This window comes from Ascaphus truei, chromosome 4 (assembly GCF_040206685.1).
Source record: "Ascaphus truei isolate aAscTru1 chromosome 4, aAscTru1.hap1, whole genome shotgun sequence".
In the NCBI taxonomy this organism is placed as follows: domain Eukaryota; kingdom Metazoa; phylum Chordata; class Amphibia; order Anura; family Ascaphidae; genus Ascaphus; species Ascaphus truei.
The window spans coordinates 311,625,024-311,913,381 of record NC_134486.1 but is presented as its reverse complement, the minus strand read 5'-3'; the positions used below and the strand labels follow the sequence as shown (position 1 = coordinate 311,913,381).

Genomic DNA, 288,358 nt, shown 5'->3' with positions numbered 1-288,358 from the left:
CCCCTGTAAAGATGAAACTTTAAATATGTCCATGTAAGCCCTTATTTTTTGTGCGAAAATGTTTTCTTTTTTCTATGAGTTTGATGCTGTGATTTAAAAAAACGATTGTGCAATGACTGCTACCCCATAACATTAGGGCACCGGTGGCCTTTAATTGCTTAAATTAAAGATCCCCCATTACCAGAAACACTTTGACAAGCTTGTTCAAGTGAGTTCTAATTCCCACTAAACAAACCTACACATGTACGATCTAATACAATGTCCCTATCCTACATGATGTGCAGAGATTACACATAATTATGATTCTGTCAGTTTTACCAATATGCATGTAAATGGAATTTGCTTATTTGTTTTGCATCCAATAATCAGTTGCTCAGTTTAAAAAAAAACACAAAGGTCTTTTGCCTTTTGCCCTTGATGCAATCCAAAAAATATATTTTTTAATTTAGCTTTTTGCATAATGCCTTTTTACATCGCAGTGTTTTTATTTTGTATTGAAGGGCATGTGTATGAAGAAAGAAATGGGATACTATCATTTTGTTGTAGCATTTCCTTAAAGTCATAAACCAAATATTATGCAGAATAGTACAAACAGCATAAATGTAGTGTCTGATTCACGCATAAAGGACCCCCCAACATGTACTTATATACACAAGATAAAACTTTTCATATCTTCTGGAGAGTTCATGTTTTTACTTCAGAGCTCATTCATTTCACATTAGGTCTGCTTGCATCCTCCTGTGCGCTCCAGATATTGACAAGGTTGAGCAGCAAAGTAAAACAAAAAAGAAAAAGAAGTAAAACATATATTAGAGGGCTAATTTTAGGTGATGTTCCAAGCTGGAATCATTGCATCAGTGTTTCCGGAGTGAGCAGACTAGACAGTCGTTTCTGAGTTGTGAGTAATAAGATCACAGTAAATTGCTCATATATTTATTTATTTCTTAGATATCACACTAATTATACTATGGACCACTTGATACCTATACAAGATTAAAAATTGTCTGGTAACATTTTTTGGAAGGGATATCATTGATGTATTCAATTATTTGCCAATGAGATTAAATTATAAAAGGAACAACTTATATTATCCTGTAACTCCTTTACATTATATTATATTGCAATGATGAAACATGTATTGACTTTCTGCTATGCTAAATTCATGTGATTCAGTAGAATGAGAAACAGTGTCTAAGACTTCATTCTACTTCTTGTTATGGTTAGTTTTATATAATTTTTACCTTTAAATTAAACATCTTGTAAAAACCACACAAAGAAGCTGTTACACAAATGAAGATACCAGCTGTGTTAATGACATCATCAATACCTTTATTCTTATGTTGCAGTTCACTCACATACTAAAATTAGTTATATTGCATGTGTAAAAGAAGTTTGACCTGGGGAAGCTATTAGAGCGCTCTAGAACGTTTGGCTGTGACCAAATCACGACCTGAGCTACGCCATCAGGACTACTCACCATATGACATCTCGTCACAGGTTACTTCTCCACCTTCCGCCATCACTGCAGGTCACCTCGCTGCCTTCCGCCATCTTTAAATGTTCTCAGCGCTGTTCGGATCTCCCCAGCCGCAGGGCACCTCGCTCCACGTGCCTAGCAGGACACTCAGCATGGCGGCCAGCAGCCAGGACACAGTTTTACATTTCCAACGCTGACGACATTTAAAATGGAGGATGGTGGGGAGGTGACCTTTGGCAATGGTGGAATGTCATGGAACAAGAATCACATTCCTGCCCGACCCCCCTTCTGCTTGTCAGCTCCTTAAGTTCAGCTGCAGGCATTGGCTCCACATACACACACTGTGCCTGTGTAACATGCAACAATGTTGCATTTTTTGCCTCTGAGCACATAATCAGTGAACTGCTACTGCAGCTTCTCCAGTCCTCCCAGTTAATGGACTTTCCCATGTTCTCCCCTGTCTTTTGCTGACAGTTAGTGCAGTCCCACTCAACCTTTAGTGTGACCCCTGCCCCTCACTTTCTTTTCCACCCTAGATTACAGTGAGTACAGACCTGTCTGCATCCACCCCTGGTAAGGCCTTTCTCTCTTACCATAGTCCAACCTCATAGAAGCATCCCACATAGAGAAGCACTCTCTGCCTACACTACACCCACAAGTTCCTGTGTTTTCTAATCCAGCAATAAAATTAAGAAAGACATTAAGGACTTGTCATGCTTTGGAAGAGGGAGGACATGAGTTGAGCTTACTGGAACTAATCATACATCATTCGTGACCCTGGTTCCAGGAAAGTAAGAGAGAGACCGTGTATTAGAGGTCTACGCAGAAGCTATCACTCACAGCCTTCATGCTACAAAAGTGCAGCTCTACACAGCTATACAGCAAACTGCTACAGCTTTCTGCAAAAACAAGCAGCAGTTTAAACAGAACAGTAAAACAAAGACCTGTGTTAGGGAATCACACAGGAGCTACTACTCAAAGACTTTATGCTAAACAGAATAGTCTCTGCACCCCAGGACAAGCAGCAGCTTCACTCTGCCAGACAGGGCAGCAAGCTTTATACAGCAAACTGCACACAGCCTTGCAACTAACAGTGCTTCTCTCACAATACCTAATTGCCTTTTTCTCTGTCTGAGTCCACCCGCTGCTCAGCCCCACAGTGAGGAGCCAACGGACATCTGTAAGTACAGCTACCCCAACGCTGCACGCTGCAGGACACCGCTCGGCATCATCTGAGACAGACGCCCATCGCTGACAAGGTAAAAGACCGCACGCCACACGCACTGGCAAAGGCCTACACACACCTACAGCATGGCAGAACTCAGAGCCTCACCAGACATCACGCAGGAAAGCGATCTCTCAGAAACAGAGACCGCTGCGCATCTGCAACAGGCGCAGGCAGGCGCAAGGCCTAAACGGACAGTCACACTGACACAAAAGGCCCGCGAAAAATATGAGAGCGACATTGAAGCACACCGCGAAAGGTTAGAGAAGGCCTGGGAGGACACTGGTCGTGAAATATGTAACGTTGCAAGCACTAGTGATCAGGAGAAACAAATTAGGCAAGCTATAGCCCAACTGAGGTCAAGTCACAAACGTTACCAAATGCTGTCACAAACATATCTCGCCTACCTAAAAAGAATTAACACAGAGGAAAGCCTCAGCGAACGCGACCAGCAGGAGGCAACTGACCTGGAGCGTGACGGCTTCGTGCAGACCACTATTACTGAGGCCGAAGACCAGAGAAAAGACCTTTTGCTGGAAACTGCATCGCAGCGCTCAAGCATATCCAGACACTCATCAAGGTCAGCAAGATCAGTGCAATCTCACGCGTCTAGCGCAAGCGCGAGCGCTACCAAGGCGCGAGCCACAGCAGAGGCCGCACGTGCCAGGGCCGAATATGGTCGGAGAGAGGCAGCCGTAAGGGCAGAAAGAGCGCGCATAGAAGAGGAGGAGCAGAACGCTACCGCCGCCGCTGCAAATGCCGCCGCTGCCGCGGCGCGTAAAAAGGCCGAATTGGACGCGGATCTAGAGGCACTTAATCAAGAGAAGGAAGCCGCCGCCGCCATAGCCCAAGCCGAAGTCCTAGAAGCAGCTGCGAGACAGGACGGCGGGGAGCTACCGTACAGACGGATAGCTTCAGAGGATCCAGCCCAACGCACTGAAGACTACGTAAGGAGCCTCTTCAGTGTAAACACCAGCGCACCATCTCAACACGGAGGGAGCGACACCACAGACAACGAAGACTCGCTAGGACCACGAGGAGAAGACGCTGCTCTGTCAATGGCATACGCTGCCTGGGATAGCCACAGCCGCAACAGTGATCCACACGCCAGAGCGCACACGGATGCACCACAACAGGCTCGTAATCCAGGTACACCCACGCGGGAGAAAACAGCCCCTCACACTGGCCAGCAGCCATCACGCGTCCACGCCAAGGAAGAGGCGACCGCACAGACCGTCCCAGCAACTACCTCAGAACGGGGCAAACGCGCCGACGTCTCAGGTCTGACAGACATAGCCAAGTACATGATCCGGCGCGACTTGGTGCACGCAGGACTCATCAGATTCGACGACCGCCCTGAGAACTACCGGACGTGGAAGTTCACGTTCAAAGACGCAATCGACAGCTTGGACTTCTCAGCAAGGGAAGAGTTCAACTTGTTAGTTAAGTTCTTGGGGAACGTATCCAGGGAGCAAGCGCAGAGACTTCGGACGGCAAATGCACATCAACCCCAAGTAGGTCTGGACCTAGTGTGGGAAAGGCTAGAAGAGACCTATGGCAGCCCTGAAGCAGTCGAGGATTCACTCTTCAAAAGAATCGAGAGCTTCCCCAAGATCACGAATAAAGACTACTCGAAGTTACGAGATCTTGGAGACCTGCTGCAAGAACTGGAGTTCGCAAGGAAAGACCATTCCTTAATAGGTCTCAACGCCCTAGATTCAGCTCGTGGAGTGAGACCCATCCTGGAGAAGCTACCCTTCAACCTCCAAGAAAGGTGGCTTTCACAAGGTTCCAAATACAAAAGGGAGAAGCAGGTTGTCTTCCCCCCATTCTCATTCTTCGTGAGCTTCATCTGCGAAGCGGCAAAGACAAGAAACGATCCCAGTTTCATCTTAGGTGCGCAAACCACATACAGCGCAAGCAGCCCGAAGAACGAGAGACCAGCGACGAGATATGGTAACCCCCAAACACCCATCTCGGCCCGCAGGACGGACGTGCCTCCCACGGCCCAAACTACTCCCGATCAGTCGGTCGCCGGAGACAAGGAACCAAGGGACCCAAACAGGGAATGTCCCATACACAAGAAGCCACACCCACTCAACAAGTGCTTTGGGTTCAGGATGAAGTCCCTAGAGGAACGCAAGAGGTTACTTGGAGAATTCGGAGTTTGCTTCAAGTGCTGCGGTTCCACGACCCATCTAGCCAGGGACTGTAAGGAAGAGATCAAATGCACAGTGTGCGAGAGTGACAAGCACGTGACAGCGTTACACCCAGAGGCGATGACACTCCACCAACTCAAGAACCCATCCTCCATAGCGGAGCATGGCGGGGAGAAAGAAGAAGGAGAGTCAACATCCGTCACATCTCAGCGCACTGAGGTTTGCGGAAAAGAAGGTGACAAAATGTCCTGCTCCAAAATATGCCTTGTCGCAGTGCACCCCCAGGGACAACCTGAGAAGGCTATTCGGATGTACGCAATCCTCGACGACCAGAGCAACCGATCACTGGTCAGGTCAGAGTTCTTCGACATGTTTAACATACAAGATGGTGCCTTTCCTTACACTCTCAGAACGTGCGCAGGGCAAATGGAGACCACAGGGAGAAGAGTGAACGGCTACACCATATGCTCAATAGACGGCAAAGTGAACATGCCCCTTCCCACACTCATCGAGTGCAACCACATGACCACAAACAGGGACGAGATACCCACACCAGACGTGGCACTCCATTACCCCCACCTCAAAGGAATAGCCAACCACATCCGGCCGGTGGAACAAGACGCCAAGATCCTGCTGCTGCTCGGTAGGGACATCATGAGGGTACATAAAGTCCGTAAACAGCACAACGGACCCCACAACGCGCCATACGCCCAAAGACTCGACCTAGGATGGGTGATAGTGGGCAACTCGTGCACTAACAGAGAGCACGGGCAAGACTACGTTGATGCCCGCAGAACGGAGGTGACAGAATGTGGACACACATCTCTCTCTGAACCATGTCTTGGCCATCTCCAAGTGACCGAAGGGCCAAGTGAAGAGGAAAGACAAGGTCATACCCCTGAGACCAACAAAGACATCCTCACGCCGATGGGATGCAACAATGGCTTAGGATGCTCAGCAGTCCAGACAGCCAAGGATGATGAGTCGACTCCACCGAAGGAAGAGAGTAACCTCCCAAAGGTGACCGATAAAGGGATCGTCCTAAAAACAACAAACAATCAGACAATACTCCCGCGAGCAAGGGCACAATTAAGACGTACAGTTGTTCCTCTCCACAGAGTATCAAGCAACAGAGCAACCAATTGCCACGGCTGGCATAGCCGCAAAAGATCGCGCCCCACAGGCGAAGCCACAGTGTCAAAAGGACTGTTCGTTCAAACACGTAAAAGGGGACAGTTGCAGAGACATTTCCCAAAAGGATTTACAAGGACAAAAGAGACTGTTCTTCGTCATGTCCAGGGAGAAAACAACCTCCCGATGGCAGTCAACAAAGAAACACAAAAGCGTTTCACCACACTACGCAGAGATGTTCTCGTGCAAGAGAAATGTACCGATGAACTACGGTGCACAGCGTTCCAGACAACAAGGAACGATGACAAACAAACACCCTCGAGGGAAGATAGAGGATTCCCGAGGTTAACTGTCAAGGAGCTCTCTAAAGACGGACTAAGCAGTCGGGTGACTCCGCTACCATTCCGTTCACCAAGGAGGCGCTTCCCAAACAATGGAGAACATGCCATCTCTAGGTTCACCTCGCACCTCTGCGGCCCACAAAGGGAACCAGAGACCAAAAACAACTTTGTGGTCTTCATCCAGAAGATATTCTTTACCGGCCACGTAAAGCCAGCACCTCTAATGGAGGAAGGCAAAGAATGTCGGTACCTCCAATCACCTGGGGCCTACCACCCTCAGGAACCCGATCAAATCCGGGTAATGTTCAACCCCAGCGCTCAGCTTCAGGGAGTCTCCCTGAACGACGCCCCCTTTATTGGATTACATTCGACAACCAGTTTTCCAGGGACAGTAATCCGCTCCCACAAGGAGCCAAAAGCCCTCTCCTTCTGCCAAACGCCAGGTGATAGAGCAACAGGCTGCCACGGCTGGTATACCTACAAGGGGATACACTCTGTGGGTGAAACTACAGAGACAAAAGGACTGTTCTCTCACAAGACTAAAAGGAAACAGTGCCAGAGACTTTTATACAAAGACATTGTGGTGCAACCAGCAAACCTGGAGCTGTGCATCCACCCTGCATCCTTTGCCAAAGAACCTTGGCCAAGGGACCTTGATACCAGTGATACCGGCCGGTGTCACATCGCTATGTGGACATGGACTCTTGCATTGTTTGAGAATGTGATGTTATCTTTGTTATGCATTGCACATATGTTCCACATATTCCAGTTATATAGTGGTATCTCCAGATACCAGACGGGGAGTGTCATGGAACAAGAATCACATTCCTGCCCGACCCCCCTTCTGCTTGTCAGCTCCTTAAGTTCAGCTGCAGGCATTGGCTCCACATACACACACTGTGCCTGTGTAACATGCAACAATGTTGCATTTTTTGCCTCTGAGCACATAATCAGTGAACTGCTACTGCAGCTTCTCCAGTCCTCCCAGTTAATGGACTTTCCCATGTTCTCCCCTGTCTTTTGCTGACAGTTAGTGCAGTCCCACTCAACCTTTAGTGTGACCCCTGCCCCTCACTTTCTTTTCCACCCTAGATTACAGTGAGTACAGACCTGTCTGCATCCACCCCTGGTAAGGCCTTTCTCTCTTACCATAGTCCAACCTCATAGAAGCATCCCACATAGAGAAGCACTCTCTGCCTACACTACACCCACAAGTTCCTGTGTTTTCTAATCCAGCAATAAAATTAAGAAAGACATTAAGGACTTGTCATGCTTTGGAAGAGGGAGGACATGAGTTGAGCTTACTGGAACTAATCATACATCATTCGTGACCCTGGTTCCAGGAAATGGAAGGAACTGTGGCGAGGTGTCATGCCATGAGTAGTCCTGGTGGCATAGCACCGGTGCTGATTTGGCCATGGACAAATGCCCCATTCCACTAATAGTGAGCTCCTGACTAACTCAAACATACTAAATAAAGAGGGGAGTGGCATAAAGCCACTAAACACGTTAGCAGTAGTTGGGCACAGAGATGTTTACTGTTTTGATGTAGTTAGTTTTATTGTCATTGTAATTACTTGAATTGATTGCTATAGCTTGAGCCCTGTTTACATCACTTTAATTGCTTATGCTGTCTAAATTCTCATTACTACATTATGTGTATATACAAGTTTAAACTATGTAAAAACAGAAAAATCAATAGAAAGTGTTTTGAGTACTACCTCTTATTTAATTAACATACCTTATATATGCAAAGTATACAGTGAAATTGTATACAGTTTAGAGTGCTCAAAGCCATTTAAAACAGCAATACTACATTCCCCCTTTTTTCTTTTTTCCCCCCTTATTTTTATACAGTATGTAAAGCGTGTGACAATGTATAATTCTACATTTGTACCTAAGCTGGCAATCGTTTGGTACTTCTGTCATAAATCTGTGAAAATCCTGATTGTGTGCCTAACATAATGGCCACCTTTCAGTTTAAATCAATCCTTCAGTTAGTGTAATTCAGCAGCTACACTGTATTCTTATATTACTAAGGTAACATTATCTATTGTTACAGTTTATAGCTCAAACGGCTGGGAACATAGGCAACAAATTATCACAAACAGGAAAGTATTGCAAAGAAATCAAAGAATGCTTTAAAATGACTACAAAATGGCAAAAAAATGCAGTAAGTATTATCTAATCCAACAGAACTGATTTATTTAAATAACACATATAGGGGCCTATGCAGAGAGCAGCGAATTTTAAAAATGGCGAATTTATTAAAAAGTAGCTTTTTTGGAGAGTTTTATTCTCCATATGCAGAAAAGTGCGAATTCTGCTATGTTTAACATGGATGCGTGTGGCGAGTTTAAATTGGCGAGATGCGCGCTTCAGAAACGTGTAAAAACAAATTTGCGCCTTTTTTTTCCCTTTGCAATGGCCGCGAGCGGCAGCTTCTTGCCAATTTTTTCTGGCGAGGCAAATAGGAGACAATCGCGCCATTTTATTGGCGCGAACAGCCGCTAGATGCCGTTCGCGCCTCTCTGCATTAGGATATTTTTAAAACTGGCGAGATTGAGGTTCTCGCCAGCCGCGAGGCGAGTTTTACAAATAGAAAAGAAAAATTGGAGCGTTTTTCGGAAATCGCCATTTTCTGCTGTTTTCTGCGCGATTTTCTCCAAAAAATGGCGAATTTCGAAATAACGCTGCTCTCTGCATAGGCCCCATAAGGTTTCACATTTTTTACTGCTTTAAAAGAGGAAGGGGATAGTTTCATAACTAGTAGATATAGGGGTGGCAATAGCCAAGCCCCACCTAAACTCCCACTGTTCATAATGATCTGCACTGTGGATCAGCCCCCAGTGCCTGAAACTGAGCTGAAAATAAGGCAGAACCCACTTTTTCTTTCAGGCTCAGAGGAAGTGTCCTCCCCAAGTGGGTGACAATCTGTGATGCAATTATGGTGATGTCTAGGAGAGGTGCCATCAACAACCCTCTGCGTCGGTACCTTCCTCTATAGACAAGAATTCTGCTCTGGGTCACTAGAGGAGACTCATCTTCTCCTCCCTTGACCGAGAAGGAGGAGGTCACACTTACCTTCTCAAAGATGGCACACCATGTCTAGGTGGACTCCAAGGTCAGACACTTCTAAGAATTCAACTCCTAGGATGAGTCCTGTGGGAAGTACTTCTGGAGTTGCTCATCGACCCGCCTGTGGAACCTGATTCTCCTCCCCATATTCACCAACATCTCCACTTCAGACACAACATGGCCTGGGAGAAAATGCAAGACGGCTTATGCAGCAGAGTGGAACAGGGTCCAGTGCTCACAAATCTTGCACTATATATCATGGCAGTGCATAGGGCTGTTCTGCAGGAACATTGTTAGTATGGGTGAGTTAAATCTTATGCTATATTAGTGAAAGCACTGTATGCCTGCCTGCCTGCCTGCCTGTCTGGATGTCCGGTGTCCCTAGGGGAAATCTCATTGGTCCCTTGGGCCGCCCCCGCACACCTCTCATTGGCCTGAGGCGGAGTGACGGGCCAAAAAAAAAAAAACACACACACACACACACTCCACCCTCCTCAACACACACACACACACACACACACACACACACACACACACACACACACACACACACACACACACACACACACACACACACACACACACACACACACACTCCACCCTCCTCAACGCACACACACACACACTCCACCCTCCTCAACGCACACACACACACACACACACTCCACCCTCCTCAACGCACACACACTCCACCCTCCTCAACACACACACACACACCACCCCCCCCCCCCTCTGTCCGTCCTCCATCACGTGCGCCGCCCTACACTGGCTCCGGACGGAGGGGAAGCGCGGCCCTCCTACCCCAGCCGCTCCCTTACCTCCCCGGCACTACCTCCCCCTCAGGTAAGTCACTGCGCGTCCCGCCTCAGCCTCAGGCCCACTGCGCGTCCCGCTCAGCCTCAGGCCCACTGCGCGTCCCGCCTCAGCCGCAGGCTCACTGCGCGTCCCGCCTCAGGCCCACACAGGGCACTTCCTACCACCGCTCAGCCGGACGGCACATCATCAGCCTCAGGCCCACTGCGCGTCCCGCCTCAGGCCCACACAGGGCGCTTCCTACGCCGCTCAGCCGGATGGCACATCGGGGGACCAAGCGGGCACCGGGGGGGTGGGGAGCGCGAGTCATGGGGAATGGGGGGGAGCGCGAGTCATGGGGAACGGGGGGGGAGCGCGAGTCACGGGGAACGGGGGGGGGGAGAGCCGCGAGCCGCCAGTCACAGGGAACGGGGGGGGGGGCGAGTCCAGAGTCACGGGGAATGGGGGGGGGCAAGTCACGGGGGGGGCGAGTCACGGGGGGGGGGGCGAGTCACGGGGGGGGCGAGTCACGGGGATCGACCACACGCCGAACCAGGAGGGGGGGCATGCACATACATAAATTATGACAATACATATGCCCACTGCTCTCCATCCCCCCCCCACTCCCCTTTCCCCCCCCCACTCCCCTTCCCCCCCCCCACTCCCCTTCCCCCCCCCACTACCCTTCCCCCTCCCACTCCCCTTTCCCCCCCCACTCCCCTTTCCCCCCCCCACTCCCCTTTCCCCCCCTCTCCCCTTTCCCCCCCCCCACTCCCCTTTCCCCCCCCCACTCCCCTTTCCCCCCCACTCCCCTTTCCCCCCCCACTCCCCTTTCCCCCCCCCACTCCCCTTTCCTCCCACCCATTCCCCTTTCACCCCCACTCCCCTTCCCCCCCCCACTCCCCTTTCCCCCCCCACTCCACTTCCCCCCCCCACTCCCCTTTCCCCCCCCCATTTCCCTTTCCCCCCCCACTCCCCTTTCCCCCCGACTTCCCTTTCCCCCCCCACTCCCCTCCCCCCCCACTCCCCTCCCCCCCCACTCCCCTTTCCCCCCCCCACTCCCCTTTTCCCCCCCACTCCCCTTTCCCCCCCCACTCCCCTTTCCCCCCCACTCCCCTTTTCCCCCCACTCCCCTTTCCCCTTCCCCCCCACTCCCCTTCCCCCCCTCCACTCCCCTTCCCCCCCTCCGCTCCCCTTCCCCCTCTGCTCCCCTTCCCCACCCTCCGCTCCCCTTCCCCCCCTCTGCTCCCCTTCCCCCTCCGCTCCCCTTCCCCCTCCCTCCGCTCCCCTTCCCCCCCCCTCCGCTCCCCTTTCCCCCCCCTCCGCTCCCCTTTCCCCCCCCTCCACTCCCCTTTCCCCCCCTCCACTCCCCTTTACCCCCCTCTGCTCCCCTTTACCCCCCCCTCCGCTCCCCTTTACCCCCCTCAGCTCCCCTTTACCCCCCCCTCCGCTCCCCTTTCCCCCGCTCCCCTTTCCCCCGCACCCCTTTCCCCCCCCTTCCGCTCCCCTTTCCCCCCCCTCCGCTCCCCTTTCCCCCCTCCGCTCCCCTTTCCCCCCCTCCGCTCCCCTTCCCCCCCCTCCGCTCCCCTTCCCCCCTCCACTCCCCTTTCCCCCCCCTCCGCTCCCCTTTCCCCCCCTCCGCTCCCCTTTCCCCCCCCTCCGCTCCCCTTTCCCCCCCCTCCGCTCTCCTTTCCCCCCCCTCCGCTCCCCTTTCCCCCCCCCTCCGCTCCCTTTTCCCCCCCCCCTCCGCTCCCCTTTCCCCCCCCTCCGCTCCCCTTCCCCCCCTCTGCTCACCTTCCCCCCCCTCCGCTCCCCTTTCCCCCCCCTCCGCTCCCCTTCCCCCCCCTCCGCTCCCCTTCCCCCCCCCTCCGCTCCCCTTTTCCCCCCCTCTGCTCCCCTTTCCCCCCCCCCTCCGCTCCCCTTTCCCCCCCCCCTCCGCTCCCCTTTCCCCCCCTCCGCTCCCCTTTCCCCCCCCCTCCGCTCCGCTTCCCCCCCCTACGCTCCCCTTTCCCCCCCTCCGCTCCCCTTTCCCCCCCCTCCGCTCCCCTTTCCCCCCCCCTCCGCTCCCCTTCCCCCCCCTCCGCTCCCCTTTCCCCCCCCCTCCGCTCCCCTTTCCCTCCCCCCCCGCTCCCCTTCCCCCCCGCTCCCCTTCCCCCCCCCTCCGCTCCCCTTCCCCCCCCTCCGCTCCCCTTCCCCCCCTCCTCTCCCCTTTCCCCCCCCCCTCCGCTCCCCTTTCCCCCCCCTCCGCTCCCCTTTCCCCCCCCCCTCCGCTCCCCTTCCCCCCCCCCTCCGCTCCCCTTCCCCCCCCTCCGCTCCCATTTCCCCCCCCACCTCTCCCCTTTCCCCCCCACTCCGCTCCCCTTTTCCCCCCCCTCCGCTCCCATTTCCCCCCCCCCTCCGCTCCCCTTTCCCCCCCTCCGCTCCCCTTTCCCCCCCCTCCGCTCCCCTTCCCCCCCCTCTGCTCCCATTTCCCCCCCCACCTCTCCCCTTTCCCCCCCCCTCCGCTCCCCTTTCCCCCCCCCCGCTCCCATTTCCCCCCCCACCTCTCCCCTTTCCCCCCCCCCTCCGCTCCCCTTTCCCCCCCCCTCCGCTCCCATTTCCCCCCCCTCCGCTCCCCTTTCCCCCCCCCCTCCGCTCCCCTTTCCCCCCCTCCGCTCCCCTTTCCCCTCCGCTCCCCTTCCCCCCCCTCCGCTCCCCTTCCCCCCCCCTCCGCTCCCCTTCCCCCCCCTCCGCTCCCCTTCCCCCCCCCTCCGCTCCCCTTTCCCCCCCTCCGATCCCCTTTCCCCCCCTCCGCTCCCCTTTCCCCCCCCTCCGCTCCCCTTTCCCCCCCCTCCGCTCCCTTTTCCCTCCCCCCTGCTCCCCTTCCCCCCCCGCTCCCCTTCCCCCCCCTCCGCTTCCCTTCCCCCCCCCTCCGCTCCCCTTCCCCCCCCTCCGCTCCCCTTCCCCCCCCTCCGCTCCCCTTTCCCCCCCCCTCCGCTCCCCTTCCCCCCCCCTCCGCTCCCCTTTCCCCCCCCCTCCGCTCCCCTTTCCCCCCCCTCCGCTCCCCCTCCCCCCCTCTGCTCCCATTTCCCCCCCCCACCTCTCCCCTTTCCCCCCCCCTCCGCTCCCATTTCCCCCCCCCCACCTCTCCCCTTTCCCCCCCCCTCCGCTCCCCTTTCCCCCCCCCTCCGCTCCCATTTCCCCCCCCCTCCGCTCCCCTTTCCCCCCCCTCCGCTCCCCTTTCCCCCCCCTCCGCTCCCCTTTCCCCCCCTCCGCTTCCCTTTCCCCCCCGCTCCCCTTCCCCCCCCTCCGCTCCCCTTCCCCCCCCCTCCGCTCCCCTTCCCCCCCCTCCGCTCCCCTTCCCCCCCTCCGCTCCCCTTTCCCCCCCTCCGCTCCCCTTTCCCCCCCTCCGCTCCCCTTTCCCCCCCCCCTCCGCTCCCCTTTCCCCCCCCCTCCGCTCCCCTTTCCCCCCCCCTCCGCTCCCCTTTCCCCCCCCCTCCGCTCCCCTTTCCCCCCCCCTCCGCTCCCCTTTCCCCCCCCTCTGCTCCCCTTTCCCCCCCCTCTGCTCCCCTTTCCCCCCCTCCGCTCCCCTTTTCCCCCCCCCTCCGCTCCCCTTTCCCTCCCCCCCCGCTCCCCTTCCCCCCCGCTCCCCTTCCCCCCCCCCTCCGCTCCCCTCCCCCCCTCCGCTCCCCTTCCCCCCCCTCCGCTCCCCTTCCCCCCCCTCCGCTCCCCTTTCCCCCCCCCTCTGCTCCCCTTTCCCCCCCCTCCGCTCCCCTTTCCCCCCCCCCCCTCTGCTCCCCTTTCCCCCCCTCCGCTCCCCTTTTCCCCCCCCCTCCGCTCCCCTTTCCCTCCCCCCCCGCTCCCCTTCCCCCCCGCTCCCCTTCCCCCCCCCCTCCGCTCCCCTCCCCCCCTCCGCTCCCCTTCCCCCCCCTCCGCTCCCCTTCCCCCCCCTCCGCTCCCCTTTCCCCCCCCCTCCGCTCCCCTTTTCCCCCCCTCCGCTCCCCTTTCCCCCCCCCTCCGCTCCCCTTCCCCCCCCTCCGCTCCCCTTCCCCCCCCTCCGCTCCCATTTCCCCCCCACCTCTCCCCTTTCCCCCCCCCTCCGCTCCCCTTTCCCCCCCTCCGCTTCCATTTCCCCCCCCCTCCGCTCCCCTTTCCCCCCCCTCCGCTCCCCTTTCCCCCCCCTCCGCTCCCCTTCCCCCCCCTCTGCTCCCATTTCCCCCCCCCCACCTCTCCCCTTTCCCCCCCCCCTCCGCTCCCCTTTCCCCCCCCCCTCCGCTCCCCTTTCCCCCCCCTCCGCTCCCCTTTCCCCCCCCCCTCCACTCCCCTTTCCCCCCCCCCTCCGCTCCCCTTTCCCCCCCCCTCCGCTCCCCTTCCCCCCCCCCTCCGCTCCCCTTTCCCCCCCCCTCCGCTCCCCTTTCCCCCCCCCCCTCCGCTTCCCTTTCCCCCCCCCCTCTGCTCCCCTTTCCCCCCCCTCCGCTCCCCTTTCCCCCCCCTCCGCTCCCCTTTCCCCCCCCCCTCCGCTCCCCTTCCCCCCCCTCCGCTCCCCTTTCCCCCCCCCTCCGCTCCCCTTCCCCCCCCCTCCGCTCCCCTTTCCCCCCCCTCCGCTCCCCCTCCCCCCCTCTGCTCCCATTTCCCCCCCCCACCTCTCCCCTTTCCCCCCCCCCTCCGCTCCCCTTTCCCCCCCCCTCCGCTCCCATTTCCCCCCCCCCCACCTCTCCCCTTTCCCCCCCCTCCGCTCCCCTTTCCCCCCCCCTCCGCTCCCATTTCCCCCCCCTCCGCTCCCCTTTCCCCCCCCTCCGCTCCCCTTTCCCCCCCCCTCCGCTCCCCTTTCCCCCCCCTCCGCTCCCCTTTCCCCCCCCCTCCGCTCCCCTTTCCCCCCCCTCTGCTCCCCTTTCCCCCCCCCCTCCGCTCCCCTTTCCCCCCCCCTCCGCTCCCCTTTCCCCCCCCTCCGCTCCCCTTTCCCCCCCCCCTCTGATCCCCTTTCCCCCCCCTCCGCTCCCCTTTCCCCCCCCTCCGCTCCCCTTCCCCCCCCCCCTCCACTCCCCTTCCCCCCCCCCTCCGCTCCCCTTCCCCCCCCCCTCCGCTCCCCTTTCCCCCCCCTCCGCTCCCCTTTCCCCCCCTCCGCTCCCCTTTCCCCCCTCCGCTCCCCTTCCCCCCCCCCTCCGCTCCCCTTTCCCCCCCCCTCCGCTCCCCTTTCCCCCCTCCTCCGCTCCCCTTTCCCCCCCTCCGCTCCCCTTTCCCCCCCTCCTCTCCCCTTTCCCCCCCCTCCGCTCCCTTTTCCCCCCTCCCACCACTCCCACCCCCTTCCCCCCTACCACCCTCTTCCCCCCCTCCTCCACCCCTTCCCACCACCCTTCGCCTTCCTACACCGCCTTCCCGCCTACCCACCTCTGCCTTCCCGCCTCTGCTTTCTCGCCCACCCGCCTCTGCCTTTCACCCACCCATACTCCGCCCGCCTCTGCCTTTCACCCACCGCCTCACAGCCGCTGCACGCACTCAACAGACACCCGCCACACTCGACACATACCTGCCGCCACACACACCTGCTGCCTCCCGCCCCTATGCACCGACATCACTGACCCACCGCCTCACACCCTAGCAGGACCCCCACTCACAGACAGCACTCACAACCCACACGCCACCCGCCGCCACACCCTAGCAGGACACACGCCTCACATTTTTACATCTGTTATGTCACCAAAATAGACATTGTATTGTGGTGTGTTTACAATAAACCATTTTTAAACAACATCATATTACATTTTATTCCATCTTTCTTTTCAACATTATTATCCAACCTTTACAACAAATAGTCATCTATTGTTCCACGATTTATAAATAATACTACCTATTACGCATTTACATCCCGGGCAACGCCGGGTCTCCCAGCTAGTGAGGACATATAGTAAACGGTCGTTGAGCATGCGAGATTGAGACACCCCTGCATTTACGTTATTTGGAACAGCAGGCAGTGCCAGCCTTATAGTGTGTAGAAGCTCATCATGACCTTTTAGTTATGCCTCATCATTCGGGTGACTATTAGAGATCCAAAATCCTCTTCATCCTCACGCTGAAAGCAATTGGTTCAGTTTCCCTATTAACTTACTCTGACCAATTGTCTTACTCTTGCTCCTTGTCCTTTACTATTGAGGCACTGTCACTGAACATGGAATGAGTTGCCGATCATAACAAATATGTGTTCTAACGTTGACATTGGTTGCATCAAGGGATATTAAAATTTGCACCATAATGTCAGTTTTGGATGATTTGTAGGATGTTACACAATTACTCACTATTCTCATTTTCAACATACAAAACTTCATGCTACTTGTTTCTGCTTTTTCATTCTTGACATCATCCTTTAACATGATGTGAACACTGCTGCTTCTACTGTTGTGGAGTGGTGGAGTGTTGGAGTGTTACACACACATACACACAATGGCAAGATCAAGTTTGTGAACCCCTTAGGATTTTCACATATTTCAAACTTAAAATTTTATTGGATCTACAGTAAGTCCTAATAATAGATAAAAGATAACCTGATCAAACAAATGACAAAAAAAGTGATACTTTTTCAACATTTATGTGACGGGCAAGGGTAACCAGACTATATAATAAAGATTAAGCCCTCTGGTTACCCTTGGGCCCCGGCAGCTACCTAGCACTATAAGCCAGGGGCCCGGTATCTTTGCATGAAAAGTTGAAGTGACCCCTGCTTTTCCACTTTCCATGTTCCCTTTGCCCCAAACTCATGAGTGTTAGGAATCTGATTTCTCAGCACCGTCCACGCAGCACACAGACTACCCTCGGGGAGACTCAGGCGTGCAGCGCAACCTCTGCTTACCTGCCTCCACAGGCCATCAGCTCCTCCATCGCCACAGGGTCCCTCCCCTCAGCGGTTCCGCCGCTCCTCCTCCTTCTCAGTGGCAGGCGTGTGTCCTCCGTCCCGCGCGAACACGTGTGTCCTCCTCAAACGCTGCTCGCGTGAACACCTAGCTTACAGAGCGCGCGCCCAGGTCCCACTCTTCTACTTCCACTTCTGCTGTGAGGCTCCGCCCCCCGTACACCGCACGAGTATAATCAGAGTGCTATCAGTACTCACCTGGGTTGTATCAGCCACACCTATCCAGAGAGGCTTCCTGCAGTCCTCCTGACCCGCCCCCATCCCTGATTGGTCAGCCCAGCCTTATCTACCATATCTGAGCACACTCATCGCTCGACATAGTCTCTGTATGGAAGTGTTTGGTGTTCTCTCGGTTACTACAGGTTTTGACACGGCTCATAAGACTACCCCCTTTGGCTCTCGACTTTGGCTCTCCTTGGACTACGTATACTCTGGCATCCCACGATCACGGCTTCGACTTCAACCTTCCTCATCTCTCCGCTCCCTGACCTCGGCAAGGCAATCACTATTCTACTCCTATACCTTGTACCGGCATGTATTGTTTACGTTACTTACATCTGGCCTGGCAACGCTTAATACAACACTCCGGACACGCTCCCTTTGCTGCAGGTACGTGTATTCCTACCTCCCCCTTCAGCACAGGGGACGGGTCTGGTCTGCGGGCAGCACCGGCGTAACATTATGTTGAGCCCACAAGATGCAGACTAGACTGAAGTAAGGCAGTTTCTCTCTGATCTGCTTCAGCAAAACCAAGCCATGGCAGATCAAATTGTGGCACTTATACGTCAGGTCGCCGTACTCTCGGCCCAAGTACCAGCCGCTTCCTCTCCTGCTGTTAATCCCCAGCCCACAAGCGCAGCTAGCAGCTCTGACATAAAAATTCCGCCCCCCAAGCCTTACGCAGGCGAACCGCAAGAATGTAGGGGTTTCCTCAATCAGTGTGAGGTGTAGTTTGAAATCGCCCCCTATCTCTTCAATAATGGATGTAAGAAGGTAGCCTACATTTATAATCTCCTAACGAGCAGCGCCCTGGCTTGGGCTTCCCCGGTCTGGGGGCGACGTTCTGACCTTACCCAGGATTACCGGGCCTTTAAGGCTGAATTCTAGCAAGTGTTCGATTCTCCCGCACGCCGGGAGATCGCATATGTTTCTCTCCTACAGATTACCCAGGGGCGACGAACGGTGACGCAGTATGCTGTGGAGTTTCGGACCCTCGCAGTCGACACTAACTGGGGGGCAGGAGGCTCTCTTCTCAGTATTCTGGCAAGGCCTGGCAGATCCCATCAAGGATGAACTCGCTCGTCAACCCAGGCCAGATCAATTGGAGGTTCTTATCAAACTAGCAGTCCGAGTGGATCAACGTATCCAGTTACGCCGCTCCGGGCGTCAGCGCACTCGCTTTCATAATTTTCAACCTCCCTTCCTCAGTACTCCTGGCAGTACTCCTGCGGTTACTAGTACTATCGCTCCTCTTTGTCCTGCCCTGGAGCCACCAGAGCCGATGCAATTGGGGGTACAACGCATCCTCACACCTATACGGCAATTCCGCTATGCCAGTGGATTGTGTTTCTACTGCGGATTCGCTGAACACCTGGTCCGGGAATGCCCCCTGCGGCCGGGAAAACGGGAACACCCAGTGAGTACAGAGGGGCTCTCTCTCTGGGTGGCATGTCTCCTCATCCCCTCCATAAAGGAGAACTCCCAACAAAACTTACCATATCCGTCCCTCTTACAGGCGATAAGTTTCAGACCTCGAACGCAGCGTTCATTGACTCTGGAGCAGGAGGAAACTTTGTGGATCTAGAATTCGCTAGGCTGAACACATACCGCTCGTGAGGAAGAAAAGTCCCTTCGCACAGGTCGGTATAGATGGACTTCCTCTTACCCTGGCATACATCCCCTTAGAGACGGCCCCTCTCCTTCTGACCTCACACCCTCACAAGGAGACCTTAGACCTCGATGCCATCCATGCTCCTGGAACACCCATTACCCTTGGCCTTCCCTGGTTACAATTTAACAATCTGCAGATTGACTGGACTTCCTCTTCCCCCATCACTTGGAATCCGAGATCAGACGTGGCTTTCCAACTCTTGGCCAATACCTCCATCCCTGAGATTACCCTTCCCCCTGTCTACCACCAGTTCCGGGACATTTTCAATAAGGTCCAGTCCGATCTTTAATCGCCTCACAGGACCTACGATTGCCCGATCGATCTTGTTCCAGGTTACTGCTTGCCCAAGTCCAAGACCTACCCCTTGTCATTACCAGAGTCACAGACCATGGCTGAATATATTCAGGAGAACCCCAAGAAAGGTTTCATTCGCCCTTCCAACTCCCCAGCAGGGGTTGGCTTTTTCTTTGTGAAAAAGAAAGATAGCTCGTTAAGACCTTGCATTGATTACAGGGGTTTGGACCACATCACCATTAAGAATCGTTACCCCCTTGCCCTTATTACTGAACTGTTCGATAAATTACAGGGGACTAAGATCTTTTCCAAGTTGGATCTACGTGGGGCTTATAATCTGGTGCGCATCAGACAGGGGGACGAATGGAAGACGGCTTTCAACACACGTAGCGGCCACTACGAGTACCTTGTAATGCCCTTCGGCCTATGTAATGCTCCAGCAGTTTTCCAGGACTTCATTGACAACGTTTTTTGTAAGGTACTCAACATTTTTTTAATAGTTTACTTGGATGACATACTGATTTTTTCCAAGGATCTCCAGGATCATATTCGCCACACTTCCTACGTTCTGTCTCGTCTCCGTGAACACCATCTGTACGCCAAGCTGGAGAAGTGCACCTTTCATCAGACCTCTACTCAATTCCTGGGCTACATCATTTCTGATGAGGGTTTTATGATGGATTCCGGTAAACTTCAGGCAGTGACTGAATGGCCAAGACCCAATTTCTTCAAGGCCATACAACGCGTTTTGGGATTCGTGAATTACTATCGTATGTTTATACGTAATTTTTTTACCATTGTGGCACCCTTCACGAGCTCTTACGAACAAAGGGGCCGATCCAGCTGCTTGGTCACAGAGGCTCTGTCTGCCTTCAAGGTCCTCAAGGAAGCTTTTGTATCCACTCCTATCCTCCGTCATTCTAACATCGATCTTCCCTTTGTGTTGGAAGTCGACGCCTCCGATTGCGGTGCAGGGGCAGTTCTGTCTCAGAGACCTACGCCTCAAGTCAAGTTACATCCCTGTGCATACTTCTCCAAGAAGTTCTCATCTGCTGAGAGGAATTATGACGTGGGTAACAGGGAGCTCCTGGCCGTGAAGATGACTCTCCAAGAGTGGAGACATATCTTGGAGGGATCGAAAGAGCCATTTTCTATCCTCACAGTTCACAAAAACCTTCTCTACATCGAGAACGCCCAACGCCGTGGTCCACGACAGGCTCGTTGGTCTCTTTTTTTTTCCAGATTAAATTTTCACCTTTCTTATATTCCCGGGACAAAAAACGTAAAGGCGGACGCACTTTCAAGACAACATTCCTCTGAGGAGAGACCAGAGGAGTCCTTGGAGACCATCCTTCCACGGGAGAGGATTCTCGCAAAATCTACCTTCAAGAAACTTGATAAGATTATGCATTCTCAGTGACGCATTCCTAAGCACTTGGCGGTTCTTGACAACAAACTCTTCGTACCCCCCAAATTTGTTCCTGAAGTCCTGAGTTGGGGCCACTCTTCTAAATCCGCAGGTCATCCAGGTTGTAAAAAGACTATTGACCTTATTCATCGCAATTTTTGGTGTCCTAAAATGTCCCAAGATATTTTGGAATTTACCCGCGCTTGCCCTACCAGCGCACAGAACAAGACAACCTGTCAAAAACCCCAAGATTTTCTGTTACCTCTACCAGTCCCCGACCATCCCTGGTCTCATATTTCGATGGATTTCATCGTGGAGTTGCCCAAATCCAGAGGAATGAACACAATCTTGGTGGTCATGGATAGATTCTCTAAAATGGCCCATTTTATTCCACTGAAAGGACTACCCACCTCTCCCGCCCTTGCTGATATCTTTACGGATCAAATTTTTCAGATTCATGGGATTCCTTCCTCCATTGTTTCTGACAGAGGGTCCCAGTTTGTGTCCAAGTTTTGGAGAACTTTCACCAAGAGATTGGGCATCTCTTCCTCCTTCTCCACTGCTTATCATCCACAGTCCAATGGACAGACGGAGAGAATTAACCAGTCCCTGGAAAAGTACCTACAATGCTTTATTTCTGACTCCCATGATGATTGGACTGAACTCCTTCCTTGGGCGGAGTATGCTGTTAATTCTGCCAAGAATGAAGCCACCCGTGAGTCGCCCTTTTTTTTTTTTATAAATTATGGGTTTCACCCTCCCTGCTTGCCCATCTCCAACATTCCTTCTGGGGTACCGGCCGTAGATGAACGCATTTCTTCTCTTCAAGCAGCATGGTCCAGGATTCAGACTATCAGACTACCTTACAATACAATTTGTAAGCCTGCGATGTGCGATCCTCAATTTGACCCAAAGCCCTAGATCTTCTGTTGCTGGAAGAATCTTCTTTGGTGATTATTTCGTCTTTCTTCTTAAAAGCCGCTCTCTTTCTTCATCTGTATTCTTCAATACCAGATGTGACCCCATTAATACTTTTATAGGGGGCTTGGGCCATCACAGAAAACATGTCATAGGAACACCAATCAGATTGTTTGATGTACCATGTGATTACCTCTCTGTAAGATTACATCACGGATTTGGCCAACCGAGTCCTGTAGCCACACTCATTTTTATTATACACAGCTCCTCCTCTGCCTCCCCTCAAATTCAAGTTTCTCGTCCTGGCAAACTACATACATTTCTCCACCATGTTGACTCTCCATGAATTTCAAAATACATATCCAAATACTCCTCCACATGCACTCTCTGTTTTGCCCATGATCTCCTCTTCTCCTTCTTCATAACCACCTGGCATTCTGCAACTAAGACTTCTCCTAGGCCAGTGCATAACTATGTTCCAACTCTCTCTTTCTTTTAAATTATTGGCTCTTTGGAGCAGGATTCTGCTCACCCACTGTACCAGTGTATGTTAATGTTGGAATTATGTGTTACTGTATTCATGCCTCCATTGTTCTGCATTGCCTAAAACCAACACAATAACACAATACATTTGGAATGCCAGCACCTCCACAATTTGAACTGCTGCATGGTTTAGAAGACCAATTTAATCACACACTTGCAAAGTTATACTCTGGTGCTTGAAAGATCAGCTTATTCTATGGCAAGACGTAGCTGGAATACAGTAGGATAAAAGATTAAATAAATAAGTTATCACCTATATTTCGATTAATCACCTGTATTCTTATCACTATTTCTTGTACACCTATTCCTTTATATAGAATTTAATTTTTAGTAGGTATTAGGGTAGCACTACAAATATTTTTTTCTATATGAGAATATGCCAATTTTTCTTAAAAATATTACTGATTGCCTACCATTGAAACATAGAAAGATATTCTGCTAATTTTCCTATCTGCGGTGAAACATTAGTGTGACGGTGCTCGTCTCAAATCAGGAAGTGGAACCGCAGGGCTGAGGTAGGGATGCAAATAAACCGACCACAACCCAGGGACAGAGGTAAGAGTATCCGTAGTCAGGTATGAAAGCAGGGGTTAGTGCTGGCGGCAGGGTTGCAAATTCCAGGGAACAGACAGAGGTTGGGGCTGGCGGCAGAAGTGCAAAGTGCAAAGTCAAGGAGGCAAGCGGAGATCAGGGCAGGTGGAAGCAGCAAGGTCGGGGTCACAGTCTGGGGTCAGCAACAGGAATTCAAAAGAGGCAAGAGGGTAAGGCGTAACTGCAAAGACCGACAGGACCTACAATAACACACAACTTTGCTCGCGAGTCCCTATGGCAACTGCAGCCTTATAAACGAGGCTACCAGTACCCAAAATGGCCACAGAGAGCAGAAAGGGCAGGAGAGACAGAAAACCTGGAACGTAGTGAAAACCCGATACGGATCAACAGAATCCTTACAGTACCCCCCTGTTGAGGAGAGATCTGCGGGCAATCTAAGATGGTTTGGCAGGAAATTTCCGATTAAACGTCTGGAACAGGTTGGAGGCATGGAGATCCCTGGACCTGATCCATGAATTTTTTTCGGGTCCATAACCTTTCCAATGGACCAAGTACTGTAGCCCACCACAGGATCTATGGGAATCCAATATTTGTCTCACTTCAAATTCCTCCTGGCCATCCACCAAGAACGGTTTAGGAGAGGGGGGGGGGGGGGAGGTTACGGCTTGAGGAGGGAGACATGGAACACTGGAGGTATTTTTAAGGTATCCAGAAGTTCCAGTTTGAAAGCCACCGGGTTGACTTGACAAACAATTTCATCTTAACAAACGTGCAGTAAAAGCATAAGAATGTAGATGATCATGCTGATAAAAACCAATATGACCACAAAATGCAGCCTATAATAGTAATAATCTCTTTAGAACAGGGCCTTTCTGACCAATAATGTCCTGCCTGGGTTAAAGTGGCTTTGCCTTGGGCCTTCAACTCTTCCAGCCAGGGCATGATTGTCCCTGTTCTTCTGGGATTATTACTTAAATAACAGCCCATTCAAAATGTATAACCCATCTGGAATCCAACCTATTGAAACTCTAAGTAACCTGCAATGCTTCAATAGTCAAATAGATTGGAATGATCACCCTTTTTTTGCATGAAAAGCATAAACTGCTTCTTCAAAAACACCCCAAAACTGCAATTTGGTGTAGAATAATATATTAAAATAAATAATAGACAAGCTGTAAAAGAGAAAACATTATGAAGCCTATGTACTGTCGCAAATGGAATATTTGGCGCAAAATTATGCACAGAAATCCCAAATTGTATTGCACGTGTGCATCTATTAATGTACTAACATTTTTTTACTCGTGTGCAACTCAAATGTCAAAAATTGTTTTAGTCAGGTATATTGGCCCAAACAAATGGGATGTAGATAACACACAGATGTAAATGGCATATAGTAAAAACAATTGTCTCTGAGCACTAATTTGTTGGACCTGCGTTAAAATTGTCCACCAAATTTAAAGTGGCATAGATCATAAAGAGTCTCTTTATATTCATCACACAGAATTAAATTGCTATGTATCAACCTAAAATCTATTTGAAACAGCCTGGATGTTTCATTTTATAGGTTAACAAAATATATTATCTTTACAGTATGGCTATTATTTTATTTTTCTATAATTATTATCTATTTCTATTCTTTTCCCTGTTTTTCACCATTTGGGATTTTGTACTGTCACTAGGGTGACCAGGTGTCCCGGTTTAGCCGGGACAGTCCCGTTTTTTAATGGCTGTCCCGGTTTTTTGATGGCTGTCCCGGCTGCCCCGCATTGTTTTCACTGTTCATTTTTTTGTGGCTGTTCCGGATTTGGCCATCAGAGAAGGGGGGGGGGGGGGGGCAGCAGAGAGAACAGAATGCAGGCAGAGTGGAGAGCGGAGCCCGGTCTGACAGCAGAGGGTGGGGGTGGGGTTAGTGTCAGCAGAGCCTCAGCCTGCTGCCAGTCAAGATGGCTTCCCCCACTCCATGCTCCACAGTGACAGGTAGGACACAGAGAGAGAGAGTGTGTGAGTCACTGGTTCTCTGTGTGTGTGTCACTGGTTCTGTGTCTTTGTGTCACTGGTTCTGTGTGTGTGTGTGTGTGTGTGTGTGTGTGTGTGTGTGTGTGTGTGTGTGTTTGTGTGTGTGTGTGTGTGTGTCACTAGCTCTGTGTGTGTGTGTGTGTGTGTGTGTGTGTGTGTGTGTGTGTGTGTGTGTGTGTGTGTGTGTGTGTGTGTGTGTGTGTGTGTGTGTGTGTGTGTGTGTGTGTGTGTGTCACTGGCTCTGTGTGTGTGTCTGTGTGTCACTGGCTCTGTGTGTGTGTCACTGGCTCTGTGTGAGTGTGTGTCACTGGCTCTGTGTGTGTGTGTGTGTGTCACTGGCTCTGTGTGTGTGTGTGTGTCACTGGCTCTGTGTGTGTGTCACTGGCTCTGTGTGTGTGTGTCACTGGCTCTGTATGTGTGTCACTGGCTCTGTGTGTGTGTGTCACTGGCTCTCTGTGTGTGTGTTACTGGCTGTGTGTGTGTGTGTGTGTGTGTGTGTGTGTGTGTGTGTGTGTGTGTGTGTGTGTGTGTGTGTGTGTGTGTGTGTGGCTCTGTGTGTGTGTGGCTGTGTGTGGCTGTGTGTGTGTGGCTCTGTGTCAGCGTCTCTGTGTGTGTCAGTGTCTCTGTGTGTGTCAGTGTCTCTGTGCGTGTGTGTCACTGGCTCTGTGTGTGTGTGTGTGTGTCACTGGCTCTGTGTGTGTGTGTGTGTCTGTGTGTCACTGGCTCTGTGTGTGTGTGCGTCACTGGCTCTGTGTGTGTGTTTGTATGTGTGTGTCACTGGTTCTGTGTGTGTGTGTGTGTGTGTGTCACTGGCTCTGTGTGTGTGTGTGTGTGTGTGTGTGTGTCACTGGCTCTGTGTGTGTGTGTGTCACTGGCTCTCTGTGTGTGTGTTACTGGCTGTGTGTGTGTGTCTGTGTGTGTGTGTGTGTGTGTGTGTGTGTGTGTGTCTCTGTGTGTGTGGCTCTGTGTGTGTGTGGCTGTGTGTGGCTGTGTGTGTGTGGCTCTGTGTCAGCGTCTCTGTGTGTGTCAGTGTCTCTGTGTGTGTCAGTGTCTCTGTGCGTGTGTGTCACTGGCTCTGTGCGTGTGTGTCAGTGTCTGTATGTGTGTGTCACTGGGTGTATGGGTCAGTGTCTCTGTGTGTGTGGGTCAGTGGCTGGCGGTGTGTGGGTCACTGTCTCTGTGTGTGTGGGTCAGTGTCTCTGTGTGTGGTTCAGTGGCTCTGTATGTTGGTGTGTGGGTTAGTGGCTCTGGGTGTGTGTATGGGTCAGTGGCACTGTGTGTGGGTCAGTGGCTCTGTGTATGTGTGTGGGGGTCAGTGGCTCTGTGTGTGGGTCAGTGGCTCCGTGTGTGTGGGGGTCAGTGGCTCTGTGTGTGCGGGTCAGTGGCTCTGTGTGTGTGGGGGTCAGTGGCTCTGTGTGCGGGTCAGTGGCTCTGTGTGTGTGCGGGTCAGTGGCTCTGTGTGTGGGGGGGTCAGTGGCTCTGTGTGTGTGCGGGTCAGTGGCTCTGTGTGTGTGTGCAGGTCAGTGGCTTTGTGTGTGTGCGGGTCAGTGGCTCTGTGTGTGTGTGGGTCAGTGGCTCTGTGTGTGTGTGTGGGTCAGTGGCTCTGTGTGTGTAGGTCAGTGGCTCTGTGTGTGTGTGGGTCAGTGGCTCTCTGTGTGTGGGGGGGTGGTCAGTGGCTCTGGGTGTGGGTCAGTGGCTCTGTGTGTGGGACAGTGGCTCTGTGTGTGGGTCAGTGGCTCTGTGTGTGGGTCAGTGGCTCTGAGTGTGTGTGGGTGAGTTGGTCAGTGGTTCCGTGTGTGTGGGTCAGTGGCTCTGTGTGTGTGGGTGTGTGGGTCAGTGGCTCTGTGTGTGGGTGTGTGGGTCAGTGGCTCTGTGTGTGTGGGTTTGTGGGTCAGTGGCTCTGTGTGTGTGTGGGTGTGTGGGTCAGTGGCTCTCTGTATGTGGGTGTGTGGGTCAGTGGCTCTGTGTGTGTGGGTCAGTGGTTCTGTGTGTGGGTGTGTGGGTCAGTGGCTCTCTGTGTGTAGGTCAGTTACTCTGTGGGTCAGTGGCTCTGTGTGTCTGTGTGGGTGGGTGTGTGGGTCCGTGGCTCTGTGTGGAGATAACATTTTTTTTAGATCTATTCATTATATATTTATCTTGCCTTTGGCTGTATTCTCCCCTCCAAATTCCGTTAACATGGCTGCGTGACGTCACGTATTGCACATTGCCATAACAACGAGCCGCTCAATGACGTCACGCGGCATCAAGTTGACATGACAACGGGACGCCTTATGGCGCCGAGTCATCATGTGATGCCACATTGTCATGGCAACATGTCACCGCCTGACGTCAGTGTCTCGTTGTCATGGCAACAGGGTGTGTCATGTGATGTAATTTGTTTTATAAATAATTTTTTAATGTGTCCCGGTTTTTCATTTTGAAAATCTGGTCACCCTAACAGTCACACATTTATCCCTTTTGTTTTGCTAATTTACGATACTGCAGCACCGTATGCCAGTCCAGCACAGGCATCTCTCCCTAATTTATCTGGAGGGAGGTTTGAGGATATCAATACAGTACAGGCAGTCCTGGTTTTACAACGCTTCGCTTTACAACGAATGGCTTATCCAACGCTATGCAATGCATACCTATATTCATTTTTACAACGCCAAAATGGCTTATCCAACGCTCTTAAGACGCTTTGCAATGTTGTGTATGTGTGTATATATATATACTACTGATACCTCTACATGTATATATATATATATACACATTCACATAAACAACATTGCAAAGCGTCGTAAGAGCGTATATATAATATTATACTATATAATATTATATTATACTATATAATATATTAATTATTATGTTATATTATATATATAATACAGTATATACACTATATAATTTATGTGTGTGCTGCATATCTTATTGCCGGCATAAAATATTTGGTGTATTTTAGTGTTAAAAATGCCTTCAGGAACGGAACCTTTCATTTAAACAGTGTTCCTATGGGAAAACGTGTTTCGCTTTACAACGTTTCGCTTTACAACGCCATTTTGAGTAACGCATTGTGTCGGATAACCGAGGACTGCCTGTATATACACAATGTGAGACACCCATAAATTGGAACTCCTCCTCCGGAAAAAAAAATGCAAGTTGTTTGAAGCAGTTTAGCCTTTTGCACATATCGGAGATATTAGAATTTAGCCAGTTTGCAAAAAATTTGAGTTTGGTCCTTGTTCTTAGATTTGCACAGCCGCAATGAAACCGCTTCTAAAAAATTCTTTTTCTACATGGTTTAGACATGCGAGAAGGGCTTACAGAATAGCAAAGCATGCCATCCTGATCAGAAAGGGCTCTTTTTCATACGGATTGACGAAAATCGGAGCTAGTAGAATACAGTACCCCCCATAATTATTAGCACTTTCTTGTTGCTCAATTCTCTATAGCTTCCTGCGCTAAGCTTCTAATTCATTAAATCGGTACCTATGTTATACATCTGTTTTACAGAGGGGGATCTTCAGTTAAAGAAAAGATGACCAAATTATGAAAAGCTACTGCAATATCAAACAAAAAAAGCTAGAGTCAATCCCTACATTAACTTCATATATATACTATATACTGCACGTAAAGAAAAACTAGTTTTCTATTTTTAATTTTTACTGAGAATAACGTTTACACTTAAACAGCTTGGGTGCCCACTGCCAAATCAAAAAGGGCAAAAATTCTGGTACTGCAGAGCCACTTTGCCCTTCTTGGGACAAAACAAGATTTTGTTTTGCCACTAGACAGTTTGGCAGTACAAAGATTAAAAGTTTGTGATTCTCTCTGAAAACCAGAGATTGTGAACAAGATAAACAGATGGTGATGGAATGTTACCATATTATCTAAGTTTTTATACTGCTCCCTTGCATATGCTGTATAAACTCTAGAGTACAAGAATCCTTTAACAGAATGCATTAACACATGTTCCTCAAGCATTTTAATCCGTCAATGCCCTATTGGTCTTGTCTATTGAACAAGCTATTTGTCAGTAAAAGAGAAGTCCTGCATAAATAATGAACGGTCCTTGCAAGCTTTCCAATATTAACTATTAAATTACTCTGAAGGCATTGTATTGACATTACACCTATCAATTTGGTCCTCGTGTTCTTGAGATCTGTAATTTCTCATTCCTGAAAATGTCACCCCATTACTTATTAAACAGCCAACCAACTTTTTATACACCACTAAAGGTAAGTCACACTAGTAGTCAATTCAATAGAGTAATACTTGAACAAACTTACTTGTATTTGGATTTTACATATCTATATTAAAGATTTGAACTAATGGACTCAGCATAGTTTAAGACAGCTATAAGAGTGCTTTTCAAAAATTCACCTACAGTATGTAGTCAAATTCTTCACTTGTTAACCGTTATTATAAACCGCTTCCTACAATTACAGTTGTAGCAGGGTCAACCCTGACTACTAATCTGCCCGTCACCTGGCAGTAAGTCCTGATATAAGCAGGTCTTGCCAATAGTTGCTATGGGTTTTTCCCCTTCACCTTTGGTGCTGCATTTGAGTGACAGCAGGGGGTGGTACATCCTGTTGTACTGTAGCTTTGACAACGGGGTGCTGGCCTTCTGGCTGTACTTAAGGGCAGGACAGCCCTAAATTTGGAGGTTGTTCTTTACCCCTGAGGAAGGAATGTCACACGACTGGGAGTCTGAGATTGGGGCCTACCCATGTGCTCTTCCCTGCGGGGAGAAGTGCGTGTGACTATACCTCTGCCTCCGCTAGGGAAGTGGGGAAGAGCTAGGATGGCTGCGGGTGCCCTTGGCCTGTAGTGGCGGTCCAGGGACCATCTCCAGTGATAGCTGCGAGTAAAGAGACTGCTGAGTAGCTGTGTATTACTGCAAAGGCTGTAGTAATAAACCGTTCCTGTTTGCAATATACCTCTGGCCTGGTGTGTGATCGAACTGGGGGGAGAGGTACAAGTTCTTCCGTGGGAGATTGCCTCCATATTCCTGGAGCCAATGGCAGATGGAGGCGCTGCACTGCTAAGTATTGTGTGGGGTATGGACCCCAGAAGCCTGTTCCTGTGTCCCAAAGTTATCACGGACAACTCAGCCCACTTGTTACCAGCAGGTATGCAACACATACACCCAGTAATGGCCCCTATCTGTGATTGGGGGGGGAGGGGGGAACACCGTTACACAGTATTTCCTTTTTCTGCAAAAATCTGATCAAACTTGGAAAGCTTGTTATCCCTGCAACTTCCTCTTGTATTTGTTATTTTCTAAAATACTGTATCACCTTGTTGTGCTGACATTTTCCTGCATCTACAGCATATATTTCTAGGAAGAAATCTTATATCTGTCACCTTAAAATAAAGTGCAGCGAACTCTGAGATCAAGAGATAAGGAATAGGTAATATGTTTAGGAAAAGGACACAGAAAATCAGGAATCAATGAGCAATCACTAATTATCACTATATATTATAAATCAGTTTACCAATTCTTCTATGGAGGAAATTCCCAGCCTCCTGTGGCCTTATTAAGTACGCAGCAGAAGCTTCAAACTGTTTGTCTTCGTTCAATTAATTAGATGTGGTAAAGGACATTCAGCTGCTGGAAAAAGGGAATTATATCTTTCCTACATTATCAAACTGTGCTATGAATAGTGACAACAATACACGAATGCTATAAAATGTCACCTTGCATCTATAAAGTCATCTTTCAACACTGACATGCTTTACGGCTTTCCTTGCTAAGGCAGATTTAAGCTCTGTTTAAATGTACTGTATAGATGACTTCCCAGCATATTGTGCAGTGCTCATAGGAACTGATGGCAGAGGAGGGTTATATGAATCGTGTCATCTGTCCATATGACCTAGTATAATATATCAGAGGCTTATTCACTATACAGCGGTAAGCTGTCTCCAGTACTAAAAACACGTTTTAGTATGGAAACCATTTCACCTTCTTCAACAATAATTTGGAGCTACTAGAAACGTTGCTCTAGCAAAGCGTTCCCAGCTTCCTTTAATGCAACATTCGATGTTGGAAAACATTTTGTGACAAAGTATTTACATGTTACTCAAACTTCAAACTCAATATCAACAGATATAATTTTAATAAAACATTCAAAATTGGTTGTAACCCCTTCAATGCAGCCAGAACTGTGGATTAGTTTAGCATGGCACATACAGTATTTAGTTCAAATTGAAATCTCAGAAATGTCCAAGTTGTAGACTTTCCACCTGTAAAGCACAACATATTAGCAGCTTTTGTATTGTAGAAGTATTTTTTCTTCAGCTTCCAAAAACTGTTTTCAAGCAGAATAGTTGTATGAATGTACTCCCAACATACCAAACACCTAATAACATAGATCAGGGTTTCCCAAACTTTTTTTTCCGTGACCCGGTTACTTTGAACTTCTCCTTCGTGACCCACTAAAAAATGTATCGCCTATACTGGCCTATAGGGCCTGTACAGACACACACACAGCCACTGATACACACAGACACACACACAGCCACTGATACACACACACACACACACACACACACACACACACACACAGCCACTGACACACACACTGACACACACACAGCCACTGATACACACACGCAGCCACTGACACACACGCAGCCACACAGAGACACTGCTACACACACACACACACACACACACACACACACACTGATACTGATACACACACAGACACTGATACACACACACATACACTGATACTGATACACACAGACACTGATACACACAGACACTCTGATACACACACAGACACTGATACAGATACACACACAGACACTGATACAGATACACACACACACACAGCCCCTGATACACACACACACAGACACACACACACTCGCTCTCCCCTATACGCACACAGACACAAAGAGTGAATTACAGGCAATGATGGATGTGAGTGACTGGGTGTTTGGGAGGGGGGGGGACTAGGTGGGTGGGTGGGAGGGAGGGACTGGGACGGTGGGAGGGGGGACTGGGTGGGTGGGAGGAGGGGGGGACTGGGTGGGGAGGAGGGGGGGACTGGGGCGGAGGCGGGACTGGGACGGAGGGGGGACTGGGACGGGTGGGTGGGGGGACTGGGTGGGTGGGAGGGGGGACTGGGACTGGTGGGGGGGAGGGGGAACTGGGTGGGGGGGAGGGAGGACTGGGTGGGGGGGAGGGGGGACTTTGGGACTGGGAGGGGGGACTCGGAGGGGGGACTGGGACACTTGGGTGGGAGGCAGTGACTGGGTGGGTGTGTGGGAGACGGTGGGTGAGTGACTGGGTGGGAGACAGTGGGTGGGTGGGTGACAGTGACTGGGTGGGTGACAGTGACTGGGTGACAGTGACAGGGTGGGTGACAGTGACTGGGTGACAGTGACTGGGTGGGGTGACTTACCTTGCTGCCGGACGCTTTCCCCTGCTGCCCCCGATATCCCCTGCTTCCCGGGATGGGAGGTGGGCTTGGGGGCACGGGAGGTGGGCTTGGGAGGGGGTGGCACGGGAGGTGGGCTTGGGAGGGGGTGCCACGGGAGGTGAGCTCGGGACGGGGTGACACGGGAGGTGGGCTCGGGAGGGGGTGACACGGGAGGTGGGCTCGGGAGGGGGTGACACGGGAGGTGGGCTGAGGGGGTGACACGGGAGGTGGGCTCGGGAGGGGGTGACATGGGAGGTGGGCTCGGGAGGGGGTGACACGGGAGGTGAGCTCGGGAGGGGGTGACACGGGAGGTGAGCTTGGGAGGGGGTGACACGGGAGGTGAGCTCGGGAGGGGGTGCCACGGGAGGTGAGCTCTGGAAGCGGGTCGCGGGGGGAAGCGGGCCGCAGAGCAGCTGGTACTTCCTCCTCCATCCCACGTTGGGAGCGGGGGGAAGGAAGGGAGCGGGCCCTGCGCGCAGGACCGCGGTGGGAATCGCTGCCTTTTTTTAACTTGAGGGGGGGGGGGAAGGAGGAGACACCGCGCGGCCAGCCTCGCTGCGACCCGGCAATTTTGGTGCCGTGGCCCGGTGCCGGGTCGCAACCCACCATTTGGGAAACGCTGACATAGATGGACAAGTCTGTTAATCTCTCGACCGTGAAACGAGACTGTAGATGAGATAAGGTAGAACAGGTTTATGTCAAGAAATTCTTTGGGGGTCATTCTATAGTGTCTGAAGCGGTTGATCTCGGAAAATGCCCATTCAAGTCAATCAGCGTTTTCCGCTTTGGACAATATAGAATTACCCCATTTATTTACGGAAATAAATTAGGACACGACTTTTCCAATTATTTTTAACATTTCAATTTGAATGCAAAAACACCACAAAACACATTGATGGCCTTATTTTGGTGATTCAATATTTACTGCTGATTTGCCTGAAGTATTGGTACAATATTTCCTGGGTATTATGCTTGTATGGCCAGTTAACGTGGCTCTTTGCTTTTGGAGGGCTGTGTAATGTGACATGCACTGTTTTGCAGTGTGGTCAAACAGCAGGGTTTCACATTCTAACACTCTTTAATGTGTACCGATTGTTCTGTATCTCATATTGTCTACAGTATACTGTAGCTTGTTTGCGTAAGGTTAAAACCTACCTCAATGCTGCACATGTACTTAATGTACAGATGTAGCCAGATATATTGTCGAGTATTCCACCAGGAAACCACAGTTGAAGCTGCCTGACTGCTGCTTACTTATGGGTTCCCTGTGTCCAGACTAATTGCCCAACAGGATTAACACAGCGGGGTCACTGCTTCTGAATGGTTCTCCCCTGCGTTAATCCTACTGGGCTGCACCAGTCTAGAAGAGCTGCACAGTGAGAAGCAGTCCCTTTCTCTGCGCATCTCTAGGCGATCGTGTTGCTTTTATTATTATTTTAGTTATATGGTATTGAAACAGGGGGTCTCCAGAGCTGAACCGCATTCATTTCAGCCCCGGGGAACCCCTGCTTCCCACTGAGTTAACTACGGGGTTAGCCCATCCAGCAACCCTCCCGGGAGGCCTATCCACATACCCTCGGTAATCCAACGGAATCCGTTCTGGAAGTAGCGTTGGATAGTGAAACCGTTGTAAAGTGAGTCCCATGTTAATCAGTGGCGGAGAGCGTTGGATAACGCATTCAGGCGTAGGAAAACGGCCCTTAGGGTTGCATTGTAAAGCGTTGGATATGCCATTCGTTGTAAAGTGAAACATTGGATAACGAGGACTACTTATACAATACACCCTTTACCAACCCTATTAAAACACCAGTAACCCCTCAATTATTTCAGAGGTTGCAACTGCTAAGGTAATTAATGGGTTACTGGTGATTCAATGCTTGGGCATCATCCCTTTCTTCCATGGTTTAGAGGAAGAAGAGGAGGAGGAGGCCTTCATTCTGGCAAGGTAAGTAAAATATTTATTCGTTTAATTATATATTACTGCATTTTCCCATTCCTTAGTGGGAGTGTTTGGTGGAGGTAGAGGGGGTGGGTGAAGGGGGTATTTACCTTGAGGTGGGTGGTTAGGCCTCTCTGGTGGGTAGCTGGAGGGGTCAACTCCTGCTGGGCAATTCCCCCTGCTTTGTACTTGGCTGTGATCACTCCACGTTTGGCCCGCAGTTCACCAGCACGTGTGGGGCTGGGTGGAGATAAGGCTGGCTACATCTGCAACTTTAAAATCTGCAATGGTACACTATTTGTGCATTACATAATATTATGTGTATTACAGTATTAAATATTGGCATCATCATACAGGCAAAAAAACAAGAAAAAACAAACAAATCTGTGCTAACTCCTATCTAGGCAATTGAATGATAAAAATCTCCAAGTGAAGTGTACGTGAACAATTGCGGTTTGTGTGGTCTGCGTATATGAATTTTTAAAAATAGAAATGTACCTTAAAGGGAGGGAAGCCAGCGAATCAAGAACGATATGCTTCCTTCCCTTTAAGATGACGTCACAAAAAAAAATAAAAAATGGAAGCCATCATATGGTACTCCAACCAATCGGATTGGGAGATATGCCATGTGAGGCATCACATGGTACACCCCCAATCCAATTAGTTGGTGTACCATGTGAAAGCTTCCATTTATTTAAAGGATGTGACGTCATCTTAAAGGGAGGAAAGCATATCCCTCCCTTTAAGATTTCACATCCTTTATAAAAATGGAAGATATCACATGGTACACCAACCAATCAAATTGCGGTGTACCATATGACACTCAAATGTGACATTACAGGCCTTATATACGGCCTGTCCCGTCTCATTTGTCCCCAAGAAGACATCAGGGCAACATCTCCAGGCCCCTTTGGATTCTAAAGAAGAGAAGACAGAAGAAAAGAAAGAAGAAAATAAGGAAAGAAAGAACTTACCGGAGACTTCTCTTCAAGCAACAGAGGACCATTGAATTCTGCTGTTAATGAGCATTGCGTCGAGGGCCAAGAGTTGGTGCCGGAGTGAGATTCAGAAGGTGAATCTCTGCAAAGGTAAGAAACACATTGATTGTATTTTATTTCATTGTGTATTTTTTTTAGGTTGCCTTTTGCCTGCCAATGTGTTTATCTATACCCCTTTCTTGGTATAAACAGTGACAATCAATGCATTTTTTGTAATTTTTTTTTTTTAATCTAAATGTCATGTATTTTATTTGGTGCTTGTTTTTTTTTAATAGGTTGCCCATGGACTGCCATAGTGACAATTCGTGTTCATATTATGGGCATGGTTTACCACTGTGTCAATAAATTGGTAGAGGGGATGCGGGGGGGAGGTATTCGTTCCAGGGTGGTGGTTAGCCTTCCCGGGTGGGTAGCGAGAGGGGGTTTAACCCCTTAATTATCGTAGTGTTTAATAATCGCTAGGGTGATTAAAGGGGTTACAGGTCAGTAGTTAGTTTTTTTATTTTACTGTCGGTGCCCACTGAAGACGAGGAGGATGCAGAGGAAGATGAGGAGGACTAGGATGGCCTTCATCTTGGCAGAGGTAAGTACAACTTTAACTTACTATAAGTTGACTGGGTAATGTTTTGGTTATGTTTTATTTTTTAATGCGCAAATAATAATAGGGATTTTGCCCATTACTGTATGTGTTTGCGGGGGGTGGGGGGTTGTTCAATGTATGGTATTGGTGTTTGTATTGTAATGTTTATTGCGGGTAGAGGGGGTGGGTGAAGGGGTAGTTGCCCAGGGGTGAGTGGTTAGGCCTCTCGGGTGGGTAGTGGGAGGGGTTAACCCTTTCATTGCCGTAGCGGTTGCTGCTGCTAATGTAATGAAGGGGTTAAATCCCTCTTGCAACCTTCCCGGTAGGTCTAACCAACCACCCACCCTGGGGAAACTACCCTCTTCTCTCACCCCTTCTACCCCCCAATAAACCAAGTACTCTGGCTTAACTCCTTCATTGCCTTAGCGATTAGGCGCTACGGCAATGAAGCTGCTTTTATTTTGATAAGTGAGAGAATTATTGAAGCGAGAGAATTTAAACATGACAGGGATATCGGCACCCCATAATGGGGCCTGTAACTCAAGAAGCATGGGATTCCCGAGGCTGAAATTAATGCGGCTGAGCGCCGGAGACCCACTGCTTCAATACTGAGTTATTAAACTAAAATAAAAGTTGTGCAATCACCTATTAGAGGTGCGCAGGGAGATTGACTGATTCAGTCTCACTCTTAGTGCGCCTCTCTTACAGACAGGTGCAGCCCGGTAGGATTCACAAAGCGCGAGTCCCATTCAGACGCAGGGACCCCTGCTGTGTTTATCCCGATGGGCCATTAAGTCTCCTTAAGGCTGAGGCCACGAGCACAGATGGACAAAATACAGTGCCATAGCTGATTTAGGGGTGGCAGCACAACCAACCATAGTGCTACATTGGTATGAGTGTAAATGACTGGAGAGAAAAAAAAGAAAGAAACAAATGTGAGTGGAATTCACTAAGCGATGAATGGAAGAAAAAAATGACAGAGACAAAATTAAATCTCCAAAAAAAGTCCAAAGGTGAAAAAAATATATGAGTAAAAGTGTAAAAAGATGGATAAATCCAATAAAAATCCAAAATGATGGGCGTTCCAAAAAAAATGTCAGTGTATCAGTGTGAAAAGAATTCTTCAAAAAGGATCTCAAATGTAGAATAGAGCTTCAGAGGAAACTGACCAGGTCCAAATAGTACCTACTAACACAAAGAAAAGATGCACATGCTTCAATAGATGGATCCGTTTTTAATATAAAATATATGTACAGCAACAAATTGGGAAAAGCGGAGCACAGTAGTGGTAGATCAGCCAGACTATATGCTTGAAAAAGTTTTATTTGTCCATAGCCATACAGTACGATTAAAAAAGAAAGCACACAATCCCTCTAATGCGTTTTGCACCATTAGGGGCGCTTTGTCAAAGAGTAATGCAAATTACAATTCACAGCTGTTTTGTAGTCTCCCCCATCAGAAGTGACATGTCCGCCAATCATCAGTAAGAGCTGATGTAGTGGCGCCGTCAACTCACACTGTGGGAAAGAAAAGGGGGAGCAAAAAGGGGAGTGAGATACAGGGATCCGCAAGCTGTATATACAAAAATCAGACATGAACGGTTATTGTATATATAGCCATGCATAATAATGATATACTACTTTCCTCTCTGTTGGCAGTAAGTCCTGATAAGGACAGGTATGCCAGCAGTAGTTATGGAGGTTTTCCCTCACACCCTGGTGAGGTGCCCTATGTATGGAGGGGAGTGGATGTATGCTCTGAGTCCCTGGATAGTGACATCAGGGATGCGCCTGCCTCCTGAACTATATAAGGCACAACACTGTCAGTTAGTTGTGTGTTCCAGCAGTTATGTGAAGTAGCTGGTAAATTGTATTCTCCTGCATAAGGGATTGTAGGAACACTTTGTGACCCTAGTGCAGTAACTAGCGGTGCAAGTTGACCAATCAAGTCTGTCATAAGCCACTCTGTGACCAGGGACCTGGCACAGGGGTGATCTCTCAAAGAGCAGAGGGAATCCCACTTCAATACGGGGGGGCGTACCTGGCAAAGGGACAGCACGAAGAGATGTGCGGCTAGAGCCGGCAGCTGCATGGGGCAGTCTGCTACATCCCAATCTACAATAAAGATGACCTTGTTAATGAAACCCCCACTGTGTGAGTGTGAGATTACTCAACAGTGGCAGTCACCACCAAGAAGGAGTTCCTCACCAGGACCATCTCCCTGCGGAAGCACAGATCCTGATGAGGTGGAGGCGCTGCACATGATGTAAGTTAAACTCGCACCCACTACCTCAGCTGCCTGTCTGGATGACATCCCCTAATACCATCAAGCGGGAGACTCAGGAGCCCTGTTGCCTACAGGTGCACCACCAGACACGAACACGTAATGGGGACTGGTTAGACCACCCGGGCCAATGTGAGATTGGGGGGGGGGGGGAAACCCGTTACAATTGGAGGTGCTGCTGATATACCTGTCAACAGGACAGGCTTTTGCTAGGCACACTAGGAAACAGGGAAAGTGTATGCTGCCACTTTGTGCTGTGTTGGGATGGAACCGCAGGGAGGACCTGGGAACCTGAGAGGAATTAGTGGGTCTGGAGAGGGGCTATAGCTGTCCGAGTCACCTTGAGGTAGCGCTAGGGGTAGGATGCCTGAAGGGATAGCCTGTTAACGAGGTCAGGAATTCTGGAGAGGATCTACACTAGTCTAGCCAACAGTAGGTAGACGCCCAAGTACTGCATGGAAGAAATAGAGTACTCTAGCCCATTCCAGATCACTTACCGAAGGGAGCACAGACTGGGAGGAAGGAGTTACAGTAGACACAGAAAGAGTGCGCCTAGCCTGAGGTAGTGCAAACACGAGTCAGATCTACGTTAGGTACACAAGGTGGTGCACAAGGCATGTTTATTGTATTGATGTGATAGCTGCCCCGCAGAGCGGAGCTCCATGTACAATAATCCAGTATACAGTGATCGAGAAACAACCGTCAGAATGGAGGATCTGCAAAGAGCAGAAGGTCCAGGATGCCGGACTGAAGAAGAAGAACAAGCTACAGAAGAGTCTTTTGTGAGCTTGTTATGGAATGGCGTGAAAGCCGTGGCTGCGCCATGTTTGTCCTGTCTATGTTCTCGGGAAAGTACCCTCGAGACTAGTGAGGACGACAGTCTTGCGAGATGGGAGGAACGAAATGGACTTTGTTATACACCAATACACAAACAGCCAGACGCTACCTCAAATATGAAGAAAGACAATACTAACCAAAATGGTGGTTCCCGCATTCCTGGGACACCGCGTGGGCCAGCTGCAGACAGTCTTGCAACGTTGCAGTTTGCTAATTGTTGGCCAGGATTGGCAGCAACGAGAAAACCCCACCCTGCTGGGGAGTTTGGCGCGAAAGCTGGAGCCGCGCCCTCATGGACTATGACTGACTCTGCACCTGTGCTGGGTCAGCCTACAAGTCTACGAGACATCCCCCTAGTTTCAACCAGGGGGAGTGGTTTTCATTTCCGCCGGATGCCGATGGAGAAAGTAGGAGGAGGGGTTGCTCAACCAGCCCCTGCCCTTCAGTTGCGAAGAGCCATTGATCGATACAGACCTCTAAGACGAGTGCCTCTGTTGGTAACTATGGCTGAAAATTCTGAGAGAGTGGAACAGAGTCCCTTGATCTCTACCCATCCCTATTCGGTTCCAGGAGGCTTCCTGATTATCCGCGTAGAGGGTGTGGAGACAGTGGTCTGTCTCTGCCTGCAGTGCAGACTGCCGGGTGGAGCTGTGGGCAGCGAGGCTCGATGCCCTCACTGTGGACTGCAGTATATGTGGCCCATGATGACGTTTGTGCCAGTACAAGCCGTGGGAGTGAAAGATCCTACCCCGATGTCGACAGCGGAGCTTCCGGGTGTACTATGGAGTGAGAGTGCAGGTCCCGCGGAGCAGGAATCAGGCCGGGTTCTCAAGTCAGAGAAAACCAGCCATCGGAGAGGTGACTGAAAAGGAGCCCATCGGCGGTCCCCTACTGGAATGCCCCGCCCGAACTGTAAGTTAGAGTCCTCGGACGAGGAGTGTGCCAGGCTGGCGGATACACAGGACTTGTTGACAGAGTACCATACCAGTGGTACACCTTGGCGAGATGCTATCCCTCGTGGTGTGGAGACACGGAGTTGAGTGTCTCCAGTACCGCGCCAACCCGAGCGCCGGAGTCCCACTGCCGTGGTGACTAGCGGGTCGGAAGGAGGTCGATCCACCCCGACGCTGCGAAGCAGTAGGCTAGCCCAGTGCTCATCACAGACCCAGGGGGTGGAGGAGAAAGAAAAGCGGGTCCAGGGCCAGGCTGGACCGCGTAGCAGACGGGCGTTGCCGGATGTCCTCGTGGAAGAAGAGGTCTCGATTGGGGTCCCAACCCAAGATGGCGTCACAGCACGTGCGTGTCCAGAGGCAGTTCCGGATGACCAGAGCGGCATTGAGTGGGAGATGATCGCGCCTCTGCGGTCGAGCAGTGGAAGTCGATCCCCTACTGACAGACGGAATGGGCGCTCGAGCCGGAAAGCGAGAAGCCCAGCTGCCGGAGAAAAGAACGGACTTTGTGGCGGAAGCGAGTCAGGTATTGCTGAGGAGCAGGTCGTAACCCTGCCGATACCTACTGTCCGGCCCCGTCCCCTAACCCCGTCCACTCCCAAAGTTAGCCCCAAGGCCCTAGTTAAATCCCCTGTCCCTGTCACTTGTTCATTTGGGTCTACTTCTAGCCTGGGGATGTCAGGGGATTCCCGGGGTCCTACCGAGGATCGGACTGAAAGCCTGGACTGGGGATCTTCAGATGATGGATCGGAGGGTGGAGGGAGGATTTCCCGACAAGGGTCGGTACCCAGTGATTATACTAGTGTGTTGAGTATCACGGGTGGAAACAGATCACAGCCTCGGGGAAAGGTTACGCCATCTGAGGGTACTTCAGGGGTATCATTGGGCGGGCCTGAAGAGGAAGAGCCACTAGAATCCAACTCAGAGGAGGTACGGGAAACTAGATGGTGGGCACCACTATATGAGGGTTATGTCGCATGGACAGACCGCACCCGTTTCATTTTAGAAAGGGATGGGATAGTGGACCATTGGTGGGCTCCCGGGGAGTTCAATGATGAGGCATACCTCAAAGAGTTGAGAGTGAGGTGGAACCGAATTAAGGGGGGTTTTATTAAACCAAAAGGTTCTGAAGGGTTGGAGGATCTGGTGGAGTCAGATGAGCCCCTGTCATGGGTGTTGCCGGGAAGGGCTGGGCAAACTAAATTGACCCGGGCCTGCCGAGCTGAACGAGCCATTATGGCGAAGTATAAGCGGTCTCATGGGCTTGAGCACCCTTATGTCCCCGAACCTCTGATGAGAGAGATAGAGGACAATCGAGAGAGGTGGCTCCGCACTGAAATAGAGTACTACATTGTCAATAAGAGAGGGGCCATTAAGGGAGTTCAGGCTGAGCAGAGGGTTTCCCAACTGATGAGGGTTTGGAAAATCGGGCGCAGTATTTACATGCACAAAGTGGTGTACTTTAATGAGCGAGGTCTGCCTCGAGAGTATAGTGTGACAGTCACCGATGCAGCGGGACAGGAGGTGAAGAAACCAGACCCTCAACACTATTATTAGGTCCCGGACAAGAGTGGTCTGATCTATTTCTTTAGCGCCCCTGCTGGTCAGTGAGCGTGATGTTCTGACATTATTATGTAAATGTAGTAGTGTTTGACGCTTAATTTGTGTGTTCTTTTACAGTGTTTCCTGGTGCAAGGTACACCAAATTTAGGCCCCAGCCGGGACGGTGGGGATTCACCAGGGGGAGTATATAGCCATGCATAATAATGATATACTACTTTCCTCTCTGTTGGCAGTAAGTCCTGATAAGGACAGGTATGCCAGCAGTAGTTATGGAGGTTTTCCCTCACACCCTGGTGAGGTGCCCTATGTATGGAGGGGAGTGGCTGTATGCTCTGAGTCCCTGGATAGTGACATCAGGGATGCGCCTGCCTCCTGAACTATATAAGGCACAACACTGTCAGTTAGTTGTGTGTTCCAGCAGTTATGTGAAGTAGCTGGTAAATTGTATTCTCCTGCATAAGGGATTGTAGGAACACTTTGTGACCCTAGTGCAGTAACTAGCGGTGCAAGTTGACCAATCAAGTCTGTCATAAGCCACTCTGTGACCAGGGACCTGGCACAGGGGTGATCTCTCAAAGAGAAGAGGGAATCCCACTTCAATACGGGAGGGCGTACCTGGCAAAGGGACAGCACGAAGAGATGTGCGGCTAGAGCCGGCAGCTGCATGGGGCAGTCTGCTACATCCCAATCTACAATAAAGATGACCTTGTTAATGAAACCCCCACTGTGTGAGTGTGAGATTAGTCAACAGTGGCAGTCACCACCAAGAAGGAGTTCCTCACCAGGACCATCTCCCTGCGGAAGCACAGATCCTTACCGAGGTGGAGGCGCTGCACATGATGTAAGTTGAACTCGCACCCACTACCTCAGCTGCCTATCTGGATGACATCCCCTAATACCATCAAGCGGGAGACTCAGGAGCCCTGTTGCCTACAGGTGCACCACCAGACACGAACACGTAATGGGGACTGGTTAGACCACCCGGGCCAATGTGAGATTGGGGGGGGGGAAACCCGTTACATATATACCAGGATTCTTCTGACCATTCATTCTGTGCTCTTCAGGTTCCATTAAACCACATTGTTTATTGTTGCCTGGACCCTAGCTTTTTACTTACTGGAAATAATTGTAATATATTACTTATATAGTGTAGGTACATAGACTATTCTATGCTAATAGTGCTTATAATTTGATCTTGGTGTTTAAGGCACAGGAAGATAATAGGGCAAGTTCATAAATATGCTACCTCCAGACTTTTCAGTCTCCTTCTACCAAACCACAGTTGGCTGATTTACCTGCTAAGGACATAATGGAATGCAAAGATAATTTCAGAGTTGATAAATCCAAGTGTAAAAACGAATTGGCTTACAGTACCTATTTAATGACAAAAGGTGCCAATTACTTTAGATCAGTGGTGCTCAAGAACAGTCATCAATGGCTACTAACTACCCAGGTTTTAAAGATTTTCTTTAAATGATCACATACAACACAAATGTATTATCGGTTGTGATGGTGAGCGGGTAACCAGGCCATCAATAATGGTATTATGCCCGGCTGGTTACCTCTGATCCATATTTGGGGTTTTAGAGTGTCAGCTCTTGAACCCAATTGTTGTATATGAAATGTATGGGATTGTGCGACAATAAAGAATTTATACGTGTTTTACCTTTCCAGGAGTGCCAGCAAGCAGAGATTTCTAGGCTATGAGTTTCAGGGGGGGGATTTTGCGGAGAAAGTCTTATTAGATTGGGCCTAGATAGTTGGGTTCCAGAGTTGCTGGGTGCCCCAATAATGTACCCAGGAGTCCGGTTAGGCAGCCCAGATACATGAAAGCACAATGCTCCGGTCAAAATTCTGCTCTTGAAACGCTTTTGCGACTCTCCGCTCTGACTCCCTGCTTCATCAGACCAAAAACGTAAGCGGGGCATAGGGGTGTATAGTATCCCCTGAATGGTACCGGTGTCCCCCCAGTAGCAGAGGGATCCCCAGTTCAATTCCTGGTTAACCAGAACCAGTATAGAGTTTCTGGGGGTACTCCAAACATACATAAGGGTGTGAGGTTTTTTTTAATGAAACCTATGTGCGGTTTTCAAAAGGATTGAGATACAGCCCTAAGAATGAACCAAAATTTTTTTTCATTCTACCTTAGGGAAAATATATATTGTTTCATAATATATTTTGTTTCATAATGTTTTAATAGTACAGATGCTTGTGTACGGTATTATGAGCTGGGGACTTCCAGGTCCATGGTTCAGAGAGACCATGTGGCTACCAAGCTTGGTGCCACCAAGTCTGCTCGGGTCACAGACTTAAAAGCCTCAGAGGTTGCCAAGGTGTGAAAGCAATTTTGGCAGCGGGGTTAGCCTTAAGTACTCACGTCCCGGGATGAATGGAAGTAATTGGTCATATATTGTAGTGCATGCACAACGCTAATAGGTGCTGGAGGGGGGTACTTATCTGCCGGTGCACTGTGTCCAGGGAGATCCAGATATCCCAAAGGAGATCAGCAAAGAAATGGAAGCAGGCACACAGTCTTCCTGAAGGTGCAATTTAATGTGCCACCAAAGGGTCCAACGTTTCGGCAAAAATTGCCTTTATCAAGGAGAGGGAATGGAAGTAATTGGACCACCATTTGCCCAGCCCAGACTTTGAGGAGCCTAACTCTGCGGGTGGCTTCTGACTGACATGTGGCAGAGGTGCCAGGTTGGCGCATGCCCTTGTCAGAATCCGAATCCGTGCTTGCCAATGCTCTGATAGGCTGGTTGGATTCTTCCCACGCTTGGACTGGCTGGAGTATTTCATGAATGAACTCCGAAATACTATAAGAAACCCTCAGCCAATCCGGACGCGAGATTCACTCAGATTGTAAGCGTCAAGACAGCAGCAGCAAATTCAAAATCACCAAAAGATGCTCTTGGAGAAATAGCAGCGAGCCAGCTTCAGAAATTTCAAGGCAAGAAATGTTCTAAGTCCCACTTTTCGGGGGAGATACAGCGGTGGCGTCAGGAACTTCATGCCGATTTGAGTTCCAGGATATTTTGGGACAAGTCCAGGTCAACCTAAATACTTTATTTTATGTGCCATTTATTTGCCATTTCACCTAGGATAGTCTAGTTTTGTTGCCCAGACCCCCAATAAGTGTGTTTTTCATCTGTATTTTGTAATCCACTGTGTGTATTTCTGTTTCTATGGAATAAATGACAATTTGTTTTACTATCTTGTTTCGCTCAGTGAATGATCCTGGTAAAAAGATGTAAATACCTGGTCCATTATGTGTCAGAGCATGTGCAATAACACGTACCAAAAGCCTTGCAGAAAATGACGTTATCCATGATCTCCTGCTCCCTTCATCACACGTCACCATGGCAACGCACATCAAATGACGCAATGGGGTCACGTAACGTCACATGAACCGCAACGTAATTTGATGCCGAGCCATTGGCAGAGGGGCAGCGTGAACGCTGTGGCTCCCGGGAAGGGGGCCGCAGCTCAAGAAGTTTGCGCACCCCTGACTTAACAGGTACAATTACAGCTGCTATACCTGTACTTAACCAATTTGCCCAGTCTTTTTGAGATAGGTGATAAAAATGTGTTAACATGACCGGTCTCACGATATTAAGGAAGAAGGTAAAGGATCCGTGGTCCATCCGCTCCAGGAGAAAAAGGTAAGAACTCACCAGCAAAAGAAGTTAAAAGCTAATTTATTGGGCTACATAAAACAAAAAATAGACAGTAACAAACTCCCACGCGTTTCACGCCCACTATGACGCTTTTGGACGTGACCTTGATGAACTTTTGGATCTAGGAAGAATACTTCAGGTTTTGTCAATCACTGAGTTCGAATTCCTGAGGTGTAAATACCCCGTTATCCCAATTTTTCATCATCTACCTAAAATTCATAAGTCTCTCTTGGCTCCACCAGGAAGACCCATTGTGTCTAGCATAGGTTCTCTAGGTGAGAACCTCTCAATATATGTTGATCACTATTTACAGCCATTGGTCTCTGCCCTCCCCTCGCATCTTCTTGATACATCTCATGTACTCTCTATATTTTCAGATTTCACCTGGGCACCCCAATACTTATGTGTCACACTAGATGTGACCTCACTTTATACTAGCATCGCACACGCACATGGCCTTATCTCTGCACGTTTCTTTTTGGAAACTCAGTCAGATTTATCACCAGCACATATCACTTTTTTATTAGATAGTATTTCTTTTCTTTTGACACACAACTATTTTATGTTTGCAGGGAATTTTTATCTCCAAACACGCGGCACAGCAATGGGAACATACTTTGCCCCTTCATATGCCAACCTTTTTATGGGTTGGTGGGAACAGTGCCACGTGTTTGGAGATGGGAACCCCTTCAGACATCTCATAGTCACTTATCACCGTTATATTGATGACTTGATTTTAGTATGGAAAGGCACTATCACTCAATTGCATGCCTTTATTTCACATCTTAATAAAAATCCCTTTAATCTTTCATTCACTGCCCAGCACCATCACCATCACATCTCTTATCTTGATCTCTGTCTTTATGTTGATCTTAATATGAGAGTACATACAGATATCTACAGAAAGCCCAATGCTCGTAACACCATATTACATGCCAAAAGTTCTCATGATAAGAATCTTTTCAGAGGCATACCTCGGGGCCAATTCCTACGCCTCCGCAGGAACTGTTCGAGCATTGAGGACTTTGAAATCAGATCACTTGAGATGATTGAGAGATTCGAGGAGAGGGGTTATGATCCTTTTATTCTCCAGGAGGCCTATCTCGGTGCAAAGATGGAGCCAAGAGAGAACCTTATAGGTAAACGGGGAGCAGTCTCCTCTACTAAACTCAAAAAGAATACATCTCTTACCAAAGTAAATGACAATCTCCCACCGTTCTTCATTACCAGGTTTAGCAACCAATCATATGACATCAAAAAAATCATCAAGAAATACTGGCCCATACTAGCTACTGACCCTCTTCTTAAAGACATGGTGACCCATGATCCCCGTGTGGTCTTTCAAAGATCCCAAACAATGGGCAACTTGATTTCTCCTAGTGTGCCTAGATTAATTTCTAAACCCAAGGAATTATTTCCAAACTTGGTTGGTTGCTATCCCTGTCACCACTGTAAGATGTGTAAATACCTTTAGAAGACTAAAACATTTTCAGGGTCTGAGAACACTAGAGTGTTCAAAATTTTGTCATGTATCACTTGTAACACTGACCATGTGATCTATATGCTCATGTGTGGTTGCAATAAACGGTATGTGGGATTAACCACGCGACCGTTGAAGCAACGCATACTTGAGCATATGAGATTAATTCTCAGGAGAGACAAACTGCACCCGGTCTCTAATCATTTTGACATATGTCAAAAGGGAAGTCTGTTGAACTTCAGATGTGTTGCACTGGAGTCTGTTAAAATGCACTACAGAGGTGGTGATAGAGCCAATTTGCTTCACAGACGTGAGGCATTTTGGATATTTACACTCAACACCTTAGTACCCAATGGGTTAAATATCGACTGGGACTTGAAGAGTTTCCTTTAAGGATATACTATAGTACTATACATAATTGGTACATACAATGTGCTCCAATAGATATTACTGTATCAATGTATCTTCTTATATCCCATTTTTTTGTATATCCCCCCTCTGGTCGTGCATGTGAACAGACTCCAGTATCATTTTATAATCTTTATCAGTTGCCAAGGTGATTTATTATTTGAAATTCCTTTATGAGGTTTAAACATATTAGAGACTCAGATGGTCCAATATTAGTATGCGTCCACTTACCTATTTGCAATTCCATGTGAAACTTTGTATGCCAAAATGTATTCCTATACCAGTGAGTTAATTATTTACCTTTCTATTTGGACAGGCTATAATCATTGGTTAGTTAATTACATATGAGGCATGACATGATGTGGTAATATTTAATTGGGACATAACATCAGGAATCATCTTTGTCCAATATGTATCTCATTCATTTATTTTTTTATTATTTTTTTATTTGTTTATTTTCATTTCTGATCACTATTATCTTTCTTTTTTCATTTGTATATAGTATATATATTCATTCTGTTTTTTCTTATTCTGTTTTTCTTCTGTTCTGTCTTGTTGCTTTACTATCTGCAAAACAAAATCAAGTGGTTATTTACATCAGCTGTTTTGCATGACGGGGAGTATGTTAAATACCCAGGACCTCCCCTTACTCAGTACTCCTTGAGAAAGCGCCATAGTGGGCGTGAAACGCGTGGGAGAGTTTGTTACTGTCTATTTTTTGTTTTATGTAGCCCAATAAATTAGCTTTTAACTTCTTTTGCTGGTGAGTTCTTACCTTTTTCTCCTGGAGCGGATGGACCATGGATCCTTTACCTTCTTCGTTACTGTTGCGAGGATCAGCGTTCACCACCGGAAGCGGAAGCAGCCGCACACACAGAGGGAGACGCATCTACACAGGACTGGAGCTGGAAGGAGGAAAGCAGAGCGGTGATCTTGTGAGTCGCGTGGACTCCACACCGGGCGGTCAGCCAGGGCCAGGGACTGAGTGAGTACCTCTTCACCCTCCCGTTACTAGCCCTCTCTTGCGTTACCCATTACTTACCTTGCTCCTATATACAGTCCTTCCCGACTTTATATACCCGGTGTCAACTCCATTTAATTCAATTTATATTGACTTTGCCCTGCCTGGCACCGTTGTCTACGCTCTTTGAGCTCATATACGGTTAATTTTCCTATCACGATATTAAGGACAGAAATGGATTTACACGTGAGAGTAATCAAACAGTGATGACCAGTAATAAGTAATTTCTTGACTTTACTACAACAAAATAATTTACACCGGTTCAGAGTGGCGTTAGCAGTGCGTTACAATCTATATATGAACCAAAAATACGTCTTACTCTTTCTAATGCTGACTAAAATGGAGGGTTTTGAGCAGATGCTGGTGAAGGTGATCAGATAGCAGGGACAGCTTTAGGTAGACAGGGAGAGCCATGTGGATAATAGCAGTATATAATGAATTAATGTTTCTGGGCATGCAAAACGTTTGCACAGTTTATGGATGTTGCACTTTAAATAATATGACCCTCACAGTGTGTTAGTTCCAAGTCATATTTAAAGGTCGTGTTAGCGAGAGAGAGAATCGAATACTGTTTTTCGATAATCTACTTGTAGATTGTTTTGCTCTTTGCCCTGGCTAAGGCCTTCTTGCTGGAGCAGACTGATGGCTTTGTGATGGCCCATCCTCACGCCTTTTTGATGGCCCTTCCTCACACCCTTGTGATGGCCACTGCCCTCTAGTCGCCCTTACCTGCCCTACTTCTCTTTTCACCTGATCCTCTGCTTCCAAGCTCCTCCTCAATCTTCCTTACCACCACTCTCTCCATGCCTCCTTTCACCAATCCCACTACGCCTCCACTCACCTCCACTGCTCCTCTCACCAACAATCACTCTACTCATTCTCTACGTCTCAGATAGCAATCACACACTCACAGTTGAACACAATAACTATACAACATCAAACAAAAGACAACTTACTTACAAATTTGACAATATAGAAATAACACACAAGCACTCACAAGCTACAAATAGCACAGGACAACTCACGCAGAAATCACAAATATTTTTAAAAAGTCACAACCATCTCCTTATGGCTTAAGTGTGTTCTGTCTCCCAACAGCACCGTCAGCTTGTTTACTTTAAACACAGCCTCATATTGCTATTCATGCAGGCTAATATTGCATGCACTACTAAATCTCACGACATTATTGCCATTTTGTAGGGTGTTACTGCAAGAATGAATGGTAAATTATACAAGATCAAAAGCGGAACCATGGTTAATGTTGTCTATATGATCAAGTGCCCATGTGGCTTGTGCTATATATGAGACCCTACCCCCCCAAAGTACTGAGGGTGCCCTAGGCACCTACAACCCTGGTGTCCATTGAACAATTTCCACCCCAAAGTGTATGAAGGTAGCGCTACCATCCCTGAGGTGTGTTGGTGCACGTGGGTACATTCCTGGCTACAAGCAGGGAATTAGGGGGATCGTCTGTTAGCAGAGCTGCATCTGTGGTCCCACGATGCTTGGTCTGCAAAAAAACCTTCATACCTTACAGGTGGTGGTGTTGTACGGTCTCGTCCAAAGGCTGCAGGTCACTGCGTGGATGTCCATCCAATGGCGCTGTTCTCTAGGAGAGAGGGTCCCGATCTAGGACCTTCCCTACAATACTACTCTTAGTAGGGATCAGGGACTAACTAGGGCCTTAGGGCAAAGTTCTGGCCTAGTCCAGGGGCTTACTTGCTCCCTAGACACATCTGTCCTCCTTGCTGGCTCCCTCAGGACTGACGTTATTCCCTCTGCCCCGCGGAGGATATTCCATTCCTTAAAATGGCCGCTCCAACCCTCAAAATGGCTGCACGCTCCTCATTGGCTGGGATGGCCCATGTGACCTATCCCCACCCCAGGGCTTCTGGGAGTTGTAGTCTAGCTATACCACGCGGTGGGCGCCATCTTGAGACCCTCCTAACTGCACTAACTTTTCCTTAGGCTGCAGATAGTCTGACACACACTATCCCTCAGCTAGGCAAAACTCAATTTAGTACACTGTACTTGATACGACTTCAGCTAAAGTACCCTTTGACTCCCTGTGCTCCAACGACTAGAAACACCACCCCAAAGGTTCTGACCTCTCAGACTCACGATACAGGTATCAAAGCCCCAGGCAACAAGACTCCCTGCAGATATCTTTAGGCTTCCTCAGACCCCAGGGTGACTAGAAACATAGCAATAGTCCTCTGTTTTAACACAGTTTGTCCTTTTGGTTAGCATAGCCTGCAGCTCCCTGGTGGGGAATGTGGTCCCTGGTTATGGAATGCCGGGGTCCCCTATACACTACAGCTAGCCTCCCCCTTTACTGGTACTCCTGCTGTCAGCATACTTTAGGGACATCTAGGCCATCCTTGCGAGGTAACTCTCCCCCTGACTACCACTAGATTCCCTCCTGACTGAGTCTCACTTCTCTGAGAGCTCGCCCTGTATGGCATCTGCTCTGTTAAGCACTCAAAGCCTGTCCTGCATCTCCTCCAAATATAGCGCTGTCCCCCCCAGTGGGAGATTATACAGCCTATGCTACCTAGTGTGCGGTGCAATACCTGGTAGGGTCAGAAGAGCTGAGCTGAACTGCTGTATTGTAGAGATCAGGATAGGCTTAGGTTCTTCCTCTGGTTCTTCTCATGGTGCTTAGCGCCTCCAGCAGCAGTGGGCTCCAGGATGTTCAGAGGTCAGCCCCCACTATTGCACTCTTTCCCCCTCAGCCCAAGGACTGACATTAAGACTGAGGTATATTAGAATAGTATCTTTATTGGCTGGCACTCACTGCAGTTCTTCCTCACAGCGGTGCATGGTCTCAGGAGGTTCGATTCCTCTGGATGGTGCTTTGCCCTGATAGTATAGGGCCTTATCTATAAAAAAAACACTGGATGGCACTCAAACACTCATACTCAGTGAAGCAAATATTCTATATATTCAATAAACAGTGAATAATTATATATATATAACAGTGTTCGACAAACCTATACATTTGCTCGCCCCGGGCGAGTGGATTTAACATCGTGGCGAGCTCCTATTGGCCCAAGCAGCACACGTTTGGTACTAGGTGGCGAGTAGATTTTTTTGTGTGGCGAGTAGATTTTTTGGTGATTTGTCAACCACTATATATATATATATATATACATATATATATATATATATATATATATATATATATAAAAAAGAAAAGAGAAAAAGCGCCCGATCCTTGTGTAAAATCAGATGAACATTTTAATAAATCACGGACAAGACAAATGCACACTTACAATTTGTCTGATAAAAACAGGCATTTTATGGGACCTGCCCATGCACCAAATGAAGACTCCACGGTCACCTCCGCTCTGCAATCTCCAGAATGGTTCTGTATCCAGTGTTTGAGAACGCCGTTTGCTCCAGGATGGATAATGTCCACTTATATGGAGCTTCTCAGCAGCGTGCGTCCGCCATTGCTCACCCGCATGTGATACTGGAATCCGGAAGGACTTTACTTGCGTCTCCACGATCTCTCTCTGGTGCCAAGGCAGGTCAGCCACCGTAGTTCCAATGTTAACTGTCCCTACGCGTTTCTTCCGCCTTTGCGGATTTCATCAGGGGATATATATATATATATATATGCAAATACAACTGTATGCTCATCTGCATGTCTTAGACAGGTCTGCAACCCCGCCTTTCCCCATCATCACCCAGCATACAGCACTTCCACTGCAGCAAGGGATTCTGGGAAATGACATGCAAATGAGCACACAGTGTCACTTTTTGCCTCAAAAACCATTTTTAACATGGTTCCCTATAGGCTTAAGCTTGCTGCATGGTCACAGCTTTGAGCACAGCCAGGGTTAAGGTGCATACCCAGAAAACCACCCACAGACAGCTGTTTCGACCTTGATGGGTCTCATCAGTGTGGGGTTGATTTTAACTGGGTATGCATGAGAGGCTATGGGATAGGCTATACCATAATACTGAGTTAAGTTATGGTGAGTAAAAAAAGTGACAAAAACCTTCCACAGGAAAGCAAATATGCAAATACAACTGTATGCTTATCTGCATGTCTTAGGCAGGTCTGCAACCCCGCCTTTCCCCATCATCACCCAGCATACAGCACTTCCATATATATATATATATATATATATATATATATATATATACAGTGGTCGACAAATCACCAAAAAATCTACTCGCCGAACAAAAAAATCTACTCGCCACCTAGTACCGCACGTGTGCTGCTTGGGCCAATAGGAGCTCGCCACGATGTTAAATCCACTCGCCCGGGGCGTGCAAATGTATAGGTTTGTCGAACACTGTATATATATATGTATACATACATACGAATTATTATAGTCACATTTTACAGTGAATAAAATATTCTATATATTCAATAAATAACAGTGAATAATTTTATATATATATATATGTATACATACATACAAATTATTATAGTCACATTTTACAGTGAATAAAATATACATGAGATATATAAACTAATAAATAGTGAATATATAAATAATAATGTGAATATGTATAATCAAGTGACAACACATCACCACGTGTTAATGTGAAATAAAGGGGCTAACAAACGTCCTGTCAACCCTTAGTCAAGACTGTCCGAGAGTCCTGTCACACATATTCTCCTCAAAATCCCAGGGGAGCGATGTTGTCAGCCATAAAATGAAAAAAAAAAAAACATATATAGGGCAATATTGCAAAACACAGTGACATTAAACTAAAAAGTGCTCCAAAATGCCTACTCACACTTGAGTAGTAGTATAATGGCACACATCCAGTCAATTGCAATGTTGTTCCTGGATACAGGATAGTAGATTCAGAAGATCTCGGATTCAAAGAGATACACAAGCCATAGTGCAGATTAAACACACATTTATAAAAGCTACTGTAAATACTTTACAATTGGAGGCTAACAGTGCAACAGTAAATCATGGGCACGGTATATCAGGTAGAGACATCAGGCAAGTCGTGATCTCACAGCCTCACCGCCCATGCTCAGATCACTTCCGCGTCCTCATTGTTCCGCTGACGTCACGTCTGGTCCACACTAGAAACCTTCCGACACCACCAAGGGAAAGCTCAGGGACGCCTCTCTTCCGGAATCACACCGCAAGCCATGCTCAAGCAGGACTCTGACTAACTTGGTCACGCCCTCCTAGGAGACTCAAGAAGGGGTGGGCTCATGGTCTATACCAATCTCTGATAGGCTTTCATAGGCCATGAGTCACCACCTTACTTCTATCACTCCTAAGAGGGGCATAAAGGGGGCCAAGAGTCCATAGATTTAACCTGTTACTGCCTGCAGCTAACACGACTTACATAACAGGAATAACGGGGGGGGGAAAGGTATAATGGGGCATACCCTGTTACACATACATACATACATACGTACACCAAAAATTACATCATACGTCTATCACATTTACAGCTTTCTTAGTCACATAATACAGTTAAAGTGGTTGCTAAGCGATACATTTATCTCTGCTTTATGAGTCTACAAATAATTAGTAAGGGCTGCACATTTTGCTCCATTTACCAACTTCTGGGACACATACACATCTTTATTATATATAAGAGACCAGATGTTTTAAAAATAAATGAAACAGAAAAGACCTACTGTAGTCTGCATTGTCTGTTCTTAGGCAACAAACTGCAAGAGGCTGATTCTCCTGCAAAATACAAATCAATATAGACGACGATTAAAGAGTTTGTCGATTCAATTGTAAAAACGTATGTGTTCAGTGATCCTGGGACTGAAGTGTTGCCCAGTTTTTTTTAATGTTATTTAAAGACAAACTTTTCACCATGGAAATGTTTATTGGTTGATTAGAAAATGTTAAAGCTATTCATAATACTAACATATTCACTGATTACTTAAGTCAATTTAACAAATAGTTATGTTACAGTATATATAACTTATTTGCAATGTTATTGCATGATGTTACTTTCATGTAATGTTCCCATTGCAGTACAAACAAGCCAAATTAAGAAGAAATTGACATACATCTGACCTTACTGCAATATTCTGATTCCAATGAGACGACAAATAAGTCAAACACACTCCTCTCAATCCCTAAATCACAACACTTGCATTTAGAAATAACTGATTGTAAATGTACAACAACTAGGGAGAAAAGAAAACCTATGATGATGAGAGCACTCAGCGGCTGGTGATACTGGTAACTAATGAGCCTGATAGAGACAATAGTAACATGTAATGATGGGTAACTTAAAAACAATTTTAATTGGAGAAATCCTCAAATAAAATAAAGTTATGTGGATAAGCCTCTGTGTGAGGTAATCCTAAACAAATGGCGAAAATTAAAATGGAGATAGGGGGTGGGGGTGAGTAGTCCTATTGATATAATAGGTGCTCCCTAGAAGGCTTCACTATCTAAGGTAAGTGTACATAAGTACAGTGATAGATTCTGCTGGTAATCCCAAAGGTAAGTGGGATATATGGTCTATGAGTGAGGGTGCTGTGATAGTACCTAAACACTTCGATTGCAGACCATGGAATGAGTCTACATAAACAACCACAGCAAATAAAGTGACTCAAAAGTCAGATAGGATAATTGAACCAATCCTGCACACATGTAAGGCTAAGGCCCCGCTCCCACCCAGAGTCAGCGCGTCCGCACTGCATACAGGCGGGGCGCTGACATAAACAGACCGCGATATGCGGTCTGTAGGGAGCGGGAGGTGGGCGGGAGTGGGAGGCTTGAGCGGGAGGGGGGGCGTGGCTTGAGCGGAGGGACCCGCTACTCTCTCAACCCCCTCCCCTCCATGGCTCAGGCTGCTGATTGAAGGTAAGTAAAGCAACACACACACACACATACACACAGACAGGCACATACACACAGACACACAGACAGGCACACACACATGCAGGCACTCATACACAGACAGACAGAGGCAGGCACTCACGCACTCAGGCACACACACACACACATACACACACACACACACACACACACACACGCACTCAGACACACACACAGACAGGCACTCAGGCACACACACAGACAGGCACTCAGACACACACACAGACAGGCACTCACGCTGCTTTCACTCCACAGTCCTCCCCGCTCCCCGAAGCCTCCCCTCCCCATTGGCTTACAGCCACACCACGTGACGCGTCACCGCTAGGGATCACCATTCTCTTGTATCCCATAGCGGCTGACGCGCCACAGCGTGTAGTGCGCTGTGCCGCCAGGGGGGACCGGGACAGGCTCGGGAAGATTCCCCTGCTGGTGGGGAACTCGCGTGTGGCCGCCCGCGCCACCGAGCGCAGCGGGACCGAGGCCTTAAGTAGTAAGAAAGGAACCTAGAGCTGAATAGATTCTCTGAATCCAGAGCTGCGAGTCAGACAGATTCGCAGGCAATAAGTGTCTGCCAAGGTGTCTAATGACAACGTCTTGTGCCCGGAGCCCTCTCTAGTGCTATTGGTATAGAATAATAATCTTTGCAACAAATGTGAGCCGGTATATACACTGTACAAATGAGATAGTGAAGGCATAAATGGCAGACAGCACACAAACACTGCGTAGCTGGACAATGTAGCAGACTGGTTGTGTCTGCAACAGTGTCTCAAACTGCTACGTCTTACAATGTGCTGACACTAGATACGAAGTGTATCATTTGCCCCTGTGGCGAGTGTATCGCTTAGTTCCCCCCTCCTGGAGACTCTCCGGTTCGTCACTTCCGCATACCGCTGCAAACTTTAGTATTCCTTCCCTTGTGGAGGGCTCGTCCGTCCGGTACACAGACTTTCAGAGTCTGTGTCTCTAGGAGAGGGGAACTAAGCAATACACTCGCCACAGGGGCAAATGATACACTTCGTATCTAGTGTCAGCACAGAGTAAGACGTAGCAGTTTGAGACACTGTTGCAGACACAACCAGTCTGCTACATTGTCCAGCTACGCAGTGTTTGTGTGCTGTCTGCCATTTATGCCTTCACTATCTCATTTGTACAGTGTATATACCAGCTCACATTTGTTGCAAAGATTATTATTCTATACCAATAGCACTAGAGAGGACTCCGGGCACAAGACGTGGTCATTAGACACTTTGGCAGACACTTATTGCCTGCGAATCTGTCTGACTCGCAGCTCTGGATTCAGAGACTCTATTCAGCTCTAGGTTCCTTTCTAACTAGTTAACATGTGTGCAGGATTGGTTCAATTATCCTATCTGACTTTTGAGTCACTTTATTTGCTGTGGGTGTTTATGTAGACTCATTCCATGGTCTGCAATCGAAGTGTTTAGGTACTATCGCAGCACCATCACTCACACACCATATATCCCACTTACCTTTGGGATTACTAGCAGAATCTATCACTGTACTTATGTACACTTACCTTAGATAGTGAAGCCATCTAGGGAGCACCTATTATACCAATAGGACTACTCACCCCCACCCCCTATCTCCATTTTAATTTTCACCATTTTTTTAGGATTACCTCACACAGAGGCTTATCCACATAACTTTATTTTATTTGAGGATTTCTCCAATTAAAATTGTTTTTAAGTTACCCATCATTACATGTTACTATTGTCTCTATCAGGCTCATTAGTTACCAGTATCACCAGCCGCTGAGTGCTCTCACCATAGGGGTCCTTTTCTCCCTAGTTGTTGTTCAGTTATTTCCCCTGATTGTAGCACCTGTGCCTAAGGCAGTAGCGAGGGTTCCCTCTTCCCGTCCCCTTTCCACCTACCCTGATTTTAAATGTAGCCATGATCACATAAGTTGGTATATTGCTTTTGCATTGAAGCTCTGTTTAGTGGCATATTGCTATTTGCTTGCTATGATGGGCATAAATAGAAGACAACTTGGCTGTATTACTTACATAGTACAAACTACACCAACTACTACAACTTGCGAGTTAGGTATGAGTACTGCTCCTTTAAAATGTAGGTAATTGAGTCAAGAATGCGTACAATTACAGTCCCTTGAGTAATAATACATCAGCCATAACAAAATGGAGTTGCCCCGGTCACACTACGGTTTTGTGTGTATGTTCTAAATTGTCCCCAAATGCTTTTCTTCCCCCTTTTTTTTTACTCAGTATTAGCCATTTTTAAGATAAAGTATTTACAATAAAAAAACCCCACAAAGTCCTTTGCAGAGGCAGAATTAGGAAATAGTGAGCCCTGGGGCAAGGATATTTTTGGCCCCCGCCTCTCCAACATTTACCAACAGAGGCTCACCTTTGGACCACCAGGGAATGGGCCACTTAAGGCTTTGGACCTTGGCGCTTTGCACTGAGTATTGTTTCACCACTTCTCCTTTGCTATTGTTCCAGCAAAAATACAGCGTAGGTTATTTGTGAATGGGAGCCTTGTCCTCAATACTTACACCCCCTTGGCTTTAGGAGGGGCCTGCAATCCAATGTGTTCTGAAGTCTGTTACCAGGCCCCATGGCTATTTTTATTATTACTGTTGAATATCTTATTCATTTGTAAATGGTCCATCGGTTACTAGGAGATATTTCAGAAACCCCTTTATTAAAAGTACCTGTATACACAACCTAAACAAGCACTAATAAACAATGTTGCCTAATTGTGTTAATGTCATTGTGTGTTGCTTTGGAAGAGGGGAACACAGCAGGCAGGTGATGAAGCTGGCAATGACTGAGCCTCACTGTAAATATAGCACACTGCCCTTTGTTGGGAGCGGGGGGTGCTCTTCACCACTCTCTGCCGGGGCGGGGCTATGGGTAGCATTGTGACGCAAGACGTGGTCTTGCGGCGTTGGAAAATGAATGGTTGCCATGGAGACGCGAGCGCGTGACAATGCCTGTGGTCCTGGCGCGCGGCCCAGCTGTGTAGCCCCGGGGGTCGTTGCAGGAGGGGGGATGGCCCAGTCACGGTTCTCGGTATTGGGCGGACTGGGGTTGATTTTGTGCCTCTGTATAACGTGCCACGTACCATTTTGCGCAGCGGAGCTGGAATTCGGCGGGGAGGCCAATAATGTGAGTGCCACTAACCTGGTTAATCTCACGGCTGAAGGTGAGTAGAGGAGGAGGAGTCTCTGAATCAGGGCGGGTGTTAAACTAGTTTGTCAAGCGGGGCCGATGAAAATAAATATGATTAGTTGGGCAACACGAGTATTGTAAGTCTGGATGCATTGCAAAGCTTGCTAATTATTTATACAGTTATTACACAATATAATATTATACACGATTCAAATATTTGCAAGCATGTAAAGCGCCTGTAACCATGCCCATGTGCTCTAAATCATACCCCAATCTCATCTCACTGGAGTCATTTATTAAACCACAAATCAGAACAAAGTTTCTCCGAGAGAAGACGAAAAGAAACTCGTTTTAAAAGCTATTAGTTCACCATTAGTTGCTCATTATATAAGAAGGTGGTCAGTCACTTTTCTTGCATGGAGCACACACAGATTTGGTAACGGAAAATGTTTATGCAACCTCAGACATACATGGCGGATTTGTGCCAATAGGATAACCGCAATCCCAATATAATATGTGTGCTGGGAAACGCCTGGTATTGGCACACCCAAAATGACATACTTGTGCTCATAGGGAAAATTGTACGACTGTACAATACCTTGATGCGTTAATGCAAGGAGACGCAAGATGAACATGCCTGCCTTTGCCTCACTCCACAATGGCTTTGCTAGATCTCCCCGTGACCTCACTCCACATGTTCAGGACAGTTTCATCCAGTCAAGGTTACAGAGGTTTGCAAGTTCTGGTCTTCATGTTGAGCACGACTTCAAGCCACCAGATGTTAATGGGTAGGAATTTGAATGATTGTAACCTCGAGGACTCCACGTTCCCCTTTTTTTAGTCTCAAAATGATCTCTGTAAATCTAAAAAATAAATAGGAAAAAAGGAAACTGGGACTTTCAACAAAATGTGAAACATTATCCAGAGGTCTAGACATTGTACCCAGTGACATAAGGGAAGAGTCATAATTCCTAATGGAAGCAATACAAATAGTAAGTGATACACAGGACCAAAATTCCCCACAGTTTAACGGAGCCTCTTCTGTTTAATAATTTAGTATTTAGTTCATGCAATACTGTAGTTTTCAGCTGCATGTCATGGCCGGGAGACAAATTGTGAAGCAGGGTATGTCGCCCGATCTGGAGGTAACTGCCATTGACTCGTTACTAGGCCTCGACTCGGTTGTTCCCTTAAAATATATTGTGACTTGCGGACCCTCAGCCCACTTATCATATTTAAAGATATTGTTCCTGTGTTTTGGCCTTTTATTTTTCAACTAGACCAACTGATCTTTTTCATATAATTCTTAAAATTACAATATAACACTTTAAATATTTAAGAAAATTAAAATTACCTGGCCTTGAAGAGTAATGTCTTCCATTACTTAATTTTTCTCAGGGAACCCAGGTCAAAAAAACACTGAGGTAAATTATTTCATTTACACAAATAATATTGCTTTTTCACATACATTGCAGCCCAGATAAAACATAAAAAAAAGTATTTTCCAACTCTCTTTGCTTATACTGTAGTTGTTTTCAATTTTTGACATGTTTAAGTGCTACTGTTTCTGATATTATCCTACAGGCTTCTCAGGCACTGAATATTAGATAAACATCAGTAAATAAGCTTTTTTGCTATTTGAGATTAGTATATGCACTTTTTGCTTAAATTTTCAAACCTTATGAAACCTCTCTTGCCTCCTCCTCGAAACATAGGTAAAGCAATTTTGGCCAATTTCTCACATCTCATTACTAAATACAGTTACTGAGAATGTTGCAATATATTACAGCAGTAATCTTCCATTGTGCAGCAATGCATGTGATGAAGCTTATTGTTACTCGGATATCATGTGTGGACTAACAAGCTGCCTACAATTAGATTTCTTTTGTTGTTCATGGTACAAACTGCTATTAATAACTAATAAGATCTTTTTTTTCTATATAATGGTGCTAAAAATGCCATCTATTTCAACACCAGCTTGCTGTTGTCACTGAAGTGATGATCGTGAGCAACATTGCTTGGGTCACTTATTAAATCTGTTCAAAAGAGTCAACTTCTTACCATCTGCGGGCCCATAATTTTGAAAACAGATAATTTAGTGCTAGACTTCGGCGAAACAAACTTATCACCTACCCCTCCTCTACCATTAGGCTGGGGCCATGGTACTGCAGACCGTGCAAAGGCATCTGCACACTGAGCGAACAGACTGCCTTAAGGCAGTGCCCACGTGGAAGCAGGAGGGGGTGCGTGTTACGTGAGAAATCAGTTAAACTGATTTCTCAGCGCGACAGACAGGTCACGTGAACGGTTCGCCCAATGAGGATGAACTAGCTCTGTAACGCCCCCCACATCCCGTCCACCATGGCCAGGGAAAGCACGCGCTTTCCCACAGCCTCCGCGCTGACGAAGGCATCATGGCCCCAGCCTTACTCTGGCTCACCTCACTCTGTCCCCATAATTCCTATCCCACTTAGCTTTGCATACCTTTTAACTTTACCTTTTCAATCGTTGTTCTTGCTGCTCTTCATAGTTTTTTATTAAGTAGAGAAGCCTTGAGTTAAAGATCGTCAATTTGAATATGGACTCTGAAGAGTATACTGTATATAGTCTCTCCTGCTTGTTTAAACAAGGAAAAATAGTAACGAGCATTGAAACAGCCATTACTGGATAATAGGAGGGAGGCGTCAGACTGTACATTAAAAAAAAAAAAGTACGTATCCATAGCCATAATGCATATCCCCAAAGGTGCCTAGTGCAACAATGTCCTGACATTTTCCTTAAAAAGAACAGATCTTTACATTTTAACAGACATCTCATATGCAAATCATATGATAATGAGCAGTTTACCTAACAATGGAGCTCCTCAGACCTCCGTTAATATTAGCATAATAATAAGGCTACACTATTTAGTACCTTCCAAAAGCTGCCCTTACTCACATCCAGATCCTGATCATCCTTGAATTATTTTTTGGAATAACCTAAAAACAATGTAATGAGTATAGGACTTAAAACTTTTAATTCAACAAAGTTACACACTGAAAAAAAGCCTCATCAGAGGCAGGTGTGGGGCATGGTAAAGGGTAAATAATTTAAGTCTGTAAGGATCCCTAGAGATCCAATATACCTGCACAGTCCAAAAGATAATCACATAAAAGTGGTTTATTGGGTCCAAAATTCACACACGTGCCTGACGGTTCTTCAGGGGTAACATGCCTGCTGGGAGCCACACATTTAAATACCCAAAAGGAAGTATGAATTCACAGTGGACAGGAATATAAAAAAAATAAATATATATCTATCTATCAAAAAGAACAATTCATGCACTCCTACCAATTTTGGGCTAAAATATACTAGTGATCTCATGAGTAAGGGTCATTTAGTTAAACCCTTTGGCCAAAGCATTATAAGCCTGCAGTCACGTCACAACCAATTTGCAGGTACCTACACTGAACGTGTAATTTCTTATTGTCCTATGGACTAGTGAAATATGTGAAAAGGCCCTGAAGGGGTTAAATAAATAAAGCATAGGCTTTAGTGCAATTAAAAGCTGGCCAAAGCCAGTATCATAGTTCCCTTATTATAGAGGTGAACTGTGGGAGCGCAAATTCCCTAGTGTGAAAATATTTAAACTTACACATATCTTTCAGTCAGCATTAAACATTCACCTGCTCTTCAATTGAGGGTGATGTGTAGACTGACAATGAGGTGTATTACACCTTTGTTAATTGGAGAATTGGTAGGGGCTCTGACCTGCAGGGACGAGCCATACACCTCCCAGGAACTGCAGATACCAGGTGAGCCAATAACGTGCGTGCGTATAAACAGATATAAAACAAACACCAAAAAACAGTCCCGTAAAGTTACAAGTAGGCTGTTCTTCCTAGGTGAAATCCCAGCAGGTGGAAGGGGTCACGGCTGCTTCCAATGGGATGAACCACATCCAATTAGGCACTGAAAACAGGGCACACGCCCTCATACCGTAAAAAAGTACAACCCTTAAATAAAATGAAGATGGAGGGAAACAAGTGCACTAACAAGGGAAAGGATTTTAAAAGCCGTGTGTGAAATATCTCCAGCCAGAGATCCCATCAGTGTGGAACCTCAGTCCTGGCAATCCGCAGGCTGGTGATATTTCACACACTGCTTTTATAATCCTGTCCATTGTGAGTGCACTTGTTTCCCTCTCCCTTCATTTTATTAAAGGGCCGTACTTGTTTACGCTACGGGGCGTGCGCTATATTTAGATATAGATAGATAATCATAGATCATATAAATGTTTAAAATACATAATAAACTATATTATGTTTTTTAGTGATATGTTTGTGTGAACTAATATCGTATATATTGTAATTTAATAATGATTGTATAAAGTATGGGTATACAATAATGTACAGTATAGCCTCAATAATATAAATTAATATAAAACATTTTTGTACAATTAAAATAAAGGATGTCCTTCATTTAATTTAATTGTACATTAATATAAATGAATTAGTTAACATGGCTGAGGTATGTTTGTATATACATTATTGTACACCGATACTTTATACAGTAATTATTACATTTATACCATATTTCCTGGTTAAAGTATTCTGGACACTAATTCAGAAGTTCACAGAATAGGGGTGGGGGCACGAACACTTAGTGAGCATAACTGGAAAAAATATTCTCCAATTGTTATAAACACCTCCCCCTCAATCTACTGCTCTCAGAGATTTTCAGAAGTTTGTAAAGTGATATTACACACACTGGAATCCAGAGGAGTTATTTTGATATACATGCCACAGTTGACAACTTGTTTTTAAAGCAGCATTAGTTGTTTGAGATCCTTCATCCAAATAACTACTGTTTGGAAACGCTCTCCTGTTAGCTGTCACTGAGAGTTAAAGCAACTGAAAGAATAAACTTTCATGCACGATGATGCTCTGCATCATTTTTCTACTTTAAGTTATATTTTCTCTAGCTAGGGGCACTTGATGAGTTATTGGAGTTTAATGTGCAGAGAGATATTGTTCATGATTACACAAATTGCCATGTTCAATTTCAGGTGTTGTGTAATTCCTTCCTCCCCCCCTATAACTGTGAAATACAGGGTTAGAAGGTCCCAAAGATATCATTTGGGGGCTTGGGGGCAGCATCTAGAACGACAAAGGTAGACATTTAAACAAGTAGTGTTATACTGTATACATGCTGGTTAAGTATTGTTGCCTTATTTTTAAACATTGTACAAGTTTCTCTTAGGTATATCCATATTGTTGGGATTCTCTGCCTGCAGCTGACAGTGTGAGCTGTGGAGCTGTCCATGGTACTAGTACAAGAGGGTCTATGTTCTTCTAAGGCAAATTTTGGAGGAAGGTTTTTTTTAATTTATTTTTTAACAACTTTATACCTGTTGGTGTGAATGTATCGAAGTGGAAAATCTGGTTGAAAAAGGAGCACTGCAATGAAGAGAACTGGAGGCCAATTGAAAAAATAACAAAACTTTATTGAGGCATTAAGCCTAAGTTAAAAAAGATAGAGAGAATCCTTTAATGCGTTTCTCTCCTATTGGCAATTTATCAATCTTTGATAAATTGCCGATAGGCGAGAAATGCGTTAAAGGTTTCTCTCTCTCTTTTTTAACTTGGGCTTAATGCCTCAAAAAAAGTTTTGCTATTTTTTCAATTGGCCTCCAGTTCTCTTTGTTACAGTGCTCCTTTTCCATCCAGCTTTTCCACTTCGACTCTACCCATAACAAGAAGCACACCGGGATGTCGGAACCTCGTTAATGGGGCTCGTGAGTATCCACATTATGTGACTGCCATAACCGTGGATGATTGCTGCATTTCTTGGGGTAGTTATATACACCAGGGCTGACTTACCTGATATTGCTGTTCGTTTCTTTTTGCGTCAATCAGCTTTGTTAAGGTTATAAGTTGTACCCCATCATTGTGTTTCAGCATATGCTACACTTTCCCTAGCAGCTACGGTTTACTCACATTTCTCTGCCACTCCGGTTTAAGGGTTCTAATAGTGTCTCTTACCTTAAATTTGTCCAGTGTTTTGTAGCACCTTTCATTGAGGTCATTACTCTATTTGTTGGTGTCAATGTATCAAAGTCTTTGTTCCAGCTTTTCAGTTAGGGAGTATCAAAAGTAGGAATTAGTGAGGACTTGCATGACAGATGCGGATTATGAAATTGATGTCTGTGGACCGGACCGCCGACAGAGGGGGAAAACCAGGACTACTGTCCTGGGCCCGGCCAGTCAAAGGACCCGGCTCCCTGCCGGTAACCCTACAATTTTCTATGTGCAGGCAAGATGCCCTCCCATTTTCTGGCTGCCTGTAACGGAGTGCTCACCACAAACAAGGCGTGACCACGAGGCCATGGTGAGGATAGATATATAACGCCACCCACAGCCGCGAGGGTCCGTCTGGAGTGTAGATTGGTCGGGGTTGGAAAGATGAGGATAGTCGTGGTACGTTTCCAGAGGTCTGGGTTGGAGAGGTGCAGATCGTCGTTGGTAGCCGGGGTCAGGAGTATAGAAGAGCGGAGTCCAAGAGATAGCCGGGCCAAGAACAGAATAGCTAGGAACCAAGGTTTCAAGACAAGACTGTGGAGGCAAGGGTGGCAGTGAACACTTCGAAACAACAAAGGTATATGCTCATCCAATTTGCCAGAGGGCAGGTTGAGCATACATTATATAGGGAGCAATGGCCAATGAATGGACGGACATAGTGAAGGCGCGTCCTCAGTACAGGCTGTGATTGGCTGAAGTGGTTCAGGAGACAGGTGTGGGAAGGATTGCAGATGATGATTATAGGTGACGCGGTCCATGTGCTCCAATGCCGCAACCTGGAGGTGGGACCAGGACATTCCGCATTTACCTGCATGGGTAATATGTGCGTAGTACGGTGGTTGGTGCAGGGGGGGACCAGCTGATGTGTTGCAGGGAGCGGAGCACCCGTTTGTGGGCCGAGGTAAGCCGGGAGCGTGCAGAGGGTGGCGTGACTCCTGGATCCTTACACTGCCGCCCCCATCTGTCCCTCTTCTCCTGCAAGACTTAAGGGCCCTCCCCTTCTCTCGGCACCACCCATCTGCCCCTCCCTTCCCCAGGCCTCGGCGGGCCTGCAGGGCTTTCCTGTGTATTGGCCAGATGGTTCAAGCAGGCCCATCCAAGGGCCCCAGGTAAGCCCACATACCACATGCCAATGATCCCCTTATACCACCCTCCCAGGCCTATTGCCCCCCCCCCCCCCAAGATGTGTGTGTATTTGGGGAGGGGGCGCTTATTTTGTGGTGTGTGTATTTGGGATGGGGGGATTATTGAGTGAGAGAGAAATATACATGGGGGGGAGTTTGAGAGAGGGCTGTAAGAGGGACGGGAGAGGTGGGGATGTAAGAGAGGGAGAATAAGATAGTGGGGATGAAGGAAAGGGTGATGGAGGGTGGGTGAGAGAGCGAGGAGGGGCACGAGAAGAGGGAAGTGTAAGAGAAAAGTTGTGGGGGGTTCTCGCAAGGCCGCCGGCATGTGGGTGGGGGACCTCGCTGGAAACTTTAGTCATGAGCCCCAGAAAAGCCATCTGTGGGTATCACATTTTGTCCCTTCAATGGGCATAAAAAAATGAGCAGTAGGTGGCATAGCTTTCTGGCTTTTATCAATTGGACCAACGTATATGAATTTGTCTCTAATATTTGAAACGACCATATGCCAGAAAATGGAGCAGTGCCTCAGTACGTACTTTTCTCTGTGCTGATACATAAAGCCCAGTATGTGTATATTTACATAACAATTGAAACATTACAGGTTTTTCTGGACCTTTTTCATGATTAAAACATAGTTTCTTGCTATAGTTGTTATGTTACTAATCAAATATGTAAAGGGTTAACGTTCAATGCCAAATTGCTCTTCATCTGAACTAATTTGCTGGAGGTGTTTAAAGGAGCAATCCATGTAATTGTCACGATTTGTGTTCAACACAAACAAGGCATGACCACGGGGCCGATGTGGGGATGGATAGAAACACAACCCAGAGCCGCGTGGGCGCGTCTGGAGTGTAGGTTGGTCAGGGTAGCCGGGTCTGGATTGGAGAGGTGCGGATAGTCGATATACTTGCTGGTGTCTGCGTTGGAGAGGTACAGATCGTTGTAGGTACTGTTAGCCGAGGTGCGGGTTGGAGAGAGGAGAATAGTCGTTTATACGGGTGCCGAGGTTGGGGTTGGAGAGGTGCGGATTGTCGTAGACAACTGGGGTCAGGAGTGCAGAAGAGTGGAGTCCAAAACAAGCCGGGTCAATAACTGAGAGCTTCGAACAAGAGGACAAGACAAGGCTGTGAGTCTAGGAAGCAGTGAACACAACGGAACATTGAATTCTGCTCAGCCAATTTGCCAGTGGGGCAGCTGAGCATAAGTAGGAGCGAGCAACCAATGAGAAATCTGCAGCGTGGAAGTGCGAGAGACGTGGTTGGTGAATCCGGAGCCGGGATCAAGTGGAATGATGATTCCTGACGAGATCCGTGGAGGCGGGACCCGTGCGTGCCAAATGCGCGCCGCGTGCCCCGATGTCGGCGTGAGGATGCAAGCCGGAAGAAGAGGCGTTAAGCCTGGAGCGGGGTTTGTGCCCGCCTTCCGTGGAGGGTTTGTGCCCGCCTTCCTTGAAGGAGCGGCGTCCCCACCGGCAGTGGGAGCAGAGAAGGCGGGAGCCCCGGCAGTGAGTGGAGGTAAGCGGGGAGCGCACCAAGGGCGGCGTGACTCCCTGATTCTTACAGTAATATCCTACATGTGCGTTTTAAAAAATATATATATATATATCAGTTGTGTAGTATTAGATAATACTTAAAAAAAATGTTTTAATGAAACTTAATGCAATTTGTAATGAGTCAATATATTGAGCTTCGCCTCGGGCCTTCAACTTTTCCAGCCAGGGCATTACTGTTCTTCGGGTATTATTACTTAAGTAATACTTTGAGAGTTAGTTACCTCTTGTTTTCAAGTATGTCCTATGCACAGAGTTATAACAATACATGGTTATATAGTAAATTCACAGACATTTCATGTACAGATAGAGTTAGAAAATTGGGTACAGGGGATTTGCATCCTAATTTGCATGTGCTGCCATTTAATATAAAGCTGCTATAAATGGATGCGATAAAAAGCCTGTAACACAGCTTTAACTCTTGCAATATGGCTTTAGTGAATAGGACAATAAAAAAATAATGCCAAATACTGCATTTTTTATTTATCGGAGTTTAGAGAATCTATGTCATAGTGGCTTTGCTAAATCTTCCATATGTTATCTTAGGTTTACTGTTGAGTAATACTGTACATTTTAGGATGACATGTCTCATATAGAGAGGTCAGCAGTTTTGTCTGTGCTGTTACCATTCAAACAAGCAGCATTAGGGCTAAGGAAAAGTACTTGTTGCACATTGTAATTCTGACAATATCTACATTCCAGAATTCCTGTAAGTTTACAATGCATTCATCTTTAAATAAATGGAGATGTCATTGACTAATGTAAGCATTTATATTTTGATGTGACTAATGCAGTTTTCTCTCCTCTTGTCCTTGAATTTTCTTTCATTGGGGGTTATTCAATAAACTGCAATAGTGCCGACTGGGGTACTAGTGCACAGAAACTTCCATTAACTCCTATTGACCTAATCAGCACTTTCTCCGTTTAATGAATAACCGTCATTGCCACTATATTAGTGTTAAGGTGGCTTATGTGACTTTTTTCTTCTTAGCTATTTGTGTTATATTTTAATGCCTACTGCATACGGGTATATAGATATATTGATGTATAGATAATTGATGCTTTATTAATGAGTGATGAAGACAGTCCCCACTGAAGACAAAGGCAGAACAGAAAGGAGAGAGGTCTGTTAATATCAGTCATTCTCTGTGCCTCCAGGCCACATTCTTTCTTCTAAGTTAATTGAATATAATGACATTTTTTCATGCGCGATGCTTTGCATAAGAATTCCATAGATTAACATTAAAAAGGGATGGGAGAATGAATTAAAATGTTCTAATTTGCTTTTATTGCACTGCTTATCATCAGGCAGAAAAAAAGATAAGCAATTTCCTTTTATTTAATTTTGTCTCTGCATGACTGCAGACTGAAGGATTTCCATGACACTTTATCTTTATTGTTTCCTTTCAATATTTGGCTTATCATAGTGCTCTGTTATACTGTGCAGTCATTCTGTAATACACTTAACTCTTCAGGTACATTTAGGGGTAAAATATAAAATATTTTTTTTATTGTTTAGACACTGGAAATCAATACACACAAACATCATGTTTTGTTTGATTTCATTATAAATAACCAGGTAAACCATGGAAAACTAAGTGCTTACAAATATAATATGTCTACATATACAATGTTAAATGCTTAAACCGATTTTGGTCTTAAAACTGGATGTGGATTGCTTTGGCATATTTGCATTTCTATATTCAGTCGGATATCCCTTGAGGAAATTCATAGCTCATCTCAACATATGTTTCTCTCTGGCCTCCCTCATGTTTATCAGTGATGATAATGGTCTGGATTTAGGTCAGCCATACAAGATGTATTTGTGTTTTCTTTTTTAATTCCCACTTAGTTGATACCCCGCACAAAAACAGATTATGTTTAGTTTTTCATGCTGGTCATACATCTGATAATTCTATAATTTTGGGGGGAGAAATACTGATGGGAAAACCTTTTATTGTGAAGAATAAAACATTGGCTTTTGAATGTTCATAATAAATGGCTTTAAAGTTGAGCCCTGGGGACGTCAACTTCGGAATAGCTACTGTATGTTAGTAATGTAAAAATAGAAGAACATTATTGAAACCATGGGCTTTCACTACGTCGCGTCGCCGTCGCCGGCTCTATAAGCGCAGCCTTAGGGGCCTATTTAAGTGGCTTCACTAAGTAACTTATTGACAATTTTTAACACTTTACAGCCAGCTCCATTACTGTAGTGGCTAACCACTAAGGTAAAGAAGGGATTAAATAGCGATGGCCGGTTTGTTGGTAGAGGGGGTGGGTGAAGCTTGTAGTTGGCCCAGGGTGGGTGGTTAGGTCTACTGGGAGGGTTGCGGGAGAAGTTAACCCCTTCATTACAGCAATAAAGGGGTTCACTCCTCCCTATACACACCCAGGGGGCATAAACACGCACCACTGATAAATAACACCTTTATAGTTGCCCCAGGGTTGGTGTTTAGGTCTCCCAGAAGGGATTAACCCCTCCCATAGGGGTTACAACCAGTAAGGTAATGAAGGGGATAATGCCTCCCAAAGGGCCTAAACACCCACCCTGGGACAACTACCCCTTCACGTATCCTCTCTTCCACCAACACCACACAGGAATGGGAAAAAGTGCTATTACCCAAAAATGGCTAATAGTGCTTTTGCCCATTTTTAAATAATCAATACAGTGCAATGCACTCAAATACATTACGATAAAAAATAAATTAGTATTGCAAAAGCTTTTGCCATTTAATAATTGATTGCCACTGTGGTCATCTATGCCCTCAACGGGTCACAGCCACATTGGCAAGCAATGGCCACCCAACAACCCCCCCATCTCTAACTCATCCCTTCCTCCTCCCCCCACTTAACCCTGCCAGGATAAAAATCTAACTACTGGCCAGTAATTAATTACCTTAGCGTTTAAAAAAATTAAAAAAATCACAATAATATAAAGTTGACATTGCAGTACAATACATTAAACAGTAGGCAATAAACCCATTGATTGTCACTGTGGTAACCTATGCCGACAATGGGGGCATAGATTACCACAATGGCACTGAATGGGCAACCAAAAAAACCCCATAAAAATATATTTACAATTAAATTAAAACAAACATTTGCCAAAAAATGCATTGATTATCAATCTGGTAACCTATATCCTTAAAGGGGTATAGATAAACAATGCCAATAAATGGGCATCCAAAAAACACAAATAAAATACAATCAATCTGTATCTGACCCTTGCCGGGATATAGATTCATCCTCCTCATCCAACTGTGGCGCCAACTCTTGACCCACGAAGCAATGATCTTCATCTGAAAAATACTATGATGCGCAGATGCCCACGATCCCCAGTTGGTTGAAGAGGAGGATAGTTGATCTTTCTTCTTTCTTTTCTTTCTGTCCTTTTACAGATCCACGAGATGTTAATCTGCCATCTTCTTGGGGTCAAATGAGACGTGACAGGCATTATATAAGACCTGTGACGTCACATTTGACTGACAAATGGTACATCCACCAATCCAATTGGTGGATGTATCATGTGATGGCATCCCTTTTTTGGGGAGTGATGTGACATCACCTTAAAGGGATGGGAACCAGCCAATCAGGTAGCATATGCTTCCCTCCCTTTAAGGCGTCACTTCAGCAAAAACATGGAAAGTGCATGAACTGCTCCTTTAATTATTAATGCAAGACAGGCATGACACAGTGTGGCAGTAGTTTCATTTGAGATTTTTTTCCCCCCCCATCAAATATGATGTTTCTCAGCTGGGGCTTTCATTTTAAATAGTTTCCTCATAAAAACAAAAGAAACAAAAAGTATAACTGTGTTGCGATAAGAAGATGATTAGAGCAATAATTGTGAACTGTAGAGCATGCACGAGTAATATGCCTTGACTGTATAATTATTTTCACACTGGAAAATAAATGCCTTTGAAATCACCTTTGATAATTATCATAGTCACTGATTACCAGTTTTGTAACTGTTGGCTGTTGTGGCCTTTCATGGCTGTACAGTACTGCAACTTTTTCTGCCCTTAATGTAAGTTGTAAGTGACCTGTATCCAGAATAATACTTGTTAATTTTTCTTGGAAAAATGATGCTGTATGTCTGTTTGCATTTGCCCACTGTGTTCAGGAGCCTAATAACATAACACAATCTCAACATTTTAGCAGCTGGATCTTGATGAACAGGTAGTTCACCAATGCTGCCACAGAATTTGTGGGCCTCCCCCATCTCTGGTATTCCCATTGAGCTGTACCGTATGTATTTTCTGTTGTCCTATAATCAAGGCGTTGTCTACAGCATGTTATTTCATAAATTCTGTGCAGCAGAGATCATAGACAAGAGGAGGCCTTTGTTCACAAAATAAATACTGTACAGTATATCTGTGAGGTTCAGGATAAGCAGAATTATTTTGTAGTGATGGAGTTTCAGCCTAAACTTAGGAACAGTAGCATGTGGTGGGTTGTTCAAACAAGGAATAAGGGCATTATTCAATAATGTGCAAAGTGGCTGATGGAGGAAAAATTGCCATTCAAGTCACTGGCAGATTCATACTATATTAAATAAGGTCCTAATGCCCTTCACAGAGGCCGAGACGGGACAGAATAGGACCATATGTTATTTTTATAGTTCAGGTATATGTTTTGCCTTAGTATGACCAAACTGTTAAGGTGAATGTTCAGAACTTTAGTAACCTATATTTTCAGAGGCAGTGGCCTCACTACATATTGGTAGCTGTGCCACGTATGAAGCAATATTTCAATCTATTTTATTAATATTGTAGAGGTAGTGCCCAAATCCCCTACACCGTTTGATCTTTAGTTCAGTAACATCTTTTATGTCAGTGATTATTTTTCAACCAGGGTTCCACGGAACGCCGGTGTTCCACGAGCACCCCTCAGGGCTTCCGCGGCCACCAGGGGGGGAGAGCTGGGACAACTCTCCCAGGCTGTCCCAGGCACAGCATCACCCCACATAGCAGTGACCCGGCGGCTCCGAGCGCAGCCGCCGCCCGGGCACTGCTACCCTTCCTCTCCCTGCTGGCGCCAAAAAAAGGTTGAAAACCACTGTTTTATGTACTGTCTTGGCTTTTTGTTTTTTGATGTAACTACAGGCTTAAGCTCAAGTAATGCATGTAAGCTCAAGTAATGCATGTATCGTCTTCACCATAATCCTCCATCAAATGTGTGTAATACCTTCACTTCTTTGTCCCAACTAATTCCCAACCCATTGTAGGAGAGATAGCTGAATATATAGTAAGTCACATTTGAATGGATATTAATACTATATATTATACTATTTTTGTGGAAGGGATAACATTCTATTTATGAGAGCGAGGTTTACACTGGTATAATGTCCTGCCCACAATCATTTACTAGGCAGTAAAATGGGATAATGCTCCAAAGGATGGCTCACCTGTCCCACGGCTGACAACAAAAACAACAATACCTTTAGAAAACTTTCTATTTATAATTGCTTCCACTGTGTAGCTTTCCATGTGATTCCATGTGTACTTATTGCTATTATCATCTCTTTAGGTAAAGAAAATAATACAACCAACAAAACGGAATATGGACCATGCACAACTACTTGTGGTTAGTATTATAATAATAATAATAATTGTTGGTTATTGTATAGCGCTGCTAGTTTTACGTAGTTTTTTAAAGAGACATTTTTACAGACACAGTCTCATAGAGCTTACAATCTATGTTCTTGGTGCCTGAGGCACAGAGAGATAAAGTGACTTGCCCAAGGTCACAAGGAGTCGACACCAGGAATTGAACCAGGTTCCCATGCTTCAAACACAGTGCCAGAGTCTTTACTGACTGAGCTACTCCTTCAGCTCGTAGGATCTCAGGATATAAGCAAAGCATGTTATTTTGGTTTGTTTCTTACATTTTTTTTTTGGAGAGAACACATTTTAGGAATAAACAAAAATTAATTTCTATCTAAGCTAAACAATAAATTATTCAGCTTAAAATAAAGAAATGTGGTAGAAGAAGCATGTATCCACTCACAGTTAGTACATCAGCCCAATCCTAATCATTTCATTCTCCATATACTTGGAGTTTCTTCTTGATCCCTACAAAACAGGGGCAAACTAAAAAAAATAAAAAAAATAAAGTGCTCTTTGAGTTCCCCCACAAATTAATTTTTATTTTTTCCAATCTTACCCATAATTAGAAGAGAAATGAAACCGTTGGTGACATTTCAGCAATTACTGTACATAACCCAGGCTTCTGAGTGCTGTTAAATCGACCGGTGGCTTTACATATTTTATAATCATTGCACATCCATTTTAAAAAGTCACCAGCGAACATGGTACAGTGCAAAATGTATCACATAAAATGCACTCTGATTTTGATCAGATTAGGATTTATGAAACATGTATAATTTTCTAATTTAATTATATTGTTTTTGCAGTTGTGAAGTATGTAGATAGGCTGGTATAACTGTTTTTCCTGGTTCTATAAAATGTTTAGGAACTGGGAAGTGAGGAGGGAACAAACGTAATTAATAAAAAAAAAGAATGCTGCAGCCCTAGTATTCTCAAACCAATCGTTTTTCTCAGTTCCAATATGTATTTCTTCTGTCGCAAGGCAGCACACATCTGTGGGTACTAGCTCCTCACTCTAGGTAAGACAGAAGGCTGATTTCCTGGAGGAATGGTTAAATAATGGTCCTTCCCATCCCCCAGAACAGTGCTTCTGTCCTAATTAGAGGTAGGATGGAAGGTGTCCGTTTTATTTTTCAGGTTTATATATTTTTTTATTTTTTTGCGGCTTTGACAGTGAAGCACTCGGGACAATAGCCTTTTTTTTAAACTGGCTTTCGCACCATGAGTAGTGGTACTGTAGATCACAAGCCAGACTGGAAAAATTAAATCTAGGCTCCCACCTCGGCCCATGTGTAGTGTGACCGAGTAGCAGGTTGATTTGTGTTTGAGTAAAACATGGAGGAGAAGGGTGGGCAAAGCACTCAGGGCCAGGCCCATCGGCAGCCTCCTCCAGCTGAAAAATCATGTTTAGTTCTGAGTCCTACACACGTTAATGTGGGGAGAATGGTGGCTGCATCCTCCTAAACGCGTTCCTGCAGGGGCTCACAGCTCAAGGTGGCACTTCCTGCACGTCTCCGCACGCATTGTCGGTCCCACACAATTCTTGGAGAATGAAACTGAAAGAAACTGTTTGGCACAAAAAAAACACTTAAAGAAGCTTTAAAAGTGAGCTTTCCTTCCCATAGGTACTCTGACCAAGGTAAGTGTTGGTTAGTGTTTTAACGGCTCCCTTTCCTCTATTGCAGAGTATTTTATTTCGCTTTTGTGCTTTTTTGGGTACCTATCACTTGTCCTTTATTTTAGGATGTCTTCTGGGCAGGATACAACTTTGGAGAGCATTTTAGAAGTTAAACCCACTGATGTGGTAGAACCCGATTTAAAAAAAAAAGAAGTCTAGCTCCAGTACAAAACATCTGTGTTGTACAGATGTAGTCGGATTTACTGCCACCTTAATTGCAATTTGAAGCGGGTTGGGCACAGCCTAAGTGCGGCCGCACGCGATCATGACTCAGAGAACAGTGAATTTGCCAGAAGGATTAACACAGTGGGGGGCCCTGCTTGTGAATTGCACCCCACAGTGATAATTCTCCTTGGCCGCAACCAGTCTGTAAGAGCTGCGCAGAGAGAGCAGAAAGAAGCAGTCTCTGTGTCTCCCTGCAAAGCTTTTACAGCAGTTCACTATTTGTATTATTATTTTTAGTACACAGGATTGAAGCAGGGTGTCTCTGGAGCTGAATCCTATTAATTTCAGGTCCAGAGACTCCCTGCTTCCCAAGAGACATACCTCTGTAGGAGGTGCCGTTCGCAGGTACCTTATCTTCAGATTCTGGTTACATGTGAGGATTATGAGGAGTTGCCGTCTTTGTCTGAAGACGGTGAGCAAAAGGAAGATTCCCTTTCTTTTAATCCTGCGAGTATAGACAAGCTAATCGAAGCCATGCAAGAAGTTATGGAGTTTGAGGATTTGCAAACACTGATTAACAAACTGTATTGAATGTTAGTGTGCTCCCGGAAAAGAGAGCATTTCCCCCCCCTCTACATTCTTCTATAAAAGGCATGATCCAGATAAAAAGATGTTGACAACTTGCAGGTTTAGGCCCATGTATCTCTTCCTGCAAAAAGATACCAAAGCATGGGATAATGTTCCAAAGGTTGACTTGCCAATCTCCTGGCTGGCAGCAAACGCAACAATACCTTTAGAAAACTCCTCTACATTTAAGTATTCTATAGACAAGATGATCTATGCAACATTAAAACGCCTCAGGTGCAGCTTGCAGACTAGTAGTCACCTCTGCTTGTATTCCCACAAACTTAACAGCCTGCGTAGGGAACCTCAAGCACAATTTACTACAGTATCCCTTACCCTAGAGGTAAAATGCATAACTTTCCCCCAATGTGAATCTTGCCATAGATTTTCTCCATAAGTTGACCTCATTAAACTTATAGCAAGTGCTCTACTGCTTTTAGTATCAGCTAGAAGAGCCATTTGGCTTAAACCCTAGATGTCAGAACATTTAAATATTGTCTGTACATTTTTCCATTTGACGACTCTACCCTTTTTGGTCCATAACTAGAACAAATTATAGAGAAGGTTTCTGCAGGTAGAAGCAAATTCCTTCCACAGGACCAGAACTTCCTTAATTTTGGTAGACCAGCGTTTAAATCTTCAAGATTTCCTCCACCAGAATCTAGAATACCAAGGTCACTTAGAAGGGAGCAAAATTCACACCTGTCATTGCGTGCCAGACCCTCTTTTAGATTGGCAAAATACAGGTCCACTTTAGTACCAGTCTTCTCAAAATATAGATTTTGACAATTCACAAGAATTATGGACGTCATTCGGATGAGAGGAAGGCTGAGGTTCTTCAGTAACCAATGGTCTCAGATTACAACGGATCAGTTGGTGTTGCTGACACAGAGAAGACGCTATTCAATAGAGTTTAGACGTCCCACCAGAAACATTTGTCCTCTCATCAACATTGTCCAGTCCCAAAAAGAAAGATGTGGTGATAGAAATCTATAACTGAATTTGAGATGCGGATGTTGTTGATGTCCCAAACAAGAAAGATTCAGAGGAACATATTCGACTGTATAGAATTGCTGGTACCAAAACCATCAGGACGGTTCATAGCTGTACTAGGCATAAGTCCATCAATAGATTTGTGGCATTCAACCGTTTTCAGGTGGAAAAAGCCAAATGGATCATTAACCTGCTTGCATTCAGGAGATTTTATGGCTGCCCTGGATCTAAAGAACGCATACTGTTTCTTCATGTACCAATATGCAAAAGCCACCAAAAAATACCTGAGATGGGCATTACAAGATCTATAAGGAGCCATTAAGTACTATCAATTTGGCCTTTCATACGCTCCAAGAGTCTTCACAAATATAATGGTACAGTATATGTGGCTGCAGCATTTAAAACTAAAGGGATTTCAGTCTTACCGTACTTGTACGATTGGATGCTGAAAGCAAGTTTGTCAATTCCATTGAAAGCGGATTTTGTCAAAATGATAGACTTCCTAACAAAATGTGGTTGGTTTATCTATTGAGACAAAAGTGCTGTAGTCTTCTCTCAGTAGCTACAGTTCATTTTTAATATAGATCAAGAAAAAAAAATCTTCCTGCTCCATGCAAAATATTGGATTCTCAAAGGTTATAAGCCACTTTCTTCTGGGGGAAGACCTCTCTCAATGACTACTGTAGTTACCTGTGTACTTAGACCTGCTGGTTAAATAGGGGTGGGATGGGTGAGCTTTAACCTCGAGGAGGGGCAAAATACCTACCAACAATTTACAATTGGACATACACAATATTGGCAAGCTCAAAAGTATTCTATTTTTATATATTTAATTGTGCCAATTGGATTGCTACTGGGAAAATGGCCCCAAGTATACAAAAGTAAACAAAAGCACACAGCCGCCGATATCAACATATAAGGGGGCACAAAGAGTACCTCCATGCTGAAGAAGATAAATCATATTTTAAATTGAGCAGATAACAATGTACCCCAAGTATGTGCAAGCTACATTCAGCGACTGAAAGCAGATTTCCTCAGCTGAAGTCAGATCCAGCAGGTAGAGTGGGCTTTACATACCAAGGTTTTATTTTTTTTCAATGGTGGTCAGAAGGTGGGGATGTCGTCACATAGATTTTTTTTTTGCCCACCAGAACAAACACAAAGCTTGCACTTTTTTTTTGTTCAATCAATTGCAAAGAAACCCCTAATCTGGACGCAATGACTGAGGTGGAGTTTTCCCCATGTCCAATGTTTCTGAGGGTCCTATGGAAAATAAGGTAGGGAAAAGCCAGGGTAATGGTGATCATTCCCTTCTTCAGAAGGGCCTGGTTTTTGGAGCTACCACATCTAATTTTCTAGGTTCCAATCTACCATCAAGACTACAATTGATAGTATGGTATTTGAAAGGTGAAAATTGGAAAAATAAGGATCATCACAAGTAATTCATAGGCTACAATTCGATCGGTAAATAAAAAAAAATTACTTGAGCTTATGACTGAGCGTGGTCCATCTTTCAAAGGTTGTGTGCTGATGGTCAAGAGGATCCTGCAGAAGTTGCAGTTCAGAAGATTTTTTAGATTTTCTCCAAGCAGGATTTTAGAAAAAATCTCACTTCAAACTCGATTTAAAGTCTGGGTGGCAGCCATCAGCTCTTTTAGAAGACAGTTGTTAACATCTCAGGATATGAAATGGTGAAAATTCGTTCATACGTGGAGTGAAATGTAGAAACAAATAACATAATGGTCAGATAATTTATAAATAACATACCAGCAGTCATACGTGCCGAGCTATACTGATTTTAATGCTTCTCTCCCACTACTTCCAAGATTGTTGCCATCCATCATCATCATCATCATCATCATCATCATCATCATCATCATCATCATCATCATCATCATCATATACCCCCCCATCATCATCTCATTCCCCCCCCATCATCATCATCTCATTCCTCCCCCCCATCATCATCTCATTCCTCCTACCCCATCATCATCATCGTCATCATCATCATCTCATTCCTCCTACCACATCATCATCATCATCATCATCATCATCATCATCATCATCATCATCATCATCATCATCATCATCATCATCATCATCATCATCATCATCATCATCATCATCATCATCATCATCTCATTCCTCCTACCCCATCAGCATCATCTCATTCCTCCTACCCCATCATCATCATCTCATTCCTCCTACCCCATCATCATCATCTCATTCCTCCTACCCCATCATCATCATCTCATTCCTCCTACCCCATCATCATCTTATTCCTCCCCCCATCATCTCATTCCTCCCCCCAATATTATAATAATCTCCTGAACCAGAATTGTGTTGCTTTTTAACTTATCTGGCAGACACCACCAGAACTGCAGGAGTCTCTGTCGCCGCCGAGGTGTGAGCTCCGCCCCTGCTGTTCTCTTATTATGTTATCTCTCCTTCACTTATCACTTGCCTCCGTCCATGGCCCGCCCCCTCATCACCAGTGCTTCCATCGGGTGCCGCCGCTGCCACCGGACTTGTGCTTGCCTCCATCGCCCCGATTCCCAGTACTGTATCACCTCAATACCGGACATGCTGGCAAACTAAAAATCGCCACACTTTGATGGCCAATTCGCCACTTGTGGCGATTGGCGACAGGGTTGCCCACCTCAGCTCTAGAATACAAATCTATTGCAATGTTAATCCTATTATTGTTTTAAAATGCTCAAAAATTGAAGTTAAAGGAACTAGAAACTTGAGCTTTATGAATTTAAGGTCTAGAGCCTCGGTAACATGTCACCTGATTATTATGTTTCCTGCTATGTTTTAGGGTTATTCATTAAACTTGTCACAGTTCTGATTGGTGCATTGTCACATGGAAACTCCCATTCAAGTGAATAGGAATTTCTGTGTGATAATGCCTTGATCGACACTATATCACAGTTTATTGAATAACCCCCTTTGTCTATTTATGGATGACAGAGCTGTAGGCAAGAGGAATGTGTTTAATAAAAAATGATGTTCAATTCTATTTTTGCTTTAATGCTGCGTTTCAGGCAGGGACATTGGATTACGGAAGAGAGATTTGTGTTGTAGACTGTCAGTGCTGCTTGTCACAGTTACATATCATCAGTGATGCATTTTATAATTCTCAGTTTATATGATGCACTGCATAGTCATTCATCAATGCAACATGGTCAATTCAGTATTCTAATCTGATCTACATTAATCTTGCAAAATGAGTTAGCTATGATTTTCTTTAATTTCCCCTTATCTCTAATTTAAATGTAAAATTCCCAGTGAAATTGCAAAAGGGTTGGATTTATGAAAAAGGTTCACAACCATCCAGTTTGTTTCCCCTTATGCTAAACTAGTTTCCTACACATAAAAAGGCAATTGTTTTCTAGCAGCAATCAAAGGCTTACAATGCCTTATTGCATTGATTGCTTAACATCATTTTTAAACAGTATAGTGCAGAGTTGGCTAACTCCAGTCCTCAAGGGCCACCATCAGGTCAAGTTTTAAGGATATCCCTGCTTCAGCACAGGTGACTGAATCAGTCTTTGAGCCTTTGTCTTTGACTGAGCCACTTGTGCTGAAGCAGAGAGAGCATTACAATCTGACCTGTTGGTGGCCCTTGAGGACTGGAGTTAGCCACCTTTGGTATAGTATATGTATCTCATTCTTCAGATACACTTATGTCACACTAAACTGGGAAAAAAAAATATGATGTGGGATTTGTGTACTGGGCGTGTACTGACTGATCTGTGTGGTTGATTTGAAGTGCTGGTTGGTTAAAGTGTGTGCAGTTAGAACCAGAAGCAGTTTGAACAAGGAAGCGGTTAAACAAGGTATAGTTTATTGAAGTACAGTTTACTGTTAGTACTTCTAAACTTCATAGTTGCTAGAATGAGCAGGATTGAAAATGCCACTCAATGCACATCTTGCCACATGTATGTGCACTTGGAGCAGCTGATCTGAAGAGGCAACTTGCAATATTGAGGGACATTGGCAATCTTGAAAGGGAATTAGAGCTCACTGAGCAGGCCCTTGCTTCGACTAGTGGTGCAGATGGTGGCGCTGTTAGTGAGGAGCAGGTAGGTAGCTGGGTGATAGTTAGAAGGGGAAGCAGGGGCAATAGGGAGAGGCAGGTCATTTCTGAGCTGACACGTCCCAATAGATTTGCCATGTTGAGTGAAGATATTGGGAATGTTGGGGCAGAAATGGCAAGGCTGGGGGAGACTAATTCCTCTAGCAGCCAGGGGAATAGTTCCTCCAGCACTGTGGGGACCCAGGATGCTCAGATACAAAGAAAGATTGTGGTGTTAGGGGACTCCATTATTAGGAAGATAGATAGGGCAATCTGTTGCCGGGACTGCATGAACCGAACAGTTTGTTGTCTCCCGGGTGCTCGGGTTCGGCACATTGCGGATCGGGTAGACAGATTGTTAGGGGCGGCTGGGATTGACCAGGCGGTCTTGGTACACGTTGGCACCAATGACAAAGTTAGAGAAAGATGGAGGGTCCTAAAAAATGATTATAGGGATCTAGGCCAAAATCTTATGGCAAGGACCTCCAAGGTAGTATTTTCTGAAATACTACCAGTGCCATGCGCTACCGCAGAGAGACAGTCAGAGGTCAGGGAGGTTAATGCGTGGCTAAGAAAGTGGTGCAGGAATGAGGGGTTTGGGTTTTTAGAGCACTGGGACTGAGAGGTGTCATCTATATTCTAGGGACGGATTGCACCTCAATGAAGAGGGATCTTCTGTGCTAGGGGGGAGAATGCTAAAAAGGTTGGAGGAGATTTTAAACTAGGATGGAGGGGGGAGGGGAATGAAACGGATAATGAACTAAATGGAATAGATGAGGATACAAGGTGGTATGGAGGTAGAATGAGGGCAAGTGCAAGTTTGACAAGCAGTGAGACACCCATAGTAAATACAGATAATAATAGAAAACTTCTAAAGACTAAACCAAGTGGGAGCAGAAAGGAAGGAGCAGATAAGATAATAGTACAGGCTGAAAAAAAGTTAAATGCATGCTTGCTATTGCAAGAAGCCTGACAGATAAAATGGGGGAGCTTGAATTAATAGCTGCAAGGGAGCAGTATGATATCATAGGCATTACTGAAACATGGTGGGATGAAACTCATGACAAGACAGTTAATTTAGAGGGTTATTCCCTTTTTCGGAAGGATCGAACAAATAGAAGGGGAGGTGGAGTATGTTTATATGTTAAACCGGATCTAAAACCTATTATAAGGGATGATGTCTATGAAAGGAATGATGAAAATGTAGAGACTTTGTGGATAGAAATTAGCAGTGGAGGTAAAAGTATATAGAAAATGTTTGTGGTAATATGCTATAAACCACCAAATATCTGTGAGATTGAGGAAGCTAAAATACTTTTGCAAATGGAGAAGACATCAAAACTGGGTCATGTTTGCATAATGGGGGGATTTTAATTATCCAGACATAGACTGGGCAATGAGATTAGCGTTACAACAAAAGGACGCAGGTTTTTGGGGGTGCTTAAAGACAATTATATGACCCAAATTATTGAGGAACCAACAAGGAGAGGGGCATTTCTGGATTTGGTCATAACAAACAATGTAGAAGTAATAACAAATATGCAAGTCCTGGAACATTTGGGTAACAGTGATCATAACATGGTCTCATTTGAAATAAATTTTCAAAAAACAGATTACTTGGGTTCAACAAAGACTTTAAACTTTAGAAAGGCAGATTTTAATAAACTGAGGTCTAATCTAGTAGTAATACAATGGGATGATGTTTTTGCAGGGAAAAATGTAGAAGATAAATGGGCAGTCTTTAAAACATTGTTAAAAAAGCACACTTATCAGTGTATACCCTTGGGTAATAAGTATAAAAGAAATAAGTCAAAACCAATGTGGCTAAATAAACATGTAGGGGAGGAAATGGACAAGAAGAGGAAGGTGTTTAGATTCTTTAAGTCAGAAGGGACAGAGACATCGTATCAGAATTATAAGGAATGTAACAAAAATTGCAAAAGGGCAATCAAATTAGCAAAAATGGAAAATGAAAAAAGGATTGCAATAGAAAGTAAGGTCAACCCAAAAAAGTTCTTTAAGTACTTTAATAACAAAAAAATGAGAAAAGAAAATATAGGACCCTTTCAGTGTGAGATGGATAGGCAGATTATTGGAGATAAGGAAACAGCAGAGGTATTAAACAAATTCTTTGCCTCTGTGTTTACAAGGGAAGAATCAAGTTCAATAGTAGTGCCGCAGGAGGAAGCCACAACCTCCATATTAATGACCAATTGGTTAACTGAGGAAGAAGTTCATAAGCGACTTGAAAAAATATAAGTAAATAAGGCACCTGGCCCCGATGGCATACATCCAAGAGTTCTCAAGGAGTTAAGCTCAGTAATAGCAAAACCATTATATTTAATATTCAAGGACTCCATTTCCACAGGCTCAGTACCACAAGATTGGCGTAAAGCAGATGTGGTGCCTATATTTAAAAAGGGAGCTAGATCACAACCGGGAAATTACAGACCTGTAAGCCTGACTTCAATAGTAGGGAAACTACTTGAAGGTTTAATACGGGATAATATTCAGGAATACCTAATGGAAAACAAAATTATTAGTAATAGTCAGCATGGATTTATGAAGGATAGATCTTGCCAAACTAACCTTATTTGTTTCTTTGAGGAGGTAAGTAGGAATTTAGACCAGGGTAATGCAGTTGATGTGGTCTACTTAGATTTTGCAAAGGCTTTTGATACGGTTTCACACAAGAGGTTGGTGTACAAAATTAAAGAAAATTGGACTCAGTAATAATATATGCACCTAGATTGAAAACTGGTTAAAGGACAGACAACAGAGGGTTGTCATAAATGGAACTTTTTCAGGTTGGGCTAAAGTCGTGAGTGGAGTACCTCAGGGATCGGTACTGGGACCCCTGCTTTTTAACTTGTTTATTAATGACCTTGAGGTTGGGATCGAGAGCAAAGTCTCCATCTTTGCTGATGATACTAAATTGTGTAAGGTTAAATATTGAGATATATTGGGGGAATCCTTGATGGAGAAGGATTTAGGAGATCTTGTAGACAGCAGGCTTAGCAATAGTGCCCTATGTCATGCAGTAGCTGCAAAGGCAAACAAGATCTTATCTTGCATCAAACAGGCAATGGATGGAAGGAAAGTAAACATAACTATGCCCTTTTACAAAGCATTAGTAAGACCACACTTTGAATATGGAGTACAATTTTTGGCACCAATTCTAAGGAAAGACATTATGGAACTAGAGAGAGTGCAGAGAAGAGCCACCAAATTAATAAAGGGGATGGACATTCTAACTTATGAGGAGAGGCTAGCTAAATTAGATTTATTTACATTAGAAAAGAGGCGTCTAAGAGGGGATATGATAACTATATACAAATATATTCAGGGACAATACAAGGAGCTTTCAAAAGAACTATTCATCCCACGGGCAGTACAAAGGACTCTGGGCCATCCCTTAAGGTTGGAGGAAAGGAAATTTCACCAGCAACAAAGGAAAGGGTTCTTTACAGTAAGGGCAGTTAAATGTGGAATTCATTACCCATGGAGACTGTGATAGCAGATACAATAGATTTGTTCAAAAAAAGGTTGGACATCTTTTTAGATGAGAAATGTATACAGGGATATACCAAATAAGTATACATGGGAAGGATGTTGATCCAGGGATTAATTCGATTGCCAATTCTTGGAGTCAGGAAGGAATTAATTTTTCCCCTTAATGGGGTTTTTTGTTTGCCTTCCTCTGGATCAATAAGTAAGTATAGATATAGGATAAAGTATCTGTTGTCTAAATTTAGCATAGGTTGAACTTGATGGACCTACGTCTTTTTTCAACCTCATCTACTATGTAACTATGTAACTATGATTTCAAACAAAACAGCAAAGCATAGCTTGTTTGCTTTAGCTCCCCATTAAATGGTACAGGTATGTCATTTAGGAAAAATGATCCAGAGAATTTGATTTGCAAAAACTAAACATGAAAAGGCTCCATGGAAGCTTGAGACCATTTGCCTTTCCATGCAATCAATCTGGTAACAAACCAGAATGGAATAGGAAAATTCTTCTTTTAACCATCTTGTTTTTGAAGTGACAATCCATTTACACTAGCAGTTATTCAAATAGATTTTTACAAGCCAAAATAATATCCCTGATGTAAAAAATTACTGCATTTTAAAGTCTACCGACTGCATACAGTACTGGGGAAAATAAACAGCAATGGATTTGTTAAAGAAAAACATTGCCTTTCAAACCAATGGCATTGCCTTGTTTGCACAATCTTATGCATTGTTTTTCACCTGGTGTTGTAGCCTGCAGTCTTTTTTGTTTTTCTATGGAATATGTATGTAACGGGTTTTGTACTCTGGTCTGACCCACCCAATCTCACATTGGCCCCTGTGGTCTAACCGGCCCCCATTACATGGTAGTAGTGTCTGGTGGTGCACCTGTTGGCTACAGGACTCCTGAGTCTCCCGCATGATGGTGTGTGGGGAGGACCCGTCCAGACAGGCAGCTGAGGTAGTGTGCTGAGTCTCACCTAGTTCCAGTGCAGCGCCTCCACCTCACCAGGGTCCCTGCGTCCGCAAGGGGATGATCCTGGCGAGGAACTCCTCCGTGGTGCTCCTCTCTGTACACTCATTCCAGATAGATACACGAGAGGGTTTCTGGCTGAACTCATCTTTATTGACATGGCAGGGCAGCTGCCCTCCACAAGGAGTATCTTCAGCCACTCATCTTGCCCGTGCTCCCTTTAGTTAGGTATGTCACCTAGATCAGGGATTCACTATTCCCGCAGGAATCACTATCCTGTGCCAGGTCCCTGGACACAGCCTCTCATGGAGTTATTATAGCTTAACTGACGTGCTCATAGAACTTGAACTCCTTCCTCAACTGGACTTGAACTAGACAGCAACTAACTTGGTAACACAGTGCTGTGCCTTATGTAAGCTTCTGAAGCTGACACACCTCTGACATCACTAACCATGGAGTCAGAGCATGTGACCAGTTCCAGCCATACACAGGGCACCCCACCAGGGTGTGAGGGAAAACCTCCATGATTAATACTGGCATGCCCATACTTACCAGGCCTTACTGCCAGCAGGAGAGATGACTGTAGGCATTTTACATGACCGCTACATTCTCCCCCTGGTGAATCCCATCGTCCTCGCTGGGACCTAAATTTAGATACCTCTTGCCAGGAAGCACTGCAACAGAAACATAATTAGGTTAACATCCATACAAATTTTCAGCATATTGTAAACATGACTTCAGTACATTCCGCCAAGCCCGCCCCGACCAGCAGCCACGAACCCGCGTAATGTCTCAGTACCCCCTTAATAATAGTGATCTGGGTCAGGTTTCCTCACTTCCCGGTTACCCATATCCAGGACCGTGACATAGTAATGCCTAGGCGATCCCCTCTCTGGCCTATAGGTCACCCGATGTTTGTGGATATTCCTCCCTATGCTCCACACTCGCATCAGGGTGTCTATCCTCTCCTCCGCCTTCTGACCTACAATGGCGCTCCCCCTATTGACCAAATACAGCTCTATAGTTTCTTGGAGCCACCTTTCCCTATTGTCCTCAATTTCATCCATCAGAGGCTCTGGAACATAGGGATACTCCAACCCATGGGATTTTTTATACCTGGCTATTATAGCCCTCTCCGCCCTACTGACCCTGGTCAAATCCGCACTACCTGCCCTCCCAGGTAACACCCATGATAGGGGCTCATCAGAATCTACTGGGTCGGACAGAGTGTCAGGACCCATGGCCGTTATCTCCCTACGCTCTAACTGGAACCACCTCTCCTGTAATTCCCTATCCCTCTGCTCGGGTGTAAACTCTCCCTCCTTCCACCAGAAATCCACCACGTCCTCCCGCCGGATGAGGAACCAAGTACGGTCCATCCATGCAGAGTACCCCTCAAATAGTGGAGCCCACCACCGGGTCTCCTTAAAGGGATTAGGCCCTGGTTCCCTGTCGTCGTCAAACGAAAATACCCCTGAAGACCTTGTGGATCGCGATGTGAACCACCTCGAAAAGCCCGGGGCCTTTACCACTGGTTGGGGTGCTGTGTCCGCCACCCTCAATTCTCCCCCTCCCCGTGAATCACCTTCCGTAGCTCCACTGAGCTGCCTCTCCCCAGTCCGTCTTTTCTCCCCCCCCAAAGGTATGTCCACAAGTTCCAAGCTGGGCGGTGAACCCGGTGACCGTGTGATAGGGGTAGGGGCATTACCTAGGGCATGGGGTTGGGCATAGGGGCATGGGACGGGACCCCACGGGGTCATTACCCGCTCTTGACTGTCCGTGGACCGGTCTAAGGATGATGTCTCCTCGCCCTCATCAGTCCTGAAACCGTCTCTCCATTTTCTGGGCAATACGAGCGGTCGGGGACCTTCCCCCAATCGCCGAAGCGTCGCTGCTTCCCCTTCCTGGGTTCCGCCGCCGCCACCGGAAGTGACGTCCTCCCCGGAACCGGAAGCGTCGCCATCTTGCGTGGGACCCCCATGCGGGATCTCTTCTTCCACGACGACATCCGGTTGCTCCGCCGTCGCCACCGGAAGTGATGCCGTTCCTCCACGTGCGCCTGTGGCCTGGCGCGGCCCTTCCAGCTCTATGCCGTCTGCTGCAACCAGGTAAGTAATAGCGCTGCTTGGCTTACCCGTCCGCAGGGGTGTAGGCGTCTCTCTCCCATCTCCGCCATGTCCTGGGGTGGCAGGACTCCGTCGGTCAGATCGCCGATCTGCGGGGGACGTCCGGTCACTCACCCCACGGGGCGTCGTTCTTCCCGTCTGTCTTTTCCGCTCCGTTTTTGCTACCGCCAGCTCACGGAGGTCCTCATCAGAGTAGTCCCCTCGCCCCGACCTAGGGGTCTCGGGGCGGGGTGAAAGTCTCTTTGCCCCTGTCACGGGGGTTGATCCAGCCGCCTCAATGGCCAGTGACCCAGCCGACTTGACCGGCTCCAGTCCCTGGTTTCCAGGACACGCGCTGTTGATCCATAGCGCGCCCGGGGACTCAGCGGAGCGCCGTGTCACGTCCACCGGGGGGTCAGCAGGCTGTATTGGGATGAACGTGGGCATAGGCCACAGATACAAAGTCCCGCAATGAGGGCAACGTGCCACCGTATTCACAGTACCTCCGGGCAGCCCGCATTGTAGGCAGAGCCCGACCACCGTCTCAGTATTGGCCACCCTCACCACCAGTACCCCGCCGGGCACTGAGTAGGGCTGGGTGGAGACCATAGTGCCCACAGTGGAGGAGCAGGCCATTCTTTGTACAGGAGTCACTTCCTGTACAGGTCTCTCCTTCTCTGTGGTTCCTCGCAACTGACTGGTGGAAGTTGCTGGATCCGCCACTCCCTGCTTCGGCTCCTCCCTTCTCTGACAGAGTTGGAACCCGCCCCCAGGGGTTGCAATAATGGGCGGGTCCCACAGGGGAATATCATGCCCCTTAATTAAGGCCGCACCTCTCTCAGTCCTGGTGGGCGCGGTCTGCGTTTTCGCGCCAATTTCCTCCTCAGAGCTGGAGTCTTTTCCCGCGGCTAATTCCCGCCTTCTCCTTGCAGCAGCTTTTTGTGCAAGGTACCCTTCTTTTTTGTACATCACCTCCGCAGCCGGAACTACTTTGTGTAGTGGCGCCGTCTGGATATCAGTCCCTGGGCCCAGTGGGTGCATCCCCACAGGCCATAATTGAAAGTCACTCCCCCTGGTAGAAATCAGGGGAGGGTCCCATATACTCAACGGTTGACTCAGCACAGGGGCTGAATTAGTCACTGTCCATCCCGGCGCAGCCATAGCTTTCGCGCCATGCCCCCCATCAGGGCGGGGCTTAGCTGTTCGCGCCATTCCCGGCCATCTTTGTGCAAGTCCTGCATCAGCCATTTCCTCTGCGCCTGGCCCATGCGGTTTCCCTAGCAAGCGGGAACCGCCATTTTGGTTGATTTTTGCGCCCAAAAAGTCACTTTGTTTGCTCTCCTCACGGGGTTCTCCCCCAATTATTGCAATGTCCTCACACTCTTCAAGGGTGGCCCCTCGCTGTCCCAGGCAGGATAAAAACGGGGCAGCCACGGCCTTCGCTCCGCTCCAGAGCAGATTTGTTAAGGACAATTCCGCGACAGTCTGCTCTTCAGTGGGTTGCACGCCACGGGTGCCCTCCCCATCAGCCTCTGTCCGCCATTTTACGTTCTCCGTGCCACGCGGATCCTCCACTCTCTCGTAGCAGTTGTCGTACATGGGGCTCCACTCTGCGGGGCAGCCACCACACCGGTACAATAAAGACTAGTTCAGATGCACCACCACATGTGTACCTTATCTAGGTGTGACCCAGTGTTGCACTACCTCAGGCTAGGCTCACTCTCTCAGTGTCTGCTGTGACTCCTTCCTCCCAGTCTGTGCTTCCTACGGTGAGTGTCTGGAATGGCTAGGTACTCTGGCTGGCTCTGCCATGCAGTACTTGGGGCGTCTACCTGTCTTGGTCAGCCTAGCGCAGACCCTCTCCAGGACTCCTGACCATGTTACAGGCTATCCCTTTAGGCATCCTACCAACTAGCGCTGCCTCAAGGTGACTCGGTCAGCTATAGCCGGCTCCAGACCCCTCACTCCCTTCAGGCCCCTAGGATGTCCCTGCGAACTGACAATATCCCGTCAGTCCCCTGACCACCCCTAGGTCCGTCCCTACGCAGCACAAAGTGGCAGCAGACACTCTCCCTGTTTCCCAGTGTGCCTAGCTAGAGCCTGTCCTGTTGACAGATCTGATCTCAGCAGCTCGCCTCCAAATGTAACGGGTTTTGTACTCTGGTCTGACCCACCCAATCTCACATTGGCCCCTGTGGTCTAACCGGCCCCCATTACATGGTAGTAGTGTCTGGTGGTGCACCTGTTGGCTACAGGACTCCTTAGTCTCCCGCATGATGGTGTGTGGGGAGGACCCGTCCAGACAGGCAGCTGAGGTAGTGTGCTGAGTCTCACCTAGTTCCAGTGCAGCGCCTCCACCTCACCAGGGTCCCTGCGTCTGCAAGGGGATGATCCTGGCGAGGAACTCCTCCGTGGTGCTCCTCTCTGTACACTCATTCCAGATAGATACACAAGAGGGTTTCTGGCTGAACTCATCTTTATTGACACGGCAGGGCAGCTGCCCTCCACAAGGAGTATCTTCAGCCACTCATCTTGCCCGTGCTCCCTTTAGTTAGGTATGTCACCTAGATCAGGGATTCACTATTCCCGCAGGAATCACTATCCTGTGCCAGGTCCCTGAACACAGCCTCTCATGGAGTTATTATAGCTTAACTGACGTGCTCATAGAACTTGAACTCCTTCCTCAACTGGACTTGAACTAGACAGCAACTAACTTGGTAACACAGTGCTGTGCCTTATGTAAGCTTCTGAAGCTGACACACCTCTGACATCACTAACCATGGAGTCAGAGCATGTGACCAGTTCCAGCCATACACAGGGCACCCCACCAGGGTGTGAGGGAAAACCTCCATGATTAATACTGGCATGCCCATACTTACCAGGCCTTACTGCCAGCAGGAGAGATGACTGTAGGCATTTTACATGACCGCTACATGTATATTAGGGGTGACCAACTCCAGTCCTCAAGGGCCACCAACAAGTCCGATTTTCAGGATATTCCTGCTCAGCCCAGATGGCTCAGTCATTATTACTGAGTCACTGATTGAGCCACTTGTGCTGAAGCAGGGATACCCATAAAAAAACCTTACCTGTTGTTGGGCCTTGAGAACTGGAGTTAGCCATCCCTGACGTATATTATCTTGCACCTTCAATAACAAATACAGGCATACCCCGCATTAACATACGCAATGGGACCGGAGCATGTATGTAAAGCGAAAAAGTACTTAAAGTGAAGCACTACCTTTTTCCCACTTATCGATGCATGTACTGTACTGCAATCGTCAGATACGTGCATACCTGATGTAAATAACGCATGTGTAACAGGCTCTACAGTCTCCCCGCTTGTGCACAGCTTCGGTACAGGTAGGGAGACAGTATTGCTGTTCAGGACGTGCAGACAGGCACATGCGTGAGCTGCCGTTTGCCTATTAAGCTAGATGTACTTACTCGCGAGTGTACTTAAAGTGAGTGTCCTTAAACCGGGGTATGCCTGTACATCTAAAACTGGGGCAGAAGCCATTATTAAGCTTCCCACTTTCAATCAAATAGAGCTTAATCATGAAACTGTTCTATCCCCATAAACCTGTCTGTATATAGTTGAGGGACCAATTCCAGTAGAGTGTGTTATCACAGATCTTGCGATTTCTACACACTGTGTTGCTAGGAGTCCATGAAGTTGTAACTAAGGTACACCTGCAGTTAAAAAATCAATGTTCAGATTACCCTTTATCTTTTTATCTAACACCCTTGTGAAGGCTATCTTATCAAAGGCTACCAACTACAACATTAGTCACAAAAGAGCACTACATCTATGAAAGAAAAGATCATAGAAGGCAATATAATTGGTGTTTTCCATGATAACCCTGGTGTTTATTCGCCAATGTTTTTCCGCTTTGGTAAATATCCCTTCCGTGTGAATTCCCCAATTACAGTAGTTTACTCTTTTTGAACAATTCTGATGCACAATTTCAGGTCTAAAAATATGGTAACATTGTTACTTTATTCAAAACTGCTTTAAAGCTCAACTTGTGAATCTTCTCGCAGTTTACTATTATGGGGAAATATTGAAGAAACGGTTTGAAAGCTCTGTACATTATAATTAATATATGAAGAACTCTAATGTTGGTACGCTAAAAGGTATGACAGCAGATTTTGCGTAATTGAGATATCAGAGTAGAATTGTTTCTGTAGCATTGTTAGCTGCTCATATAAACTGTGCTTGTGTTTTTTTTACTCCCGAGGAAGGTCCCCCTGTGGGGCAAAACACTATGTAGGATGGTTTAAATTAAATCTTTAATTTGTATATTTTCTTTTGAGTGCTGGTATTTTGTGCCTTTCTACACTTCTATAAGGGATCTGTCTGGATACCTAAGATGGCTGCTGACAGGAAGTGACCTCTCGCCCTCACTGAATTTACCGTTGCCATCTTGCTTCCTGGCAATTCCTCCTCCTCACTTGAAGTCAGCCTCATTGCCCGCAGCTGCTTCTGGGCTTTAAATAGCAGGCAGTTGCGCCCTTCAGTTCTCGTGCAAAGTACTCTGTACCTTTTTTCTGCTTGAGCCCTGTCTTTTACTCTGTGTTTACCTGATCGTGCTTGATCTGACCACCCCTGCCTCGACCCCGGAATTGGACTTGACTACCCCTGCATCTCAGGCCTCGGATCCCAGGCCAAGTGTTCAGTACTACTCCCTACCTCTGCCCTGCGTGTTCGTATTCTGCTGTCAGCAACGTTACAACTTCCTGTGCTAAATACAATAGAAGTATATTATTTCTGTCACGTGATTGGCATGAAAGAGAATGGTCAAAGAGAGCTAGAACTTGAGGGGAAATACATTTCTTGCAGCCCAACGTTTTTGCCCATTTTTCCTACTGTATCTGCTGCGAAATGAAAGAGGGAAGCCTCTGGCTTTGATTCACAGTGATTCATAATAGAGAATATGGTTAACAGCATTTACGGCACACCTTAGATCAGAGTAATAAGCACATATTACAAACTTTAGTCACAAATACATTCAAATCACAACTTCTTTCATGCATGTTCTGTGTAAGAGATATAGTTAATACCCTTTATAACTACAGTATTTGAAAAAGGTAGTTTCAGCAATTACACAGAGGATGTTTCTAACTTCCTTTTTCACTTCCTTTTTCTTTAAGAACACTGTGACATTTGCTGCCACATGCTGCAATTTGTGCACCATTTCCAACCGTTTTGTGCTCTATACAAGGAAGATCATTTCTGACATTAAATCATGGAGTTCCAGGGATATAATACATTGATAAAGTATTTTGCAAAGTTCATATGACTAGAAGGGTTGCCAGGTGTCCAGTATTGAACTAGACTGACTAGTAGTTGGACCCTCTGGCCATTAAAAAATGAAAGGTAATAATGAACATGTATGTCTGGTATTACCTCTTTGGACATAGGGACCTGACTTGCTTGGTGGGCCGTGGGATTTCCCCGAGCAGGGCTGTTGCTAGGGGGCTGGGCAACTTCATCCAGATTGGCTGCTGCTGGGTAATGCAACCAATTAGGAGGAGGTGTCTGGAGGTGCGGGCAAAGGAGAGGAGGAAACAGCATTGAGTGGAGAGAGGTGTCTGTCTATGTCTGTCTGTGTGTCTCGTGCGAGTCACACCTTTCACTATTGTGTCCAGTATGTTTGGAGAAGACACCTTGCAACCCTATTCAGAAGGACCAACTGAGTGTATGAAATACTATATTTGCTTTTTGGTGCCTTCTCATATAATTCTGATTTCACGTAATCACCAAATTATATTTTTCAATTTTTCAAGATATGCTATTCTTTTAGCTCTGTGGGGACACATTTCGACACAAACCGCAATAGTTTTTTAGTAGTGTAAAGGAAAACACTAATTGGTCTTAAAAGTGCATGTATTGTACTATATAAATTTACATAGATTTTACTTTTTCTTGGTTGGGATATCTTTAAGTCAAACTGATGTACACTGTAGATTCTATCGGTAACCTCTTTGGAAATGGGCTGCTGTGGTGACTCTATTTAGTTCTAAGTACAGTATACTGTTGCATAGTGCAGGGCTGCTCAACTCCAGTTCTCAAGACACCCAGCAAGTTAGCTTTTCAGAAAATTCCAGCTTCAGTGTAAGTGGCTCAATCAGAGGCTGTCCAAATGACTGAGCCACCTGTGCTGAAGCTGGGATGTCCTAAAAACCTGACCTGTTGGGAGGTCTTGAGGACTGAAGTTGAGCTCCCCTGGCATAGTGGATGCAAGAGCTGATTGATAATAAAAGGAAGCTGCCCAAACTAGAATCATGTCAAAGTTGTTGAGTTTGTGTTTCCAGGCAATTTTAGTGTTGAATTAATGCTATGAGAAGCATTTTCATTCTGCGTATCTTGGCCCAATGTGTTATATCTATTTTATTTCACAGATGTCGTGTGATTTGAAGAGTAAGAGGTGTTAAGCAATGTACATACAGTACTATGACAAGTTGTACCAGATTCTGCTTTTCTGGCTTTTTCTTTTGGCATCAAAACCTCTCATAGGTCTGAGGTGGCAAATACTTCTGTGTCCATTGTAAGAAACCTGATTTAATGAAGTGCTTTTATACACACTTTCTTTGCCTTTTAAACGGCGATCTCCTAGATTCTAGAAGTGATAAAAATAAATAAGGTACTGTGCACACAGCTAACCCATTGTTCCTGCATGTGTAAGGAAATGACAAACAGTTAATGAAGGATTATAGAGAGAAGAGACAGGGTAGGTAAAACATACACCGTTAAAGAAGTAACCTCTTCAGTAAACACATTTTTTTTTGTAACAGTTTTTTTTATTGGACACGTTCATGCGTTATTGCACAAACAGGGTTGTCATGAGCCCATGACAGTTTATATACAACAGTTTAGCCATATCGTGACCAATATCATTTTAACATTTTCGTAAGGGGAGAGGGGAAGAGAAAAGAAAAGGATGAAAAAGAGAAATAGAGAGGGGGGGAGGGGAATGGATTACCAATAGGGGGAGAGGAGGGGAGGGGGGGGGGAGAAGGTGCCCAGCGCCTCCTGCCATCCCCTTGGGGGAGGGATGGTTAGATCAGGGCTTTCCCTCGTCCGACCCTCCTGATTCTTATCTCCCTAGCCAGGGGTCCCAGGTATTCCAGAACTGGGGCATCTTCTTTTGAAGCATAGCCGTGAGTTTTTCCATTATCATGACCTTGTTTATTCTTCTGATTACGGTGGTTCTCGAGGGGGGCTTAATTTGCTTCCAAGCGGCTGCTATAGAGCACCTGGCCGCTGTTAACATGGCCATAATCAACCTGGACATTGGTGGAGGAAGATCCCCAGTTGGTTTGTTCAGCACCAGGGTCAGTGGGTCTAGGGGGAGGGAAAGCCCTGTTACCTCAAAAATGAGCGTCTGGATCATGGTCCAGTACCTCTGGATCTCCGGACATGACCACCAAATGTGGGCCATGTCCCCCTTTTGACCACATCCCCGCCAGCATAGGTCCAATGTGCCGGGGTAGATTTGGCTCAGCTTAGCTGGAGTCAGGTACCACTGATAGATAATTTTATATATATTCTCTTTTATTGATGTACAGATTGATGTTTTTGTAGCCTGCTCCCAAATCTCCTCCCAGTCTTCCTGATCTATTTGGAGGCGCAAGTCCTCAGACCATTTTTGCATATTTCGGTGGTCCGGGGGATGGGATACTAGTTCGAGACCTCTATAGATCTCAGATATCAGACCTCTTTGGTATGTGTTTTTAGTACACAGGGATTCAAATCTGGTGAGCGGGGGGAACTTGGAGGTTGGGGATAATGCTAAAAGGAAATGGCGGACTTGAAGGTATTTAAACAGGTGTAGGCCCTGGACCTGGAATTTGTCCTTTAGTTCCTGATAGGTTAAAATCTCCTCCTTCTGCTGCAGATCAGCAACCAGCTTAATATTACGACCCTGAAATTGGTCAAATTGCTTCGGGGAACATCCCGGTGGGAAGTTGGGGTTCCCAAAGAGTGGTGTTAGCTGGGAGGGGGAAGCTAGCAGACCATACTTCCCTTTGCTTTTAAGCCATACGTGCCACGTGCATCTCATTGCTCCCAAGTCGAACCTCTGTGGTCCGGCCCCACTGCCACTTGGGGTCCACAGTGCTACCTGGGGGGAGCGGGGGTGCGCATAATGGGATTCTATTTCGAGCCAAGAAGCCAGGGCCGGGTCGCAATTCCAAACTACAGCCTGCTTCAATTGTGCTGCGAGATAATACTTAACTATGTCGGGGACCCCCAGTCCCCCTCTCTCTTTTGGTGATAGCATCACTGATCTAGGGACTCTGGGTTTTTTGTCGTTCCAGATGAACTGGAAACATTGGGATTGAATATTTTTAAGCGCTGTTTGTGGAACTGCTATTGGGAGGGTTTGGAAATAGTAGAGTAGTCTCGGGAGGATGTTCATTTTTATTGAGGCTATTCTCCCAAACCACGAGATCTGATGCTTTTTCCATACTTCGAGATCTTTTTTAATCTGATCAAATAGGGGGGGGGGGTAGTTGTGTTGGTAGAGGGTACTGTAGGACTTGGAGATTTAATTCCCAAGTACTTAATACAAGTAGAGCTCCATTTGTATTTAAAGTTGGCTTGAATTAATTTCCATGTTTGGTCGGGAAGGGATAAATTTAGGGCCTCTGATTTGTCCATATTGACTTTATAGTCTGAGACTGTTCCAAATTGGGTTAGAACTCTTTGTATGTTGGGAAGGGAAATATGGGGGTCAGCGAGCATTAAGATCACGTCATCTGCAAATAGGGAGATTTTGTGGTCCCTATCTGCGATTTGGATTCCCTTTATGCTTTTGTCATCTCTGATTGTGGCTGCAAGGGGCTCTATAGTTAGTGCAAATAGGAGGGGAGATAGCAGGCATCCTTGTCTAGTCCCGTTCCTGATTTTTATTGGGTCCGAAAAACCTCCTGATAATTTTACATAAGCTGTAGGATTTTGATAGAGGGCTCTCACTCCCTCCAGGAAGGGCCCACAGAAGCCAAACCTCCTCATGGTCTGGTCTAGAAAGGACCACTTGATTCTGTCGAATGCCTTTTCGGCATCCAAACTCAGAATCATTGCTTTGGAACCGGTGAGATGCATGTGTTCGATTATATCCACAATTTTGCGGGTGTTGTCGGAGGCCTGTCTTCCAGACACGAATCCAACTTGATCTACATGTATAAGCCTAGGGAGAATTGGGTTTAACCTGTTTGCCAAGATCTTGCTGTAGATTTTGAGATCTGTGTTTAATAGGGAAATGGGCCTGTAGTTCCCTCCTTATGAATTATAGCTAGATTTGCGGCTGTAATTGTGGCAGGGATCGGTTCGCCTTGGAGGAAAGAATTATACATTTTAAGTAGGTGGGGTGAGAGGATGGGCTTAAACATCTTGTAGTAAGAGTTGGAGAAGCCATCGGGGCCTGGGGTTTTAGCTAACTTAAGCGAGCTTATAGCATGGGTTAGTTCCTCCTGTGATATCTCTTTGTTCAGGGTCTCTATCTCCTTGGGGGATAATGATGGTAAGGAGCATTGCTCTAGGTACTAAGTAATTGTGTTAAGGCTGACCGGGTCTTGGTCTGGGGGGTGGAGGTTATATAAATCTGAATAGAAATCCGCAAATTCCTGCGCTATTTCTTTTTCTATGTATGTAACCTGCCCTTTTCTAGTCCTGATGCGGGCTATCTGGGACTTGACTCTAGTCCCCCTAAGCTTAGCGGCTAGGAGGCTATCTGCCTTATTACCCTTGTCGAAGTATTTCTGTTTGGACCATCTGAGTGCCTTCTCTACATCCTCCAGTTGGGACTGTTTGAGGGCAAGTCTAGCTAGGTTTAATTGTTTTAACGTTTTTTTTGATGTTGTAGTTTTATGTTGCTGTTCCAACTGAGCAATTTTGTCTGTCAGGTCTTTTTGGAGTTTAAGTTTTTTTTTTTTTATGTGACGCTATTGAGATTAGATCTCCTCTGATGGTGGCCTTATGGGCCTCCCAGAGCATGGATGGGGCGGAGACGGAACCTTTGTTGATTTGGAAATACGTTGATAGTTTTTGGCGGATAGTTGACTCTGTGTCCGGACAGTTTAGCATGGAGTCATTTAACTTCCACTTGTATTGTGTGTTTTTAACAAAGGGTAGGGATAGGATGAGGTCGATGGGTGCATGGTCTGACCAGGTGATTGACCCTATGTTCGACTGGGCGGATGCCTGGAAGACATTCCTTGTACCTAAAAAATAATCGATCCTCGAGTAAGACTGATGAGGGGAGGAGAAAAAAGTATAGTCCCTCTGACCCTGGTGCTGAGCCCTCCAGATGTCCACCAATGAGTATTCCTCAACCAATTCCCTGAATTTCTGGGCTTTCTTTTGGGACTGGGTGATGTGGGTGGCGTGAGAAGGTGGTAGGGGGATGGCGGCAAGGTTCGACTTGTCTTGTGTGTGTGAGGCCACCATGTTAAAGTCTCCGCAAATGATCAGAGACGCGAGGGATTGTTGCTCTAATGATTCAAGAAGTTTTCTGAGGAAGGGAATTTGATTGTCGTTGGGGGCATAAATGTTAACCAATGTGATTGGCGTGCCTGCTAGTGTACCCTGGAGTATTAGAAATCGGCCGTCTGGGTCTGCTTGGGACTTGGACAGGACAAAGGGGACCCCTGTCCTAATCAGGATGGCTACTCCCTGTTTCTTGCTGGGGGATGATGCAAAGTATGCCTGGGGTAATACACTTTTGAATGTGTTGGGGGGCGTTGGGGAGTTGAAGTGGGTCTCTTGGATGAGAACAATGTCACCCTTGGATTTTTTCAGGTCCATAAGGACCAGCTTCCTTTTCCTCATGGAGTTGAGGCCTTTGGCATTAATTGATATTAGTTTGATGGAAGACATTTTTTTGGTGTTTTTTTCAGAGCTCTGGGCTCTGAGGCTCTTGTAATTCCCATATAAAGAGCTCTGTCTTGGGTCTTGGGGCGCCTGGCCCTGTCTAGGGATGGAGGAGATATCTCAGAAGGCTTCGGGCATGAGGGGGGGAGGGGAGATACAATAGGGGTGTCCGCGTTCCAGAAAGCAGGCACTGGGAGGGGGGAGGGGGAGAGAGTAAAGGCCTGGCGGGACAGGACCGTCAGGAAGAGATAGTGTAGAAAGAGGAGGACTCGCTCTGGATGACTGGGGCTATACTGTTTCTCTTATGCCCAGTGCGGTGAGACATGGGATCGTTCATGGGAAGAGGGGGGGGGCGCCCGGCGGAACAAGAGAGACCAGTACTTACAGTTCGGAGTCTTCCGCTATACTGCAATGAGTCTCCGCTTCCCCCCCACCCGCCACCCACCCTCCCTGGGGCTCGGGCGTCCGGAGCCACACGGGCCCCTCTGCTGTGCAAACTACAGCCGGACGGGCCTCTTCAACAGAAGGAACTATAAAACTGCAAAACTTCTTAAACTGGATGAAAACTTTGGAGCTAGCCGCCCTCGAACTTCTGCAGACAGCCTCTTCATCCTTAGGCATTTGATCGTAGACGTCCGGGTTCCGTCTCTGTGGGACATGATCCTCGGCGGCAGGGAAGATGGTCTCACGTTGTTTGCGCTGGTAAGTGCTGCATCAGTGCGGGGAGCGTCGGGTCGGGATCTCCTTCACCGTCAGTCTCCTCGACGTTTGGGCATCTTCGAGCGTGTTGAGGCCTCCCTTCTTCCCGGTTCAGCATTGTTGTTATCATCTTCCTCACTTTGAGCTGAGGTCTGGTGATGGTCGGACATCCACGCAGCTGGTGGGGTCAGCCCCAGGGCTTGCACAAACTGGGCCATGTCTTCGGGAAATCTGATTGTGAGGTACATGCCTTTGTGGTTCGCTGTAAGCTTGAAGGGAAACCCCCAACAGTACCTGACCTCGTTGTCCCGCAGGAAGGCCGTTAGGGGTTTCATCTCTTTTCTCCGCAGCACCGTTGTCCTGGATAGATCGCTGAAGACCTGGAGCTGTTCGTTTAAGAAGGTGAGTGATTCTTTTCCCCTGCATGCTACCAGGATGTTCTCCTTTGCTGTGTAGCTATGTAGTCTTACGATTACATCTCGCCTTCTTCCCGGGTCTTCGGATCTGGGCCCCAAGGCTCTTTGTGCCGGTCTATTTCTAAATCCGTCTCTTGGAGGGACTCGCACACAGACTTGAACAGGTCCAGGAGGTATGGGCGGAGGAGGCCAGGCAGAACCGTCTCAGGGATATTGCGAATGCAGAGGTTTTGCCTCCTATCCCGGTTCTCCTGGTCCTCCAATCCGTCCTTGAGCAGGGCGATTTCTTCTCGGAGCCGGAAGATCTCCTTCTCTGCTGAGGACTGGCGTACGTGGGTCTGCTCCATTTGGCCCTGCAGCATAGATGTCTTGTCCGCAAGGCCGTTGATCTGCTGTGTTAGATCATGAACCGCGGTTTTTATTTCCATTTGAAGGGATGTGTGAATCTTAGTATGTTGCGCCGCCATCAGCTCCTCCATGAAGGCTCTAGTCAGTGGCTGCTCCTGTGCGGGAGCCTCTTTAGGTCGGGCTGTCTTGCTCTGTGCTGTTTGGTCACCGCGTGCGCCTCCGCCATTTTGTGTGTCGGGCTGGGCTTCAGGGCTTCTCTGCTGCGGGGAAAAGTACTTTGAGACGGCTTGAGATGTCGGCTTCTTTGTTTGCCTAGACATCCTCCAGTTGTTTCCCCGGCCGGGGATCTACAATTTGGGCGAAAATTTCGGGTGGAAGGGTGCTTAATTTATAGATTATTCGGGAGAGTCTGCGGAGCTCCCAAGTTACTCCTCCATACCAGCTGACGTCACCGGAAGTCCCCAGTAAACACATTTTTTAAGTGTGACCCTCCTAAAACTAACGAAAAGTAATTGCTGTGATATGTTTAGGGGGTAATTCTATATTGTCCAACGCATTAGTAGCCATTTTTGACTGAAAATCACAATTGGCTTCAATTGAGGATTTTTGTCTGGCTGCTTTGGAAAATATAGAATGACTCTCTTTATACTTTTTTTTTTTTTTTTTAAATCAGAATCAGTTTTTTCTACCTCTTTTAGTCATATATTGCTTCAGTTTGAAGTAAAGCTTTCAAGGCAAGCTCAAACTACAAGAATGATGACGAATTAAGTGGAATTTATACTGCATGTCTCTACCATTCATGTCCTAATCGAGCCTCTGCAAATCCTTTGGTATATTTGAATGGTTTGAGAATGTGTTCTCTGGTTTCCAGAGGTATTTCCAAAATAAATGGTTTCCATTTCTGTAGAAATCTGCTGCTCCTGACATTATCCAAAAAGGCACCTGTCCTTTCAGTCAATATAACTCCAAATAAGAGCTTTGCAAGTTGGCCAAGAGTGGTGTGTTTAACATTTAGCCAGTTGGTCATCAAGGTTTTCTTTCCCAGCAGGAGTGTCAAATCTAGTAAATTGCTCTTAGTACTGTATGTGAAATGGTTGGCCACATTGACATATCTCCAAACAGGACTGATGCATAATGGCAATGTGACAGGGTGAAGTCAGGTACTGATAGTTATGCCTGGGAAACATACATCTGAGTCCTGTATCCAGCACTCAGAGGGTTATTCCAGGAAGAATGGTTAGGCAATCAGGAAGTAATCAGAGACAGCCGACAGCCACCTTTGATAAGGAATGTAATGCTTGTGGAAGGTGGCTGTCTCAGACTGCAGAGCTGTCCTATGCAAGCTGCTAGCCAAATGGATTGCCAACCCGCTCTCTCTCTTAAAACACAGTAAGAACTTTAATATTGTTTCCTGACTGTTGTGTTATATGTTAAAAGGTTGGGGACTGGAGATAGCCAGCCAGCCATATAGATAGGTCTTGGATTGTTAGTAAGTTCTCCCTATGTGGAGTAGGAGTTATTTTGCTGCAATGTTTCCAATGGATTTTTTATTGCCTTAAAGGGACAGTGTGCCCAAATGTTTAGTTCTGCTGTGGAGGAATAAAACCACTTTACATTTGCTTTAACCTGAAACTACACGTGTGGACTATTATCTGACCTCGCCTACAGGCCCTCCTGCCACAGGCAGGATAGGAACTCGCTCAGGCATCTGTTTATATATCCCATTACTTTGCCCCAGAATGTTTTTATTTTCCTGGAAATCCATAAAGAGTGTATAAAATCTGCCCTTGAATGATTTCCTTTTGAGTTCAGATAGAACTTGCTATATACCCTTTGGGTAATAAAAGCCCTGTGTAGAAACTTAACATGTAGTTCTCTGATATTAGTCGAAAGGGTACATTTCTTGATGTTATTATATCCCTTATACATGCCTTTGCAATCAGTCATATCCAGGAAGTCCTTACTCCACCTGGTTAACAATGCACCTGAATAGTTTTCTCTCTATGCTCTTTGAGTTGGTCTGTAACTAAAACCATGGAGAATCCTTCCTTCACTGAACACCTTAGAATATCATCCAATTTTCGGTTCTTGAAAGAGATTAGGACTTTGACAAATAATATTGCGAATATACAGTAGTCTACATTGCAAATACATACAAAAAAATGTAATTAAATAATTAACAATGCTATACATAAACAAAGTGGAGGAAAGGGAAAATGGGAAGGAAGGGAAATGGGTGAAAAGACACAAGTCAGCATAATCACAGCAGAAATGGAAGCCTACAGACATAAGTCTAAGGGGGATAATTGCCACATACAAATACATACTACATAAACACAGTATAAATATTTAAAAATTCAATTAAAATTGAACTAAAATGACCATTAAATAACATGAAAGGAAAAAATGCTCAACCACAGCAAACATCAAATAATTAATCAATGCACACCTATCTATCTCAATAAAGGGGTTAATTCGATCACTTCATTGAAACCTTTGGGATATTATGACTAGAGAACTAGGGTCACAGTTATGGACATCCTTAAAACGTTGGCCAGAGGTAAAAGAGGGATTTCTTTTTAAGAGAGGTTTGATAACCCTTTTTATTCATATTTTTCTTATTGGGTTCTTCTCTCCTTTTATAATCCTTTTTAACCTCTTGTCTACTATTTCCAACTAATGTCCATTTATCATCTTGACCTCTTTCATTATAGTACTGGTGTTTACTGGACTCCCTCTTATCATAACTAGCATTATTATCCTTAAAATTACTCTTGCTGTATTTTGGATTATAATTTCTAAAACTGGCTACTTGTTTTTGAGGTGGACTTTTGGGAAAAGTAGTTTTAGGATACGCTCCTGAATGATTTTCCATTTCTTTATCCTTCCTTGGCCAAACGGATCAAGAAGATTGATAATAATTATTATATACAAACTAACTTTCTGAGAGAGAGATTCCTCCCAAAAAAATAACAGAGCTCTGGTGGATTCATCAATTGAGATACACTTGCATTGACTGAACACTGATTCAACGCGTTTTGTCGGTACGACTTCTTCAGGAATCAGATTCCTGAAGAAGTCGTACTGACGAAACGCGCTGAATCAGTGTTCAGTCAATGCAAGTATATGATGCGAAGTCCTGGCAGCCGGAGATCCTCCAACACAGCACTTCCGCCCTCAACCCTACATAGCTGGAAGTGACGTCGATAGGAGTTGAGACGCGGAAGTGAACAGCACAACGTGTACTGGTGAATTGTTTGTATTTACAATCGGGATTTCGTACCATGACTGCGTTTATATACCTTATGTGAGTGCACATCTATATGATTTTACTTGTTATGATCTTTAATACAATTTGAGACGTATTGCGCTATTGGATTCTTTTGTTATTCCCTGGGTATATCTATTACGAATGAGAGGAGGAGAAAGGGGTCTACGTCTGCGGATAGCCTGATTTATTGCTCAGTTCAGAGAGAGGAGTGTCTCTGTAATGCCTTTTTAATAAGAAGAAAAGTGTGAGTGGATTATTTTTCACTTTTAAGAAAGTTAAACCATGTTGAAACTGTACCATACCATGTTGCTTTTATTATTCTTTTACATAATGATGACGTGAACATTGACGCTCCCCTGAAGCTTTGAAGAAATTCTGGAACCGAACAGACTAAGAGAACAGTCTAAACAAGGGTTTTGAGTAGCTTTTCAATTAGCACCTTTACACTGGGTGGTGGAATTTATTTGTCACTATATTTACTAATTGATCACAGTTCACGTTAAGTATTCATTTTAAGATATTTATTTCTGTTATATACTATATTACTGTTATAAATATAAATAAAATATTAGGACACTGTTCACAAGTTAGCGCCGTTACAATCGATTTCTTATAACTTGAAGTTCAGAGTGTATAGTTTCGAGAGGTCATGGGGGATGACCATGCCAAGATATTTAGTGAAATATTTGCTACCCTAAATGGTATCCCCTCAGCCTCCAGATCTGCCTCTACCCCTTTTAGCCAAGGATATCTCTATGAAATATCTTTCAGTGTGCTGGATAAACTAAGGCAAACTTTATATGCTTTTTTGGCATGTCTGAGCATATTTGTTGAAACCTTTTTCTTTTCTTGGATAAATCAATGGAAAAATCTTCAAAGATTAGGATCTTGTTCTTTTCAAAGATCACCTCCATGTACTGTAGCTGTCTAAAGGCTCTTAGAAGATCAACCTTGTCTTGAAAGTTTTGCTTCAACTGGTCTTGGCTTGAATTTGTCCCCCTCTTTTGCATCCGATGGGCTCTTTCAATTTTAAGAAGTTGACGAGATGAATCCATGCCGAGCAGAGATGGGAGAATAGATGAAACAAAGATGATCAGATCTTTTGCTTGTGTTGACACTGTCCTATTATTCGAACGTTCTTTCGTCTTGATCTGTTTTCCAAATCGTCTCCTTTGGTCTTGAGATCTTCATTTTCTTTAGTAAGACTGTCCAGCTTTTGAGAGTGCATTTCCAGAGAGTCTGCTGTGTTTTTAAGAGTCTTCTCGGTAACTCGCCAACACTTATTTGTTGTCGTAATAGTTCTTGCTTTATTTAGTTTAAATCGTCCTTTAGGTCTGCAAATCTCTGGTCCAGCATGAAGGAAAGTGAGCCCAGTACTTTGTCCACAATTTTCATTAGCCATGTCTGGCAAAATGGGTTCTTCAGTGTTTTTGGCACTGTCTGTTGGTAAATCTGTGGAAGGGATCCCTTCTTTTTTTTTTTCTTCATATATGAAGATATTTACAGTATAGCAGAGAAAAGAGATCTATGCTCTTTATGGCTTGGTAATTACAGTATCTTGACTTTCTTCTTGAAATAGTCCTTACAAGACATTAGGGGTAATAGATAAGCATATCAAAACAGTAAGAGAACACACCGCATGAGACCATCTTTATTGCATGACAAAAAGAAACAAGAAACAGCACACAACTCTCATTGTATAGTAAATGATATTCAATGAACAATGTGATAAGGTAAGTATTGCACGTACATCCAATAAAGTTATTTTAGACAATACATGTCAGGCACATGTTATCATACTGCGCACAGCTCCTCCTCTGATGGCCAGCATGAGAATCAGCTCCTGGGTCAGTGACGATGGACGTCCTGTCTGTGTCTTTCTCCTAGATCCCGATCTCCTGCCACCGGTGAAGACCGTTATTTAAGCCGTGCAATGTCCGTATAGTAGTAGGGAAACTCCCACTCATCCGGCTGGTAGCCAAACGAACCTCGTGTCTCTCTGTTGGTGCTGCTGACGTCACTGACCTTGTCACTGAGTAAGCAACCAATCCGTGTCCGTCAAAATCGGCTTCAGTATCACTGACATAGAGGATTGAAGGGTGGTATTTGGAGTCGCTATAATGTTAGAAAGATATCTTCTATGGACTTAAATCCTATGCGTTTCGTAGAGAAACTCTACTTCATCAGGGAATGATGAACTATACCATATCAAAAGTTTATATATCCTGCGGGCTCACGCCATTGGTTGCACAGCCAATCCCCAACAAGGTGCACCAGAGATATACAAATCAAATACTAATTACAATTGATAAAAAATAGATCTATAAAAACCACATATTAAGAACTATAACAACAATATTAAACACATAAGTATAACATACAATATATATTAACCCAACAATTCTACACTATAAAAACATGACTATATCAATGATCTGGAACAAAAAAGAAACAGTTACAGTAGTTAATTAATAATATCACATACCGATAAACTCCTAATTTAAACAAATTGAAAACATGAAGGTCAGTGAACCTATAAAATTGGCTCATAGAACTAAAGATAAGACTGAATTGATTAGAAATTATTCTAAAAAGGGGGCTCACTGCTCATTAAAAATAAGTGACAATAAACAGTGAAGCAAATACTGTATATATTACAAAGCGACATCTCTCAAGGAAAAGACAACAAAATCGAAACAACATAAACATACTGATTTAAAATATAAATAAATGTCAAAAACACCTTTTTAAGTAAAAAATATTATTAGATAATATAGAATGTATAAAAAAAAAGTATTCTAAAATGTTTCTTTAATTAAAATATTATTTAAAAAGTTGAATTTAGTAAATAAATCTTTTTAATGTAACAATTTGAGTGCATAGTCAGAGGGTGAATCAATTAAGTGACCATATATCTATTTATTTGTTCATACCGAGAGGTGTTAAAATTCTAATTTCTTTCTTGCTTTGAAAGAGTTTTAACTCTGTCTCCACCTCTTCTGCCATTTGATATTGTCTGGATACCTTTATATTTAAGTTTCATAGGGTCACTGTTATGATGAATCTTGAAAGGACGAGAAACACTGTCAAAACCTATTCTAATGTTCCTTTCGTGCTCAACAATTCTGATTTTTAAATTCCCTTTTTGTCCTTCTAATATATTGCTGTCCACACAGACATTCCAAAAGATAAATGACATGATTAGTTTTACAGGAAATGCAATCATCGATGGTTAACATCTCTTTAGTTACAAATTAACTAAAGATTTTTCTTTCTTCATTTAATAAAGAACATGGTTTGCATTTCCCACAGCCAAAATTACTCTTTGATTTCCGTTGTAGCCATATATTTTCTAGATTCTGGATTACGGCTAATCCCAATATCACTGGATGACAGATAAAAAAAATTTAACTCCTAGTTTTACGAAAAACGAATCTTGGTCTAGTTTCTAAACCAGGGTCTTATATTGGATCGTTAGAAAGTAACTTCCAATTTTTCTTGATTTATATTTTGTATATCTAAATGTACTCAATTAAAATTTGTTACGAAAGGAACTTGAGTGATTTAATTATTTGTTTCATCAGTTATTTTTATCTTTTTCTTTTTTGTGTTCTTATTAACTAATCAGTATTATATCCCCTCTGAATGAATTTTTCAAATAGAATTTCAGATTGATCTTTAAAATCTTTCATCGTTCTACAGTTTCTTCTTAGGCACATAAACTGCCCCACTGGTATAAGTGGAAAAAATGGGGCAGTACACTGCCCAGGGTAACAGAAGGAGGCTCACGGTTTATAGCAAAAAAACAGATTTATTTCATAAAAAAGTGGACAAAAAGGTCCCCCCTAAGGCCTCGGACATGCTTACCGCTGGCATGCTGATGCGCGCTGAGGCTCAGGGAAAGCGGGTGCTTTCCCTGGCCTTGCGGTTGCTTGTCCTGCTCGCCATAAGGGGGCGGGCACGTCACTGGCCGGGGGCGGGCCAGTGACGTCACAGAGCTGGTTCGCCCTCATTGGGCAAACCGCTCACGTCACCGGCCTGTCGCGCCGGCAAGCGGGGGAATTTTAAATTCCCCTAAGACCTGCGCTTCCGCAATCACGCGGAAGCGCAGGAGCTCCTACTAAAGCCGCTCTAATTGCGGCTGTAGGGGCTCAGTGCTTAGCGGGAGCGCGCGTCAGCACGCTTCTGCCAGCAAGCAGGCAACATGGCCGAGGCCTAAGCCGCAGCAGGGGTCCACCAATGCGTTTCAGGCAAAATGCCCTTTATCAAGGTGTACAAAACAATCCTAAGAGCCCCAATTTATAACACAGCGCCAATCGCGTTATTGCGTGACGTCACGGACGGCGCAAACTATCAGATAGTACCACCTATCAGACGTGTCCCAATTGGCCATTGGGATCGCGTCATTACAATAAACTTTTAGGCCTCACATGTCTGCAAATGCAAAGCAGTGGGTATGAGCTAAAGGATAGTGCGCTCTGATTGGTGCATTGAACTCGGGAACAATTGCAACTTTATTAAACTGACATTTAACAATTAAAAACGTCCGTGAAGACAAAGAAGGGCTCCCTAAAAAAGAAAAACAAAAAAGTGTAAAAAAACAAACATTTTACAAAGGGACTAACATTAATAATGATAATAATAAATGAAGGAAAAAAGAAATTAAAGAAAAAATGATAACAATTAAAACTAAAGATTAAAAACATAAACAAGTGTATATATAGTTCTATTAATCATCATTATGAAAATTATATATTAACTCACAAAATGGCATGAATATTCAAAAATAGCAAAAATAGCACATAAAACATTTGCAAGATCAGGAGGGCAGAAAACAGATTCTTACATAATTATGAAATATTACTTAATCTTTTATCCCCCTTTCCTTTAAGATTACTAAGCACATTGACCAAAAATTAACCCTAAAGTGAATAAGAAGGGGAAAATCCCCTAAATATGGAATTAATGGTTATATGTGAACCTAAGTTTGTCCAAGGGAAAGGGGGTAAGAACAAATTTTAAATGCAAGAAAGCAGGAACACTTGAATGTGAAAAGATCTGTAAGATGATTAAATATGTATCAATTACAAAAAGCACGAACTAATAATTGATTACAGAAACATGATCATTTCAAAAACTAGTAGTCTACCACATAACATTATTTACTTAAAAAACATCAATCAACTCAAGAAATATCTATAGCAGAAGATAACATATTTTTATCAAGTTTTTTTTTATCAAGTTTTTTTTAGGAAGGTCCTTTAGTAGATTTTTAGCAGATTTTTTAACAATTAATTAACAAAAATTTTAGCAAATTTTTGTAAACCAATTTTTAGCAATATTTAGCAAATTTTTGACAAGTTATTTAACAAGTTCTGCAGCAGTTTTTACAGTAAATTTTTAGCAAGATTTATAACAAGATATTTAGCAAAAGTCAGAGAAAATGACCCAGATCCCAATCTGTATTAAGTCCAAATGGAACCTGGGTTTTCAGAGTGAATATCCAAAAGGCCTCTCTCTGATCAAGCCTTTTGGTACGGTCACCACCTCTCTCATGACACAAAACTGACTCAATTCCACAAACTTTAATCAATCTACCATCTCCCTGTGGCAGTGGGCACAGTGTAGTGGTACCGGATGATTGAGATCTTTTTTCTTAATAAGCCTCACATGCTCCATGATGCGTATTTTGAGGCTCCGTGTAGTCCGGCCCACGTACTGTTTCCCACACCCACATGTTATGCTATATGCTTACATGGAAGGAGTTTATCCGAACTGCAGTTTATTATGCCTAACCGGACTTGTTTTTTCTGATGCACTGGCTTTCTACACAGTCTTGCCCCACTGGTATGTTTGTATACAAGACCTTTTATGATTACTCGAGGCTAGTAAAAGACTATTGGTATCAACCTCTTTGGCAAAAGTTTTTTTTTTTTTTTTTTAAATCACTGGATACCCTAATTTGGCCTCTAGATTTCAATCCAAAAAGTTAATGGACAGTTTTTCGCTTACTGAGATGAAAATTAGATTACATTCATTATTGCAATATGGAAAATAGCTGAAGCGCTCAAATGCAGGTATATCTCAAAATGATAATAAGCCAGACCACTATACCAGGGTACTAACAATTGATATAGTACCTATTGTGTCATATAATGGGTACTATCCTCCTGAAGACAGGTGGTGTGTGGTGCAACCCACTCACCATATGTCTCATTGGCAGGTTCCCCTGAAAAATATGCAAATACTCACATCCTGGTAGGGCAGGCAGGCAGGCTGTGCAGCTACTCAATGCAATACAGGGAAAAGGGAGACCAAAAAGCGCACCAGCACAAACGGAGCAGGAAGAAACCAGAACAAAAAAATGATTAAAAGGGCACTTTAATGTGGCAAAAGACCCATCCAATGCATTTCGAACGTCGCAGCGTTCTTTTTCATGTGAGTGTATTTTACTCCCATGTGAGTGTATTTTACATTTTTTTTTAGTGTTTTAACCAATTAAAAGTGTCAAACTACACCATATTGTGCCCATTTCTTCCCTCTTCGGTGGGGGTTCATAACGGAGCCACCCCCGACGCCATTGTGGATTGAGGCCACCTCCAGTAAGCTGCCTGCACGTGGGGTTGTGAGAGGAGCTGAAAGAAGGGGAACAAGCACAGATTCTCTCCACTGAATATATTGGCGTTCATCATGTGAGTAGGAATCTTCACTGTCTTAGATAGGGATCTGATTGCTAGAAAACGCTGCGCAATCAGGTGTGCCTCTCATCTATATTTCAGACGTGCATCTGTCTATTCCAGAGACACATCCCATCTGGAACATTTTCAACGGAGCCCAGCTATCATCTTTAAGATCAGAGACTATCTGAAGATCACGGTATCTTGGACTTTAGCGCTGGGGACTTTAATATTGTTTGTGCAGTGTCATAAACTAACTGTTTATTTTTTGTTCCAGATAATTGATATATTCATGTTTTTATAGTGTAGGATTTTTGGATAGTGTCGGATAATTAATGTATATTGTATTTTATACTTATATGTTTAATATTGTTGTTATAGTTATTAAAATGTTGTTTAAAAAATAAAATTTTATATATATATACCTGGGGCCCTGCTGTATATATAGCTTCTCGGCGCTTCGTTATCCGGCGTTCCGCTTATCCGGCGGCGCCGAGAAGGGAGCCGCCATCTTTAATATATATATCTTTTATATATATATATATATATATATATATATATATATATACGGCGGGTTCCGTTCCAGGGCCCTGCAGTATAGTGAAGATCGCCGGAAAGCGGATCCGGCGATTTTCAGTTCTCTGCATGCACAGAACGGTGTTTTTTGCCGGTCTGCGCATGCGCGGCCTATGGTCTACGCGCGCAAACTACATTATGCGCGCAGACAGCGGTGCATCCGCCCGTTCTGTGCATGCATGACTGCGGTTTAAAGATGGCGGCCTCCTCGGCGCCGCCGGATAACGAAGCGCCGAGAAGCGGGGCCTTCCTGTATATATATTGATTTATTTATAAAAATGTTTTACCAGGAAGTAATACATTGAGAGATACCTCTCGTTTTCAGGTATGACCTGGGCATAGAGTTATAAAAAATACATGGTTACAATAAAAGGACAGGGTTATATAGTCACTTCACCGACATTTCATGGACAGATAAAGTAGGAAAATTGGGTACAGGGGATAAAGGGCTTGTGAGTTTCTGATAGAAATAGAGCAGCTTTAACATCAACTAACATCAGCGAATGGCAGCAAATGGCTCACGCCATTTGGCTGCCCTTTGGCTGCGCCAAAGGCTGTGCGCCTTTGGGGCAACGCAGATGTACGCTGGAGTGAACAAAAAGATCTTTCCTGTGTGTCCCCTTGGCTCATTAACATTCCAGTGGGTGGGGTTGCCGATTCAACAAAGATCAAGCACATGTTAACCCTTAGCACGCTGGTCCTGTGCAGAGGGGAGCAGTTAGATATATCTATCCTATCTATCTATATCTATATATATATATATATATATATATATATACTCAAAAAATAAATAGATGATACCGTTCTGTGGCTAACGAAATGCTTTTATTTGTGCGAGCTTTCGAGATACACTGATCTCTTCTTCCGGCGATGTTAAAATGAATGAAGCAAGCAAAAGCTATACTATAAACAGTGTCTATTGGAATGTTATCTGTGCTGGTCCTTCCCCCGGTGTGGATGTGTTATATGGCTGGAGGACCAGCACAGATAACATTCCAATAGACACTGTTTATACAGTAGTATAGCTTTTGCTTGCTTCATTCATTGTAACATCGCCGGAAGAAGAGATCAGTGTATCTCGAAAGCTCGCACAAATAAAAGCATTTCGTTAGCCACAGAACGGTATCCTCTATTTATTTTTTGATTATTGAAGCTCGGCTAACACGATACTGATACCTCTACATATATATATCTATATATATATAGATATATATATAGATATAGATATATATAGATATATATATCTATATATATATATATATATATATATATATATATATATATATATATATATATATGTATGTATGTATGTATATATATATATGTATATATATATCTATCTACAGTGGTTGGCAAATCACCAAAAAATCTACTCGCCACACAAAAAAATCTACTCGCCACCTAGTACCAAACGTGGGCTGCTTGGGCCAATATTTACTCGCCCGGGGGTTAAATCCACTCGCCCGGGGCAAGCAAATGTATAGGTTTGTCGAACACTGTCTATCTATATCCAATGTAATAAGTATTTGATTTGTATCTGTATCTCGGGTGCACCTTGTTGGTGATTGGCTGTGCACTCCTCCCTGTGCAGCCAATGGCTTGAGCCCGCGGGATATATAAACTTTTGATATGGTATAGTTCATCATTCCCTGATTAAGTAGAGTTTCTCTACGAAACGCATAGGATTTAAGTCCATAGAAGATATTTTTCTAACATTACAGCGACTCCAATTACCACCCATCAATCCATCGGGTCAGTGATACTGAAGCCGATTTTGACGGTCACTGATTGGTTGCTTACTCGGTGACTAGTTCAGTGACGTCAGCAGCAGCTACAGAGAGACACGAGAGGTTGATTTGGCTGCCAGCCGTGTGAGTTGGAGTTTTCCTACTACTATACGGACATTGCACAGCTTAAAGAACGGTCTTCACCGGAGGCAGGGGATCGGGATCCAGGAGAAAGACACAGACAGGACGTCCATCTTCACTGACCCAGGAGCTGATTCTCGTGCTGGCCATCAGAGGAGGAGCTGTACGCAGTATGATAACATGTGCCTGACATGTATTGTCTAAAATAACTTTATTTGATGTACGTGCAATACTTACCTTATCACATTGTTCATTGAATATCATTTACTACACAATGACAGTTGTGCGCTGTTTTTTGTTTCTTTCTGTCAGCTTTATGAGGTGTTGAGCCATCTTTTCTAAACAGCAGCAGACTCTGGTGTTATATTAATATTTACTGTCACACTGAATATATATATTTAATACAACACCATTCACTGTTTTTATTGGGTTATTCACATTTATCTTCAGTTGGGGATAAACAATCACTGATTTATTTAATATATTAATCACAATTGTTTGCATGGTATCGTTCACTTTTGTTTCTATCTTCATTGCATGTCTGCTTTGTATTTATATTTTCTTGGTCTCATAGAAAATAAATAAGTGGCTGCTCAGAGAGATGTAGCAATTACATTGTTCATCAGGATCCAGTTAGTTCTCAGCCTACTGGCTGAGATATTGACCCAGGCTGAGATATTGATCACATTGACTGTTTAGCAGCATAACTATTGAATTCACCACAAGTTTAAGTAGACTCACAGTAGAAAGGAAACTATATATTGTCATGTCACCTTCACTTCTGGTAAGAAGATATTTACATAAGCTGGGCCTGGGCAGTTTACTGGGGAGATCTTACAACGAACCTAGTGTGTTGCTGCCCACTTATTTAGATTACACTGTCTTGTCTGTAAGCTGCCTAATTTACAGCCTCACCCAGCTCTTCCACCCAGGGGAATGCAGTGTTCTTCCCCACGCTGGCTGACGGTTAGGGCCTCTCCCTCCCCCGGTTCATACTTAGGATGTTTAGCGGTTGGTACTAGCGGAGGAGGCCGTCACTCACTCTACTACCTGTGAAGCGGCTCTTCTGATAGTCTTTTCCAGCCCACTGCTGCCTAGTTTAAGTGCCTCCCGGACACTCCCATGAGCTGCGTCCTTCCAGCAGAACAGCCTCGGTTTCAGTTACGCTGTTACGTTGGTTGTGACCGCGAGCGAGGCCCTGCCGCTGCTGTTCCGGGTCCGATCCCACTTCTAAACTCCTTTATGGGGACATGGAGGGGAGCGATACTGCCCTCCAGAAGCTGTTTTGACACTCCGCGCTTCAGACCACACTCAGCACTGGCGCTTTGGGTTACTAGAGCTGATGGTTGACGTCAGGTCTGAAAGCCAGATTCAAAGCTGCCACTGTGATTGGTCATACTGTATTGTTCAGCTGTCTCCCAGAAGGTTTTTTTTTTTTTTTTTACATTCACGGAAATATATTTGTCATTTTGATAACCTGTTATATTAACATTGTGCCACCATTTACACAATGTTAATATCACAAACAAGACTTGCAATTTATGCAGGTGCAAATGATCCTGCTCAAACGTGTATAAAGACTTCGCAAACTGGGAGATTGCTCCAAACATAGGTGCAAATGATGCATTTAACTTTGCATCAATGTACCAAGGAGATTTGCTCCAATTTTGTGCCAGTGAACATTTTGAGGATTAGTTAAGAAGAAAGATGAACAAGCTTCATGCATATGTCACTGACGCAAATTAATCTAAATAAAAGTCTTTACTCTGCAGTCTGGAGCAAATTGCACCATCTTGATGCATATCCACTTTAAAAAGCTCATAATCATAATATATTTTCCCTTTTCACCGGCAATTGCAGACCGTAGATTAACAATGCATTTTGTAACTTTTGGAATTGGGTAACAAAACCGGCATTTTTTTGCTTTGCAACAGTGGTAAAATGTAAGAAATGCTAGCCTTTCCTGCTGTAGAATTTTCTTGCAGTGTTTGACAGAAAATGCAAATGTTCATTATTTACAACCTTTAGGAAGTGCGAGGCGACGTATCATTTTAGGTTATTATTTTCAGAAGGCAATATCAACAGTGCCTCAATATCTAATTTTCATGCCTGTGGTTAGAATTATGATTCTATCATGCGCGCCTGTAGTAGCTGTGACTTTTAAATATATCTATGACATTTGAGCTGGCTTGTCCCTGGAGGAATTTTTCACATCTAACTAATCTGTGAATTCTTTATGACATTTAAAGATAATACCATTAAAATGATGTACATATCAAATAGTTTTTTTTTTATATATGTCAGAAGAAGAAAAAAACATTTTCTTAAATTAAGAGATCATATTCAAAAGAATTGGAAAAGTGTAATTATAATGGAATTAGTACTTTAAAGGTATTTATTGATTCAAGCATCTTCAGACCTTGTTGGATGAAGGCCTCCCCAATGATACTCTAGGTACTGCAGTTGCAAGCCTCTCTTTCAAGCCATGTTGCTTCAACAAATTTTCTCATATCATTCCCCCCCGCCCCCTTCCATCTTACTTTTGGTCGTCGTCTTGGTCTTTTGATATCCTTTGGAAACCTGTCAAGTACCATTTCTGTCCAACAATGGTCATTCTGTCCAGGCCACTACCATTTTAAATTATTCACCCATGTGATATCAGTCTTTTTGGTTTACTTCTGTATCCATTATTTTTCCAGTCCCTTCGAGTAATACCCAGTAGGCATCTCTCCATACTTCTTTGAGTAGTCTGAAACAACATTTTTAAATCTTCCCTCTACTCTGGTACCTTTCCCTCCTCTTTCAAACATGCAACAGTTCTACCATTACTCAAAAACAGCAAGCTTGACCCTACCTTTCTTTCTAATTATCGGCCTTTCTCCCTCCGGCCTTTTGTCTCTAAACTCCTTGAACGTCTTGTGTTCTCTCACTTGCTCCATTTCCTTACCACCTATTCTCTCCTAGACCCTCTACAATCTGGCTTCCGCACTGCCATGCTGCCAAAGACAAAGTTCATTACACTCTGCTCATATTAATCAAGCTCTCTGCAGCATTTGATACTGTGATACGAAATGCGTAGAGCAGTGTGCTTTTAGAGTTCCTATAGTCAAATGGACTCTTAATAATATGCCTTATTAAAGGCATGTTTGGACTTTCATATGACGTTTTATTGTTCCTCGTTTATTGAGGAGTGTCGGTGAAATACAAGATCGCCAGCTGCATTTGTATAACAGACTACAATAGAGCAAACATCGCGATAACAGCTGACCGAGAGGAGAAGGAGCTAGACTGAAGTCGCTTTGTAACATCAGAAGGCTGATAGCGGACGGCGTCCTATGCTTCCCCGGGTGTTCTAGTGCCTGTGCTGCTGTGAAAGATTTATACCAACATGCTTGTTTTATCTACCACTTTGTAAGTAGGATCAGTGCTTGCATTGTGGAAACCTTAATTATATGTATTTTACCATATTGGCTATTCTTTCTTCATTTTAGGTTTCCAGTCTCCCCTTTATTACAGGATATGCAAAGTTTGTATCCACATGTGTGTTTATTATTTGTAAACACTGTACAGTATATAGGTTGCGTCTTCTGTTCCTCTTTATATATATATATATATATATATATATATATATATATATATATATATATATCTATATATATATGTGTAGCGGTCATGTAAAATGGCTGCAGTCATCTCTCCTGCTGACAGTAAGGCCTGGTAAGTTGTGGGCATGCCAGCAGTAATTATGGAGGTTTGCCCTCACACCCTGGTGAGGTGCCCTGTGTATGGATGGGAGTGGTCACATGCTCTGACTCCATGGTTAGTGATGTCAGAGGTGTCAGCCTCCAGAGTATACATAAGGCACAGCACTGATCCAAAGTTAGGAGTTCCTGTTGCTGTGCTGCTCTGTCAGTAAGAGGCAGATGGAGGTCTGCAACATTGTTGCAGTAGTCTGAATGCAGAGCTGTGAGTCTGGCAGCACAAGCAGACAGAGACAAGCTGCCTGAGAGAACTGTGACCAGGGACCTGGCACAGGGCTGAGATCCCTGCGGGGATAGGGAACCCACATATTAAGGGAAGGCGTACCTTTCGGAGGGAAGCAGCTGGAAGATGGAGGGCTAAGTACACCCCATTGTGGAGGGCAGCTAGCCCACCTCAAGCAATAAAGATGTTCTCAATCACAAACCCTCTCGTGTACATGTGTGGAGTGAATGTACAGAGAGGAGCACCACAGAGGAGTTCCTCGCCAGGACCATCCCCAAGTGACCGAAGGGACCCTGATGAAGTGGAGGCGCTGCACTGGAACTAGGTAGGACTCAGCACACTACCTCAGCTGCCTGTCTGGACGGGTTCTCCCCACACACCATCATGCGGGAGACTCAGGAGTCCTGTAGCCAACAGGTGCACCACCAGACACTATCACACTGTAATGGGGACCGGTTAGACCACAGGGGCCAATGTGAGATTGGGTGGGTCAGGCCGGGCCAGAAATACCGTTACATTTGGAGGCGAGCTGCTGAGATCAGATCTGTCATCAGGACAGGCTCTAGCTAGGCACACTGGGAAACAGGGAGAGAGTCTGCTGCCACTCTGTGCTGCGTAGGGACGGACCTAGGGGTGGTCAGGGGGCTGACGGGATATTGTCAGTTCGCAGGGACGACCTAGGGGCCTGAAAGGAGTGAGGGGTTTGGAGCCGAGCTATAGCTGACCGAGTCACCTTGAGGCAGTGCTAGTTGGTAGGACGCCAGAAGGGATAGCCTGTTAACGTGGTCAGGAATCCTGGAGAGGGTCTGCGCTAGGCTGACCAAGAGAGGTAGACGCCCCAAGTACTGCATGGCAGAGCCAGAGTACTCTAGCCCATTCCAGACACTTACCATAGGGAGCACAGACTGGGAGGAAGGAGTTACAGCAGACACTGAGAGAGTGAGCCTAGCCTGAGGTAGTGCAACATGAGTCCAGCCTAGATCAGGTTCACATGTGGTGGTGCATCTGAAGCAAATCTTTATTGTACTGGTGTGGTGGCTGCCCCGCAGAGAGGAGCCCCATGTACGATAATTGGTACAAGAGCGTGACAACCCAAGGAATGGAGGATCCGCGTGGTGCGGAGAGTCCAAAATGGCGATCGGAGGCTGATGGGGAAGGCACCCGTGGCGTGCGCCCCACTGAAGAGCAAACTGTCGCTGAGCTGTCTTTAACTAATCTGCTCTTGAGTGGAGCGAAGGCTGTAGCCGCACCGTTTTGGTCCTACCTAGGGCCGCAGGGTACTACCCTGGAGGACATTGTTGTAACAAGTGGAGAACATTGTGAGAGTGACTGTCAGTCGACATACAAACAGATGAACGCTACCTCATTCATTGAACAGACTGACAGTGCAACCCAAAATGGCGGCTCCCGCTTCCCTGGGAGACCGCGTGGGCCGAGTGCAGAGAATTCTGCAAATGCAAAACTTGCAGAGAGTTGGCCAGGAGTGGCGCCAACTGGGAAACCCCGCCCTGATGGGGGGTATGGCGCGAAATCGGAGGCCACGCCCCCCAGGACTGTGAAAAGTTTAGCCCCTGTGCCGGGGCATCCAATTAACTTGTGGGACCTCCCCCTAATCTCAACCAAGGGGAGTGGTTTCCAATTATGCCCCGTGGGCATGAATCCAGCGGAGCAAGGAGCTGGTGAGCCGGCGGTACTGTTACCAAAAGTAGTTCCTGCCGCTGATACTGCATGCAAGAAGGAAGGGTATTTTGCACGCAAGGCAGCTGAAAGAAAACGGCTGGAATTGGCGGCAAAAGAAGGACCCCACCCTGTTGGGGATAAGGGCGCGAAAGCTGAGGCCGCGCCCTCTAGGACTGAAAGAGGTGCGGCCTCAATTAAAGGACATCCTATCCCGTTGTGGGACCCTCCCCAAATATTCACCAGGGGGAGTGGTCTCTATCTCTGTCAGCCAAGACCCGAGTTGTCTGAGGGAGGAGCTGGGTGTGAGCTTCCTGTCCCACAGTTGCGAGCTGGTGAACAGGAGAGACCATTGTGCAAAGTGTCTCCCGTAACCAGCACAACAAAGGGCGAGATGGACATTGGGGTATATCCCTACTCATTGCCAGGATGCTCCCTGGTAGTCAAGGCGGGGGCGGACACAGCCATGCTGACGGCTGAAGCCCCGCGTGCGGCCTGCACCGAACCAGTTGATCCCGGAGAATGGGGATCGCTCCTAATGATCAGAACGGAGCCTGAAGAGAGAGGGGTCTACAACCGCGGTGAGAACCCGGAACCTCACCGTCGGTCCCCTGCGGCAGTGCCACTCCCCGAGTCGGAGTTCGGCCCCTCGAAAGAGGAACAAGCGACCCTAACTACGGTGGTGATGCGGCTACCGGCGGACCACTACAGCGGTGCTGGAAAAGAACCGGCACTTACCTGTGTCGCGGCGGAGCGGAGTCTCGTGTCGCCGGTGCAGAACCAACCCGAGAGGTGGAGTCCCACGGCCGTGGTGGCTTACAGCGCGGAAGGAGGAGAAGATTCCATCCCGAGCCGACGGAGCGGTGAGATACATCCTTACCCTCCCCAGGCGCCGGTGGTGGCAACGGCGGAGGAAGGCCTAGCCCAGGCCCGAGCAGAGCGGAGAGCAGAACCATCACTTCCGGCGGCGGATGTCGTTGTGGAGGAAGAGATCCCGCATGGGGATCCATCGCAAGATGGCGGAGTATCCGGTTCCGGTGATGACATCACTTCCGGCGGAGGTAGCGGAACGACCAGAGAGAGAACCACAACGCCTCGGCGATCGGGCAGTGCTTCCCGATCACCTGTGTCAACAAAGAGCTGGCAGGCTGCGAGGAGAGCTGAGACGGGTGAGGCCCAACCAGCGGCACGTCCGCACAATGATACGGGACTATCCGAAGGCAGAGAGCGGGTCAGAACCCCGCGGATGCCCATTACCTGTCCCTACGCCCAAATCCATGCCCTAGATAAAGCCCCTGTCCCAGTCACCTTTTCCCGTGGGTCCACGTCCAGTTTGGGAATGTCGGGAGGGTCCCAGGGAACCGGTGAGGAACGGACTGGGGAGAGACTGAACGGTTGTGCTTCGGAGGGTGGTTCCAGGGGTGGAGGGCAACTGGGTATGGCCTCGATGGACCGGTGGGTGCCTAATGTAACCGATTCGGCAGTAGGAGAGTTCACACCCGCGCAGAGGGAAAGGGAGCTACAAAAGAGGTGGTTCAAAATTGAGCGCAAGGAAATAGAGCCCATGGGTCCTGACATCCTATCAGACCCTGATGAGCCCCTGTCATGGGTGTTGCCAGGGAGGGCAGGGAACGCAGAGCTGACTAGGAGCAGCCGGGCAGAAAGGGCTATTATAGCCAAGTACAAAGCGTCCCACAGGTTGGAGTACCTGTATGTCCCGGAACCCCTCATGGAGGGAGAAATTGAGTTTAAGATGGGTTCCACTGGTGAGGATAGGGGATATGGTACTGATGAGGAGGAAGGATCAGGGGAAGAAGATTGGGATCCTGGCGGGTTACATGAGAAGTGTCGCGCAGAGGGTTACAGCATTGCTGTTTTAAGCCCAGTGGACCATGCTGTGCGCAAGCCACCGTAAGAGGGTATGGTAGTACCACTAATGGATACTCCATAAGGGAGTAACCCTGGTTGTTATACATCTATGTTAGGATGTATCTGTTATGTTTATGATGAAGATATGTACTGTAATGTTGTGACTAATTATGTATGTCATTCATTTTACAGTGCTTCCTGCAGAAAGGTGTTCAAATTTAGGTCCCAGCCGGGGACGGTGGGATTCACCAGGGGGAGAATGTAGCGGTCATGTAAAATGGCTGCAGTCATCTCTCCTGCTGACAGTAAGGCCTGGTAAGTTGTGGGCATGCCAGCAGTAATTATGGAGGTTTGCCCTCACACCCTGGTGAGGTGCCCTGTGTATGGATGGGAGTGGTCACATGCTCTGACTCCATGGTTAGTGATGTCAGAGGTGTGTCAGCCTCCAGAGTATACATAAGGCACAGCACTGATCCAAAGTTAGGAGTTCCTGTTGCTGTGCTGCTCTGTCAGTAAGAGGCAGATGGAGGTCTGCAATATTGTTGCAGTAGTCTGAATGCAGAGCTGTGAGTCTGGCAGCACAAGCAGACAGAGACAAGCTGCCTGAGAGAACTGTGACCAGGGACCTGGCACAGGGCTGAGATCCCTGCGGGGATAGGGAACCCACCTATTAAGGGAAGGCGTACCTTTCGGAGGGAAGCAGCTGGAAGATGGAGGGCTAAGTACACCCCATTGTGGAGGGCAGCTAGCCCACCTCAAGCAATAAAGATGTTCTCAATCACAAACCCTCTCGTGTACATGTGTGGAGTGAATGTACAGAGAGGAGCACCACAGAGGAGTTCCTCGCCAGGACCATCCCCAAGTGACCGAAGGGACCCTGATGAGGTGGAGGCGCTGCACTGGAACTAGGTAGGACTCAGCACACTACCTCAGCTGCCTGTCTGGACGGGTTCTCCCCACACACCATCATGCGGGAGACTCAGGAGTCCTGTAGCCAACAGGTGCACCACCAGACACTATCACACTGTAATGGGGACCGGTTAGACCACAGGGGCCAATGTGAGATTGGGTGGGTCAGGCCGGGCCAGAAATACCGTTACATATATATCTGGTTTTGTGTGTACCCTACACATTGTGGCAGCATCCTTTATACTTTTTATTCACAGTTTGTTATAATATTTTGCGCACTATTGTGTTATCTTTGTATGTGTGTGTGTGTGTGTATATGTATATATATATATGTGTGTGTGTGTATTTATGTATGTCATGTGAAAAAGAAAGTACACCCTCTTTGAATTCCATGGTTTTACATATCAGGACATAATAACAATCATCTGTTCCTTAGCAGGTCTTAAAATTAGGTAACTACAACCTCAGATGAGCAACAACACAACATATTACACCGTGTCATGATTTATTTAACAAAAATAAAGCCAAAATGGAGAAGCTATGTGTGAAAAACCAAGTACACCCTTACTGCTTCCATAGGAATTAAGATGCTAAGTAGCAGACAGGTGCTGCTAATCAAATGCCCTTGATTAATTGATCATAAGCAAGTGTGACCACCTCTATAAAAGCCAAAGTTTTAGCAGTTTGCTGGTCTGCAGCATTCAGGTGTGTGTTAACACAATGCCAAGGAGGAAAGACATCAGCAATGATCTTAGAAAAGCAAATGTTGCTGCCCATCAATCTGGGAAGGGATATAAGGCCATTTCCAAACAATTTAAAGTCCATCATTCTACAGTGAGAAAGATTATTCAAAAGTGGAAAACATTCAAGCCAGTTGCCAATATTTACAGGAGTGGACGTTCCAGCAAATTCACCCCAAGGTCAGACCGTGCAATGCTCAGAGAAATTGCAAAAAACCCAAGAGTCTCCGACTCTACACGCCTCAGTTAGCATGTTAAATGTTAAAGTTCATGACAGTACAATTAGAAAAAGACTGAACAAGTATGGTTTGTTTGAAAGGGTTGCCAGGAGAAAGCCTCTTCCCTCTAAAAAAAACATGGCAGCACAGCTTAGGTTTGCAAAGTTGCACCTGAACAAATCACAATTTATTTATAAAATATTTTACCAGGAAGTAATACATGGAGAGTTACCTCTCGTTTTCAAGTATGTCCTGGGCACAGAGTTATGATGACAAATACATGTTTACAAATACGGTTACATAAATGAGCAGGGTATATATTATATACAAGACATTGCGTGCACAGTTCAAGATAATATATATTATGGGCGTATGAAACAGTTACAGACCAGATTAAAATGTGTGACAGCCTTAGATTTGAAAGAACTTAAACTGGTGGTGGATGTAAGAGACTCTGTTAGGTTGTTCCAGTTTTGGGGTGCACGGTAAGAGGAGGAGCGGACGGATACTTTGTTGAGCCTTGGGACCATGAACAGTCTTTTGGAGTCTGATCTCAGGTGATAGGTGCTGCATGTGGTAGGGGTGAGGATCTTGTTCAGATAGCTGGGTAGGTTGCCCATAAAGAATTTGAAGGCAAGACAGGAAAGGTGAACTTTGCGCCTAGACTCGAGTGATGACCAATCTAGTTCTTTGAGCATTTCGCAGTGATGTGTGTTATAGTTGCATTGGAGAACAAAACGACAAATTGAATTGTAAAGGGTGTCGAGTTTGCTAAGGTGGGATTGAGTTGCCGAGCCATATACTATGTCTCCATAGTCAATAATTGGCATTAGCATCTGCTGTGCAATACGCTTTCTGACCAGGAGTCTTAGGGAGGATTTGTTCCTGTAAAGTACCCCTAGTTTGGCATAGGTCTTGGTTGTCAGGGTATCAATGTGCATCCCGAATGTTAAGTGGGAGTCAAGCCATATGCCCAGGTATTTAAAACTAGTGACAGGAGTTAGGGTGGTGTTAGTGTTGGTTCTAATGTGGAGCTCAGTCGCTGGAAGCTTTAAAAATTTAGTCTTGGTCCCAAATACAATTTTTACAGTCTTGTCAGTGTTTAAAAACAGTTTGTTTTGGGAAATCCAGTTTTCGAGTCTCAAAAAGTCAGACTGAAGTATGTGTTGAAGGTCAGAGAGGCTATGGCTGCATATAGGATTGTGTCATCTGCATACATGTGTATTGAGGCTTCCTGACAAGCTGTGGGGAGATCATTGATGAACACAGAAGAGTAGGGGCCCCAGGACAGAGCCTTGCGGGACGCCACAGGTGATATCCAGGGGGTTAGAGTTAGAGCCAGAGATGGACACATGTTGGGATCTACCTGATAGGTAGGACTGAAACCAGTTTAAAGCATGCTCTGGAGTTTGCTCTGGAGCTCTGGAGTTTGTTAAGCAGGATAGCATGATCAACAGTATCAAAAGCCATAGCAAAATCTAGGAATACTGCACCAGTGAGTTGACCCCATTCCATTCCACACTGGATTTCATTGCAAACTTTTAGCAGGGTAGTTACGGTAGAGTGTTTGGGGCGAAAGCCAGATTGAAATTGGCTAGGGAAATTTGTCTTGTTATAGTAATCGCTTAATTGGAAGTGGACACATTTTCCCATGACTTTGGATAGGATTGGGAGAAGGGAGATTGGTCTGTAGTTTGAGACAGTGTTTTTGTCCCCACTTTTGAAGATTGGGATAACTCTGGCAGCTTTCCAGGTCTTAGGGATATGGCCTGCAGACAGGATAGAGTTGACTATGGAAGCAATTGGTTTGGCAATTGCTGGGGCACCAAGTCTTAGGAACCTAGATTGTAGTAAGTCAGGTCCACATTGGCTGCTTAATTTTAATTTGAGAAGCGCTTGTGTAATCTCCTCTTCGGATACTGTGCCAAATTGAAAATTGTGGGCAGTGTTGGGAGGGGGTGGGACTATAGGGGTACTCCCAGAATGAGATTCAGGTTTGTGGTTTGGGCTGCGTTTCGCTAATAAGTTAGTAGCACACCCCACAAAGTAATCATTGAATGCATTGCAATGTCGGTGGGGTTTGTCAGAGTAATATCGCCCCTAGTGATGTTACTTGGCTGTTGATGGTTAGAAGGCTGGAATATGTTTTTGATAACCTTCCAGAAGTTAGCTGGGTTTGATGTGTTCTAGTGGAGATTGTCAGAGTAATATTGTGCTTTTGCATGCCTTGTTTGCCTTGTGCACATGTTCCGCAGGCGACTTCTAGAACAATGTCCTTTGGAAAGACAAGACCAAAGTGGAGATGTTTGGCCATAATGCACAGCGCCACGTTTGGCGAAAACCAAACACAGCATATCGGCACAAACACGTCATACCAACTGTCAAGCACAGTGGTGGAGGGGTGATGATTTGGGCGTGTTTTTGCAGCCACAGGACCTGGGAACCTTGCAGTCATTGAGTCGACCATGAACTCCTCTGTATACCAAAGTATTCTAGTGTCAAATGTGAGGCCATCTGTCCGACGGCTAAAGGTTGGCCAAAATTGGATCATGCAACAGGACAATGATCCCAAGCACACCAGCAAATCTACAACAGAATGGCTGAAAAAGAAAAGAATCAAGGTGTTGCAATGGCCCAGTCAAAGTTCAGACCTCAACCCAATTGAAATGCTGTGGCTGGACCTTAAGAGAGCTGTGCATAAACAAATGCCCGCAAACCTCAATGAACTGAAGCAACGTTGTAAAGAAGAGTGGGCCAAAATTCCTCCACAACGATGTGAGAGACTGATAAAGTCATACAGAAAACTATTACTTCAAGTTATTACTGCTAAAGGTGGTTCTACAAGCTATTGAATCATAAGGTATACTTAGTTTTTCACACATTGGTTTCTCTATTTTGGCTTTATTTTTGTTAAATAAATCATGACAGTGTAATATGTCATGTGTTGTTCATCGGAGATTGTATTTACCTATTTTTAAGACCTGCTAAGGAACAGATGATTGTTATTATGTCCTAGTATGTAAAACCATAGAATTCAAAGAGGGTGTACTTTCTTTTTCACATGACGGTGTCTATATCTACTGCACCGACACACTTTATTCGAGCAAATACCCGGTATGTACCTGGCAGATACCTGGAATGCGCCGCTCCTCACCTCTGACAAGCCCCGTTGCGTTTGCCTTCCCAGCCTGGGTTCATGCCTGGCTGACGGGCGGCTGATCTGTTAAACTATAATGATTAGGATTTAATAGGCTGCAATGCTTCGCGTGTCTACCAGATGGCATAAATTCATGAATTGTAATGCAGTATATATATATATATATATATACTGTGCAGTATTGCAGCCAGCGGGAATAAAATGCTTCAATCCCTGCCTGGAAAATAACCCAATGCACTCGGGCAGAAAACAATCATAAACCTCAATACACCCGGGTATACCCGAATTCGTGGGACTAGCCGAGCTCGAATAAAGTGTGTCGCCAGTGTATATATATATATCTTTCTCTCTCTCTCTCTCTCTCTATATATATATATATATATATATAATCTATCTATATATATATATATCTCTTTAAGAACAATTCATATTAATGGAGAATCATATGCATTTTAGTTGGGGGAGAAAATCTATAAGGTGCAAAAAAAACTAATTACAATTAATCATTACGTTAGATGACAAGTGCATATTTCACACTTAATTTATGATCCAGGACTTATGTTTGAAATTGCTATTGCACTAGCTGTAAATAAAATATTATTATGTATAACCCATCACCTATTACCTCTATGCTGCTTTTATCTGTATTAGAAACAGAAATAATTGTCTTAGCAAGCTGATAATACAAGAATATGTTGTTTACACACATATATTTAATTTCTTTATGCTAAAAATGACGGTTACTTTATATGTCATACATATTACTAACTTAGTCATGGACAATCAATTAATGCAAACCTACTGTCAATTTTTGTATTTGCTTGTATAAGTAAAGAAAACAAGTGTCTTAGCAGATTGATAATATACGAATATATTTCTTACACACATATTTAATCCCTATGCTAAAAATGACTGATACTACGTGTGTACAGACTGGTAATTAAGTCGCAAATAATGTCTATGGCCAACCAATGAAAATCTTCTTATGCCAGCACTATACAAGGGTGCCAACAACAGCAACAATTAACCCCTGAGGAAGCCTGAATTTGGTGAAACGCGTAGGGTGGGACCCCTAAGATTTGCAAGCACCCGTAGTGTGTACACCTACACACACCTCCTGCCTCTCATCTGATTTTGGTGCTAAAGTTGAAGCGGTGGAGGAGACGCGCAATGAGTTTGTGTGGCGGAGTTGTGTTGGATTCGGACATGGAGGACAGCTACAGGCAGAGTTTGTCGTGGATGCAGTGTGGGCTATATGCTGGAGGATAGGAGATCTTGGTGAGAGTTGGAGATTCTGTGAAACATCGTGTGCCGGAAGAGGTAACCAAACAGACACGGAGAGCGGTAAGACTTCCATACAGGTGCAGTGAACAGATCTCAAGCCCAGCTGGGTGGTGAGTGATAAGAGCACAAAACGTAGAACTTCTCCGTAAGTAGAATTGTAATAGCATTACCGGCACCATCACTTCTAAGTCAACATATTTTTATTACAAAAAACATCTTCACACAAGAGAGACTATCCACGAGAAATTACAAACAGCCCAGTGTAAAAACTGCCCACACACACAGACAAACGAAGAGGAATCCGGCTTTACAAATAAGCAGCACATCTCCGTTTTTAAAAAGGAACAGATTAAGTTCTTTCAAAAAGACCACCACTGCGTATACCATTTAGTGTACAAGTATACTTTATCATCTATACAATTAATCATACTACAAAGAGGAAATCAGATTCATATTTTCCAATTGTGATACCTTTGTCTTGACATCATGGAATTTCAGGACATTCTACCAATTACCCTTGTGGTTATAGTATTGTATCAGATAAGTCCTAATTTTGGGATATATTGTTTATGTTTTTTGTAGAGTGTGTACACACAACAAGGGTTGATTAAGCTTAATCAAACTAAGGGGTCTATATGCTTAGTTAGATTCTTTAATAGGATCTTTTGTTTTTTGATTGCATATTTTATTATTTTATTTTTGTGTTTTAATAAATTCTATCTTTTTATTGTTACATTGTCGTGTCTGTGGGAAACTTGGCCACCATTAGTCATATAATATCATCAGTACTGTACTATATTTATGCGCCTTAGTGTATTTTCTTTTTCTCTTGTAAATTTTAATTTGGGGAAGTGAGAGTGCCCAATTTTCACTTGGGCAGCTAAGTATACACATATGACACCAATATATTTTAGGGTTAACACATTAGCGCCTTGATTTTTTTTCTTTTCACAGTTAACCCAACACTGCCTGTTCCTATCAAGACTTACACTACTGGGGCCAAAGAAAAGAGGTAGCCACAGTAGGGGGCTACACACGTGTTACATTTTCTACCCAAGCTTACTCTGTAGCAAAGATTATTGTAACTTTAATTTTGGATCTTCAACATGAACATATATTCCAGTAAATTAAGTACAGTAGTTAAAAATATATATTTAGTAAATAAATTAGTATTGATTGATTACACATTTGTATGTACTGTGCATTAATCACAGTTGAGCCATATATTATGCTTCTCTACATAAATTATGTATATTCAAATGATAAAATAACAGCTTTATTGGTTGAAATTGTGTTGTCATTTATAAACGCAAATGTGTGAATAGTATGCTTGTCATTCGACATATGAATTTCAGTTCAATACTAATAAAGATGAATATCCTTACACAAATCATGGAAGAATAAAACATAATATTTTGAAGATCAGATTTTATTCATTTGCAACATGTAACCTATATGCAAGATGTCTTTTAAAACAAAAATATATAATGTCAGTGTACCTGTATTTTTTCCGTAGTAAATGTTGCTTAGTGCATCAAGGGTATCTGGTGTAATATGAAAAATAATCTCTTATTGCTATGCTTATGCTTACCCCTTGTGCTCTGCTCAATGCTGTATTCTGTCTACCCTACTTTCCTATACTTCTCTCATACACAGAAATCCCACCTTAACTATGAGAACCTTCTCATCCCACCTTTCAATTCCATTTGAAGAACCACTCTCTTAATTAAGCATGTTAGTGACGTTGAGTATTTACTCCAACAAATTACTTCTTAGTTAGATTTCCGAACCACACACTTACTCTGTCAGTACTGTTTGATTTACATTACAACTCCAGTCTGTTTCTGAGCATTAAAGATACAGATGGGGCCACCAACAGAAATCATGGGGCCCAGGACAAATGAAAGGATCAGGCGCCACCCCTCCCCCCCCACCACTGGGCCAGGGACGCCAACCCCTGCAGACCATCCTGTTTGCGTGCCTGGGTACAGAAATAACTTAAGATAAGATAGTAGAGAAATTAGACAGCAGGACCTGCCTTCAGCCGGCCGGAGGGGAGGGGGGGGGGGTTCAATTGGCAGGCGGTGGGGCTAGTTTTGGAGGGGAGATGGAAGGCATGTGGGTGGGTGGGTGACTGACTGCTTGGGTGGATGACTGGGTGGGTGACTGACCTTGACCGGGTAGGTGCTGCTTCCTTGCCTCACTTCCCCCCCTGCCCCCGATCCCCATGGCTGCTGTCCGGGGCGGGAGGTGGGCATGGGAGATAGGCTGGGGGGGGGGGGGTGGGGTGGGTGGGGAGACCGGCGGGCTGATTCCCCGGCAGTATCTAGGTTTCCTCCCCCCCCTCCCCGGCAGCATCTAGTTTTCCTCTTCTCTCCCCCCCCCCCTGCTTCCGGCAGAATTTAGATTTCCTCTCTCTCTTTCCCCTCCCCCCCGGGGCAGCATCTAGTTGCCCCTGGTCCCCTCTGCTGCTGCCCCAGGAGGCTGACGTGGGGGGAGCGGGTCCACGTGACTGCTGCTGCTCGGGGTGGGAGGAACAATGCCAGACACCCTGCCCATGCGCACCGAGACATCTGCTGTGTGCATGCGCATGGGGATTTGTTATTTTTTTTTTAAACACTGGCACGGTCACTCACCGGGCCCGGGACACCAACCCCAGCAGACCTCCCCCCCCTGTTACAAGAAATAACTTGATAGTAGAGAAATCAAACAGCAGGACCTGCAGCCAATGTGAGGCAGCAGTTGTGAGCATGTTTACAATAACTGTGTAACAATCTTTGTATGGATACATTTTACACTGTGTCAAATGTAAAACTGCCCCAAAGAAATGCATTTTTGTTTGAGGCTTTGTAGTTCATGCACAGCCTTTTTTTTGTGTAAACCACTTCAAGTTCCTCATTGTCATGTGGCAACAAGGATTAAAACACAGATGCAAGTTTTACATATAACAGTTTGCATAATTTAACAACGACATTCATTTGTATACCTTAAGTCCGTGGTTTTCAACTTTTTTTCCACTGGGCACCCCTAATAGTGCTCAGTTGCTGAAGCACCCCTATAACAGGACAGTCATGTAACAGAAAACATAGGACACACGAGGCAGAAGGGGCAGACGTCATCTGCAAATAAGCTTAACCAATTGAATTCTTGAAATAGGCCTACAGTATCTAGATTTTTCCTTGTGTGTATGGATGCAATATGGTTTTAAACTAATTTTCTTAAATTTCAGGCCATTGGTCATTGTGTGTCTTTAGTTTTAATGAACGAGGTGATATTGTTCCTAATGGCTCCTTTTATGGCTTCCTCATTTTTCATAACGATTTTGAGAAAATTCTTCTATGAATGATATTCTGTAAACCATGTGTTTAGGTTGGGTAATAGTCTCCATCCTCCAAAGGCTTATTTTCATATGTGTTTTTTCTTTCTTCACTTTCTAAGGCATTGGATTTCGAGAGATTCTACTTGTAAATGGGTGTCCTGGCATAGAAACCAAATGTGTTCTCCGAGTGGAAGAATGCCGTGGAGTTGAAAACTGTGACTGTAAGTCAAACACTTTTCTAATACCTGTGGTTCAATGACACATACTGTAAGTCACCCAGCACTTTAAATGGCTTAATAACTAAGCGCTGAAGCGACCGATCGCACTGTGATCAGCCAAAAACTCCCATTGACTTGAATGGGCATTCTGGGTCTGAGCTTATTGAATTAACCTCTAGGGGACATGGAAGTAGCTTAACATTTTTGCCGTAGTATTACCATGGTACTCTGGTACTCTGGTCATGTGACTGCTTGGGTTGAACCATGTCCGAAGTTTGGAAATATCATGTCTGAAACTCACAGAGGGCTGGACTTGATGAACCACTGCCATGCTATAAAAGCAATAACTTTCCTCGAATGGCAAACCAAGTTGGAAGCAGGGCACTACGGATTTCTGCAAAACTATTTTATTCAGCCAATATTCCAACGTTTCGGCAGATACAACTGCCTTTTTCAAGTATAGCTGACATAACACCCCACCCCCCATGTGTCTCTTACTTATAACCCCAAAAGTCCCCAGGTGTCCCTCATTCCAGATAAGCCTCCAGGTGTCCTCCGTGTTCGTCGGATGATCTGGCCATCTTGTGATTGGCGCATAACGTCATCGCGGCATCCTCCCGATCTTCGCGCTCCTGGTTGGCGTGTGGCGTCATCATGGTATCCTCCCGTTGTGAATGACGTCACACCCCTGAAATGTCGCGCGATTACACGATCAGAAGTGGACCAATCAGCACGGTCGATGGGAGGATGCCGGTGATGGCGTCACGTGCCAACCAGGAGCAGTGATAATATTTAATGAGGGAAATGGGGGTGATCAATATGTTTTTATACCTTCATGTAATATTAAATAATTTTTTAACCAAAGTTGTTAGAAACCTGTTTAACTGAGACATGGGACGGTGTTTTTTTCCCTTTGTGTGATAACTAACTGCTGAAGATGAGTTTGAGCAGGCTTCCTCCTGATCTTTATTGGCCCTCTTAACAGGGACAGGACTGGGCTTAGGTAATACGAAACATTTAATTGCCGAGCAGTCCCACATTCAGGTGCCTATTCTAGTAGCTTCGATGTTATCACTGCCAAATCGAACGTTTTGGCATGAGCCTACCCAACGGTCTACATTTGTGTTTTCACGGTATTAAGAAAGTGTTATCACAAGTCAGAAACCGTGAGGTAGGAAAATGCCCAACCGCTCGGGTTAGCAGTGTCTTTAGCTGTGTCTTTTTCTAAGTTCTGCCCCTGCGATCTGCCTGCAGTCTGTAAGAGCTGCACATAGAGAACTGCATCTCCCTGCACAGCTCTTACAGGCAATCACACTGTTTTCATTTTATTTTAATAACACAGTATTGAAGCAGGGAATCTACGTAGCTGAACCACATTTAATTTTAGCGTCGTGACCCCCTGCTTCCCGAGATACAGATGCCGGTATCTCCATACATTTTTTTTATGTCCCGGTCACGTGACGCGGGAGATTGAAACAATGCAGGGAGATTGAAACAATGCAGGGAGATACCGGCATCCCATACGGGGTCCTGTAACTCAGGATGCAGGGTGTCCCGAGGCTGAAATGAATGCGGTTCAGCTCTGGAGACCCCCTGCTTCAATACTGTGTTATTAAAATAAAATAAAAACAGCTTCATTACCTTAGCGGCTACCTTCATGCCGGGAAGGTTGCGGGAGGAGTTAACCCTGTCATTACCTTAGCGCAGGGGTGGGGAACCTTTTTTCTGCCAAGGGCCATTTTGATATTTATAAAATCATTCGAGGGCCATACAAAATTATCAACTTAAAAATTAGCCTGCTATATTTGGTCAAACATTTAATTAACTCACCCCTAATGTGATGGCTGGAACTGCTTCTCTTTGGGTGACTGACTGACTCTTGGATGGTGGGTGACTATGACTGACTGTGGGTTGGTGTCTGTATATACACACACACACACACACACACACACACACACACACACACACACGGAGAAATCGGAGTAGGGGGGATGGGGAGAAAATCAGACTCTCGGACCCACTCTCTCTCTCTCTCTCGGACACACTCTCTCTCTCGGACACACTCTCGCTCTCGGACACACTCTCTCTCTCTCGGACACACTCTCTCTCTCTCGGACACACTCTCTCTCGGACACACTCTCTCTCAGACACACTCTCTCTCTCAGACACACTCTCTCTCTCGGACACACACTCTCTCTCTCGGACACACTCTCTCTCGGACACACTCTCTCTCGGACACACTCTCTCTCGGACACACACACTCTCGGACACACACACTCTCGGACACACACACTCTCAGACACACACACTCTCAGACACACACACTCTCAGACACTCAAGCAAAATCCTACTGAAGGCTCCAAAGACAAGTGTTAAACTTGAGTGGCACTCAGTTAAAGTGAGTGACACTTGATAGGACCGCGGACACGGCTGTCAAGTTCAATGCACCGAGTGAGTGCGACTTAGTCTTCCTGAAGTAAAAAATTGCAAATTGAATACAATTACTCCAAATACTACCTGCACCGAAATCCATCACCAATGATGCTAAACAAAAATGACAATCAGCTGCAAGAAGTGACAACTTGAGGCAGCATGAGTGACGGTCTGACAGCTTAGATCACACTGAGTCATTTTATGGGGTACAGATCATTGGGTGGGGGGGGGGGGTGTCTGCAAAAGTTAATCTTACAACATATATTGAAGTCAAGGAGACCAATGATGCTGGGATTAGGTGTCACTCAGTGACTGACAGGCCTGGTGGTGTCCCAGGGCCCTCCTGCTCTTCCCCTGTCAGGGCCCTGCGTGGCTCCCTCTCCTCTTACACTGCAGAGCAGCAGCTGGGGAGGAGGAGGAGAGTTGGTAGTGAGGTGTCTCTCCCTCCGCAGACTCGCTCTTCCATCCCCCAATCCCCACTCCTCTTATACCCCCTCCCCCCCAAGCCCCACTCCTCTTATACCCCCCCCCCCAAGCCCTACTCCTCTTATACCCCCTCCCCCCCCCAAGCCCTACTCCTCTTATACCCCCTCCTCCAAGCCCCACTCCTCTTATACCCACCCCCCCCAAGCCCCACTCCTCTTATACCCCCCCAAGCCCCACTCCTCTTATCCCCCCCCCAGAGTGCTGCTTACACGCGCTGCCCTGCTGATACTCAGGTCCTTCATCACCTCCTCGATGGCCGCCATCTTCCCCTACTACTACTTTGCCTCCTACTCCAGCGGCTGCTGCTGCTGCTCTGGACGTGCGCCAGGGGGGAGGGAATCGGTGCCGGGGGAATCGGAGCAGGGGGAGGGGGGGATCGGAGCACGGGGGTGGGGGATCGGAGCAGGGGTGGGATCGGAGCAGGGAGGGGATGGCAAGGCAAGGGAGGCATGGAGCAAGACTTACCACTTGCTCCATGCAGGAAGAGGCGGGCATTGCTTTGCAAGCTCGTTTAGAGCTTGCTGCGGGTTAAAAAAAAAAAAATCTTGGCAGAGTGACAGCACAGGCAGCCAATCAGGAGAGGGGGAGTTTTTTTTGCTTTCTTGCAAGCACATCACAAGCGTGCTAAATCCTGTCACCCAGTGGTAACCGGGCAAAGGGATTTATCGAGGAGCATTGATAACCCCAATAGCAATGAATGGGCACACTACTACCCACCCTCTCTGCCCCCCCCCCCCAACACCACCACTCCTCCCCCAAACATATACAGTACAGTAATGGGCAAAATCCCTATTACCCAGACCTGATAATAGTGCATTTGCGTAATAAAAATAAAACTGTACGGGGGGCGTGGCTTGGAGCTCAGGCAAGAAGGACGTGTAGAACTTAAGCTCCCGGATAGCAAAACCACAAGCTTTATCCATCACAGGGCATCGTTGCTCTAATTACTAAAAAAAGCACAGTTAGAGAGTGTAGTAGAGCTGGGGATCACTACAATCTGAGATTTGTACAAATCGGACTATATTTGTGGAAATTACCCACTTATGGGGCCTTGATGGTGTGGCCGCATGCAGACCTAGGCCTTGCAGTATCATACAGATAATCAGACATTCAATAAAGCCATGAAATCAGGCATCCAAACATGGAGGCCAAGTACAACATATCTGCCTGTATCACAGCGCAGAAGTGTATAGGAAGAGAGCTGAAAAATGTGAGTTGGAGTCTGCCCCTCTCCTCCCAACTGAGGCCTAGGAGAATAAACAGGCGAGCTGACACGCGGATCTGTCCCCCCGACCCCCCTTCAAACAATTAAATTGGAGCCTGGTCAGCCTCCTCCTGTCAACCCAAATTAGGAAAATCTCTCTCCCCGTGCCTGGGCAACCTTCCTCCCACGGGTCTCTCGGGTGCTGCAGAGCTGTCAACCACCAAGTTTGTCTCCCTATCCCTGGGTGTCCTCCCTCCCGAGTACTGCGGCCTGCACCCAGTACGAATTTCACTCCCCCTGTCACTCGGCGCCCCTCCACCTACGGGTCTCCCGGGGGCTGCGGAGATGCGGGCTATCCTCACGTCTGGGCCTCGGTCCCCCTGTACCGATTCGCCCTTCCTCACGAGTGCTGCAGTCTGTCCCCCGCCTGGGTCTAAAATGGCTACCATTGCCCTTTGAGGGAGAGGGAGCCGAGTACCGGACATACATTCCCCCTGCCGGAGATCCGTCATGGCGTGCCTTCCTGCACCGCGGTCCTGCGCTCCCCCCCACCTTCTGGCGTCCCCACTGTGAGGAGGGGACTGAAGCTACCGGCGGGGCTTGCGGTGGTGGAGCGGGGCTCTGGTGCAGCTGGAGGCTAACTAAAATGGCCACCATTGAGCTGTAGCTGAGTGCTTCAGAGCGTGCCTTCCCGCTATCCCCCCCTGCCTCCCCGCTATCCCCCCCCCGCCTCCCTGCTATCCCCCCCTGCCTCCCTGTGCTTCTTTCCACCTGCCTGCACCGTCGCTGCGAGGAGGGGGCCTGAGCAAGTCTGCTGCCTGAACCGGAGCTGTCTGACTCCTTGCGTTTCAGCCTGCGTGTCGGCCAAATCCAAGATGGCCACAGCAGGTTGGATTTAAAGGCACATCTCCCCCCAGGAACATAAATAAATAAACACCACAACATAGAAAATCAGCCTAATCCTAGCCCAGGGGCTGCTGAGGCAGGAGAATAAAAAAACAAAAGCAGTTACACATGCCCCGGCCACTAGGCAATGTCCGCATAACCCCTGAAAACCCAAGCATAGATGCAATAAAGTGGCTCGCATGCAGAGGAGCGGCACAGCAGACACTGACACGATTAAATGACTTTGCCCCATTAAAAATGTTCTATAGAGAGGAGACTTCCGGTGATGTCATGGCACATGCCAGCCTAAAGCGGTGCTCCTGATCCCCCTCCACTAAGAAGGAGCTAGAAAGAGCGAAAAACACCCAAAAAAGCTGGGGAAACGTGAGGACAGGATGGCAAAACAACAGAAAAAAACCCCCACGCAAAGCGTTTCGACATACTTTACGCCGTCGAAGCGCCAGGCAGACCAGGAGGAGGAGAGCCAGGATGACGCCGGCACCAGCGGGGCAAGTGCTCCCGCCCAAGTGCTCCCGCCCGCGAGCAGCCACTACTGGAGCAGATAAACGCAAGCCACCTCATTACTAAAGACTTCCTCGAGGACTATATGAACCAGATGTTCACCAAGCTGAGGAAAGGCTTCAACGAAGATCTTAACAGAGCGATCAATAAAATAAAACAAGACCTCAACGGAGTAACGCAGAGGACAGAGTCCCTGGAGGGTAGGGTGGAGGAGATCGAAGCAGTACAGTCATCAGCAGAGGATGAAATCAACAGGCTCAACCAAGAAATTGCCCTGCTGAAAGATGGTCAGGAAGACCAAGAGAACCGCGACCGGCGCCAGAACCTAAGGTTCAGAAACATCCCTGAAACTGTCCCAGCAGAGGCCCTCACACCCTACCTACAGGACCTATTCCAAACACTGGTGCCAGAGTTGAAAAAAGAGGATATGGAGCTGGACCGAGCTCATAGAGCCCTGGGCCCAAGGCAGGAGGACCCAAAGAGGCGCAGAGATGTAATCGCGCGTTTCCACTCTTACGGCACCAAAGAGAAAATCCTGTCTAAAAGCAGAGAGATGAACCAGATCGCATTCCAGGGAGAACAGATCCAGATCTATAGTGACCTGTCAAGGACCACTATTCTCCGTCGAAAAGACTTGAAGCCTCTGACGTAGCACCTACAAAACCACAGCGTGCGTTATCGATGGGGATTCCCATTTAAACTCAGCGTCCACGCTAAAGGCAAGTTCTTCACGATCTTGCACATAGAAGAAGCCCCCAGGTTCCTGCGTCTCCTGGGACTCCGACAAGGACAGAGACAAGAGGAAGAAGAAGAGGATACGAACCTGCCCCGGCGATAACGTGGCTCCAGATCTTCGGAACGCCTGGCCCAGCAGAAAACCACCAAAGCGACGCCAGGACCCTAAAGATCCAGGAAAGAAATCACCAAGATGCCCCCTGAAAGGCTGAGACACCCCCTCTTCTCACACTGTGAAAAAAACCCTCTCCTCACCCCACCCACCTCTCTCCTGTGCAACTAAGCTACACCATCCGACGAGACCCCCACCCAAAAACTAAACCTACCTGCAAAACCCCCTACATGGCGTTCGAAACACCCCCTTCCCCCCCCTTTCTCGCCACCACCTCACCTCCCCTGCTCCCTTATCACACAGACGAGCACCCACACTGCAAGCACCCGACACCCACATGTCTCACCCGCCTTCGCTGGTCCCTGCCCTCCCCCCGCCCGAGCATGAGGAGGAAGAAACCCCAGGCTGGGGCCACCCCCGGTCCCATCAACTTACCCGAGGGGGGCGGAGGAGGGGTCGGGTGGACGGAGCTGCGGGGAGACCCGGCGGAGCCTAGCTACAGACGCAGAGATCTGATGGTAAAGGTAAACATAGGAGGAAGAGATTTACCAGAAAAGCCTACAGGAGGGCACTGTTTCATAAGGAATGGGAGCTCGACTCTATTTAACAGAAGGGACAATACCTAATAGGTTTCAATGATTTCTGTTAACTTGTCCCCCTTAGAGACTAGAGCTAACTAATAATGTATATACCAGAACTACACCCCCCTTCCGCCCCCCCCACCTTTCCCCCCCAATAATCTAAGCTAGCTGCCTCCCGATGGGGCAATTGAAATGTATTGGATAAATTAAGAATGTGGTACATAGAAATTATACTCTCCTGTAGACCCCATCCCCTCCTCCCTCCTGATCCCCTCCCCCCCACTCCCCCCGGTCGTTGCAAAAGATCTTGCCTAACTTGGATTAGCCCGGGTGCAAAAAATATATGAAGGTACTTGCAGGTTTAACTGAAATGTAACTGAGGAAATGTATGTGTTCAACAAACATATGAGAATATCCCATTCCCCCTTCACTACCTATCCCTCTCCCAGTACCCTCCCCCCTCTCCCTCCCCTCCTCCCTTCCCCCCCCTCTCCCCCACTGGTTAAGCTAAGTTTCTCCCACACACACCCGAAATGTATAGGTGAACCTAGGTCTATGGATCAAATAATTCCTGCTACCCCACCTTCCCTATCTCCCCCTCCCACTCCAGTCCCAATTCATTCCCCTCATCTCACGCCCCAGCCCCCCCCCCTCTATTGTCACGGTTGTGCTCGCCACAAACCTGGGTCGGACCGCGAGGCTGAGGTGGGGTTGGAAAAGCACCGACCTTAGACCGTGCAGGCTGATCCGGATTGCGCAGTTCGTAGTCATACGTAGCAGGATCAGGATAGGAGAAGACAGCATCGTCGTTGTACAAGCCAGGGTCAGGACAGGAGACGTCAGAATAAACATTGTCCAAGCAGGAGTTCGGCAACAGGGAGTCAGGAAAGCCCCGCTTCAGCTTAGGAGCGCGGGGATGGCCTCTGCGCGTGCGGCGACCATGGCCCATGGTACTGGTCTCAGGAGGTGGAAGACAGACCAGATTACACACCGCCTAGCTGCACGGGTAAACCAGTGCTACAGAGCAAGAGTCCTGAGCGGGCTAGGGAATCCTCTGTTGCAGCGCAGGAACCAGGACACAGCTTCTCTAGATTAGGGAAAGAGTAGGCACCAGGAAGCTGTAGATACACAGGGAAACCTCCGCTTCAGTGCAGGAATCCAGGAGGCTGAAGGACGCAGGGACGAAACCTCTACTTCAGCACAGGAGAACAGGAAGTTGAAGGACGCAGGACGGAACCTCCGCTTCAGCACAGGAGAACAAGCGGGAGCTTGAAGGAAGCTGAAGGACGCAGGGCGGAACCTCCGCTTCAGCACAGGAGAACAAGCGGGAGCTTGAAGGAAGCTGAAGGACGCAGGACGGAACCTCCGCTTCAGCACAGGAGAACAAGCGGGAGCTTGAAGGAAGCTGAAGGACGCAGGGCGGAACCTCCGCTTCAGCACAGGAGAACAAGCGGGAGCTTGTGGCAGAACAGGTAGTGACATCCGGTAAGGACTATGCTCGGCAGGGAGCATTGTGGGAACATAGTACTTAAAGGCCAGCGGACCAATCCCCGGCGGGGGGTGTGACGGTCCTGCTCCAATAAGTGAATACAAGGCTGGATTGCAGTGATAGATTGCACAGCTGCAGTAGATACGAGAGGGAGTGTGTGGCAGTATAGCTTTGGTGAGAGAATCCAGGCTGCAGTAACATCAGGTGAAGAGTTCCAGAACTGCACCGGTCTGCAAGGTAAGGCAACCAGTAAACCGCGGAGCGGATTCCTTACATCTATACAGAAATGGAAGCAAAAGACATGATATAGCGGAAATACAAGCAACAGAGGACGTATGTCCAAATTGAAATGTACCAGATAACAAACAGACAAGAGCAAGCCATCTTACTCCCCCCCAACCCCCCCCCCCGTTCCACCCCCCTTCTCATCCCCCTGTCTCCCCCCCCCATCTCCCCCCCTCCTCCCACGCGGCTTCCCCCCCCCTCACCCCCCATCTCCCACCCTCCTCCCATGCAGCTTCCCACCCCCTCTCCCCCCACATCGAGATTTAACCCCTCTGGTTGAGTCAAGCCTTGCGCCAGTAAGAGACCAGTAGAACAACAAAATGCGGGCCTAATATCAGAATCTGTTTCTACCCCCAGAGGTAGGCCTACAACAGGGAGAGGAGGGTGACTATCCGATTGTGACCCTAACCACAGGGCGGCCTGTCGATTAAGGTGCCGTAGGACACAGTAGCATACAGTATAGATATTGAGGTGGAAAAAAAAGAGAAAGAAAAAAGGTTACAGACATAAATATTTAGTGGAGGGCTTGGGACACGACCGCGGAGGGCCGAGTGTGCTCTTTGCTCACGGTCGTCTCCACACGGGCAATAAGTCCAAAATCCAGATCACACAGGTGATCATGGTTTCCATTTTGTTTGTTTTTTTCCAAAAAACCCGCTCTTTTTCTCTCCTCTCTCTATCTCCCCTTTCATCCCCCTAACCGCCCCCCCCCCCCCGAGCGATGCAGATATGCAAAGCAAGGTTAGGAGATTACTACCAAATAAGAGGAACCTTGACCTCAGTGGGAAAGTGGCTAGATGGGCCACTAAGGTCAAGGGAACTAGACTATGGCTAACACATCAGCCATAAAAATAATATCACTAAACGTAAAGGGCCTCAACTCTAACAAAAAAAGAAGATTGGCTCTTCAGGAGCTTAAAAAGTCAAAGGGGGACATAGTGTTCCTTCAAGAAACACACTTCAATACAAACTCTCCCCCCAACACATTTAAGCAAACTTATCCCCAAGCATACTTTGCGTCCTCTAAAACAAAGAAAAGAGGAGTAGCCATCTTGTTTAAAAACAATACACCATTTGCAGTGGATGAGGTTAGACCAGATGCAGAGGGCAGATATCTGTTAGTGAAAGGGTCTCTGGCAGGAGTTAGAGTTTCCCTTCTTAATGTCTATGCCCAGTGTTCGACAATTATATACATTTACACGCCCGGGGCGTGTGGATTTAACCCCCGGGCGAGTAAATATTGGCCCAAGCAGCACGCGTGTATTTTTTAAATTTCCCGCGCTCGCGATGCTTTTTTTCCCGCGCTGGAGGGAAAAAAAAGCCTGAGGCGGGTTCATGTTGTTGGGGGAGATTACCCCGCCTCCGGCTCTCTGAGCACTGCCTTCGCTCCTCCCCCGCCTCTCAGCAACTTTCCCTCGTCAGCTCTTCCACTCCTCCCTTTTCCGGCAGCCAGCCCCTTCCGCGCCTGTCTGCCTCAGGCCCCTGCAGGGCCATCTGTCACCCCCCCTCCCATCGGGCCATCCGCCCCCCCTCGCATCGGGCCATCCACCACCCCCTCCCATCGGGCCATCCACCACCCCCTCCCATCGGGCCATCCACCACCCCCTCCCATCGGGCCATCCACCACCACCCCCCCCCCCTCACACCAATCTCTCCCGGTGTGTCACCCTCTCCCTGTGTCACCCTCTCCCTGTGTCACCCTCACCCTCTCCCTGTGTCACCCTCCCTCTCCCTGTCACCCTCCCTCTCCCTGTGTCACCCTCCCTCTCCCTGTGTCACCCTCCCTCTCCCTGTGTCACCATCCCTCTCCCTGTGTCACCCACCCTCTCCCTCTCCCTGTATCACCCTCTCCCTGTGCCACCCTCTCCTTGTGTCACCCTCTCCCTGTGTCACCCTCTCCCTCCCTCTCCCTGTGTCACCCTCTCCCTCCCTCTCCCTGTGTCACCCTCTCCCTCTCTCCCTCTCCCTGTGTCACCCTCTCCCTGTCCCTGTGTCACCCTCTCCCTGTGTCACCCTCCCCTTCTCCCTGTGTCACCCTCCCCCTCTCCCTGTGTCACCCTCCCCCTCTCCCTGTGTCACCCTCCCTCTCCCTGTGTCACCCTCCCTCTCCCTGTGTCACCCTCCCTCTCCCTGTGTCACCCTCCCTCTCCCTGTGTCACCCACCCTCTCCCTCTCCATGTGTCACCCTCTCCCTGTGTCACCCTCTCCCTGTGTCACCCTCTCCGTGTCACCCTCCCTCTCCCTGTGTCACCCACCCTCTCCCTCTCCGTGTCACCCTCTCCCTGTGTCACCCTCTCCCTGTGTTACCCTCTCCCTGTGTCACCCTCTCCCTGTGTCACCCTCTCCCTGTCCCTGTGTCACCCTCTCCCTCTCCCTGTGTCACCCTCTCCCTCTCCCTGTGTCACCCACCCTCTCCCTGTGTCACCCACCCTCTCCCTCTCCCTGTGTCACCTTCTCCCTGTGTCAACCTCTCCCTGCCACCCTCCCTCTCCCTGTGTCACCCACCCTCTCCCTGTGTCACCCTCTCCCTGTGTCACCCTCTCCCTGTGTCACCCTCTCTCTCCCTCTCCCTGTGTCACCCTCTCCCTCTCCCTGTGTCACCCTCTCCCTGTCCCTGTGTCACCCTCTCCCTCTCCCTGTGTCACCCTCCCTTTCTCCATGTCACCCTCCCTCTCTCTGTGTCACCCACCCTCTCCCTGTGTCACCCTCTCCCTGTGTCACCCTCTCCGTGTCACCCTCCCTCTCCCTGTGTCACCCACCCTCTCCCTCTCCCTGTGTCACCCTCTCCCTGTGTCACCCTCTCCCTGTGTCACCCTCTCCCTGTGTCACCCTCCCTTTCTCCATGTCACCCTCCCTCTCCCTGTGTCACCCACCCTCTCCCTGTGTCACCCACCTTCTCCCTCTCCCTGTGTCACCCTCTCCCTGTGTCAACCTCTCCCTGTCACCCTCCCTCTCCCTGTGTCACCCTCCCTCTCCCTGTGTCACCCACCCTCTCCCTCTCCCTGTGTCACCCTCTCCCTGTGTCACCCTCTCCCTGTGTCACCCTCTCCGTGTCACCCTCCCTCTCCCTGTGTCACCCACCATCTCCCTCTCCCTGTGTCACCCTCTCCCTGTGTCACCCTCTCTCTCCCTCTCCCTGTGTCACCCTCTCCCTCTCCCTGTGTCACCCTCTCCCTGTCCCTGTGTCACCCTCTCCCTCTCCCTGTGTCACCCTCTCCCTCTCCCTGTGTCACCCTCCCCCTCTCCATGTCACCCTCCCTCTCCCTGTGTCACCCTCTCCCTGTGTCACCCACCCTCTCCCTCTCCCTGTGTCACCCTCCCTCTCCCTGTGTCACCCTCCCTCTCCCTGTGTCACCCTCCCTCTCCCTGTGTCACCCTCCCTCTCCCTGTGTCACCCTCCCTCTCCCTGTGTCACCTTCCCTCTCCCTGTGTCACCCTCTCCCTGTGTCACCCTCTCCCTGTGTCACCCTGTCCCTCTCCCTGTGTCACCCTCTCCCTCTCCCTGTGTCACCTTCTCCCTCTCCCTGTGTCACCCTCTCCCTCTCCCTGTGTCACCCTCTCCCTCTCCCTGTGTCACCCTCTCCCTCTCCCTGTGTCACCCTCTCCCTCTCTCTCCCTCTCCCTGTGTCACCCTCTCCCTCTCTCTGTGTCACCCTCTCCCTCTCCCTGTGTCCCCCTCTCCCTGTCCATGTGTCACCCTCTCCCTGTGTCACCCTCCCCCTCTCCCTGTCACCCTCCCTCTCCCTGTCACCCTCCCTCTCCCTGTGTCACCCTCCCTCTCCCTGTGTCACCCACCCTCTCCCTCTCCCTGTGTCACCCTCTCCCTGTGTCACCCTCCCTCTCCCTGTGTCACCCTCCCTCTCCCTGTGTCACCCTCTCCCTGTGTCACCCTCTCCCTCTCACCCTCTCCCTGTGTCACCCTCTCCCTCTCATCCTCTCCCTGTGTTACCCTCTCCCTCTCCCTGTGTCACCCTGTCCCGCTCCCTGTGTCACCCTCCCTCTCCCTCTCCGTGTCACCCTCTCCCTGTGTGACCCACCCTCTCCGTCTCCCTGTGTCACCCTCTCCCTGTGTCGCCCTCTCCCTTTCTGTCGCACTCTCTTCTTCGCTCTCTGTCGCACTCTCTCTGTCTCTCATTCTCTCAGTGTGTGTGTCTCTCTTTCTCTCTCTTTCTCTGTGTGTCTCTCTTTCTCTGTGTGTCTCTCTTTCTCTGTGTGTGTGTGTGTGTGTGTGTGTGTGTCTGTCTGTCTGTCTCTCTGTGAAGCGCCGACGTCCAGACACTGGTTAAGGGGTTCAGGAAACTAGTCATTCACATCTAGCTTTTATTTCTAGATCCGACATTGACACACACACACGACTAATTGTAGTATAATGTAATACAATAAATACATTTATGTCAAAAACGAATGTTGTTCTGACTAGGAATTTATTAAATGTATTTTATTTATATATTTTATTTTAAAGCGGGGGGGGGGACTAGGGGCGGAGTTGGGGGCGGGACTAGGGGCGGATTTGGGGCGGGACTAGGTGGCGAGTAGATTTTTTGGTTGGGCGAGTAGATTTTTGGGTAATTTGTCGAACACTGTCTATGCCCCTAACGAACCCAAGCCGAATTCTTGAACGGGGTTTTGGAGACCCTAGATCAACAAACACTATCCTCCTTGCTGATAGGAGGAGATATGAATGTGGTCTACAACACAGACATAGACAAAACCACAATAGCAGGTACGAGCCAATCGAGTCGACTACGCGCAAACTGCACAAAATTTAGAGAGATAATCAAGGAGTTTTCACTAAAAGATATATGGAGAGCCCAACATCAGGGACAAAGGGATTATACATTCTACTCAGCCCCTCATCAGACCTACTCGAGGATTGATTATTTCTTGGGTACCAACAATATTCTCCAGGCATCCTCCCAGTCAAATATAGGGTCTATATCTTGGTCTGACCACGCTCAGATAGAGTTAATGCTCTCCCTGCCATTCGGTAAAAACAACAGTTACACGTGGAAACTGAACGACTCTACTAAATTCGAAAGAGATAGAGAGGACTGTTAAGCAAAAGTTGAGGGACTACTTTCAATTGAATAAAGGCTCTGTGTCATCCCCGTCAATTCTGTGGGTGGCACATAAAGCAGCGATTAGAGGAGAATTGATCTCCATAGCATCTCACAAGAAAAAAGAGAAACTTAAAAGATATAAAGAACTATCTATCCAATTTGCCTCATTAGAAAGGCAACATAAAGATACCCCGTGTAAGAAAACTCTTAAACTGGAAAAAGCCAGACTAGATCTAAAGGAAGCCCAAATTGACGAAGTTGAGAGAGCATTACGATGGACAAACCAAAGATACTACGACAAAGGGAATAAAGCAGATAGGTTGTTGGCATGCAAACTAAGAGGTCTGAGAGTTAAATCTCAAATCCCAGTAATTCGTACAAAAGCAGGGCCAACTACATATAATGAGAAAGAGATAGCTAGGGAAATCTCAAATTTCTACACCAAATTATACAACCTACACCCCCCCCCCCCCGAGAGGGTAGCACAGGGTCCGAGGCAATAACAGAGTACTTAAATAACTGTAAACTACCGAAACTAAATGAGGAGGAATCCCAAATGTTAAACAAAAGCATTTCTAAAGAAGAACTGATGGAGGCCATAGGCTCACTAAAAACAAATAAGACACCAGGCCCGGACGGCTTTTCCAACCTGTACTATATTTTTTTTAGAAGGTGCTCTCCCCATATATCCTTGAGACATTCAATTCTTTCCTGGAGGGGGAACCCGTCCCGACCTCAATGTCCATGGCCAACCTAGCCATCATTCATAAGGAGGGGCGGGACCCCCTCCAATGTGGAAGCTATAGACCTATTTCGCTATTGAATACCGACTTGAAAATATATAGTAAAATTTTAGCGAACAGGTTGTCTCCGATCCTGCCAAGACTCATCCATATAGATCAGGTGGGCTTCATTCAAAACAGACAGGCCTCTGACAACACCCGAAAAGTCATAAACATAGTGTACTGCGTACACCTGTCCGATACAAAGGCTATTCTATTAAGCTTAGACGCTGAGAAAGCGTTTGATAGAATTAAGTGGGATTTTTTTAATAAAACACTATTAAAATTCGGATTCGCGGGACCATACCTTGAGGGCGTTAGAGCCTTGTATAGGTCACCCACTGCCTACGTCAAGCTCCCGGGGGGGGGGGATTCGACTCCAATCAAAATTAGAAATGGCACGAGACAGGGATGCCCCCTGTCCCCACTCCTCTTCGCATTAACAATTGAGCCACTGGCAGCGACGATTAGAGAAGACCAAAACATCCAAGGTATCAAAATAGGGGAGGTGGACTATAAGATCTCCCTCTTCGCAGATGACATTATACTATCTATAGCAAACCCATTAATATCCTTGCCCAATCTCCAGCTACAGCTAAACCAATTTGGCAAAATATCCGGGTACAAAATTAATAACGATAAATCTGAAATACTAAACCTAAACCTACCAGGTGCAGAGAGGGCAATATTACAATCCAAATTTAAATACAAATGGGCTGCAAATAATATAAAATACCTTGGAAATAAAATAACAAAATCATACCGTGAACTCTATAAGAGTAACTACCCCATGCTGTTTGAAAAAATAAAAAAAGATCATCAGCGATGGAACGATCTACAGATCTCCTGGTTGGGATGGATAGCCACAGTAAAGATGAATGTAGTCCCAAGATTGTTATACCTATTCCAAACAATCCCGGTAAAAGTCCCGATAGCAGAACTTAAAAACATACAAAATAGAGTCTTCCAATTTAAATGGAAGAACAAAAGGCCGAGAGTGGCGAGATTAGTAATGTTGTCACCTAAGGAGGGGGAAGGGGGGCGTGGGGGTACCTGATATCACCAAATATTATCAAGCGTCCCAGTTAAAACAAGTGGTGTGGAACAACGACCCCACCACTGCAGGCTGGTTGCAGATGGAGTCTGTCTTTGTGTCCCCTCGCTCCCTGACCTCGACCCTGTGAGGCGGAGCGGAGGGCGAGGGACCTCCCGGGAGATTTGAGCTGGGATCGATGAGGTGTACGTGGGAGATTTGGTCCAAATCCAAAAAGAACTACTCAATTCGAATCCATCACTGTTAACTCCTTTATATAATAACCCAGAGTTTCCCCCAGGGTGTATAAAAAACTCCTTCAAAAAACTAAAGGAGCTTGGCATTGTAAGATTAGAGGACCTTGTGGTCGGAGGCAAACCTATGACATTCCAAGAGGTGCAAACAAAATACCAAGCACGGGATATCCCAATCTTTGGCTTCCTACAGGTTAGACACTTTCTGCAGTCAGTTTCGCAGAACAAGAGCTTTCCGAATTTAACAACATTTGAAAGACTATGCACAATAGGGGTGCACCAGAAGGGTCTGATCTCGAGGATATATACGGGACTGACTTCGACAACCACCCCACAAAACCATAATTATATGTTGAAATGGGCCGAAGACCTTGGGATAGAAATAGATAGGGAATACTGGGAGGATATCTGGGAATCGGCAGCTAAAACATCAATCTGCACGACCATGAAAGAAAATATATACAAAATTCTATTTCAATGGTACCTAACACCGAGTAGGCTGAGCCAGATCTTCCCAGGCACACCGGATCTCTGCTGGAGAGGGTGTGGCCTGAGAGGAGATATGGCACATATATGGTGGTTCTGTCCAAAGATACAGCGTTTCTGGACGCACATACAAAATATGTTGCAAGAAACCACAGAGCTGAGAATCCCTTTGGACCCAATGATATACCTACTGGGAAAGCCTGTGGAAGAGATCCCCTCGCCAGAGGGCAAAATGATCAGATTCATCCTCAAGGCCGCACGCTGTTCAATAGCAGCTGCCTGGAAGAACGTCAATGCACCGTCCAAGCAAACGGTGAACAAAAGGTTGAGAGAAGTCAAAACAATGGAGCTGCTTTCGGCCCAGCTCTCCCAAAAAGTGGAACAATTCCACAAAGTTTGGGACATATGGTCCCCATCCTAGTCTAAACCCCAGACCAACCCCTCAATGCAGAGGAATAAGGGAATAGGGAGCAGCAACTAACAAAAGATTGACAGAGATGATGAGGCTCTGCAAGCTCGGGCCCTACCTGACACCCCACCTCCCCACCAACCCCCCCCCCCTTCCCCCTCTCTTTCTATTCTTTCTCTTTCTCTGTCCTATCATTCCAAATTGGTTAACCTTAAGAGTGGACAAACTCAAAGATACTCATGCATCTGAGGTCACCCTCACCTAACCCACAAAGGTATGGGGAGCCGTACTGTCAGAACTAATGTCTAAGTTTCTGATAAGCTAAGTGTTATAAAGCCTGTGAACAATTGTGACTACATGTTTAAGTGTACTCCACTCTTTATTGATGAGTCGGAAATGTATAATCTGTTATTCTGTGTAAAAAACAATTAAAAAAATTGAAACAAACAAAAAAAAAAACTGTACCCAGCCAGCATACAGTATAGTAAATTAAAGTAGTACTTTCCCCTGCCAGGATGAAGGCTGTACTCATCCTCCAAGTTTTCTATGTGCAATAACATTAAAATAAAAAAACTAACTACTGGCCACCAACCCCTTAATTACCTTGGCGGTTATTATTTTTTTTTATTTATAAAATGTTTTACCAGGAAGTAATACATTCAGAGTTACTGTACGTCTCGTTATCAAGTATGTCCTGGGCACAGAGTTATGATGACATATAAATGGTTACAAATGCATGGGTACATTAGGGGAAAAGGTTTATACATTATATATAAAGACATTGCATTACATTAGGTAATAATACAAAATACTGGATGGTGCTCTAACACTCTCCCATTAATCCCAGTGAAAATATTTTCAGTGATATACATATTTTAGTATAATAAACCAAATAAAACGGTCTATGACATGTGCAATGTGACATATACCTAAAACACTAAAATAGTGATAAGATGATCAAAAAATATATAGGAGGTAAAAACCTCCACTAAACCCTCATATACCCCACTTGCCTGGGAAAATACTGTGGCTATCACAGTAAACGCGGTGAGATTTCTGTGAGATTCTGCAGCCAGACTAATGGCCCATTGGATTAACACAGTGGCGGTCTCTGCATTTGAATGGGATTGCAGGGACCCCCGCTGTGTTAAATCTCTGTGTTTTCTGTGAGATGGCAAATATATAGAAGAGACCTTGCTCCTAACTCCTACCCTGGTACGCGTGCTGCCAGGGAGATGGATGCTAGATAGTGGTGTGGTCTGTATCCAAAGACAGATACAGTAAGATTCCTGTTGCGGCGCACAGCAGACCGTTATAATATAAATGGTCAGAGTTAGCAAAAACAGGGGGAAGTGTATTTAAAATCAAATTTATTCGCATTCATATGCAATATTTAAAAGTGGATATAAATACGTCTATTGATACTACTCTTTGTCGCCTAGCAGGTGCTTGTACATAAATCGTGGTGGCTATACCAATATAGTGTTCTTGGTCTCATATATTTCTCTCTTCAAATGCGTGATCACAGTGTGTATACTTGGTTACTGTGATACAATGTAGGGGAGTATGTACAAAGAATATCAGTGTATATTGGGTTTAAATTTGTCTTGTTCCCTCTAATCACAGTGCATATTCTCACTATATATACACGTCACTATTGTCCTCTATATAGGTTATTTTTCATTTTCTGGCAGTGTGCCTCATGTAGAGAACAGGACAGGTTTTAGCTTTTATTTTTGCGCAGACCCCGCAATCCTACTAAGTTTGACAGAGAGTAGAATCTGTCGGCAAAGACCCGACGTACAGTACGTTTCGTCGCTGTCTGCGACTTCTTCCGCGGGGTCTGCGAGCTGTGCAGACTGTTTAGAACAAGCTTACTATAAGCACACACTGTACGCTATACTCAGGCTCATTACTCATTATCTCTAATCTGATACACCAATTTAAAGAGGTGTTTAAGCATTGCCATAGGGCAATGCTCTTTGAGCTTTTGCTTTTCATTGACCGCACTATAAGTCATTCTCTCACCGCCACATACCCAAGGATTAGTTTCCTCGCATAGTATCTACAAACACAAGGAGCGATGAACTCACAGGGATATTAATACTACTATGTATGTGCCACGCAATGAATATCTCCACCGGAAGATAGATCGATGCTAAAACTATAGCAAAAACCCGTCCCGGTCTCTCTCTCCACGGTACTTTGCTTTCGCATAGCTTAGCCCCAAAAATCAATATACACACTGGGGAACGGTGACGTGGAGGAACTTTAAAAATAAGGTTTTACCTACCTTGTTTCTCTCCTGGACACTGTGTACATGGTCACGAACGGGTCTCAGCTAAAATATGAACATGCATGCGCAATGAGGACCTAAGAGAGGCAATAAAAAACTACATTACAAGTTACTTTCTCACGGCTACACACTAAAGTTTCAGTTTTCTCACACAGTACACATAAACAGCAGGAACGGTGTGCTCATTACTGTGTATACGCTACTCTCTTAAACACCTACACTGGAAGGTGGATCGGTGCTAAAATTGTGGTAAAAACCTGTCCCGGTCTCCCTCTCCATGGTATACTACCCAGATCTAAAAATCAAGACATATACAGGGTAATAGTGACGTATGCACATGAAGATAATATCTATTAGCTAGAAAGAATCCCAAGTTATACCAGACTTCAGCAAGAAACTTGTGTGTATTAAAGGATTAACAATACTAGCACAAGAACATGTCCAACTGATCTCGATGTATGAATAGGAACTCCGAAATTAGGCTACACTTACCTTGCTTCTCCTCCCTATACTATGTACACCGTCACGAATGGGACTCAGTAAAAAAATATGAACTACGCATGCGCAGTAGGATCCTAAGAGGAGCATCAAAACACGAGAAAGGGAACCACACTCTGATACACCCACAAAGGGATGTTCAAAAACTAACGGAAGGGCAATGCTCTTAGTGCTTTTGTCCCAATAAACTGCATACATAAGGACTTTGTTTTTGGGTCATTCTCCTCCTTCTGACTCTTAAAAGTACAACCCCTTTTCTTGAGGTGACCCACCACATACGGGTAGGGCCCACGTACCTGAGGCGACTTGAACATCACTGCCCATTCGGTATACCCTAAATATACTCCCTGAAGGGTAGAACTGCGCAAAAATAAAAGCTAAAACCTGTCCTGTTCTCTACATGAGGCACACTGCCAGAAAATGAAAAATAACCTATATAGAGGACAATAGTGACGTGTACTGTATATATAGTGAGAATATGCACTGTGATTAGAGGGAACAAGACAAATTTAAACCCAATACAGGCATACCCCGGTTTAAGGACACACACTTTAAGTACACTCACGAGTAAGTACATATCGCCCAATAGGCAAACGGCAGCTCACGCATGCGCCGGTCAGCACGTCCTGAACAGCAATACCGGCTCCCTACCTGTACCGAAGGTGTGCGCAAGCGGGGAGACTATAGAGCCTGTTACAAATGCGTTATTTACATCAGTTATGCACGTATATGACGATTGCAGTACAGTACATGCATCGATAAGTGGGGAAAAGGTAGTGCTTCACTTTAAGTACATTTTCGCTTTACATACATGCTCCGGTCCCATTGCGTATGTTAATGCGGGGTATGCCTGTATACACTGATATTCTTTGTACATACTCCCCTACATTGTATCACAGTAACCAAGTATACACACTGTGATCACGCATTTGAAGAGAGAAATATATGAGACCAAGAACACTATATTGGTATAGCCACCACGATTTATGTACAAGCACCTGCTAGGCGACAAAGAGTAGTATCAATAGACGTATTTATATCCACTTTTAAATATTGCATATGAATGCGAATAAATTTGATTTTAAATAACTTCCCCCTGTTTTTGCTAACTCTGACCATTTATACCAGATTTTCCAAGGCAAGTTGTCAGATACCGGTGGCTGCATCTATAGACTGTTCAATAAGTCTTCAAAGACGGTTCTCTCCAAACGTGAGGGGAGCGAGCGGTGGTAAATACCATATGAAAAAAAGAAGATATTTACATTGTGCAAAAATGCTAAATAAATGTGAAATGTGTGAAAAAAATGCATCCTACTCACAATGGAATTAGGAATAAGGCATTAACCCAATCAGTGTCAGTGATATCCCTGTCTTCGGTAAGATTTCAGGTGGTTCCAGTGAATACAATAGCAGTCTATAATACATACTGGAGAAAAGACTGTCTCTGTGTGTTTGGTGATTCGAGATCTCACCACTTGCCTGCACATCCGCATACGCCATGTCCGCTCGCGTCACTTCCGGATTCCGGTTTCAAGCCACCTGACATCTTACCCAAGTTAGAAATATCACTGTCACTGATTGGGATAATCATTACATTAGTTAAACAGGGTTATACATTAAATATATAAACATTGCATGAACAGTTAAAGATAAAATATGTTTTATAGGCGTGTGTAACCGTTACAGACCACATTCAAATGTGAGGCAGCTTTTGTTTTGAAAGAACTTAGACTAATGGTGGTTTAGAGAGTTTCAGGTAGGTTGTTCCAGTTGTATGATGCACCGTAAGATGAGGAGCGGCCAGATACTTTGTTGAAACTTGGGACATTGAAAAATTCCTTGGAGTCAGATCTCAGGTGATAAGTGCTGCATTGTGGTAGGGGTGAAGAATTTGTTCAGATAGGCGGGTAGCTTGCCCAAAAAGAATTTGAAGGCAAGACAGGAGAGATGAACTTTGCGCCTAGACTCAAGCGATGGACAATCTAGTTCTTTGAGCATTTCGCAGTGATGTGTGTTGTAGATACATTGGAGGAAAAAGCGGCATATTGAATTGTAGAGAGCGTCTACTGTAGATTGCAAAGGTGAGTTTGGGGTGCTGAACCATATACTATGTCTCCGTAGTCTATAATTGGTACTAGCATCTGCTTTGGGATGCGCTTTCTGGACAGCGGGTTTAGGGAGGATTTGTTCCTATAAAGTACACCTACAGTAGTTTGGCATAGGTTTTGGATGTCGGCATATCAATGTGCAACCCAAATGTTAAATGAGAGTAAAACCATATACCCTGATATTTAAAACTAGTATAAGGGGCTAGGATGGTATTAGAGCTGGTTCTTATCTGAAGGTCTGTCATTGGTAGCTTTAGAAATTTAGCCTTGGTCCCAAATACCATTGTTATAATCTTATCAGTGTTTAAAAATAGTTTGTTTTGGGAAATCTAATTTTCAAGTCTAAAAAAATCAGATGGAAGTACGTGGTCAAGGTCAGAGAGGCGAGGGCTGCATGCATTAAGGATTGTGTCATCCGCATACGTGTATTGAAGCTCCTTTACAAGCTGTAGGTAGATCATTGATGAAAACTGAGAAGAGTAGATGTCCCAGAACAGAGCTTGCGGGACACCACAGGTGATATCCAAGGGGTTGGAGTTAATGCCCGAGATAGTCACATGTTGAGATCTGCCTGATGGATAGGAATGAAACCAGTTTAAAGCATGTTTCGCTATTCCAGAGCACTGAAGTTTGTTTAGTAAGATAGCGCGATCAACCGTATCAAAAGCCTTTGCAAAATGTATGAATGTTGCACTAGTAAGATGTTCCATTCCACACTGGATCTCATTGCAAACTTTTAGGAGGGTAGCTACTGTGGAGTGTTTGGGGAGGAAGCCAGATTGGAATTGGCTAGGAAAATTTGTCTTGGTATAGTAATCGCTTAATTGTGAATGAACACATTTTTCCATGACTTTTTATACTATTGGGAGTAGAGAGATTGTTTATACGTATGTTTACCCCCGCTTCAGCTATGTGTTAAGTATCACACACTTGTATTTAAATACCACCACCCACACATGCTGGTGTTAAAAACTCATAACAGGTGCACATAGACCTAGATCTGTATACACAAGTCTATAATGTACTAATAGCTGCAGCCCAAAAGCAGCTAAGTACAGGTCCAATCAACTAGTGCACCTACTAGTATTTCAATACTGGGGCACTACATCTGTGGTCCACACAGCCGCTACTTTCATTACAAGAACTCTAGCCCATTCTCTCCATATGAGGAACACTAGGGCCAGTGAATTACCCTAACACTGGGCATTAATACACCATTGTATACTCCTCTGGATACACCTATCCATAGAGTTAGCCACACTTGGCATCATTTAATCATTATTTTAAACCCCTATATTTTAACGATATTGTCAATTAATAAAGTTATTTTAAATAAATCACCAATTCATACAGAAACGGAGTGCTATCTACAGGGGCTCTGTCTGTCCACTATGTATTGAGTAGAGAGATTGGCCTGTAGTTTGAGACAGTGTTTCCGTCCACACTTTTGAAGATTGAGACAAGTCTGGTAGTTTTCCATGTCTTAGGGATATGGCCTGCAGACAAAATAGGTGATTAGTGATTCAAGTGGTGTGGCAATGGTTGGGACACCAAGTCGTGGGAACTTTGATGGCCGTAGGTCAAGTCCACATTGGCTGCTCACTTTCAATTTGAGGAGCGCTTGTGTAATCTCCTCTTCAGATACTGTGACAAATTGAAAATTATTGGCAGTGTTGGGTGAGGGTGGGGCTATATGGGGAACCCAAGATCTGGCTTCATGTTTGTAGTTTGCTTTGCGTTTTGCTAATGAGTTAGTAGCATACCGCACAAAGTATTCATTGAATACATTTGCAATGTCTGTGGGTTTTGTCAGAGTAATTTCATCCCCAATGATATTACATGGTTGTTGATGGCTAAAAAGGCTGGAGTATATTGTTGATGACTTTCCTGAAGTTTTCTGAGTTGGATATATTCTGGTGAAGATTGTCAGAGTAATTTGGGGCTTTTGCGTGTCTTGTATGCTTCGTGCACATATTATGCAGACATCTCTAGTTATTAAGATCCTTGGTAGTGACAGTTACTTTGTAGCTTTTCCACAAAGCATCACTAAAGTGGTAGAGTGCTATAAGGTCAGTTGTAACCCACGGAAAGTGGACCTCCCATTCCCTTATTCTACGCAGTGGAGCATGGGTATCAGAGAGTTTTAAGAACTTTCATTGGAAATAATCAAGCGCATAATCGGGTTCAGGTATTAAGTTGATTCTGTACTTAATGCAGATGGTAAGATCAGCCACAAACTGTTGTGGGTTAAAGTTTCTAAATGTTCTAGTGAATAGAACTTTAGGGCTTGATTGGGGTGGTCTAATTTTTCGCTACAGTACACTATTGCATGGTCACTGAAAAATGTCTGTTCGGATACCAGAGGATTGGATTCTGCTTGGTCTGGAGGAGAGAATCCAGTCTAGCAAGGAAGATTTCAGTATTTGTGAGATTTCAGGTTTGTCCTTGTGGGTTGGGAAATTAGTTTGGTTAGGTTAAGTGACTTGAGTTGTACCTGGATGTTGTTTTGTAAATTGTAGTTGAAATCCCCAAGAACTAACAGTTTCACACTTCTCATTCAGAGAGGAAATTGAGCCAAGAAACTGGGTGATATCAGTCAGGGATTGTAGTTGGGCTTCAGGGGGGCGACAGATGCCAGCAAATATGAACAGGCTTAGAAAAGGGGAGGCAAATATTGCCAACTAGGATTTCAAAAGGGTGGACTTGGGGGACAATTTAGCAGAGTAAATTGTAAGGTGTCTTCAATATAAAATAACACCTGCCCTCTTCTCTTTGACCTATCTTTCCTAGACGTGGCGTATCCCTGAGTGGAGATAGTTGCATCAAGGGTTTAGGAGTTAGCCATGTTTCTGTGAGAATGAGGACTTTGAGTTTGTGCATAAGGCACAATGCCTTAGTTCCTCCAGTTTGGGCAACAGGCTACGGATATTTATATGTGCAACAGATAATCCTTTTTGGAATTTGAAAGGGGTATTCTCGGGGTATGGGACAGTTGAAAAGGGAGGGCCTGGGTTAAGTTCAATGTTACCCGCTAATGAGAGTAACATTATAAATATAAATTTGAGTAGTTTTAAATTTGTGATGTTTGCCATTAGAATGAGCTGGGGTTGGTGTGCTGGTTTTCAGAGTTCTCCTCCAACATTCAGTAGATAATGTGAGGCTTTTGAGTAATCCAGGGTGTATGGTGATATTGGGTGTCTGGCAGGAGTTTGTATTGGATAGGGAGAGTATAATTTCCATGAGGTCACAATAAAGGACATAGTTGAGATAGGTAACCGGTTAATTATCACAAAGTTTGCGATGTGAAAATGGAGCATTGAACCAGGCAAAACTTACTCGTGGCCCCATAATTTTTTTTAATTTTATTGAAGTCTCATGGACAAACAAGTGCACACACCAACATGTTTCGTGCTCCCCAGCCTTTTATCAAGTGCTCCATTTTCACACTGCAAACTTCTGGATTCAACCCACAGACTGCATGCCGGGACTGGCAGGGATCTTAGGATAGCAGGCATGCACGAGGTGGTTTTAAGGTACTGACATTGGATTCATATACTTATTGCATAGTCCTTGATATTGCCGTAGAAGAACCACTTTCTAGCACTATAGCCATTATTGAGAGTACTGCTGGATGTCACTAGCCAAAATATATATTATGTTCTTAAATCTATATTCACCACTACCTCAGGTGCCTAAATAACCCCATTGAATGCCGTCCCAGTGGTAACCATTATGTTGCATCATTTGCTTAGGAGGGTATAATCAGCTGAGCACATTCCCTTTTCCTGGACTTTACTTTGCTAATTATCCCAAAGGTAGGTAACTTTGCATGAAGCTGTTAGAAGTCAAGTTAGTGTGTGCAGAGTAGACCTTTTCCTTGCGAAAATGCGTGTTGCATTTGCAATGCTAGGATTTAAGGGATTGCAGAGGGATTTGGGTGCCTGGGAGAGGCAATTGTGTGCAGACAAATGTTGGGAGAGGCTTCAGTAAGTGAAGTGTACAGGGGGCTTAAATGTGCAGGCTAACAGGCATGGGATAGTGTTGTCTGCTCACCGTTTCCTGCCTTGTGTAGAAGGTAGGTTGACAATTTGAGCGGAGCGCTGTGTGTCTCGTGAACATGGAAGAAAAAATATATATAATAGTGCAGATGGTATTAACAAATGAAGTCTCAAAGTATATATGTCTCTGCAATGGTGGTACTCACAATTGACAATGTCAATATAAGACGTATCAGAGACACTTCTCTCTCTGATAGGAGCCCTTTAATGGATTCCCCCTCAGAGTGGTATCTTGATAGCGTGTCAGGAAGCTTGTTTGTGGTCAGGTTTTAACTCCCAAGATTTATGTAGAAGAAAAGAGAGAACGCACAATGGTACAGTATAGTCTAAATAATGTATTAGCAGCAATGAACAAACATATGCGTGATGCACTCACATTTCCAATATGCTATGCGTTCGAGGGAGAGGACAGCTGTAGTAGGAGAGTGCCGGTGTCTCCAGGAGCGGCGGAGCACTTCCGCATGCGTCACGTGTATCCGCGTCACGTCCTGTGACGTCTCGGGTCAGGGCGGAAAAAGCTGCCTTGTGTGTCCGTCTCCATGCCAGCACCTAGCTCCAATGTTCTCCCCAGCTCAGTCACCTCCCATAGCAGATCGATTCTACGCGTTTCGCTGTGGCTTCTTCAGGAATCGGATTAATGAACCCCATGTGTCCTCCCTTATATATATAGTCCATGATCAAATACAGATGGCCAATCAGGGGGTACAATGCAATAATTGCCAATCAGTATGTGGTTTATGGCATTAGCTATTGAGGGTCTGCATTTTGTGAATCCAAAAGGTTTCCCTTTTTGCTAGTGTATTTAATCTATTGCCCCCTCTCCAGTGTATCGGGACATGCTCTATACCTTTAAAAGTTAAAAATTTGGGATTGGATTGGTGATGTAGACTAAAATGCTTAGAGACATTGTGTGTTAATATACCCTTCTTGATATTTAAAAGATGCTCTAAAATCCGTACTTTAAGAGGCCTTGAGGTACGTCCTATGTATTGGAGACCACAAGGACACTCTAAAACATAAATGACAAAATCTGTTTTGCAATTGATATACCCCATAATTTTAAAAATTTCACCAGTGGTATTTGATTTAAAACTTATTTTGTCTTTATCTTTATGAATACATGCTTTGCATGTATAACAGCCGTGGAAGCCTTTTGGTTTATCTAGCCATGAGTGTGTCTCTTCAGATTTCTTTCTAGAAAAGGTGGTTGGTGCCAGCTTACTCTTAAGATTGGGTGCTTTTTTAAAAATGACAACAGGTTTATCTGGTATATGGTCTTTTAAAACTGTCGTTTTGTAAAATATGCCAGTGTCTTCCTATAATCTTCTTAATTTGTGATGCTTCTCTATTATATTGTGTGAGAAAAGCCACATTAAAATTTATGTTTTGTCTTACATTTTTATCCTTTGTACTTAATATTTCTTTACGGTCTATGTCATCCGCTCTATTGACAGCTTTATTTATAGTATTCTGATTGTATTTTCTTTCTTTGAATTTATTTAGAAGGATCTCTGATTGTTCACGATACATTTTATCTGCTGTGCAATTCCTTTTAATTCGTCTTAACTGTCCGTATGGGATATTACGAATCCATTCTGGATTGTGGCAGCTGCTCTCTAGTATGAAGTTGTTACTATCTACCTTTTTGAAAAAGGTTTTGGTTTTTACTGTATCATTTTCCACATAGATTGATAGATCTAGAAATTCTAGCTCTTCCTTACTCCAATTGGTAGTAAATTTAAGATTCCTAGTGTTTTCTCCCATATATGTGAAAAAAAACTTCAAGTTCCTCTATGCTGCCTCTCCATATGAACAGGATATCGTCTATAAAACGATTCCATGAGACCAAGTTCGCACCAAATTTCTGGTTGGACCAGATGTAATCGTCCTCCCAGACTCCCATAAAGAGGTTCGCATAACTTGGTGCAAACTTGGTCCCCATTGCAGTTCCTTGTTGTTGCAAATAGTATCTGTTGTTAAACCAGAAGTAGTTTTTCTCCAAAATAAAGGATATAGATTCAAGCAAAAAGTTGATCTGTTCATCCTTCATCTCAATATCCTTTCTTAATATACTGTCAATAGCTTTTAACCCGTCAGAGTGTACAATGGAAGTGTAGAGGGATGTGACATCCGCTGTTACCAAAATGTGTTCCTCACTCCATTGGATATTATCTAAAATGTTTATCACATCTGTTGTATCTTTTATATAGGATTTAAGAGAACTGACATATTTTTGTAGATGACAATCAATGTAGTGTGATAAATTACTTGTTAAGGACTCTATACCTGATATAATAGGTCGGCCTGGTGGGTTTATTGGATCCTTATGTATCTTAGGGAGAAGGTAAAAGAGCGGGAGTTTTGCATTTTCATTCCAGAGATATTTAAATTCTCCTTCATTTAAAATTCCTTGCTCTTTTCCTTTCAGTAATAAGGCTTTCAGATCGTTGGAGAAACGCTTCGTTGGATTATCCTTTAATACTAAATATGTGCTTGTATCTCCTAAAATTCTATTAGCTTCTCCCTCATAGTAGATGCGATCCATAATTACAACTCCCCCACCTTTATCTGCCTGTTTGATAACAATATTTTCATTCACAGTCAAATCTTCTAAAGCTTCCCTTTCTTTTCTTGTAAGATTATGTTTAAATTTTGTAGGCTGTTGTGTCAAAAGATTAAAATCATTGAGAACCATTTGATAAAATACTTCTAAAAAATGACCTTTTTCATGACTAGGATAAAAAGTAGATTTTGGTTTCCATGCAGTATGTTTAAAATTGTCACTGGTTCTATTTAGGGGTAATTGTCCATTCGTATTGCTAATTTCTCTCTTTATTGATGTTTGATTTAAAAAGTGTCTTTGTACGGTGAGTTTCCTTAAAAATAGATTGGCATCAATAAAAAGTTTAAAATTATTGGGACCAACAGTGGGTGCAAACGTAAGACCCTTTGAAATAACATTCTGTTGAAATTCAGTTAAAATTAGTTTACTCAAGTTAAAAATGTTCTTTGTGTTTTTATTGTCAATTTTATTTAATATCACGCATATGTTTGTTCATTGCTGCTAATACATTATTTAGACTATACTGTACCATTGTGCGTTCTCTCTTTTCTTCTACATAAATCTTGGGAGTTAAAACCTGACCACAAACAAGCTTCCTGACACGCTATCAAGACACCACTCTGAGGGGGAATCCATTAAAGGGCTCCTATCAGAGAGAGAAGTGTCTCTGATACGTCTTATATTGACATTGTCAATTGTGAGTACCACCATTGCAGAGACATATATACTTTGAGACTTCATTTGTTAATACCATCTGCACTATTATATATATTTTTTCTTCCATGTTCACGAGACACACAGCGCTCTGCTCAAATTGTCAACCTACCAAAGATCTACCTGGACCTGGACAGTCCGTTTAAAGGGTGTAGAGCTGCTTTTCATTTTTTGTTTTTCATTTTTTGTATTTCACATCACTATTATATTCACTTTATATTGGTGGAGGTTATTTATCATATTATATGATATATATTTAAAATGTACACATCACTGTCACTTGCACTGTATAGACAATATATTTTTTCACTTTAGTTTAAGAAGCGCCCGGTTTTTATTCTTGTTTCTGTATATCTCTGTTCATAAAACTTGAGGCTGCATCTTATATTGTTAAATGGAGGGTACAAACTCCAATGTCTTCACTAGGAGACAATTAAGAAATTTAAAATTGGATTTTTCTCTTCCACAAGCAAATTCCATGCAATTGAGTGAAAGAGAAATTTTGAATAGGGAATTTACCAAATTGGAAGCTTTGTTATATGTCTAGGATATTTTCCCATGAACTCATGAACGCCATATCATCAAGATCGAAAGATGGTTTTTTCTTAAATCTTAAACCTCTTGGGATAAGTTTGTTGGCTATATATTGATCTAGGAAAAGTGTGTCTAGCCATTTCCTTGTATCCTTAAATAACAAAGCTTCCAATTTGGTAAATTCCCTATTCAATAACAGAGATATACAGAAACAAGAATAAAAACCGGGCGCTTCTTAAACTAAAGGGAAAAAATATATTGTCTATACAGTGCAAGTGACAGTGATGTGTACATTTTAAATATATATCATATAATATGATAAATAACCTCCACCAATATAAAGTGAATATAATAGTGATGTGAAATACAAAAAATGAAAAACAAAAAATGAAAAGCAGCTCTACACCCTTTAAACGGACTGTCCAGGTCCAGGTAGATCTTTGGTAGGTTGACAATTTGAGCGGAGCGCTGTGTGTCTCGTGAACATGGAAGAAAAAATATATATAATAGTGCAGATGGTATTAACAAATGAAGTCTCAAAGTATATATGTCTCTGCAATGGTGGTACTCACAATTGACAATGTCAATATAAGACGTATCAGAGACACTTCTCTCTCTGATAGGAGCCCTTTAATGGATTCCCCCTCAGAGTGGTATCTTGATAGCGTGTCAGGAAGCTTGTTTGTGGTCAGGTTTTAACTCCCAAGATTTATGTAGAAGAAAAGAGAGAACGCACAATGGTACAGTATAGTCTAAATAATGTATTAGCAGCAATGAACAAACATATGCGTGATATTAAATAAAATTGACAATAAAAACACAAAGAACATTTTTAACTTGAGTAAACTAATTTTAACTGAATTTCAACAGAATGTTATTTCAAAGGGTCTTACGTTTGCACCCACTGTTGGTCCCAATAATTTTAAACTTTTTATTGATGCCAATCTATTTTTAAGGAAACTCACCGTACAAAGACACTTTTTAAATCAAACATCAATAAAGAGAGAAATTAGCAATACGAATGGACAATTACCCCTAAATAGAACCAGTGACAATTTTAAACATACTGCATGGAAACCAAAATCTACTTTTTATCCTAGTCATGAAAAAGGTCATTTTTTAGAAGTATTTTATCAAATGGTTCTCAATGATTTTAATCTTTTGACACAACAGCCTACAAAATTTAAACATAATCTTACAAGAAAAGAAAGGGAAGCTTTAGAAGATTTGACTGTGAATGAAAATATTGTTATCAAACAGGCAGATAAAGGTGGGGGAGTTGTAATTATGGATCGCATCTACTATGAGGGAGAAGCTAATAGAATTTTAGGAGATACAAGCACATATTTAGTATTAAAGGATAATCCAACGAAGCGTTTCTCCAACGATCTGAAAGCCTTATTACTGAAAGGAAAAGAGCAAGGAATTTTAAATGAAGGAGAATTTAAATATCTCTGGAATGAAAATGCAAAACTCCCGCTCTTTTACCTTCTCCCTAAGATACATAAGGATCCAATAAACCCACCAGGCCGACCTATTATATCAGGTATAGAGTCTTTAACAAGTAATTTATCACACTACATTGATTGTCATCTACAAAAATATGTCAGTTCTCTTAAATCCTATATAAAAGATACAACAGATGTGATAAACATTTTAGATAATATCCAATGGAGTGAGGAACACATTTTGGTAACAGCGGATGTCACATCCCTCTACACTTCCATTGTACACTCTGACGGGTTAAAAGCTATTGACAGTATATTAAGAAAGGATATTGAGATGAAGGATGAACAGATCAACTTTTTGCTTGAATCTATATCCTTCATTTTGGAGAAAAACTACTTCTGGTTTAACAACAGATACTATTTGCAACAACAAGGAACTGCAATGGGGACCAAGTTTGCACCAAGTTATGCGAACCTCTTTATGGGAGTCTGGGAGGACGATTACATCTGGTCCAACCAGAAATTTGGTGCGAACTTGGTCTCATGGAATCGTTTTATAGACGATATCCTGTTCATATGGAGAGGCAGCATAGAGGAACTTGAAGTTTTTTTCACATATATGGGAGAAAACACTAGGAATCTTAAATTTACTACCAATTGGAGTAAGGAAGAGCTAGAATTTCTAGATCTATCAATCTATGTGGAAAATGATACAGTAAAAACCAAAACCTTTTTCAAAAAGGTAGATAGTAACAACTTCATACTAGAGAGCAGCTGCCACAATCCAGAATGGATTCGTAATATCCCATACGGACAGTTAAGACGAATTAAAAGGAATTGCACAGAAGATAAAATGTATTGTGAACAATCAGAGATCCTTCTAAATAAATTCAAAGAAAGAAAATACAATCAGAATACTATAAATAAAGCTGTCAATAGAGCGGATGACATAGACCGTAAAGAAATATTAAGTACAAAGGATAAAAATGTAAGACAAAACATAAATTTTAATGTGGCTTTTCTCACACAATATAATAGAGAAGCATCACAAATTAAGAAGATTATAGGAAGACACTGGCATATTTTACAAAACGACATAGTTTTAAAAGACCATATACCAGATAAACCTGTTGTCATTATTAAAAAAGCACCCAATCTTAAGAGTAAGCTGGCACCAACCACCTTTTCTAGAAAGAAATCTGAAGAGACACACTCATGGCTAGATAAACCAAAAGGCTTCTACGGCTGTTATACATGCAAAGCATGTATTCATAAAGATAAAGACAAAATAAGTTTTAAATCAAATACCACTGGTGACATTTTTAAAATTGAGGGGTATATCAATTGCAAAACAGATTTTGTCATTTATGTTTTAGAGTGTCCTTGTGGTCTCCAATACATAGGACGTACCTCAAGGCCTCTTAAAGTACGGATTTTAGAGCATCTTTTAAATATCAAGAAGGGTATATTAACACACAATGTCTCTAAGCATTTTAGTCTACATCACCAATCCAATCCCAAATTTTGAACTTTTAAAGGTATAGAGCATGTCCCGATACATTGGAGAGGGGGCAATAGATTAAATACACTAGCAAAAAGGGAAACCTTTTGGATTCACAAAATGCAGACCCTCAATCCAAAGGGTCTTAATGTTGATATAGACATTGGTGCCTTCTTGATATAGCCTTCTTAATATATTTCCAGCGTTTTTAATGCTCTGAATATTTTATTGTAGTGATTTTAACATTGAACTGTATAATTTTATTGCAATATATTTGTATCTAATTCTGTTTATCTTCCTCATCCTATTTAGACCTCCACCTCCTCCTGCGCCGTTTTTATTATATATATATTTTTATTATATATATATCTTTTATTATTATTATTATTATTCTATATTTGATTATAACATATTAAAGTATATTAAGATTTTTTGAGTGTACATATTATAATGATTTTTGATTGTATTAGTAATGAAAGCCTGTTTATATTTATATTTATTATTGTATTGTGATATTGTAATACACCTCCATAGCTAATGCCATAAACCACATACTGATTGGCAATTATTGCATTGTACCCCCTGATTGGCCATCTGTATTTGATCATGGACTATATATATAAGGGAGGACACATGGGGTTCATTAATCCGATTCCTGAAGAAGCCACAGCGAAACGCGTAGAATCGATCTGCTGTGGGAGGTGACTGAGCTGGGGAGAACATTGGAGCTAGGTGCTGGCACGGAGACGGACACACAAGGCAGCTTCTTCCGCCCTGACCCGAGACGTCACAGGACGTGACGCGGATACACGTGACGCATGCGGAAGTGCTCCGCCGCTCCTGGAGACACCGGCACTCTCCTACTACAGCTGTCCTCTCCCTCGAACGCATAGCATATTGGAAATGTGAGTGCATCACGCATATGTTTGTTCATTGCTGCTAATACATTATTTAGACTATACTGTACCATTGTGCGTTCTCTCTTTTCTTCTACATAAATCTTGGGAGTTAAAACCTGACCACAAACAAGCTTCCTGACACGCTATCAAGACACCACTCTGAGGGGGAATCCATTAAAGGGCTCCTATCAGAGAGAGAAGTGTCTCTGATACGTCTTATATTGACATTGTCAATTGTGAGTACCACCATTGCAGAGACATATATACTTTGAGACTTCATTTGTTAATACCATCTGCACTATTATATATATTTTTTCTTCCATGTTCACGAGACACACAGCGCTCCGCTCAAATTGTCAACCTACCAAAGATCTACCTGGACCTGGACAGTCCGTTTAAAGGGTGTAGAGCTGCTTTTCATTTTTTGTTTTTCATTTTTTGTATTTCACATCACTATTATATTCACTTTATATTGGTGGAGGTTATTTATCATTGAAAATGTGCACTTGTATTCTCCAACGTCTTAGCGTGAGAATACCCCGGCTGCCGACTCGAGATGACTTCAACCTCCGGAGGATTTAACCCACTCTTAAAGCACTGATGATCTGGGAAAACAAAATGGTGGACGAGCTCGGAGGAAAGCAGTTATTGAGTCAGACAGTGAAGCTTTGTCAAAAACTGTTCTCCTGTTTATTGAAGGGTATACAGCCAGTTTATATAGCAAACTTGAGCATAGAAAAAACACACATATGAGAACATACTTCCCCTTTTAATTTACAGTCTGTCTATCTCAGCAAAATAACAGTTAGACAGCATAGACAGTTTATAGTCTGGGAAGGGGCCTTAATACCGAACTTGGAGGCAGTTAAAGGAAATGTCAGTCTTTAGGACAGTATGTTGAGTAATGCATTCTTGTGTAACTCATGCTCAATATGGCTGGGAAGAAGTTCCTGTTTCTACAGGGCAAAAAATAAGTCTGAACAAATACAGTTCAGCTAGTGATAAGTGGGTGATAGGTCAGGTCATTTTCTCAGATCTGTCTGGACGGCACAATTACGTATGGCATATAGCATGTGGTTAGTTCCTGAGACTTAAATGTTAGTACAGAATAGTTATAGAAAAATGGTTATCCAGCAATCAAAATGGAGTCCCCCCTTATATGCACATTTTCAATCCCCCCTTTTGTCATGACTAAATGACAATTAACCTCTAGGATATGGGGGTCTCTTATTGGATTTGAATATTATCATAATCCATCAAAGGTATCTGGACTCTAGTGGCAGTAGGTCCAGAGTCATGTATCATATTTGGGAAACTGTGAATGGGGGCATTAACGTCCAGTGATGCATATGTGTGATCAATTGACTTACCAAAAGGCATAATCATTTTACATAAAGATAAACACATTAATTTGCAACATGAAATAATAACAACTAATACTACAAATATGCAAACGATAAATATCAGTCCCATAACAATTCTCTTTCCCTCATTTTGTCATGGGTCCATAACCTAACAACTACTATATTGTTTTTGATATTGTTGATATACTTTGTCGTACTGAAATAGTGGTGCAGGTTTTGGGGGTTCGAAGAAAATAAATATATATATATATATGGCCACAGGAGTTCTTGTTTGTAGAGAGATATATATCGGTGTGGCTGGTATGATATCTTTTCTGTTTACCAGGTTGACTATTACTACAAAAACTATTACCAATTTCTAAATTACTATTCACACTGCTCTTCTGTAACTACTAGCACATTATGGCGGCTAAAATTTGTGAAAATTGGTGGGGGCTAATTTCTACCGGGAGCGATTGCACAAATATCCATCTTGCACGCATCTTTCATACTGCATTTATTCAGAATGGCAAAACAGAAAAATGGCTGCTATAGTAAAAAATGGCTGACTTATGATCCTTTCCTTGTGGCTGACACACGCCTCTGGGTGACCTCCCACTTTCCTCATAGCCTCATATCCAATCTTCTTAGTCCCCTCTTATTCTTTAGAGACAGTCTATTTAAAGAACAGTTAACCATTGCATAGTCCTGCTGGACCAGGAGATTGTCCAATTGTGCCTTGTCATTCTTTTTCGGCCATTATATCGGCACAGTTGATTTCTTCTCGGTCTCTTCTTCTGGGGGACTGCTGACATCACCGAAAAGAGGCATAGCGTCGGTGGGGGTGCAACGCACTTCTGGATCAAAGTTTACTGCATATGACACATACATAGAGAGTGATGAGTAGGACAGACACACACACAAAAGCATCCAATAGCTTCGCTTCCAGAGAACTAATCCAACCACCAAGTCCCAACAAATCCCATCCGTCATCTCTACCTTTAAACACTGGACTATTTTCCCCAAATAACATGACCTGTTCTAGTTGTAGGGTAATATTCTATCTGTCCTCCTATCACAGAGTCAATAACTTCCCTAGGGCAAACTCTTATTTCTACACCCTTCGTAACCAATTTTTTATAGATGGTTCTACAAATGTCTTATTTCATATTGTCTTTTTCTCAAGGGGTTAAATATAACACTTATTTTCCCTGGGGTGCAACCTATTGAATATAGATAGTATATTGGGTTATATTATACATAAAATATGGGCTTTGTTTACTAGGATTCCATTGTGTGACAAAAGGTGTGCATATATGCTATACACAAATCAATAAAAACAAAATAACAATTACTAAACAAAATATACCTGTTCCTACCCTATCGTCTTTGTGTGCACACTATTTACACAAACCTAATAGACTATACATTTATAATTAAAATAACAAAACCTGTAAAGAAAAAAGATTATTAAAAAGTTCAAAGTTCATGTGTTGAGGCCTGGAATTTTGGCTGTGTCTCTAGGCTTTTCCACTTTGGAAACGGTGCAGATTGAAGCAACTGTGGGTGGTGCTGGGATAAGTTTCATATGCGTAACGTGGATCCAAAAAGAGACCTCTGCAACTTTATTTGCTGTAGTGGTGATGAGTAGTACTTTTAATAGTAGTAGTAGCGCCTTTTCATCTGGGATGAAGAACGTTCTTGCGTAGGAAATGCTTGACCATTAACCCATCTCTCGTAGGTGCACTTTCAACTTTGACATGTGCCTAGAGAGACTCAAAAATATATCAGTTGCATACAATACTTACTAATTGTTTTACTACACAGTCACTGTGGTCTTGACTTTGCTACAATATAAATTCATTCAAATTGGTGCCTCAGCTATTGCCAGACAAAAGTGCCGAGCACACTGCCAACCTTAAAAGGCACTCAGCATTATTCTTAAAAATAAATAAATAATAATTTCAGATTTCGTTCATCCCGGGCACTAACCCATCTAACTTCTGGGCATAGACAGCTATATGATAAACAGCAATAATACCCCTCCTTTGTTCACATAATTTTATATATGAACAATATTACAGAAAGGATAACAGCATTCAAAACATAACTAACTATTGTTGTTTGATCTGTAGCTAAACTAACTTGAATCCTTTGGGTATAAAATTTGCATTAAAAACACTGAAAACACTACTGAATATAAATATAAGCAACTATTGTCTTCTGACAGAAACATCCTGTAATATAAGAAATTATAGACACAGATTTAAAAACTTTTTTTTTTTCCTCGGATTGGAACAAGCTTGAAATAGCTTTCTGGGCATCCTGCCAAAACCTTGGAACAAAACAGATAAGAAAAAAAAACTGTTAATTACATTACAATATAATTTGGGACATCTTAAAAATGCAGCTCCTTACACGGCCTGATTACAGAATAAAATGTGACACACAAAAGAAACAAAAATAATACTACAAAAATTACCAAGACAAGGCAATGCAAAACTGTTTGATCATGCCTGCAAACTATATTAATAAAACAGTTAAACCTAATTTGTAGCTACAGAGCTTCGGTTAACTTTCGTGTCTCAAATGTATCTCCGCACATTTTTTTTAACTGGAGAAGGGGGGCTGTCTGGGCTGCTATTCTGATTCTCTATCTCCCTCTCTCTCTCTTGTCATGGAAATAGAGAAGTTGGAAAAGGATGTCTTTCTGGTTTTTAAGAAATCATCGTCTGGCCAGAACGAATAAATCCTCAAAATATACCAGTGACCGGGCTGAATTATAATTTTTTTTCCTTTTTTTTTCTGACATTTGCCCATTTTTTTTTGTCCTTTTCTCTATAACCAGTCAAATTCTCCCTTTCCCATTATTGATTAGTTTGTGTTATAGTGGGGGTGTTTCTTACCTTTAAAATTTACACTTAACATGAGCAATTAATTATGTTCTTATTTCAGAAACACTTGCAAGTACCTAGATAATAATTGTATATATACAATAAACCGATATTCATATTATTCAATGCACATAAAACTTTCATATAGTTAGGATTCACTCAGATTATACAAGCACACAGGGATTACTCAATCAACCTTTTTACCATATTTTTAAAATTTAATAAAACATTCTGGGGAAAAACTAATTTTCCTACCTTGAATTTACACACAAAACATATTTTCCACTAAGATTTACAATACTTGAGAATCTCAATACCGGGAAAGACCCGTCTGAATTTAGACAAAAATATTCTACTAAAACAATTCTCTGGTTCCCTTCTTAGGGGCTGGTTTGCAATTACTGGAAAAATATCTTGTCTCTTTACAATCATAGCACTTCCTGTCCTTTCTTTTCCCTTGCTTTCTTAGCTTCTCTGCTCCTTTTTTTTTTTTTTTCCTTCTTACGTTATGCTAAATATAAATACAGCAGTTTGGAGTTATAACACATTTTTTTTTTTTTTTTTTAGCGTTGTTTGACAGACCTGCATAAAACTGTGCCACAGTGTCAGTATCTGATTCTGATTCATCCTGTGACTTTTCCCTGTCCCATGAACGGTCCCTGACAGGGGTTCATTCCTGCCTAGAGTCCGTCTCTTCCCCATCCGTACCGATCTGCCTGGCAGGCATATCAATAGGGAGTGGTCTAGGGAGCCTATTGCTTCGGGTTCCCCATGAAGCCATAAGAACTTCTTTATCGGAGACTGCCTCAGAGCCTGTGACCTAGGAAAGGTTAAGGGTTCAGGGTTTTTTTTTTAGAACAGGGACACTGGGGTAAATTGGGGCTACCTATGGAAATGGTAATTGTCCCGATGCCATAGGGGCAGGGGGCAAATATGCATTTTGAGAGTTATATATATATATAAAAAAATTCAGTTGGCAGCACTTAAAAGATGCAATTTTGACACAGGCTGCAGCACATTCCTTATCAGTTTTAATAATGCTAAAATCAACCTCTGCCTCAGCACAATCCTGTGTGTCAGCTAACAATGATTCATATTCGCGTTTTTTTAGCAGTGCGAATCAAATCGTTCCTAGTAGTATTTTTAGGTATGAAAACAGATGATTGCGGTGTAACTAGGACAGGTTTGGCATTACTATGTGCGGGAGTTAATGTTACAGCACATGAATCAGTCAATACCTCTTTAAATTCCTCAGCTAGTTCCCTTACAGAAGCACAAAAATCCTTAACTCTATGATTGCTGGCTCCTGCAGATGACTCAGACGTCACAGAACCTGCTGAAGCAGTGGTTTCTTTAAGTTTCCTTAAAGGCAATTGGTTACGGGGTGATGGTATATCGGAATGAGACGAATCTGAAGTATCGTCTTCCCATTCACTCTCCCTGGAGACAGGGGGTGAAACGAGAGATGAAACTTTTGTGGAGCTTACGGCATTGGGAAGCTTTCTGTTTGGGCTTTCTTTACAGGACGACTTATGATGCTCAGATTCAGATAGGTGTGCCACCTCTGATTCTGCATCGTCCCTCAACTCCACATAGGTGGGTAGAGAGGGCTGTGGGCAAATGCCATTACTCTCCTCCCTGCGTACGGATGCAGGAGGTTTGGGGTAATGACTTGCAGCATAGTGTGATAACGCTGCCAACATGTTAGGATCAAAACTTGGAAATAGTGGCACAGGTGTGATAGGACTATACGGGGGTACTTGTAACATCACAGAAGGCGGCGGTGTTGGGGGTAAAATATCTGGAGGTAAAAAACTCCTGTGGGGGTACATTAGGGGCTTGGGAATACATCATAGTGAGATTATTAGGCGGGGGTGGCCAAATTGGCTCATCAAATTTTGGGTTATTATTTTGTTTAGCCTCATCAATGTGAGGTGCAACTTTTCCATGTCGGGGTTATATTCTCTATTAATGATAAGTGTAACAGTCGGTTTCTTGCTGGGAGTCTTACAAGCTATATCAACAGATTTCTTGCTATTTTTATAATCATCCCACTTCTGACATGATTATATGATATATATTTAAAATTTACACATCACTGTCACTTGCACTGTATAGACAATATATTTTTTCACTTTAGTTTAAGAAGCGCCCGGTTTTTATTCTTGTTTCTTGTGTAGAAGGGTTTGCAGAAAGATGCAGTCCCCAGTCCACCTCTACCTAGTCCAACTACTGTCTAACATACACACTTCACAGTGATTCCTGTCCATTCGGCACAATGCTAGAACCTCCCAAGTTAAAAAGGCGAGGAGGAGTGAGCTCTGGGAGGAGGGACCACTTACCTCCAAACAACTATTGCCAGTGAGGAACTAAATTGACATATATATATATATATATATACATATACATTGTTAGAAAAGCACACTTATCAGTGTATACCCTTGGGTAATAAGTATAAAAGAAATAAGTCAAAACCAATGTGGCTAAATAAACAGGTAAGGGAGGAAATGGACAAGAAGAGGAAGGCGTTTAGATTCTTTTTCAGAAGGGACAGAGACATCGTATCAGAATTATAAGGAATGTAACAAAAATTGCAAAAGGGCAATCAAATTAGCAAAAATGGATAATGAAAAAAGGATTGCAATAGAAAGTAAGGTCAACCCTAAAAAGTTCTTTAAGTACCTTAATAACAAAAAAATGAGAAAAGAAAATATAGGACCCTCTCAGTGTGGGATGGGTTGGCAGATTATTTGAGATAAGGAAAAATAGGAGGTATTAAACAAATTCTTTGCCTCTGTGTTTACCAGGGAAGAATCAAGTTCAATCGTAGCGCCACAGGAGGAAGCCACAACCTCCATATTAATGAACAATTGGTTAACTGAGGAAGAAGTTCATAAGCGACTTGAAAAAATTAAAGTAAATAAGGCACCTGGCCCCGATGGCATACATCCAAGAGTTCTCAAGGAGTTAAGCTCAGTAATAGCAAAACCATTATATTTAATATTCAAGGACTCCATTTCCACAGGCTCAGTACCACAAGATTGGCGTAAAGCAGATGTGGTGCCTATATTTAAAAAGGGAGCTAGATCACACACGGGGAATTACAGACCTGTAAGCCTGACTTCAATAGTAGGGAAACTACTTGAAGGTTTAATACGGGATAATATTCAGGAATACCTAATGGAAAACAAAATTATTAGTAATAGTCAGCATGGATTTATGAAGGATAGATCTTGCCAAACTAACCTTATTTGTTTCTTTGAGGAGGTAAGTAGGAATTTAGACCAGGGTAATGCAGTTGATGTGGTCTACTTGGATTTTGCAAAGGCTTTTGATACGGTTTCACACAAGAGGTTGGTGTACAAAATAAAGAAAATTGGACTCGGTAATAATATATGCACCTGGATTGAAAACTGGTTAAAGGACAGACAACAGAGGGTTGTCATAAATGGAACTTTTTCAGGTTGGGCTAAAGTCATGAGTGGAGTACCTCAAGGATCGGTACTGGGACCCCTGCTTTTTAACTTGTTTATTAATGACCTTGAGGTTGGGATCGAGAGCAAAGTCTCCATCTTTGCTGATGATACTAAATTGTGTAAGGTAATAGAATCAGAGCAGGATGTAATTTCTTTTCAGAAGGACTTGGAGAGACTGGAAACGTGGGCAGGTAAAGGGCAAATGAGGTTTAATACAGATAAATGTAAGGTTATGCATTTGGGATGCAAGAATAAAAAGGCGACTTACAAATTAAATGGAGATATATTGGGGGAATCCTTGAAGGGAAAGGATTTAGGAGTGCTTGTAGACAGCAGGCTTAGCAATAGTGCCCAATGTCATGCAGTAGCTGCAAAGGCAAACAAGATCTTATCTTGCATCAAACGGACAATGGATGGAAGGGAAGTAAACATAATTATGCCCCTTTACAAAAACAGAAAAAAGACAGCGCAAAAAAACGTCATTGTGCAGTGTATAAAACAATATTGTATTAAATAACAGGTAAGTATCGCACGTACATCAATAAAATCAAAACCAGGCAAGACATCAGCTCTCCTCCCGCAGGCTCCGTGGGATCAATGCAGACCTCTTTTAGATCAGTCTCAGACCTCTGCCGAGCGAGGTATAGGCGCTGTAGCTGCCACCACAGAAGGAGATTCCTCTCCGGCCTTGTTCACCGCAAAAGGGGGATTCCCTCTGCTGTGCCCAGTACAGTTGATGCAACAGCCGCCAGGGAAGGACACTCCTCTCCGGTTACCAGTTCCTCTATCCTGGATCACAAGACGCACGCCAGTGACGTCATCAAGCGGTGTCAAGCGGCGCCAGCCACAGACCCAAATCGCATGCGGATGAGTTGCTGTTTGAGAGTTTAAATGTCCCGAATATGTCCCGAACCACAAAGTGGTATATGAAATGTCAATAAAAAACCTCGTTAGATGTAGGGAGAATGCGCCCTCATTCAGTCCAACGCGTTTCGTGTATCAAACACTTCGTCAGGGAATGGAGGAGGTAATGAAAGGGTGCTTAATATACCCACAATCCCCCTGTGATTGGCTGTTTACAGAAAGTCCAGCCTCTCACATCAGAGGTATAGCATACAATTTAAAAGACATATCGCTCTTATTACAAGTTAAACATTCACATTACATAATTATTTATTCAAAATATTAAATGAAAAACCACTTTGTGGTTCAGGACATATTCGGGACATTTAAACTCTCAAACCGCAACTCATCCGCATGCAATTTGGGTCTGTGGCTTACGCCGCTTGATGACGTCACTGGCGTGCGTCTTGTGATCCAGGATAGAGGAACTGGTAACCGGAGAGGAGTGTCCTTCCGTGACGGCTGTTGCATCGACTGTACCGGGCTCGGCAGAGGCAGAGGGAATCCCCCTTTTGCGGTGAACAAGGCCGGAGAGGAATCTCCTTCTGTGGTTGCAGCTACAGCGCCTATACCTCGCTCGGCAGAGGTCTGAGACTGATCTAAAAGAGGTCTGCATTGATCCCACGGAGCCTGCGGGAGGAGAGCTGATCCCGGCTGAGCACAGAGTGGTAACATGTCCCTAACATGTCTTGCCTGGTTTTGATTTTATTGATGTACGTGCGATACTTACCTGTTATTTAATACAATATTGTTTTATACACTGCACAATGAGTTTTTTTTGCGCTGTTTTTGCACTAGTTTGGTCTGTGGAGCTACACCACGAGGCAGCAGCATCACCTCAATTTTGTTAACAGGTTTTTCTTGTTTATTAATCACAAGGGTATGGTTATTTAATCACTTACAGCACAATTATCACGATTACATGAGCGCAGATCACTTTTCTTTTCTATCACGTTGCCCCTTTACAAAGCATTAGTAAGACCACACCTTGAATATGGAGTACAATTTTGGGCACCAATCCTAAGAAAAGACATTATGGAACTAGAGAGAGTGCAGAGAAGAGCCACCAAATTAATAAAGGGGATGGACATTCTAACTTATGAGGAGAGGCTAGCTAAATTAGATTTATTTACATTAGAAAAGAGGCGTCTAAGAGGGGATATGATAACTATATACAAATATATTCAGGGACAATACAAGGAGCTTTCAAAAGAACTATTCATCCCACGGGCAGTACAAAGGACTCGGGGCCATCCCTTAAGGTTGGAGGAAAAGAAATTTCACCAGCAACAAAGGAAAGGGTTCTTTACAGTAAGGGCAGTTAAAATGTGTAATTCATTACCCATGGAGACTGTGATGGCAGATACAATAGATTTGTTCAAAAAAAGGTTGGACATCTTTTTAGATGGGAAAGGTATACAGGGATATACCAAATAAGTATACATGGGAAGGATGTTGATCCAGGGATTAGCCCGATTGCCAATTCTTGGAGTCAGGAAGGAATACATTTTTCCCCTTAATGGGGTTTTTTGTTTGCCTTCCTCTGGATCAATAAGTAAGTATAGATATAGGATAAAGTATCTGTTGTCTAAATTTAGCATAGGTTGAACTTGATGGATGTACGTCTTTTTTCAACCTCCTCTACTATGTAACTATGTAATTATATATATATATATATATATATATATATATATATATATATATATATATATATATATAATCTCTTATGATGCTTTGGCCAAAGGGTTTAACTAAATAACAAAGTAAATATTATTATTATTATTGAAGTATTTAAGCTTTATATTTATTACTTTATATGTTTTGTCAATTGGATGTAGCATTGGGCATCGCTGTCTTTTGTTTGTACTGTATACATTGGCCACGCTCAGTAGCACTCTTTTTGACTTATATGTATGTATGTGGTGGGTGTTGGAGTTACAGCTGGCTTGGAATGTGTGTTAATTTAGTTCCTGACTGGCAACAGTTGTTTGGAGGTAAGTGGCCCCTCCTCCCAGAGCTCACCCCATCCCACTTTTTTAACTTGGGAGGTTCTAGCATTTTGCTGAATGGACAGGACTCACTGTGACTGTTTCCGCTCATACGGAGGTAAAAGGAAGGGTTCACAGTTTAGTGTAAGGACTTGCATTAATTTGGTTATAACTTGACGTTGGTATGCAGGCTTATGACGCCTTGGCCAAAGGTTTAACTAAATAACCAAGTAAATATTATTATTATTGTAGTATTTAAAATTTATACTTATTACTTTATATGTTTTGTCAATTGAATGTAGCATTGGGCACCCCTGTCTTTTGCTTGCCAACTACAGTCTAACTACATATTCACTTAAAGATGGCCACTTTAAGATGCAGTACTCTTAAGATACTATGCTATAACCCTGCTACGCGTCCCTTAAGTGGTTTCATATTTATCTAAACAGTCACATGACCTCCCCCCAATAAATCTGCCTGTTACAAACTGGACAATTAATAGCACACATTTAACAAATCAAGTTTGCTATTCTAAACATACCAGAGATCAATAATACAGACAGGGTGGGGTGATGTGATGCTTTAATATGTTTGTATCCGCTATAGTAATTAATGGATTAACATCACCTGCTACCCACCCTGGAGGCCTAACCATCCTCCCTGTGGCAACTACCCCTATCCCCAACCCCCTTTACCCCCAACACACACATTCAAATGGACAAAAGCACTAGTAGCCAAAAATGGCTTTTAGCACTTTTCCCATTTTGCCTTCTAAACAAAAGAAATACACAATACATTGTCATGGAAAAACTGAGTTACACATTATTCTTTAGATACTGTAAAGCAATTTGTCTAGAAAAAAATATTGTAACAGCTGTAGCAAGGGTGCATTTAAATACACATCAAAACATTGCTGTCTGATTTAACACAAAGGCACTGAATTATAAGCTCTAAACATTCTATTTTATACCCAAAAAAGGGGAAGCATGCATATTTCACATTATCAGTCCATATGACTTCATTGGTCATTCTGCTTCTTTATCTTGAGTTACTGGTTATACATTTTACTATATATTTTAACAAGCTAAGCAGGAAAATAAAAAATATGGTGCATAGCACACTCCTCTCCCACGGTCACGAGTGCTCACCACAAACAAGGCGGGACCGCAAGGCTGAGGTGGGGATATTGAAAGTCACTGACCAGCAACCGAGCAGACACGTCGCAGTGCATAGTGGTTGTCGTGAAGCTGGATCAAGGTAGGAGAGATCAGGTCAGTTGAGGTACTTGCCATGGTCGAGTAGAGGAGAAGGTCGGATGGTCGTTGATGCAGTGCCGGGGTCCAGGGATAGACAGATCAAAATAGTCGAGTCCGTAGCCGTGGACTAGGGGTCAGAAGTCAGGAGTCCAGGCGCAAGCAGTGGTCAAAGAAACTTGAAGCAAGACAAGGCAAGACAGAATAGGATACCAGAAAGCTTGACGTACGCACGCACTGACAAGAGTTTATGCTCAGCCAGTTTGGAGGAGGGCTGACTGAGTATTTAAAGAGCAAGCAGCCAATGGAAAGGCAGCCCACAGCTGCAGAGTAATGAATGCAGGACAGCCCACAGCTGTTACAGGGTAAGGAGTAATCACAGGTATTCTGGGGCGGAGACAGTGGCAGCTGTGGGATAATGGATAACATTAACCCCTTTAGTGCTTGTGTTTGTGCGGCGTAGTAGCTGAGCGCTGCTCATGTCGTCACAGGGGCGGAGCCTGGAGGCGGGCCCTGCTGTGTCTTCTCTCCTAGCCGTACGGCGCCTGTGCACAGGTTGTGATTGGTACGCTTCACTCGTGACATCGCGGAATGAGTGACAGATGTGGGGCTTCCCGGTGATCCTCACACCCACCCATCCACCCCAAAAGCCCACAGCTGCATCCCTCCCTCAACCTGGCTCCTCAAGGGGGGTTAGCAAATAAGAGCAAACGAGAGTTCTACCTACAAAGAAATAACCGATTTGGCAGAATAAATAAGGCGAAGGAAGGTTCAAAGAAGAAAAAAAAACTTCCTTCACATATACCCTTTATCACAAAGCATGACTTTTCTTTATAGTTATGGAAAAACAAGTCTGGTTATAGTTATACATAGAAAATAATGTGTTAATATTATACTTCCATAATTCCATCATGTTGAGGCTTATGAAGCCTCACTGAATGTTTAGACTTCCATTTCCATTAACTTTTCAATTTCTACCCTCTCTTCCCTTAGCCTGGACTTTTTACTTTCTTTTCCTAACTGATATTCTATGTTACAATTTTGTTCCTTGTGAGGTATATTCAACTGGGGAAGATGAGGGCACATACAACATCCTAACCTAAATAACAGATATAAATAATAATAACTAACAATATGGCCAAACCACAAAAAACAAATTGCTTTAGCCACATTGCCCAGGACGAAAATAAATTTGAAAACGAAGTGGTGAAAGTCCATCCTTCTGTATGGAGTTGGGATGCTGCGTCTCGAATATGCCGAATTCGGTCATGAATGATGCTGTTGTTATCTGGTATATAGGTGCAACATTTTTCCCCTATCATCGTGCACATTCCCCATTTTTCTGTCAATACATATAGTCCAAGGCCATTCGATTTTGCAAAACTACAGTTTACATAGCAGACATTTCCGTAGTTAATTGTCCTAAAGCGTCTGCTGTGTCATTGCTGATTTGTGCCACCAGATTGGCAAGGTCTCTTATTTGGTCAACAGTGCGCATAATACCATAAGTTATGAACAAATCGGAAAAGAACCTTCTGGTTTTGCTGAAATGTTTGAAATCTCTCTTGTTCTTCAGAAAATCTGGACGGTCAAATATGTTGTGAGTGAGATACAAAAAAGGGGGGTCAGTCTTTTTGGCATTAGGTATTGGTTGGTATGATGTTGACTTTTTTTATGTCTCCGGGAGTCCAAAATCAAGATCTGTTTCATTCAAATGGGTGGGATGCCTCATAGCTGGAGTGATATATCCCACATAACATGATCTGGACCAAGTGGATGGTAACCAAGGGTAGGCATAGTTTCCACAAATTAAATAAGTCCCTTGGAATTTAAGCGAAGACTATGGCTTTTCTGAAGTAGATAGGGTCCAAGTCGTCGCATTTTCCATATTTGCTCTTGAGACAATAGTCCGTTTTAGCGTGACATTGTTACTTTCTCGTGCTGGTGTTGTAAAAATTTGGGAGTGATTGCATTCACTTTCTCCCACTGGAGTAATACATTTTTGTACATAGCACAGATATCCACGAGTTTTGGTAGAGAGCTGTCACATGGGAATCCTGTCTTTCTTCACAATAATGTGGGGTTACTGCAGTAGTTGCTGGCATTGTAGTCCGTATGGTTAATGGTTGCGATCATCACACAGATATCTCTTGGTGTCCATGGGAACGGAAGCATTGGTCTACCCCCGTGACTGTCCAAGGGAAGGTGGGCACACACAAAGCAGTTGAAAACATTAGCATATTTGTGTGTTGGCTGGAGATAACTGTTCTTATACTGCTTCCATAGATGGCTTGCTTCTCTTTGTCCTGTTAAAAGGACTTTTTGGTGCCTTTAGTCATATTTCCCATACATGGGTCATCTCTGGAAACAAGAAATGTGATAGCTATGACCATCAGAATGCCAGCTGTAAAGATGGCAATTACAGGCATCCATTGTTCCAAGTCCCAAGGGTTGTACTTTAGTCGATGTGGGTGATTCATAATGAGTTTATAGTCTTCCACTTGTCTTTTCTTGATTTGAAGATTTTATCAATGTTGCACTTGAGACTCCTCGACCTCTTCTTCTTCTTGAGACTCCTTTGGGCCTCTTTATCCGTGGACGCCGGAGGCGACAGCCTCTCAGGTATTGCAGGTGATGTAGAAGTACTCTGCATTGTTGACGGGGAAGATCTCTTACAGTGGGAAGCGTGTATTCAGGTGTCTCGGACTTTACATTTAACTGCGGTGTTGGTCATGAGTAGGGCTTGATATGGAACTTTCCAGCATGGTACCAATGCGTCCTTTCTTTTTTGGACCTTCACATGGACCCAGTCACCGTGTTGCAGATCGTGGCAAGCTTCCTGGGCCTAGTGCGGCAAGGCTGCGAGAACCTGTGAATTAAATGTTTTGACAGAAATCAGCAACGATTTACACTAAGACAGTCGCATCATCAATCATGGTTAAACTTAGGCATTGGAATGGGAGGATTACTTGGGAGCCTCATAGGCCTCCCCATTAAAATATCAAGAAGAGACAGTCCACTCTTTCTGTTACATGTTTAGTCCGTGCTCATAACCATGGGAAGTGCATCAGGCAACTTTATATTAGTCTCTGAACAAAGTTTGACAAGTTTATTTTTGAGAATACCATTTTGTCTTTTCCACTGAGCCAGCACTTTTGGGTATGGTATGCGCAGCGACATTTTTGCTGTATCTTTCAATACTTCAAAGATTGTAATACTAATTCCGGAGAAATGAGTTCCCCTGTTGCTATTTATGGTCAAGGGAATTCCAAATCTTGGGATTAAATCTCTTAAAAGTATTTTGCATATTGTGTTTGCACGGATAGGCTTCAATCCAGGCAGAGAAAATGTCCAGTACAATAAGAACATATTCATATTTACAACATTTAGGCATTTGTATAAAATCAATTTGCAAGTTTACAAATGGCCCCATGGTGGGGTTGTACAGCCTGTCTGATTTTAACTGCGTTGCCTATCTCGTGTTCCTGAAAAATTGGGCATATTTTACAATGTTGCAGTACTAGAGCAGTATACCAGCATTTTGTAATCTCATCAATAATTCCCCTTTTGCCAGAGTGAGACATGCCATGGCTTGCTCCAGCAAGGTGGGGCAAAATTATCTTTTACACCACCAGGTGGCTGTCTAGAAAGTGCCAGAGTTCATCAGGGTCTAATAGGCACCCTGCCTGTCTCTATAATTCCAATTCACAACATGGGACATCATTTTGAATTTGAGCTAGATCACTAAAATCAGTGATTAGAGACTGGGTGTAGATATAAACATTGTAGTAGCCTGAGGTACCTACGGATGTGAAATTATACTGTATATAGTACCAAAAGCATAAGCAGAATCAGTGTACACAGGAGCTGTTTTACCTGTAGCGAGCACACGAACTCTGGAAAGGACAAATACTGTACCATTTTTTTTAAGCAACTTGAACTGAATAAACCTTGGGTAGAAGATTTGCGTTTAAAACCTCATGCTAGGAACAAACATAATCTGACACCAAATTATCCATTGTATCACTCTGACAGGAACCAGCAAAATACAGAATCAAATCTGAATTGCTCAGAGATGCATTCTTTAAAATGAGAGGTTATAGATGTCACATATTCAATTAACTTTACAGTAGAAAAATTGTGCATGTTGAAATTAATATTCTGTATAACAGATAGAATAGTTTTTGAATTCCACTCTATTTGTGCTAAGGAGGCAGAAAGACTATATATTAAAAAAATAAAATAAAAAATAACACTGAAAGTGAGGCATTTAAGGCAACATCTTTATATAAAAGACCTTCTTCCCAAAACCTGCCCCTGTTTGACTCCTCCAATGTGAAAAAAAGGACCTTGATCCATAGTCAGTATCTCAAAACATGTGTGTAATGCACTTCTTACTGCATCAATAATATACAATTAGTTGTTTAGTACAATCCAACTTTGATCTTTCTAAAAAAAAATGTCACAATTACCAAACTAAAAAAAAAATATATATATATTTGTTACTTTTAAACTTGTACAGTGATTTTGTATCTAACTTCACTCAGAATCACTCATTTTTAATTGATAATATAGTATCATAACCTTATGACAATTCTGGGCGTATAGCCATCTATCTGGGCATTCCGTCAGCAAAGCTGCTCTTCTAAGATTCTGTATTCTAAATGTTAATTGCCAAATTCTTTATAACAGCTGTAACCAGTGCTCACCACAAACAAGGTGGGACCGTGAGGCTGAGGTGGGGATATTGATAGCCGCCGAGCAGCCACGTCTGGAATGCAGAGTGGCCGGGTCAGGGTAGGAGAAGTCAGGTTGGTTGTGGTACCTGCCGTGGTCAAGGAGTGGAGATATCGGATAGTCGTTGGTGCGGTGCCAGGGTCCAGGGGTCTATAGAGTAGAATTGTCGAGTCCGTAGCTGTGGTCCAGGGGTCAGAGAAGTCAGGAGTCCGGGTTCAAGCTGAGGTCAAAACAACAAGGATCATACAAGAAAATGCAGGGCAGCAGGAAGCTTGAGGTAAGCACAAGTCACAAGAGATTATGCTCAGCCAGTTTGCAGGAGGGCTGGCTGAGCATTTAAAGGACAGTTAGCCAATGGTGAGGCAGCACACAGGTGCAAGGTAACATATAGCAGGACAGCCCACAGCTGCAGGGTAATGCAATCACAGGTATGATGTGTACCGATTAGGCAGGGGCTGAGTCAGTAGCAGCTGTGGGATAATGGATGCAGTTTACCCCTTGTTTGCCTGTGTCCGCTCAACATTTGCGCGTAGATGGTGTGTGCTGCCCATGTCGTCACTGGGGCAGAGCTTGGAGATGGCCCCTGCAGTGTCTCTGGTCCTAAGAGCGCGACGTGTGCGCACAAGTTGCGGCAGATGCACGTCACCCGTGACGTGGTATGAGTGATGGAGGTAGGGCTTCACGGCGATCCTCACAGTACCCCCCGCTATCCTTCAGGAGTGACCTCCGAACGTCTCAGGAATGGCTTGAGGGTACTTTGAGTGAAAGGCCTGGACGAGTCTGGGGGCATGTAATTGACCCTGGGGAATCCAGGATCACTCCTCTGGTCCAAAACCCCTCCAATGTACCAGGTAGTGGAGAGCTCCCCTGGTGATACTGGAGCCCAGCACTGATTGTACCTCGCATTCTGGTTGCCCCTCCACGAGGAGGGGTTCAGGAGATGAGACCGGGGAAAGAGAATGAGAGCCCTGGATATGGCGGGTGGTAGGCGTAAGCGGTAGGCTACAGGGTTGATTCTTTCAATGTCGGTGAATGGGCCGATAAATCTCGGTGCCAATGTAGGTGTAGGCACCTTGAGGAGAATGTTCCTGGTGGAGAGCCACACCTTCTCTCCTGGACTGTACGTCGGGTCTTTCCGTCGGTGCCGGTCCGCTTGTCTCTTCTGCATGGAAGTTGCTCTTCTGAGATTTCCCTGAATCCTTTCTTATGAATTCTGCAACTGTAGTACCCTGTTGTCTTCTGCCTGCACCCCGGATCTGGGCGCTGAAATAGGAAGGGGAAATGGTTGAAAGCTGTGATTGGCAAAGAAGGGTGACTCCATAGTTGATTTGCTGCGGAAATTGTTGTGTGCGAACGCGGCCCAGGGCAGAAGATTAGTCCAGTTGTCCTGGGTGTCAGAGAGAAAGCAGCGAATGAACTGTTCCAAAGATTGGTTAGTCCATTCAGTCTGACCGTTGGTCTGGGGATGGTAACCAGAGGAAAAAATGAAGTGAGATCCCCGATTGCTGACAGAAAAACCGACAAAATGTAGAAATAAATTGGGACCCCTGATCCGAGACAATAACTTGGGGTACCCTGTGGAGACGAAAGATCTCCTTAACGAACACCTCTGATAATTTGGGAGCATTGGGGAAACCCTTCAGAGGAACAAAGTGAGCTTGCTTGGAGAAGCGGTCCGCTACTACCAGGATGGTATTCATCCCTTTGGATATGGGTAGTTCTACAATGAAGTCCATGGACAGGAGGGGCCATGAGTGTTCTGGAATAGGAAGAGGTTGACGTAAGCCTGTAGGTTTGTTACGGGGAGTCTTATTTTGAGCACATGTAGAGCACGCGGTGACAAATTCCCTAATTTCCTTCCGCATACCCGGCCACCAAAAAGTCAGTTCCAGTCAGTCACTAGTTCTCCTAATACCTGGGCGTCCAGAAGACTTGGAGTGACCCCATTTGTAATGTGGTGAGCACATCGTGACAGTATGCTCAGCCCTACAAACATGGACCCCGCCAAGGTGGGGTGAGTCTTGAGCACGCACGCCAACATGTTCTCTAAATTAGAGAAATATCTTGAAAAGAATGACCGACGTATGGACCTGTTACAACAGAACCTTCTCTCTGTCTCTTTCGCTCTCTCTGCTCAATCCCCTCCTCCTAATCCCGTCCCGTCGGGTCCTTCCACCCCTACGCCTAAATTTATGTCTGTGACTACAACTTCTGAACCCCGACTCCCAACTGCTATGCTGGAGATCCGCATGGATGCCGACGGTTCTTGAACCAATGCTTCATCCTGTTCGAGACCTGCCTTCTCGCTTTCCTTCCCAGAGATCCATGGTGGTGTGGGGGGAGGGGAGGGTTGTTGGCTTATGGGCTTGAATTGTTTTGTTAATTGTGCATCGGCCCTTTATTGGATTTGTTCCTGGTTGGCTTCAGCCATGAAGTGGACTGTGGTCTTCATCAAGGCTGGGGTAATGAATTTGCTGGTTCAAATCCCAGGGTCAGCTCCTTGTGACCTTGGGAAAATCACTATCTCCCTGTGCCTCAGGCCCCAAATTACATAGATTACAAACTCAACTGGGCAGGGTTTGTGTCTGTAAAAGTCCTATGAACAATGCTGTGTACAGCGGACCATATTGTAATTGATAAGAGCTTTAAGTCCTATTGGGAGAAAAGCGCTACATGAAATAAGTTATTAAAAGTTCTTATTTTATTTTGTTATTATTATGTTTACATCCGTGCTCAATTGGGATTATTCATTCAACTGTGATAGTGCCATAAATTACTACTAAAAACTGCAAAACAAACAGAAGGAATTTACGCTTTACACCTACTTGCAGAACATTAAAAATGAATCTACAACAAAAACAAACACATTAACACAGGGGTGAAAATCTTTAATATGGGCGGATACTTCTTTTTGCTATATAGAATAACCTGCTAGGTCTTTAATTATACCACTTTTTGGTTTGTTTGTGCTTTAAAACATTAATGCTTGTGAGTTTGTCCTTTGAGACTAATTCCAATGAGTCATTGTTTCCGAATGGCTCTGCATGCGATTAGCGCGCTCACTGCCACAGGGGTCTATAATGTATTGCAAAGGGAAGAAACAAGGGGTTTAATTAGATGCTACTAGAGAGGATTTCCTTGGACTACAGTCAGCTGTCATGCAGATCAATCTATAAACAAATTTGTTTCTGTGTAATGTATGTACAGTTGTGTGAAAAAGAAAGTACGCCCTTTTTGAATTCTATGGTTTTACATATCAGGACATAATAACAATCATCTGTTCCTTAGCAGGTCTAAAAATTAGGTAAATACAACCTCAGATGAACGACAACACATGACATATTACATTGTGTCATGATTTATTTATCAAAAATAAAGCCAAAATGGAGAATCTATGTGTGAAAAACTAAGTACACCCTTACTGCTTCCATAGGAATTAAGATGCTAAGTATCAGACAGGTGCTGCTAATCAAATGCCCTTGATTAATTGATCATCAACAAGTGTGACCACCTCTATAAAAGCTGAAGTTTTAGCAGTTTGCTGGTCTGGAGCATTCAGGTGTGTGTTAACACAATGCCAAGGAGGAAAGACATCAGCAATGATCTTAGAAAAGTAATTGTTGCTGCCCATCAATCTGGGAAGGGTTATAAGCCCATTTCCAAACAATTAAAAGTCCATCATTCTACAGTGAGAAAGATTATTCAAAAGTGGAAAACATTCAAGACCGTTGCCAGTCTTCCCAGGAGTGGACGTCCCAGCAAATTCACCCCAAGGTCAGACCGTACAATGCTCAGAGAAATTGCAAGAAAACCAAGAGTTATATCTCAGACTCTACAGGCCTCAGTTAGCATGTTAAATGTTAAAAGTTCATGACAGTACAATTAGAAAGAGGATGAACAAGTATGGTTTGTTTGGAAGGGTTGCCAGGAGAAAGCCTCTTCTCTCTAAAAAGAACATGGCAGCACGGCTTACTGTAGGTTTGCAAAGTTGCATCTGAACAAACCACAAGACTTCTGGAAGATTGTCCTTTGGACAGACGAGACCAAAGTGGAGATGTTTGGCCATAATGCACACCGCCACGTTTGGTGAAAACCAAACACAGTATATCAGCACAAACACTGCATACCAACTGTCAAGCACGGTGGTGGAGGGATGATGATTTGGGCTAGTTTTTGCAGCCACGGGACCTGGGAACCTTGCAGTCATTGAGTCGACCATGAACTCCTCTGTATACCAAAGTATTCTAGAGTCAAATGTGAGGCCATCTGTCCGACAGCTAAAGCTTGCCGAAATTGGGTCATGCAACAGGACAATGATCCCAAGCACACCAGCAAATCTACAACAGAATGGCTGAAAAATAAAAGAATCAAGATTTTTTATTGGCCCAGTCAAGGTCCAGACCTCAACCCAATTGAAATGCTGTGGCAGGACCTTAAGAGAGCCATGCATAAACAAATGCCCACAAACCTCAATGAACTGAAGCAACGTTGTAAAGAAGAGTGGGCCAAAATTCCGCCACAACGATGTGAAGACTGATGAAGTAATCGTTTTCTGTATGACTTTGTTATTGCTGCTAAAGGTGGTTCTACAAGCTATTGAATCATAAGGTGTGCTTAGTTTTTCACACATAGCTTCTCCATTTTGGCTTTATTTTTGTTAAATAAATCATGACACGGTGTAATCATGTGTTGTTGTTCATCTGAGCGGGGACTTAGCCTTACAGGGTTGAAACCAGCTTTAAATCTGCTACATTTTACAAAATTTGTCCAGGGAAATTTTTTTCTTTAGATCACAGCCTATTTGGGCGAGCGAGAAACGAGGCAATATCCTTTTACACACAGCAGGAGGTTACCCGTGTTTTACGTTTGCCATCTCGACTGCAAAAAAATATATATAACTTTTTTTTTTTGCATTGAACTATTTCTTAAATCGGAGGCACACTGACATTCTTTATAGATATGGTAGTTTGTTTGTTTTTTGGCATTGTACATTACTAAAATATCTATGAACAAAATTATTGGTATGTGAATTATCATTTTGTTTCTTCTAGGGGGTAAACCTGAGTCTGAAACTGATACTACTGTGCGGATGCCTTGTAACTATGTAGTTCCTGAAAATCGCTTTACGTATACATGGATGATAATATCCGAAGACAAGGTAAGATCCTCTATTAAAAATTAGTTACGGTGTATTTCATAATTCCAACAACTGGAGTATTAAAGTATGATATCACTGCTCTGATGTATCTTGCTGATAGCACTGCAATTTATTTGAATTATTATGTATCATATGGTATGAGGAGTAATTTAATTTAAACATGATATTCTTAAAAAGTGCTGAGTTGAGACCATTGGTAGCTGATGTTTTTATGTTACTGGTGACCATACAGTAATAACATTCAAATCTTCTAATTCAGTTGTAATCCTAATTTACAGTAAACAATGACAATATCTGTGTTTCTTTGCAAACACGTGCCTTCTTTGTGTCTCATGTTCATTATTTTTCAGTCCTAGAAGATAATATAAAATACATTTACATTTTTTTCAAGGCCATAGCATCATTGTCTTTGGTCTGCACTGCTATTTTTCTCTTTCTTGCAATTGTTTAATCTCTGAAAGTTTTATTTTCTTTATTTTGAAACTTGCTAAATAGTTAATTTACAGTACTAAAAAGCGTTACTCTATAAGAAAAATTTCCAGGCTGAAAGACACCTTACAGCCTATTTACATGAATGAGCTGTGAAGGGCCATATTTGCTAAGCCGTTCTGAAAAGTGTCTTATGAAGTAGCACTGCTTATTAAATATGGCTTTATGTCCTGCATGAGATGCAGTACTGCAGGAAGAAGTACCTTTTTATGGTAATCGGATTTCTCCCTTTCTTCTTAAACATATCCAATGCTAGCACTATCTTTACATAGAGCAATACAAATGTGGTTGTATCTATCTGTGAACAAACCTTAACTTTACAACAGGTAAAATGTCCTTTCCTGTGAGTGTTGTAAAGGTTCATGGAGCAACCTTTTTAATCAGTATACTTTAACCATACTGTACATCTCTCAAGTCTTTTCCCAGAAATGAACCTAATTTGAATGATCCTTACACAAAAGTAAAATAATCTTGTAAGTGTTAACCACATGGTTGTTTTATTTATTTTTTTCTAGTCCTAAGATATCATTTTATAGTACAGTATGTTGCACAGAAATGTACCCCATATTCAAGGTGCAAAGTCTAAGGCTACGTCCATAAAGTGGGGAGCCGCACTGAGCCGTGCGGACCCTCCGCTCTGAGCCACGTCATCATCAATGAGCATGTCTTTAGTGGCGGCTCCCGCGAGCGTCCGCAGGCGTGCTGAGGCGCTGGGATTTTCAGCTGACAGCAGAGCCTGTTTCTCATCGTGCTGTCGGCTGATAACACCCAATCAGCGCGAAGCAGCGTCATGACGACGCCGTGATGTTGACGGCGGCGCTTCGCAGGCTAGTGGCCCGGTGACGTCACTGCCCTGCCTCCCCCCGCCCCCGCCCCCCCGATTGTGCATGCTGGCTTGCCTGCCAGTCCATGGAATCGCTCCTGACCGAGCAGGCGAGCCTCAGCATCAGCGCTGCTCAGCACGGCTCCCCCCTCTATGGACGTAGCCTAAAGTGTACCATTTTTTGGTGCTCTTTTTCATCTGTCCTCTTGCCAGTATTCAGTATTGCAGCTTCTGCAGCTATCTACAGTGACTAGCAAATTATATAAAAGTGCAGATAAGAACCATCTAAATACCATTTAGCAGGTGTGGGAATACAGAACACAGTGCATCCTTAATATACAAAACTCCCAGTCAAAATAAACACTGAGTCAATGCAAAATTAGTTTCAGGAAAGTTTCGTTCCAAGGTGCATTAAACTAAACTAAAAAAAAAGCTGTGTGTGCTGTGCACGCGCATAGTAAGTGAAACTTCTTTGACTTTTGTCACAGAAATGGACTTATAATGCGTGTGCTCGGCACACGTGTCAGTCAGAGAGTATGTATGTGTGTCAGTCAGTGTGTGTATGTGTGTCAGTCAGTGTGTGTGTGTGTCAGTCAGTGTGTGTATGTGTGTCAGTCAGTGTGTGCATGTGTGTCAGTCAGTGTGTGCATGTGTGTCAGTCAGTGTGTGCATGTGTGTCAGTCAGTGTGTGCATGTGTGACAGTCAGTGTGTGCGTGTGTGTCAGTCAGTGTGTGCGTGTGTGTCAGTCAGTGTGTGCGTGTGTGTCAGTCAGTGTGTGCGTGTGTGTCAGTCAGTGTGTGCGTGTGTGCGTGTGTGTCAGTCAGTGTGTGTATGTGTGTGTGTGTGTGTGTGTGTGTGTCAATCAGTGTGTGTGTGTCAGTCAGTGTGTGAGTGTGTGTGTCAGTCAGTGTATGTCTCTCTCTCTGTGTTGTGTGAATGTCTCTCTGTGTCGGTCAGTGTGTGTATGTGTGTCAATCAGTGTGTGTGTGTGTGAGTGTGTCAGTCAGTCAGTGTGTGAGTGTGTGTGTCAGTCAGTGTGTGTGCCAGTCAGTGTGTGTGTGTGTGTGTCAGTCAGTGTGTGTGTGTGTCAGTCAGTGTGTGAGTGTGTGTGTCAGTCAGTCAGTGTGTGTGTGTGTGTGTCAGTCAGTGTGTGTGTCAGTCAGCGTGTGTGCGTGTGTGTCAGTCAGTGTGTGCGCCAGTCAGTGTGTGTGTGTGTGTGTCAGTCAGTGTGTGAGTGTGTTTCAGTCAGTGTGTGAGTGTGTGTCAGTCAGTGTGTGAGTGTGAGTCAGTCAGTGTGTGTCAGTCAGTGTATGTCTCTCTCTCTGTGTTGTGCCCCCCACCCCTCCTCCTTCCCCCTCTCCTGCTCCCCCCCTCCCACTACCCCCAGCGGAGCTGCGGACACGGCTGTGTGTCCTGCTGCAGCCAGCCCCCCCGGCGACACGGTGGTCCCATTACCCCCCTCGTCCCGTTACCCCCCTCCTCCCGTTACCGAAGCAGGAGCGACAGGGCAGGGGGTGGAGCATCGGCCTCAGATAGCTACCCCACCACGGAGCAGCGTACTCCACAGCGGGCAGCACCGCAGAGCCCGTGCCTGCTGATGGGGATGAAGGGACCCCTTAACTGACTGACAGCCCGACAGCCAATCATCGGTTGCCTCGCAGCAGTGCCCTCTGCCAATCACACCCCCACAAAACCTGCCATCCACAACATGGCTATGGACAGCCTCTGCGCATGCGTTGAAGGGGACAGCTGCCGGTGTGGAGGAGCGTTAAAGTAAATGTTGAGTGGGTGGGGGAGAGCGGCGGCAGTGCCGCCGCATGTCAGCGGCTGTGTGGGGGATGCAGCGGCAGTTAGATGGCAGCGGGCGGGGAACGGTGGGGGGGAAAGGTTGGAATGGCGGCCGTTAGGAGCGGCGCCGGCGGCGGCATGTGATTTGCCAGAACAAAGCCTGGCCTCATCTGCCAGCACTGTGACGTGACATCTGTTTCATTTTCTGTCCCTGCAATTCATTTTTGTCCCATTAGGAATGAGGTGCCACTAAAGAAGTTTCACTTCAAAAAATAAAAATATGTATGTGTGTGAGGAAGCAGTCACTCGCACTCCTGTATAAACAAATAAAGGTCTGTGCTAGGGCCATATATCAAATAGAGCATACTTTACCACCAGCGTTGATGGCAAAAAAGACGACAGCACTCAGATGTTAAACACCAAAAGTGTATTTAGAAATAAATAACACAGGTCCATTGTTTCGATCCACACAATAGGATCTTTCTCAGGGGGGTGCGGCAACACAACGCTGGTGGTAAAGTATGCTCTATTTGATTTATGGCTCTAGCACCAGATCTTTGTTTATACAGGAGTGCCAGTGACTGTTTACACACACACACACACACACCATACACACACAGGGCTCGACAAATGCACTCGCCCGCTAGCCACGGGCAAGTTCATTTTGACCATTGTCGAGTGCTTACCTACGGCGGGGTGCAGCGATCTCCTTCTCCACTGCAAATTGTACTCTTTCCACTGCAGGCCTTAAAAAATAGCCGCGGAGCATCACATTACGCCGTGTTGCTATGGCAAGGGGACAAGATGCGGCGCCACGTGATGCCGTGACATCATGGTGTTCAATTGCTATGGCAACACAGCGTCATTTGACGCCGCGCGGCCATTTTTTCAGGACCTGCATGGGAAAGAGTACAATTTGCAGCGGAGAAGGAGATCGCCGCACCATGCCGCCGGGCCCTGCAGCTGGACCCTGCCGCAGGAAAGAGTCGTGAGGGGGGAGGGAGATTTTTTGGGGGGTGAGTTACTTTGGGGGTCAGTAGGTAGTGGGTTTACCCTATAGCACGGATGTAATTTTTTAATATGTTTAGTGTAAGAGACATGTGCAGAGGTACGCAATGGAGACCGTTTAAAGTTAAACTAAAATTAGGCTTTATTGCGCCTGTCCCTTTAACACAGCAGAACATTCAAAATAAGCCAAAGAAAAACCTGCTCCGTTTTGGAGATTATCTACACATGTAGTCCAGCCCTCTCTAACTGGTTGGTTAGCTAAGCTATTTACTGCTGCGGCCGAGTTTATTCGAGCATTTGCCCGTTCTCGGCCGCAGCAGTAACCTGGCGCGCGCCGGAGGGTGCCGGGCGCGCGCCGAAGCCTCGGAGGAGAGGCCCGCCGATCGGGGCTTCCCCCTCTCCTTACCGGGTCCGCCGGGTCCCCCGGAACATCCCGCCGCCGTCGTGACATCCACGCGACACCAGGGCTCCCTCGGGGAGCCCTGGGCACGCGTACAGGCGGCACAGGCACCCGATGATGCGTGACCGCGCATCGGTGATGCGCGGCACGCTGAGGGAGTGCGGCTCGCAAGCCGGGACATTTCCCGGCTTGCGGAATGAGCCGCACTCGGATAAAGTGTGCCGCCTGTGTACCAGCCCCAAATATATAAACATATATACAGATATATAACAGTCCCATAAGAAAGTCTTATCTGTTTCTTGTAGCTGTAGGGGAAGCCTCTCTGCTCTCCTGGGTCAGCACCTTTGTGTGCTAAGGCAATGTCTGTCCAGGTATAGTCTGCTCCACTTTGTCTTGCTGTCAACCTGCAGTTTATTTGCAGCTAAAGACATATGTCCTCTGGTCGGTCCAGTGTCCACTAAGGAAATACTCTGGTCTCTTTCCTGGGTCAGCTTCAATTGTGAGCTCAGGAATCCTCCTTTCTGTCTCAGAACAGGCTATTTTTGAGAGAGCTCTAATCAGACAGTTGGTGTTGGTTAATTGCACACCAGCAATTAACCAGCACACTGCTGGATTAGAGTCAAGTTGCTTTAACAGAGATAAGTCCCTGTTACAATTAGCTTTGTAGATATGGCGTTAATTCAGGGAACATATTTTTTTTGGGGGGGGGTCCACTATAGGATGTCTCCCGCACTCTGGTATTCTGTAATCAACATATTTTTTTTGCAGTTTTGCCATCAGTATAAAGTATGACTTTTTTTTTTAAATAACGATTTTTTTTGTCACCTAGTTTTTCTATTTTTCTATGAGACCTGAGATTTCACTTGATCCGTGTCCTTTTCCTATTTATGTGATACCATTGTGTCTATCCTGAGCAGTTTTAAATGCCTTTACTACAGTATACTAGTCTCTAATATATCTGCTGGATTCACTGCCTTTTCAGTGAAGGACTTCCTCAATTCCTTCAAACCTACCATTTACTGGCATGGGTCCTTGTTATAGTATGCCTCTTTCTCTAAAAATGTATCCATCCTTTACACTTCGTATACCTTTTGATGTACAGTACTTAAAAGTTAATATAATGCCACATTTGCTTCATTGGTTCCAATTATACATGTGGAGGCTCTTGTCTGCTTTTCTTTACACCACTTATATTTTGTTTTTGTGCTTCACAAGATTTGACCTTCAAACCTGTGCTCAGTCCTCTACTTGAGTGATGACAGGTCATATCAATGTTCTGTAACATTTATCATTTACATCTTCCTCTTTATGCAGCTATATTTCCCTTTACAACACAGCATTTTCTCAGGTTGCAACTGCTTCATTATATTGTATGTCCGCTTTTAAATCATTAAATCTAATTATCCCCTAGCCTCCATTCCTATGTGTTGCTTGACAATATAGTACCATTAAAAACCTATCCTCTTAAACTATTCTTGACCCAGCTGCATGATTTTACACTTTTTAAGATGAAATATTAGCTCCCACACATTTGACTATTCATTTAGTTTAAACCAACAGTCATCCCATTTTTGGTATTTATGTCAGAGCGTGAAGTTCACCAAAACTAAACCAGGTATTCTCGGCTCTGAATACCTCCTGGTTCCCAAGTGTAAGGATGAAATTAAGCGAAAAATAAAAGTTGGCTTCCACCATTTTTATTTTCTAAGAGGAGAAAAGAAGGTACAAGGTTTGTTTTCTCTGGAACTGGGGGTAGGGTCTCTGGGGCTGAGAATAGTAGGGTATACAGTAGCTAACAAATTCATTTATCATTGGATCTACTTTCTTGTTGGGTGTCTAGCTTGTTGCAGGTCTTTTGTATAAACTTAATTAGGCATTTTTACCACCAGTCTATTATTACTAGGTCTTGAAGAAATTATTTTTGCCTGTACCTCAGCTAATGCATTATCGATCAGCCACTTTATTACCAACTTTCGGGCTATTCAACTTGTTTAGTTCACTCTTACGGTGTCAATAAATTACATTGTGGGGGCCTCGTCTATGTTTTACACCTTGTTAATTGCTTAATGTTGAGGCTTTGTGGCAAATATTGAGACAGACAGTTGTCCTACCGCTCAACCTATTAATCAGTGGTGTAGAAGTACTTAGGTGCAAAGGGGATATAGATAGACATAAAACATATAAATGTTTCTCTAATCAGGGAGACACAAAAGATGCCCTTCTGATTTGCACTCTTTCAGTTGGTTTACAGCTAGGTGTTGACAACAACTTGAATCTCTGAGCTATAGCTCAAACTTCTACTGTACTCTTAAAATCAAAAACAATAAAGTATTTATTCAACAGATATGCCATGGCATACTATATACAACAAATACAAAGAAATGACTGTGATATATTTACAATAGTGTATTTAAAATCCTCTATGGTGAGTGCAAGGTCCTTGGTTAGAGGCAGTCAGTTCATGTGTAAGAACACTGCCATCTATTGGTTGTAAAGTATAATATTGTGGCAGGTATGTCAGTGCACTGGTCTAAATCATAAATGGACTTCACCAATGCATATAATTCGCAACAATTGAGACACGTTGTGTGTCTCCATTGTTGCAAATTATATGCATTGGTGAAGTCCATTTATGATTTAGACCAGTGCACTGACATACCTGCCACAATATTAAACTTTACAACCAATAGATGGCAGTGTTCTTACACATGAACTGACTGCCTCTAACCAAGGACCTTGCACTCGCCATAGAGGATTTTAAATACACTATTGTAAATATATCAGTCATTTATTTGTATATTGTATGGCATATCTGTTGAATAAATGCTTTATTGTTTTTGATTTTAAGAGTAGAGTAGGAGTTTGAGATATAGCTCAGAGATTCAAGTTGTTGTCAACACCTAGCTGTAAACCAACTGAAAGAGTGCAATCAGAAGGGTATCTTTTGTGTCTCCCTGATTAGAGAAACATTTATGTGTTTTTTGTGGCAAATATATCTGAAGATTCAGAGCTGCAACTAGGGAATCTTCCTTTTGATGACACACAATCTTTTTACCCTCATTAACTTTTGTTCTTGATTTGTTGTATTTTCTGTATTCCAAATAAATTGTCATTAATCTTTTGAAGTTCTAGCTTTTAGGGGATAAAGCTTATTAAGAAGACCTTTGTGTAACTTTTTTGATAAGCACGATAATCATATTGGTGCACTCGTGCTCCTTATCGTGCTCCCTAGTAATAGAAAGTTGAGAATTATGATTTACCTTTGTTACGAACCTGCTCAATGATATTGATTCACTCATTTTTACATCAGTCACTCGCAGTTCTCAAATGCCAATACATAATTTCAAGTGCAAGGCCCTTTCTAGAGGATCTCAACCATACTACTTGGACGTACTGTACATCCTGGCATTGTCATAAACCCGCCTATTTGAGAACTTCACAGCATGTGTTGAACTCTGCAATGTTTTTGTTGCAGAGAACTGTTCCCAAAACAAAGAAACATAATATTTCCTCTGATGTTTTCATACCTGTCTTTGCAACACAGAAATGTGAACAGATTTATTCAAAAAATGTTGCAAAAATAGTGGCAGGCTAAAAGGTAGCTAATTAGAGATGAATCCAAATTATTAATATGCACCAATAACTTTATGAAACTTTTAGTTTAATTTATGAAAATGTTCAGTGCATTACTAGAGTTACTTCAGCCCCATGGTTATGCCATTTTGATTCCAATTTATCTTTCTTTATTTGTTAAATGTTAATGTTTGTTTCTGTGACCATCCTTATGGCAGTAAAAAGTCCATCATTGTAATATACAGCATCACATAAAATAATCAGACAAGTGTCACTTTTGTGATCAGCACTCATTTCTAACTTCTGGCCAGATTACTTTCTGAGTGCAAATGTTGTGACTTTTAGCTTCATATTACTTGGAATTTCTTATTAGTTTGTCTAGACATTGAAATTGATCTCAGCTATGTCTTTGATAATTGTCTTCAATTAGCATTTAAGATGTGTCCCTTTTTTGGTGGGTAGTGGGAGGTGATACTAAAAGGGTGAGGGAGAAGAGATCCCAGTGACCAGAGCAGTAAAGAAAACAGGACAGGGCTGACTAGACATAACAGATACGACAGGGACAGGATGCTGACGCTGTTCTAGTTCGGTCTCTCCTTTTCTCCCCCTAAAATCCATCTATAGTAAATTTCAAATTAGAGTGCGTCTCTCTCTCGCTGCACTTTCCTTCCTGTTATGTTATGCTCTAGGCTCTCTTGTCTCTAATTTCAAATTTTATCTGAAAAGCTACATTCTCAGTGATGCATTTTAAAGGCCTGAAAAGCAACATTTCCAAACACACTTATATTTTCAGTTATTTCTATTATATCTCTAAACGGCACATCAATATTTAGATTTTTTTGTGTACTTAAGTATGTATATAGATTTTTTATTTGTATAGTGCCATCTGGGCCTCTGACAGGGGTGAATAGCCAAGACAAGTGTCAAGAACACTTGTTAATAGCCAAGCCAAGACAGCCTGGTGGCTGTGTGGGGCCCTGCTGGTCGGCGCTGGTGTTGGGCCCGGCCAGAGGTCAGGCCCAACTTCTTTGTTCAGATGCCAGTCCTCTGGTTGCCGCGGGCCCCCGGCACTCCCCTACTGTGGGCCTCCCTCTCTCCAGAAGCAGGGCCCAGCTTCCGACCGGGGAGAGTAAGGGAGGCCCGCAGCAGCGTGAAAGGAGGAAATTGTATGAGTATTGGGGGATTGTGTGTGTGCGCATGTGGCCGGGGGAGAGAGAATAAGTGTGAGGAGGACGGGGGGGGGGGGGTAATTGAGGGAATGGGATTGAGTGAGAGGGCATTAATTTGGTGCTGGAGGGGGGGAAGAGTGAGAGGGGGTTTAAGAGGAGTGTACCAATTGGCACCAATAACAAAGTTAGAGAAAGATGGAGGGTCCTAAGGAATGATTTCAGGGATCAAGGCCAAAAGCTTAAGGCAAGGACCTCCAAGGTAGTATTTTCTGAAATACTACCAGTGCCATGCACTACTCCAGGGAGACAATCAGAGATTAGGGAGGTTAATGCATGGCTAAGAAAGTGGTGTAGGAAGGAAGGAGGGTTTGGGGTTTTTAGAGCACTGGAATTCCCTTTCTGAGAGGTGCAATTTTTATGCTAGAGACAGATTGGACCTCAATGAAGAAGGACCTTCTGTGCTACGGAAGAGAATGTTAAAAAGGTTGGAGGAGAGTTTAAACTAGGATGGAGGGGGAGAGGAAAGAATCAGATAACGAACTAAATAGAATATTTGACGAAATAACAAGGGATTATGGAGGTAGAATGGGGGAAAGTGCGAGTTTGGCAAGCTTTGAGACACCCATAGTAAGTAAAGATAATACTAGAAAACTTCTAAAGACTAAACCCAATTGGCGCAGAAAGGAAGGAGAAGATAAGATAATAGTACAGACTGAAAAAAAACTTACTGTAAATGCATGCTTGCTAATACAAGAAGCTTGACAGATAAAATGGGGGAGCTTGAATTAATAGCTGCAAGGGAGCAGTATGATGTCATGGGCATTACTGAAACATGGTGGGATGAAACTCATGACTGGGCAGTTAATTTAGAGGTTTATTCCCTTTTTCGGAAGGATCGAGAAGAGGAGTTGAAGTATGCTTATTTGTTAAACCGGATTTAAAACCTATTTTAAGGGAAGATGTTTATGAAAGGAATAGTGAAAATGTAGAGATTTTGTGGATATAAATTAGCAGTGGAGGTAAAAGTATAAAGAAAATGATTGTAGGGATATGCTAAAAACCACCAAATATCTGTGAGATTGAGGAAGCTAAAATACTTTTGCAAATGGAGAAGGTAGAAAAACTAGGTCATGTTTGCATAATTGGTGATTTGAATTATCCAGATATAGACTGGGGCAATGAGATTAGTATTACAACAAAAGGAAACAGGTTTTTTGGGTGCTTAAAGACAATTACATTAACCAAATTATTGAGGAATCAACCAGGAGAGGGGCAATACTGGATTTGGTAATATCAAACAATATTTTTGAAGTAATAACCAATATTCAAGTCCTGGAACATTTGGGTAACAGTGATCATAACATGGTAATTTTTTTAATAAATAATCAAAAAACAGATTACTTGGGTTCAACAAAGACCTTAAACGGTAGAAAGGCAGATTTTAATTATCTGAGGACAAATCTACAAGGAATACATTGGGATGATGTTATTGCAGGGAAAAATGTAGAAGAGAAATGGGTAGTCTTTAAAACATTGTTAGAAAGGCACACTTATCAGGTAATGGAGGAAATGGAAAAGAAGAGTATATAAAAAACAAAAATGGGGCACAGGAAAAGAAACAGAAAAACCTAAATTAGTACACAATAATATTTTATATGTCAATAATGGGGAACATATAACACTTATATAAAAAGAGGAGGATCAAATTGATCCTGATGTCCGTAAAGTCACAGAAGGTCGGGCTCCAGCTAAAAATGGAGTATAAGGCTAGAGCTCAAATCCTGTCGGCATCCTCGTGGTGTACTTGGACTGCAGCTTCCGGGTGTCCATCATCACGGGCGTCACGTTACTGTGTCTGACCTCACTCACCGGGCTGCAAAATCATACAATAGGAAAGGAAATACCTGCCCCGAAGAGCTTACAATTTAAGAGGTATGATGGGAAATTTACAGAGACAGCAGGTGAGGGAATAAGTGCTGTAGATGACAGTGCTTGGTCACTATGGGTGGTAGGAGTAACTGTGGGTGTGGGACAATAGCCATGAGTGCAGGCTATTGGTATGCTTGATTTGTGTGGCACATTTTAAGGTTGGTCAGGATTAAATTAGAAGATTAACACCATTTGCATGGGAGGAGATGGCAGGGAGGCGTGGGTGCGAGCAGGTGTGTTTGTCTGAGTTCATCTGGATATGGCTGCCACTTTATAGAACAATAATAATAATATGCTAAAAAAATATGGTATTCTGTGCTAGAATCTGCAAAAGGAAATCCATAGTACCACATGCAGGAGCACTATAGTTCTCTTAACTTGCATATACAATAGATTCTTAGAAAGGGGGACTCCATGGCTCTGCCTATTTATAAAACTCTGAATTTGTAACTGTCAGATGGATCAATATGTAAAGTGGATTTTTGTCTGTACTTTATTAGTTGCGTTTGTTCTGCAGAGACAGTAGCAGTTGGAAAGATAACCCTATATGCTGGTTCTGAATAATTTTGTTTAGATAATGTACGCTTTGATTTAATTTTAGAAATTATAGGATGAATGTGAGGTATAAAAATAAAGTGGAAAATATAATTTAATAGCATTTGAATAAATGAGATCAAATATGATTTATAATACATGATTGGTTCATTCCAAACCTTTGTGGCTGTTACCTGTACTAAGTGCACATACAGTAGCAAAACAATTATACACACACACAACCATATTCTAAACTACATACCTATTGAAATATCTTCAAAATGGAGATGCCTGATTCTAGAGGTAATTATTTTTTTGGTATAGTTTTAGACTTGCCAAAATGAAATGCACCAAATTCACCCAAAAACAATTGTGGTCTAACTCATATCCATAGCAAGCACAGGGTGTGTTAAAGGGGCAATCCCTCCTAGGGCCAAAGTTAACTAATGCCAGTGACATCTTTAAGGGTATTCGTCTGTGTAATTTATACCTTTTTACCTGACACCTGTAAATAGTTTTTTTTTTAATGTTTACGTTAGACTTGGAAGGGGTTTGATTTCTCTGGCTGCTTCCTTTGTGTGATGTCACGGAGTGTTCAGCTAGTGCTTGTACAGCCAGAGACCCTCCTTTTTGCCTCTTAACTTTATTGGTTCATGGCAAATGACACTGTTGGTCATGGGTAATAAAAACACTTAATGTATTTCACAAACCTGTCCCCATTCCAAGGCTGCTTTAAAAAACCAGCCGACTATGTGGGATTGCACCTTTAAGTTGTGTTGCTTCTTTCATTTTTGCTAAGGGTAAGGAACTGTAGATGGAATTATGTGAAAACAGAAGCTACAGTTCCTGTGATTAAACAAATGTAGATTGCTGATTTTGTGTGTCATAAATGCAAGCATCTCGTAAGTATATTACAGACTGATTGCAATCTGTATAGCGTTAAGCATAAGTGTATGGACTTTTTAAGGTGTTTTAAATGAATCTAAAATGTGTCTTTTTCTGCTGTTTTCATTTGAGTAGGAACCTATTTTGCTGTCTAATGACTCCCACATTCTGGAAGTGAACAGAGATTCCAGCACGAAAATTTACCAGTGTGAAACCTTTGAAAATAATAAGCTGATCGCCAAAATTAAATACGCTGTATATTCAAGCGCTGGTATGTTAAAACTTCCTTAGATTTCTTGCCAAATAAGTTAAAAAAAAAAGTTATTACAGTTAACTTATGAATGAGATGTTTTCAAAATGTACTTACTCTGTTTGATTATCTATCCGTCTGTTAACAATTGTCTTTCAAAAAAGTAGTGATATTATTTATGAGACAGGAAAATGTTAAACTGCTATAATGTTTTCATACACAAACATTGAGAACAATTGTATACATTGTTATTACTTGCAACTAATGACTACAGCTCATTGCGCCTAGTTTGCCCAATTCTGCACTGGTATTGATGATAATTATTGTGTATAGACAGACAGTGAGATCAATGCATTTGTAGACTAATACAACTCAACCCCGTTATAGCGCGGTCCTCGGGGGCCACCCGATCCGGGGTCGCGCTAATTTTAAAAAAAATGGCAGCTGCAAGCCCGATAGGGAGGATGGAAGGAGGAAGGAGAGAGGGTAGAGGTGGCCGGAAGCCCTACATGTCCCCCGGCAGCCACCAGGCTCGCCAACAGCGGCCCTCCGAGTCCAACCGCAGCCTGCTCCTTACTTCCCCCCCCACCACCGGCATCCATCCCCCTTCACCGGCATCTACTTCCTCCCCCCCCCCCGAGGCCCCCACACCTACTGGCCCTCCGCGCCCGCCCTCCACGGCATAATCAGTTTTGGGCCTAGCCCACGTGGCCCTCCGAGTCCCAGCCTGCTCCTCACTCACCCCCCCTACCGGCATCCACACCACCACCCCCCCTACCGACCCTCCCCCCACCTCCTCCCGATGCCAGCTCCGCTCCGTTCTCCGCAGCTGACACCAAAGGTAGGGAGGGGAAGTGGGAGGGGGGTGTGAGTGTGCTGTGTGCTGTGAGTGTATGCTGTGTGCTATGTGCTGTGAGAGTGCGCTGTGTGCTGTGAGAGTGCGCTGTGTGCTGTGAGAGTGCGCTGTGTGCTGTGAGAGTGCGCTGTGTGATGTGAGAGTGCGCTGTGTGATGTGAGAGTGCGCTGTGTGATGTGAGAGTGCGCTGTGTGCTGTGAGTGCTGTTTGCTGTGTGCTGTGAGTGCTGGTAGTGTGTGCAGTGTGCAGTGTGCAGTGAGTGCTGGTAGTGTGTGCAGTGTGCAGTGATTGCTGGTAGTGTGTGCAGTGTGCGCTGGTAGTGTGTGCAGTGTGCAGTGAGTGCTGGTAGTGTGTGTAGTGTGCAGTGTGTGTAGTGTGCAGTGAGAGTGTGTGCAGTGTGTGAAATGTGCAAACAAAATTCGGGGTCCATGCTCAAACCGCGTTATAGCGGATCGCGCTATAACAGGGTTGAGCTGTAGCTAGTTTGATGTCACAAACAAACTTACTTGCTTTTTAAGTAATATATGTGTTTGAGCAGATATTTATTTTCAGACAGAACAGGATTCCACTTTTATTATTTTTTAAAAAGACCGTCTGCGCCCTTCCTTTCCCACACCTCTGCTGCTCCTTGTCACTAGATACAGTATGAGCACAGTTCCCGCAACATTAAGGAAGTGCCCTGCATTTGCTTCCCACTGCCACTCTTGGTTTAGCGGCAACAGGCATTATTGTATAACAGTAATAGGAGGGGGCGGACAGGAGATATTTAATTTACATTTCCAACTTCCCAGTTTTCCATTAGTGATTAGTATTTTGCAGCACTGTTTACGAGAATGCTAAGGTTGTAAGACAGTGTTCCCCAGCTTTGGAGGCTGGTCCCCCTAAATGTGCACTAGACACTTAAAAGGGATGGGTCAGCGTGAGAAGAGAGACATACTGTACTTACTAGCAGAGCAAGATTAAGTCAGATACAGTGACAAGGTAGTTTTTCTGTATCACTAGCCCTATTTATTACACTAGCCTTGGGCAATACTATCTCCAAAAAATAAATAGGAAGAAATACAACGTTTTACATTAACAAAAGGTATGTTTGAAAATTAAATAGGTCCTTACTTCCACCTATCATCAGAAATGGGGGAAGGATTAAAAGGAAGGGGGCAAACCAATCCTTCAAGGAAGGCGGGTGTCGCTTTCATAGTGGGTGGTGACTGAAGGATGGATGCTGGGAACCTTTTACATTAGTAGGTATACCTCTATTACAGTAATGACATTTATTTAATTAGCTATTCATAATCATTGTTTAGTTAATGAATGTTCAATCTTTAACTACTCCAAAGCCCTTCAGTGTGTATGCTCTAGATCTTTTGATCACTTAGAACAGATGTCATTTTGATATTTGACAACAAAGCCCAGGAATCCGAAGTCTGCTAAAATGGAAGATGAGCAATTACAAATGGACTGCAATCGTATTAACAACAGCTAAACTACACTTTCCTTTTGCTGTTCTGCTGTTAAGAATGCATGTCCAGGAAAGAAGGATCCAGCGCTCCACGGTTTTCTAAATAAAGTAAATTTATTGTGCCACACAACGTTTCGACCAATAGGTCTTTCTCAAGTGACTAGGCCTACACCAACTGAGGATAAACCCAGTATATATATCCTCAACCAAAGACAAAACAACAGGTGAAAACAAGTAAAAAAATCAAAATTGTTTTGTCTTTGGTTGAGGATATACTGGGTTTATCCTCAGTTGGTGTATGCCTAGTCACTTGAGAAAGACCTATTGGTTGAAACGTTGTGTGGCACAATAAATTTACTTTATTTAGAAAACTGTGGAGCGCTGGATCCTTCTTTCCTGAGTATACTTTGGAAATTGCCTGGCAGGTACTTCCTTGAACCAGCAGCACCGGTAAATTGTATGCTTAATTTATTTTGTGGAGTGCAGCCTAACCCCCCTTTAAGTATGCATGTCCAGCATGGAAGAGCTGCAGAGCAGACTAATGGTGAAGGAATGTTACAGAAGTATCTCTGCCTTATACCAACTAACAGATGAGATTTACAGTGCCACCTTGCTGGCATTTCTTTTATGGACACTTAAAGGACTATAGCCAGTTTTATAGACTATCACTGCTACCTATCATCTTCTCTACTACCATTTGCTATTTCTTGTTGCTTAAAGTAGCAATTATTCAGGTAAAATAAAATAAAACTTGTGGCAGTAAAGGCTGTGAGAGGTAAGATATAGGTATTCTATAAACTTTGATAAGAAACTCAATGTTTTTGAGCACTTCCCGAATGATTTGGCCAGTTTGCTATTCAGAAAGCTCAGATGACTTGCCAAACTTGTGCGGGAAGTGCTCCTTCCCGAGTGGCAGCGCCGCGGTCCAAGCACACCGAGCGGGAGCTCAAAAAGAGCTCCAACTTGCATTATTTGTAAAATCACCCTATTCTAGTAGCTTTGATGAGATCATCGGAGCTCTGAACTAGCGAGCTTATCACATATCTCATCTCGCCACCCTTGGAATGGCGGGATGGGATTTGCGAGAAGAAAAAAAAAAATATTGCGTGGGATTGAAGCCGGGAGTATCCGGAGCTGATACACATTACTACCAGCACCGGCGACCTCCAGCTTCCATCCAATGTAATATAAATGCACTTACAGGCAGCTTAATTACCATAGCGGCTAACCGCTAAGGCAGTGAAGAGGTTAAATACGATATGTTTTGATGGGGGGGGGGGGAGTGGTATTTGGCCCACGGTGGGTGTTTAGGCTTTCAGGAGGGTTGCAGGAGGAGTTACCCCCTTCATTACCTTAGTGGTTACCCCTGTTACCTACTGTACCTGTTAGGCATAAACACCCACCACAGGCCAAATACCACCTCCACCTCCACCTTCACCGACCCCCACTACCCACAAGAACATTAAAACAAAATGCAAACACAATACACTCATTGATTGCCAGTGTAGTTACCTATGCCATCAATGGGAGCAAAGATAACCCCAATGGCAATGAATGGGCACTCCATCAACCCCCTCTGCCCCCCAATACATACAGTACAGTAATGGCCAAAATTACTATTATCCATATCTGGATAATAGCTCATTTGCCCATTACAACTAAAACATTATCCAGCCAGCATAATGTAAATAAGTTGCACTTACCCAGCCAGGATGAAGGCCATCCTCATCACCGTCCTCCACGTCCATGTCCTCCGTGGGCAGAAACAGTACAATCAAAAAGCAAACTAATGGCCACTAACCCCTTAATCACCTTATTGGTTAGTAACTGCTTATGTAATTAAGGGGTTAACCCTGCTACCCACCTGGGAGGCCTAACCACCCTCCACAGGGCAACTACCCCCACCCTCTACCCATTGACTGGCTTTGTGGTAAACCAAGCCCATATAATATGGGCATGATTTGCCACCATGGCAATCAATGGGCAAAGTGCTTGTCACTGTATTTATCTATAGCCCGAATGGAGCATAGATGAACACATTGGCAGTCAATGGGCAAACTAAAAAAAAAATACAATCAATGTTTTTCTTACTTTTGACGTCTTCACCATCTGATTCCGAGTCCAGCAGCAACAGCAGGAACATCTTGACACTCTATGCAATGCTCCCCAACAGCGGGTAAGAAGATCTTTATCTTCATCTGTATATTGTAATCCAATGGGGCGGATGTTGTCTCATTGGCTTCTAAAGCTCAAATGAGACAGGACAGACCTTGTGTAAGGCCTGTAACGTCAGATTTGAGTGTCAAATGGTACACACCCAATCCGATTGGCTGTTGTACCATATCACAGGGTTCCTTTTTTTTTTTAAGGATGGTACGTCACATCCTTAAAACAAATTCCTGCCATCCCATGGTACTACAACCAATCTGATTGTGAGATATATCATGTGAGGCATCACATGGTACACCGCCAACCCAATTGGTTGAAGTACCATGTGACAGCTTAATTTTTTTAAAGAATGTGACATCTTAAAGGGTTGATGTCACATCCTTTAAAAAAAAAAAAAAAACGTTGCCATCACATGATACTTCAACAAATCGGATTGTGAGATATACCACATGTTGAAGATCATGTGATGGCAGCCATTTTCTTTTTAAAGGATGTGAAATCATCCCTTTAAGATGTCACATTCTTTAAAAACAATTGAAGCTGTCACATGGTACTTCAACGACAGTCGCTGAGGGTGTGTGCTGCTGGCTCCCATCTGCCCCAACGATACAGTTTGGATCCTCCTCTATCCGGGACCGGAAGTGCGTCACAGCTGGAAGTGACGTGACAGAGAGATTCCTGACGGAGGCAGCAGTGAGAGCTCTGCATCAGACACACACCACTATGATGTGTCTTATTATACAGTATGTGACACTAAGTGTACATGCTATATTTTAACATTTATACAGTTATACCTTTATCTGGATTGCACTACTGTATGTTGGCTTTCTCTTTCCATTGACTCCTTTATTGCCATTACCGTCACCATGACCACACCACATGAGATTTGTGATTGCCCTATAGCCATCTGAGTGTTACGCCGGTGCTGCCCGCAGACCAGACCCGTCCCCTGAGCTGAAGGGGGAAGTGGTAATACACGCACCCGCAGCAAAGGGAGCGTGTCCGGAGTATGGTATGAAGCGTTGCCAGGCCAGGTGTAGTAAGGTAGACAATACTTGCCGGTACCGGTTGTAGAGATAGAGTGAATGATGCCTTGCCAAAGTCAGGGAGTGGAGAGTGGAGATAGGTCGTAGTCCAAGCCGTGTTCAAGGGGTTACCAGAGTGAGCGTTGTCCAAGGAGTGCCGAGATCGAGAGCCAGAGGGGGTAGTCGTACGAGCTGCATCAGAACCTGTGAAAACACTGAGAGAATCCAGAAGTACTTCCATACAGAGACTATGTCGAGCAAAGACTGAGAGCAGAGAGGAGCTAGATAAAGCAGGAAGGTCCAATTAGGAACGGAGGCGGGACAGGAAGAGCTACAGGGAGACACTGCCGATTGGTGCAGGCATAACAGGCCAGGTGAGTCTTGTTAGTAACCTGAGTATGCCCGTGCAGTGTGCGGGGGCGGAGCCTGAGGTCCGGGGGACGGGAATAAGAGTGTGCAGACTGAGCGTGCTCCGTAACTCGTGTACGCGTGTGAACCGATCCAGTGGATGGTGCAGGTGTGCGTGCAGGAGGGCGTGGGCGCGCCCGGCACTGAGCAGAGGAATCGCCGAGGGGAGTGATCCCGCGACGGTGGTAGGGGCGAGGAGCCGTGGAGGCCGGTAAGGCAGGATTGTTTTGTGTGTCCAGGGGCTCCCTGCGGGGAGGGAGTGCTCTGTGTGGGGAGCGAGGAGAACGCCGATTCCTGACACTGAGTCGAGATTGAATAGGACCCCCAACCACCTTCTGAGATATTTGCCACAGTTTTTGATGTTTTATTGATTCTGAAAGAATGTGAGTTCCCACTTCACAAGTCTCTTAACACATCACCTTCACTTATAAGAACTTATTGCACTATGATATGTTCTATGTTTTTTCTACAGTACATATTACATGACAGAGTGTGGAACTGGGGCGCTCCCTACTATATACAGTATGGCTTGTGGGTGTTGAACGCCTATGGACTTAAAAGACTGTGCCTAAAAGTATTAAAACATGTATACTGGCCCTTGTTGATTTTGCTGCAGCTTGACCTTGAAGAAGACAAATCCCAGAATCTTCTTATAACGGCAATGAAAGTATGTTGATGGTCAGCGCAAATTCGTGGAACTCAAGAAATAATAAAAGATAATAAAATACACAATGTTAGTGCATAAATGGGTGTTGATGCAAGGAGGGGGAAAGGTGATGGGGGAGGGGGAGGGGAAAGGGGTAATACTGTGATGAATGACACTAAAATAAACAGTTTATGAAACATAAAGCATAAGTTTCAACGACTCACACGGGTTTGTGTGAGACTTCACCCTCAGAGGAGAATGTAGGGGGTGTAGCGTAGTTCCCTGCCGGAGCTCATTGAGAGAGGGACCTAGGCAGCTGCCGGACATCCATTTCAGATCCTCCCTCCCGGTCCCACTCTCGGACGCGTTAGCGGGAGTACAAGTGGAAGAAGAGGTTTTGCCGGATAGCCTCGCGGCTGACGCTGGGCAGTTTTACCTGTGTGTGAGTGAAATTACTGTTTTTACCTTTGAATATTGTTATAATAAACTTTATCAGTGACTAATCCAGACTTTGCCCATTTTTTGGCTTATGGGCATCTGGGAGAGGAGCCACTTATTGGGACAGAATATTAAGAAGCATCTGCTCCATCAGAGACTGATGACAACACCCACTGAGGGAATGAGCTCACATATGGTCGTGTGAGTTTTTATTACTATTTCTCCGTTTTTAGGGGTTTCATTCACCCACTACATTCTCCTCTGAGGGTGAAGTCTCACACAAGCCCGTGTGAGTCGTTGAAACTTATGTTTTATGTTTCATAAACTGTTTATTTTAGTGTCATTCATCACAGTATTACCCCTTTCCCCTCCCCCTCCCCATCACCTTTCCCCCTCCTTGCATCAACAACCATTTATGCACTAACATTGTGTATTTTATTATCTTTTATTATTTCTTGAGTTCCACGAATTTGCGCTGACCATCACCATACTTACATATTACATGACACCAACGCTCGTCTACCTTCGAAAATCTTTCTACAAAGTGAACCTCTCGGACCTTTCCTAAGGGTTTTGAGCAACATTGTCTATGCACTATTGTTGGCACAAATATATGCACAATTGTTGTCACTAGATTCACTGATAGTGACAAAACACAATTTCATTTTTGTAATCAATGGACATTAACTTAATTTTTGCACAGATTGCACATTTATTTTTATATACACTATATAGGAGTGCCCTTTACGTTTTACGTTCTCTGTTGTTTGTCTAATAGAATGCCTGTTTGATGCACCATGCATTGTAAATTACCTAGGCTTTGTAACTGTCCATTCAAAGGCTTGTGACTACAGATTGTCATCTTTGAAGTAAATACATGGCACGGTAGACATAAAATTATGAGTTTTGGATCTTTTATCCCTGTTCTCTCTCTCTTTTTTCTTTTTTTTTTTTATGTCTGAATCTATTGACATTTCATAGATCATGCAGGAAGTGACGTACTAATCAGAAAACTCTTCAATTTAAGTTATCATGTTAATTATAACGCTTATCATGTCTGGGGATACCTCACTGCCAAAGATCCCTGATCTCTGCCCAGACTCAATGTCTGCTGCCACCAGAGCCTATAGAGTAGGCTCAACCCTTCTATAGCCTCTATGGGTGTCTCAAAGACACGAGTTAACTATCCAGAGACAGGGCACTTCTAAGCTTTTGGTTTATTATTCACAGGGTACAGCAACAGGTTAATCCAGCATCCCTGTAAAGATAAAGCATGAACGGCAAATACTCACAAAAAGGGGCTAATCACTTTCCGCCATGATGTTACTGAGATTTAGCGTTCCTGGGCTCTCTTTTTCCAAGTCAGTGGCTCAAACTGAGGCCAAAGTTCAGTCCCAAATAGCAGAAAGAGTCTTCCGGCCACTTAGACTTCCAGGGGAACAGTGATCCAAAAGTGGGTAGAAGCCTTCTGGCTATCTAGCCCTGTGTGGTTGGAACCGCCACCCACTGAAGCGTAGTCACACCAAAAGATTACAGTATATCCCCTCCTTAGGGAAACTGAGGAAGAAGTGACTAGTATGCATTTTAGCTACCTTGCCCTGTGGGGTGGGAACCACCACCAGCCGAGTCTGGATGACCCAAACAAGATAAAACCCCAAGAAAATCCCCCTCGAGACTGCCAAAGCTTGACTCACCACTTAGCTCTCCTCTGGGAGAGATTGCGGGTATCCTCCGCTGCCCTGATATAATTCACGGGGAACTCTCTGGTCACCAAGACTCACCCCGATGTCCCAGATGATGCTGCACACTAAGGGGGTGGCCCCAGTCCCTTCGCATGCGCTGTGCGTTCAAGCTCTGCCCCCCAGTGAGGCCGGTCCCAGTTACTACCTTGTCGCGCACCTTTCCCCAGTGGTGCGCGACAGGTTTTCAGTCAGGCAGGGAAATTTTAACTCTGGCGTGGCCACACAGCCGCCGGCGGTTCAGCCAATGAGGGCGAACCAGCCCTGTGAGTTCATGGCCACGCCTCTACAAACCAACCGCCACGCCCACTTCCATCCCAAACGCTCCCACTCTCCGAGGACTGCAGATCGCGGGGCAGCGCTGTGCACGTGCCGACCCCCGCCGGGCGTGCATGCAAAAGAAAGCACTGGGACCTCACCCTATGACAGCAGCTTCCACGTAGTTTTGATCGTCAAAGAGAGCTCTCTACCAGATCCCGGTACTTCAATCCAGCTCCTAAGCACATAGCTCTGTCAGTCGCATCAGACCCCTGTACCAGGTATCCTCTGCTGAAATCCACACAGGCTCCCACAAAATCCCCCACTAGTTCTCTCTAGTCCATCAGGTCTGGCCTGGTTATATTATCGGAAGTTCCCATTCACAAAATGGAAACACCAGGTGTAGCCAATCACTAGTAGACTAACCATAGATGGGGTCGTTATATTACTATAACAGAAGTTAGTAATAATGAGATGCAGATCATATACAGATAAGGCGTTGTATAATCTCCTGCTCACTAAAGTCTGTTAAGGTTAACACAGGGACTTAAAGGCTTCTTTTATATCTGTCGAAGTGGCTCATTTCAATGGGGAATTTTGTCCAAAAACAGCCGCTTTGGCAGATACAGAAATACCCCTTAACGTTACGTTATTTAAGTTAGTGCTAAACTTGACGTTTCTTCCATCCAGACCCCGAAATAGGGCTTTTATAGTGTCTGGATGTGTGTACATTATCGCCACAGTTGGGCATGATTTCAATAATATAACTTTATTTTCTGGTGTTTCCCTCCCCTCCCGCTTCTCTCACTGTAAAACACTGATTCTTTATATCTACAGACTTTTATTTGCACATTTAAGTAAATCTGAGTTTCATTGCAAAGGCGTCCATATCTGCTCTATGAATTTATTATACTTCCATAGTTGCAAAAACAATTGCATAACGTTCCCATGCCATGTGTTTTGGAAATATTTTTTTTTACTGTAAATAAAGTGATGTTTTCAAGCTTGATGATAATACTCTACCATCCTATTATTTCTGTTTCACGTTGAATAAGCTATAGACAAATGAAACACTGTTGCAGTTCAATGACCCAAGAGAATTGCTACATGTTTCTAACTACATATATATTTACTATTTATTTCCTATGCCGGTTTTAAAAGCAAAAACATATTATGATAATTTAACACATCCAAATATATTTCTTTTTTTACTACACATTGCCATATTCAGGAATTAATTCCTAGTTATAAATTGAAATGTTTCTAATGACTGTATCCTGGCAACAATGCTATTAAAACATAATTTTATGTTTCTTTTGAAAGCTTTGAGAATTAATATAATGATATAAAAGTTACGTGTATGTCATTTTTAAATTCAATTGTGTGCTTTGATTTCTAAATATATATTTCCCGATATACAATACTACGTGACTATGAAATATACCAAGATAAACATACTTTGTCTGGCTTGCTTGCACTAATGACAGTAATTTGAGCTTTTGTTATCTTGCCCTATTACACAAATAGCTTTATTGTATTATATTATATTTATCCAGCACTACAAGCATTCTCTCTGATGCATATTAGTTTTCTTATGGTATTTCTTCTGTGAAATTGTATAAGAAAGATTGTCTATTAATAAGCCCAATATTGTAAACTATATACAGTACCTATTTTCATTTTTTCCTTTCATCTGCTTCAATTCAGTACACGCAAATAATTTGGTATAATATTTAGCAGCAACATATATTAAGTATGCACATATAGTTTTAAAAAAAAGTGTTTTTTTTTTTTGTGGTTTTTTTATATCCACTATATACCGTATGCATAGTAATACACAAACTGGTACAGAAAAGTTTCTTTGATATAGTGCATATTTTTGCACAGTTTTTTAACCAGTTTTGTACCATATTCTCATAAGAATATATTAACTTTATGATTTGTTTGGAGGTTGTGATTAAAACAAGTATTTCAAAATGTCTGCCATTATGTTTGCTCATTTTCGCTTAAATATAGTACATTATCTATATAAAGATAATATATCTAAAGTAAAATGTGATAATTTGAATAAAAGGTGATGGAAACAATTAAAATACAAGACGCATGGACACATGCAAACGGGAATTGTAATCATGGCATGGGAATAGGATATTATTATGTGTAACACCTTCGGGTAATTTGTATTCTGTTCTAGTATGAGCCTTTATTCCATGATAGTATTTATTAAATAGAATCTTTTATGATCACAAAAAAAGTGCTCTTAGTCTTATCAATAGAACATAACAAAAATATGCAAATCTATATTATTATCTACAGTGTATATAGAGAAGTCATCAACATTAATTCACAATATGTAAATAAATACATTAACATTTAAAAATAATTTTAATAAAACTATAGACCTATAGTGATTTGCTTTTATAGACAGTACAAGATTTAATAATAAACCCAAGGAATCGGGTTAAATACCATGAACTCTGCATTTACAAATTTTTGTTCCATTGGTATGAAACTCCTAATGTTACTTCCAGATCATTTGCTAATAAATGTATAGATTCAATGGAGAAAATGTCAAGTTACATAAAAACATATTGGACTAAAAATATAGTAGAAAATATTAGTCAGTGAAGCAACAAAAAAAATCATATTTTTATTTGGGTGGTGGTGCATTGATACTGTATACAGTACAGGATACATTTATGTTGATTCTTCCAGAAGAGGCCATATAAGAATAAGTATCTAAATAAACCAGCGCACATATGATTTCAGCAGAAAAAAATATTTAAAATACATGTACTTTACCACTCTTCAGGCATTTCCTAGAAAACTTAGTTACAGTCCATTATGTTCACTTTACATAACTTTTCCGGCCAATTTAACACTTATCAGATGCATGACACACAGTCACAAAGACTCATTTGAATATTTATTTATAAAATATTTTACCAGGAAGTAATACATTGAGAGTTACCTCTCGTTTTCAAGTATGTCCTGGGCACAGAGTAAAACAAATAGTACATGGTTACAAGTACAGTTACATAAATGAACAGGGAATACATTATATACAAGACATTGCGTGCACAGTTAAAGAAAATATATATTATGAGCGTATGAAACAGTTACAGACCAGGTTAAAATGTGAGACAGCCTTAGATTTGAAAGAACTTAAACTGGTGGTGGATGTGAGAGTCTCTGGTAGGTTGTTCCAGTTTTGGGGTACATGGAAGGAGAAGGAGGAACGTCCGGATACTTTGTTGAGCCTTGGGACCATGAATAGTCTTTTGGAGTCTGATCTCAGGTGATAAGTGCTGCAAGTGGTAGGGGTGAGGAGCTTGTTCAGGTAGCTGGGTAGCTTGCCCATGAAGAATTTAAAGGCAAGACAGGAAAGGTGAACTTTGCACCTAGACTCTAGTGTTGACCAATCTAGTTCTTTGAGCATTTCGCAGTGATGTGTGTTGTAGTTGCATTGGAGAACAAAACAACAAATAGGCTCTAGGGTTCACAATGCCTTAGCAACATTTGGTAATTCTGGGCCAGAATACCACATCTTGTACAGGTGCGCCGACGAGTATTCTAAAACTTGCCTTAAACTTGTCTTGGAAAATCTGGGGCTATCACCAACAAGATCCAGGTACATGCTGGGTACATGCTGCAAACATTTCAGTGACATTTCTGCAGAGACTAATCGCCCATCGGATTAACACAGCAGGGGTTCCTGGCAGTCCCATTCTGTTTGCGGCCATGTGATCATTTCAGCAGTGATCTCATCACTGCCACCGCCCCCTGGCTTACGGAAGGGAGCTATTAGGCCTGTCATCTCCTAGTAAACAAGCATTTCTGTCATTCCGTGGCTGGTAGTGTACATCATAAGAGTATTCTTAATCTATTTTTATCTATTATACTATGATACTAATGATTACTGGAAAGAAATGAACAATGTTTTTACATTTAAAAGTGCTTTCTTATGTCTGTATAGTCAGGTTTTTTTTATTTATTTTTTTAAATGGCACTTGCCCCTTTTCCAGGATGGTTGCTGGGCTGTGTATTGCACTAACTGCACAGATATTGAACTGACTGACTGAGGTAGTACCTCCAAGGACCGACTAAAGTGTACTACTGGCAATTACATGTTTAACCCTTTAGGTGCCTGTTAGCCGTAGCTACTGCATCATGGTGTCTGGCACTAGTCACACTGACAGCATTTACAGAGCCCAGGAGTGTAGTGACCTGGGCCCTGTGTTTTTGAGTGGAGAGGGAGTGGATTAAACATTTGCGTTAGTTTGGTTTGTCTGCAGCTGGGGCAGAACTTCCTGTCTAAGCCACTCGGACTCCCTAGAGCTGCGGGACCCGGGTCTCGTCCTGTGTCTTCAACCCTCCCCACCCCTCTCTTGATGGCCCTGTCTGGCACTCCAGGGATGCATGATGTAGTACCTATGTCATAATCTTCCTGCTCATTTTTGTAGGGGAGATCACATTCTCAAAGAGCAGAACGCAATCTTAGCAGAAGAGGAATGGAAGAGGAAAACTCAACTTCCATTCTGTCATCCTTGATCAAATCATCACGTGATTGCAAGTGTCGAAGGGGCCGTGGCAATCCGGGGCCACAGCTTCTTCGGCACTTAAAAGGTCAAAGAGTTACACCTTGATAGTTGATGTCTTTTTTTGGTATACAAATGCTTTGGGGGTTTAAAAAAATAAAAAAATCTTTATGGCTCTTGCGATGAGACTGTTTGCCAGTTCTCAAAACTTGACAAAAAATAGTACCCAAAGGATTACATATTTATAACTCACTTAGAACCACCTATAATTCTTCATATGAAGAACATCAATGCCACAGATCTTTAGAAATATAAAGGAACCACATCCTCCACCTCCTCTATGAAAATAAATCTTCCCTTTAGGTGCAGAATCAATACAGCTCACTGCATCCTATAAAGCACAGGATTGCAAACACAGACGAGAATAATTACAAGAAAACTAGACACAAAGCTATGCTCCAGAAGAATAAAGAACTGAAACAACTACAAACTGCCAAGAAGAACTACAATTTTAAAAACAACACACTACAATTAACATAGAGGTGGGATCTGTTGCACACGCAGATACTTTACCGGGGTCGCAGGGACATTTTTCAAGGAATTATTGAAGAGTAAAGCACATTTCGGGGAAAGCCCTTTTTGCCAGGCGACAACACCAATATCCCCCAATTCTATCTTCGCCAACTTGCACGTCATCTTGCTATATAATTACACCCTTCACAAAGATGGTATTGCTTCCTGCTGAAATTCCTGCAACTAAACTCACACACATACTGTAACATCCCTGATAATACAGTTACAAAACTTGGGGGTGGGGTTTTTTTGGTAAGCAGTTAAATTGGGGTAGGAAACTTGAGAAGCTCTGCTTCTCAACCATTATGCCATTTCTCAGTGTGCACAAGCTATGTGTTTGGAAGTTACATTGTGTTCAATGCTATACTTGGATATTCATTCTCTTTCTACTAGCATCCCATAAATATTACATATAATGGTTGATGTATCGAGCATAATTTGGTGCAACATTGACTAAATTGCATCATTTACATTTCTTTGTATCAATGTTTCATTTGCTACACGTTTTGAGCCTTGTGCATTCATTTGCCATTCTGGTATTAGCAATTCAAGAAATTGGGTGTAGGATGTTACAGAGTATGGGATGTATCCAATTTTCAGTCTCTGTGCCTCACTGACGCAAATACTTTTTTAAAGTATTTGTGTTAACACAATCAGCCAAGTTTTAAATAGTGTTAAATTCTCTGTCTAACAATTTGCCCTACATGTAGAAAGCACTTTGATTTGACGCAAACGCAAGAAGGACATGGAGCAAGTAGTCAAAACATTTTCGTTGCTCTTTTTTATGTTGACAGATCACCCTTGAGTTTCTGTAAACATAAACCCACATGCACTAAGGTCCTTTATATCAGGGCAAAAAGCGTGATGTTACCTAAATAGGTAAGAGATGTTATTTTCCCAGAGTTTAATGGGTATACACAAAGCTAAAGGTGTGAAAAAAAACAATGGACATCAGCGAAAGCAGTATCATAGTGATAAATGCAGCAGTGTGTACGTTAATATCGCAGAGACGCGTTAAGCAATCCAATGCATGTGTGCATTGGGAAAAACTGAATGTGAGTTCCAATTAATGCGCAATCGTTCCAGCTGCATAACGCATGTGTGTTAACTAAATGGAATACTCATGCGCATGTTAAAATTCCATTAATTACACAATACATAGGGCAGGTTTTCAGCCATATTAGCCTACAGCTGTGTACATGGCTGAGGAGGCTTCCACCTCGGCTGGTGCTGGAAGCATCAGGCATGACATTCGCAGACAATGAGTTGGATATCCTGATCACCACTCCAAATTATTAGGGGAACTGGGCCCAAAAAACAGAACTGTGGAAAAGAACTGCGCTTGGGTCAATACCATCAGCAGGATACATGCCCTGGGGAATACAGTTGGCAATGTGGCTATGCTGAAGAAGCACTGGGCAGACAGTAATAGGAAACTAAAGAAAAACTGTCTGACACTGCTGCACAGACAAGGCATACATAATGGAGACCCCCGGCCAAATTGACTCTGTCCACATATAAGTTACATATGATGGAAGTTATATCACCTTCCTAAGTAGTAGGGCTTCCATTTCTGATGGATATACTGTTGGAGATATTCCCCCGGAGAAACCTGGTAAGCAAAACAGACATCATACAGTGTATATCAATGAGTATCAATATAGATGTAAAATTATACACTAAGTTCTATTTCACACATTACATATTACGTATTTGCAAGTCACTCACACATACATGTGCTGGGTAGCTCCCACAATAAGCTATACTGTATATTACATATTTAAATTACAAATGTCATAGTCGTAAAGTTTTGTTCAGGCCATGCCTAATATATTACATTCATTGAACAATAACTATAATCAGTTGTATATTTAATTCCCATAGGAATGTTAGCTATTACTTATTAGATCACATGCATACCCTCAACTATACTTACAGTAGGGTACATAATATTTATATTATCATGTTGTTAAACTTTGTCTAGGGCTCTTAATGTGTTCAGAAATGTTTGTTTGTTCATATAAACTTTATAGCCATTGTGTTATATGTACCCAAACACTATAGTATTTAATTTCTGCATATTTGTTTACCTTTTCTGAGGGACCATCAAGTAGACAGCCATCTCTGGGGCCAGGAGCCTCGGGTTGAAGAGGACAAAACCGTTATCCTAACTTTTACCAAGGTTCCAGAATAGGAGTACTGTATATAGTTCCAGCTCCGTCACTCGCTACACCACCATCGCCGTCACCTGCTCCTTCAAGAGCTCCCTCAGGTCCTGTAGAGGCCATCCTGCAGTACCAGCATCAGTTGATGTGCATGCAGCATTTTGCCTACAGTAAGCTTCATTATGATCTTACTAATCTTTTTGCAACTGGCATTTCTGCACCATAACCCAATTGATGCATCGGCACACTAAAAATGTAACGTGCAGTTTAGCCCTCCTAACTTGTGCTGTCAATGGGCTCACCTGGGCAGTGCAGCAAGCAACTGGGAACATTCGACCAGTGTCACCTGTGTCCACTCCTGCTGCATCAAGTGACCCATTGGCTACCTTGGGGGTTTCACTGATGACCATAGTTCCTTCTCCTCCTGCAACAGATTTAGCTAAACTTAATACATTGGTGCCGCTGCCACGCCATATGTTTCTGAATAGTATATAATTATTCATCTAAATCTTGGTCTGACATAACTATTTCAAGGGAAAGTGCGAAGTACCATAACAAAATAATATATTATGATACCCCCTTTTCCATCGCTTTGTTATTATAGCCTATTGACTGAGTTAACGTTGGAATAATAATGGTCTGCTTGTGATTTACGGCAAGTTTAGGTGTGACCTATTTATCTTAACAAAGAGTTATAGTTGAACCGCTCATCCTTGTATAAAATTTTTATTTGTGAAAAATATGTATTTGGTAATAATAAGGTGCATGAGGATAATTAGAGAGCCGCGCATGAGCAGCCATTGTGGGACTGACAGGTGCCTGCAGAGGGGCAGGGCCGGCAGCAACTGCTGTGACCTGCTGCTGGGCCCCTGCCACCGCCCCCGGCTGTCCCGCCACCCACCGGCCCCCGCAGTCCCATCAGCCGCCCGTCCCGCCCCCCGCTGTCCCGCCACGCACCGGCCCCCGCAGTCCTGCCACTCACCGGCCCCCCGCTGTCCCGCCACCCACCGGCCACCCACCCACTGCCACAGGGCCCACCTCCCCCCTGCACACACCGCCCCCCCCCCCCCCTGCAGCCACCAGCCCGACCTGAGATCATCACCAACGTAAGTCTGATTTTTATATGTATTGGGGGTGTATTTTATATATGTATTGGGGAGGGTATTTTTTAGATTTATTGGGGGGGTTGGGGTATATTTATAGATGTATTGGGGGTTGGGGTGTATTTTTATATGTATTGGGGGTTGGGGTGTATTTTTCTATGTATTGGGGGCGTGGGTTGTATTTTTATATGTATTGGGGGATTAAGTAAAAGTTACGCGCTTAAAAAATATTTCCGCGGTAGGTGCGCTATGGTTTGGGGGCTGCTCCTTTCATTTGTCCTGGGCCCCATGATTTCTGTTGGCAGCCCTGATCCCACACACACACACAATCAGACACACACAATCACACAATCACACAATCCCACACCCACACACAATCCCCCACACACACACAATCCCCCCCTCTCCCTGGACTCACACACAGACACATTCCCTCTCTGTGCATCAGAAGCTATCTGATTGGTTACAGCCTGTCACATGAGGAGACCGTCTCTGTAAAAAATCAAATTCTACTGAGATTCACATCGCTCTGTCGCTCTGTCGCTCCGTCGCGCCTACTATAAGCTCATGCTACAGATTCAATGCATTTGTTTTGAAGCGACGTCACTGTCGCCGGCACTATAAGCGCAGCCTAACACTTCGTTAGGCACTTTTCAAAATCCTATTATTACGTTTTGCTGCATGCTGTGCAATACTTTTAGTTTTTTATTACAAATGTTCCTTCAACTTAGTGTAAAAGTGTGTAGGAGCATTTTTTGGCAAACGAAGAAGGAAATTGTGGAACATTAAATCAGCATTAAAAATTTATACTGTTTGTAGAAGATATTGAAATTTATCATTGGAGCATTGTAATTACCAACAATCTATGCATTTCAAATATTTTTCGGTGCTGAAAATAGTATATACTGTACAGAACAAATAAACCCATTCAAGTGAATCTTTATATGATATACAGCTGCAACCGAAAGCTATAGTTCCATAGTCTTTATATATTTGATTGAATTTACTTACTTTATCTTTACTACTTATGAGCATCAATTAAATATAAATATTTTTATTATTTTTGTATAAAGCTTAAAAAAAGTAACTACATTTGTGTTTGTGGAACCATTGCTATATTTAGTTCCTGTCATTATTGTGATAAGTGGACTTGTAATAATGAGGCTAGTAATTATCGTTTATTTAGAAGAGGCGAATGCAAAAAAATAAATATATATATATATATATATATATATATTGTGATGCCAGCACCACATTGCAGTCTCTTTTATCCCAAATGAGGCAGGAAACGCTGTATGTCTTCACACTTGGGGTTTATTTACAGGGATAAATAATACGAATAGGCCCACCGTCTCTTTAAGAAAAAACAAATAAAATCAAATCCTATTTCCATTAGGAAAACTAACTGACTTCTCAGGCCCTTACTATCAGGGCTGCCAGCTAAGCCAGTTGTCAGCCCAAAACATGCCCTGGCATAAGCAACAAGGTAACAGCAGTCATTGTAAACGATAGAAAGGGTTGTGCTTATCTTAGTCCATCTGGCGATGTCCCTGCTTCAGCACAGTCTATCGTCTTTCCTTCTTCTCTTTGGGATTACACCCCACGGGAGCTCAGGGAAACTCCTGTGTTCCTCTGTAACCAGCCGTCACTGCTTCAGCACAGCTCTCTCAGCAGGGTCTCTCAGCAGCGTCTCTCAGCAGGGTCTCTCAGACTTCTTTAGCCAGCTCCTGATAGCTGGGGAGCTCCTCTGTCTACCCCCTTCTCTGGGGAAAACTGTCTCTCGTGCCTTGCTGCTTCCATACTCTTAAGGCACTCCTTGATTAATCAGCTAGCAGGTGAGCAGTCATGCCAGAGAGGATTCACTTTCTGTGGTGAAAAAGTCCAATAGCTGCTCCATTCAACGCCTAGAGGACAGCGATGGCACCACTATATATATATATATATATATATATATATATATATATATATATATATATATATATATAAACGAACAAAAGAAAAAAGCAGCGCCTCTGCTAATGGTTAAATAGGTGAATATAATGTAGTATATAAAATAAATTAAATATAAAATATATAATGAACCGACTGTGATTAATAATAAGATACACAAATATTAGTGAAGTACTAAATGATTCTAGCACAAATAATAATCAAACCTATAACCATAAAGATAAATGCATAGATTTTGCAAATATACAAATTCAAAAGAAAAAAAAGAGTGTAAAAAACAGTCCTCAGATTGTCCAATAATGATGTAGGTTCTGGTATGAAGGGTCTCCTGCTGCTCTCAAATGGACAAACCACGTCCACAGGGAATCTAATGGAAAAAAGGGGAGAGAGAGCGCACACCCATAGCGTAAAATAGTAAATTTAATGAGGGGAGGGGGAGAAGGGGATTAAGAAATGCGCTTACAAAAATGCAATAAAATCAAGCATTGTGTGATATAATCACCACCATCCGGTTTGTTTCTGCAGTAACTTGGGGAAATCCCGGTCTAGCAGTAGCAGGATCAATATCCCAACAAGTGTCCAGGGCAGGCTGTCTTCAATGTAGCCGTATTAGAGTCCTGGAAAGATGGCTCCTTGTACTTCAAGCCTCTGCAGCAGTCGCACGGATCAATCTGTTCCGGCGCGCGGTGATGACGTCAGTGTCAATGCGTCTGACGTGATGACGCTCCCTGACGCGTTTCGTCACTCTCGGGTAACTTTTTCAAAGGGAAGTGTGGAGAAGGGGAAGGTCCGGTATTTAAATACACCACCCAATTGTCCAAATCACTTGGAACATTCCCTTCTCAGCTGAAAAGGTACTTGGTGCTAATAAATGTAATTGACAATGCTTGCAATACAAATTAGAACTTTAGAGTTGGAGGAGTATAAGGGGTGAAGAATCAAGGTGTGATACAGCAAATAAATGCACATAAATGAAACCGCAACTGGTGAATATAAGGGGAGTGAACCTGTCAATAACCTAACAATATTAAATTAATGAGAATGCCAAAGAACCAAAGCGAAGGATAAACATACACAAAAATGCATATAATATAATACCGACTGTGCATATATAAAGTTCACTGACAGTCGATTGACCAATAAGATATGTGGATCAAAGGAAAAACCTCCCCTTATATTCATGTATAATAAAAGAATTACTCTAGTATAATTAAACAGAACCATGTCATTTGTAGAACATATATGTACAAATTCAACAATTAAAACCATTAAAAACATGATAAGGATACCGTAGTGAACCACTATTCAACCCTCTAAGGAGGCTAATTCCCATATTAACAATGTCTGGCAATTAGCACAACATATAGGAATATAGGGTCTATAAGCCACGGACAGAGCAGGTATCAGGAAGCAACAACCAATAATATAAATGAACAAAGTGTAATATAAAGTGCTTATGAATAAGTGTGTAAGTGTAAATATATAAGCTAATATTATATAACAAATAATATATATATATAAATGTGCTACTATCATTAAGTGCAATACATGTGATAATGGAGCTAACTCCAAGTGCTAGATGAATGTGACTAAGATAAATATGTGATAAATATTATATGTATTTAATTATAATAATTAATATACGTGTACACTAACAAACCAATAACCATATATTTTTATTTTTATGAATAATAAATGAATATTGAATGAAAAATATGGACTGGTTTGAATAGTCTCAGCTCTGAACTTGGAGACAGGAGAGGGGGAAAAAAAAGGGGGGGGGGAGGGGAAAAAAAGGGGGGGGGGAAACTATGATACCCCAAGGAGAGATCCAGACAAAGGATGGTGGAGGGCAGAGGAAGTCAGACAGGAAGAGACGTCCAAGGAGCCATTAAACAAAGGTGCTCACATCCAGGCATTCATTGAGTCCACCTGGGCTTAAGGTGCCCAATCGGTGGATCCAAAAAGTTTCCTGCCTACACAGGGTCTTGAACCGGTCACCACCAAAAGTATTTGGTGAGATGGTCTCAATTCCCATTACTTTCATAGTTTTGGGATCTTGTTGATGGAATGTTTTAAAATGTCTAGATAAACTATGGTTATTGAGACCTTTAATCGCATTCCTCCTATGTTCCAAAAACCGCGTTCCAAGAGTCCTAGTGGTGCGCCCGACATACTTTAAACCGCATCCACACTGGATCAGGTATACAACATACGTGCTAAGACAATTGATGGAACTTTTAATGGCATGTGTAGTACCTCTATTGGAAGAGCAGACCTGAGTCTGACTAAGGAGATGCCTACAAGTGATGCATCGGCTACGACCACATGGGTGGTTGCCCAGTGGGCCCTTTTGGAGCTTGTCAGTAGTGGAAGTGGAAGAGGACCTAAGTCTAGTGGGAGCTAAGATGCTTTTAATGCTTCTGGCCTTCCTGTATGTGACAGTAGCTCTATCGGGCAAAGTGGGTCCTAAATGGGGGTCACACTTAAGAACGGACCAGTGATCATTTAGGATTTTATTTATGGCTTTAAATGACTGGTTATAGTCAGTAATAAACCTTAATGTCGATGTCTCTATCCCTGAATGAACTACTGGTGTATCATAACCGAGGCGGAGCCCCTTGTGTTGTTTATTTTTTGACTGATTCAATAAGGTAGATCTGTCAGATGAACTCACCTTGTCAAAAGAATCGGAAATCAGGGCTGGATCATACCCTTTGGAAAGGAATTTATTTCCAAGTGATGCAGACTGGCTCTTGAAATCCACATCCCTTGAGCAGTTCCTACGTAATCTGTGGAACTGCCCCAAGGGAATGTTGTTGAGCCATTGCTTGTGATGATTGCTGGACGCATGAACATAGCTATTCACAGACACAGACTTGAAATGTGTGGTGGTAATAATATTCAAGTCTGTGTCTGTACTAAGAGCCAGATCCAGATCCAGAAAGACAGTGGAAAGTTTATCAATTTCAAATGTGAATTTAAGTCCCAACAAATTGTCATTGAAGGAACTCAAAATGTCAGATAACACCGATGCTTCTCCATCCCAAATCATAATGATATCATCTATGAAACGGCCATAGTAAACGAGACCCGCCCCAAGCAAGGTGTTCTGCCAAACGGAGGACTTCTCCCAATGCCCCATATAGAGGTTGGCATAGCTGGGAGCGAATCTCGTACCCATGGCCTTTCCACAGATTTGTAAGTGAAAATTATCTTCAAATGCAGGTGTAAAGTGATGTAACATCACATGTTGCCCATAGATAGGTTGGTTTCCACCTAATCTCGGAGATGGAATCAATGACATGTAGCTAAGCTCAGGTCCCATGTTAGGGACACGCTCCATGTCATTGATTCCATCTCCGAGATTAGGTGGAAACCAACCTATCTATGGGCAACATGTGATGTTACATCACTTTACACCTGCATTGAACATGCCAGGGGGTTAGAAGCAATTAAATATTGGTTGGACAGGGATCCATCATTTCCGGATAAACACAAGCAGTTTATTTTACAATGCATTCACTTTATCCTCACGCATAATTATTTTTTATTTGAAGATAATTTTCACTTACAAATCTGTGGAACGGCCATGGGTACGAGATTCACTCCCAGCTATGCCAACCTCTATATGGGGCATTGGGAGGAGTCCTCCGTTTGGCAGAACACCTTGCTTGGGGCGGGTCTCGTTTACTATGGCCGTTTCATAGATGATATCATTATGATTTGGGATGGAGAAGCATCGGTGTTATCTGACATTTTGAGTTCCTTCAATGACAATTTGTTGGGACTTAAATTCACATTTGAAATTGATAAACTTTCCACTGTCTTTCTGGATCTGGCTCTTAGTACAGACACAGACTTGAATATTATTACCACCACACATTTCAAGTCTGTGTCTGTGAATAGCTATGTTCATGCGTCCAGCAATCATCACAAGCAATGGCTCAACAACATTCCCTTGGGGCAGTTCCACAGATTACGTAGGAACTGCTCAAGGGATGTGGATTTCAAGAGCCAGTCTGCATCTCTTGGAAATAAATTCCTTTCCAAAGGGTATGATCCAGCCCTGATTTCCGATTCTTTTGACAAGGTGAGTTCATCTGACAGATCTACCTTATTGAATCAGTCAAAAAATAAACAACACAAGGGGCTCCGCCTCGGTTATGATACACCAGTAGTTCATTCAGGGATAGAGACATCGACATTAAGGTTTATTACTGACTATAACCAGTCATTTAAAGCCATAAATAAAATCCTAAATGATCACTGGTCCGTTCTTAAGTGTGACCCCCATTTAGGACCCACTTTGCCCGATAGAGCTACTGTCACATACAGGAAGGCCAGAAGCATTAAAAGCATCTTAGCTCCCACTAGACTTAGGTCCTCTTCCACTTCCACTACTGACAAACTCCAAAAGGGCCCACTGGGCAACCACCCATGTGGTCGTAGCCGATGCATCACTTGTAGGCATCTCCTTAGTCAGACTCAGGTCTGCTCTTCCAATAGAGGTACCACACATGCCATTAAAAGTTCCATCAATTGTCTTAGCACGTATGTTGTATACCTGATCCAGTGTGGATGTGGTTTAAAGTATGTCGGGCGCACCACTAGGACTCTTGGAACGCGGTTTTTGGAACATAGGAGGAATGCGATTAAAGGTCTCAATAACCATAGTTTATCTAGACATTTTAAAACATTCCATCAACAAGATCCCAAAACTATGAAAGTAATGGGAATTGAGACCATCTCACCAAATACTCTTGGTGGTTACCGGTTCAAGACCCTGTGTAGGCGGGAAACTTTTTGGATCCACCGATTGGGCACCTTAAGCCCAGGTGGACTCAATGAATGCCTGGATGTGAGCACCTTTGTTTAATGGCTCCTTGGACGTCTCTTCCTGTCTGACTTCCTCTGCCCTCCACCATCCTTTGTCTGGATCTCTCTTTGGGGTATCATAGTTTCCCCACCCCTTTTTTTCCCCCTCCCCCCCCCCCTTTTTTCCCCCCCCTCTCCTGTCTCCAAGTTGAGAGCTGAGACTATTCAAACCAGTCCATATTTTTCATTCAATATTCATTTATTATTCATAAAAATAAAAATATATGGTTATTGGGTTGTTAGTGTACACGTATATTAATTATTATAATTAAATACATATAATATTTATCACATATTTATCTTAGTCACATTCATCTAGCACTTGGAGTTAGCTCCATTATCACATGTATTGCACTTAATGATAGTAGCACATTTATATATATATTATTTGTTATATAATATTAGCTTATATATTTACACTTACACACTTATTCATAAGCACTTTATATTACACTTTGTTCATTTATATTATTGGTTGTTGCTTCCTGATACCTGCTCTGTCCGTGGCTTATAGACCCTATATTCCTATATGATGTGCTGCAGAGGAAGTGCTGTGTGCTGGGCGATAATGGTGAAAGACAGGGTTGCAGACCTGTCTAAGACATGCAAATGAGCATACAGGAATATTTCCATTTGCTATATGCTTTGCTGTGGAGGGGTTTTGTCACTTTTTTACCCACCATAACTTATCTAAGTATGGTAAACTCCAGCCTCATTGCTTCATTGCCTAGCCAGTTAACCAACCCCACATTGATGAGACCCATTAAGGTCAAAACGGCTGTCTGTGGGTGGGTTTTCTGGCTATGCATCTTAACCCTGGCTGTGCTTAAAGCTGTGAACATGCAGCAAGCTTAAGCCTATAGGGAACCATGTTAAAAATGGGTTAAAAGCAAAAGGTGACCCTGTATGCCCATTTGCATGTCATTTCCCAGAATCCCTTGCTGCAGTGGAAGTGCTGTGTGCTTGGTGATAATGGTGAAAGGTGGGGTTGCAGACCTGTCTAAGACATGCAAATGAGCATACAGGAATATTTCCAATTGCTATATATATATAGATAATAGCATAATTGAAGCAGGGAGCCCCCAGAGCTGAACCCCATTAATTTCAGCTCAGAGGACACGCTACTTCCTGAGATACTTACCTCTGAAGAAGGTGCTGGTAGCTGATCCAGCCCAGCAAGCAGGGATTTCATGTTTTCGAGTCACATGGGCCAATAGAAAACCACACCAATGATGTCATGGCTTCCTATTGAACATTTGAACAGCGGCCATTACAAGACCAGTGCTTGCCAAGGAGAGCAGCTACTGGCACCTAATTTGCAGGTAAGTATCTCCGGAAGCAGGGGGTCCCCAGAGCTGAAATTAACCAGGTTCAGCTCTGGTGACCCCCTGCTTTAACATTATATAGGAAAAAAACACAAAACACAGCGCACAACGCTCATAGTGCATGAAAAATTATATTGTAAAAATAAGTGAAACGCGTAAGTATTATGCGTACATCAAAATTGAATTATAACAGCATGTCAAGGGTTGTTACCCGACCGCCAACCCGGTGTCTCCATCAAGATGTCATCTGGAATCGTCACAAGTAAGTGCCTCCTGATCTTCGAAGATATCTCTGGTATCTTTAGGCAACATCCACCCGTTCACATGAGTTCCAGTCTGCAGGAGTGTCCAGCTAGCAATTATACACTTTGTGTCTGCAGCCACCCGTCTCTCCGTCTCACTACCCGTGACGTCACTCTCCCGCGACGGCGTGTATCATGCGTCCCAATCTCCTTACAGGACGACGGTACAGAATGCTGATAAGCTTCAGGATGTGCAGTCCAGTTGAATAGCCAGATTGGAATTATTCCAACGCGTTTCGAAACCGAAAAGGTTTCTTCATCAGGGTTAAATAAGCATTGGAACTCGCAGTGTTGAAATAACCCACGCTCACCCCCGATTGGTCCGTGGCTCGAGTCCTCCAACCAATGAGAGAGGAGCGGGAGGGATCAACAAATCGCCCACACTTGATGTACAGTATACACCATCCAAAACAATTGATATATGGATTAAACATTACATAGATTATACACAATCTTTAATCAAATAAATCAAGTAATTAAAAAGCTGAATTTAGCACTCAAAAAGAGAAGAATAATGCTGAATGGCTGGAATGGAAAAGAAATGTATATTTAAAACAAAACACTTAAAATAATACATAAATGCATATTGGAATTCTTAAAAAAGTTAAAAAAACAAAGCACAAAAACAGAACACAGGATCTAGAAAATCACATCCAAATGGATGAAGTATCATATATATATATATATATATATATATATATATATATACATACATATATATATATATATATATATATATATATATATATATATATATATATGTGTGTAACTGATGGATATCAGATTATGAAGGGCAAAGGATTATGGTATATCACCACTTCAATTAATACAGAGGCCAAATATCAATGTCCTCATTGAGACCTCCCGGATACAAGGTGTTAAGCCTACCAGAAGGTCTCCTGCATGGATAATTCTTTGACCCTATCACCACCTCTTCTATTTCTTGGGACATATCTAATACCCTTAAACAGGAGTGAGGTGGGGTCCTTATTATGATGCAGTGTATAATGCCTGGAGAGGCTATGTTTAACAAAACCATTTTTAATATTGCGTATATGCTCTTGAATATGCACTTTGAGACTACGCTTAGTGCGGCCCACATATTGTGAGCCACAGGGACATTCTATCAGGTACACTACATGGTCCAGTGATGTACAGAAAAACCCGGGCGCTACCTAGTAATGATTGCTAATGGGGTGATGTAATCTATGTAATTAAACAATACAACCTTAAAGAGTACTAAAAGGTCCCCTCTGATTCCGAAACTCTTCCTGCTGCTCAAAAACCCCAAAAAGGACCTATCCAGGATCCTTGGTGCATGAGAAACAGACAAAAAATGGGGGAGCACAGGTTGACGGACTATACAGACTTGTGGTGTACTTCAATAGTGTGAAACTTGGATGTGAGATGAGGTGTCAAATAACATGAACACTTACACGGCCTTGTGTAAATGCTTGCACATCAAGGTATCTTTGCTTTAGATGTTTCTCTCTTCTGTCTTCTTTCCTCTTGTGCTTTTCTTCTCCTCTGGTGTGCTGTAAAGCGTCTCTGGTCTTTTCCACAGGAATGGGTTGTGATGTTGTCCTCGGAGTTAAATGAAATAAAAACAAATGGATGAGGGACAAGACAGAATATATGAAATATATATCTGGGATAGACAACTGAATCTAAATTAGACAAGCAGGGGAATGCTGCATCCACTCACACGGGCAAGCGTGAGTGATCTCTGGAGGGAGGTATCTTTGATAGCACCCCACTGCAGGGCTTCCACGTGCCCCACCGGTTCTTTGCACCAAAATAATAGGGGTGAAGGGGCCAAGGTGGATTAAAATGTGTCCCCGTAAGGTCAACAATAAACTCACACGGCCAAGTGTGAGTATAGAATCAAATTGGTATCTTTTCTCCCCTCTCTGGAGCATCAAATTCAAACCTTCAACTGGTGTTGTAATAACCACTCAGATAGTGCCAGGTTTACACGATAGTACACAAGGGTACAAGGGTGAAAAAACGTGATATTTATTAACACTAACAGGACAAAGTCCCAACAAAACATTTAAAAAGCACTTAGTCAAAATGACTTAAGAGCTGAAATGAACAGCCAATCTATCAGAAAATGTTCGTGCAGGATACTCAGGTGCGCAGCAAACTCTCCGCGTCCGGGTGGTAGGCTTAGCTCCTTCTTCCTGCTTCTGACGGTGGCTGGTATAGTAAAAAAGTACTCAGGGATAGTAGCAACGCGTTTCGCCCTTCTTGGGCTTCCTCAGGCTCCGTAGATAGGTATGGCTGGGGTCATAGTCTTATATAGGGATCCCTTAGCCAATCCGATCCTTTCCCTGAGTCCCTCCCTTGCTTGAATGACGTCGCTCAATTAATCCTCTCTGCTGTCTTGTCTTAAGGGTAATGAGCGCTCGAAAATCGCGGTCTCACCATTATATCTTACACCTCTTGCCCCATTCAGTGCATGATGTATTCACAAGTTGTGTGTTAAATAAATAAATAAATGCGTGCGCTGAATCAGCCTGCCCTCACGGATCATGAGAACATGGTAAATAAATAAAGAAATAGAGAAATGGATATGCTTTGTCAGCAGAACTTCACAGGACATTGAAGTATGGTAAATAAATGAATCAATGGATGTGGGCACTGTGTCAACACAGCCTCACAAGGCGTAGAAACATGGTAAATGAATAAATAAATGCGGACACTACATGGTCCGAATTACAGTAAATGAAATCCGTAATATCAAATGCCTCCCCAGTGGAGTTTGACTTAAATGATTTTTTATATGGGTGAAGGTGTTTACACACCGAACATTTCCCACATTGTTAATTTCCCATAGGTTTATTTCTTTGCCACATATTCCCATCTGGCTATTAGTTTCAAATCTAGAAAATTAATCTCCTTCGGATTTTCTGTAAAAGTGAAGAATAAATTCTTATTATTCTTATTAATATATTCTATAAAATGGCCTACAGAATTTTGATCCCCATCCCACACACAGGATATCGTCAATAATTTGACGCCATATTATAATATTATCCTTAAAGGGATTATTATTCCAAATCTGCAGGAACTCCCACTCTCCCATATACAGGTTTGCGAAACTTGGGGCAAATCTAGTACCCATTGCAGTTCCGCAAACCTGTAATAAGAATTCATCCAGAAACATAAAATAGTTATGTTTCAATATAAATTGGATGGAATCCAGGATGAATCTCCTATTGAGATGGTGTAGTTCCACATCCCATGAGAGGAAAAAATCCTCTGCTTCCACTCCCTCTTTATGTGGTATATTCGTATAGAGTCCTGTACGTCACACGTAAGCCATTTATACAAATCCTTCCATTCCAGATCATTGAGTAAATTAAGCACTGAGGTGGAATCCCTCAGATTGGAAGGGAGTTTAGTCACAAATGGCTGAAGGAAGGGGTCCACATATTGTGATAAATTGGCGGTCAGACTTGATATTTCTGATATAATTGGTCTACCGGGGGGGATTAGTTAATGATTTGTGGGTTTTGGGGAGATGATAGAATATTTGGGATTTTTGGAGAATTGGAGTACAGGAATGCAAACTAATTTTTAGAAATAACGCCGATATTTAAAGCTTGATCTAAAAGTATCTTGAGACTACCAAGAAAATCACTAGTGGAATCTTTTTTTAGTCTCATATAAGAGGAGGTGTCCTCAAGGCGTCAATATGCTTCTCCTTCATAGTCCTTACTATCCTGGAGGACCACATCCCCTCCCTTGTCTGCTTGTCTAATGATCAAGTTTTTGTTTTCTTTCAGAAACTTTAAAGCTACATTTTGTGTTTTATATCACCAGGTTTATAATTTTGTGTAAGGATGTTAAATTCATTAGTTTCCAGATTGCTAAGTTTCTCCCCGCAGGCCCGGAGCGAAATCCCCACAAACGGGGTCATTAAGGTGTGTCGTGTCGTGAGGGCACACCGATACCTTGTAGCCTCCCAAGTTGCCAACCAGCTGCTCAGCGCGGCTAGCGGCTCGCCCATGGTCTTAATTACCTGTTTTGGCAGCCAAATTAGGTCCTGTAGTGCCACAGGTGCACAGCACTCTTTTACCAGTTCCACCCATCTTCGCAGGCTTGGGTGCATGTGCCATTGAATAATTGGCCGCTCTGAAATACGATATCAAGCAAGGTACCGCCAGTCCTCCTCTTATAGTTGGTCTAATTAGCGTACTAGATTTGATACGTGTTTTTTTGTTACCCCAGACAAATTTCACCATAGAGGACTTCAAACGGAGGATGTCATCCTTGGCCACTAGTACCGGGAGGGTCTGGAAAAGATACAAGATTCTAGGGAGGAGATTCATCTTGAGGCTCTGGATCCTGCCGATCCAGGAAATTGCATAGCCTGACCATTTTCTGAGATCCTCCTTCAGTGTCCTTATTAGTCTGGGATAATTTGCTTTATATAGGGCGCTATAATTTTTGGTAATGTTAACCCCTAGGTATTTAATGGAGGAGGCTTGCCATTTGAAATTGAAATTCACATCGATTAATTTTTCAGTGACCTTTGGCAGGTTTATGTTTAGAGCTTCTGACTTGGCCTGATTGATTTTTTTTTATTTTTATAAAACTGTTTTTTTCTTTATTGGCATCTTACAAGGTACATACATATGGAAAATAAAGATGACATTCACAGCATGAAAAATCATTTTGGTACATAGGCATATGACCGTGAAGTACTCTGAGACACTCAATAAACCATTTTTTTCTACTTTTTGTAGTGAAAAGATAGGGGACGACGAGGGTCGGGTGGATAGTTAGGAACAACATGGGGATGGAGAGGGGGTGGGGATTGTGGCGGGTAGGGCACTCGGGCCATCGAGCCCAGGGGTATCAGAGTTGAACCAGGGCTTGCAATAGTGTCGGAGCGCCTGAGCCTGGCCAGGGTTCCCAGGTTTTATAGAATTGAGGCATTCTCTGCTTCAGCATGGCTGTCAGTCTCTCCATGTTCATGACCACATCTATTCTTTTTATTACTGTTCTCCTGAAGGGGGCCTTTACTTGTTTCCAGGCCGCCGCGATACAGCATCTGGCGGCCGTTAGGATCGCCGAGATTAATTTGGCTATAGGGGCGGGGATGTCTTCAATTGGTTTTCCCAGCACGTACATCAGGTGGTCCCGGGGGACCTCCAGTCCCAGGGTTTCAATCAAGAGACTCTGGATCCTGGTCCAGAACCTCTGGATCTCTGGGCATGCCCACCAAATATGGGGCATGTCCCCCCTTTGACCACATCCTCTCCAGCACACATCTGTAGTGCCTGGGAAGATCTGGCTCAGTCTACTCGGGGTTAGGTACCATTGGAATAAGATTTTATATATTTTTTCTTTTGTGATTGAACAAATTGATGTTTTGGTGGCAGCTTCCCAGATATCCTCCCAGTCTTCCGGATCGATTGGGATGTTTAGGTCAGCACTCCATTTTTGCATATATGAATGCGAGGGGGGGGGGTGGGATGCCTCTAATGTTCTGTAAATTTCGGAGATTAATCCTCTCTGGTATTCCCCCTTTAGGCAGAGGGTTTCGAATCTAGTGCACGCTGGGAATTTGAGGTTTGGGGATTGGGCTCTCAGGAAGTGCCTTATCTGAAGGTATTTGAAGATGGGGAGGTCTGGGGAGGAGAGTTTGTTTTTGAGCTCTTGAAAGGACAGAACCTCATCGCCTTCCAGCAGATTTGCAACCACTCTGATGTTTAGGTCCTGGAATTTACCATATTGGGTACGGGAGCACCCGGGTGGGAAGTCTGGATTCCCGAAGATGGGGGGGAGTTGTGAGGGGGATGAAGCTAGGCCATGTTTCCCTTTGGTTTTAATCCAAGTAGACCACGTGCACCTCATCGCCTCAAGTCTCAAGGGTCTTCTTTCCTTGAAAGCCGGAGACCATACTAAGGCCGGGAGGGGGGTGGGGGCCGCGTGGTGGTTTTCTATTGCCAACCAGCAGTTGGAGGTCGGGGGATTATTCCAGACCGCAGCCTGCCTCAGCTGGGCTGCCTGGTAGTACCTGACCACATCCGGGGCTCCCAAGCCCCCCCTCATCCTGGAAGCCAGCAGCACCGATCTCGGCACCCTTGGTCTGCGCTGCCTCAATATGAAGCGGAGGATATGAGCCTGCATATTCCGTAGTTCTACTAGCGGGACGGGGACTGGGAGGGTTTGAAAATAATAGAGTAAGCGGGGGAGGATGTTCATTTTGGTGGATGAATTCTTCCAAACCAGGAGATCTGGTGGGTGTGCCAGGTCTCCAGTTCTCTTTTGATCTGGCGGAACAGGGGGGTGGGTAATTAGCATGATATAAAGAGCTGTATGAGATTGCTATTTTTATTTGTAAGTATTTAATGTGGGAGTTATTCCATTTGTATTTAAAGTTGGTTTGTAGGAGTTTCCATGTAGGGTCTGGGAGAGAAATGTTGAGTGCCTCGGACTTGTCCGTATTTATTTTATAGTCGGACACTAGACTAAATTGGTCCAACAGTTTCTGCAGATTGGGAAGGGAGGTGTGCGGGTCGGCTAGGGTCAGAATGACGTCATCAGCAAAGAGGGAGATTTTATACTCCCTATCTGCGATTGGGATGCCCTTTATGCTGGGTTCGGCTCTGATCCGGGCTGCCAATGGTTCTATCGATATGGCAAATAGTAGAGGGGATAGGGGGCAACCTTGCCTGGTTCCATTTTTTATTTTCATTGGATTGGAGTGCCCTGCCGGGAGTTTTAGGAGGGCGGTGGGGTTGTTATAGAGGGCTCGTACCCCCTCGAGGAACAGACCCGAGAAGCCAAACCAAAGCATGGTGTGGTCGAGAAAGGACCATTTGATTCGGTCAAATGCCTTTTTGGCATCAAGGCTTAGGATCATGGCCTGAGACTTATTGAGGTGGACGTGGTCTATGATATCGATAATTTTGCGGTTGTTGTCAGAGGCCTGTCTTCCTGACACAAAGCCCACTTGGTCTATATGAATCAATCTGGGGAGAATAGGGTTCAGCCTGTTTGCTAGGATCTTGCTGAAAAGCTTGAGGTCTGTGTTGAGTAGGGAGATCGGTCTATAGCTACCACATTGTAGCGGATCTCTTCCTTCCTTGTGGATGATGGCAATGTTGGCGGCCGAAATTGTACCTGGGATCGGTTCCCCATCTAAGAAGGAATTGAACATGTCCAATAGATTAGGGGAGAGGGATGCTGCAAATTTTTTATAGTATGCATTAGAGAACCCGTCTGGGCCGGGTGTCTTGGCTATTTTGAGAGCGGTAATGGCTTGGGACAGCTCTTCTTGGGTTATTTTTTGATTAAGGAACTCAAGCTCTTCCGCTGAAAGGGATGGGAAGTTGAATTGAGTTAGGTATTCTGCGGCTATTTTGGCACTGTCCTGGTCCTGGCCGGGGGGGTGGAGGTTGTAAAGTTCTTTATAGAACTCTGCAAATTCCTGCGCTATTTCTTTCTCGTTATATGTTAGCTGCCCATTTCTGGTGCGGATATTTGTGATCTATGCTTTGGCCTTTACGCCTCTAAGTTTCGAGGCCAGGAGTTTATCTGCTTTATTGCCCCTGTCGTAGAACTTTTGGTTAGTCCATTTCAGCGCTCTCTCTACCTCGTCAAGCTGCAGTACTTTAAGTTCTGTTCTTGCTTTATCTAGGGTTCTGAACACTTTTTTGATGGGGTCTGCTTATGTTGGAGTTCTAGGGCCAGGATCTTCTCACTGAGTTCTTTTTGCGCTTTGAGTTTCATTTTCTTCTTATGGGAGGCTAATGAAATAAGGTCTCCCCTGATGGTAGCTGTGTGTGCTTCCCAGAGCATTGCTGCTGCTGAGACCGAACCGCTATTTATTTGAAAAAAAGTGTTTAGTTTCTGTTTGATTGTTTTGATCACCTGGGGGTCGTTAAGGAGTGAGTCGTTCAATTTCCACTTGTACGCAGAGCTTTTGACGAAAGGTAGAGAGAGGGTGAGTTTGACAGGGGCATGGTCTGACCAGGTAATTGGGCCTATGTTGGAGTGGGAGGATGCCTGGAGAACATTATTGATACCTAGAAAGTAGTCAATCCACGAGTAAGACTGATGAGGAGCTGAGAAGAACGTGTAGTCCCTCTGGCCTACGGGCTGGGCCCTCCAGATATCTGACAGTGAGTAGTTTCTCAGGATTTCACGGAACTTTTTGGCCTTTTTCTGTGTCTGGGCAGTGTGTGGTGTCGTGGGCAGAGTGGATTTGTCTTGGTCTGGGCAAAGGACCACGTTGGCGTCTCCAACTAGCAGTAGCGAGGAGAGTACCGATTGGTCTAATGAACCAAGTAGATTCTGAAGGAATTGGATTTGATTGTCATTAGGGGCATAGATGTTCAGTATGGAGATGGGGGACCCTGACAGTGTACCTTGAAGTAGTAAATGTCGACCTTCAGGGTCTTTGGTTACCTTTGTTGGGACGAAGGGGATGTTATTCTTGATCAGTATGGATACACCACGTTTCTTGTTTGGGGATGATGCAAAGTACGCTTGAGGGAAAGTGTGTTTGAATGTGTTAGGTGAATCTGGGGTATTGAAGTGGGTTTCCAGGATACAAATTATATCGCCTTTGTTTTTTTTTTAGCTCTTGGAGAACCAGTTTGCGTTTTCTAACAGAGTTGAGGCCCTTGACATTCAGAGAGATGATTTGAATTGACACCATTAGGTAGGGCAATGGTTCCTGGGGACAAACCCCGGGCCCCGAGTGATTCCCATGTCGGGTGTGGATGGGTCCCTAGAGCAAGGGGATGGGGAGCTATTGTGCTGTCCCTGGAGGGGCCTCTGAAAGTGGTCAGGGTGAGGGAAGGGGGGGAGAGGGGGAAGGTGGACACATGGGGGCGAGAAAGAAAGTGGGCTGTCCGGGAGCCCAAAAGAGTTTCCGGTTGACACCGTGGTGACAAGGGAAGGGGGCAAAACCCCCTGGAGAACTTTCCGGGTCGCCAAACATGGGGTGAGACAAGGGAACGAGGTCGAACACCCTTGTCGTTTGAGACAGGGGGGGGGTTAACAGGAGCGGAAGGCTATTTCCGAGGCAGATATAGGGTTATGCAGGGCTCCTAAAGCATTTTCCAGTGAGCCGGGAGGGGGGGGGGGGGGGAAGGAAGGGAGGAGGGGGGGGTACCGTGGCAGAAGGCAAAGTCAAAGGCATATACAGTGTCCAAACAGCGCTCCTAAAGCATATTTCAACTGACCAGCTGGTCTAGTGATACATAGGCATTCTGGGTGCTCTAGGTCCTGAGCGGACGACATTGCATGGATATCATGGATATACATAGATCAGATAAACCTTTCCTTGATTCACTGTGGGAGAGGGGTGGAGGGGGAGGGGTGGCGGGGGGGAGGGGGAGGAACAGGGCCAAAGGGCAGTGTCAAGGGCTTATACAGTGTTTTAACCAGTGCTCCTAAATTGTGTTCTTACTGACCCGCAGGTCTAGCGGCACATAGGCATTCTGGGTGCACTAGGTCCTGAGTGGGCAACATTGCCTTAACGGGGGTGGGGTTAAGGGGGAGCAGGCAGCAATATCAGCGGCATATGTAGGTTTGACGGAGAGCTCTTATGTCCCAATTCAATTGATCAGCAGGTCTAGAGAGACCTAGGCATACTGAATCCTTAAGGGCAGGAGAGATTTGCATTGCATGTACTTAGCTGGAACAGGTAAATCATTTTCTTGGATCGGTGCGAGGGGAGGGGGAGGGGGGGAGATTATGCCAGAATGTGAGTTTATTGGTGCCTGGGAGCATATAGTTGGGGTATATGGGGGGGGTTGGGGTAGGGGCGACTGGTTGGATTCTGTCTGGGGTGGGTAGAGTGGTACCAGCGGAGTTAGCAAGGACGAGTCTAGCACATTTTAAGCATGTTCATCTCCTTCTTGGCAGGGGGGGGGGTCTAGGGGTATAGTGGGGGGGGGGTGAAGGAGGGGTGGGTGGGGGGTGCGTGCGGGGGTCGAGATGCACATATACGACCTGTTCTCCTCGGGTCAGGAATGGGGGGGGGAGCAGGGTACATGTCCTTGGTTGGCAAGGCGCTTCAGGCCTGCTGGGGAGTCAGGCCCGGCTCCACTTCTCGGGGGAAAAAGGCTGAGAGTAGACAACCAAGGTCTTGAGGCGGGACCCCGCCGTGGAGGAGGTCGAAGACGGACGGTTGATGGCTTCCATCCGGGTGCTTGCCAGCGGGAGACGGAGGGGCCCTTTTTCACGTTGCTGGATCTCGGTGGGTGAGTAGTGAAGCTTCTTGGGAGGGAGAGGGTGGGGGTGGAGGTGGGGGGGGGATGGAGGGGGGTGGTGGAGCAGGGGTGGGGGAGAGGGGAAGGGGGGGCAACAGCAGGAGGCAGCTCGCTGTGGTGCTGCTGGGCGTTCTTGGAGAGCCTGGGGACGCGGAGCTTCCATGGCGGCCATCTTTAGTGTACCCTAGGGCTTAGTTGATGCGTTCCTTGCTGGCAGTTATGTGGAAGACTGGATGGATGCAGTCGCAGTTCCTGGGGAGTCGACACTGCAGGTAGCGGGAGAGGAAGTGTAGACCTGGGACCTTGGGGTGGGTGGTTGGTCTTCATCCAGTCGGGGATGCATGGTTCTCAGAGGGGGTGGTCAGCACAGTCATCGTGATTTTTGGCTGGCCAGCCTCTCAGATGCTCGGGGGTGTCTGGAGGCTCCGACCCTGCTGCTGGACGGGGGGGGGGGGCGGTTGTCGCTGTGTGGTGGGGGGATCCCTAGGGCTTTGAGGAAGTCTCTCGCATCCTCCGGGGCTGAGATTGTTGAAGTGGCACCCGTTGCGGAGCACCACTAGTTTGAAAGGGAACCCCCAGCGATATTTGATCGCGAAGGTAATTGGTGAGGGGCTTCATCTCCCGTCTCTTTATCACTGTGGTCCTGGACAGGTCGTTAAATAGCTGAATGTCTGTGTTATCCACTTGTATGCTGCGTAGGCCCCTGGCGGCATTCATTATTCGTTCCTTGGTGGAGTACGCATGGAGCCTTACCACTACGTCCCTGTGGCGGTGGGGTCTATTGGCTTTGGACCCAGGGCACGGTGGGCTCTATCCATAAGGAGCTCATGCTCGGAGAGGCCTGGCACCAGTTGGAGGAAAACTCTGCGGAGGAAGGCCTGTAAGTCCTCGTGGGAGACTGCCTCTGGTATACTTCTGAGGCGGATGTTCTGCCTCCGTTCGCGATTTTCTAGGTCCTCCAGTGCGTTCTGGAGATCCCTGATTGCGTCGCCGCATCTTGCAACTTCTTCGTGGGTAGTGAGACAGAGAGACGGGCGGCTGCAGACACATAGTGTTTCATTGCTAGCTGGACTCTCCTGCAGACTGGAACTCATGTGAACGGGTGGATGTTGCCTAAAGACACCAGAGATATCTTCCAAGATCAGGAGGCACTTACTTGTGACGATTCCAGATGACATCTTGCTGGAGACACCTGGTTGGCGCTCGGGTAACAACCCTTGGCATGCTGTTATAATTCAATTTTGATGTACGCATAATACTTACGCGTTTCATTTATTTTTACAATATAATTTTTAATGCACTATGAGTGTTGTGCGCTGTGTTTTGTTTTTTTCTGTATTAGCTCCAGGGGGTGTTTGAGCCACCCCCATTTCCACAGCTGCAGACGCTCATTCCTAAATATTTGTAGGATCACGTAATATACTTTATATATTTTTTCACTTCATTTGACTTGGGTATAATGAGATAGATTTTAGTTGCCCACTATATCCACTTTGTTTCACCTTTAACATTATATAATGGCACAAAACCGTGCAACAACACACGCTGCAAACATATATGCCATGATCCCTCAGCCAGTCACAACCATGGAACACGCAATGTTAAAGGATCATACTGCTGCACATCCTGGAATGTGGTTTATATGATTCAATGCAACAAATGTGACCAAGGATGCTACATTGGGGAAACCATCCAAAACTTAAAGGCAGAATGAATATGCAGACACTCTATACTCCACCATGAAGAAGGAAGATACTGCTCACCTGTGGGACATCATTATTCACAACCAGATCATTCCATAAATAATTTAAAAATCAAAATCCTCAATGAAATGTTTAAATGCACCCAAGAACGGAAAACATTTGAATTCAGAATGATGAGACTGTCTGACACCAAAACAAGAGGATTTAATGCAGATATAAGGGTTTCTCACACACTATCACAATTGTTTGTAACTATCCTGCCTGCCTCTCTGCCAATGTTCTTCCCCCTCTATGCTGTCCCTTGTCACCGTTTTATTACCCTTCCTATGTCTTCAAACACCACTTTCTCACCCTACCTTATCCACAGTACATCTGTTTTTTTCCCTCCTGCTCTCCTAACCTCTGCTTTAGCCATAGATTCTTTTGTTAATCAGTATTGCTGACCTGAGGAAAAGAGTAGAACTATCAAAAGCTTGTCCTATGACAAATTATTAGTCCAAATAAAAAAAGTATCACCTAATACTGGTGTGTGTGTGTGTGTGTGTGTGTGTGTGTGTGTGTGTGTGTGTGTGTGTGTGTGTGTGTGTGTGTGTGTGTGTGTTTGTGTGTGTGTATATATATATATATATATATATATATATATATAATTATTAGTCAAAACATCCGCCCATTTCGGACTGCCTCTTTAAATGGTAGAAATTGTAGGTACTGTATGGCTTTCTTAATTATTTTCTTGCGAATGAGCTTGTCGTGTATGTAAATCAGATGTGATCCTAATCACAGTTACTACAGTATGTGCCATCTTATAAATCCCAATATCTCTCAAAAATAGAATGAATTTGCTATATCAACAAAATTTCACAAGCTCCGTTACAGATCAAGCTCTGCTCACTGCTTTTCTTAAAAAAAACAAAACAAAAAAAAAACACCTTTTTTTTATTATACAGATAACATTATACAGTATACGTGCATTTGATAGCAATTGTGTGCCTGCTCTGTTTCTTCTGTTGGAGTACTCTAAATGCACCACTGTGCAAAGGCAACAATCAGAAGCCAAATTGGTGTCTACTGCAGTTTGCCTAATAGGTATATGTACATAATTGTACAGTGGTAGAGAACACACAGATGCCCAGCAAGCTCTCAGAAACCCCCCCAAAAATATGTGTGTGTGTGTGTATATATATTTTTTTTTTTATTATTATTATTTTCAAAAGGAGTGTTACTGGCGTGGCTAATTGTATAAAACAAGAAACAACGTCTAGAGCAGCATCCACTGTGACAAAAATACACAGTGAAATACCTATATATCTCTTAAAAAGGGGTAATTTAGTTAACCCTTTGGCCAAAGCGTATAAGCCTGCGAGCCACTTTCAAGGCATCACCATAATATCGCATGTCCAAACACTAACTGATTAAAATCCTTATTAACCTCTATAATTAGAGTGGTAGAGAGCAAGATATTGGATTCTAGTGACATTTGTGAACATGCATTAATCCAGTCAAATAAACAGCTGAGATCTTCATAGAGGTATCCAGAATAAAAAAATTTTTTTAGGAATTCTGCAAATACCTTTCTTAAAATTACCATTTTCCCTATAGACCCCTTAATGTTTACATGGTAATTCATCAAGTGCAATATTGGATTTGACAAGGCAAAGCATGTTTTTTTTTATTTACTCACCCTGGACTGGCAAGACTGATTTTCTTATATATATGGAAATGTATTGTGTTACTGTCTAGAAGTGGAATAGGTTAACTAGTGGCCACATAATTTGAAAGTAGATATCCCTTACGAATGCTGAGGATCGAGAGGGAGAGTAATAATCTTTATAATGCTGACACTTCTTTACCTGTTTTACTTAGCATCAAATAGAACACTTTTAACATGAAAATTAGTTTTTGAAGTGCACACAAGCGCCTGCTCAAGTAGACGCACGTGCACATGAACTCACGAAACACCACTCACATGTTCGCTACTCATACATAGGCTATGGCCCTAGTCCTCCCTGCTGCACGCGTGCCTGGCGGCACCTGCAGAGACAACATCTGTGACCGGCGGTCTGTAGGGGAGATCTATGGAGAGCGCGGAGGGCTGCCCTGCCATTGGCTGCGCGTCACCACATGACCACGTCGCGGCACAGGAAGACAAAATTATTGTCTTTCCTGCCAGCGTACACGTCACAGCGCTTTGCACGCCCACACACATAGCCACTGGGGCCTTCCCCATAGAGGGCTGTGCTGTGTGGCACGCGCCGCCGTGACCACCAGGGACTCACAACCTCACTGCGCATGCGCAAGCGCACACTCACTACCTCCAAATTCACACTATTACCCTGTGTTCCCCCTCACCAGCTCCAAACACTGCTCCATAATTACCCCCACGTCCCGTACAGCCTGCACACTACACTGACAGTCCCCACCAAATTCATTCCATCCCCGCTCTCACACAAGCTGACTTACTTAAAGCATTGGTGCATCATACAATGTCATGATGCGCGCGCACAGGTGCATGCACAAGAAGATGCGTGTGCATATGTACGGAACGAACACCACTCACACCTTGCCTACTGTTAAATAGTCTTGAATCCTACTATTAACCTCTCCGCACATGCTGGAGCTGTCACGCAAGTGCACCAACACTGCCTCCAAATTCAAATCCCATTCGCTGGTATTGCTTTCAATGACGTCATATCCGTTCTTCCCCAAGCCTCTGTCACATGGTCTACTAGAGCCAATCAGAGTTGGGATGGAGTTCCCACGCTCTGATTGGCTGCCGTACCATGTGAGGGCGGCCATGTTTCTTTTAATGACGTCATCTTAAAGGCAATTGAAGCAAAGCCATTCTGATTGGCTGTGCTTTCATTGCCTTTAAGTGACGTCATCATTTTTTTTTTATCGGCCAAAACACATGGTTTTCACGGCCCAATCAGGGCCGTGGGAACCATATGACGAAAATGTGACGTCATAGGCCTTTAAAAGCCTATGTCGTCTCATTTTGAAGCAAGACGCCAAGGAGGAAGGGCCTCCGGAGAAGAAAGAAGACCAGGGCGTGGCAGCAGACGGGGAGAAGACCCCGGAAGAAGATAGAAGAATACAGATGAAGATGGATTACAATTAGAAGACCCCTGGATTGCCGTGTTTTATTATTTTAATGTTTATTATTTTATGGTTTATTATTTTATGGGTTCCTGTTCGTGGATTGGTTCGTGAGTAAGCTGATCAACGGGAGTCGGTGGGGTCAAGTAATGGTAAGTTTAATAAAGAAATGTATTTAATGTAACTGTGGTTTTTTTTTGCTTTTTCATGTGTTTATTTTTTTTTTAGCCATATCATTTCTTGCCACTGTATGTATGTATGTATGTATGTATGTATGTATGTCTAGAGAGAGATATACATACAGGGTAAGAAATGATAGTGTTGTAAAAGCTTTGTTTGCAGTATTGTAAATGATTGTGGCTATGCTGCTATGCATAGATGTGTGCTAAATGTATTTTATAATTAGAGAGATGTAATTTTTGGGCTTCTATGCTGTACTGTATTTTATGGTGAGGGTTGCTTTAGTATATTGTAATTGTTGGTGTCCTATTTTGTATGATGGAAACTTGTTATCTGTAACGATAGCTATAGTTAATTGTGTAATTGGTATGGATGGTATTTTAATTGTTTAGGGATGTAATTCATGGCTGTTAATTCTTTGATTGTGACTTTATTGGATTACATAGTATATTTCTTGTGATGTCATCCTATTTTAGTTGGATTATTGTATTGTTAACATTGATTTGCAGCGTGTACATGTAACTTACATTTTATGCTACATGTATACACTGTAAATGCAATGTTTTAAGTGGCAATTGAGGCTTCAGATTGAATGATTACATGAGATTTGTTTAGGAAATTGCTTGTTAATTCATTGAGGATGTTATGCATAAGTGGTGTTGCCATTGCAGGATGGCTTCACCCCTTAATTACCTTTGAGGTTAGTACCCGATAAGGTGATTAAGGGGTTCATTGGTATGTGAATGTCATTGATATGTATTGGCTTTTTATTATTTTGGCAACGGACCACAAGGATCATGCTGGCGACAGGGCCTTCTTATTGATGAGGTTAGTAGAATTTTCTTTATTTAATTACGGTATTTAATGTGTTTAATAATGGCCAAATAATGTATTATCCCTATGTGGATAATAGTTATTTGGCACATTATTGTACTGTATGTGCTGGGGGGACGGGGGTTTTGGCCCCAAGGGTATGTGGGTAGGACTCCCTTGTGGGTAGTGAGTGAGGGTGGTTGGGCCTCAGTGGGTGGGGTGGTTAGTGGGGGAGGGTATGTGGGTGATGGTGGGTTAACCCCTTAATGACTGTAGCGGTTAATAACCGCTATGGTGATTAAGGGGTTAGGGGACATTACATTGGATGTTTTAATTCTTGTGTCTGTTTTGCAGAAGCGGATGGGGCATTAGCAGGATGAAGATGAGGATGGCCTTCATCGTGGCAGCCGCACATGGGTGAGTGCTATATGTATTTAATGTCTTTATTGTTCTGTATGTATTTTAAATGGACACATGCACTATTATCCATTTGTAGATAATAGTCATTGTGCCCATTACTGTATTGTATGTTAGGGGGGTACAGGTGTTGTTGGGGTCATATATATATATATATTTATATGTATTTAGTTACTGTGGGGCTGGTGTGTGTTTTTGTTTTTATTGTGGGTAGCGGGGGTGGGTGAAGGGGGTATTAGCCCCAACGGTGGTTTGTTTAGGGCTTGCGGGTGGGTAGCGGGAGGCCTTAAGCCCTTCATGACCGTAGCGGTATGAACCGCGACGGTCGTGAAGGGGTTAAGTGCACCCGTAACCCCCCGAAAGTCCTAAACAAACAACAAGGGCCAAAGACCCCCTTCACCCACCCCCGCTACCCACAATAAACCTGGCACGGCTCTTTAACCCCTTCATTACCTTAGCGGTTAACCGCTAATGTAATGAAGTGGGCTTTAAATGCATTTTTCCTGCCTCGGATGCATGCCGGGGGGGTCCGGTGCTGGTATTAATGGTATCAGCTCCGGAGACCCCCGGCATCAATCCCAGCCAGGAAAAAGGCCAGAATTTTTTCTAAGTGCCGATCCGCCACTCATCCGTTGCCTCTGAGCAGCAACTTGCCATCTTTTTCTTGCGTGGCTGATCCGCCAGCAAAACCCCATTCTAGAGTGGCGAATAGCTCCGCTTAGCTACTCGCCTCTACTAGAATACAGCGTGGCGGAATTTTTTTTATTTTTTGGCGGAAAGTGCCTTCTCGCTTCGCCACCGGCGGAAAAAAAACCGCCAGCTTTTTTTTGAATCTCGCCACTTTCTCGCCCCTTACTGAATACAGATACAGTAGAGGCAACTCTTATTCGAACAAAAACCAGTGGCAATTCCCCAAAAAACCCAGCAAACACCCAGGTACATTCTGAATACATGCCTTAAACTTTCCTTAAACTAGCCCCAGCATTTCTGCATTGATTAATGGCCTATCAGATTAACAGCGGGGGTCCCTGGCAGTCCCATTCAAACTGAATTGGACTGCCAGGGATCCCTGCTGTGTTAATCCTATGGGTCGTTAGTCAATGCAGAAATGCCTTAAACGTGCCTCAAACTAGCCCAGAACATACCCAGCACATACCCAGCACATACCCAGAATGTAACCCGGCTAGTTTACGGCAAATGTTAGAATAAACGTTGCCTCTACTGTAGGCTTTTTTGGTGGGAAAGTGGCGAGAATTGCCTTTCCACCGCTTACTGCATGATGCCCCAAGTCTGAAACAGATTTATGTATCATAAAAGGATAACATTCACACTTACAATCAGGTATAAAAGGTTGAGCTTCAACACTCAGGGAGTTGGAGTCCCTGATCGTTGGAGCGAAAGCTTTTTCACCTGCTTGAAAGTGTGGATGTTACCGTCTTATGATACATAAATCTTTTTTATACTTCCCTCCATGTGCTTCTGTTTCCTTGTTTTTTTTGTTGTAGGAGCACTCAGGAATTCATTAAGTTATCAATAATGTATCCAAAGCAATTATGGCAAAGTCAGAAAAATACAACATTCTATTCATTATAATTTCTTTAAATCGCTATACACAATGCCCTGAAAACCACATACACACCAGATTAAATAAAACAATACTTAATATTTATTATTAATAACATTGATATAGAATTATCAAAGAAGTATAAAACATATATGTCAATATTTGAAGATCAGAAGATAATAACGAAGCCCAGAGCTATTTGAAATGGTTCCCAGGCGCATGTAGAGATGCTGTTAGCGCAAACATGCTATAAACAAATTCCTCCTACCATTTCTGCATATAATCGGCTTAGTGAATATTACATTTCTGTAACGCAGGGAAAATATTGCCCATTCCTGATCTGTTTTGTGTAGTGTTATTTTCACTGATTTAATGCTGCTTTGTGAATATGGATCAATGTCCTGCATCTTCAAACATGGTTTTCAAACTTTCTAACGGAACATACATTAAATATGGAGAGGCAGAAGTTCAAACAAAGAAACATTAATATTACATTTTATTCAGCTACAAGCAGTGTATGCCTATCATTTTGTTGGTCATAATAAATATATTTTTGTTTACTACTTTGTGCTCAAACTCCTCTTTCTATGTGTAAAATTCTGCAGATAGAATTTGAGATGCTCATATGTGCGCATGTCTTCCCTCGCGCAACTTGTTCTATTGATTTGGGGCTGGCCGGGGGAAGCCTTTGCCGCGTCTGAGGCCCGTAGCGCTAATCCCCATTGGAAGTTTCAAATCTGCCACCTCCCAGCCGCTTTGTCATCCAGGGGCTGTCCTGGGCACCTAAGCCTGCCGCCTTAACCCATTAGTGCAGCCAGGCGATCCCTCGTCCTGTGATTGGCTGCTACCTCACGATCCACGCTCTGATTGGTCGCCAGCTCCTGCTCCATGTTAAGGATAGCCAGCAGGGACTATGTAAGGCGCACAGCCGGGGCAGAAAACCAGACCAAGTGTGGAGCTGATTGGCGACACGATGGTTGGAGATTCAAGTGCTTTGTGTAAAAGAGCATACACTAGCACTGATTTTGGTAGAGGAGCGCCGGAGAAACCTGGGACAAGAAGCGGTCAGGAAAAGCCTACTGAAGCAGGCTCCTGCACCTAGTTGAGGCTAAAGACTTCCCCGCAGACCCCCAGTTGGTGAGTGTTTCACTTTGATTTCGTATTTTGTGTGTTTGTTGGCTTGCCAGAATAAACTCTGTTTATTCAATTATTGTGTCCTGTCTGGTGATAGTAATCCCGGTGGTAAAAGGTGTTAAAAGTACTAGTCTCCCGTGACAGAAAGTACCAATTGTAAATCAGTATGCGGCAGAAGCTACAACTAAAGTATGTTAATATTTTCTGGAGTTCATTTTTTTTAAATAATAAACATTGGTAAAAGTAGAGTCTACAGTATACAGACAACATTTTATAGAAACAACTTTTTGTTGTAGTGTTTATTGAATGTACTGTACTCTTCCACTTGCCATAATTTTTTAAATCTTAATCACATATGTATGTAGTTTGCCACTGCTACATTATTTTGTACGTTAGACACTTTATTAGACACCGATGAAAAGTGGTATGTTTTATACAGTATAATCTTTGACATTTTATATTGTTGGGGGAGGGGTGGGGGGATCAGATTAAGGTTTTGACTATACGTTTGTAAAGATGTTTAACACAGAATATGAAACTGCTATTACAATTATACAGAATGATGTAGATGGACGATTGCTTTTACCTTATTGTGACTTCAATGTATGTTAAGTGTGAATTCAACTTTGAATTAAGCATGGATGAACTTCAGTCTTCAAAATTAAACAAAAAACACTTAATTTTCACACTAGCCTGCCAGCATCCACCTCATCATAACACCTCACTTCATCCCCATATATCTATCATAACTAGATATCTCTCTACAAATTCGTATATAATATCCTGTTTCTATAATTCAGCCATACCTGTTTACACTGGCACTTCATTCATGAACCACAGCCTATCTGGCATTTAATAGCTGCAGTACGAGCCCATCCTGTATTGTATCTTTTCTTGTGTTTGGTCTCTTTTATAACCTTAAATGTTTTCTTCCTTTTTGTAACTGTGAAGTGCTTTATATCACCTACTCCTACCTCTGTTATTTTACCACATTTTAGAGACTGAAACATATTTTGGGAGGTAGTGAGACCTACAGATGCACACAAGTGTTTTCTGTATTTAAGATTGACATTCAATGATCCCTTTTCGCAGTGTGGTATCTCTAGATCCATTACATCCATAAGGAACTTGGACATTGCCATGTTACTGCAAGAATTGCAGATACGAATTATATGACTCAATGGGTTCCCAAATTTCTGCAACATTATTGGACACCCAGAACTTAAATCTTTACTAATGGTTTAAATCCCGCCTCTCTCCATAACTATGTCAATATTCGTAAATGCGGTTAAAACTACTTTCCTCGTGAGGCCTTTAGAAGGTATTATTCGTTTTTCAATGAGAACTGGAATCTTTGATCATAGCCGAAAGTTGCTTTAACTCAACCAATTTCCCTCCTCGCAGTATTACATAGCTCTGCAGTCTCCACTCTCCTGATATCTTTACTGACTCCAGACATTCACTAACACAGCTTTCTTCAACATGGCTCCTTCAATGTTCAGTACTGCTGGAAGGTCATCAATTACCTGCTGTGTATTCACCTTGAGTCAATGGGTTACATAAAACAGCAACTTGAGTCCCTAAGTTAATTTTTAAAAAGTGGTGGACTTAATAATGTGCAGTCATTCTATGAAAATGCAGCATGTTCAAAGACTTTCCAGGATCATCATTAGTTTTCCGGAAGCCTGAACTACAGAAATCAATGGGCATTCCCAATTATGTCTAAATTTAGTAAAGAACATATCTTTCATGTGTAACATTTCTTCAATACATAAAAGCCACAATTAACTTGCAGCGACCGCTTTGAAAACACAGTTAGGTGTAATACCTGGCCACAAATTATATGTGTAAAGAGAGGCTCAATTAGTGAACAAAAATAAAAACAATCGCTTTTACTGTATGTTACAAGTGGTCTGAACTGACCTTTGTAAAAAATATATAAAATATTGAAATAATATATATATATATATATTTTTATTCACTAGAACTTGAATCAAGAACAGCAGGAAAAAAACCTATTAGCATGGTTACGATAATTATCACTTTTACTGGCTTTCTGGTCTTTGTTGTTATTGTCGCTGGAATCGTCTTCGTTACAATGCACTGGTAGGTGGATAATTATTCTCAATATTTTTATATATACATACTTTTTTTTTTTTTTTAAAGATGTAACATGCTCCCAGTGTCTACTCTATAAGATTCTTCTTAAAAGCAGCACTAAGCAGAAAGAAAAACTCATGTGACCACATTGTTTATGGACTGGCCAGCAAAATATTCCTTAAAATATGAAATAGATATACATCCCTGTGACCCTTCTAGCTTTGGTTAAAAGGTTCATGTGCATTTGTGTGTTTAAATTATAGTCGAATGGGTCTATGAATAAAGGCAAAAAGGGAGCAATTTTGGGGGGAAAAAACTACAAGATGTATCAAAGAAAAGAATCCTATTGAATTTCCCCTGAATTGATCCACATTTGCTTTGATGCATACTGTATGACCCTACACGTTTAATGGAACTTTCTTTAGTATATATTTATCTATTATCCAGAAAACTACACAATCTTAGTAAGCTAAAAAAAAAAAAACCTATCCACAATATTAAATATTTATATACAGATGTAGCCTTAATGTCTTTGGGGCCAATGCCACACTTGATTACGTGACTGATGATTGATGCTGTGGGGGGTCCCATTCAGAAGCATTTACCCAACCTTCCCCCCCCCGTAGCTCCATTGTAGCAGACACAGTCCCGGGTGCCACAGACTTTTAGTTGTTTTCCGCGATGCCGAAAACAGTCTTGCTACATCTGTTGAAGAAATATATATATCAAAAATGAATAGATGAATAATACCGTTCTATGGCTAACTAAATGCTTTTATTTGTGCGAGCTTTCGAGATACAATGATATCTTATTCCGGCGATGTTACAATGAATGAAGCCACAAAAGGGTTTTAACTTTAAAACAGTGCATACTGGAATGTGATCTGTGATTGAAGTCTATCCCTCCCCCCTGTGCAGTATGCTGTTTTATGACTTGAGGTGTTAAATGGTCCCTCTACATACATACGTTTTAGAGAATATATATATATATATATATATATATATATATATATATATATATATATACAGTGTTCGACAAACCTATACATTTGCTCGCCCCGGGCGAGTGGATTTAACCCCTGGGCGAGTAAATATTGGCACGAGCAGCACACGTTTGGTACTAGGTGGCGAGTAGATTTTTTTGTTCGGCAAGTAGATTTTTTGGTGATTTGTCGACCACTGTATATATATATATATATATATATATATATATATTATATATATATATATATATATATATATATATATATATACAGAAAACAAAGATGCCTCAGTGTACATCTAAAATGAGAAATGACGTTAATATCTATATTTTCTTATCATAAGGTATTATATATTTATTTATCAAATATTTTATCAGGGATAGTTCATTGAGTTACTGCTCGCATGTCCTGGGTACAAAATAATATCTACTGTATGTACGGTATGTGTAATGAGTATGGGCTATTTAGTTCCATATTTTGGCCAAACTATGTTAAGCCTTATCAAGGTTTACTCTTTTAGCAGGTTCCTACACTACCACTTTTCCCCTTGAATTTTCACCATGTAGAGAAAAGATTAAACATACTGTACAGTAACCATGATATAGTCAATAGCAATGGTTGTGTCATATGTATGCGGTGTCTAAGGGGTTACAATTGTAACATTTAGAATCACTATGTGCTATGAGTGAGCTACAGTGCAATTAAAACTTGTTAAAAGCTGAAGATGCCCTAAATATTTGTTAAAAAAAATCTAAAAAAATAAAGTGCAGAAAAATATACTTCCTGGCTTATGGCTGCTGCAAACATTGTTTGGAGGTACTAATGTATAGTAGCATTAATCATTGTTTTTAATAGCACTGCTGTTGACTAACACGCCAGTGTTTGCGCAACATGTTGCATTAACGGGTGCAATAACATCTGCTACCTCTGTATGTGGCCTATCCTCGTAGCTTGAGCTCACCAATCCCACCCCTAGTTAATCAGCAGGTCTAAGCACACACAGGTAATAGCTGTAGTCACTGAGTGGTTTCTTCCCCCAGGAGAAAGATTAAAATAATCTTTGCTGGAGCCATATGCTTGAGAAGTATATATTTTTCCAACTCTTAACCACACATCATTTTTATTTTATTTTAAATGTTCAGACATTTTTAGGGCATTTTTGGGGTGTTTTCAACCAGTTTCAATTCCATTGCTGCTTAGGAAAAGCAGATATAAGCCAAAGCCATAGTGCTTCCTAATTGTAACCCCCTTCTGCATACACGTCACACATCCCTTGCTATTGACTACAGTATATCATTGTTTTGTTTCAACTTCTCGCTATGGACTGGACGAAATTCAAAGGACTCAGGATACAATTGGTAGTGTAGGAACCTGCTGAATGGGTCAAACTTGATGTGGTGGCAGGCTTAAAATGTTGTGGCCAAAAGATTGAATTAAATGACTTATACTTCTGGAAGAAAAGGTATAAATAAACTAAATAATTTATCATACTGTATGTGCATTGGGGCTTCATTGTTTTCTGATGTTTTATGCAGAAAACAATAGGATAAATTGCCATGATAATCTGTACTTAGCAATTCACAAAGACATGGAATATTGGCATTATTTGCAATTTCCCATGTCAAAGTGGCATGAGGGTTCACAAATTATTAAAGGGATAGTAACAGTCAGAAAATTTACTCAAATGGACCAGGGTGATTGTATTTCACGTTTTTTTTATTTTTACGAATTCTATTTGAAACAAATACAAAAAATAGTGAACATCTATTTTAAATCTGATTTATGTAATGCAGTTATCACTTCAGCATTATGCGTTTCTATTTTGTTTTCACAGGAAGTCTATTAAATCCATTTTAAAAAAAGAAGCAAAGGCAGATGATGCGGGTAAGACAGATGCCGCTGGCAAAAAGGCAGATCCTGAAGGAGCAGCACCAGGACAAGCAACAGAAGGAGCAGCAGAAGATGCAGCCGAAGCAGACGACATGCCCGATTAAAACAAGGATAATGAAGGAAATCACATTTTAAAGAACAATGCAGAAATAAACTTTTTACTTGTAATATCAAATATTCCATCAAATTCATTAGTTAATTTTATTTTAATAGCAAGTATGCATCGGCCTTATACTTAATTGAAAAAGATCAGAGTTTGGAAGTACGTAGCCTATTCTCTGCAATAAAGTGAAAATTGACTGAAAATAAAGTAGACGTAGTGCTCATTGAAATACATTTTGGTAACTGGAAAAAAATCAAGACCGTTAATTGATTTTCTACAACTCTATTTATTTATTTATTGACTTCTTAATGCATTTTACTCAACTGCCAAAGTGTTGCATATAACTGAAAAAATGTTGCGGTATGACGAAGATCAAATATTGGAATACTCAAATGAAGGACTGATTTATTAAATACAGTTTTTTTACTACAGTATAATTTTTTTTTTTATAGTTTTCACCTTTTACGATCTTTAATTCAACATGTTATACTCATGGGTTACATAGTTACATAGTAGATAAGGTTAAAAAAAGACATGCGTACTTCAAGTTCAGCCTATGCTAAATATATCTCATAAGGGGACAAATAAATTCCTTCCTGAGTCCAAATATTGGCAATCGAATTAATCCCTGGATCAACATCCATCACGTTTACTTATTTGGTATATACCTTTCTAAAAAGAAGTCCAACCTTTTTTTTTTTTAAGATATCTATTGTATCTTCCATTACAGTCTCCATGGGTAAGGAATTCCCTTACTGTAAAGAACCCTTTCCTTTGTTGTTGGTGAAATCTCCTTTACTTCAACCTTAAAGTACAGTATGATCCTGTGTTGATTGTACTACCCTTGGGATTAATAGTTCTTTTGAAAGGTCCTTGTATTTTCCCCCAATATATTTGTATATAGCTATCATATAACCTCTTAGACGCCTCTTTTCTAATGTAAACAAATCTAATTTAGCTAGACTCACTTCATAAATAAGATTATCTATCCCCTTCATTAATTTGGTGGGTGTTCTATGCACTTTTTATAGTTCCATGATTTATTTTTAATGGGAGTGGTGCCCAAAACTATTCAACATATTCAAGGTGTGGTCTTATTAATGCTTTACAGAGGGGCAACATTATGTTCAGACATTTTGGGCACGATTACTAAGCCTGCTGTCTACAAGCACTGGCTAAATTCTTCTCCATCAAAGATTCTCCTAATTTATCCCCATTTAATATGTAAACTTACATTTATCTGTATTAAACCTCATCTGTCATTTACAGATGCAGCGTTATGTTTGGTCGTACTGCACTCACAAAATCATTTTTTTCTTCATCTGGGCACACGGAGTGCAGGTAAAGAGACTAATGGCCCATTGGGATTAACACAGCGGTGGTCCTTGCCTTTGAATGGGACTCCCGCTGTGTGAATCCTACTGCTCAGCACCTGTCTGTAAGGCCTCGTCCAGGGTGATGCTGAGCGGGCGCTCGCGCTGGCCACGAGGAAACACATTGCTGCAATGTGTGTGGCCAGCATGAGCAAGTGCCTGCGCATGCATGGCGCTTAGCTGCTTGCAGAAGCAAGCAACTTTAAGTGTCCCGCTCGCTGGCACGTCACGTGAGCGGTTCGCCTATTGACGTCGAACCAGCTCCGTGACGTCATGACTTCGCCCCCCCTGCTCGCGCAACTAGCTGGCCATGAATCGCCCGGCCCAGCAGAGCGCGTGACGTCACAGTGCACGAGCGCCAGCTAGCTCCCTGCCTGGCCGCAGCCTAAGAGACATGCAGTAAGGGTAGACAGAATCAGCCACTCCCTACATGCCTCTAACAGGAGGTCACGCGGCTTTTATTTGAAAGTTTTTTTTCTTATATACAGTGTGTGTATGTATGTATGTGTGTATATATATATATATATATATATATATATATATATATATATATATATACTGTATATACGCGCACAAAGAAAAAGAAACCCAAGAAGAAGCACTCAGATATTGCAAAACATAAAGCAGATATGTAATAAAGTTAATCAAAAGAATATTTTAAAGTGTCTTTTGTGTGTGATATATAATATATATATTTGAAGCAGTGAGTCTACAGAGCTGAGCCCTTTTAATTTCAGCTCCAGGGACCTCCTACTTCCCGAGATACTTACCTCCGAAGTAGGTGCAGGTAGCTGATCCAGCTAAGCAAGCAGGAGTTTCAGGTTTGAAGGTCCCACGTCACATGGGCCAATAGAAAGCCGCACAAATGATGTCATGGCTTCCTTTTGGCCCGCAGGCCAGGAAATATCTGAACAGCGGCCATTACAAGACCCGTGCTTGCCGAGGGCAGCAGCTACTGGCTCCTAATTCCCAGGTAAGTATCTCTGGAAGCAGGGGGTTCCCAGAGCTGAAATCAACCAGGTTCAGTTCGGGAGACCCTCTGCTTCAACTATATATATATATATACATTTTAAAAAACCCGCCCCCTGGAACTGCCTCTTTAAAGCTAGGAATTGTAGGTACTGTATTGCTATATCAACAACATGTCACAAGCTGAGTTGCAAATCAAGGTTTGGTCACTGCTTTTGTAAAAAAAAACAAAAAAAACAATTTTGCCACATTTGTTTCTTTTTTTTTTCTTACGGTTAACATTATATACGTGCATTTGATAGCAATTGTGTGTCTGCTCTGTTTCTTCTGTTGGAGTACTCTAAATGCACCACTGTGCAAAGGCAACAATCGGAAGACAAATTGGTGTCGACTGCAGTTTGCCTAGTAGGTTTATGTACATAATTCTACAGAGTGGTAGAGAGCAAGATATAGGATTCCAGTGACATTTGTGAACAATTATTAACCCAGTCAAATAAACAGCTGAGATCTTCATGGCGGTACCCAGAATTAAAAAACTTTAGTGACTCTGCAAATGACTTTCTTAAAATTACCATTTTCCCCATAGACTTCTTAATGTTCACATGGTAATTCAGCAAGTGCAAGATTGGATTCGACAGGGAAAAGCTTGTTTTTTAATTTTTTATTCACCCTGGACTAGCAGGACTGATTTTCTTAGATATGAGAATGTATTGCGTTACTGGCTAAAAGTGAAATAGGTTAACTACTGTAGTGGCAACATAATTTGAAAGTAGATATCCCTTACGAATGCTGAGGATTGAGAGGGAGAGTAATAATAATCTTTATAATGCTGACACTTCTTTTCCTGTTCTACTTTGCATCAAAAAGAACACTTTTGACATGAAAAGTGCGTGCAAATTAGTTTTTAAATAGCGATATGTTTTCATATATTATTTTTTTTTATTCTTTATTCTCCAGCATCAGCTTCCAATTTTGGGAGACTCAATAGCAAGAGTTAGGGAGGAGTTACCCCACATCTTATTATAATAAGATCTATCAACTTCTGTACTCTGATTTATTTTTCACCAAAAATCTCCAAAAGTATGAACTGACAAAGTATTTTCAGTAACAATCTCTAAAGCCTCAGTTGCACACGTTGCGCAAACAAAATGCAGCAGCTCTACCGGGGCGGCCATAATTTATTTTTTTTGCGTGACGTAAGCATGTCAGCCAACCAACATGGTGACGCCTTCCTCTACAGTGCACACACCGCTTGAGTGACAGGCGCGTGCTACGCCAGGCTCCGACGCACGCGCGCGCCTCCACTATAATCAACGCGTAAAACATTACATTAATTGGTGTAGACACATATATCTCTGCGCTCAACTAGGGGTCTTTACAAGCCATACAAAAGGAAAAACAATTATAGGTTTTTTTTTTTTAGTAGGGAGTAAGATATAATAAAAGGTGCATAAAAAAAATTCAGACAAAACAAATACTACAGTATATTGTCTCTTCTCTGTAGCTCTTTTCATCTGAGTACTTCACGTCCCCACTTTGCCTGATTTCCTTCTTATAGCAGTCACCCCAGTAGTATATTAAAGAATTCAGAGCTAGTTGAGATGGGTGCTTAAAAATACAAGAGAAGTTAACTCCCATATAATGATTAAATGTTTTTAAAATAATCTGTGGTCACATCAAATAAAATATAACACCGCCACAGAACATATACTGTGTGGAAAACAACATGTAGAAATAGATTCCACGGTCCACAGCTTTGCACCACCTCTCTATCCTGTGCACCTCCGACCAGTCACACCTCCACCACTCCCCTCTTCGTATTTCGTGTTGACCATTTTGTCAGGACTGGAGTGTCTGAGGCAGTGGAATCACTGTTGGCTTTTATACCCTATCACACTAAGCTCGCAATTCCAACCATACTTTTCTCATTAAACATTTTAACAATCTTGTATTAGAGATTAATCCTATGATTAAAATCTATTATACAAACAAGCTAATATACAGTATATTGTGACAGTCAGTGTCTAATGTCAGCAGAAGGTTAGTGTGCTCTGTTCCCAGCATGATGGGGTTAACGTCCGCTGGCAGCAGCTTCCAGGTGCAACTAATTAACCTGAGCTACAGGGTTTAAAAAGACAGTCTGAGAATACAGCAAGTGTCTCACACACAGGGCTGAGAGAGGCCTGTGGTAGGGTGACCATATTTGTCCTGGCAAAAACTGGGAAGAATGTCAAGCATGCGCAATCGGCTCTTGCCGACTGCGAATGCAAAAACGACAAGCTTCGACTGTGTATGCGTGATGAGCGCTTGCCGGCAGCTCTTTCGCTGTCGGCGTTTGCCGGTCGCTCATTCACATGCGTGATCTGAGCTTGCCGGTCAAGCATGTGCATGGGTGACTGGTAAACGCCGATCACACATGTGCACCAGCGGCTGGCAAGTGCCGATCACTCATGCGTGGCCCGTGGGATAGAAATCCAGGATAGCTCTCCAAAAAGTCACGACAGAGGCCTATAAACGGAGCCATCTGGTCTCGCTAGCCTGTAGGCCAGCAGTACAGCAAACATACCTTGGAAAGGACTGTGCTTATTGGGTTACTATACCGGTGAGGGGAAGTACTACCCATTGAGCTTTTGCTGCACGTTTTTGTATTTGTTTGGGAAACCAACTTAGCTGGCCAGTCTTGGTAGTTAGAGAAGTTATTTTGTTTTGTTAGTCTCCATACTAGAATAGGTTTTTTATTTTGTTACTTTGCTATAAACGAACAGTGTACCCACGAGTATTATTTGTATTACGTCTGGACAAAATATATTTCTCACTGACAACAGATCATCCTGCCACAATATATACAAATATAGCTATAAATCAAGTGTTCATACAGAAAAAAAACACAAGGTTAAAAATGGAATTCTTAGGACAGTAGTCTGATGTAGCCAATGTTATTGCAACTTCAAACACAGAGCATCCCTAAAACAAAATTGCACATGCAACGATCAGTTAATTTATTTTGCTTATGCAAAATATATAATTTGTTTTGTCTATTTTAATATATTTGCTGCACTATTTCAGTAGCACACAATGTTGTGTGTATTTGGAATATCATAGCTGGTGATAGACTAAATAACATGTCTGTATTAAAAATCTCTTTATATTTAACTATAATTCCCAAATCCTTAAATAACGTGCTCATATAGTATGTATCTTCTAACATTGCCTTCAATTAACCAAATTCACTAAAGGGTGTTAGCATACCTGTATGCTAAGGCTATAGCATACCTGTGGCTTTAGCCTAAATTAGCGCTTGTTTTTATTAACATGGTATTCACTAAACTTCAAAATCTTGTTTTACTACCGTTAAAATATTACCATTTTTTACTCCTGGTATCTAAAATTGGATGAAAATGAGCTGATTAAGGTTTTAGATATTACACATTCCCTAAGTTTGGTGTTAATGACCAATTTACATGGTGTTGGTAGATTTTATTTTTTGTTGAAATCAGCAACAGAAGTGTCCACTGCGCAAGCCACTTTCTCTCCCACAAGGTATCAGATTAACCTCTTACTGCTCGTCTCCAAAGCAGGGACAATCCAAATGCCCTTCATGACCAAATCTCCAAAACCAAAAAGGAAACAAGCTCACCAAGGTATTATTTTCACTCATTTAAGGCTGCTTTGTGAATATGGATCAATATCCTGCATCTTCAAACATCGTTTTCAAACTCTCTAACTGAGAGGCAGACGTTCAAACAAAGAAACATTAATATTAAATATTATACAGCTACAAACAGTGTAGCCTATCTTTTTGTTGGGATTGCTGCTTTAGAAATTGTGAAGCTCTCTTGTTTCTATGTGTAAAATTTTGCAGATAGAATTTGAGATGCTTATATGTTAGCTTTTCTTCCCTCAAGCAACTTGTTCTATTTACCTGTATCTGAAAGTATCAATTGTAAATCAGTATGCGGCAGAAGCTACAACTAAAGCATATCAATATTTTCTGAAGTTAAAAAATAAATAAAAATAATAAACATTGGTAACAATAGAGCCTACAGTATATAGACAACACTTGCCATTAGGTTTTTTTTTTTTTAATCTTAATCACATATGTATGTAGTTTGCCCCTGCTACATTATTTTGTAAGTTAGATATTAACACTTTATTAGACACCGATGAAAAGTGGTATGTTTTATATAATCTTTGACATTTTATACTGTGGGGGATGGGGGTGGGAGGATCAGGTTAAGATTTTTGACTCTACGTTTGTAAAGCTATTTAACACAGAATATGAAACTGCTATTTCAATTATACAGAATGATGTAGATGGACGATTGCTTTTACCTTATTGTGACTTCAATGTATGTTAAGTGTGAATTCAACTTTGAATTAAGCAAGGATGAACTTCAGTCTTCAAAATTAAACAGAAAACACTTAGGGGCCTATGCAGAGAGCAGCGCTATTTCGAAATTCGCCATTTTTTGGAGCAAATCGCGCAGAAAGCAGCAGAAAATGGCGAGTTCCGAAAAACGCGCCAATTTTTCTTTTCTAGTTATAAAACTCGCCTCGCGGCTGGCGAGAACCTCAATCTCGCCAGTTTTAAAAATATCCGTATGCAGAGAGGCGCGAACGGCATCTAGCGGCTGTTCGCGCCAATAAAATGGCGCGATTGTCTCAGTTTTAACTCGCCAGAAAAAACTGCCGCTCGCGGCCATTGCAAAGGGAAAAAAAAAGCCGCGAATTTGTTTTAACACATTTCTGAAGCGCGCATCTCGCCAATTTAAACTCGCCACACGCATCCATGTTAAACATAGGAGAATTCGCACTTTTCTGCATATGGAGATTAAAACTCTCCAAAAAAGCTACTTTTTAATAAATTCGCCAATTTTAAAATTCGCTGCTCTCTGCATAGGCCCCTTAATTTTCACACTATCCTGCCAGCATCCACCTCATCATAACATCTCGCTTCATCCCCATATATCTATCATAACTAGATATCTCTCTACAAATCTGTACATAATATCCTGTTTCTATCATTCATCCATACCTGTTTACCCTGGCATTTAATTCATGAACCACAACCTATCTGGCAATTAATAGCTACAGTACCAGCCCATCCTGTATTGTATCTTTTCTTGTGTTTGGTCTCTTTTATAACCTTAAATGTTTTCTTCCTTTTTGTAACTGCAAAGTGCTTTGGGTCCCATTGGGAGAAACGCGCTATATAAATAAAGTTATACCTGATGAAGAACCTTGAGAGGTTTGAAAGCTTACTGTATAACATGTCAACTATTTGTTGGGTTAATAAAAGGTATTATATCACCTACTCCTACCTCTGTTATTTTACCACATTTAAGGCTTTGGTCCCGCTGCGTCCGGCGGCGCGCGCAGCCACGTGCATGTTACTTACCAGCAGGGGTATCCTCCCGAGCCGATCCCAGTCCCCCCTTGCTGCACGGCTGACTACGCGCTGTGACGCGTCAGCCGCCATGGGATGCAAGAGAATTGCGATCCTGAGCGGTGACGCATCACGTTGTGCGCTGGTGAGCAAATCAGCGCCGGGTCTGGAGTTAGAGGCAGCTTCACCCACCTCCAAAAGGTAGGGGGGGGAGTGTCAAAAGGTGGGGGGGGAAGTGTGTGCGTGTATGTATGTGTTGTGTGTGGGGCGGGGGGGGTTGAACAGCACGGAGAGTCCACTGCTCAAACCACACCCCCCGCTCCCTACAGACTGCATATAGCAGTCAAGTGCCTCTCCACGCGCCGCCTGTCTGCAGTGCGGGCGCGTGGTCTGAGGCAGCGGAGCCTTAGCGACTGAAACATGCTTTGGGAGGTAGTGAGAGCTACAGATGCACACAAGTGTTTTCTGTATTTAAGATTGACATTCAATGATCCCTTTTCGCAGTGTGGTATCTCTAGATCCATTACATTCATAAGGAACCTGGACATTGCCATGTTACTGCAAGAATTGCCGATACGAATTATATGACTCAATGGGTTCTTAAGTTTCTGCAACATTATTGGACACCCAGAACTTCAATCTTTACTAAGGGTGTAAATCCTGCCTTTCTCCATCACTATGTCAATATTCGTAAATGCGGTTAACACTACTTTCCTCGTGAGGCCTTTAGGAAGAAGGTATTACTAGTTTTTCAATGAGAACTGGAATCTTTGATCATAGCCGAAAGTTGCTTTAACTCAACCAATTTCCCTCCTCACAATATTACATAGCCCTGCAGTCTCCACTCTCCTGATATCTTTACTGACTCCAGAGATTCTCTAACACAGCTTTCTTCAACATGGCTCCTTCAATGTTCAGTACTGTTGGAAGGTCATCAATTACCTGCTGTGTGTTCATCCTGAGTCAAGGGGTTACATAAAACAGCAACTTGAGTCCCTAAGTAAATTTAAAAAAAAGTGGTGGACTTAATAATGTGCAGTCATTCTATGAAAATGCAACATGTTCAATGACTTTCCAGGATCATAATTTGTTTACCGGAAGCCTGAACTACAGAACAAAAGGTTACAAAGGCAAATTCTGACATATGAAAATCAATGGGCATTTCCAATAATTTTTCTTTAGTAAATTAAGTAAAGAACATATCTTTCATTTCCTCAATACATAAAAGCCACAATTAACTTGCAGCGACCGCATTGAAAACACAGGTAGGTGTGTAATACCTGTCCACAAATTATATGTGTAAAGTGAGGCTCAATTAGTGTAAAATAAAAACAATGGCTTTTATGTTACAAGAGGGCTGAACTGACTTTTTAACAAAATATATAAAATACTGAAATTATATATATATTTTTTTTATTCATTAGGACTTGAATCAAGAAAAGTAAAAAAAACTAGCGGATTCCCTGTACTACTTTTCGCTCTTGCTGGCGCTTTGGTATTTCTTTTTGCCGTCATTGTACCCATCCTCGTTGTAAAATACTGGTAGGTGGATAATTAATCTCAATATTTATATATTTGTACATTTATTTATTTTTAAGATCTAACATGCTCCCAGTGTCTACTCTATAAGATTCTTCTGAAAAGCAGCACTAAGCAGAAAGGAAAAACTCATGTGACCACATTGTTCATGGACTGGCCAGCAAAATATTCCTTAACATATGAGATAGATATATATTCCTGTGACCCTTCCAGGTTTGGTTAAAAGGTTCATGTGCATTTGTGTGTTTAAATTAATGTCAAGTGGGTCTATGAATAAAGTCAAAAGTGGAGCAATGTTGGGGGGGGTTAAACTGTACAAGATGTATAAAAAAAAATCCAATTGATTTCAATAGGGCATGTTTCTTTGGGATGCAGTTATTTTCCCCAGAATTGTTCCACGTTTGCGTTGATGCATACTGTATGCACCTAAAAGTTTAATGAAGCTTTCTTTAGAACATATTTATCTATTGTCCAGAAAATTACACAATCTTTGGAAGCTCCAAAAACCCATATCCACAATATTAAATATTTATATACAGATGTAGCCTTAATGTCTTTGGGGCCAATGCCACACCAGATTATGTGACTGACTGCGGTCACAACACCTAAGGATTCACACGGTGGGGGGTCCCTTTCAGAAGCATTTGCCCCCCTGTAGCTCCATCGTAGCAGACACTGTCCCGGGTGTCACAGACTTTAGTTGTTTCTCTGTGACGTCGAAGACAGTCTTGCTACAACTGTACCTTATAGTACCAATTAGAGGTCATATATATATATAAAGAAGGTGTACTTTCTTTTTCACACCACTGTGTTTATATATCTAGATATATATAGATATATAAACACAGTGGTGTGAAAAAGAAAGTACACCTTCTTTGAATTCTATGGTTTTACATATCAGGACATAATAACAATCATCTGTTCCTTAGCAGGTCTTAAAATTAGGTAAATACAATCTCCGATGAACAACACATGACATATTACACTGTGTCATGATTTATTTAAAAAAATAAAGCCAAAATAGAGAAACCAATGTGTGAAAAACGAAGTATACCTTATGATTCAATAGCTTGTAGAACCACCTTTAGCAGCAATAACTTGAAGTAATCGTTTTCTGTATGACTTTATCAGTCTCTCACATCGTTGTGGAGGAATTTTTGCCCACTCTTCTTTACAACGTTGCTTCAGTTCATTGAGGTTTATTTGTTTATGCACAGCTCTCTTAAGGTCCAGCCACAGCATTTCAATCAGGTTGAGGTCTGGACTTTGATTGGGTCATTGCAACACCTTGATTCTTTTCTTTTTCAGCCATTCTGTTGTAGATTTGCTGGTGTGCTTGAGATCATTGTCCTGTTGAATGACCCAATTTCAGACAAGCTTTAGCTGTCGGACAGATGGCCTCACATTTGACTCTAGAGTACTTTGGTATACAGAGGAGTTCATGGTCGACTCAATGATTGCAAGGTTCCCAGATCCTGTGGCTGCAAAACAAGCCCAAATCATCACTCCTCCACCATCGTGCTTGATAGTTGGTATGAGGTGTTTGTGCTAATATGCTGTGTTTGTTTTTTGCCAAACATGGTGCTGTGCATTATGGCCAAACATCTCCACTTTGGTCTCGTCTGTCCAAAGGACAATCTTCCAGAAGTCTTGTGGTTTGTTCAGATGCAACTTTGCAAACCTGAGCCGTGCTGCCATGTTCTTTTTAGAGAGACAAGGCTTTCTCCTGGCAACCCTTCCAAACAAACCATACTTGTTCAGTCTTTTTCTAATTGTACTGTCATGAACTTTTAACATTTAACATGCTAACTGAGGCCTGTAGTCTGAGATGTAACTTTTTTTTTTTTTTCAATTTCTCTGAGCATTGCACGGTCTGACCGTGGGGTGAATTTGTTGGGACGTCCACTCCTGGTAAGATTGGCAACTGTCTTGAATGTTTTCCACTTTTTAATAATCTTTCTCGCTATAGAATGCTGGACTTTTAATTGTTTGGAAATGGCCTTATAGCCCTTCCCAGATTTGATGGGCAGCAACAATTGCTTCTCTAAGATCATTGCTGATGTCTTTCCTCCTTGGCATTGTGCTAACACACCTGAATGCTCCAGACCAGCAAACTGCTAAAACTTCGGCTTTTATAGAGGTGGTCACACTTGCTGATGATCAATTAATCAAGGGCATTTGATTAGCAGCACCTGTGTGCTACTTAGCATCTTAATTCCTATGGAAGCAGTAAGGCTGTACTTATTTTTTCACACACAGCTTCTCCATTTTGGCTTTATTTTTGTTAAATAAATCATGACACAGGGTAATATGTCATGTGTTGTTGTTCACCTGAGGTTGTATTTACCTATCTTTTAGACCTGCTAAGGAACATATGATTGTTATTATGTCCTGATATATAAAACCATGGAATTCAAAGAGGGTGTACTTTCTTTTTCACACAACAATGCATATATATATCAGAAAACAAAGCAGCCACAGTGCACATCTAATATGAGAAATTATTGTGTTAATATCTATAATTTCTTATCATAAGGCAGTATATATTTATTTATAAAATCTTGTATCAGGGAAAATACATTGAGTTACTGCTCGCATGTCCGGGGTACAAAATAATATCTATTTACGGTATGTGTAATGAGTATGAGATATTTAGTTCAATATTTTGGCCAAAACATGTGAAGCATGCTACCACAACAAGGTATACTCTTTAAGCAGGTTCCTACACTATCAATTTTTCCTTTGAATTTTCTCCACGTAGAGAAAATATTAAATATACAGTAACAGTGATATAGTCAATTGCAATCGTTGTGTCATATATGTATGTGTTGTCTAAGGCAGAGCTTTCCAATCTTTTCATGTTGGTGACACACTTTTTAGACATGGATCATTTTGCGACGCAGTAATTCAGTTTTACTAACAAACCGAAGGTTAAACTAACCCCTTATAAGAGATACAGACACATACATAAATTAAAGAGATGATGGGTGGCAGACACTGGGGTGCGTGGGTGGGTGACTATGACTGGCTGTGGATTGGTGTCTGTATTCTTTCACTCTTTCACTCTTTCACACTCTCTCTCATGCTCACTCACTCTCACACACACACTCTTACACACATGGGGGGGCAAATCGGAGCAGGGGGGGGGCCAAATCGGACATGGAGAGTGGGGGGGGGACCAAATTGGACATGGGGGGGGGGCAAATCGGCGCTAAAGAAAGCATGGAGCTGTACTTACCATACTCGCTCCATGCAGGAAAAGGCGCCTCCTCACTGTGCCGCTCAGATAGAGATTGGCTGCGTGCCAACCAATCAGGTAGGGAGATTTTTATTTATTTATTTTCCCCCAGCGCGCGCCTGTCATCCTCTGGTGACCAGTTTTGTCGAGGGGACAGCGCTCGGCCCGGTAAAGCACCCCGACCGCCTGCGCCCCCCCTAAATAATCTTGCGCCCCCCAGGTCCCCCGTTTGCGCACCGCTCAGAGGTTTCTCGGCGCAACACACCTACACACTGCAGCCGACACACTAACGTGTCGGGATACACAGTTTGGAAAGCTCTGCTCTAAGGGGTTAAATTTTTTAACATTTAGGATCACTATGTGCTATGCGTGAGCATGGTGCAATTAATACACTAATATACTCTTTGAAAAAGTCCCTTCTAAGGGATGAAACGCGTCAGAGTGTTTGCATGATGCTCAGCCTTTTGAAATAAAGAACTTTTTATTCAATAACTACTTGTTTGGTTCACTGGGAAGTAGTGACCGTTTTTCCTCTTCTACCTCTCATGGTGCAATTAAAACTTCTCAAAAGCCGAAGATGCCCTAAATATTTTTTTAAAAAGTGCAAAAAAAGATACTTACTGGCTTATGGATGCTGCAATGATTTTTTGGAGATATAAATGTACAGTAGCATTAATCATTGTTTTCAATAGCGCTGCTGTTAACGAACTCGTCAATGTTAACGCAACACGTTGCATTAACGGGTGCAATAACGTCTGCTACTTTTGTAGGTGGCCTCTCCTCGTAGTTTGAGCTCACCAATCCCATCCCTATTTAATGAGCAGGTCTAAGCTCACACAGATAATAGCAGTAGTCATTGGGGCCTATGCACTAAACTGTGATAAAATGAGTGCACTGTCGAATTACTTTTCATTGATTTATCACGTACAAAAACGTGGGCAAAAATAGTATTGACTAAGAATGAACGCCATTTTTTTGAAAGATTGAAATGCATTATCGCACGACTAGTTTTTTTTGTTATCAGTGCTATCACGCTATAAATCCTAGCGAGCAGCGACTGAAAAATGCAGCCTGGAAGAGCATTTCCATGCACGGCTCTTACAGGCAATCGTGCAGTTAAAACATTGATTTTGATAATAGTGTACGTCAGCAGGGGGTCTCCTGAGCTGAACCGCATTCATTTCAGCCTCGGGACCCCGTACTTTCCGAGATACAGGCCCCGGTAGGGGGTGCCGGTATCACCTGGTTTACTACAACCAATAGGATGACCCCCAATCCTATTGGTTCTAGTACCATGTGATGGCAGCCATTTTGGTTTTGGTGACATCATCTTAAAGGGAAAGGAAGCAGAAGCTTCTTTTGTGTTTTGATTTTTAATTATGGGATTATGGGATTTGTTTTGTGTTTTCTAATTTTTTTATTTCTGTTATTTTTTGATGTTTGCTTTTTAATTGTGGTTTATTTTTGGTGTGTTTATTTTGTGATTTGTTTTGATTGAATTGTATAATTTTGGTGGTGCTAAAACATTGAGAGATTTTTAAGGTCGATCAGCTTATCACAGCGTTGTGAATAGCTAATACTGGCCTGTCGCACAACTTTTTTGGCTCTGGCTGTTAATAGTCATTAACCAACCATTATTGCGAGATACTGCAGTGTTATTACTAACCCTAGTGAATCACAGAGCAGGCAGTATCGCACAATAAGGGCCTTTATCGACCATTAAACCACTTATCACAGCTTTGTGCATAGTCCCCATTTAGTGGTTTCTTCCCCACGGAGAAAGATTAAAATAATCTTTGCTGCAGCCATACGCTTGAGAAGTATATTTTTTTCTTGCTCTTAACCACACATCATTTTTATTTTATTTTAAATGTTCAGATATTTTTAGGGCATCTCTGGGGGGTTTTCAAGCAAATTTAATTCCATTGTAGCTTACTCATTGCACATATAAGCCCAAGCCATAGTGCTTCCTAATTGTAACACCCTTCTGCATACATGTCACACATCCCTTGCTATTGACTACAGTATATCATTGTTTTGTTTCAACTTCTCGCTATGGACTGGACGAAATTCAAAGGACTCAGGACACAACTTGATGTGGTGGTAGGCTCAAAATGTTGTGGCCAAAAGATTGAATGAAATGACTTATAGTTCTGGAAGAAAATATATAAATACACAAAATAATTTATCATATTGCATGTGGTTAAAGGACAGACAACAGAGGGTTTTCATAAATGGAACTTTTTCAGGTTGGGCTAAAGTTGTGAGTGGAGTACCTCAGGGATCGGTACTCGACCCCTGCTTTTTAACTTGTTTATTAATGACCTTGAGGTTGGCATCGAGAGCAAAGTCTCCATCTTTGCTGATGATACTAAATTGTGTAAGGTAATAGAATCAGAGCAGGATGTAATTTCTCTTCAGAAGGACTTGGAGAGACTGGAAACGTGGGCAGGTAAATGGCAGATGACGTTTAATACAGATAAATGTAAGGTTATGCATTTGGGATGCAAGAATAAAAAGGCGAATTACAAATTAAATGGGGATAAATTGGGGGAGTCCTTGATGGAGAAGGAAGTAGGAGTGCTTGTAGACAGTAGGCTTAGCAATAGTGCCCAAAGTCATGCAGTAGCTGCAAAAGCAAACAAGATCTTATCTTGCATCAAACGGGCAATGGATGGAAGGGAAGTAAACATTATTATGCCCCTTTACAAAGCATTAGTAAGACCACACCTTGAATATGGAGTACAATTTTTGGCACCAATCCTAAGAAAATACATTATGGAATTAGAGAGTGCAGAGAAGAGCCACAAAATTAATAAAAGGTATGGAAAATCTAATTTATGAGGAGAGGCTAGCTAAATTAGATTTGTTTACATTAGAAAAGAGGCATCTAACAGGAAATGTTAACTATCTACAAATATATTCGGGGACAATACAAGGAGCTTTCAAAAGAACTATTCATTCCAAGAGCAGTACAAAGGACTCGGGGGCATCCCTTAAGGTTGGAGGAAATGAGATTTCACCAGCAACAAAGGATAGGCTTCTTTTACAGTAAGGGCAGTTAAAATGTGGAATTCATTACCCAGGGAGACTGTGATGGCAGATACAATAGATTTGTTCAAAAAAAGGTTGGACATCTTTTTAGATAGGGAATGTATAAAGGGATATACCAAATAAGTATACATGGGAAGGATGTTGATCCAGGGATTAATCCGATTGCCAATTCTTGGAGTCAGGAAGGAATTTATTTTTCCCCTTATGACATATTATTGAATGATGTGACTCTGTGGTTTTGTTTGCCTTCCTCTGGATCAATAGATATGATAAAATATCTGTTGTCTAAATTTAGCACAGGTTGAACTTGATGGACGGAAGTCTTTTTTCAGACGTCATCTACTATGTAACTATGTGCATTGGGGCTTCTTTATTTTCTGTTTATGCAGAAAACGATAGGATAAATGGCCATGATGTACTGCACTTATCAATTCACAAAGACATGACATATTGGTATTCTTTGCCATTTCCCATGGCAAAGTGGCATGAGGGTTAACAAATTATTAAAGGGATAGTAACAGACAGAAAATTGACTCTTTCAAATGGACCAGAGTGATTTATTTCAATGTTTTTTTTTCTGTTTTTTTTTAAGGAATTCTACTTGAAACAAATACAAAAAAAGCAAATACCTATTTTAAATCTGATTTATGTAATGCAGTTATCACTTCAGCATTATGCATTTCTATTTTGTTTTCACAGGAAGCCTATTAAATCCATTTTTAGAAAAATAAGGGCAGAACATGCAGGAGTGGGAGATGCAGCGGCCACAACTGCAGATCCTGAAGGAGCAGCACCAGGAAAAGCAGCTAAATTAGCAGTAAAAAAAGCAAAAAAAGCAAGCCCTGCAGCAGCAGCAGCAGAAGAAGAAGCCCCTGCACCAGCAGAAGAAGCCCCTGCACCAGCAGAAGAAGCAGCTGAAGAAGCAACCCCTGAAGCAGAAGAAGCAGCAGAAGAAGAAACCACTGCAGCAGCAGAAGAAGAAGAAACCCCTGCAGAGGAAATGTTCATGTAAAACAAGGATAATGAAGGAAATCACATTTTAAAGAACAATGCAGAAATAAACTTTTTACTTGTAATATGAAATATTCAATCAAATTCATTAGTTAATTTTATTTTAATAGCAATTATACATCGGCCTTATACTTAATTTAAAAAGATCAGAGTTTGGAAGTACGTAGCCTGTTCTCTGCAATAAAGTGAAAATTGACTGTGAAAATAAAGTAGACGTAGTGCTCTTTGAAATACATTTTGGTAACTGGAAAAAAATCAAGACCGTTAATTGATTTCCTACAACTCTATTTATTTATTTTTTACTTCTTAGTGCATTTTACTCAACTGCCAAAGTGTTGCATATAACTGAAAAAAATGTGATACTCAAAGAACTGATTTTTTTAAACACAGTATTTTTTTAGGGTTAGGGTTAGGGTTACTATCTTTAATACAACATGATATACTCATGAGTTACATAGGGTAAGGTTGAAAAAAAGACATGTGTCCTTCAAGTTCGGCCTATGCTAAATTTGGATGACAGATGCTTATCCTATATTTGTACTTTTATTAAGTATTATTGGCAATTGACAGATGCTTATCCTATATTTGTACTTTTATTAAGTTTTATTGGCAAACCAATAAAGGGTGTTTGTTCGGAGCACGCACATTTTAAGTGAAACTTCTTTGTCTTTTATCCTTTGTCACTGTTTTGTCACAGAAATTGTATTTGTGATGGTGATGTTTTTAATTAAAAATCAGAACACAATTTCAGTGAGAAAACGCAAAGAAGTTTGATTTGGAACACGCGCGCTCAGCACCCACCGCCCATGTTTTAGCTACTTTTACATCTAAATTTATACTAACTGTGCATTCCTTGTGTTTGCGTGTCTGTCTCTGTGTGACGGTGTGTGTGTGAGACTGTGTGTGTGTCTTTGTGTGTGTGTGTGTCTGTCATTGGCCCATCTGTCTCTCTTCAGATAGAGACAGGCGAAGCAAGATGGTATGCAGCGGCGGGCTACCGGCGCTAAACAGAAGATAAGCCAGCAGAGGAATCGGCAGCTGTTACACACGCAGAGCAGGATGAAAGGGGAGGAGCACGCTCTAGTGGTCTGACCCGGAAATCTTACTTACTTCCGGTGTCAGCTGCTAGAGCGTGCTCCTCAATAGCCATTCTGCTCTGTCTGTGTAACAACTGCTGATTCATCTGCCGGCTTATTTTCTGTTTAATTCTAGGTTCCCGCCGCTGCATAACATCTCCCCCTGCCTGTCTCTATTATAGTTAAAAGGAGATGTGAAGTAGCGCCAACCAACCTACCAGGACTTAGTGAAATCTATATCAATAAATACAAAGACAATATCAAAAATATAACTTTATAAATGTAAAATAAATAATGTACTCAGAGTCCCGCTGCTAGAGTCCAAGGAGGTAGTTCCAATCCCTCCAGAAACAGCTTGTAGAAAGAAGAAATAGTCCTCCAGCGTGTAGACTCCAGTTGTCATCCCAGTCATGTAAGATGGGAAAAGAAGGGAAAAACCAGAAACTCAATGGTATAATAGAAGTTGAACCAGATACAATACCCTGGATATAAGTAGCATACACTTACATGTGCCTAGGTCTTATAGGAGTTCAGCGGTATATATACTTTATAACGTTGAGTAAAAGTTATCTTGAAAAAAAGGAAAGAAAAAAGGATATGGCATAATAAAATGTAATAACAATAGATAGTTAAAACAGGATGCACTCACAAACAGCAAATTCACATGGGCATTTGTGAATAGCTTTCCAGCATTGTCTTTGTCCACCTCGGACCAGCTCTTCCACGTCTCTCACTTCTCCTTTAATGCTCTGGAGTTTGCGTGGTGTCCGTTTCAGCCGTCCTCACTCCCTTGAGTTCTGGTATGGTATGGTGGTTCCCCGACGTGTTTAGCCTGGTTGGAGCCTTCCGATGTTACTCCTTCCTATGACACAGTCTGTGCATGCGCACAGACGTTCGTGGGAGTGTGCGCCTGATTGGACGGTTGCTGTCTCAGTGGATGACGGTGGCTTGTAGTGCTGAAAATTCATCAAACGCATTTCGGTAAAACCTTCATCACTGACGGTAGTGCTGTACCCCTATATAACCTAGGCACATGTAAGTGTATGTTACTTATATCTAGGGTATAGTATATATCTGGTTCAACTTCTATTATACCATTGAGTTTCTGTTTTTTCCTTTTGTTTTCCTTCTTTTCCCATCTTGTATGCCTGGGATGACAGCTTGAGTCTGTGTGCTGGAGGACTATTTCTTCTTTCTACTGTCTCTATTACAGGTACTGCACCGACACACTTTATTCGAGCAAATACCCAGTATGTACCTGGCAGATACCTGGAATGCGCCGCTCCTCACCTCTGACAAGCCCCGTTGCGTTTGCCTTCCCAGCCTGGGTTCATGCCTGGCTGACGGGCGGCTGATCTGTTAAATGATAATGATTAGGATTTAATAGGCTGCAATGCTTCGCGTGTCTACCAGATGGCATAAATTCATGAATTGTAATGCAGTATATAAATATATACTGTGCAGTATTGCAGCCAGCGGGAATAAAATGCTTCAATCCCTGCGTGGAAAATACCTCAATGCACTCGGGCAGAAAACAGTCACAAACCTCAATACACCCGGGTATACCCGAATTCGTGGGACTAGCCGAGCTCGAATAAAGTGTCGCCAGTGTAAGCATGGAGGAAGAGGGGGGATCTGATGATGAGGGGGAAATCTTGTGGTGATGATGAGGGGGAGAGCTGATGACGATGTGGGGGAGAGATGATGGTGATGAGAAGGAGGGGGAGATGAGGAGGAGAAGAGATGGTGTTGAGCTGGAGAGCTGGTGATGGTGATGAGAGGGAGAGCTGATGATGAGGGGTAGAGCTTATCATGGTGATGATGGGGAGACCTGATGAGAAGGAGGATGGGGGGAGAGATAATGATATGGGGAGATCTGATGATGAAGTTGATGAGGGAGAGATATGATGGGGAGCTGATGAGGGGGTGATCTGATGATGATGAGGGGGTGATCTGCGGATGAGAGCTGATGATCAATATAGTCTGCACGTCAAGATAGTGTTTATCTCTTATCTGTTTCTGTTGGGGTTCCAGGCAATTCCCTTAGGACCCTGTGAGAGTTCAGAGAATCCATCTTCTCTGTAGTTCCAATATTATGGACAGGACATCCCTGCTTCAGCACAAACTTCGTGACCACCGTCCAGCGGGTCTAGGCGACTGTGTTAGCCTCTTCTTAGCTGGGAAGCTCTCTCTCCTCTCTTCCCTGGGGAAAAGCAATCTCTCTCTGTGCAAGCCATTTCCTGACTTTTAACTCCCTGTGTAATCAGGAGTCCAGCCTACTCAATTAGTTGCAGCTGTTGCAAGCTTCTACAGAGGACTTTAACCTCCTGCATGCGCTGGAAAGTCCACTAGCTGCACTATTCCATGACCTAGAGACAGTGATTGTATCTCAATATATATATATATGGGTGGGGTGATTGGGTGGGGTGATGTGGTGATTGGGTGGGGTGACTGGGTGGGGTGAAGGGGTGACTGGGTGGGGTGACGGGGTGACTGGGTGGCGTGACGGGGTGACTGGGTGAGGTGATTGGGGGGGTGGGGTGATTTGGGGGTGGGGGGTGATTGGGTGGGGGTGGGGTGATTGGGGGGTGGGGTGATTGGGGGGGGGTGATGGGGTGGGGTGATGTGACACTTCTGGTATATATACACACACACACACACACTCTTCCATGCACACACTCTCCCATGCACACACACACACTCTCTCTCTCCCCCCTACACACACACACACACACACACACACACACACACACACACACACACACACACACACACACACACACACACACACACACACACACACACATTCTCCCATGCGCACACACAAACACACTCCCATGCACACTCCCATGCACACACACACACACTCTCTCTCTCTCCCCCCTACACTGTAAGGGTCTGGGAGTCACGCCCTCGGCGTGCTCCCCACTCACCTGCAGCTCCGCCGGGTCGCCCCGCGGCACGCAGGCAGCCTCTCTCCGGAACGCCAATCACAGCTCCACGCGCACGCCAAAACTCCCCTTCTACTCTTGGGCCGGCGGCTACGCTCGGTCACGCGCCCGCAAGCACAGCTACACGGAGGCGCGGCCACACGGAGCTGCACCAACCCCTTAAAGGCACAGCACCTCAAACCATTGCTGCAATCAAATGCAGTCTGACTACTGGGCTTTATGGCTCCTCCCCTGGGACTCATGCTGGACCTATCCCTGCCGTAGCCTGGCCCTTCCACACACCCCCACCTTGCTGCGCTGCTATTGGACCCTCTCTCCTATATATACCTTACAGTGTCACTGACTCGTTGGCTGACCATAGAACCAGTTGTTCTCATCACTCTCTGCCTCCCTAGTCCTGTCTTGTCCGGTCTTGTTTTGCAGTCTTCCTCGTGTACCGAACCGGCTTCCGCTACGTCTACCCGCACCTCTGGCATTCCGAACTCGGCATACGGCAACATGACTCTCCGCACCTCTGGCTTCCCGATCCTGGCAAACGGTAAACGATTACGTCCTTCTCTCTAACCCCGGACTTGGCAAACAGCACTCTCTACCATCCGTACCTCTCCTGCCCCGATCCGGACTCCCAGACCACTCTACTCTCAAGACGTGCCCCCGTGGCTTTGGGTGGCGTTATATCCTATTCCACCTCAGCACCGCGGTCCCGTCTCGTTTGTGGTGAGCACGCCCTTACATTATGCTCAGCCCTACAAACATGGACCCCGCTGAGGTGGGAGCGCACTTTAAATGCCCATACAAATCTCTTCACCAGGCTAGAGACTTATCTGGAACAAGCTGATAGGCGAATGGATACGTTACAGCAAAGCCTTCATTCCCTTACTGTTCAAGTCCGAGCTCTCAGTCGGCAACCTTCACCCGTGGCTTCCACAGCTTCCGCAACCGCCTTTCCAGCACCTCCGTTTGCTTTGGAACCTCGTATTCCGGCCCACAAACACTATGCCGGGGATCCCCAAGGATGTAGGGGCTTCCTTAACCAATGCCTCATCCAATTTTGACTCTCGCCCTCTCGTTTTGTCTCTTCTGTCTCCAGGGTCGGCTATATCGTGGCTCTTCTCATCGACGAGGCGCTGGCATGGGCTTCTCCCATCTGGGAACAACAAGGTCCTCTCACACAGGACATCGATCTCTTCGTCGAGGAGTTCCGAAGAGTCTTCGACACCCCTGCACGGCAATTAACAGCAGCATCTTCTCTTCATCACATAACCCAGAGAGATCGACCCGTCGCCCGGTATGCTGTGGAGTTCCGCACACTTGCTGCTGAGACGGGATGGAATAATGAAGCACTATCTTCAGCGTTTTTGCAAGTTCTGTCTGAATCCATAAAGGATGAGCTCGCAGCGCGGGAACGTCCCACTGACCTAGAGGATTTGATCAGTCTGTGTGTTCGAGTGGACCAGCGTCTACAGGAGCGGAGAAATGAACGTTCTCGTTACCGTCAACGGGTTTCAAGGCATCTTGCTCCATCGTTCATGGCTCCTACACCCCCTTCCGGGGACATCCCGGAACCAATGCAGTTGGGAGGTAACAAGCTGTCTGCTGCTGAAAAACAATGTCGGCGCAATGCCGGTCTCTGCATGTACTGTGGCAATTCCGGTCACATATTACCCCAGTGTCCCCACAAGCCGGGACACGCCAACTCCCAATGAAATCCCGGAGAGTTTCGTTGGGAATACTGACACTTTCTCCCATCGTCAAAGACGTACTTCCCACCAGGATAATATTGCCAATAACACTGATTGGAAAGGGGTTTCACACTCAAGCAAGGGCGTTCATTGATTCCGGTTCCGCAGGCAATTTCATCGATGAGACTTTTGCTAGACGGAACAATATTCCATTTATCAGTAAGAAGACGCCATTGACGGTCGACCTCTACAGCCAGCATTCATCACGCTACAGACGGTGCCTCTTCTACTGCAGTTCATCAACGTTCATACGGAGATCATTACCCTCGATGTTATCCACACTCCCTCTGTTGAGCTGATTTTGGGTCTTCCTTGGCTTCAACTCCATAATCCTCGCATCGACTGGACTGATCGGGAACCCATCCAGTGGAGCGCTCTTTGTGCCAAGACATGTACCAGGATTTTCTAGAAGATTGGTGGGTTGACTACCCTGCCAGAGAAGGTCGACTCCCTACCTTCTGTGTACTGGGAATTCCGTGATGTGTTCGACAAAGCACGTTCCGAGGTTCTACCTCCGCACCGTTCTTTCGATTGTCCTATTGACCTACTACCCGGGGCACCTCTTCCCAGAGGACGATCCTATCCTCTCTCTCTCCCAGAGACTAAAGCCATGAACACTTACATTGCAGAGAATTTAGAGATGGGTTTCATCCGAAAGTCTTCCTCTCCAGTCGGAGCAGGCTTCTTTTTTGTCAAAAAGAAGGACGGTTCTCTTCGTCCATGCATAGACTACCGGGGTTTGAATAACATCACACGCAAGAACCGTTACCCACTGCCCTTGATACCGGAACTCTTCGACCGTCTCCAGGGAGCAACTATCTTTTCTAAATTGGATTTAAGAGGTGCCTACAATTTAGTAAGGATACGTGAGGGGGACGAATGGAAGACTGCTTTTAACACCCATGACGGCCACTACGAATACCTGGTCATGCCGTTCGGTCTGTGCAACGCACCAGCAGTTTTCCAGGATTTCGTCAATGAGATTTTTCGGGACATTCTTAACACATTTCTTATCGTCTACCTAGATGACATCCTAATCTTTTATAAGTCCCCTCAAGAACACATCAAACACGTTCAACAAGTGCTGTTACGCCTCCGGGAGAACCATCTCTTCGCCAAATTGGAGAAATGTCAGTTCCATCTCAAGTCGGTGGCTTTTTTGGGATACGTTATCTCTGACTCCGGATTCAATATGGATCCAGAGAAACGTAAGGCTATTTTGGACTGGCCCCGTCCGACCACTCTCAAAGCCGTGCAACGCTTTCTAGGTTTTGCAAACTATTATCGACGCTTCATTCGCAATTTTTCTTCTATGGTATCTCCCATAACTGCTCTTACGAAGAAGGGTGCAGATCCTTCATCATGGTCTGATACCGCCATACGGGCATTTAATCTTCTGAAAAAGGCTTTTGTGTCTGCCCCTATCCTCACCCACCCAGATCCTAAACTTCCATTTACCTTGGAGGTAGATGCCTCTGACATCGGGGCTGGGGCTGTCTTATCTCAAAGGACCTCTCCCTTAGCCAGATTACACCCATGTGCCTTCTTCTCGAAGAAATTTTCGTACGCAGAACGGAATTACGATGTCGGGGACCGGGAACTTTTGGCGATCAAGTTGGCATTAGAAGAGTGGAGACACTTCTTAGAGGGTACGGAGACACCTATAACCATACTCACAGACCATAAGAACCTTCTCTACTTAGAAGGGGCACGTCGTTTGAGCTCTCGACAAGCCCGCTGGGCACTATTTTTTTCACGATTCAATTTTCTTATCTCCTTTATTCCTGGCTCCAAAAATCTAAAGGCGGACGCTCTGTCTCGACAGTTCCTGGCAGAGGACAAGTCTGAAGAACAGCTAGAGACGATTATTCCCTCTAGATTTATTCTGTCCGCCAACTCCTTTGATATTTTGGACAAGATTCGATCCGAGCAATCACAAGCTCCGAGGGGGCTCAAGGTTCCGGAGGGAAGACTCTACACGGCACCCCAACACCGCAAGAGGGTTCTTGAGTGGTGCCATTCCTCTAAATCAGCAGGACATCCAGGGATACGGAAAACCAACGACCTTGTTCAACGTACCTTCTGGTGGCCAGAGAGGGCTAAGGATGTGGAGGAGTTTGTTAAAGCGTGTGGCACGTGCGCTCGCAACAAAGTACCCCGGGTCAGACCAGCAGGCCTTCTTCTTCCCTTACCCATTCCAGACCATCCCTGGAACCATATTTCTATGGACTTCATTGTAGAGCTCCCAGACTCCAAAGGAAAGAATACGATTCTTGTGGTAATTGATCGTTTTTCCAAACATACTCACCTTGTCCCCTTGAGGGGTCTTCGAAATTCCTCCAGGCTTGCGGATGTTTTCATCCAGGAGATTTTTCGTCTTCAACCATCGTCTCTGATCGTGGGTCCCAATTTGTGTCAAGATTTTGGCGAGCCTTTTCCCCAAAATTGGGTATTTCACTTCAATTCTCCTCGGGATACCACCCACAGACCAATGGGCAGACGGAGAGGGCCAACCAAAACCTGGAACAATACCTTCGGTGTTTCATAACCGATACACAGGATGATTGGGTGGATCTGCTTCCTTGGGCTGAGTTTGCTCTTAACTCCCTTCGCAATGACTCCACTCAAGAATCTCCCTTCTTCATAAATTGTGGCTTTCATCCTTCCCATTTACCCTTCTCCCCTCTATCCTCAGAAGTACCAGCGGTTGACAAGCGCATCTCCCGGCTGAAAGACTTATGGACGAGGATTCAGGAGAACTTAAAGGTGGCTACAGGGAGACAGAAACTCCAGGCAGATCGCCTTCGACGCCCGGTTCCGGAATTCGTCCCAGGAGACAGGGTTTGGCTTTCTTCCAGGAATATCCGACTAAAGGTTCCTACCATGAAGCTAGCACCTAAGTTCCTCGGTCCCTTTCCTGTGGTCAGGTGGATTAATCCTGTGGCTTATCGCCTACGCCTTCCACCCTCGATGAAGATTCCTTCAGTCTTTCATGTATCGTTGCTTAAACCAGCATTCCAGAGTCCTCGCTTTTCTAAGACCACGTCTCCCCCACTTCCTCTTCTGATCCAAGGTCAACAGGAGTACGAGGTTCAGTCTATCCTGGATTCTAGGATTTCCAGAGGAGGAGTACAATACCTGGTCCACTGGAGGGGGTTTGGACCAGAGGAACGTTCCTGGATTCCCCACCGGGATCTCCACGCGCCTCGACTCGTCCAGGCTTTCCATTGTAAGAATCCCTCCAAGCCATGTCATGGACGCCTGGAGGTCGCCCCTGAAGGGGGGGGTACTGTAAGTGTCTGGGAGTCACGCCGCCCTCGGCGTGCTCCCCACTCACCTGCAGCTCCGCCGGGTCCCCCCGCGGCATGCAGGCAGCCTCTCTCCGGAACGCCGATCACAGCTCCACGTGGGCACGCGCACGCACGCCAAAACTCCCCTTCTACTCTTGGGCCGGCGGCTATGCTCGGTCACGCACCCGCAAGCACAGCTACATGGAGGCGCGGCCACATGGAGCCGCACCAACCCCTTAAAGGCACAGCACCTCAAACCATTGCTGCAATCAAATGCAGTCTGACTACTGGGCTTTATGGCTCCTCCCCTGGGACTCATGCTGGACCTATCCCTGCCGTAGCCTGGCCCTTCTACACACCCCCACCTTGCTGCACTGCCATTGGACCCTCTCTCCTATATATACCTTACAGTGTCACTGACTTGTTGGCTGAGCATAGAACCAGTTGTTCTCATCACTCTGTGCCTCCCTAGTCCTGTCTTGTCCTGTCTTGTTTTGCAGTCTTCCTCGTGTACCGAACCGGCTTCCGCTACGTCTACCCGCACCTCTGGCATTCCGAACTCGGCATACGGCAACACGACTCTCCGCACCTCTGGCTTCCCGATCCTGGCAAACGGTAAACGATTACGTCCTTCTCTCTAACCCCGGACTTGGCAAACAGCACCCTCTACCATCCGTACCTATCCTGCCCCGATCCGGACTCCCAGACCACTCTACTCTCAAGACGTGCCCTCGTGGCTGTGGGTGGCGTTATATTCTATCCCACCTCAGCACCGCGGTCCCGTCTCGTTTGTGGTGAGCACGCCCTGACATACACACACACACACACACGCCCATGCACACACACCCATGCACACACACACACTCCCATGCACACATACACACACACTCCCATGCACACACACACACACACACTCTCTCTCCCCCCCCTACACACCTTGGGATCGCTGTGGTCTCCGTGACACCCGAGGAAGCGGCCGGGGCACTGCTGCACCGGGAATCCGGTAGTGCAAGTCTCCCCCGGAGAGCGCCATATCCCACAGAGAGAGGGAGAAGAGACAGGGGGCAGGCCGGGTGTCGCCCTCGGCGGCTGTCGCTGCGGGTCACTGGGTGTCAGTGAGGGGGTCAGAGATGCCAGGACATGGGGGCGGCGGCAGCCTCAGCTCAGTGGCTGTCGGTGGAGGAGACCTTCCGGGTCACCGACCTGGCGGAGCTGCCACGCGAGATCGGGAGTGAGTGGGGAGATTTGGGGTGTCGGCGGGAGATTGTGGTGAGGGGGGGTCACGGAGGCCGGGAGAGATTGTGGTGAGGGGGGGTCACGGAGGCCAGGAGAGATTGTGGTGAGGGGGGGTCACAGAGGCCGGGATTGATTGTGGTGAGGGGGGGGTCACGGAGGCCGGGAGAGATTGGGGTGAGGGGGGGTCACGGAGGCCGGGAGAGATTGTGGTGAGGGGGGGTCACAGAGGCTGGGAGCGATTGGGGTGGGGGGGGTGGCGGATGGCCCGATGGGAGGGGGTGGCAGATGGCCCGAGGGGGGGGGCGTATGGCCTGATGGGAGGGTGGGGGGCGGATGGCCCGATGGGAAGGGGGGGGCAGATGGCCCGATGGGAGGTGGTTGCGGATGGACCGATGGGAGGGGGGGGGGGGCGACAGATGGCCCTGCAGGGGCCTGTGGCAGACAGAGGCGCGGAAGGGGATGGCTACCGGAAGGGGGAGGAGTGAAAGCTCTGAGGAGGGACAGTATTGCTGAGAGGCGGGGAGGAGCGAAGGCACTACTCAGAGAGCCGGAGGTGGGGTAATCTCCCTCAACAACATGAACCTGCCTACGGGTTTTTTTTTTTTTTCTCCAGCGCGAACGGGGGAAATTTAAAAAAACAAACACGTGTGCTGCTTTGGCCAATATTTACTCGCCCGGAGGTTAAATCCACTCGCCCCAGGCGTGTAAATGTATAGCATTGTTGAACACTGTATATATATATATATATATATATATATATATAGAACAAGGACAGAAACAATGAAGTAGCGCCTCTAATATACCCTGATTTTAAGCTAATAATAAAGAACTATTAAACTATATAAGTGGATATGCCTAGTGGGGCGGTATGATGGTAGCTAATACATTATGATATGAACTAGTATTCTCAAAAAAGAAAAAAATATTAATATATCAAAAGAATATAAAATATAAAAACATTTTAATTAAAAATATAAAAAATGAGAAATCAGAAAAAATGAACAAAACCTTTGAAAAAACAGAGTCCTGTTCTAATATGTAATGGTCCCAGGTGGTTGCAGCCCGTTTCAATGGGATCACCAATCCCTGAAAAAATCTGTGACAAAAAGAAGGAAAGAAACAGACGCACACCTAGTGCATTAACGTAATAAAATATATATTAAAGGAACATTAAATCAAACAAATGCCCACTCACAGCAGTACTGCAAATATAAGCATTTATGAGATTGGCTCTCATAAGACAGCAACGCGGTCCTTTCGGTCCGACTCGAGGTAGCAGCATCCTCCCGTGACCCTCCTTCGTGTACCCGGAAGTGGCACCCTCCTATTGGGTGCTTGGCAAAAAGTGTCCCTCCGGGAACCAGTGATTGGAAATTCTCTATGCCGGTAGCAGGAACGTAAGAGACTCAGGAACTCACGTATCTCTTCCAGCAGCAGCAATGTTCATAGGCAAATGACGGCCACAATCAGACCACACCCTACGCGTTTCGTCATCGATGATGACTTCATCAGGGGTGATATATATATATACATACATACATATATGACTCTATCCTCACTGCCCACCTCATTACGGACTGCCTTTGGGAGTGCAGAGAGACTTCTCTGATCAGCCCCTGCATCGCGGGGTCACGGACTACAGACCTCATATCCGGATACACTAACATTGTGGAGGACTTCCGGGTCACATTGTGGTGAGCTTTTTCCTGTATCCCCTGCTGGATGTCGGTTCAGCAGAGCTGAGAAAACCCAGACAGAGAGAGGGCGCGCCATCCAAGGCACAACGTGGGCGGTTGGCGAATGAGTATACTCATTATATGCATTTATTTATCCTGTGTTTGTGAGTTCGCATTTGTTGGTTTTATTCATATTCATTTTTATTAAATTGTATTTTTTCATGCTGCACTAGGATCGGGCGCTTTCTTTTCTTGTTGTTCATACATACATATATTTATATATATATATTTATATATATATATATATACACTATTTCCTCGATTCTAAGACGCCATAGATTCTAAGACGAACCCTTGATTTAATAAAAAAAATTGGGGGGAAAAAAACATTATATTAAATGTGCAGAATTTTTTTCTGGGGGGAGAGAGAGGGGGGGAGAGAATGGAGAGAATGGTGGAAGGAGAGGAGAGAGGAGGAGAGAATGGTGGAAGGAGAGGAGAGAGGGGGGAGAAGGGGGAGGGGAGAGGGAGAGAGAGGGGAATGGGAGAAAATGAGAGGGATAGGAGGGAAGGGGGAGAGGGATAGGAGGGAAGGGGGGGAGAGGGATAGGAGGGAGGGGGGAGAGGGAAGGGGGAGAGGGATAGGAGGGAAAAGGGAGAGGGATAGGAGGGAAGGGGGAGAGGGATAGGAGGGAAGGGGGAGAGGGATAGGAGGGAAGGGGGAGAGGGATAGGAGGGAAAGGGGGAGAGGGATAGGAGGGAAGGGGGGAGAGGGATAGGAGGGAAGGGGGGAGAGGGAAGGGGGGGAGAGGGATAGGAGGGAAGGGGGGGAGAGGGATAGGAGGGAAGGGGGGAGAGGGATAGGAGGGAAGGGGGGGAGAGGGATAGGAGGGAAGGGGGGGAGAGGGATAGGAGGGAAGGGGGGGAGAGGGATAGGAGGGAGGGGGGAGAGGGATAGGAGGGAGGGGGGAGAGGGATAGGAGGGAAGGGGAGAGGGATAGGAGGGAAGGGGGGAGAGGTATAGGAGGGAAGTGGGAGGGATAGGAGGGGAGGGATAGGAAGGAGGGGGAGAGGCATATGAGGGAAGGGGGAGAGGGATAGATGGGAAGGGGGGGAGAGGGATAGGAGGGGAGAGGGATAGGAGGGAAGGGGGAGAGGGATAGGAGGGAAGGGGAGAGGGATAGGAGGGAAGGGGGGAGGGATAGGAGGGAAGGGGAAGGGGGAGGGAGAGGAGGGAAGGGGGGAGAGGAGGGAAGGGGGAGAGAGATAGGAGGGATGGGGGGAGAGAGATAGGAGGGAAGGGGGAGAGAGATAGGAGGGAAGGGGGGGAGAGATAGGAAGGATGGGGGGAGAGATATGAAGGATGGGGAGAGGGAGAGAATGGAAGGACACACAGAGACAGACATACACACACACAGATACACACACACAGAGACAGACTGACAGACACACACACAGAGAGACAAACACACACACACAGACAGACACACACAGAGACAGACAGACACACACAGAGACAGAAAGACACAGACACACACACACACACACACACACACAGATACAGAGATGCACACACAGATCTTCTTCTGCATGTGCAGCTCACACAGAGACTTGACAGGGGGAGGGGGGCTGCTGTGAAGACATACCCCTGTCCGTGGGATCTCCACTGAACTCTCTGCACCTCATGGAGGGGGAGGAGGGGGGCCTGTGGTCACTATGATCACTCTGCACAGAGGGGGAGGAGGGGGGCCTGTGGTCGCAGACATTTTTGCTGCACACAGAAATCCCGGAAGGCATCTCCAGCAACGCCCCCTGGCTGTTTTTTTTCCCCCCAGTACATCGATTGTAACACGCAGACCTATTTCAGCCACGTGAAAAAGGGAAAAAACCTGCATCTTACAATCGAGGAAATACGATATATATATATATACAGTGTTCGACAAATCCGGTCGCCCCTGGCCACCCCCTCTCATGGCCGCGCAGCGCACGCGGTTCTGTGTTTGTAGAAAAAATATATATATATATCCTTCTTCCTGATTGGTGTGACGTGACTTTGCGTGCTGCCAGGATTTTTTTCCCCCCAGCAGCAAGGCTGCGCATTGAACCAGCCCTTCTTTTTCTATTCTGGTCCTGCTGGTATGTACTCTGTTATTCCCTGCCTTACTGTCTGCCACCAGTGCCTGCATTACCCCTTACCCCCATGCGATAATTTCTTGCCGCCCGTGCGGTCCCGCTGGCGTATCCCATGCTGCCCCCGTGTGGCCCTGCTTGCTTGTCCCGTGCGGTCCCGCTGGTGTGTCCCATGCGGTCCCGCTGGCATGTCCCATGCGGCCCCCCGTGAGGTACCTCTGGCTTGCCGCTGGCTTGTCCCTCTGCACCTACACTTAAACCTCTGGCTCCACATTTGTGGAGGGCGCGAGTGCGGCTTTGGCTTCCCTCCCCTCAGTCTTCTGGTGGCTGCCCGCCTGGGCCGGGAGGTGGCGGGGGGTGCGCCCGCTGGGGGGCTGGGGGTATTCCTTCCCTCGGGAGGGGGCAATGCACTCCCTTTCCTCCCGGCACTCCCTTGCCCCATGTCCCATTGGATGCCGGCCCGGGAGATGGGCACATGGATGGGGGGGGGTCAGGGCAGTGGCGGTGCGTGGTTGCGGCTGGCTGGCGCCCGAGGCGGGCGGTGAATGCAGGGGGAGGTGGGGATCGCCGGCCTTTCCTCTCTCTCCCCCCCCCTCCGTCACTCACATTCAAAGCTGCAGCATCCAGTGTGTGTGTGTAGGACACCAGAAGTACCCCCCCAGTCAGTCATTCTGTCACCCTCTCCAGTCAGTCACCCTCTCCAGTCAGTCACCCTCTCTGTCACCTCGTCACCTTCTATGTCACCCCTTCACCCTCTCTGTCACCCTCTCCTGTCAGTCACCCTGTCTGCCACCCTCTCTGTCACCCTCTTTCTCTCTCGCTGTCACCCTCTATGTCACCCTCTCTCACTGTGTCACCCTCTCGGTCACCCTCTCTCTCTCTGTCACCCTCTCTGTCACCCTCACCACCCTCTCTCTCCGTCACCCTCTCTGTCACCCTCACCACCCTCTCTCTCTCCGTCACCCTCTCTGTCACCCAAACCATCCCCTCTCTCTCTGTCACCCTCTCTCTCTCTGTCACCCTCTCTCTCTCTGTGTCACGCTCTCTCTCTCTGTCACCCTCTCTCTCTCTGTCACCCTCTCTCTCTCTGTCACCCTCTCTCTCTCTGTCACCCTCTCTCTCTCTGTGTCACCCTCTCTGTCACCCTCTCTCTCTCCATCACCCTCTCTGTCACCCTCTCTCTCCGTCACCCTCTCTGTCACCCTCACCACCCACTCTCTCCGTCACCCTCTCTGTCACCCTCACCACCCACTCTCTCCGTCACCCTCTGTCACCCTCACCACCCTCTCTCTCCGCACCCTCTCTGTAACCCTCACCATCCTCTCGCTCCGTCACCACCCTCTCTCTCTCCGTCACCACCCTCTCTCTCCATCACCCTCTCTCTCCGTCACTCTCTCTCTCTCCGTCACCACCCTCTCTCTCTCTCCGTCACCCTCTCTCTCCGTCACCTTCTCCGTCACCCTCTCTCTCTGTCTCATTCTCACACTCTCTCTCTTACACTCTCTGTATCACTCTCACTCTCTCTCTCACACTCTCTCTAACTCTCTCTCTCTCACACTCTCTCTCACGCTCTCTCTCTCACACTCTCTCTCACACTCTCTCTTCACTCTCACTCTCTCTCTCACACTCTCTCTCTCACACTCTCTCTCACACACTCTCTCTCACACGCTCTCTCTCTCACACACTCTCTCGCACTCTCTCTCACACTCTCTCTCTCACAATTTATTCAATTTCTTTATGTTAAAGGCGGGGCTAGGTGGCAAGTAGATTTTTTGGTTCGTGAGTAGATTTTTGGGAGATTTCTCAAGCACTGTGTATATGTATATATATATATATATATACTCCTGCTGGGGTGGATTGTTTTTTCTATGATTATTGTTATAGGACATGCACCGCAACACTTTTTTTGTATTTGGAGTGCCAGCTGCCCCCCCCCCCCTTGATGTGTGTATATATATATATATATATATAAAAAAAACAATCCACCCCAGCAGGAGCAGACACAAGACAGCACTCAAAGGTAAGTGAAAAAATCTGTATTCAGAAGTAAACACAACACAAACATGACCAACGTTTCGGTCCTCGTAGGACCTTCCTCAGGGTGGTGCTTGAAACTACCGGCCAGTGGATACCTTATATACCCCCACACCCACACCCTAATGACACAATCTGGGTAGGTGATTGGTCTTGCAACAAGTCCCATGACCTGTCCCAATGTCGCTGCATACATATAGGAAACCGTTGCAAATAGGCACTTTGACATAAAATTGAAGATATTAAATTATCAACTGTTTTTGAGAGCATTCAGCAGAGGAATAGTCAGATGGACCAGCAGCAAGCAAGAAGTGGACGGCGTGATATATTGTACCACATTAGCAGGAGACGACAGGCTGAGGTGAACAACAAGCAAGCAGCAGCAGCCTTTAAACAGGTGCAATCAAAGAAACAGGATCAAGGCAGAAGATAGGCCGCTATATTGGGTTAGCAGAAATAGGTTTAATTTGAGCCCAGGGTAGATACAGCAAGGCCCCGCTTCTCGGCACCCCACTTTTGGGCGAACCGCCGATATGGCGGTACAGAGAATGGGGCCGCCATGTTTGCGCGTGCGCATAACGGGTTAGCCTGAGGTCGCACATGCGCAGAATTAGGGGTTTTCCGAGGTTGCGCATGCATAGAAGGGCGAATTGCCGGTGTGCGCATGCCACACACCGAAAATCGCCGGTTCTGCTTTCCGACGATTTTCGCTTTGCGGCAGACCCTTATAACGGAACCCGCAGCATGCCCGCTGCCCTCCTGTATGTCAGTCAGGAAAGCTTAATACCCAGCAATTATCTTGAACTACCTACTCAGTTGTCAGTGGGTTTAAATAAACTGGTGTGTTAAAAAAAATCTGACTGCTAGCAGTGTCATCTCTTAGGATCCTTCAAAAGAAGAGAAGCTAAGCAGCTGCTAAGTAGAGGTGTGCCAAAGTTTGCTTTGCCTACAATTCGAGAGAGACTTGCATTCCTCCCCAAACACTCCTTTAAATTACACGTAGAGAGATGCCTGTGCACAAAAATTAACACACTTGGGAAATATGCTCAGTGGGCTATGTTAATGTTCAAGGAAGTGTTAATGAGTGTAAATAACCCAGATCACAAAGTGTGTTTTTCTAAATGAAGGGTCCCTCTTCTTACCCCCCTTTTATTATAATCTCTCTCAAAGAGATTGGCAGTCATTGTGGGGTCAGGGGCAGAGGAGGAATGAAGGAACAAAAATTAACTCCTTAAACATTTTAAAGTTAAATTGACCCCCAACCAGTTCCCTACCTCTTCCGTGGTCAGGGTCGGGTCAGTGGGGGCAATCATTGGCTTCTAGCAGAGTCCCTCAGACATCATGAGGAACATCATTGGTGGTCAAGGGGAGAGGAGGGGAACTCCACTTAATAAATTAACCCCTTGTACCCAGTAAAGTTGTATTTATTTATTTTGGGGTGTGGGGAGGGGGGTGGAGCACATACATGTGTGTTTTCAAATACACAAACCCTGCCCTCTTCCCAAATTGGTTTGCAGTTTAGTAGTGCAATTTTACATTTTGACACTATGTATAATAACAAAGGAGTAATTTAGTTGTATCTTTTGATAAAAAAAAAAGAATTCAAGCCTGCTAGCCCCGTCAAACTCCATTTCAGTGGGTATCTACACCAAATTCATATAATTTCTTATTGTCCTGTGGGCGAAATATAGTGAAATATGGGACAATTTCTAAAGAGTTAAATGAATTAAAACAATTTGCAATCTATGATTCAGTCTAATTTGAACTGGCAAAAGCCATACACAAGGTTCCCTTTCTGGCTGTGTTGATAATGTGAAAGCTGTAAAAAATGTTACAACAAATATTCAGTTATCAAATGAGTTTATTCAGTGTGCACACAGCGGAGACAGCTTCAAAACAAAAGCTCTCTGCAGGTAATACGATATGAGATACATTTATACACTAAAAACTAAAGCTCACGCCCCTTTATGGGGTGGCTTGTGCGTCACTAAAATGACATAATCTTGTAATACATGTAGCCCCGGTGCCCTCCATGTCCCGGAGACCCCCCTCCCGAGGTGCCGAGCGGTCGCGGGTGCCGCCGTAAGCAGCGACGGACCCGCCGGCACAACACGAGGGTGGGGGCCAGTGCAGGGAGCGCTGGGAGTCTCGGTGGCGCACCCGGTTAGCGGGGGCCGCCATTGCAAATACTCGCGCATGCGCAGAAAGCTCACGGGGGCCAGGAAGAAGTCGCGCGAGTGCAGGAACAGCCAGAGAGAGGTTGCGGCGGCCATTAGGTGTTCGCGCATGCGCAGGGAAAGCGCGCACGCGGCCCCAATGTGTTTGCAGCCTCCACGGGACTACAACTCCCATGAGGCTTAGGGCCAAGCACACCAGGTGCCTTATAGTGGCCAATAATGGCCAAGGATTCCCTGCACAGGGAGAACAAGATACATTTTGCGTGCTGAGAACAGCAGTTGGAGCTGGGAGCAAGAAGGGGAAGGAAGGGTGTATGGAGCAAGTGAAGCGCCTGCACCAGGTAAGGTTCCCCCAGGTCCCAGATAGGCCCCAACTCCCCACCAGGTTAGTGGGTAAGGGATAAGGGACGGCCCCAAGTTAGGGACCCTGCCCTTAGGTTCGTGGTGTGCACTCTTGTCAGGTCACAGCGGTCAGTGCTGTGAGGGCTGACAAGCGGGCACCGTGTAAGGTTGCAGTACGTTGCTGCAGGGGTTGGAAGTGTGAGGTAGGAGTTAGGCAGAGGGGACTCGGGCAGTACGGGAAGAGGTAGTGCGGGTGCAGGGGGTCAGGGACCCACTTGCATAGGATAGGCTACCCTGTAGGCACCTAGGAGTTTTCCCCTGAAGCCATTCAAGGTTGCTGTGCTGTAGGGACGGCCTATAGTACAGCGAGCATCACCGTAGTTCATAGAGTCAGTTAGGGACTCAGCAGACGCTGCGCATCCGTTCGGAAGGTTGGGCGCAGATCTTCGTTGTGGCTGCAGAGGCCATCCTGGTGGGATCGCCCCGGACTGTGGATCCTGGATGTCGTGAAGGAACTCGTCTGATCCTTTGTGAAGCCCGTTGCAGGCCCGAGCACTGGAGTGCTCGGCAGGTAACCCCCTTATCAACAAGTGCACCAACGATCCTATTAACCATCAGTGACTGCGCAGTCACACATATCCTCTCTCTGAAAGAGTGCGGGACATTGTGTGGGGATTATTGGACACGGGGTGGGATCACCCGGTGTAGGGGGAGCATCCTGTGAGACGCCTTAGTTAGTGTCTCCTCTAGAGAGGGACACCTGTTATTCTGTGAATGTTATATGGTTCCTATGTTCACCAGTAAAGGTGTTGGTTATTGTACATACAGTGTATGTGGTTATTTGCATGTGTCCTGTGAGGAACTATTCCCGCTCTGCTGGGAACCATCGCAGGTGGAGGCGCTGCACCGAGTGTAAGTACATACCCCAGGTTCCCCGTGGCGAAGCTCAGCTTTCCTGGTTGCCAAACAGGTATCGCACCACAGATAGTAGTCAGATACACCACCAACCCCAATCTCACTTAGGGAGGGGGGGGGGAAAGAGGGCTACATACATAAAAAAATGAAATAATACATAATGAAAATGAAAAAGTCAGCTAAACTCATTATACAAAGCTCAGTAACCTTTACTCTACATACTTTGGGGTGCTGTGTAATACATTCTTTAAGGAGTTGAATGTGAGAAATGATTTCTATCTCTGATTCCACCAGACACTTGAATGCTGAGAAGTCAGTTCTAATTCTGATCTCACTTCTCAAGACTGTATGCCCATCCCTTCTTCTGCAGCTAGGCTGGCCAGGGCTGGTATCAGTAAACATTGAGAGCGAAACATCCTTTAACCCACTATAACTTTCATGCAGCTTTCATACATATAGAAGACAAAATGGGTGACACAAACAGAGCACATTACAACATAAATGACAGACCAGGACTAAAACAATGACAAGATGGCTGACAAAAATAGTCAGACAAAATGGCTGCTTAGACCCTAGAGCTGTTTACGTCAGACCCCCCTTAATGTCCCTTTTTCTCAACTTTGTCAGTCCCTCCTCTTTATTCTTAAAACATTGTGTAGCCCTGGGTAGTTTTGGGGCTATAGTTCTTTCTGCTCCTGTGTAATAATCCCTGGTAAGGGCAGGTGTGCCAGGAGTAATCATAGGGTTTCCTCCACACACACCTATGCTGTGCAGTAAGGCTGTGAAGATAGTGTCATCAGGCTCTGTGTCCAATTACAGTGACACAGGGATGGTGCCTTTTGGAGCTACTTATTGCATAGCATTTCCTGAATTTAGTAGTTCCTCTCCACCCTTGAGAGAGGATAGTCTATCTTAGCAAGCTGCCAGGGCTGTGGCAGGCTTTGTGGCCCTCCCTCTGGGAGCGGTGAGGAAGACTATTCCTTTTACTCTACCAGGGAGTAAGAGAAGAGCAAGGACAGCTTCTAGGGCCCTGACTAGGAGTGGTGTCCAGGGACTTTCTTTAGGTGACAACCCTATGATGAGTGGCTAAGTGACCAGGCTGCATAATGGGCAGTCTGCCTGTGGAGGAAATAAAGTATACCTTTGCTAAAGAAACCTTCTCGCCTGAACCTGGAATCATTCAGGGAGAAGTTGCACAAAGAGGTTCTCCTTCAGAGATTCCTCCCTACCATGCTGGGGATCTGTTAGAGATGGAAGCGCTGTACCGTGAGTGAGTATGACTCAGCCATACCACAAAAGCCAGTTCTGATCTCATCCCCCATACCACCGTGGGAGACTCAGGGCCCCCTGTTGCCAGCATGTTTGCACCACATACACTCAAGTAACCAGTACACAATTTCCCGTAGGGTACCCGACATGAGATTGGGGGGTGGGGGGAAACAGGGTTACAATTGCTCTTGAGAATAATTATTGACATGATGTTAGTCCAGAGACCCATGTATTTTGGGGTGCTCCATCATCAGATAATGCTCATTGGTATAATTCAGAGGAAGAGGGTGCGTGCCCTTCACTGTCATAGTCTTGTATGGCGCTGCGGCCAAACTATCTTCCAGAGTTAGAACACTGTGGCATCTTTCTTCAAGGGACTGCTGTAGCTTGGATCTGCAAACAATGGCATCAGGTCTGAAGAAGGTGAGGGGGTAGCACATTTGTGAATCATACATTTGGAACAATGACACACACATATATGACAACATGTTCCACTAGTACACACAGTAAAGCATTCAAAAGTTTCGCTCCCAGTGATAGTCTTGCTTGAATTTACCTTGCCACTCTGATCTTGGATGAAAACACAGCACTGTTCTTTAATTAGGGCACATACACCTCCTTTTGATGCTAAAATGTAATCTAAAGCCATTTTGTTTTGTAAGGCCATAAACCTAATCTGGACCTGTTCTTGGTTTAGTGATGCAATGGCTGTAGTGGTGCGATTGAGGACATCATCTAACACATCTGGTAATGTATTAAGCCTGTCATATAGTAACCCAACTCCTACATTTGGAAATAAACTAGCCCAAAATAATTCTTTCCATAAACTACTTTTCAACCCTGAAATATTTGGTGTTTTTCTCTTGTTTCTGGTTGTTGGAGGCACATGACCCATAAATTGATTGTTGTTCCCAGTGTGTAATACGCCCTTAAAAGGGGCTGGCTTAAAAATGGAAACATACAGAATTATACACAAAATGCTAAAAACCTTATTTTATGCAAGCAACCTTTATTTGGGTATGCAGTTGATAGATAAAGGAAATTACATCTATCTCTACCATCATATATTTTGAGAATCAGCACAACATTCTATTACTGAGAACTGAGGGGGGTTGGTATCTGTGGAAGCGAATGCATGACCATCACCCCTGCAAGCATCATATACATCATTCACTCAGAATATCAGAACAGACAAAATGTCTGCGATGGTCAAAATAGCTGACTTGTGATCCTTTCCTTGTGGCTGACACACTCCCCAGGGTGACCCCCTCCTCTCGGTGGGGGTGCAACACACTTCTGGATCAAAGTTTTGCTGCACATGACACATAGAGAGTGATGAGTACTGCCAAAACACATACAAGAGCATTCACAAACCTCGCTTCCAGGGAACCAATCCACCCACCAAGGCCCAATAGTACATGCATCCTAAATTCTAACTTAAACACACTCTAAAAAATAAAATATTGAGCCCTTAAAAAAATAAAATAAAAAATAAATTTTCGAATAAGCCCGGCCTGGAGTCTTATTTCCACCGTAGGTTAACGGTCAGAGTTTTTATTTTTACTCTTCAAAACATTAACTTGAAGTGGCTGTGCTGAGGGTGGAGCTGGACGAGCTTTATGTGAGTCACGTGGACCAGGACCTCTGGCACTTTAATTGCTGAATTGGCGGTGAGTATTATTTGAAATGAGCCTTTTCATCTGGGATGAAGAGCGTTCTTGTGTAGGAAATGCTTGACCATTAACCCCGTCTCGAGTAGGTGCACGTTCAAATTTGACCTATGCCTAGAGAGACTCAAAAATATATTAGTTGCATACAATACTTACTAATTGTTTTATTGCCAATAACATGGTCCTTAATTCGTTCCTTTGAACTACTGATAGTCATAAGTCATCCCATAAGTGTCTCATAGGGAGATAATTTATACCTAGGAATAAATTCTTGTATCAATGTGTTTACTACTGTCTTAGCATCTGCATATAGACAGAGGTATTCCCTATTAACGCTCCTCAAATTTAAAACTAAGAAGCCAATGTAGACTTGACTTTGCTACAATCTAAGTTCCTAAGACTTTGAGGCCTCATCCATTGTCAAACCAATTGCTTCCATAGTCAACTCTATCCTGTCTGCAGGCATATCCCTAAGACCTGGAAATCTGCCAGAGTTTTCCCAATCTTCAAAAGTGGGGACAAAAACACTGTCTCAATCTATAGGCCCAATCTCTCTTCTCCCAATACACACTTGCTCTCATTCATGCCTCACTGCCATCTCCTCCAATGCAAATGGTGTCAACCTTTTCATTTAATACTAACTAACCTTAAAACTCACCCCACAAATCAAGCATTTCTATAGCCTGCACTCATGGCTATTGTCCCACACCCAGTCACTCCTACCACCCATTGTGGCCACGCACTGCCATCTACAGCACTTATTCCCTCACCTGCTGTCTCTGTAAATTCCCCTCAAACCTTAGATTGTGAGCTCTTCTGGGCAGGGATTTCCTTTCCTATTGTCTGATTTTACTGCACTTACTGTACTATTATAATTCTCTGTTCTGTATTCTTTGTGAAGCGCTGAGTACATTTTTGGCGCTATATAAATAAAGACATACAATACAATACTATCCAAAGTCATGGACAAAAAATGTGTTCACTCCCAATTAAACAATTACTATACCAAGACAAATTTCCCTAGCCAATTCCAGTCTGGCTTTCACCCCAAACACTCCACTGTAACTATTCAGCTAAAAATTTGAAATGCCTTGTATATAATGTGTACTCTGCTAACTTACAGTATGTAACTGCATTTGCAACTATGTATCACCTGTCCTTTAACTCTATTCCCAGGACATATCCAAAAAATGTGGCGACTCCCTATGCACCACTTCCTGGCAAAACATTCTACAAATAAATACATTAGCAACTAGGATGTTGCTTGATCTGCAGCATGATTAGAATGATATATATTATACAGTGATTTTGATAATAACTACTGCTTATAATAAAATGGGACACCTATGGAAAAATAAATGGTTAAAAGTTATAAAATACATCACATATTCAGTTGATAGACAAATGATTTTGTATAGGACTTCAAACTAATTTCTTGTAATATAATCTATTTGCGAAGTGCCGAGCACACGGCCAGCTTTATATTTTTAAAGACACTCAGCATTATTTATTTGACTAAAAAATATTTTCAAAGCTTGTTCCGGGCAGAACGCCAACAAGCTTTCCTGGGTGTATCGCCAAATGACCTTGGACCGATAACATACCAGTTTCTCCCGTAAGCTAACTATTAATCACTGGATTGGAACATTAACTCTGAGTTAAAAAATGGAGCTTTCTCCACAGCCCTAAAAACTACATTTGTTATGGCCTCCCAAAAACAAAAAAACAATGGGACTTTTGTAATAAGGGTCAGATAACTTATAAACATACAATATATAATTTAAACCATACGTGTGAGCTTTTACCAGCATTTTTAAAAAATATTCCCAAACATATCCTAATCCTATAGAAATGCAATTGACATGTGTTTTTACTGTTTTACACAATAATAGAAATACAATACTGAACACAAACACAAAACTGCTCTCATACACAGCCAACCAACATCACAAAAATAACAAACAATTAAAAGAAAAAGAAAAACATTTCTCACCTTATTACCAAACAATTTCATTCTGCAACTAAATTAATAAAAGTTTCTTTCTCTTTCTTTATTCTCATAAATAACCTGAATTTAAAACTACTTTGATGCTCCGGAGTTTTTTGAGTTAACTTTCGTATCTTTTGCACATTCCTTAAGATGAAGAAAGGGGGGCGCGGTCTGTGCTGCTGTTATTCGGATTCTCTTTCTAGTTGACATTTGAACAGAAGGAAAAAGAATATTTTCTGGTTTAAAAAATGTATTCGTCTGGCCAGAACAAACAAACCTTTTAAATTTCTACTAGTTACCGGGCTAATTTATCATATGCCCATTCTTTTTTGTTCTCTTCTTGTACTACGGACACTCATACTCTCCTTCTTTCAGTGTTCTTCACTTTGTATTATAATGTGTGTACACCTTTTAGACTTTTAAACTTCATCGTGAGCAATTAATAATATTCGTGTTTCTGTAAGCACTTACACGTTCTTGGATGGTGATTTGTGTAAACATGATACTTAGCATGGTTTATCTTTCACACAGGTAATCATTCAGGAAAAATTCATTAGGGTATCAAATCCATCTGACAACTCTCCATTAAGGGCGCAACAATTTTAATTGACGGCTCCGAAACTTGAGTTTGTATCAGGAAATGACTTATTGGGGAAATGGAAATGGAGGATAAGCTTATGCTTGCACACCTGATTTCTGCTGCTTCAGTCAGCCGGGCATGCCATGCATAACTTTAGCCACAAAAACCTCATAAAATCCGAAGATTTATACTGCCACAGACACACACAGGGATTCAAACAAACTTTTTACATGAGGTGGCGT

At 44.3% G+C, this 288,358-nt stretch overlaps 1 protein-coding gene across 2 annotated transcripts; it reads left to right on the top strand.

Annotated features, from left to right (window-relative positions):
• Positions 1-57,678: 57,678 nt before the first annotated feature.
• On the top strand, positions 57,679-263,231 carry SPACA1 (sperm acrosome associated 1). 2 transcript variants are annotated; one of them, XM_075594813.1, is made up of 7 exons: positions 57,679-57,887; positions 72,121-72,177; positions 128,339-128,440; positions 183,458-183,564; positions 196,299-196,434; positions 255,621-255,738; positions 262,727-263,231. In XM_075594813.1, the coding sequence occupies exons 1-7, from the start codon at positions 57,734-57,736 to the stop codon at positions 263,037-263,039; spliced, it is 987 nt and encodes a 328-aa protein (XP_075450928.1). In that variant the 5' UTR covers positions 57,679-57,733; the 3' UTR covers positions 263,040-263,231. The 2 variants fall into 2 exon arrangements, with proteins under 2 accessions (XP_075450928.1, XP_075450929.1); XM_075594814.1 differs by lacking the exons at positions 255,621-255,738; positions 262,727-263,231 and adding exons at positions 243,379-243,499; positions 246,310-246,673.
• The last annotated feature ends 25,127 nt before the right edge of the window (positions 263,232-288,358 follow it).

Bases quoted from the DNA above. Each gene is read 5' to 3' on its own strand.
- SPACA1 (XM_075594813.1), top strand. From the start codon at position 57,734: ATGGCCCAGTCACGGTTCTCGGTATTGGGCGGACTGGGGTTGATTTTG. The intron at 128,441-183,457 runs GTAAGTCAAACA...TGTTTCTTCTAG, and splicing joins TGGAGTTGAAAACTGTGACT to GGGGTAAACCTGAGTCTGAA. The intron at 255,739-262,726 runs GTAGGTGGATAA...TTGTTTTCACAG, and splicing joins ATCCTCGTTGTAAAATACTG to GAAGCCTATTAAATCCATTT.